The sequence below is a fragment of the Dermacentor variabilis genome, chromosome 3 (genome assembly GCF_050947875.1).
Source record: "Dermacentor variabilis isolate Ectoservices chromosome 3, ASM5094787v1, whole genome shotgun sequence".
Lineage (NCBI taxonomy): Eukaryota > Metazoa > Arthropoda > Arachnida > Ixodida > Ixodidae > Dermacentor > Dermacentor variabilis.
Window position 1 is genome coordinate 14,701,888 of NC_134570.1, and position 285,415 is coordinate 14,987,302.

The 285,415-nt window shown below is 47.0% G+C and overlaps 5 protein-coding genes across 10 annotated transcripts; 3 read left to right on the forward strand and 2 right to left on the reverse strand.

Moving 5' to 3' along the window:
* The first annotated feature begins 10,478 nt into the window (after positions 1 to 10,478).
* Rpt1 (26S proteasome regulatory subunit Rpt1) lies at positions 10,479 to 35,748 on the forward strand. Its single transcript, XM_075684248.1, has 11 exons — positions 10,479 to 10,684; positions 10,904 to 10,941; positions 11,031 to 11,112; positions 11,193 to 11,284; positions 12,493 to 12,632; positions 13,607 to 13,775; positions 14,251 to 14,415; positions 14,897 to 14,984; positions 16,635 to 16,837; positions 34,578 to 34,674; positions 35,530 to 35,748. The coding sequence occupies exons 1-11, from the start codon at positions 10,609 to 10,611 to the stop codon at positions 35,685 to 35,687; spliced, it is 1,308 nt and encodes a 435-aa protein (XP_075540363.1). The 5' UTR covers positions 10,479 to 10,608; the 3' UTR covers positions 35,688 to 35,748.
* Positions 35,749 to 50,030: 14,282 nt separating this feature from the next.
* LOC142575170 (uncharacterized) lies at positions 50,031 to 211,226 on the forward strand. Of its 5 annotated transcripts, none has more exons than XM_075684249.1 (13): positions 50,031 to 50,322; positions 122,910 to 122,993; positions 130,307 to 130,369; positions 152,442 to 152,580; positions 153,525 to 153,615; positions 155,836 to 155,905; positions 168,867 to 168,899; positions 169,217 to 169,386; positions 170,222 to 170,257; positions 173,047 to 173,199; positions 199,706 to 199,794; positions 200,470 to 200,717; positions 206,638 to 211,226. In XM_075684249.1, the coding sequence occupies exons 1-13, from the start codon at positions 50,235 to 50,237 to the stop codon at positions 206,802 to 206,804; spliced, it is 1,431 nt and encodes a 476-aa protein (XP_075540364.1). In that variant the 5' UTR covers positions 50,031 to 50,234; the 3' UTR covers positions 206,805 to 211,226. The 5 variants fall into 5 exon arrangements, with proteins under 5 accessions (XP_075540364.1, XP_075540365.1, XP_075540366.1 ...); XM_075684250.1 differs by having other exon boundaries at positions 50,033 to 50,322; positions 199,721 to 199,794; XM_075684251.1 differs by lacking the exon at positions 168,867 to 168,899 and having other exon boundaries at positions 50,033 to 50,322.
* LOC142575173 (uncharacterized protein C1orf50 homolog) lies at positions 210,622 to 236,949 on the reverse strand. 2 transcript variants are annotated; one of them, XM_075684257.1, is made up of 4 exons: positions 236,803 to 236,949; positions 216,814 to 216,932; positions 213,475 to 213,693; positions 210,622 to 212,250 (listed from the first exon to the last, which is right to left on the reverse strand). In XM_075684257.1, the coding sequence occupies exons 2-4, from the start codon at positions 216,922 to 216,924 to the stop codon at positions 212,065 to 212,067; spliced, it is 516 nt and encodes a 171-aa protein (XP_075540372.1). In that variant the 5' UTR covers positions 216,925 to 216,932; positions 236,803 to 236,949; the 3' UTR covers positions 210,622 to 212,064. The 2 variants fall into 2 exon arrangements, with proteins under 2 accessions (XP_075540372.1, XP_075540371.1); XM_075684256.1 differs by lacking the exon at positions 236,803 to 236,949 and adding an exon at positions 219,202 to 219,290.
* LOC142575172 (uncharacterized) lies at positions 218,104 to 219,203 on the reverse strand. Its single transcript, XM_075684254.1, has one exon. It carries the CDS (start codon positions 219,123 to 219,125, stop codon positions 218,253 to 218,255), a length of 873 nt encoding a protein of 290 aa, XP_075540369.1. The 5' UTR covers positions 219,126 to 219,203; the 3' UTR covers positions 218,104 to 218,252.
* A 27,636-nt stretch (positions 236,950 to 264,585) lies between the features above and the next one.
* Positions 264,586 to 284,907, forward strand: LOC142573893 (uncharacterized). Its single transcript, XM_075683105.1, has 3 exons — positions 264,586 to 265,614; positions 266,739 to 270,944; positions 278,143 to 284,907. The coding sequence occupies exons 2-3, from the start codon at positions 266,767 to 266,769 to the stop codon at positions 279,302 to 279,304; spliced, it is 5,340 nt and encodes a 1,779-aa protein (XP_075539220.1). The 5' UTR covers positions 264,586 to 265,614; positions 266,739 to 266,766; the 3' UTR covers positions 279,305 to 284,907.
* Positions 284,908 to 285,415: the final 508 nt, after the last annotated feature.

Sequence of the window (285,415 nt, forward strand, 5' to 3'; positions counted from 1 at the left end):
TCGAGGCCGACATATCACATTGATAACAAAAGTCCCTTGATAATGCAGCCAAAGCGCTGCTCTGACCATGCACGAAACGCGAAAAGCAATGGAATAGGCATGGAATGTTTCAAAATCCTGGCTCTGCTCACACCGCATTGAAAGAGTGCGTGTGCAGCCATATTTCGCAGCAGAAACTTGCTTCAGACCAAAGCCAAATTAAAGTGACTGTCTTATTTTTCATGAAAGTGTATGCATGCTGCAAAAACAGGTTCGTGGCAAAAAATAAAGGCGAAAAAAACAGACCGAGAAGCGACCCACGTGTAGAGAAAAGACAGAACTGATACGTTCAAGAAAGTAAATAACCACTTCTAAATGAGCAGAAATGGCAATCCTGTCTGGCAAACCTGCGCGAAATAAAATACAAAAAAAGAAACATCAGATTTCAGTGTGTCCTTATCTATCAATTCATAAGCCCTGTTGAACACCAGCTGTTGCCTAAGGACATGTTCGAATAGGTTTCTTTCTGCAGCTAGTCAGTATTGAGTTTGCTTTATCACATCTTCAGTGGCTTTCTTGATGACCGACGCTGGAATTCTATGGCAGTTATCCTTGCCTTGAGCTAATCTGACATCTGTCTTGATCATGCAAGCACAATCTTTCACATAACTCCAAAGAAAAAAATTGATTGGAGAGAGGTCAGATGACCTAGCTGGCCAATTTACAGGTGCCTTCCAATCTATTGCGCATGAAAAGTTGCATCCAGCCAGTTTTGTGCTCGGCTGCTGCTGTGTGCGGGTGCCCCATCTTGCTGATGCCACAGAAGTGAAAGACATGACAGCAGGATTTCGCTAAGAAACTCATCAGCCATTCCTTTAAGGATTTCGTCCATGTAACGCTGTCCAGTCGGTGCGTTATCGAAGAAGATGGGACCGATCATAGCACCGACATAAATACCTCACCACACATTTAACGACCACTGGTACTTGTGCCGTTTATGCTTTGCCCAGTGTGGACTGGAGTCACTTCAACAGTGTGCATTACACAAATTTACCTGGGTGTTTCCACGAAAATTGGCTTCATCTGTGCACATGATGTTGCTCAAAAAGTCCCGTGATGCATCCCTGTCTTCCAAGTATTGGTGCTGGTTAAGGTGGCACGGGTGTATGGTCGTCATTAGAATCCTCCAAACTGGTGACTTGGAAATTGGTACCTGGGCAGCCACTTCCCGCACATCAGCAGGAGGGTTTGAGGCCATAAATGGTAGACATCCGTGCTAGGCTAGGGCTCAAGAATGGAATCCTCCGCCTCTGTTCCTTGAAGTTGCCGGTCTGTCTCAGGTTTTCATAATTTCTGATGATAGTTGATGCGTTTGGTCTACCACCACACTTCCAAGACTGATATACATTTGCGGCCTTACTCTTGCTGCCATTTGCAGCTCCCAAGGCAGGGATCATGTTTTCCTTCTGTTCATTAGCGAAAGGCATGGCGACTGGGATGAAACAAAATGCACCCTCAAACATTTGCAGTGATGTTGTCAATTCACTTTTGTCATGATAGGCTTTGTGGCAAAAATAAGAAAAAAAAAACCATCCGTGCACTTTATCTATGCTAAGACAACAGCTGTCACAGCTTGTTTCCAACTAACACCAAATGCGACGTGTTTCGGCTGGAATGCGGCAGATAAGGCACTAGCTCGATCACAATGTTTTCCTTTATTTCCTTTATTTCGTCCTGGCTAACTCAGAGGGAGCATGTTCGAGGGCGCTGGTTTATGATGTGGGTGGGGGCGCAGTCACGTGGTACATATTCTCCATATTTCATAGGGTTTAGTTATCAATAAAAATAAAATTAGCACTCAATTAGTACGTTGCTGAAAATACCGTAGTTAGATGTCCCTTGGCTTTGCCTTCAAATGCCTTAGTGACACTTTGTCAATTAGGATAGTATGTCTCAAGTTAGATGATTAATTACAATGACCTAATTAAATCTCAGTAACCAAAAAATTACTGGCTGCTACTCCACTGTACTGGAAACAATATGCACTAGATTTTCGTCAAGCAACGCATCGCTCTTTTTTAAATCTTAGTGAATGATAGTTCATTGGGACACCCTTTATATATTTAAGACTTCTGCATGCAAGTGACGATGTTTCCATCCCTAATTAGTATTATAAATTATTAGAAATGTTTTTTTTTTTATTTCCTTAGCGTCCTTAGTCTAAGCGTAGTCCTTAGCGTTGTTTACTGGAAATAGAAGCAATACTGAGACACATATCATTCACGTGCATTTCACACGCTGTTGTTAAAAGACTGGCGAAGGAGTCACTGAAGTCTACAGGTTTTTTTCAGGGTCAAAAACGCATGCAAAGCAATTTGAAGCGAGGTAAACATACATCAACATATTCATTCTATAGGCATAGACTATCCATATCTTTAGAAATAATTGTTAATTGGGGGGCTCCCTCCTCCATTTCCAAAAATATAATAAAATTTGTCCTGTGTATATATTTAAATATATTGCATATGTGCATAGTGTTCAATAAAACTTGGTGCTGTGCTAGTTGGTGATGCATTCTTTAAAACTGATGGTAGCACTAAAAAGGACGAACACACGGTGTGTTCGCCCTTTTTAGTGCTACCATCAGTTTTAAAGAGTGCATAGTGTTAAGAGTGTAAATTTCGAACAATGTTGAAGTAAGACAATACGGGTGAGGCAGCCACGACCGGTGCTTTTAGTGCACTTGTCCTCCTATTGTAAGGATTTGCAGAAATAAAGCGTAAGCATGAATCAAAAGACATGCACGATCGCACCAACAATGATGTAGTAAGCTATTAGCCACAATAACATTTTATGTGATGAGGTCGAGGCAAGTCAAAACAAACCTCAAATGATGTGGGTGAAAAAGCTGTAGTAATGACCCTTTAGGTATGTGGGATGGGGAGGGGGGCTCAGACCCTGGAGCCCCCCCCCCCCCATCGTCGGTGCCTATGCGCTGAACAATAGTATGACTGACCACGGGCAAACAGTAGGTGAACGCTCGCTCACCTACTCTTGACCAATCCAAGGCGGCGTCTTCCTTTGGCTGATAGTCTTGTTTAAACATTCGTATGGGGACATACTGCTCGAACATGGTTCTGTTTAAAATTGAGCTTGCTACATTGCAGATTGTTCGATGCAGATATAGTCCACATAATTCTGTGAACATTCTCATTATTTTAACCCGATTACTGTATTCATGCTTAGTCACAGCTTCCATACACATGCAACAATAATCAACATATGCCTTAAATTTTACTGCAGCAGCAGTTATAAGCTGTTATATAAGCAATATAAGTTATAAGAAACTGGGTTTCCTTTGTTCTTTCCGTTACACTGATGAAGACGGTAGTGACCATAGTCGTCATTAACAAATTGTCGTCATTATCGAGTTGTTGTCAGGCCACTTCCTGGCTCTCAGCTTCGCCTTTATCATAGGATGGACAAAAAGAAAAATTTACCCACAACTGCCACTGCATTGCTTGTGCTACAGGCAAACCAAGCCGCATAAAGCTTAATATAGTATGGCATTTTGATCCACAAGGTAGTGCCAATGAGCGAATATCAGTACTTCATTATCATCAAATAATAAATTGTAACATAATGTCTTCATATATAGTATCAGAAAAATTTTATATGCCAACTCTGTTATGATGGTAGAGGACCAGAATTCCTCAAGCCCACAATAGGTCATTAATATAATAGTATTTTCCTTTAATGCGACCAGTTCAAAATGAGCACTAAAACCAGTCCAGACTTGTTACTTGGTTTGCACTGGCAAGAGTGTCCCATTCAATCATGGAAATTGTAGGTTAGGTTGCGTTCATGTGGTGTCACAAGCCACTGACAGACATGCCAGCCTGGTGCAGTGGCAACACCTCCTGCAGTATTCACAAGCCACACAATAGTCACGTTGCCGAAAGCTGGGCGGGTGCCACATTCTTTCCTCTTTCACTCTGCATTCGGGGTAAGCTTGGTCCTCTGTTGGTGCTTGTATCGGGGCAAGCTGTGCCCATTGACCTCTTCTGACCCTGCTATGCCCTCTTTTGGCAAAATGATCACAGGTGCTGTCTCAACTACTGCACCACCCAGTGTCGGTGATATTATGTGACCACAACCCCTCTTTTGTGGCATGTTGAAAACCTCTGGTCACTAGCCTGCAGCTGCACTAAACTTGGTGTATGTTTAGAATTCATGGCATTAAAAGATTATATAATTCATGGTTTGTTTCGCACTTGAGAAATTGAGGCATAATACCACCAGTACAGTCACCAGCTATCTAATAAAAAAAAGGAAAAACATTGTCAGTACTCCTTTGGATATCGCAAACCTGCTAGTAAAACAGCTTGCAATATTTAATAGTTTCATTATATTGTTACATTGTATAATATAGGTATAACACTTCATTTTCTTAAAACACATTAGTACGAATGCCAAAGTCTACAGAAGGTAGCCAAATGCAAGTGCTTGCCCACTCAAAACTTCGGCCACCGATGCCACCAAGACACGAACTGATGTTCTTGCAGCAACATGCACTTCAGAGTTTGATGCACAAAGCACTGTGCTGTCGCATTGGCAATTTGTACCAGGCTTCATGCTCTGTACACTATGAGAGTAGTGGCATCTGTGCATGCATTTTGTAGGCCCTAACAGCAAATATTATGCAGCCGAAAGTCTCTATAGTGAAATTATCTGTATAACGAAGAACTCCACGTGCCCCGGTCTCATTCATATCTCTATTATGTACTGCGAATTCCTTTACAGCGAAGACCACCACAATGAATCTATCTGTAAAATGAAGAAACTTGGCCATCCTTGGAGGCTGACTTGTTGATTTACAATTAACTCTTGTATAGTGCTGCCGCCACTATCCTCCATGTCTGCCACTGAGTTGTGGTACATATAAGGAGTGTTAATTGTCGATACAGTAATGAGAAGCCTGCAGATGAACAAAGAATTTTGACAGTTGAGGTAATAGTGGCATTCAACGTCTCGAAGCTGTACCTTGCATCACTCCCAGGTCATGTGGCGCATGCCGTGATCCTTGATGCAGTAAGGTCGGCTGTGGTTACAAATATATTTCCGCAAGGCAAATTCTCCGAAAGAATATTTGCAACTTCCAATAAGTACTTAAATCATGCCAAGTAAAAGCTGCTTTTGCTGAAAGTACTTAGCTTGCTCTATTGCAAGCGGTACGGCATGCAATCTTTATGATGAAGTGACCTGCATAACAAAAGATTTTAGAGGTCCCAAGTACATTGTTATAAAGGCGTTTGACTGTAGCGGACAAGGATGGTGTCTGCATCGTGTCGTTTTTGAAAAGGTGGCAGTGTCTGTGGTGAGAGACTGCTGATGTCGCAGTTGATTACTTCAGTACCGGAGTAATTGCTGAAGCTTTTTGATTTTGTTTCAAATATGTTTTGATAAAGAACAAGAACTCATATCTTATGCTCAATTGCATTGTACTTCAGTGCAAGCTGCTTCTAATGAATAAATACAGCATTTATTAGCGTAAAGCTGGCTCTATCGCCTAAGCGGAAAGAGGTGTGCTAGGGAGCAAAGGAGAGAGGAGGGATGCTGTGGAAGTCAGCGGCAGATCCTAAGGATGTCGCCCAGAGCTCCTATAAAAGAAGTAGATAACGCCTGTATCGCGGGCGAACATGCAGAGCACTTATAGTGTGGCCAGCGCGTTTGCTTGCTGTTGGATCCAGTCCTCGAAGTTGGTCACCAAGCCTAGGTGCTTGGAACATGAATGCACTGCACTCCCATAGCAGGTGATAAACGATTAGGTGGGCGTCTGTTTCGCATGCTGAGCAAGCAAACTAAGGTGGAGATAGAGGCATGCTTAATTTGTGAAAGCTTTCTTGAGAATTGCTTGTGGCATTATGCACAATTTTGTCATTGCAGCTCTGATGCGTGGAGGAACGGGCTGTCTTGTACAGCTAGAAGTAGTGACCTCTTGGCTAAACAATTTAGCCCTTTAAGAATGAGACATATATAGTACCTGAAAAAAAAAAAAAAGATTTTTTCTGTAAGAGTGCAAAGCACAGAAAATAGGCAAAATCAACAAACAAACAAATGTTTTGTGGAAGCTTTTTTTGCAATAGGGGGGAAACGCCAGCAGAAAACTGGAAGTTGGCTTTGCCCCAAGTTATCTATGGCTTCGTTTTGAATTTGTGCAGATAGCTCTCATCCTATGCAAACCACCTGTGTGTGAAACCACTGCATCCAAAGGTCCTGCATCTGTCTTGTCTGGCTTGAGCGTGCTTCAAAAGAAAGGATGTGTGCCAAACCTCTTCCTAGTCTTGTGTTCCTGTTCTAAACTTAACAAACGATGCTTGCTGCATGTCATTCAGCGTTGGTCGAAAACATTTACCCAGAAACTTCATTTTCAATACCAAAACTTGGCAAGTAAAAGCATTCATTTTATGGTATGTTGCCTATAGGCAACACTCATTCATAAAGGGTTAATATTACTATATATATATATGTGTGTTAATATATTGTTATATATTTTATTGTTATATTGTTTTACGTATATATTGTTATTGGTATATTTTTATATTATATGTTGTTAATACATATGTTAACATATAAAGGGCCCCATTGTATCATTGGTATAGTGTAATGCCTCAGTATACCAGTGTGCACTATTTGCTCTGATTTTTTACTGAACAGTTAAAGGCAAGCTGGAACGAAATTTCACTTTGCTAAATTCGCAATGAATAACTAGTACTCGTATATATACTACTGAAGCAAACTAGGCAAAGCTGCATGGCAAGTAACTCTTTAGTTATAATGTTAGTGGCCTTTAAGTAGCACATTAGCAGGCAATGCATGCACCTGGTGGTTAGTGGATATGATGCAAGTCGCAGCAAGTGGCCTTTGAGATTTTTCAGTGCACCTCGGGCAGCCACGGGCATAGTGTTCATGGGAGGTGCCTAATCTCTGAGGTTTATGCAAGGAGTCGCACGCTTCTAATCGTGCGTCACTTCCAATGAGCGGTAATGGCGTCATTTTTTCCAGTTTTAGTACAAGAAATGTCTACATTTGCGAGCTTTTCGCGACGCATCCATTTGTACTTCAAAGGTAAAATTTTAGACAGAGGGTGCTCTATATCTACACTATGTGAAACTAGGCTTTTTACGGGGTAACAAAGTTCATTAAAGTTGACGCTGTCAATTCAAGAAATGCCTGCTGTATCGCTTAGTACACTTTTTCCAGCTATGTTTTCACTAAAAGTAATACCTGCAAATGCCATAAAGAGCACCATGGGTTCTCCACAGTATGTTGCACTCTGTAAACATACAATTTTGTGCCAGTAATGTCTCTGCACAAGCACAAATCTGAGAACCACATACAAAATAAGTCGCATCACACATGGTGTGAATGCAATCGGCTAGTACAGAATTCCTTCTTCATGATTTCTATGGACAAGTGCAGTGATCAATGGGTAGAATATGACATGTGCACTGCCTTACGGCCACCAGAAATAGGTGACAAGGTTCCTCGTTATTCTTGCCGCAGAGTTGTGAGTATGAACAAAGAAAAGTACTGTGGGAAGTCCTCTATATATAAACACATGGTTATTGGTTAATACTTTTTGTTCAGCATCTACTGAGTCATTGATAACGAGGTTTGTTGCATTAAAAGAAAAAGGTGAATGGCTGCCAATTATTGGGAGCAGCTTTTCGATGTAGGCCTGCCTAATTGGCAATACAACTGTCAAATTTGCCAATAAAAGAAATATCAGTTCTGTCAACTGCTCCTACATGGTCATCTAAAATTCAAAACGTATATTTTACACTGCTCTGAATTTCCCACTTATTTGTGAACAGGACATTTACAACACCTCCATCACACTTGTCTGTTTTAGACATGCAAAATTTTGGAGTTTTAAACTTCTTGTTTTGATTTTATTTTTATTTTATAGGTTTTCTGTCAGTTTTCGTTTTTCTGGTTAAACGTAGCCTTCTTTCAGAATTCTATGGCTGTCAAATGAGAGCTGCACTGCATCGGGGTTGGTGCCACTCTATATAGCTTTCTCTTCGACGTCTTTATTTTGACATAAAATACAATTATAGGAATATATAGAATTCGAGAAGGCTAGGCATCTGTAGTCAAAAGGACAAGCCAACGTTATAGTATGGGCATTACAAACATTTTTTTTTCTTTCAAACAAATTGTTTGCGCTCTGCTCCATGTTGGTGCTTTATGGAGGAGTGCATTGAGGCACTCTAGTAGTACACTAAAAAAAAAAGTTTTCACCCTTTGGAGTGTATCTCTGCCACACAACAATAATCGTCATCTGTCTTGATGCGTCTCCTTTCTTGAAAACGCCGCGCCCGCTACTTTCCTGACGGGAATGCTATGTCATGCTGATAACACGCATGCCATTCGTTACTGAGAAGTACCGGGCTCGCAGCGTTAAAGAAAGGAAACGCATCAAGGCAGATGACGATTATCGTTGTGTGGCAGAGATACACTCCAAAGGGTACAAACTTCTTTAGAGTGCACTCAAAGAAAAGTTTACACCCTTTGGAGTGTATCTGTGCCACACAACGATAATCGTCGTCTGCCTTGATGCGTTTCCTTTCTTGAAAACCCACGGCGGCCGCATTTCGATGGGGGTAAAATGCAGAAACACCCGTGTACTTAGATTTAGGTGCACGTTAAAGAACTCCAGGTGGTCGAAATTTCCGGAGTCCTCCACTATGGCGTGCCTCATAATCGTAAGGTTTTGGCACGTAAAACCCCATAATCTATAATCCATCATTCTTGAAAACGCCGCGCCCGCTACATTCCTGTCAGAAATGCTATGTCATGCTGATAACGCGCATGCCGTTCGTTACTGGAAAGTACCGGGCTCGCAGCGTTAAAGAAACGCATCAAGGCAGATGACGATTATCGTTGTGTTGCAGATATACACCCCAAAGGGTGCAAACACATTTAGAGTGCACTCTAAGAACAGTTTACACGCTTTGGCTTGCCCCTTCTGCCACACAAAAATAATCATCTGCCTTGATGCGTCTCCTTTCTTTATCGCTGCGAGCCCAGAACTTTACACTAACGAATGGCACGCGCGTTATCAGCATAGAACAGTTTACACCCTTTGGAGTGCCCCTTCTGATAACTCGCGTGCCGTTCGTCACTGGAAAGTTCCGGGCTTGCAGTGATAAAGAAAGGAAACGCATCAAGGCAGATGACGATTATTTTTGTGTGGCAGAAGGGGCAAGCCAAAGGGTGTAAGCTGTTCTTAGAGTGTGTTCACTCTAAAAACAGTTTGCACCCTTTGCGGTGTATATTTGTCCCACAACAATAATCGTCATCTGCCTTGCTTGCATTTCCTTTCTTGAAAACTCGGCGCTCGCTACTTTCCTGTCGAGAATGCTGCGTCACACTGATAACGCGCATGCCGTTCGTGACTGGGAAGTACCGGGCTCACAGCGTTAAAGAAAGGAAACGCGGGCAAGACAGATGACGATTATCGTTGAGACAAGATACGCCCCAAAGGGTGTAAATGTTTCTAAGAGTGCACTCTAAGGAAAGTTTGCACCCTTTGGGGTGTATATCTGCCACACAACGATAATCGTCGTCTGCCTTGACGCGTTTCCTTTCTTTAACGCTGCGAGCCCGGTACTTTGCAGTACCGAACGGCATGCGCGTTATCAGCATGACATAGCATTTCCGACAGGAAAGTAGCGGGCGCAGTATTTTCAAGAAACGCATAAAGGCAGACGACGATTATCGTTGTGTGGCAGAGATACACTCCAAAGGGTGCATACTTTTCTTACACTCTTAAAACGGTTGCACCCTTTGGGGTGTATATTTGTCCCACAGCAATAATCGTCATCTGCCTTGCTTGCGTTTCCTTTCTTGAAACTCGGCGCTCGCTACTTTCCTGTCGAGAATGCTGCGTCACACTGATAACGCGCATGCCGTTCGTGACTGGGAAGTACCGGGCTCGCAGCGTTAAAGAAAGGAAACGCGGGCAAGACAGATGACGATTATCGTTGTGGGACAAGATAAGCCCCAAAGAGTGTAAATTTTTCTAAGAGTGTAGAGTGTGTGTGGCAGATATACACCCCAAAGGGTGTAAATTTTTTAGAGAGAGGTATTTTTAGGCCGCAATTCTGTGTGAGTGCAAGAGCGGTGTTTTGCGAGTGGCACGCAATCTATCTTTTTTTCTTTCTTCTTTTATATTGAAAAATGCTGCGCAGAGATTCGCAGAAATAATTCGGTACATGAGAACGTCAGATCATAAAATGATGGACCACCTGCTGGTCAGATGCAATCAGATCAGTCAATCTATCTCCTTATTTTTTTCGCCTATATTTAGCACACCGAAATTGCATTATTTAGTTCTTAAGCCACGACATTTATTTGTCGGTAAGGACAAATAAATGTAGGAGCGCAGCGTCCTCTACTGCGCTTATTTGGTATTGTGTCAAGTCTGAACCTTGACAACGCGGTTTGCGGAAGGTGGCCTATGAGGTGGCTACGGTCCTTTATTCTTTGGTGGCTACCGTCTACGGCGTTTTCACATGCAAACCTTGGTGTAACCGCGTAACCGCAAAGTAATCTATAATAATGCCTGATTATTTAGGTGACGACATGCGTAAGGCCAAAAAAGATGACAAGGAGGAGAAAGAACAAGAAATAAAAGGTTAGTTTACCGTGCTATTTGCTCGTGTCGCTGATTTTTGTTGTGTCATCTCGGAGCTTTCGATTGTTAGCGCTTAAGAATTCTTGCATTTTATATTGATGTGCTATTCTGAGATTTTAGTTGGGCGAAAGCAAGCATCTGTGCTACAAACTTGTCATTTTCCATATATTGCTAGTTTCTAGACACTTCATTGCTGCATACGCTCTCATTACCTTGCAGTTCTTGACGAAGGAGACATCGCTCTGCTGAAGACTTACGTAAGCAAATGGCAGCTTCTGTTGTTTCATAGCCTGCTAATTTTTTTTAAAGAGGCTAGTCGCGCATAATAATCACAAAATGTTTCTAGGGAGCCGGGCAGTACAGCAAGGCGATCAAGCAAGTGGAAGAAGATATTCAGTCGATCTTGAAGCGCGTGAATGAACTCACAGGTGAAATCGTTGACGAAGTGTGGCTAAATTCAGCGTCGTTCAGCATGAAGCACGTCCACGTTGAACTTGTTTTACTGCAGGTATCAAGGAGTCCGACACAGGATTGGCCCCTCCGGCGCTGTGGGATTTGGCAGCAGACAAGCAGACCCTTCAGAACGAGCAACCGCTTCAGGTGAACATTGTGTGTGATTACCAGAAATTTCACGTACATCCCAAAGCAATAATTTAGAAGGGAAGGGTTTAGCGCAGACAAGTTTACAGCTGCATGAAAGATTAATGCAAGTCATCGTTCAGTATTAAAATTAAGTGCGCGAGTATCCTGAAACTGACATCATCCGCAGCTCACCTTATAGCTATGCTTGACTACTGATCCCATGGATACCGTGCGCCTTCTTTTCGACCAAGTCTCAAGCGTTTATGAATGGGAAAGACTGAGCATTTGCTGGCTGAACTTTTGATCTATTGTTTAATTACCACAATAAATTCTTTATCTCCACAGCAGACTTAATCTCAATGATAGGGAACTTAGAATGTAGCAACTGAATGGGAATCAACCACACCACTTACAGTGCTTACACTTTAGGACCTTACACTTTAGGAGTATGCCTTCTTTTTATTCTCAAGCAGCCCATGTGCAATTATAACATATAAAGGAGCACTCATATCGTGAGATTGTCCTCTTGTAAAGTGATGAGCAGCGTTGGGGTGAACATGTGAGCCTGTGGCCACTCTCGCCAGAGCGCTGTTGCAGGCAGTGCGGTCGAGCATCAAAGCAAACCTGTGCAGGCACAGTAATGCCTTAGTGGCTCCATAGCTGTGTGCGCTTAATCGAGCTTCGCTTGCAGCAGTGTTACACGAGCAGAGTCATGTTTGTGAAGCCAGCCTTGAGCTTGCGCTTGGCATGTAACAAGCTCTCGGATTCCCCATCCTGAGCCCAATTAATTGCATTGACTACAAAAGGCTGTTTTCCCTTGAGGGGAAAGAGTTTGGTTCCTTTTGTTAACAGCTAGAGGTAATGAGAGAGGCCAGACAAAAAACGATGACACAGCACGTACCTTCTTTTTGTCCGTGTCTTGTGTTGTGCTGTTATGAACCTTACAATGAATCCTAACCAACTGGCCCAACTTGCCGTCTTGATGCAGTTGATGAAGCTACTGGCTTTCTACATACTTCACACAAACACAAGGCTCCCACGGCTCTATATGAATCTAGCATGCCAACAGTAGTGCTTTTGATGTCTTGTAAAATTGAAAATGCTGAGCAGCGTTTTTTGTTTATTTAACTTGGGACAATTTTTTTTTCATGATTGCATATTTAGTTACTTTCAGGACTGCAGTAAGAAACTGTCTAACTACATGTATTTAAAACTATGCCCTGCAGGTTGCCCGTTGTACAAAAATCATAAATGCTGACAGTGAGGACCCAAAGTACATAATCAATGTCAAGCAGTTTGCAAAGTTTGTTGTTGATTTGGCCGATTCTGTGGCACCAACCGACATTGAAGAAGGAATGAGAGTTGGGTGAGTTGTGCCTTGCCATCCTCTGTGATCGTTTGCTAGATGTAATGTAAGAGATTTACACTGGTTCGAAAATTTGTCTTGCCTGCTGAGCAGCTGTGGCATTTTGTAGCTAAGTGCAAGTCCATGGACACTTGGGTTCAACGGTTTCACTGTTGCAAAAAGAAAATGCTCGTGGATTGAAGATTTAGTGCAACTTAGGGTCCCCTGAACCACACCTAGGAATGAAAAAATGGTGGTCAGTGTAATCGATCTGTTCTGTCACAGTGCTTTGCTGCCATAAGTCTGCTTTGTGTGAGTCCATTTTTCAAATCGTTGCCATAAGCACTCTACAAAAAAAAAGGAAATTGGCAGGGGGTGGTTGAAGTGACAGGTGCCTTTCACGTCGGTCATTGATACCAGCGTCGTGGAGTCTTCCAAATACTGGCATTGCCAGCTGAGGGGAACTGACAAGTTGAGGGGAAATAAGGAAAGTAAACCTAGAATATCCTGAAGAGCACACATTGCATCCACCGCTGCTCACTACTGCTTCCACCACGTTACTTTACATTTTCTCAACGAGCAAACAAATATTCTATTTAGGCACATTGTGATGTTTTTTTTTTTTCTGTTTCAGAAATGAGGGTATTTGCACGATGAAAAGGAAAAAAAATGCATGTCATATGTACTATTTTCATTTTTTGCAGACCGATCAGGACAATGTTCATTGCAAGCATTTTAAATGTCACAATCTCCTGAGTGCTACTTCTATAAATTGTGTCATCATAAGCGGGCCAGTGCTCTGTCGCACAGATATTTCATGTCAAACTGCTTTTATGTGACGAGATTAGCGTGAATGAACATGCAAACAAGCGAATTATTCGTACTCCATGATTATTAGTGTTCCTTCAGAGTTCGTTGCCATTTGTGAAGTTCCTCTGTTCCCACTTTAATTTTGATTTCCTTCCCATTTTGCTCTTCATGGTTTGCGCTCGTAGTGTGGACCGAAATAAGTACCAGATTCACATCCCACTGCCACCCAAAATCGACCCTACAGTCACCATGATGCAAGTGGAGGAAAAGCCTGATGTGACATATGCAGACGTTGGTGGATGTAAAGAGCAGATTGAGAAGCTGAGAGAGGTTGTTGAGATGCCACTGTTGCATGTAAGCACTGTCCTATATATTAGCTTTGTGGAAAATTTTTATCTGCGCAGGTAAACATCTGTGCAGGCATGTGGGCATAAGCTTGGTACTTGCGGACGGACAAGTGCAGGCATGTGATATATTGTTAGAATTGTTAGAATAGTCTGATCCAAGTGTGACTAAACAAAGGACAACAGTGATGTGTACTCTAAAAAATTATCTAGTATTATATTCAAAACGTATACTTCAAGCATAGCTATAAAAAACATCACCAGGGAATTACATGAATATGGAACATGCTAAGTAATGAGGGGGTTTTCAGTTTACTTGTTGGAGGTACAGGCGCCTGTAGTGACTGCCATGGCAAGGTGGATGTTTACTCGCATGTGAGAAGGTAGAAAGCAGTTGTGGCAATGACGAATACATGTCCATAGAGAGCTGGGCAATCCTCTTGTCATTTGTGCTAGGTTGCTAATGTGGTTTTAATCTTTTTCAGCCTGAGCGTTTTGTCAACCTAGGCATTGAGCCACCCAAGGGTGTGCTGCTGTTCGGACCCCCTGGAACAGGGAAGACCTTGTGTGCCCGAGCTGTTGCCAACAGAACAGATGCCTGCTTTATCAGGGTTATTGGTTCAGAACTTGTGCAGAAGTATGTCGGAGAGGTAAGCATAGCAGTGTACTTCGTAGTGGATACTATTTTCTATAGCGTAGAGCCATGCTTGTGAAATAGGAATGCATTAGGAAAGCTCTGTGCATGGTTAAGTGGAATCAAGGCCCCTGGTGCATATGTTTAGCATTAATTTGGTTTGTTAATGCCACAAGAGAGTAATGTAAGAAAGGTCACATTGCTTTATTCCTTTAATTCACCAATGGAAAGTGTAAGAAAACATGGAGCTTTCAGTTATTCTTTGAATATTTGCTGGGTGGATGTGGTTTCAATCCTGTGGTCCAGCCAGGAATGGCTAAAGGTTTATCAAAAGTAGTTGCTTGACTGTTATATAAAACACTGACGTGTAGCCTGGAGCAATTTCGGTCTGTGGAAGACTCCAAGTAACAAGAAGATTTGTGCAGAGAGAGTTTGTGGTCTTAGTGATACACAGCTGCTGCAAAAGCCAGTGACATCTTTCGCTGTCTATTTTTCAGGGTGCGCGTATGGTGCGAGAGCTGTTTGAGTTGGCTCGCAGCAAAAAGGCTTGCCTGATATTTTTTGACGAGATTGATGCAATCGGAGGTAAGGGAGCTTTTCTTGATAGCTTGTATAGCCTCGTATTATTTTTCTTTGATGTGTTGTAGAAAAATTCAGGGTATGAGTGATGCACTGCCAAGACAAACAGCCTGCAGTGTGCTGTCTTTCTTTGCTTAGGTTAAATATCTTTGAGAGCAGTATGTTTGCCAGAGATTTTAGACGTGTCGTAGTGTACATGCCTGTCATCCAGTCATATAGCAGTAGTACTGAGATCTGTATCAAAGCTTGAGAGAGGCAAAACTCCTTGCTATTCAGAGCTCGGGAGTGTTAAGGATGCTACAGTAGCCCTGCCACATGAGCTGGTAATTATGAGCTCTTTCATTTTATTTGGGGAAATTAATTCGTTGATTGATCAAAGCAAGTGAATTCATTTGCTGCCAGCACATTCATAATGCAGCTCCACAAATGCAGTATGCATAGCTGCTGTAGCTCTATTTACAGAGTCTTTTAAATCTTAACTTTGCACACCTCGGTGAATGGGAGGGGCGCTTTCACATGAACTGTATCATAGCTAGCATTTATCACGGTATTGTTGCAAATCTAACAATGTAAATACCACAAATCTTTGGCCGGAGAAGTCTCTTTTGTTCTCGTGCAACATGGAATTGCAATATCTCTTACACAACTACGCAGGCTCACATACATTCACTGGGCCTACAGGATAGTAAATGGATATAAGAAAGCTTTTTGAATTTCTAGTATACACATTGGGTGTCCTGACGTGTCAGCAGTGCCTGCCAAAAGGCACGTAGGAGATGCACATTTTGCACAAATTATGCGGCACTTTTAGCAATGTATGCATGCTGCTTGTGATACACACTGAAGTATATTTAAACACGCTGTGCTTGTTTAACTGGTTTTCATTGTGAACACCAAACTTTATTAATTTCGCTACTCTCATGGCCAGTGCTTTACATCTTTCCCGGCCAGACAAGTTTCCATTAAACTTTGTGGTTTATAAACCACAGGAGAATGAGGGAAGAGAACTAGCATAATGTGGTGTTGGCTGGAGGGCAAGGTCAGATTCTTTCATTGAAATGTTAGCTCTGGACTGAACATGCTCTTTGTTCTCTACTATAGTAACTAGCTTTGGTCTCTAGTTCTGTATTTCTAGTCTATGGCCTCTTGACCAATTACTAGCCTATATTCATGGGCTCAGATAGGGATGTATGCACCTGCAAATATTCTTAAATCTGAATAAATTTGGATCCATAGGCAAACTGCAGTGTGTTCAGAAAGATTCAAAAGAGGAAAAAAGAAATGGCTATACCACTTTCACACGGCCAACTCAGCTCCCTTGAGATGAAAGAGTGCAAGACTCGAGGAGGGAGTTACAGCCATATGATGTGGTTCAAATATATTCTTAATCAGTTGTGAAGGGCCACTTATGGGGCTGCCTGGCTCAACATGTAATGCATGTTTGCAAAATAATTTGCCTTCAGGTAAGGATATAATTATTTTTTCTGTGTGTTCAGAAAGCCATTAAGATTTTGAGGTCAAGATAACAAAATGTTTTAGATGCTAGTCATCTAAACAAAAAATGCATTTTGTAAACTTTGATGAGCAATTTTTTGTTGGTTTCAGTGCTTGCATTTCGTTTTGAAAAACCTATCTAATGGTAAATTGTCATAACAGGTGCCCGTTTTGATGATGGCGCTGGTGGTGACAATGAGGTGCAACGAACCATGCTTGAGCTCATCAACCAGCTAGATGGCTTTGACCCCCGTGGAAACATCAAGGTTCTCATGGCAACCAACAGGCCAGACATCCTAGACCCTGCCTTGATGAGACCTGGACGACTTGACCGCAAGGTTGAATTCGGACTTCCCGACTTGGAGGTACAGCTTTCCAAACTCCTGATTTTGTTATGTCTTGACATAACTGGGCCACTTAACATAGAGCAATGAAATTTGACGTGCTTATTTGGGAAGAGCTCTGAATGACTAATTAGAAAGTTTCATTAATATACCTCCAGTAGTTTTGGCATAAATATTTATTTACATCATTGTTGTACCAAACTTGCAGAAAGCCTGGCATGACAAAAGAACATGGTAGAAGCCCACAGTTTTTCTTATAGTTTAGCCATAGTAATGGTTTGTGCAGTGACCTCTTCCAAATATTTTTATGACCCTGATTTTTTTTACGCAGAACATTATATCCATGTTTTGTATAATGCAGTCATTATCGTCATGTCAAATTAGCTAAACAGTAAAAAAATGAGATAGTAATTCAAAAACATAGCAATGTCACTTTGTAGGGAATTTACTAAGGAATGTGCAACAGACCTCATGAAAATCCATCAAGCCTGTGAGGGTACCGGGCCGACGCCAGGTCGCATAGAGTCGCAGGCACAGGACGGTAGGCAACTGTGTGTGGCGGGGAGGGAGAGCATGGAAGGCGTGTGCGTGGTCGGCATGTCCGGCAGATGATTCAGTTGCGCCAGGGCTTTGTTTCTGCGAGGAACCTTCCGCTGCACTATGTGGAGCACCTGGATGCCTTGGAGAATTATGTCAGCAAGCTTTGCGTAAAGCATGCAAGGCTGGGGGACGTAGGGTTTTCTTGTGTAAACCAGTGAGAAGTACGTGTCGAGATGCTTGTGGCAACCCCACCTCAGCGTTTCTTCTTTATTTCTCAAGCTGACAGGCTGCCTCGGTGATACCCGCATATCGCGTGGCACCCGTGACACCACTTTGCAGTTGTTATAGCACTGCCATTCTTTAACGCCGAGAGCTGCGGCTTGTTACACACGATCGGAGCACCCAGGGAGCAGTTAAATGAGGGAACACGATTAGCGGCCGGATGGAGGAAGGTGGTGTGGAGAGGCACTGGCCTCCCCGCCATTATAGTTTTCTCACAACAGCTCTGCCATACCCTTATTTTGATAATAATTATCAGTTATAACAATGGAATTTTCGTGGCACCTCAATATTTTTATATGGGTTCGACTGTAGCTGTCATCATACTGGTGAGCCTCGAGTTTTGCATGAATTCAGATCAGTGGGTTGACCAAAAATTTAAGCCAAGTACTACATGCATGTGTCCTTAGTACCAAAGTACCTCTGTTATTTTAGTATCAAGGGAAAAGAAATACTACATTGCAGTAATTCACAAAAACCACACTTTCATCTTCACTAGCACAGCACGCGTGCCGCCTGTAGTTATTCTCTTGTACTGAACACATGCCGTATATACTCACGTAATAGATGCACTCGCATAATAAACGCACTCCCAACTTTGCTCTTGAAAATTTCAATTTTTGTTCTCCCTTGCATAATAATCGCATCCCCAGCTTTTCTACTGTGTTGTCCCTTGGTAGTATGGCCGTGCTGTAGTGTTCTGGAGAGACTAGAATCCTTTACTCTGTTTAAACCAAGCCTGTTGTAGCTCCGATGGGGCGGCCGGACAGAGGATTTACGGCATGAGGCCTAAACGGCCTGGGCGCGCAGCGCCACAAGAAAGCGCCGGACTGCTTCAGTCGGGGACCAGACGAAGAATAAATTTTTATTTCTGCGAGGGGAAACAGGAGGCAACTTACGTTTGGCGCTGAGTGGCGCCCTGACGTAAACGACCCAAAACCGAAACCAGAAGCCAACGCAGGATACCACAAAGCCCACTTAATCTCAATGCCTGTAGCTAAGTTGGAAATACATAATAATGATGCCACGTAAGAAACGTTGAAATCATGTGAATGAAGTTCTGCAGCTAACTTCTGTAGGCTTCACATTCATGCTAGCGGCAAACATGCCATGGTGGTACACTGGCAGGGCCGGTGGGTTTGATGACTGAGAAGCTGTTGGCAAAGCCATGACGAGAGAACACTGGCAGCAAGCATGCGGTAAGGACAGGCTGTGTCTTATCACGGTAGCTTAGGACCTGATGGAAAGAGCGACCAAAATAACGCTCGGGCAGTTCTCACCACAACCTTGCCACCAGTACCAGCGCAAAGGCTCATCGCAGACTCTAGAGAGAGAAAAAAACGCAACTGGCTCTCTGCAACAGTTACTTTGCGCAATTAATGGACTTACTCTGACGTAATAGCAGAGAGCATGCACGCAATGCGTGGCCAGGTGTGGCACACGGGAAAGTCCAAGTGATGAAGGGGGGGGGGGTGGCAGCTGGCACTTGGTCGGCATAGTGAGCCTAGTAAGGCGTAGTGTTTAATTTGCGTGTCTGTTGCTTGCTTTTATGCCTATCTTTGGTTTTGCTGTGTGATGGGCCCCAAGTCGAGTTATACGCCTGCTGTGGGACAGAGTTTATCTGCTCACAAAACAGAAACTCTGGTCAGACACCGATAAACTTTGACATGCTGATGAACAGGACGGTCAAGAAAAGAGACATACACAGCGTGGTTGTCGAAACAACAGGTGCCGAAAAGCAGCGGTTCAACATGATGCTTGTGATAATGGCAGCCGGCCGGAAGCAGCTGTGAGGACGAGCTGTTGTAAATCCACGATGTGGATGAAGTGGCCAGTGAGCTGGACGACATGTCTGGCGGTTCTATTGTGCAGTGAAGTGCAATAAAAACACTGTAACGGTTTGCAAATAGTATACATGCATTTTTACTGCAAAGATAAGTTATCTAATGCATTTTCAAAGCATTACCGTCTTGCTTTTAAATTTTTGCTGTTTCGAAAAAGTTCCCGTAAAATTTATCCTACATAATAAATGCACCCCGAACTTTGCTTCGGTTTCCTCGAGAAAAAAAAAAGTGCGTTCACTACATGAATATATACGGCAGTTAAAATATATTAACGACCTTTTCACGGTTGTTACAAAATAAAAGTTCACTGTTCCAATCTTATAAGGTTGCTGTCATATATATTGCCATAACTTTTATTAGGGATGGGCGAATAATAAATTTGAGGTTCGAAGCAAATATTGATTTGGTCAAACAATTTCAAATTGAATAGTATATCACATATTATAACGAAAAAATGAGCATTTTAATCATGACCTGACTAACTTACACAATTTTTTAAAGAATTAGAACTGATGTAAGCATAGCATTTTGTGAAACTGAAAACTATTAAGGGGGGATGTGGCAACGAAAACTTTTTAGTTTTTTATTTGTGGGAATAAATTGGTGTAATTCGGCATGCAGGCGTGATTTGTTAGGCTGATATCATAACTGAAATTAGTTTTGTGCTATCTAATATAGTTTTCAAGTTACAATAGACAGCCTCTAATGGTCATCCCCAATTTAATTAATTAATTACACATAAGTTCGCCAAGATTTTCACATCCGCATGTTCACAGTGGCCCATTCTGTGCAATAAAACTATTGATTTATTTTTTTAAATGCCCAAATGAGCATAAAAAATAAAAAAAACGTGGCAGTTTGGGCGAGTTGGTATGTCATGACTGTTTTAGGCTTATAGCGCAGCTCAGAAAGAGCAAAAAAGGAAGGAGGTAGGGGTAATCAAAGGGAACGGAAAACAGAGTGAGCGCTACCTAGAATGACGCATTCCTCTAAGACAGGTTCGCAACCACACGTTTTGCAGTGCTGCGCAAGAAGCCCCCCAGCTGTAATGCAATTCTTGGCATTGTAACCATGTTCGCGCAGCCTGTCATTCAGACATCGGCCAATTTGACCAACGTAACGTTTTCCACACTTGAGTGGAAAACAATAAACAACACAATGTGCGCAATAAACGAACTTATTTTTGTGGTTCTTATCACAGGAAAGAGGAGCTACCTTATTTGGACTAGTGAGCGCGCAAATCCTCATGAGCTTGTTAGGGGCAGAAAACACTACACGAACATTTGCTCGCTGGGCGATTTTCTTAAGATCATGTGAGACGGTGTGAATATAAGGGATGATGCTTGTCCTACCCCGAGTAGTTACAGGATTATCTGCGGGCTGGTTGTCTTTTCTACACTCTCTTAGAATTCGTTCTGCTATTGACACTTGTAGGGACACGGGATAACCAGCCTGCGAAAGCCGTTTGCACTGAGAGGCAAAGCTAGACGAAACACTATGGTGACACGACTTTTTCAAAGCATTATTAAGGCAAAGGTTAGCAATGCCTCTCTTGACCAGCTTAGAATGGGCAGAATGAAACGGAAGAAGTGGTTTGTTAGCACGAGGTTCATAATACCAACACGTATGAATATCCGAACAAGCTAAGCGCAAATCCAAAAACCGAATCTTATGATCCTGTGGGAGCTCGTAGGTAACGTCACTCTGTTTTCCGTTCCCTTTGATTACCCCTACCTCCTTCCTTTTTTTCTCTTTCTGAGCTGCGCTATAAGCCTAAAACAGTCACAAGCATAAAAATAATTTTTCAGCTTTCCTATGCATATTTTCTTACTAACGACTCTTGCAAAAAAACCCATGATAAACTTTTTATGAAGCGCAGTTAAAAATGGGACAGCTTTATTGCACTCATCAATGTTTCAGGGTCTAAGTGCAAAAGACAATGATTTTGTCTTCAGTCGTTGTAAAATGGCACTGTGACGACTGAAAGCAACTGCAAAAAAAATGAAAGCAGAGAAAACTGAGCTCCAAGCTTCATTTGCTGTAAACATTTAAATCTTTATTTTGAGCACCTAAAGCCTGCTTGGGATGTAGTGCTTTCCTTTGCCTGGGGACACACATTTGCTTTACATTTTGGTGTAGTCTTTTGCATTCTTGCAGCAGTTTCGTGCACCTTAGTTGCCTTTTTGTTCATCATGCATCCATCTGTCGTGCAGAGGCAGGTGACAGCACACTCAAAATGTCCGCTCTTCTCTCTTTGCGCAACCTCTTTATTAGTGGAGTTGGAGCTGAAATCCGCAGTTTAATATTTCACGCGAAAACTTCTGCTCCGCCGATGTGGCGTTGCCGTCACGACCACACGCAGGCATAATGTCACCATTGCTCGTCGATGCGCCTTCACCATTGCTCCCGGTCGCGTAGGTGTTCTTTGGTCATGTCATCACCAGCGCACGCGGGCGCGCTTTCCCAATCACCGACATGCACAGGTCGTGCCTCGTCGACAAGTTTGGTAGCATCCACTTCTACGAGTATTCTCCCACTTTTCTACACCTTTCTCTTCCGTACACATAGGCTGTTCGGAACTTCATTCCTTTGGGGCTCATCGCAGCAAAGTTGCATAAGCTGCTACGATCGTCAATCAAGTTGATAAAAACGCGCAGCTCGCTTCTGCGCAAATACGCGCGAGAGAGGTTTGTCAGCAATTCAAATCTACAACAGCCAGTAGGAGCGCGCCCTGTGCCCCACATGACTGCTACGCCCAATCGCAATGCCCCATTTGCATTTTTTTTTTTCGCTTGCGTTTGCTGGTTTATTTTTCGATGGAGAAATGCGTCGCTCCAGCTATCTTGAGCTCCGATCTCTCCCCTTTATGATGACACCAAGATAGCGGCGCTGCATCAATGGATAGCTGGGTGATCCACGGTGCGACGGAGCCTTCTGAAGCACGATTTTTTCGCAATTTTTGATGACAGCACTCTACAAAAGTTTTTTTTTTTTTCGATTTCTACCGCGTATTTTGTTATATTTCACTGCGAGGTAAATAAAGGTCCATGGATCGCGAAAAAGAACAAATCAGAAAATATAAAATTTTGACAATTTGACCACTTCAGTTGCTGCGTATCTTTATTTAGAAATCATTTGTTGCTTTTCTTTACTGCATTCACAAGTTTTCATGCAAAAATACCAGCTGCTCAAGTGGTCTGGAAACAGGAGTTCGTGCCAGCTGCTAACAACATTTCCTGCTGTTGAAACACCTCTCCCTCCTTTCCTTGCCTGTGTGCCAGGAATTGAGAGGCACCTTTGTGCCACCTTGGCCAGGGCTGGGTACAGCCTGCTGCCATGGCCCTTCCGTCACTCTAAAGGGTTTTTGACCTTATAAGCACAGGGGCAGCCAAATAGTCAGCGAATACTTGTCATGAGCATTGGTTTGCACTACGCGAGAGCTTAATGAAGAAAAAACACTCTACAGAGTGTTAGCTGGAGGCTTCTCCATATCTGGGCGAACAGATGTCCGGGCACGATAGTTTTGGGCTGGCATGAGCTCATTTGCAGCTGTTGCAAGTATGGCTTTTGCCCACTTCTTTATTTTGCTCCCTTTAATACCAAATGCCTTTGTAGCAAGGGTCAACTAGCATTGCATTTGCTGGAACATATGCCATTCTTAAGCCAGGGAATCTTGTTGCAAGGCTGTGCAGAAGGATCTTTGCAAATGATGCTGCTTCATCACCTTCAAACAGTTACACATTCAGACAGTTACACATTATACACACGTGGTGCTGCCCATGCAGCACCATCTGTGTGTAATGCATGAGAGGTATCGCTTGGGAAAGTGTAGGATAGCGGTCTGCGCTCAGCTTAGCCGTTGCTTGGTCTAGGGGCTGCATCACCTTTACAGCCGCAGGCATTAATTTCTGTTCTCCACATCAGATTCACAAAGTTCGACTGATATTGAGGCACAGAGTTCGAGAAGTCTCTCCATCGTGGTGTACTCTCTGTTCCAGCATGGGGAGACGTCTTGAATCACTTCGTTCTGTGCCATGTGCGTGTCCTTCTGTATAAACATATGCTGTGCACGTGCGTTTCTTCTGTAGCGACCCACAATCAATCGAGACTTTGCAGAAAGCTGGGGAAAACTTGCCACTTCCCTTTTGGCATCATTTATGCACAGCTGCAAAGTATGTGCAAAACAGAGAAGTCTTGAGCAGTGGGATTTGGCAACAGCTGAAACAAGGTTTCTGTCATTGTCAGCAGTGACAAAAGTCGGGATGTTGTCGGGCAGACCCCATTCTTTGATCATGTCTCGGAGAAACTGAAATATGTTTTCTACAGTATGCTCCTGTGGCATGGGTTTGCAGCCGAGGGCGTGTGTGTGCAATGTGAAGTCGTGATCCTTCATGTGGCCGTAACACACATAGCTATCGCCGGCCCTCGAGGCTCGACCCGCAGTGCGCCTCACCGTACCAGGAATCAGGAAAAAATCTGAGCTGTCATCACCTGCTCTTAAACAACTAACTCTGCTCCTTTTGCACGAGAAGTACGCCGAACACGTGCATATTTATACTGATGGATCGACAACTCTCCAGTGTTCCTCTGGAGCCGTGGTCTTCCCAGCGAAAGCCACCACCATCAGTTTCAAGACATGTCACCCAACGACACCGATGGCCGCGGAACTTGCAGCCCTTCGCGCTGCACTTCGTCTCGTCAGCCAAGAGCAACCTCGAAGGTGGTCAATATTCAGTGACTCGAAGGCTGCACTGCAATCTTTGCTATCGGCCCTGCGGCGCGGACCACACGAACAACTGGTATTTGAGATTAGAGAACTCATTCATACCTTAACTGAGCAAGGACACCACGTGACATTTCAGTGGCTTCCAAGTCACTGCGGAGTCATAGGGAATGAACACGCTGACAACGCTGCTCGGTTGGCTCTTCAAGGGGACAAAGAGGAGCCGATACCGTTATCAAGGACAGATGCCGCTCGAAAACTTCGAATGATCAGCCGTGACATCACGTTCTCCTTGTGGAACGCTGGAAGTTTTCACGACTACCGACTCCACAATCTTGACTACTCTCTACGCCTCTGTATTCCAGCTGGACTCTGCCGTCGCGAAGCTACCCTGCTTTGTCGACTATGGCTAGGGGTGGCTTTCACCAAGTCTTTCGCTTACCGAATTGGATGGGCCGACGACGCCACGTGTGAGGACTGTGGTAACGAGGAGACTTTTCAACACCTTCTTTGTGACTGTCCTCGATATAATTTACACAGACAATCACTCGCAACCGCGATAGCGCGCTTTGACCAAAGACCTCTCACAGAGGAACTTATTTTACAATACCGCCATCACAAGCCATCGCAGCAGAGGGCGACAAGGGCACTGTTGCGGTTTTTGAGGGCGACAGGATTGGACAGGCGGCTGTAGCCTGAACAAATGTTGATAGTGTGGCAAGTGTCACTGTGCTGTGCGATGACAGTATTCGGTGCCAGTGACCGATGGTGACTGTGTGTCTAGGCTCCTTCCTTTCCTTATCTCTACTTTCTTACCACTTTACCTCCCCCTCCCCTCTCTCCCCAGTGTAGGGTAGCCAACCGGATCTTTTTCTCTGGTTAACCTCCCTGCCTTTCCCCTTTCCTCTCTCTCTCTCTCTCTCTCTCTCTCTCTCTCTCAGCACCACCGTTGCCAAATACGTCCCTAATGCACATCTTCAGTTCATTTTCTTTTTTTTGTCATGTACAAATTCGAAATGTCCGTTTGTGAAAATGGAACAACATACTTCAGGATTGCGCTGTATGGCTGCAGGCAATGAATGCTGCAATCTTTTTGGTCATCTCTTGTGCTTTTATCGATGACAACTGGAGTTTCGGCTTAAACAAACTGGTCACGATCAGCTGCAATGACAGCCCCTTTGATTCACTTTTCTTTTTCGGCAGACTGTAACGTTGATGCAATTCCGAGTATTCTTTGTACTTGCCTGGTTGTCTCTTCAAGTGGGTGACGAGCGTCGTCGTAGTACCAGTAGGCATCTTCAAAACAAGTCTGTAGACCTCACACTGTACTTCGCCTCCGGCAGGCACCTTCAGGAAAAAGTTCCTTGTCGGATTCGCGTACGCATGCTACTCAGACACAGGCATCGTCCACACCATCTTCACCTGTGGCTGCAGCGGTTGCTGATAACGAGATAAGCAGGCATGTGGATAAGCACGACTGAAGGTCAGGATACGGTGACTAGATGGGCAGGTGTGCCGACTGGCGTAGTTCAGTGCTTCTCCGCGACATGACAGCAGGAGTGGCGCTGCAGTCAAAGTCCTGTTGTGAAAGACGCGTCATCTGCTACCGAGTGTTGTTATTGCGCGCCTGTTATATTTAAAATAATTGGGGTTTCACAATAAAATCTGAAAGAAAATGATTAAGTTATGTTGAGAGAGTGCATGAAAGTGTGATGTTTCTTACTGCAATGAGTGATTTTCAAAAGTGGGCATTTATTTATATTGTCTGTTAACACGCTGATGGCAACGTGCCCTGCGCTCTCAGTCACGATAGTTCTTCGAGCTCCTGTAATTTACTTAGAAGTTTAAGGAGCGAAGTGAATACTTTAGGTGATGTTTGCGAATACAAAGCTTTTTAGGCTTCGAGACAGAGTGAAAGTGTTCCTGTACAGAAGAAAACTTGCCGGAGATGCACCACTTACTTTGCGTTGAATATAAATTGCCACGTGGCTGGCCGCTTGAGGCGTTTTTCCTGTATTTGTGGGGTTCTTTCACACTTGGAAAAACGCTTACGTAGCACGTATTGAGCCGTAATAAGCTGTATCAGAAGCTTCTCAAGTTGGTCTACTATTTTCTCAGTGACACTTTTCATCTAATTATAATATTTGAGAAGTTTATTAATTAAGACTACTTATGTAATTAGACAGAACGAAAAAAATTAGGAAATTCGCGGGCATTAGTTGGAATCGGTTTGTACAGGACAGGGGTAATTGCAAATCGCAGGGATAGGCCTTTCTCCTGCAGTGGACATAAAATAACATGATGATGATGATGATGATGATGATGATGATGATGCAAACAATTTTGATTATCTCCAAGCAATGGCAAACAACATTACCTTGGTTCTGTCTAGCTGCATGGCGTTTGCATATTTTTAAATCTTAGTGCACGGTAGTTGGGACACCCTGTATATAACTCTTTAGTAGAATGTGAAATATAATGCATCCATCAGCCTATGGCACGCATGTTGGTGTAAAGCCGTATCCGTTTATAAATGTGATTGCTGACATTTTTCTTTTCTTGTCGCTGTGTCTTCAGATCAATCTCACGTGTGATTTGTTTTTTGTCTGGCGTACAATGAGTAGTGGCATGCGGTGACACTTTTCAGCAGCATTCAAGATAAAAGTTCTAGATTTTGACAAAGCGAACAACATGGTCGCTCAGCGCCAATGGTGTTTCTGAAGAAAGCATGCAATATTGGCAGGCACAAAGAGGAAAACTGTCGGTGTGCAACTCACGTAAAGCCCCATTTCAATTGTGTCATGCAGTGTACTCGCAGCTTGAGGACATAGCTACAGACTTCATGCAGGAGCTTCTCGTGCGCTCACTACCACTGACAGTGCAGTCAATTCACTGCAAAGCTACAGTGCTGTTGTGAAAATAAATGCATTTTGACAACTTTTTTTGCATTTTCATTTTTTTTTTTTTCCCACTTCGAGGTAAGTGCGCAACCTGTGTTCCCAGTCGACCTATATTCCAGTTTATATGGTACATCCTTGACTAGCAGCAACATAGTCGCATTATGGTTTTTCGGCGCACCGTATACTTCCATGCGTGGCAGAATCAATTGGCAAAATTGTCGGTCTAAGTGTGGGTCATCGTCCCGTTTGCGATTGTATAGGGTTGTTAAAAAAATGCAGAATATCAAACACAGTGGACCAGATGAGGGCGGCATGTAGGGACCAGTAGACAACGGTAAAATGCTGCTTGAGATTGAGGGTAATGGACATTAAGAGTAAATAAGTTTTCATTTTGTGAAGGTTAGCTCTACAGGTTTCATCTTACTTGTGATTGTGAAAATTGAGGACATGCTACATTAACGCTTTGCAGTCATGTGTATTTACCCAAATTTGTAGTTATTCTGATCTGGAGCCATTTGGTGCACGTAGACGCCATGCAGTGAAAGCGCTCAGGTAAACACGTTAAGTGATTTATTTAACAAAATTTCTTTTTACCTGAGACTCTCAATGGTACTTGAGTGCTTGAAACACCCTCCTGGGGGGAGGCCAGTATTTGCACTGCAGGTCTGTAGAGTCCTCATTGTCGCTTTCTTCTAAAGTGCATCCAAGGATGCTTGCTAATGATCTGAAGGTAAAATATATTCATCCACTGCACTAAAATCTTCTTTTCATTCACTATACTCACTTGAATTTTGTCCATAAAACGCACGTGCATGGAATGTCATCATCCCGGCATACATTAGTTACTCCACGAGTGGTGTGAAAATCTGTTGAACCATAGAGGAAGGGAAAGAAAAAGTGCTTCCCTTGTCTGGAAACATTGCCAACTGCACTTATTTGTTAAAAAAGTTTTCAAAAGCTGGCAAAATCAACCCTAATAACCGGCGAACACGAGTATACGCATGTGTTGTGTGCCTCGCAACATCTGACTGGTACGAATAATTTTGCATGTCAGGTGGGGGCCAACACATGTCTGCAAATAAAATATTCGTTTATTTATTCAATTTACCGTACAGGCTCAGAGGCGCATTGGGTAGGGGATGTTACAGAAAAATGACAGTAATTAAGGGAAAAGAAGGAACAACATAGTACGAGAAACAAGTAAGTTTGTACATTGGAAGGAAAAAAGGAACACTGGTGAACATTGTAAAAAAAAAAAATACAAAGTCAAGGGAATACAATACAAAGTTGTTAAACGATACAAAGGCGAATACAATACAAAGTCGTAAAACATAGTCAAGAGAACATGTGAAGTTGCAACTGTTCACGAAATTTGGCAGGATCTTTTAATGAAACAATATCATTTGGAAGGCTATTCCGTAGTATGATGATGCACGGCAATGCAGAGTTATTGAATGACAGTGTGCAGCCAAAATTGTGCCTGAAACTGAGATGATTATGAAGTCGAGTAGATATGCAAGAAGGAATTTCAGGTGACAAACAGCTGGACTACGAGTTATTCACAAGTTCCATAGACTGTCAGCCCACCCCGTGGCCATCGGCGAATTTTTTGCAAAGAGTATCGGAGTAACCACAGACGGCGCGACGGTAGCGCATTTGCTTGCTTTCTTCGTGGCGGCTAGTAGGCTTGATTATCTGTTTTTATGTATCGTTTGTGCAAGACCAACAGAGCTGTGGCAAGTGAAGTGAGCCTCCACTCGTTAACCCAAAAATGCGGCAAATAAGAAAGAATGGGTTGTCAAGTTTGAATTGGCAAGGCGGGTACACCACCGATACGAAAGTGTGCAGTGCGCATTTCATCAGCAGTGACTTTTTCTGGAGCTACATAGTTAAGAAAATGAAAGTTCTTTGCTTATGTTCATTCTTGTATTTGTTTTTCTACGGAGAATCGATGCGTTAGTTAGAAAAATAGAGCTTGTGACAGTGTATTGCAGCAGCGCAAACAAGGGCGTGGCTTTGATTCCGAGTACATGTAGTACGTGGGTGAACGTCGGAAGTATTTGCTCAGGTTTCATCTGCATTAACTCATAGTGTATGGTTGCTGTGGTGTCTCCTTTTGCCAGAAACACATTTTTGTTCTCGCTACACTCAGTGGCCCTCTGCACGGCCAAGCTCGAGCTGTGCACTTGTGGCCCGTGCAGCGAGATCACACGAGCATTTAACATTAAAACTGACATGTCTGTAGCACTTTGTCGCAGCTCTAGAGAAATGCTACAGTAGATATACATGGGCGGGTGTAGTAAGTATTTGACCAAGTTTCACGGGCAACAGCCCGCAGTGTAGTCATCGTTGTGTTGTCCCACCAGAAACTCATATGTTTGCATTCTGGGCTGTACCCTGTGCACCAACATGTGGCCAAGCTTTGTGACTATAGTGATCCTGATAACAGGGTTGGTAGAGCATGAAACACAGACACCGAATTCGCGTCGTGAGCGCAGCAAGCTTCTGTCATGGCTCCTTGTCACTCAAACAGTAATACACAGGGTGTCTACCAACCGTGAAAACCGGGAATTCTCAGGGAATTTGAATAGTCTGGAAATACTCAAGGAAGACTCAAGGAATTTGTGCTGTTAACAGGTAAATTTAGCGGTAACTTTATTGAAAGGGATCGAAAGTCGTGTTAATGCTAGCTCCATCCAGTAACAGAGAAATTGCAACAAATCGTCATTGACCCCGTGTCGTCGGCATGATGTATTGCCAGAGTAGTTAACGACCGATTTGACAGACGCCCGATTTTTCGAACATGCCCGATAATTCGCACGGCTTTGCGGCACCACTACATACTCCATATAGTCAATCTATATTGACCTGACTGCAGGTCTGAAATGGCATTAATCAGAGCCACCACCGCCACCATTTTGATTATCTCGCCGCCTCGAACCGACACTCTCGCACGCAGATCCACTGGTAGGCGCAGCCGCCAGCGTTAGGCCTAGTTGCTTCTACGTTCGCTATTAAGCTTCTTGCTGTGCGGTGCTGTGATTTTCATTGAAAGAATTCACCGCTGTTAGCAATGGCACCGACTCCGCCTTTGTAATCCTTGCGATTGGCTTCGAAGCTCGCAGAGTACAGCTCGTTGCGTAGTACCGGTCTCCAAAAGTTAGCTTTGCCTTACAACAGCAGTGTTACGCGGTGAAGGATAACAAGCGTGGAAAGGGCAATATTCATGGGACACGTTATGTATTCCTTAATTATACATGCGTGCACCCCCGTCTCCTGCCACAGTACGAGCACCGATATGCCTAATAAGTGCACTGACAGGCTTTAAGAGCTTTTTTTGGTGTGCCTGTGGCAATTTTAGCCCTTAAAGGGACACTAAAGGTTACTATTAAGTCAACGTGGACTGTTGAAATACCATCACAGAAACCTCGAAACGCTTGTTTCGTGCCAAGGAGAGACTTATTTTAAGAGAAAATGCATTCTGAAGCGTCCGCGTACCTCTAACGCAGTTCAAATCGCCCGCCCTCCGATCGAGGAGTACTGACATCATGGTCTCATAGTGACGTTGCGCCATCGGTGAGTAGAACGGCGTCCGCAGACGGCGCTACGGCTTTTCTGCGCAAAACGCGAACGCGCGGCCAGAAACAGAGCCAAGACAGAGCCGACAGCAGAGCGAAAGCGGGAGTATGGTGGCTAGCGGAAGGAGAAACGAATTACGTCCCACATTACGTCCCACGGCACACGGAGAGTCCGTTTTCGTTAAACTATAGGCTGCGGCGAGCTCGCAGCGTGGTCTATGAGAAGCGACGAGCCTTTTTACACTTGCAACAGGGCATAAAAATGTGCGAATCGACGCAAAACTCGGCCTAGAAACGTGCTTCGCCACAGCCAGGGCTCAATACGAGCCAAGCTGGCATGACCCAGATGTCGTTTCCCGCACCGCCACCAGGCGCCGCTACTATACCTCAAACTCCAGCGCAAGACGCCCATAAGCTGGTACTTCATTCTATGATGCTAACTTTGACGCTCGTCGTAATGGACCCTGACACCGACAGATTGGCTCGCGATGGTGGGCTCAACTTCAGCTATTTGAGCACCGACGAGCGCGACCTGCTGCTGAGGGCTCGCACTGCCGGCGTCGTTGCGTACTACGGCGGCGGCCTCGACACCGGCTCTCCGGAGCGGGAAAGCAACGAGGGCTTCCCACGACATCACATGGACGTGGTATTCTCGCTGCTTGTTCCAAATGAAAGTTTCGAGAGCCAGCAGAACCCTCACAGCACGACGCGATAACGAAACTACTGAAACTCCAAAGCGTGCGCGGCGCAGAGTCGAGCGCGCAGAGTCGAGCGAAAACGAAACCTTTCGAACACCCATATTACTGAAGGGTAACGTCAAAATGTTATTTTTTCTTAGAATCGAATAGGCGTAGACAAGTAGCATTTTTTTCCGTCTTATAATCGAATGAAATGATATTTTTAATACGAGTAGTTGAGTATTACTAACACAAATTATGAGGAGTCCTTTCGTCATCGGGCTAGTACCGGAATGTCGCTGGGGGGTCTCAAATCGTGTCATGCATTTACCCCAATTTCTCGGTTACTAAAGCTCTGTTCGCGATTATATTGACGCCTTAGACGTTCTAGAACATTGCTCTACCACTTTAACTTGAGTTTCTGGTAACCTTTAGTGTCCCTTTAAGGGCAGTTAAAGACATGCATTCATTTTTTTCGGACTGCCAGATTTTTCGGATGTTTTTGCGGCTCCTAGTGAGTCCGAAAAATCGGACGTTGACTGTACAACTGACCGAGGGGATGCTTCAAATGATCCATGAGGTGAACGCGTGGCAGAAGGAGGATGAGAACAGAAAGGACCGATGCACTGAGGAATTAACAGGAAAGGAAGCGTGCCGCCGCCTCTTTGAAGGAGCTTGAGCTCAAAAAAAAAGTGTTAGCTGACGCCGAGATGCAGGTGTCCCTCATCCAACCAAAATAAACTTTTTAAAGCAGTGAGACTCAACACTGAGATATTGTGTACGGGCTGAGTGTATGTCAGGACAGTTGAGGTTGACTTTCCAGGTTGACTTTCCAGCTGCTGAGAGAGGATCTTAGTTGTGACAAAGTTCAGGCCTCATACCAATGAGCTTGCTATCAGTTGATAGAAATAGCTCACATTCAAAAATATTTACTTATGTATGGATCTCCTTTTCATTCGTATTTGAAGATGTTCGGCTCAATTTGAATTGGGTTTTACAATTTTTTTCGCTGTGCCCTCTGTTTTCTTTTTAAATAAAATAGATATTACTCTTTAGTATTCAAACTGGATTAAGACATCTTTTTCTTTTTTTTTTCAACATGCTTACTAGAGAATGACAGCATCGAGCAACATGATCTCAGCCTGTCTTGACATAAAACAAAGTTCTGGATCGTTGAGGGAATATTGCAAAGGTGCTCAGGTAAAACCTGGAAAAATCGGGGAATTTGGAAATGTAAACTTGGTAGACACCCTGAATACAACTGTATCAGCAAAAGACAAAACAACCGCATGGCTTTCTTTACATCTGCATGCACTAGCATAGCGACGCACAAAGTAGTCTAAAAAGTTGCAGTTCTGATAATGTTAGTGATATTCTTCCTTTAATTATTGAATATAAATATCTCCTCATAACAACTCAATCCGTGGAAGTAGCTCGAGAACATCACAGAGCAGTAAAGTTACTCATTGTTGCGAAGCGGCAATGTGTGAAGGGCAGGCTTTGCGGGCCGTCGTGATTAGCTTGAAAAAAAAAAAAAAAAAGATAAAAGACTCTAACATTCCTTGGTAGAACTTTCCCGGTCATAAATTTCAGCTCGTGCGGCTTCTGCCTGGCACATGACGTCTGCAGGCAAGGCCTTTCCACAGCGACAGACGATGCACTGCAGGCCTTCATGACCTCTTCCCCTTCAACGAGGCACCGTATCCGCATTTCTTAGAGGTGTCTATGTGGCGCATGATGTCACTCAGCGACAGTGATCGTGAAAAAGGTAGAGCCATCTTCGAGCGCTAAGCCAAATATGAGCTGACATGGACGCATATGCACTCAGAGGTTCCTATACTCTCTGTGGGTGCCACATTGAATCGCCTTGCACGCCACCTATAGGCGACGGAACTTGCGAAGAGTATTTAAGAAAAGGGAACAGAAGGGCAACAGAGCAGCAGGAATCCAAGTCGGGAAGGGGAACATCGTGTTTAATTTGGGTAATGCTAGATTGACAACTGTAAACAGAAGTTATAAAGCAGGCAGCACGATTTTAGATGGATTCCAATTTGTCTATTAGGTATTGTTGATGAGGACACCAGATAGATGAAGCGTATTCCAGCGTACAAAAGTTTGGTAGGCCTGTTGACGGATGGTAGATGAGGAAAGGTGCAGATGACAACGTAAAAATCCTAAAGTTCCGTTAGCTTTAGCGCATATCTTCTAGATGTAAGAGCTCCAGGTAAGATTAGTACAAAAATAAGCACCAGGATATAAGTAGAGCCACAAGGAACTTCAGGCAAAGAGATTTTGTAAGGAAACTTAGGAGCAGGTTTCATACAAGTGAAGGAAAGTACAGAGCACTTAGGTGTGTTAAGTCACATTTGCCAACAGTCGCACAACTGATAAACTAGGTGAACGTAATTTTGTAAAGTTAGGTGGTCATCATGGCAGTTAATCGTTCTGTACATTACATAATCATCCGTGGTAAGACGTATGCAGGAGGAAATGTTGCTGGGCAAATCACTGATAAAAATTGGGAAAAGAAGAGGGCCTAATACGCTACCCTGGGGTGCACCTGACATTACAACTGATGTGGAGGAGCTAAAGTTATTGACAGATACAAACTACTGCTATATAGATAAGAAATTGAGAAGCCAGAATAATGTTAATGAGTCAGTCCTAAGAGCAGTTAATTTAGCAATTAGGCGACAGTGAGGCGACATCGTTCTGTATTATGGACCCATAACTGAATGCACGTACAGGTCTGGGAGGACGTTAGAATCGGGTAAGTACTGCCGATAGAGCATCCGTTTGTTTGGGTGTTTTTTCTGCCCCCTTTTTTAATTCAACATCGAGGATAAGTCAATCCATTTCATCTGTTCCTTCGGGATCAAGGTTTGACTATAAAATGTTGCTGCTATTGCTGTTATTGTGTAAGCATGTTGTTGGTTCTTGATATGATGTGGTTCATGTCAAACTCTGTTTCTAAACAGGGTAGTGCCTTGTGCAGTGAGGCTTGCCTCACTATGGCTACATTTTATCCTTTACTCTGGGCTGTTTGTCTACAGTGTAAACTGCTATCTATTGTTTAGCAAGTTCTTGAGTCTCACACAATCATCTTATTTGCATCTGCCAAGTGCTATTCTTTAAGAATGCTTGAATAGCCAACAAAATTTTGAAAGATGCCTTATTGTGAGCCACATGGTGCCTTGTGCTTTTACCCTGTACTTTCCAGGGAAGAACGCATATCTTCAAGATCCATGCCCGCTCCATGAGTGTCGAGAGAGACATTCGTTTCGAGTTGCTGGCTCGTCTTTGTCCCAACAGCACGGGTGAGTGGCAGAGAATGCTGTCTGCTAGTTTGATGCCAGTTTGGAATTAGAGGTGCCCTGAAGCACCTGTCAAAACCAAAGTTGCTATTTCGTTGCTTCATTTTCGTTTCTTGGTATAGAAGTAAAGCTGCCACTTCAGTAAAACCTGAGCATCCAGATTTCACATTTACTTTTACTTTGTTGTACTCTCTCGCAGTGCCATAACTTTAGTGCTAACAATGAACACGAAATGAAGCTAAGGACCATGCAATTAGTGCAGGAATGGAAAATTATTGATGTAATATTAAGAGATAAAGATTGCAGTATAGAATTGAGATCAATTGCAAGTACTAGCTTATTTACTGGTTCAACTTAATAGGAGGAATTGGAGTGAAGTTCACTTGCAAATGACTGTTAAACTAGTTGGTTCATGAACACAAAAAATCACCATTATAAGGCAGGATGGGATAGGAACACACAGACACGCGGTGCAGTGTCCATGTGCACCTTTTTATCCTGTCATGTCTTATAGCTCTGGTTTTCTGTGAACTTCACTTAATGCATTGGGAAGATAGTATGTTTATTAAACTAACACAATGGGGTGTCAAGGGAAGGGAAGAGCAGTTTGGGGCTTGTCGAAGATTAATCTTATGAAATTTTTAAACGTAAGATGGATTTGGTTAGCACAGGACAGAAGTGCTCAAGATCCAAGGGAAAGAACTTTTCTGTACAGTGGGTGCTTCTGATGATGGTGATATGATGAATCACTGTAGAAGTGTTTTTTTATCGGCATTTTACTTCTATATTTCATAAATTAGAAAGGCAGCAGCGTTCAGAGGTTTCTGTGTTCATTGCCTGCCTCTTTAAAATATGCAGGTGCTGAGATCCGCAGTGTCTGCACCGAGGCAGGTATGTTTGCCATCCGAGCAAGAAGGAAAATTGCCACTGAGAAGGACTTTCTGGAAGCCATCAACAAAGTTATCAAGTCGTACGCCAAGTTTAGTGCAACGCCTCGCTACATGACCTACAACTGAGGAAGTGCTTCCATTGTGAAGTTTGTTTAGTGGTGTACTAATAAATACTTGCTCATGGAAAGCTATTGCTTTGAGTAACTTTTTATACCTTGCTTCGAGGTATTTGAGACTCATTTTACTTCCACAACAATCGTATCAGATGTGCTCCAGAGAAGTTGTCATGTTTTCTGATCTGATGGAGCTAATTCAAGCATACTGATATTTACATTTTTAGAGCATGTTTAGAGCATTGCTCGTAACAAAGCATCCCCTAATGCTGAATTTTTTTAATCCTTCCAGCCTGCTCATTAGCGTCGTAGTTCTGACGAACTCTTAGCATGCAGAAATTTTGCCAGGGCCAAGGTTTCTAGGGCTGCACATCGCATTCTGATGGGGGCACATGAATTCCCGCCATACATACAAGTCTTGTGGACTCCGGGGCATGAGTCCTTGTGTGGAAATCGGCAAGCACATGCCTACGTCCGAGCGCATGCACACTGGGAGCTGCGAGAGGGTCATGCCAAGCAGTTCCACTTCAAGCCTGTAGCGTTAACCTACACGCACATCCATCAACACTGTCGCCTTTCACGAAGAACACTAACGCCGCCTCATAATGCTCTGACGCGAGAAAGCGCCATGATATGGCGAAAACTCTAAACAAACACATATCCACATTTGAATCTCTACCACACCATACACCCTGTGCTGTATTACTATAAATGCCCACACTGCGATCAATGGGCAATGCTTTACCACATGGTATGGGCTTGCGCAAGCACCCGACAAGTCGCACCTATAATACGCCGCCACACAGCAACAGGAAGCCGCGCTGTCCAGCTCGGACTCGACAGACCAGCTCAACCTGGCCAACCGAGTGAGAAGGGCAGCTAAAAGGCCACTGGTCTCCTGGACTGAGAGGACCACCCACTGCACAGCAGAAGAGCTACCTGCGCTCGTGTGCTCTTTTCAATAAAGCTTCTCTCTCTGTCTCTCTCTCCCTCAGTGTTCTTGCTGCGACAATTTGTTGCATAAAAATGGGGTGGTCCCCAGTATGCTGAATATTTTGCTGGGACCCCATCACGTCACAGGTCATCAACTGTTGTTCAGTCAGAAATGCAGCACTATAGGTTCTGCTTTTCGCTGTGAACCTGTGCAAAGATACAGTCTCCTGATCACACTTTTCGTCATTGTTAGGATCTGTTGCCTGTTTTACTGAAAATCGAAATAGCGGCTTGTAAAGGTGCTTTCTGTCCAGCTTACTTCGACGTGTGCATCAGTCACTTGGGTACAAGAAAGCAGACCCTAGAAAATAAATGGCAACGATATTCGTGGTATTGCGGGTGATGAGCGCCAGCTAGTCCACATTGCGCTTTTCACTCCTTGAATCTGCTTTGAATTGGGCTGCTACGCATGCATGAATGGGTGGCGATTATTGTATGGTTTTCTCAAGGATACAGGCAATGTGCAGGGCGTATTCGCATGATTGCGCAACATGAGCATGATGTCACAAGATGGCGAACACTTGTAACATCAAAGTAACGTGTAAGCACTAAAAGTTTTTAAATTATGCAATTTTACGTGCCCAAACCAGGATTTGCTAATGGAGCACGTCGTGGTGGGGGATTCCGGAATAATTTGCACCACCACGGGCTCCTTAACGTGCTCGTAAATCTATATAGACTGGTGTTCTCGCATTTTGTGCACATGGAAAACGCGGCCTAGATTCGATCCCGCGACCTCGTGCTTAGCAGCCCAACACCATAGCCACATAAGGAACCACGGCGGGTCGCACTGAAATTGCACAACCATCCAATTCAATTTATAGACCGCAGCGCAAAAGCTACTTTCACTTTTAGAAAACAAACATGGATGATACACTCGCGGCTGATTCATTATAAGAAGGCACGCTGACTATAATACCAGCGGTGCACGTGTACGTGCGTATGCAAAAAAGAGCCAGACACAGATGTGCCACAAGCAATACTTGATCCGATGCACAAAGTAAAGCAGCTTATAATGTGGCAGAAAAAATGTCTGGAGTATAGAACTCGCCTCGAAGCTCCTTTTACATCAGTGTGTCCCATTCAAGAAGAAACCAACCTCCTCAGAAACCTTAGCTTCAGCAATCTCGATGCTGTTGTCACCATTTTTGAAAATTTTCTACACCACTGGGGCGCGCATCTAGCCCAAATTCATGTGCCTCCGTCGAATGCTGGGGCCTGGCCGCGGAAGCCAAGGAGAAAAAGCGTGCCTTGCGAAGCGCACTCAACAGGCGCGCGAGGAGAATCGAGGAGGAAAGCGCCGTGGGGAGGAGAGTGTCGCTACTTTCGAATTATTAAGGGGTTTCAGCGCTACTAAAGTCCTACATCAGAATGGCAAGTTGGGTCAGTTGGTTGGGATTCGTACTAAGATTCATACCAACCTAAGACAAGGACCATCGGATATAGTCACTGGAGTGCTACATTGCCTACAGTGCTGCCGCCGCTAGGAAATGTGCGTTGCGCGAGCCATGCGTTCCCGTGTTTGTGCTTTCTTTCTGAGCTATGAGCGACGCAGCCTGCGGGTATGCTTAGTCTGCTTCTGCTGCTAAACGAGCTGCCCGAGCAGAAGCTCAGCGCCGCCGCCAGAATCAAGTTCTTTGCCACAATAGATCGCGGATTCGAAACACCTAAACAGCTGCGCTCAAAATTCGCATTAGAGAGCGTCGGAATCATCGTTGAAATTTTTAAGGCGAAAGCCTTAGCTTTCTCCATTTCAAGGTCGCATTGTGAGATACAGAAAAACAGCGCACAGTAAAGGGAAATAGCATGCGCCCTGTGTATACGTTGCCATGTGGGCTCAGAGCTGTATATGACGCACCAGGCCCTAGTCGTAGACGTGTAAGACCGGGGAAGTGCACCACGGCGGAAGAAGCTAAAGCAGCTTGAAATGCCGCTCGTCGTAACTGCCGTCAGGAGGAAGCGGCTATGGATGAAGCTGCTGCAGCGGCCCTAATTGCCGCTGGCTTTCTGGGAATGCAGAACTGGTGGCTTTCACCTTCACATTCAGAAACTTATAAGCATTCCCCTTATTTTTTAAGCGTGACATGCTTTTAGCTCCCGTTATCGGCGACTTTCAAGTGACCTTGAGCTAAAAGCCAGAACATGCGGGCAAATTCCGAGAACAAAACGAGATCATCCGGGCAACCAGTCAAAACTTAGAAAGTACGGTCTCTGGCCCCAACTCTTAGTACATGACCGGATTACATACGCTAGTTACTGCCCAAAAGAAGTTTTAAAAAATATTGCTTCCGAGTTCTAATGTTTGTTCACAACAACTCTCAAGCTGTAACTGCTGGTGCACTGAAGTTTTATTTGTTATTTCCATCAGCGACGTTCAAATGGCAGATGCCATTTTAGTCGAGAGTTCCACGAAAGTTCGTCTGGTCAGGTAACATGATGAAGAAATTGCGGTCACTGACCAAGTCGACTTGGTCCATTGACTTGGTCAGTGATAGCAATTTTTTCATCAGCATTATTTATTTCCTTGTTATCTTTTAGCGCTGAATGCCAGCGGTCCACGAGTTCCGCGGCGCATGTTTTGTGTTGCCTCGAGATGGTGCCATGCTGTGTGGCGCTTCCTTCAGGCGCTTCTACCCGCCGCGGTGCCTTAGCGGTTATGGTGTTGCGCTGCATAAGCATGAGGTCGCCGGACCAAATGCCGGTCGCGGTGGTCGCATTTCGATGGAGGCGAAATGTGTGTCCCGTGCATTGGGGGCACGTTAAAAGATCCCCTGGTGGTCTAAATTAATCCGGAGTCATCCACAACGGCGTGCTTCATAATCAAATCGTAGCTTTGGCACGTAAAACCCCGGAATTCAATTCATTCGTTTTCTAGCTGGGCAGTGTGCTTTGTCTCCCTGGCGTCTTTCGCTGCCTGTCGTGCGGCCTTCAGCCAGTGTTTTTCTTCCAGCTGGGCAGCGTCCATATGGACCAGTGCACAGTATTGTCACGTAGTGATGGTGAAGAAAGCAAAACGGTGAATGGCAAAACTAGCATTTTATTGGGCGAGCTTCTGCCCAAAAAGCAAGTTATTTATGCCATCTTCGGCTGGTCGTTTCTGAGCGCCCTGGAGCGCTCTCATGAGCGGCGTTGTCTTCGGCTGGTTGAAAGAGGGTACACGCTCTGCGTTCAGCTGGTTCTTCTCGATTGTCCTCCTCCCTCTTCGAGCGCTCTGAGGCGCTCCGATCCCTGTCGTCAGAAGTGGACCTGGAAAATCCTTAATGGTGAAACAAGAAATGAAATTGATTTCATACTTTCTGCTGATCCCAGCATAGTGCGGGATGTAGAAGGGACATGTAAGGTAAAGTGCAGTGATCATAGGTTAGTAAGGGCTAGGATTTACCTCGAAATGAGAGAATGAGTAAAATTGGTCAAGAAGAAACAGGTCAATCTAGAGGCAGTAAGGAAAAGCAAATTTAGGCTGGTACTTGCAAACAAATATGCAGCCTTAGAACAGAGAGATGAAGATAACATAGAGATAATGAACGAAACCGTAACTAGGCTGGCTTCAGAGGCAGCAATTGAAGTGGGAGGCAAGGCACCAAGGCAAATAGTAGGCAAGCTCTCCCAAATAACAAAGGACCTAATAATTGACAAAGAACGAAAGTGTCCAGCTCAAGAGATAAGATGGGATTCGCGGAAGTGTCAAGACTGATCAACAAGGCGAAAATAAGTGATATTCGAAACTATAATATGAGAAAGACTGAAGAAGCCGTAAAAAATGAACGTAGCCTGAAATCAGTGAGAAGGAAACTTGGCATAGGACAAACCAATATGTATACACTGAAAGATAAGCAGGGTAATATCATCAGCTATCTCGAAGGTATAGTAAAAGCAGCGGAAGAATTCTATACTGACCTGTACACTACCCAGACCAGCCAGGGTATCTCCATTAGAAAGAGTAATGAACAGGATACTCCTCTTATAACTAGCGATGAGGTCAGAAGGGCCTTGCAAAACATGAAATGAGGAAGAGCGGCAGGAGAAGATGGAATAACAGTAGATTTAATGAAAGAGGGAGGAGACATAATGCTTAGAAAACTGTCGGCTCCTTATACGAAATGTATATTGATTGCAAGGGTCCCAGGAAACTGGAAGAATGTAAACATTATACTAATACACAAGAAGGGGGACGTTAAAGAATTCATAAATTATAGACCCATTAGCTTACTCCTGGTGTTATATAAAATATTCACCAAAATAATCTCCTACAGAATAAGGGCAACACTGAACTTTAGTCAACCAAAGGAACAGGCTGGCTTCAGGAAGGGATACTCTACAATGGATCAAATGCATGTCATTAATCAGGTAATCGAGAAATACACAGAGTACAATAAGCCTCCCTATATGGCTTTCATAGATCACAAAAAGGCATTTGATTCAGTAGAGATACCAGCAGTCATAGAGGCATTACGTTACTTTACAGTAACGCAGTCATAGAGGCATTAATGGGGTTACTTTGTGACAGATTTCGTACGTTTTCATTCTCACTGAACAATTATCAACATAAAGGCGAATGAATAGTGGCGTAATGTTGCTAAAACCTTCCCTCATACGACGGTATGTTCTACAAATCCGCATCTTTAATACAAACGGCTATATTCAGCTTAAAAGCTGTCACAAAGTTGCCCCATACAATGGGGCAACTTTGTGACAACATTGTTTTTGGCTGAATATGATTAGGAAGAAAAGGGCTGGCATAAAGTTACCCCATCAAAAGTTTATTTGCGTTATCTACAACAGGTTTCTGCTCTGGCAACGTTTCAATTATATTACAAATTATTCATACATGTACCTCCTCAATCAAGATCTTTTACCTCAAAGATGCCTCACTTGCCTACCGGCCTAGGGGATTCAATTGTGTACAAAATTTCTTCTTTTGAGCAGAAAATAGCGCCTTCGCGGTCCAGCCATCTCCAATTCTTTTCGGTCCTCTCCATAGTGCTGACGATGTACCCTTCAGATTTGACTTCCATTATTCTTCCCGTGAAAAGTTGTCCCTCGAAGTTTACTATGACAAAGTCAGCATCTTTGAAGATGCTTTCTCTGGAACCCGTACCGCGTACCCTCGGGATGTTGCTAGTATTTGGAATCACGGAAGTGAAAGGAGTGTCCGTTTCTGATAGGTTGTCAATACTTCCGGAGAGTACTTCGGAATCACTGGCATCTCCTTCTGACCACCTTTTGTTGTCGCCGTGCTGACCATCTGAAGACGATTCACTGTCACTGCTTTCTTCTGTGCTGTCTTCCTCAAGAGAAGACCTCTTCCTAGGTCGTCCAGCTGTGATACCGGGGGAAGAGCTGCCCTTCTTTCCGGTTGTCGGTTTTCCCGTCCTGCTGGCTTCTTCTACTTCGGCAACCGATATGCTTTTCCCCGCTGGGACGTTGAGCATCTTCCTCCTCTTGGTGGCCCGCTTTCCAGTCACTTCTATTCTTCCTTTATTTAATTCTTCCAAGAGGACATCCCCTGTGACGTCTATCATGGATTTCAAGATTTCCTTGAGCACTGATTTAGGAAGCCGTTGGAGAACCTCGGTCTTGTCCAGGGGGAAAATCCTGGTCTTTCGGAATGCTGACTTCAGGTTTGTTTTAATACTTTCCTCCAATTTGACCGTCATTTTTTTTTTAGTAGACCGAGCAATTCGTCCTTTCGCATGGATGTGCAGTGGCTTCCAGAGGTTGACTCTTTCCATTCCGCCAAAAGTGAACGCCAAATTATTTTCAGGCTACGAAAAACGGCAACATATCGAGAGGCTGCAGTAGATAAGTCACATTCGGTGGGAGCGCGATGAACTTTACATTATTTTCTTCGCACAGATGAAGCACTTCGAGTCTAATGTGGGAACTCAAATTGTCCCCGATGAGAGCTTTTGGACCATCTTGCTTTTTCAATATGGGGAGCATAAGTGACACGAACCAGTCTTCAAAAATTTGGTGATCAAACCAACCAGATTTCGTTTGATTATACCGGGCTCCCTCTGGTCCATTTTCTGTCCATGTCGACCAAAGCTTTCTTGCTTTGTAATTGATCTAAAGCGGAGCCAACTCTCCCACAGCACTTCCACAAACCATAACCGAAGTACAGACTTTTGATGCGTTTTGAATTTTTTCTGGATACTTAGCTCCTTTTCTAGTTATCACTTTTTGGCTCCCTGGATCATCCTGTACATTTATTTGTTTCGTCATAGTTCCAAAAGTTTTCGTCCCGAATACCATCTAGCTCTTTCTCCAGATGGCCAAAAATTGTGTCAATAACATCTGCATTCATTCAGGCCCTTGCATATGTGATGTTTTTTGACACGCGTTCAGAGAGGATATCTTTGTGACGTTTCATGAAAGAGTTTGCCAACTCCTTACCAGGAAAGTTGCCATCTTTGAAAGCAGACATTCCCATTCGGTCGAGGTATACATTCACCACACAGCGCAAGTCAAACTTTGTCATTGGGAAGCCAAATGAAGACATTGCGATTGCATGAGCAATCAACATGCGCTCCTCCTCTTCCGTAAAAACAGGTTGACGACCAACTTTTTGAGCCGGTCGATCGACTAAACCCTGAGCCTGTTCGGTCTTCAATCAGAAGGTGTTCCGATGAATATTGAACCTAAGAGGAAAAACAGACAACACATATGACATAGATAACGGTAATGCGTAGTTAAAGACCTAAAAACAAGAAAAAGAAAGTTGTTCGCACCGCCTACTCATTCACCAATCACGCGGTGAGCGCCGAGCAACGCAGCGTTCGTCGCGGCAACGAAACGTGCGCCTGAGCAAGCGGAACAAAGAACTCGGTGTCTCGGAGGGAGAAACGATCTACGCGAGCCAAACGTCGTGATCGGCACGGAGAGCCGGGCCGCGACGCGCCATGAAGGCCGGACGCGATCATGCATGGGGCCATAGAGTTTCCTACAACATTTTGTAGGAAACTCTATGCATAGGGCTGACGCCTCGATGGGATCGTCCTCTATCTCGCTTGGGAGCACCACGCAGACTCATGACTCCTCGCCAGCAGCACGGCACACATCGCAGGGGACGCTTTCCCACCAGACGCGCTCGCAGCGATCACGCAAGAGGCGTCCCGCATGGGACGCTGCACCTAGGAATCACGCTGTGAGCGGCAAGAGGAGCCGCGTCGCCTAAACACGAGGTTTCGAGTGACGCACGCTGGAAGTTGGAAGGGGAGAGAGCGAGAAAACTTATTAAACGAAAGGGTATTGGGGCATCCTCGCACCGTTCCCCGCACGGCCCCAATGCGCTTATACGATTTTCTAGTGAATATCTGGCCGTTGTTACTAGTAAGAAGTTGTATATAGATCTTGTTGATGTATTCTTGCCTGTGCCGTTGTATCGTACAGTATTTGTTTTAGGTTCAGAACGAGATCTTAAGAGAGTTAAACGAATGCCGGTAAGAGCTTCTGTTAAATCTTTCTTTTTTCAACTACATACAGGCACTCTCCCAGTGAAACCGTGGCTGCAAAGCAAAGGCATTTTTGTACCTTGGTCTGTGAATTGCTTTATATGCAAAAAACCGGAGACGATTGAGCATATCTTTTTGGACTGTCATGACGCAGTATTTTTGTGGGATATTCTAAAACGTAGCCTTAAAAAGGAATTGCCGTTAAGTGCTTTCGGAATACGCTTCCTGCCATGCGCGGAACCAGAGGGAGTGCCTGTCGATCTGTTAATGCTTCTGTGCATGCACAGTGTGTGGCGAACGCGTATGGATATTAGACATGAGCGCATTGTTCAGGCCCCAGCACATGAATATTTCATTGAAAGTGTGTTATATATACGCGATTTTTTCTGTGCACAGAGTGATCCTCCTGATTGGCTAAGTGCTTTGGACAAAGTGACTAGCCTACATCGTTCTTATCACACCACACTGATCCGGCATTGACTAGTTGTTTTTTATGGCCACGTAATACTCACATTGTATTTTCTTTTGCCAAGCCGGTAATAAATAAAAAAAAAACCATGGCTGAGTGGTAGCGTCTCCGTCCCGCACTCAGAGACCCTGTTTCGATGCCCATCTTGCAAGTAGTTTTTATTTATGAATTGCCTTCCCGGATTTTTCGCTCACGGCCGATGCCGACGCCGACGACACCGGCTTTTCTGTGACACGAGCTCCTTTACGCTGTCGCCTTAAAACAGAGTGGGGTAACTTTGTGACAGTTGGCGTGTCACAAAGTTACCCCGCGAAGCATCAACATTTCAAACATGACTAAATTTATGTTACAGTTTATTTTAGCCTACATATTCACAATCAGAAGTACATATCTGTTTTCGCGCTTTTTCTCGTGCGGACGGGTCGAGCACGCAAAGTTTACGGTGCTTCAACAATGCGCGCTAAAACACCATCCGGCCTGTCGGCGTCTAGAACACCGGTCTAGAGTGGCTCCGCCGCTCCGGAGCGCGGGAACTTCGGCCGGCTGCCGCTAGGTGACACGGCATGCCATGCGAGTTTGTTGAGTGGCTCATAGCTTTCCGGCGGCGCCTTCGTGGCGCGAGATTTAAAATACAGAAAACCGAGTGCTAGTCACAAAGTAACCTCATTTTACGGTAATCAAGGAGTACAGACCGCTTACGTAAATACCTTAGAAAATATCTGCAGAGGTTCCACGCTACCTTAACTCTACACAAGAAAAGCAGGAATTAAGATACCTATAAAGACAGGGAGACACTATCCTTCCAATGCTATTCACTACGTGCTTGGAAGAAGTATTCAAGCTATTAAACCAGGAAGGCTTAGGAGTAAGGATCGACGGCGAGTACCTCAGCAACCTTCGGTTTGCCGATGACATTGTTCTATTCAGCAATAATGCAAACGAGTTACAACAAATGATTGAGGACTTTAACAGAGGGAGTGTAAGAGTGGGTTTGAAGATTAACATGCAGAAGACTAAGATAATGATGAATAGCCGGGCAAAGAAACAGTTCAGGATCGCCTGTCAGCCTCTACAGTCTGTGAAGGAGTACGTTTACCTAGGTCAACTAATCACAGGGAACCCTGACCATGAGAAGGAAATTCATATAAGAATAAAAATGGGGTGGATCGCACACGGCAGACATTGTCAGCTCCTGACTGGAAGCTTACAATTATGATTGAAAAGGAAGGCGAACAATCAGTGCATTCTACCAGACTTGGAGACTGACAAATAAGCTTGAGAACAAGTTAAGGACCGCGCAAAGAGCGATGGAACGAAGAATCTTAGGCATAACGTTGAGACAGAAAGTGAGCGGTTTGGATTAGAGAACAAACGGGTGTAGACGATAGTCTAATTGACATCAAGATAAAAAAGATGGAGCTGGGCAGGTCATGTAACGCGCCGGTTAGATAACCGTTAGACCATTAGGGTTACAGAATCGATACCGAGTGAAGGGAAACGCAGTCGAGGATGGCAGAAGACTAGGTGCACGGAGCGATGAAATTAAGAAATTCGCGGGCGCTAGTCAGAATCGGTTGGCGCAGGACAGGGGTAATTGGAGATCGCAGGAAGAGGCCTTCATCCTGCAGTGGACATAAAACAGGCTGATGATATATATATATATATATATATATATATATATATATATATATATATATATATATATATATATATATATATATATATATATATATATATATATATATATATATATATATATATGGCACCATGGTGAAGTTGCATTACTTTCCTTCATTACTCTCCGTCATTTTTCTTTTCCCATTCCTATCCATCACTCAGCATAAGCTTCCTTTACGTCTCGGCATATCTGTGCAATGGTAACTTAACGACAAATCTTTACAGAAAGCCCACTGACCGACAGCGATATCTGTATTTCAAAAGCAGCCATGTCAAACATTGCAAAACGAGCATTCCATACAGCCAAGCTATCCCATTTAAAGGAATTTGTTTAGACGACAGTGAATTCACTCGCAACTGTAACCAGCTTCGTAACGCACTAACCGTGCAGAAATACCCTTCACAAATAATTGACGATGCCCTTAAACCTGGCTCGACCGGAAAGAACTGGTCTGTACGGACAAGCGATCGGCGCCAATTTCACGAACTAACCTTATCCTAAAGCACTCTGCATCTATTCCTAACGTGTCGCACATTCTCAAGAAGCATTATAACTTACTGACACATATCGACCGTCTTAAAAATATTTTCACGGAATCGCCAAGAGTGGTCTATCATCGGTCTAGGAATCTGCGTGACCTACTAACATCTTCCAAGACTAAAGCGATTGCTCCTGCTGGTTGTCATCCCTGCAATAAGCCCCGTTGTAAAGTTTGTACACATATGACCACATCAAGACTGCTAGAAGCACAGCATCCAATTTTTCTCTTAAAATCAACGGCGAATTTACTTGTGACAGTGCTAACATCATCTATCTGCTTGAATGTTCAGTGTGTCATATGCAGTATATCGGTCAGATCGAAACATCTTTTCGTATCAGATTCAACAACCACAAAGTACACGTTAACAGCTTGCCGCACCTTCCATTATCTAAACATGTTCGACTGCCAGGCCATACGTTTGACAACATCAAAGTAACATTAATACAATCGGGTTTCAAATCGCACCATGATCGAGAAGTATGAGAAGCCTTTCTCATTCATAAATTTAACACTGTGTCATCCGGCATCAACGAGAGCGTAGGAAAAGTGTCGTGCCTTTCTGACATATCTTGAAGTATATGTTCTTGTACAGAATTGACAAACCACGTCAAATCAATTTGTTCCTAGTTTTTCCATGTCGCAATTGATATCATTCTGAAACTTTACGTAAAGCATCCTGATACCATAATGATATTTCACAGACATCATTTATCGTGCTTAAGTTATACTTACTGCTGCACTTTCTATATTATTATTTGCAAGTGTACACGCGCATGTACTGCTGATTATGGCCATGTGCGCATGCCCATAAAAGCGGGTGCGCACTAGTATCTGTGTTTATTCAGACGAAGGCCGTGCCACGGCCGAAACGTTAAAACATTAAAAATGCAATTTTCGTAAGTGTGCTCATTCGTTTCTTCAGCTGCCTATGCACCGCGGGCCTACAGAACTTTCCTTCAATTACACACACACACACACACACACACACACACACACACACACACACACACACACACACACACACACACACACACACACACACACATATATATATATATATATGTATATATATCAGTAGATTACCTTTCTACAACACCAAAAACACCACTCTTATAACGGTAAGACGTTTGGTAAGCCAGAAAAAGCGCAAGAACGAAATAAGGGTGGCGACGCCTACATAAGCTCCCGCACCTGGGGGCTGTGACGTCGTGGATTTTGATGGCATCTTCTAGGGCCTACTAATTATATATAGCGGTACAGATTGACTACATTGTGTTCTGAAGGAACCAAATATTAAGCATGGAAAGTTTCGGGAACTTTTACTCAGCCAACACGGCCCAAATGCGAAAACATACTTTGGAATCCCTGACGTCACGCTGACGCACCGGCGCTGGGGTTTCGGCGCAAAATTCAAATAGTGATACTTGGACCATCATTTTCTCATCTAATAATCAAACTATATTTTTTTAAATGACTGCCTGCAAGGTTCTCAAACAATGCTTCATTAGTCTAAACTGATTTATTGTTTCGCTTTAGTGTCCCTTTAGTGTCCCTTTAATACAGTGTTTGCTTTCATAAGTCGATACTTCCGAGTTTCATGCTGTGTGAGAATAACTGCCTGCGAACGGATTTTGTTTTCCCGCAGATCCTATTGTGGTCCGTAAACTCGCAGCCGATGGGGCGTAGTTGGCTCATCAGATACGGTTCTATAACTCGATATTACAGCACTGTAACTGTATGTCGCAGCTTACGCAAATGCGTAAAATGTCATGCCACATAACTGGTATCACTCCACATCCGCGGTCGCAACGTAAGAGCTACCATAAAAGGAATAAACAGCGCAAAATGACGCATAAGTGTTATTCCCTGGCTCTTGCGCTTTTCCTCCTTCATCTTGAAGCATCAGGAAGTTGTTTGTAGGCATTCGGTGATAACCAACGTAACGCTTGCCAGTCCTCCCCCCCCCCCCCCCCCCTCCATGCGTAGATCGGCATACTCGCTTCACATTGACTTCACGGGTTTGAGATAGAGCACGAGAGGCGAAGGCTGCAAGAGAACGTGAATATGAACAGGAATGACCGTTGGCGAGTGTGATGTAGTTGTCGGCGAGTACTGCAGGTGTCCGTGAATATGTGTGGGCATGAAAGAAGCGTGAGTGCATATGAGCATGTAAGAGTGCGAGTTCGTAATGCGCGTCGTTGTAGTAGTGCTATGGTGTACTGAAATGGGGCAGTGTGTCGTAGGTACAGCAAAACCGGGAGAATCGGGGACGCTTCTGCGATGACGCCACCAGCTGCGCGCTGTGATCGACCGACGTGCCTAGCGCGCGAAATATAAACATGTGCAAGACCTTCTGCATTTGTGAACTAAACGCTCTATTGAAATTTATATAATTCACAAAAATAAGCACTACAAACTGTTAGGATACATAAATAACGGTGTGTAAGCTTCCACGTTTCCAACCACAGATCATGCAGTGTTCCTGATCGTCTGCTCAACGTTTCGGCTGCAGAAGACAGACAAACACTCGTAAACTCATTCAATTCGGTAAGCACGCATATGTTTTTAATATTTCGAAACATATGACGATAAGAATTCCGGAAGGAGCACCTGCACTGTGCCTGGTAGGTTGCGTGGGATTCCTTTCATGTTGCATCAGCCAGAAATGCGGTCCCCAGGGTTCACTGAAGAAAACAAACAAACAAACAAACAAACAAACAAACAAACAAACAAACAAACAAACACGTTTACAAATCCAGCGCTTCCCGTGCACATAAAGAATGTGCGAATGTGTCAGGAAAAACCACAGCAAGCAATCAGCGAGCTCCGTACGTACATGCACGACCTTCGCGACAACCATAACTGCAAATCCCGGAGGCCCTGTGTTGCACGATTATTTTTCCTTTTGCCAGCAATGACTCCAAGCTGTAGCGGCAGGTGGCGTTGCAGTAGACCAGCGTGCTCCAGCAACCTCGGCCTTCATCGCAAAAAGAGGCACGCTTTCGTGGCTGAATGATACACTGCCCTATTCTGTACACCATAGTAGCGCCGCCGGTGGCGCTGCAGTATACAAATGAAACAAAATTGCCCTCAAAACAACCTGTACTCTGCGCTTAAAAAAAGCAAACAAACATAAAGACTCGACTAATGGTTTCAAAAATATTTGATTCACGTTGCTATAGCCGTGGAAATCAAACATGAAATATGGGTGCGAGAGTATGCGAGGCAGACGGCTCCTCCCACTCCAAACAGTAGAGGAGATGCAGAAGCAGTAAGAGAAAGCGCGCGTTGTGATGTTGCTGTAGTAGTGGTAGTAGTAGCAGGACGGTGTTTGTAGTGACCGCCGGCGTGAGGAGTCGATACCGTGTGTTTTCGCGGTGCCATGTCCACCTTGCCCGTGTGTGTCTGACTGTGTGGTTACCCGCATGACAATGGAATGCACCGTGCGAAGCATGGCCGATGCCCAACCTAGCGAAGAGCAATCTGTTGTTCCGGAGGGACGCGTCGAAAAAGGTTTGTTTGCAAACATCCTGTCAAAAACTTCCTTTCAGCTCGAGTATTTGATATCGTAGGCGCACTGGCACTGCATGCCCTTCGTTGTGTTTTGGGTTTGCTTGCGATATAATACTCTGCGAAGAGGCGAATCGAACAGTTGTAGCTCCTTGTCGTCTGCGCGACAGCAGCATAACCACTTGAAAAAGCAACTTCTATGCATGCTCGGTCGTGTTTGATTACGTTTATTCCTGTCGGGTTTTCAGACCTCGCGCAGTGACAGGCACGCGCTTCGCGTATGCGTCGACACTGATGGCAAGCCTTGCAGTGCGCCCCGACGGCCAATGTCAGTAAACTCTCGGAGACGCTCTATTCACTGGTCTCAGGAGTCGCACACGCGCGTCGTTCATGTGGCAACAGCGAGAATGAACCCAAGAAGAGAGTTGTACTGGTTGTATCGAGAAAGCAGAGAAGCGTACAGTTTCGTTGAATATTGATCATCGCCGCGCGAACAGACGCTCTATTCGTGAACGAAGGTGCTGGCTGTCCCGCGGCACGCGGGTTGAGAAGCCAACTTATCGCGCTTGTCTCGTTAGATGCTGACAGTCTCGGTCTCTGGGATGCGGCAACAAGGGAGAGGCTGGTGAAGCATCCTTCTTTTTCCTCTCTTTGCTGTTCCGTTCACGCGTACTAGTTGAGGCCACTGGCACAGGATCTTGCTGGTGACAGCCGATCCATCAATCCTTCGAGGAAACAATTCTCCCAAGCCTATCTTGCTGCAGTACCACGCGGCGATCGTGGTGGTCGTGCATTGCCTGCACGCGCCGTATTTCCCACTCCAGGTGGAAATCCACGCTTTTCTAGCAGCGCTATTCTTGGCACGCGGCCGCTCGTCGGCTGTGCTTATTTTCGAGAGCAATTCCCGAGTGGGACGTTCCGTGCTGACCGGCTAGGGACATAAACTGATGCAAGCAATAAGGAAGTAAGCGAGCCGGCCGGCTGGAATCTTGGTTGCGCAAGGATACCCGCGATTAAAAGCGTGTTCACGCAGCTTGGCACGTATGCTAATGAGTCCTTTCTTACAGCACCCGTCTTGTGCGGCGCGGAAAATAGAAGCACAAGACTGAGCGCGCACAGGCATCGCCGTTTGCGTCATAATTTTCCGACGCGGCTGCCGTTGGCATATGCTTAGAGAGAGGTTGTGTGGAGCGCAGTCCAATCGTTTGCATTTCATTGTGGGAGCGTTGTTTGAACGCGTAAGGAGACGCAGGAAGTGCATGTAGCAAAAGGTTATTAGCTCGCGACATATCTATGACACCACGAAAGCATTCGTGGTTGTGGGAGTATGTTCACTGGAACACACCTGTGCCGAATGTGTGCTGCATAGAAAAATTGAAAGTTTGACACGCTTCTATAATGGTGACATTTGTGTTTTTGTTTAATGCAGTATAAAATTTTGTTGCGTTGGTGCTTGAGTTGAAGCGGCGACTAAGCGTCTTTGCTGCTCTTTCGTTACAGCCGTGTAGAAATTATGGAACTACCTTCCCGCCAATCCTGTTTCTATCACGAATAATGCGTTGTTCAGACAATCTTTATTTGCAGTGTTTCACTGTAATTAGCTGTGTCATATAGCGAGTCATTTTGTTTGTATCACGCGGTTTTTGTATTGTCGTTGTTATTTCTTGTGTATTCTGCTCTAATGATTTCTGCATTACCGTTTCCTGTTGTATAACTTACCGTTCCTTTGTAACCCACTTCCCTCTACAACTCTTTCGCGTTTGGGGGTATACTGAATGAATAAATAAAATAAATAAATTCATCCAGCACGTGCTTCTCTTTTAGCGGCGAATCAAAATGGTGCGCATGATTGTTTTGGGAGCAGTTTAAATAGTTAAAATTTCTTTCCTCCTGAGAGAAGAAACAAAAAACACTAAGCTGTTGTCGATATTTGTATATAAATTGCATACACGGCATCAACCACAGTTAAGACGCTCAGCTTTCTTATGATGAAATCGAATCTCTAAATAGCATCACGTTTGAACCCAATATCGGTGTGATACAGATTTTGAGAGAGTCCAGGTCAGAATGCATCGGGTACAATGCGGTATGTTTCGAGATTACGTGAACGCTCACCCGAGCTGCGTCGGATGATGCGAATTTTTGCGCCGCTCGCTCTCGAAAGAGCGCACACGACGCATGCTCTGGAACGCGTTTGGACCTCTGCACCGCGCTGAATGTGCACAATGCCCTCTGGAGCTCCCTGGAAGTCGCCACAATACCCTATTGATGGCTGTAGTTATCCGTGACCTCCCGCAAAAGCATTGCAAAAATTGCAGGGAAGGTATATAGAATGGTAGAGAGGGAGAGCAGGCAGAAAATGGGTGGAACCGACGCAGCTATACGAAACCCTTGGCACTGTTCGCTCGCAACTCGCATACATGGGGGCAGGGCGGGAAAGAGAGAAGGCGAGGAAACGATACTTGGGCGGATAAACTGGATAAATATAAGTTCAAGGTACGGTACGTGACGTTTCTGCTGTTTCTGAAAAATAAACACCATGCAGATTTGTCAAGCGGGCAACTGACGCACGGCGTGCGGACTCAAAGCGTCTTGGCGTCGCACTTCAGTCGAACACTTCTGTGCCCGCCGTGGTATTTTTGCGGCTGTGGCATTGCTCGAGGTCGCGGGTTCGATCCCGACCGCGGCAGCCACGTTTCGACAGGGGCGACATACGAAAACGTTTAAGTGCTCGTTAAAGAGCCCCAGGGGGTCAGAGTTAATCCGTAGTCTGCCACTACGGCGTGCCTGATTATCCGATTGTGGTTTTGGCACGTACAGTCCCATAATTCAAGTAAACTTGAACACTTTTGCCACGATGCATGGACCGTGTGAGGCAATGACAATACTAACCTAATCGGACGTTATGAACTTTGGCGCACAACGCCTCAAGCAAACACGTCTTGCTGTGTGTTCTGTGTACTACCAAAGTCCTACTCTGGTACTACGAAGACAAACAGCAGTAATGCATGCAAGGTAACATTTATTACCAACTCGCCTCTTCCTTGTTGCAATAAATGCCGAAGACACGAAACATTCGCCGTCAGCATCACTGCTAATTATCGTCAATCAAAGCAAACAGCACAGTATGCTTCGCTTACGCTGTTTCCCACAGTGCGTGGATCCTCATCATTTTCTTTTTCGAATTTTCGCGCTGCTTCCATCGTGTCAGAAATGTCTCCTCGACAACATTGAGAGAAGAACAGCCCCGAAAGCCATAAGCCAGCCTCTAGTAATCACCACAAACGAGAACGAACGCCTTACTTTCACTTTGGTACTGTGGCTTTCGCTTGTTACAAGAAAGCCTTGTACGAAAGCCCGGTTATACGAACAATTTAAGCGGTCCTGAGTCATTTGTATGAATGAGATTAGGCAAGTTTTTTTTATTCACGGATGCACCTTTTTGGGGCCCTTGCCTTCTGTGAGTCTAGGAAATCATTTGGAGTATTCACACGTTCATTTTGAAGCTCTTGCGCTCAATCACGAAGTCGATCTGGGCGGTGTCGCGAACGGGTTGCATAATGCCCTCAGTTTACCTATTTACTTGCAAGTCGCGTGTTCCTCTCGAAAAGTGTGCTTCTCTGGGTGGGCCTCACGGTGTCGTCTCGGGGCCTGTGCTCATGTGTGCATCGCCTGTTCACGTACTACAAAGAGTTTATCTGCGCTACAGATTTCTGTCGTATGTCTTGTCGAAGAACGAACGTGGCGAAAACAGGTGACACAAAGGCAAGCAGAATATGCACTACAAACGCTGTGTTTATGGCGTCCAAATATTTGCCTGTCATCGGGCCGAAACCCGCCGTGGTTGCTCAGTGGCTATGGTGTTGGGCTGCTGAGCACGAGGTCGCGGGATCGAATCCCGGCCACGGCGGCCGCATTTCGATGGGGGCGGAATGCGAAAACACCCGTGTGCTTAGATTTAGGCGCACGCTAAAGAACCCCAGGTGGTCAAAATTTCCGGAGTCCTCCACTACGGCGTGCCTCATAATCAGAAAGTGGTTTTGGCACGTAAAACCCCAAATATTATTATTATCATCGGGCCGACGGGCGCTCCGTCCGCGTTTTTTCTCAGATGGTTGCCCTTGTGCTACGCTTCAAACATCCACTGACCGCTTGCCCCCTCGAGTTCCTTGTCTCTGTGCCAAAATTCGAGCCTTCTAAGTTTCATTGGACTTCTTACCCCTTCCCGCGGGTGTAAGTGAGGGCAACCCAGGTCCCAGTACCAAGACTTCTTATTATTATTAGACTTCTGCCGCGACGGCAAGGAATGCGACGTGGGTGACGTCAGCAGCCAGTCAGCGTCGTTTCTCCGGACGACGATCGGTCGGCAAGGGCATTTAAGGCAGAACCGGCCCGTTGCTAGATGAGAGAGTCGCCACTAGTCGCGCAGTCGATCTGGTGCGCTCTTACCGCTACATGTACACTAGTCACCGCTCTCTTTGTACATATTGTATAAAGCTTTTCGTTTCGTCTTCGTCTGCTCCAAGAGTCCATCTCCCGTTCTCCACCCCGAAGTCACAACAACGCGCAGGAAGTACGTAACAAAGTGAAAAAAAAACTCGTACGACAGTTGAACAATGTCTTAGTTAGCGAATGCTGGCGCTTGCCTGTTTCGCGCCCTGTCCTCGCTTTTTTTTTCTTTTTTTTCATTCAAGGATATCTTTAATTTCGACGTAAATGAATTGGTTAACATGATCCTCACACAAAGTATGTTATCTATGCTGGTAACACTAGTTTGCTATTGTGTTAGGCTGCTGAGCACGAGGTCGCGGGATCGAATCCCGGCCACGGCGGCCGCATTTCGATGGGGGCGAAATGCGAAAACACCCGTGTACTTAGATTTAGGTGCACGTTAAAGAACCCCAGGTGGTCTAAATTTCCGGAGTCCTCCACTACGGCGTGCCTCATAATCAGAAAGTGGTTTTGGCACGTAAAACCCCATATATTATTATTAGTTTGCTATTTAAATCAAATGACGCACATAACCTTGTAAGGACAGCCAGCGTTGTCTTAAGTAAAGTCCAGGACAGGTCTATTTAAAATGACCTTAAAATTAACGCGTACAAAACCAAAGCAGTGTTGTTTCGAGCTAGAAACCTTGTTAAGTTCTTGGGTTCAATCTAATCTTTCTGCACTATACTATGTTTTACTTTCTTGAGGTGTTAATTTATTTTGATCTTAATGTATGTGTTTTCTGTACTGCCCCCCTACACAAATGCCCCACGAGGGCTCTGCAAGGTACCTATAAATAAATAAGAAAAACAAGTTACATTAGAAGCAGATTTACTATTGGGGTTTCAAAAATAGAAATTGTGAAAACAATAAACACGTTAGGCGACTTTTTTGATGAACCCATTTACGACTTCCTCGCTGGAAAACTGCCCCAAGTCGTGGGCGTAGTGTACTGCCTTTGATATCTCCCGCATATGGAATTTCTAACTCACAGTGCCCTATTTTTAAATCGCTTAAATTACTGCTCTCTTGTCTGGGACACGGCGTATGAAACTAATACACACTGTGCCTTTATCCTGCAGAAAAGTGATAGCGCGCTTGATACAGCAAGCTGTACGACGCTCCAACTCGGCCCCTGCTTTTGGATTTCAAGATTTGTTTGCCAGTGCCACGCCGTGTGATGTCGCACGCATTTCAAACACGCGGTAAGCAATAGCCGGAAGTGTGGCTTGCCTACACAAACTCGTTGCAGCTTATGACACGAGAAGACTTGAACAACGGAAAGCTTGGCACTCGAGAACTAATCACGGTCAGCAAATCTTTCGACATTCGCCTCCGAATACATTTAAAAACCTTGCCTTACAAATTATAGATTTACTTCTGTCCTAATTGGGCTTACAAAACTACTTCCAGTCATATGAAGCGGCTTTCTTCTTTGTTGCGGCATGCGCTGTTCCCACAGTGAGTGGGAAGGCTTGCCTGTTTTTGCTGTACTCTGATTACTGCATCCATCGGCCCTATAACGTAAAACTATTCCAATCTCCTGACGTCAAATTTGCGTAACCACCAACGCAAGCACCGGGCGGTCACCCGCAGGGTTGTCTGAACAGACCAATCAAACACTCTCCTCGTTCATAGGAGGTCACTTTCGTTTGTTTGAAAAACGAATAACATTGCCTACACTGAGCGGCTTGTCGTACCTAATTGGCTCACAAGAGGCGAGGAGAACGCTCAAGTGGAGAGGTATTCGATGGGGCCGAGCCACTGCACTGAAAGTCGATAACCGGATGAAGAGGGTGGTGCCGGCGTCTACGATTGGTCGACTTTCCCTTACTTAGCTTGCGGTGGGTGGTCGAAAATCGCGGCGGCATGCAACGGAAGCTCAAGAATGACGCTAAAACGGACCCTCAGCAAAGAAGAGTTGGCAGAATGAGGTGGTAAACGTGCCGAAAGTGCTCGAAAACGTTACACGGCCACGCAAGAAGTTTTGTTGTACGCAAATACACCCATGCTCTCCGGGAGGTGCGAGTAGCCAGCGTCTGAGCGATCGGCGGCAGCCATCTTTGATTCCTTTCGGAACGGAGCAGCCTGCGGCTATTCCGAAGAAAATTCAGTTTTGTTCGGCATATTAATGCATCTTTATCGCGTACACGTAACTTTGACGCGGTTAGTTCTTGTGGTTTTGTGACGTCGCGTGACAGGCAGGTGAAGTGGGTGCAGCCCGAAAACTTTTTACCAATAGCCGAGGGCTAATGGCGAAAAGGGGTCGAATCAGAAGTAACTGTTTTTCTTTTTTCTGCCAAAACATGCATAATCAGTGTGTACACATCATATCAGATGGGGAGGTATCGCGGTTTTCGTGACGTCGATATACAGGTGAAGTGGGGGTGGTCGAAAAAAGTTTTTGACCAATCGTGGAGGGCTGATAGCAGAATTGGAATAGAAAAGTTTGGAATAGTTTTACGTTATAGCGCCCCATGTTACGTTTTTTTTCGCAGCCTGTTGTACCACAAAACATGTGTGACAAATCAGTACTGCTACCGTACCAATCTCGGATATTTCTCAGTGTATACTGATTTTCCTTTTCTCCGCTTCAAGTGTGCACCCGCTGTCATGCCTTAGTAGGGCTTCGGGGTCAGTCAGCGAGTAACTTTTACCTAGAACCCCATCATAGAATTTCTTTTACCTTTATGGGAAATTAATTAATTCATTCATTCATTCACCCAGACATCGTTCTGAAGCCTATTTTACACCTCTCTAAAACCAGCTGACGAGAGCTGTGTTCGTTGTCTGGTTATTGTCATTGTCCCGTTCAATAATCCGAAAGGGATGCAGTATTTACAGTGCATGCCGTTGTCCGATTAACTGGCGGACACTTTCTTTACAGGAAAAAAAAGAAACTGTTAGTTCGCGGTACCTGTGTTGGATTACGCAAATACTTGTAGCATCTGTACTTCTGCAGTGTGCGCTTTGAAGCCCACGTCATCTAATGACCAGTGCATGGATGACAGTACTTGTGAAATAAATAAAACATCCGATTACGCTGGATAGAGAACGGGTGGTGAGGCGGCCGCACCGCAACTGCCTCCTCCGTCTTCTACAAGTGCCGAGGCCTCGTGTGTGCGGCACTTGTTTATTCGCTCGGCTGCGCCGGCGCGAGCGGCCGTGCGTGACGCCCGCTCTAGCTGCGGTGGTCCTTATCCCGTCCTCGGATCGCCTTCTTCCCCTCTTCGCGCCGCACCGAGAGTCACCTGGCGCCTCTCGCTGACCCCCCCCCCCCTTTCTTGCCCACGCTCTGTGGCGGGGAGCTACGCCATCGGTCGGCGAGTTGTTCCTCCTCCTTCGGGACACATGTGGTGGTCTTTCTTTCCGGAGGGTCGGGGGCACCCATATCCTTACGCCACGCGGCTCTGGCGTTCCTTCGCTGCGGAGCACGAAATCAGGCGAGTTCGATTCCTACCGGCGGCGACGGAATTCCAGTGCTGGGGGCGGAACTCAAAAGCGCCCGTCTGCTGTGACGGAGCCGTTGCGTCCCCCGTCCCATACTGGGAGCTCTCGCGCCCTGTTACGTTCGACCTGCGGAGGCTGGCAATCTTCGGGGAAGTGACAGTCCCCAACCGAACGGCGTCACCATGTCTACTGCGGCGACTCGCTTTGAAAGCAACAATACGTCAGTCCCCAACCGAACGGCGCCACCATGTCCAGGCGCGGTCGGGGGACTAAGTATTGTTAGGGGATTCGCCGTCACCGTTTGTTTGAAGCGATGGAACTCCTGCAACAAGGTGTTTTGCGGCGCCGTCGCACGGGTCTTAGAAGTCGTCAGTCAATGCACAGACGCGGCGGCCACTGTCTGCGGAATCAACTCTGGGATAAAGAGGCGCCTGCTTGGGGCAGGACCCGTTTCTGCGAGAACTCTCTCACCTCAGTGTGGTCAGTGAAACCGGTGCAGAAGTGAGTGTGTAAACCCTTCCCCTCAAAGGCGGGTCTGCGACGATGCCTTTGGACGCTCCGAATTGGTCGACGCTTGAACGGCCGTTTTCCCTCACCTAGGGATCTAGGGAGGACAGAGTGTTTATAGACCGTTTTTTCGTAGGCGCCGCCATATTGTGAAGGCAGTGGCGCCGCCTATGAGCAGCGCCATACTGGCTTGGGTGAAAGCGGTGTTTTGCATGGCAAATATACGCTTGGCGGTAGGTTCTGGCGTTTGTTTTCGCGGTCGTGCGGTCTGTTTAGTATGACGTGCGTCTTCTTCGTGGTAAACGGTTCTGTGAGACGTGCTGAAGTGGTTTAAGGCGTCATGGCCGGAATTTCTGCTGGCGTTGAGGTGGACGGAACACGCATCGCGATGTGCGCGCGCATATTTGAGCCTACAATCAGCCTTGGAGATGAATTGTGTATTTCTGAATGTTCCAATCACTGAGCCTCTTCGATTTTCGGAGTTCTGGCAGCCCGCTGGCAGCTAGATGGCAGCCAGTTAGTTCCGGTTCTGACAGGAAGTCACATGGGCTGGGACCCCAAGACAACCCGAACCTGCCCGAAGTTTGCAAAATCGAACGCCGGTACAGCTGGCCAAATGTAAACATGCTACCAGCATGGCAGCGCCCGTCGAGGCCGGCGCGCGCTCGGCGTAGTCGGCCCATTTATGCTTTGCCAGCTTGAAAATATATTGTTGCATTCAGGGATACGATCACTTTCGCGCGATTTCACGCGACTCGGCGCAGGACGCGTACTCGGCCAATCTCGCTTGCGCAGCGTAACAGATGGCCTCCGACGCGGCGGATGAGAAGACGCGAAATCGTGATTGTATACTCGAAAGCGATAGCTGGAGGATCCCTGCTCGCAGCGATCACGTCGACCACCGGCGACATTTGATGAGTTGGCGTTGTGTCATAACAAGACATGAAAAAGCAGGTTATCGGGTACGTCTAGCTCATACGCATAAAATTTCGCGTCGACCTGCTTGGGCTTCGATTTCGTAAAGTTTGTTGTGGCTGATGGTACTTCTCATTTAAGGAGCTGGGGACGCGGCTGGCGCATGAAAATGCACGTCGCCTGTGACGAGCGAAACGTTTCACACGAAAAACAACATTAGTCGCAGTCATAAGAGCAATAAGCCAATGTACGTGTGTCTAAATGTACCGAGCTAGTGCAATCAGTGTATTCTTAGATCAACGGCCTGCAGTTCGAACACATATCGGTTTCGAGCTGCCACAGCATACGACGGAGAGACGGAGCAAACACGGGATAGCTGCAAGGCCTTCGCTAACTGCAGAGAAAGGAGATATACATACGCGAGATATGTGAAAAGGAACGCCACCAGAGAAACACGAACCCAAAATGTACCGCAATGTGTGAGTGAGCGTATACAACTTGCCTGGAACACGATGCAGATAACATGCACGCATGAGAGCGCGGCGCGCTGTTCACCGCCGCGAAGAAGCAATCAGCTGGGGACACGCACACAAAAGCTTCAAACGGTTCACCACGGCTCGTATCACACCGCTTCGCGATGCGGAACGGTGCGTTAGTACCTAAAAAACGCTAGAAGTAAGGAAATCCGAAGATGACCGTAGACGGTTGGCTGAGCGAGATAAATTTAAGTCCTCAAGCACCCGCGTTGCAATCCGTGAAGTCCCCGTAAAGATGGAGGCGAGCGCCCATCGCCTCTTTTAGTCGTCTGCTAGCCAGAGAACTTCCAGAGAGCAGCCAGACCAAAATCGTCCTGGCAGGTTCTGGCAGCCCGCGGGTAGCCAGAACCGTCCAGCGCGAGCAAAACGAACGCCCGGCGGAAGTGCGTAGCGCGGTGGGCGGAGCAACCCGAGAAAAACGAAGACGCTCTGGCTGGCTCTGGCAGCCCGCGGGTAGCCAGAAGTGGAAAATCGAAGAAGCCCACTAATGTGACCTTATTGCAGTATTATCCTCTATTTCTAAACTGCGGTTTAGGAGCCATGAAAAATACGCGACGATCGTAACAGCGTGGGCACCGTTCTGCTACAATAGGAGCTGTGCTGTTATACTTTGACAAGCGTTCAAACTGTTCGATGCAGGTTACATTGCGTGACGACTTGGTTGGATGGATGAGGTTTCCACCCATGAATAAGATAGTTTTGGCTAGTAATAGCAGCATACCTTAGAGTCTGAATTGAGCTTGTCCAGCAAAGCGACCGTTGACGAACTGCGCGAGCGTCCCAAGCAGTGGTAGGTGCTGGGTTACAGATATATTTGTTCTATATAGCGAATGGTCCAAGCATGCGGCATCAGCGGTTATATATTTATAAACGTTGTGCGGCGTTAGCCCGTTTAACTTGCTTTTTAGAGAAAGAAGATGATAACCGAATTTTTTTTTCGGTTGTGTTCGTTCAGTCCTCTACGACGTACTGACACGCATTACGGAAATTTTGCGCTCAAAAATAGCCATTGCATTGTTTTTATGCGAACCCTCTCATTTACTATGCCTGTATACAGGCCAAAAAGGCAATGCCGAAGCACACAGCTTATGTATGTATCGTGCTGGCTCACCAACCGCAGTGATCGCTGTGTTGAGCAGCGCCATGGGCCTCATGCAGCAAGGCTAGCGTAGACATATGGTAATTTCAAGCACACTAGACTTGAAATGCGTGAAACGATGCCAGTGTATCACAAATATTTGCTAGCGCCTGCCGCTCAGATGTTTCGTGGTTGCTTTAGGTTAGCCGTGCACGAGCATGCGCTCGCATGTTTTATGTTTTACTCCCTACGCTAATCGATCAGACAGTGAGCTCATTTACCATTTAATGCTGGTAATACAGAAACGCCGTTTTTCTTTGTTGAATTGAAATCAATATAAGCAAAATAGTAAACAACTCATACACGCACCGCGACTGATAATGCGCGTACACCGTGGCTGATTATGCGATTCACATTTTTGCGCCCCCAAGACATATTTCCGCCTACAGTAGTTGCCGATGCACCGAAAGGCTTCTCTGACGACCTTATATGAACGAACATGGCGTAAATTTCCCAAAGTAAGATCTAAACCATCTCGAAATCGTTCCGCAGCACGCGACAGCAATACTATCGAGCAGCGCCGCGCCGGATCGCCCAAGCCAGAGAGGAGAAAGGCTCTCCGCGCGCCCTATCCTCCTCGCCCGATGAAACGGTCTATAAGCAGCCGTGGCGCAGGCTGCTGAGTGTGCATTCCTCTTTCAGTCATGCCAGACTGATGAACTGTAACGTTCTCATGTAGATACTGTAAATAAATCCCATATTCCTCGTTCTCGATGAGAACAAGTCTCTCCCTTCAACAACGTCCTCAGCGTGGATTAGTTGGACGACGGCATGGGCCAGCTACCATCTATTTCATGCCCGACCCCAAACTTTGCAGCGCGTACACTCTGATCAGTTATGCGAAAGGTTCAGAAATAACCAAGCATAAGTCACTACAGGCGCTATCTGCCATGCGTTCATAGCCTCGAGTTTCGATTGTGCGCATCCGCACTGCAACCGGAGCCATTTCTTGGGTGTACGCTGGGCCCCTGAACGACTGGCGTCATGGCATTAGCAGCGAATCGGGATCAGCGGGCGTATTGCTGCCTGCTGTTCTGTGTATGCAACCGCGCGATCTGCATGTCACTCTGCATTTGAGGGTTAAGTGCAGGGTCAGTGAATACAGGGGGAACAGCTGCACACGTGGAACTGAAATCGTTGTTGTGGTTCATACGTAAAAGATGGAAATACAGTGAACAACAGGGTTCAACTCAGCCTTCTTCGTCGTTTTTTTGTGGTTAGGACTTGTTCTTCGTTGTGCGGCAAATATACACCCCAAAGGGTGCAACTGTTTTTAAAGTGTGCACTCCAAGAAAAGTTCACACCCTTTGAGTCGTATCTTGCCACACATTAATAAACGTCATCTGTCTTGTCCGCATTTCCTTTCTTTAACGCTGCGAGCCTGGTGCTTCCCAGTGACGAACGACTCGCGCGTTATCAGCATGACTTAGCATTCCCGACAGGAAAGTAGCAGGCACCGCGTTTTCAAGAAAGGAAACGCAAGCAAGGCAGATGACGATTATTGTTGTGTGGCAGATATACACCTCCAAAGGGCGTAAACTTTTTTAGAGTGTAGGGTACCGACCATGGGACATTTAATTTTATTGTTATTATTTCTCTTGAGCTTCTCAGTTTAATTTAAGTTTTATTTATTTAGTTGATGTACAAGTACTCTCAAAGTTAATTGCCAAATGATTCGTTCTAAATGTTCGCCTTTAACCCTTTTGGTATTTTGTTGGGTGTTGGTTTCAATTTATCCAGTGTGGCCAGTCCCCCTCATGGGTACGAGCCATGTTTTGAGGCAACAACAACAGCAAGACGATCCATTAGCAACCATCCTGTTGTTGCTATGCGGACACGTCTCGTCAAGCCTACGGGCGCCAGAATCGCCGAACGATCTCGGAAGATGGACGCGCCATGCGCTCATAACTATAACCTTTCAAGTGAGTTTAGAGAAAGCGAAAGCTCATTACAATAGTTACTGGTGACCAACGCGAGTGAGAACGTAACCATGACGAGAATTCACGCTGAAGCGGCAGCCATGGATGCCGCCATGTTTGACAACGCTATTTCTTAGCGTCCGTAAACATCGTTAAAGGGACTACTAAAGGTTACTGTTAAGTCAAGTTAAAGTGCTAGAGCAATGCTCTAGAACGGCTAAGGCGTCAATATAATCGCGAACAGAGCTTTAGTAACCGAAAAATTGAGGTAAATGCATTACAAGATTTTAGACCCCCCAGCGACATTCCGGTACTATAGCCCGATGACGAAGGCACTCATCATAATTTATGTCACTAATAACCAACTACTCGCATTAAAAAGATAATTTCATTAGACTATAAGACGGAAGAAAATGCTACTTGTCTACTTCTATTCGATTCTAAGAAAAAATAACATTTTGACGTTACCCTTCAATAAAATGGGTGGTCGAAAGGTTTCGTTTTCGCTCGACTCTGCGCCGCACGCGCTTTGGAGTTTCAGTTTCGTTATTGTGTCGTGCTGCGCTGTTTCTGCTGGCTTGCGAAACTTGCATTTAGAACAAGCAGCGAGAATGCCACGTCCATGTGATGTCATGGGATGCCCGAACGGTCCGCGGAACTTGGCCAAGGGCAGTTGCAGCGGCGAATCCAACGTTACTTATCACTCCGGAGAGCCGGTGTCTAGGCCGCCGTCGTAGTAGTACGCAACGGCGCCGGCAGCGCGAGCCCTCAGCAGCAGGTCGCGCTCATCAGTGCTTAAATCTCTGAAATGGAGCCCAGCATCGCGAGCCAATGTGTCGTTGTCAGGGTCCATTGCGACGAGCATCGAAGTTGGCGTCATAGAACGAAGGACCAGCTTATCGTCGCGCGCTTCTCCTTCCGCTAGCCACCATACTCCCGCTTTCGCACTGCTGTCGGCTCTGTCTTGGCTCTGTTTCTGGCCGCGCGCTTGAGTTTTGCACAGTAAAGCCGTATGCGCCGTCTGCGGGCGCCGTTATACTCACCGACGGCGCAACGTCACTATGAGACCATGATGTCAGTACTCCTCGATCGGAGGGCGGGCGATTTGAACTGCGCTAGAGGTACGCGGACGCTTCAGAACGCATTTTCTCTTAAAATAAGTCTCTCCTTGGCACGAAACAAGCGTTTCGAGGTTTCTGGGATGGTATTTGAACAGTCCACGTTGACTTAATATTAACCTTTAGTGTTCCTTTAAACTCGCAAAATAATGTACGTTATCATAGCGCACGTAAACCACTGAAACCCACTAACGCTCGGAGCATGCAACGTGAGGACGACGCTATTTCTTTACGTACGTAATGCGCTTACGTTCGGTTGCGAACGCTATTCTAACACTGTCTAATGACAAGGTCACGTAATTGTGACGGCAGGTACGGGGCCAGAATGATGAAACAGCGATGCAGCAGGACAACAGGCGATGGACATGTAAGGGCTTGGTGCAGAAGTATCGACGGGCGCAGCTTCGTATCCCTTGGCATTACATCTTGTCGGCGCCGTCTCGGTTCCGGTGCTCCCGTAGTTTGCATATATATGTTCGAACACGCGCCTGTGAACGCACCGTTCTGCGCTCGCGGTGCCCTCGATGGCGGTCAGGGCGAATGCTCGGCCAACGCGCAGTCGTTCTGCGACCAGAGGCGCTGTGGTCGGCCGGCCTTGGCTTCCCTGGCGGCAGAACGACCTTGCCTCAGAAGGCGAGGAGGAAAAGGCCTTGCGTTTCGCAGAAACCAACGTCTTGTCGGGCCGGCCGAAGGCGGGGCGCTGCTTTCAGTCGTGCCCTAGCGTCCCTCGAGAGCAGCACAATGAGAGCGCGCAGGCGCCCCGTCACGTGGTATTTTCTCATATTTCGCGGGCTTTCTTTGGAACGCGGAATAAAGGACCGCGTGAGATGCATCGTATTGGAAACAATTTATCGAGAGGTTTCTCAAGGTGCTCTGCAGCTTTGCGTATCACACTTGGGGTCTGCAGCCAATACCTAAAGTTGATTAATTAAACATAACTAATCCGTTAGTTAAGGGGAAAAAATAGCCTGAGTAACTCTAGGCAAGTGCCAACATTATGCATTCGGCTCAACTCGCCCCCGGAGTGCCTTTCATTTTTAAAGCTTTGGCTCAAGCTGTGTGGGATCGACAACCTGCATATATTTGCGTTTTGCTAAGGCGCTCCAAATGGGAGAAAACTTGGGCAGTTTCGGACGCCCCTTGGTACCGCGTGTAGCTCTGCCAGAGTGCACGGCGAAAACCCGCCTTCTGTTGTCTCGTTTAAAGATAATAAATATATAACAAGATAAGTGGCTTAAGGCAATAGTAGTAATGATCATGGTGAAGGTCGATTTGTAGTCTTTGATGCAGTCGTTACAAGTAAAGTGAATCAAGCGCGTTGGCTAAAATCCCTTGCTTGAGTGAATGGGCTTTAATTGCGAAACACCCTAGCAGCGTACGTGAACGAGGCAGAATGCCTGCACGTGCGCAGAATCCTCTTTCTTCAGAATTAAAGCCGCAACGGCTTTCTAACATCACATGCAGTGGCGATTTAGTGGTAAATGCGACAGAAATGCGTCGCACGTATCTGAAGTCGCGGGTACATGATTTGGACTGCGCTTACCACATGGAAAAGTTTTGCTTAGGAGCTCACTCGACACATGTCCTGCCTCTTAGAGGAGCGAAGTGCAATTGACGGGGGTCCGGAGCATACCACCGTCAGTTGCACTATATATATATATATACATGCGTGCCCTCTCGCGTCTACGCAGCAGACGCTACAGCTTTGGTGTTATTGTCCGTTCGTCGCACTTGACCCTGAGGAATGATTTCGGGCGGAGCTACCAACGACATTTGTTTTGCGCTCTCTTTCTCGGCACCTCCGTATCGTCACTCCGTCTCGGCTTTCCCCGGAACTACTCGTCTCCCAGAACTGTATAACTCGACGAGCACTGCGCGGGCGGATCGCCCGTAGCCATTGGGATGTTCCCAGCGCCCCGCCGGTGTCGATTACATCACACGGCACCCATCGGGCCCTGTTCGCACGTGGCGTTGTGGCGCCCGATGTTGTCCGGACGCCTCCGCCTTGGCGCCCGCCGATATCGGGAGGAGGCTTAGGTGCGTGCCGGGGGGCCAGCCTGCTACCGGGCGCGTGACCAGACTTCTCCGGGTCGTGACCGACCCACGGCCGGCCTGACGAGCCTCCCTCCGGCGAGACGTCGTCGCCGCGCGCATGGCACCGTTCCCGAGTGAGCTTCCTGTCGGCCGAGGCTTGTTCGACTATGGGCGTCACTCTATGATGGGCATCCTTGCTGCTGCTGCGGCGGCGGAGAGAAGGTCGACCAGCCCACCGTCGTGGCTGCCTCTTGGCAAGCGGTCCGACAGCGCCTGCGGCCTCAGATGGACGATGCGCGCACTCGCTTGCTCATTCTCGGAGCACCCGATGAGTTTCGACAGAGGAAGTTTGTTCGGGTTTGCTTATGTATTGCACCCTCGAGGACACAGGGCATTGCGCTGAGCGGAGTGACGCCTGCACGAAAGGTAATAATTGAATGCAAGAAGGCACAGTATAAAATGCAAAAGTTGAATAAGATAAGGCAAAAACAAGTTACATGTCTAAGAATGGCGAATATGAATATGCTCGCATACAACGCGTATTCCGTCACCTACCTCCTTCATCGAGTCGCTGTTTTCCAGAGGGAAGCGTCAAGTATGGTGGTTTTACCAGGATGGTAGTGATGCATACAAGAAGGAATGGTGAGGTTAGTATACGTGGATTTGCAAACTTGGTCCCTCTGGCTTCAAACGGCTTTGTATCCAACAACAGATTGCAATATAAATGCCACTTGCAATGCTTATGCATGTGCGAAGAAACTGATTTCCTCGATGCGCTTCGGAAAACGTGATATCCTTAAATTGAGACAGGTAAAGCGTAAGTAACGCCCGAGGACGTCTGAATTCATAAGCAGGTAAGCAAATCCGTGCACTGCGCTTCCATCGTTATCGTGGCACATGAGTACACTGTATCGCTTGTGTATACAGCTGAATCTTTCGCAGCACTTGAAGACGCTGGCCAAGACGTCGTCGCAAAAATGATCGGCGGATTCCACGCACTGTGGAGATCGATGTAAACGAAGCTTTTTTTGCTGTTTGCTTTGATTGACGATAATTAGCGGCGATGTTGGCGGGGAATGTGTAATTTCTTCAGCCTTTAGTCCAACACGAGAGTGGTGAGTTGATGTTAAACTTTACCTTGCGCGCACCACATGCCGTTTGTCTGCGTCTATAGTCCACATAACACAAAGGGAGACGCGTGTTTGCTTGAGGCGTTGTTGTGCGTCATTGTTTTTAATGTACGAGAGGGTTGAGCATTATCATTGCCTCACATGGCACATCGCATCGCGGCAGCGGTGGCCCGCACCACGTTTCGCTGCTTAGCGAAGACGCTCCTGTTCCGCTTCTTTCGGGCACGGAGTGGAGCCATATTGCTGGCGGGTGTTTACGTGCTCCTCCTTCATACGGGGTCAGCACGCTGCCAAGACGCCAGCTACAAGCGCTCCCTTTATATCACAGCCCAGCACGTGTCCTCCACTGCCCAGCACCTGCATTTTTGTCGCATAAGAGAGCAAGCTCAGCACGTGCCATACGCACAAACTGAAACGCTGCCGCGGTGGCGCTAGCCGGGATGCGTAGAGTTACCGTATATGCTACCAAAGGTAGCATATACCTTTGGTAGCATGTATATGCTGCCTTTGGTATATGCTACCTTTGGTAGCATATTCAGTAACTCTAGGGATGCGCGGAGACGAACGCCATCTGGTGGTGTCGCAAGAAACCCAGCGGCGCGCGCGCGAGCCAGACCGAAGCAGCAGCAGCGCCCACAAAAATCGGGAGAACGAAGCAAAAGAAGCTTCGCTTTAAAAGACTGCACCGCAGGCATTCACGGAATACACAACTTGTACCCGATCGCTCTCCGCTGCCACGGCTGGCGGCGTGCCCTGGATTCGCCGTAAACTTTCTCACGAATCGCTGCCGCCGCCCGCGCGCTCTGCGTCCGCGCCGGTGTCGCCTCTACCCTGACGCTGTGTTGCACGAGCACTTATGCGGGCCGGGCTTAGCGCTTGTTGCGTGTCGGCATTCGCGTAATCTCCACTGGCGTTCCAGGTGCATTAATTAGTGGCGGCAAGTGTTGGTGCCGGTGATATTTAATGCCGCGCCTTCTCGTGCTTTTGACAGTCCCCTGCGCTATTATTTCCCACTGTGTTGACGAATGACCATCGGTCGGTGACGCTTGCTAAGAACGGTGCCTGAGCCGCAAGCTCGCTCCGCGGCTGTGGAGGGCAGGCTGATGCGAGGAGCTGGTCCATACTTTGCGGGAAGTTTCTCCTACCTTTCGATGTCTTTCCAAAGGTCATTTATTTATTTATTTATTTATTTATTTCATTTCATTTTGCTGCGATAGCAGTTACAAACTCGAGCTGGGTCTTCTGTGTCCGTGCAGTCTATTATAATTCGTCCTCATCGTCGTGTCGTCGTCATTGTCGTGCCGTTTCCTCAACTTGGTGCCATGCAGCAATGTGCGGTTGGGAGCTGGACGCGTAGCCTCGGCGCTCGGTCGTCTGTGCGGCCTCTGTGCGCGGAGTCCACTGCAGGGAATAGTGTATGTCCGCTGAGGAGCCTGCTGCTGTAGCAGTAAATTGAGCTCGTCAGAGCCGTCGCTCAAGTCTGCGTGCCTATTATTTGTCGTGACGCTGGTTAACTCAGTACGTGGTTTCTGCCGTATGTGATGCCGTGTTTACGAGACGCGAGACGTGATAAGCGCAATGCGCGTACTCACACTCGTTCTTACTTACGTTCACTGCCCCCTTGAAAGGCTGGCCACACTCACGCTTAATTGGCGAACGTGGTGCGCGCTCAAACTGTCGTGACGGCTTGTTTCACAGTCCACGGAGCTCGATCCCTCCCATTGAATGCGGCCGATTTGTGCGTGAGCGGTTCCAGCCGCTTGGATCTTCCGCCCGACCCTGTCGGCAGGGGGCCCCTCGAGAGAACGAGCCATGTTGTGCGAGCAGTGAGCCTACTCCACCATCTCTTTAAGCAAGTGAGAAAGTTCAAAGAAATTGAAACAAGTCGCCGGTGCTTTCATACGACGGGTTGGAATTGCTATTGCGCATAAAATTTTGCCCGTCACTTCTCACAGTTGCCAACATTTGCGTGCGCTCCTTTCGCGAGCCTGTCCGGCTGACTTCTTGTAGAGTGGCGCTTTACAGTTCTTCGCCGTAGTATGGAGAATGGAGTGTCCCGGTGGCGACGCTCACATGTTAATTAATTAATCAAAAACTGACTGTGCGGATGAAATACTGTGTAAAACTGTCGGCACGGTAAGCGCTATCGGCGTGACTGCGCAGCGCGAAAGGACGAGGCAAGGATCGGACGTGTCCTTTCTTCTGTCCTGGTCCATTTGCGCTGTTACAGTCGGGTCGATATTGAGTCGCCCACACGTCCAAGCTTCTACTTTGGCACGGTGATACAGCCGTAAGTACAAGCAACGAATGCACTGTTTTTAGTTAGAGGCGATAATATGAGACGGCTGAAAAGGGGAGTGTTGCGCACTGACGCGAAGAGAGAGAGGATAAACGAAAGGCGGGGAAGTTAACCTGGACTGTGCCCGGTCGGCTACACTGAACTGGGGGAGGAAAATATTAAGGGAATTAAAGGAGAGCTGATGGGCAGAGCTATTCACCTCCTGGGAAATAACTGCACGAGAAAGAGCAGCTGGCCGGGAACGGGCATTATACGGTTTGCTGTGCCCAACGTCGGCAAGCATGGTACACGCGTATAGAAACTCGGGAAGGCCTCGCTGTGGTGTAGACGCTGAGCCACGTCGTCTAATCGCCGCGCCGCCTCAACGCGTATATGCTGCGCACGCTCAAGAAGGCGTGTGTTAACTCTCTCCACAGCTCGATGCGTTCTTGGAGCGGGGTTTGCCTGCCTTCGTCCCGCCCTCGCATCAAATAAGAACGATTAAACGATGCTCGCTACATGGAAACCCCTGGAAAACGAGCGTTGCCGGTGTTTGAAGTCGGAGGCGATCTCACCGCTGGCAACCAGATGTTTGGATCCGACTGCTGGTACGATCTGTTGGGAACTCGGCGCTGACGCCCGTGGTTGTACCTGGGTCGCAAGCCCCAAGGGTAGCGTTGGCCTGGCGGCCTGGGGTACAACTGGAAGCATCCGAAGGTCCCGGCAAAGCATGAGTCGACTGGTAACAACAAAACAACTTGTTTATTTTAACATCGCAAAGAGTTGGCGGTCAGGTTGACCGAAGTAGAGAGACGGGAGAGCACTTCACTCAACAGAAGAAATCGGAGCCCTCCTTTTGGCGTCCGGGGGCAGCTGTTTTTATACTCTCGCAGTTGAGGGCAAGAAGGAACCCCTCAAAAGACGAGCACGTGAATGTACAATGGGCTAATGGTGACGCACACTGTCGTAGCGATGCCGTAGCACCATGTCGAGCACGATCTCGTAGCACCCTGTCGTGGCGCTGCCGGTCGGACACAATGACTGTAATGAGAGGATGGTCCCTGCTTTGGCATCGCCTGTTTCGGGCACAATGACTGGAACGAGATCCCTGCTTTGGCATCGCCTGTTTCGGGCACAATGACTGGAATGAGATCCCTGCTTTGGCATCGCCTGTTTCGGGCACAATGACTGGAATGCGAGGATGATCCCTAGGCGGTCGCATCGCCGCAGTCGCGCCTGGAAACACCTGGCGATGAGTGTTGCGGCGACGACGATCGGGCCAAAATGTCTGCCGCCCCGCCGCAGTCGCGCCGGCAAAACCACGTGTCGCAGGCGAAACGCAACAGACCGCCCCGCCGGGGGAAGGAGATCCCGATGGACAGGGGACTGCATCCGCTGTCCGGAGGGATGTCGCTCGATGATGCTCATAACCGAAGTCGGGCGTCCCTCGACGTTTCTTGAGCGCAGCGCACAGAGAAGGCCTCGTTCTCTCGTTCAGGTTCGCACGGGACACTGCAAAGTGACTTCGGGAGAGTTCACATTTTTGTTCTCGTTCCCGGCAAGCGTTAGAACTACGCTGAAACTCAACCGCTCAGTCAGCAAGCACGGCACAACCCTCACTAAGCCCTGCCAGGCTCTTTCCCCTTTTTATACCACTGCCTAGTTCCTTACAGTAGTCTAGCATCACTCAGAACGCGTCCACAAATTGAAAAATTGCACTAGAAAGCATATCATCACTTTGAAACACTAAACAAAAGCAATATGTTAAAAAAAAAATCCTGCCTCAGGAAGAAAAACATCAGTAACAAACAATTTTGAGGCTGATTCCTACGTTAGGGGCTTCGACTTAAGCCATCGGCGTTACCGTTGAGACTCCCCTTTTTGTAACGCACCTCAAAGGAATATTGTTGTAAAGCGAGGCTCCAGCGCAGGAGGCGGCCATTTTTGGGAGAGATGGTCTGCAGCCATTGGAGAGGGCAGTGATCCGTCTCAATGATAAACCTCGAGCCGGCTAGATAGCATGACAATTTCTGAACGGCCCACACGAGACATGCACACTCTTTCTCGGTGGCGCTATACGCCTGCTCACGACTGGTCAGCTTACGACTAGCATACAGGACGGGGTGTTCTACTTCTCCATTTTCCCGTTGGCACAGTACAACGCCCATGCCTCGCTCACTAGCATCGCACTGAACAATGAACCCTTTTGTATAGTCTGGCGATCGTAGCACAGGCTGGCTTGTTAGGGCACTCTTTAGGGCGCTAAAAGCTCTTTCCTTGGTCTCGTCCCAGACGACTGTTTGAGGCTCTGTCTTTCTTAGAGCATCCGTCAGGGGAGCCGCGATATCAGAGTACCTAGGGATGTACCTCTGATAGTAGCCGGCGACACCCAAGAACGACCGAATATCGGTCTTGGTGCGCGGTTGCGGAAAGTCTCGCACAGCGGCCACTTTTATTTCAGAGGGGCGGCGACGACCCTGACCAATCACGTGACCGAGGTAGACAACCTCGGCCTGTGCTATCTGGCACTTAGGAGCCTTGACTGTCAAGCCCGCTTCGCGCAGGCGGGTTAGCACTGCCCGCAAGTGTGCCATATGCTCAGACCAGGATGCGGAGAATATCGCTACGTCGTCTAGATACGGTAAAGCGAATTCTTGCTGTCCCCGCAACACTTTATCCATGAGACTCGAAAAACAGTATGGCGCGTTCTTCAAACCAAAACTCAACACTTTAGGACGGAATGTTCCCATTGGTGAAATGAACGCCGCATACCTACTAGCCTCTTCTGTAAGTGGAACCTGCCAATAACCCCTGACAAGATCTAGGGTGGAAATAAACTGAGCGCTACTAACTTTCTCAAGGCGCTCCTCGATGTTAGGGATCGGATAAATTTGATCCTTAGTGATGGAATTAAGCCTGCGGTAGTCGACGCAAGGACGAGGTTCCTTGCCCGGTACCTCAACTAAAATCAAAGGGGAGGTATAATCACTCTCACCTGCCTCAATAACACCGAGCTGTAGCATTTTCTTTACCTCAGCCTCCATAATATCGCTCTGGCGGGGTGACACCCGATACGCCTTGGATCGTACTGGCTCTGGGGAGGTAAGTTCTATATCATGAGTAAGTACAGAAGTCCTACCAGGCCTCTCAGAGAACAGACCTTGAAACTCTTGTAATAGCTGGTGTAGTTCGGTTTTCTGCTCGGGCGACAGCGGTGCTTTACTGATAAGGTCACTAATGACTTGACCGGTGTCTTCCCTGTTCGTCACTGAGCCTAGTCCCGGAAGCTCGACCGGAAGCTCTTCAGGAACGTTTACCATCATGCACACCACTGCTTCCCTTGGTCTATAAGGTTTGAGCAGATTACAGTGGTAAACTTGCTGTGCTTTCCGCTTTCCTGGCAGACTTACCACGTAGTTAACGTCCGACAGTTTCTGAACAATTCGTGCTGGGCCCTCCCACTGCACGTCTAGTTTGTTGTTTAGCGATGTGCGCAATATCATGACCTCATCGCCAACCTCAAAACGACGGGCCCTGGCTGTCCGATCATAATAAACCTTGGCCCTCTGCTGGGCCTTTGTCATTGCTTCACCTGACAACTCCTGTGCCCTTCTTAAGCGTTCGAGGAGCTTAAGTACGTACTCCACCACGACTGGGTCGTCGCCCCTACCTTCCCATGATTCTCGAAGCATGCGAAGCGGAGATCGAAGCGAGCGACCGTACACCAGTTCAGCTGGCGAAAACCCCGTAGCCGCATGCGGCGCGGTCCTTAAAGCAAACATCACCCCAGGCAGACACAGCTCCCAGTCAGTTTGATGTTCAAAACACAAGGCTCTCAACACGCGCTTCATGACGGAGTGGAGCTTCTCAACGGAATTCGACTGAGGGTGGTACACTGAGCTGTGTAACAGCTTTACCCCACACCTTTCGAGAAAAGTTGTCGTCAAAGCGCTAGTAAACACTGTGCCCTGATCTGATTGAATTTCCGCAGGGAAACCAACTCGCGCAAATATGGACAGTAGTGCATTAACTATCTCAACTGAGCTGAGTTCTTTAAGCGGCACTGCTTCAGGGAACTTTGTCGCTGGGCAGATCACAGTCAAAATGTGTCTGTACCCCGTGGCTGTTACCGGCAGAGGTCCCACAGTATCAATAACGAGCCGTCTAAAAGGCTCCGTAATGATAGGTACCAATTTCAACGGCGCCCTTGATTTGTCCCCTGGTTTGCCCACCCGCTGACAAGTGTCACATGTCCTCACGAAATGGTCTGCGTCCCGAAAACACCCTGGCCAATAGTACTCTTGCAAGAGACGGTCCTTAGTTTTCTTAACTCCTAGGTGTCCGGACCACGAACCCCCGTGTGACAAGCGCAACAGATCCTGACGATAGCATTGAGGCACGACCAGCTGATCGAACTCCACTCCTCTTCGGTCTAGATACTTCCGGTACAGGACTCCACCTCTTTCCACAAAACGCGCAGTTTTCCTGGCGATACCTTCTTTGACATTGCAGCGCACGTTTTCCAGGCTGCCATCCTTTTTTTTGCTCGGCTATCAAAGCCGTCCGGCTGACTTTTAGCAACCTATCAAGTCCGTCTGACGTAGGCGCGATGAGCAAATCAGTAGATAGCTCTTCTAACTTTCCCGCATCGGGATTTTCCTCTCCGGTATCTGGCGCCTTTAACGTTACAGACTCAAGTTTATTCAGTTCGGGCGTGCTCTGAATATCAGCTTGCTGCGCCTCTGACCCTTTTTCGTTGTTTGATAACGTCGGCCCCGCAACTACCGCCTTTGCAGCGAGCTCCCGAACCTTCGATCTGGTTAAGGCCTGAACACTAGCTTCACCAAACAAAAGCCCCTTCTCGCGCAGGAGGTGATCGGACCTGTTTGAAAATAGGTACGGGTACTGGGGTGGCAGCATAGATGACACTGCCGCCTCCGTCTCAAGCGCTCCGAAAGGTCCTTCAATAAGCACCTTTGCTACTGGCAGACACACGCTATGAGCTTCCACGGCTTGCTTGATCCACGCGCACTCGCCCGTGAACATATGGGGTTCTACATAAGACGGGTGAACTACATCCATCGTAGCTGCGGAATCGCGAAGCACTCGGCACTCTTTCCCGTTCACGAGGAGGTCTCGCATGTAAGGCTCGAGAAGCTTCATGTTCTCGTCAGTGCTGCCTATTGAAAAAAACACAACTTTTGGTGTCGTTTCCGGACACTGCGCCGAAAAGTGACCCGGCTTCTGGCACGTATAACAAACGCGCGCTCGCCTCATCTCGAACCGCTTTCTGCGTTTGGCTGCCGCCGTCTCTTTACGTCTGGTCGGACTGCTTTCACTCGCATCCGCACTACGCGTGTCCCCCTTTAATCTCATGGGCGTGAACTTCGGCCTCTCAAACTTCGAGCCAAATTCACCCTTTTGACCGTCCTTAGCTCCGCGAGCTCGACGCGTCACAAACTCCTCGGCTAGCTCAGCGGCTCTAGCCACCGTACAAACGTCTGGCCTATCCAAGACCCAGTATCGCACGTTCTCCGGTAACCGACTATAAAACTGTTCTAGCCCGAAACACTGCAGAACTTTATCGTGGTCACCAAACGCTTTCTCTTCTTTGAGCCACTCCTGCATGTTTGACATAAGTTTGTAGGCAAATTCTGTATATGACTCACTCTTGCCTTTCTCACTCTCCCGAAACTTCCGACGGAACGCCTCCGCAGACAGCCGGTACTTTTTTAGCAGACTCGATTTTACTTTGTCGAAATCCTCTGCCTCCTCTCTATCCAAGCGAGCGACTACGTCGGCCGCCTCGCCGGGTAACAAAGTGAGCAAGCGCTGTGGCCACGTTTCCCGAGAGAACCCCTGCTTCTCGCACGTTCGCTCAAAGTTAACCAGGAACAAACCAATGTCCTCTCCAAGCTTAAACGGCCGCATCAGGTCAGTCATTTTGAACAATACGCGTTCTCCTGCACCGTGTGCCTGACTTCCATTACGAGCGCGTTCCATCTCTACCTCAAGACGCTTCATTTCCAAAGCGTGTTGACGGTCACGCTCTTGTTGCTCTCGCTCTTTCTGTTCTTTACGTTCACGCTCTTCTTTTTCTTTCTGTTCTTTACGTTCACGCTCTTCTTTTTCTTTCTGTTCTTTAAGTTCGCGCTCTTCTTTTTCTTTTTGCTCTTTAAGTTCGCGCTCCTGTCTTTTTGCAGTCTCTCTCTCTTCAATGGTCTCAAGGCATTCCGACAGCTCGTCATCCTCAGCCTCTAACTCAAGAATAGCCTTTATCAGTTCCGGTTTTCTTAGTTTGTCTGAGACATCCAGACCCAACTCTCTTGCAAGCTCCAACAATTTCGGTTTGCGCAACGACTTCAAATCCATGGCTGCTCTGAATGCTGCTTTCTCTACTGCTTACTATTGTCTTGCCGCAACTAACCCGGCAGCAACGACAACCACAATTACCAGCTCTGTTTCTAACACTAACAAAAGCCTGGCAAAGCTCAGAAGAAGAAAGTCCCGCACTCACCAAACCTCGCAGGCAGGAATTCCGCGCAGTCGTTCCGCTGCAGGCAACCAGTCGTCACACAGGGCTCGTTGCACTGCTCCCGGATCGTCGTTGAGCTGCTCAGCATACAGTCAACTGCATCTCTTCGCTGCTGGCCTCCGTTGTCGCGATCTCACCGCTGGCAGACAGTTGTTTGAAGTCGGAGGCGATCTCACCGCTGGCAACCAGATGTTTGGATCCGACTGCTGGTACGATCTGTTGGGAACTCGGCGCTGACGCCCGTGGTTGTACCTGGGTCGCAAGCCCCAAGGGTAGCGTTGGCCTGGCGGCCTGGGGTACAACTGGAAGCATCCGAAGGTCCCGGCAAAGCATGAGTCGACTGGTAACAACAAAACAACTTGTTTATTTTAACATCGCAAAGAGTTGGCGGTCAGGTTGACCGAAGTAGAGAGACGGGAGAGCACTTCACTCAACAGAAGAAATCGGAGCCCTCCTTTTGGCGTCCGGGGGCAGCTGTTTTTATACTCTCGCAGTTGAGGGCAAGAAGGAACCCCTCAAAAGACGAGCACGTGAATGTACAATGGGCTAATGGTGACGCACACTGTCGTAGCGATGCCGTAGCACCATGTCGAGCACGATCTCGTAGCACCCTGTCGTGGCGCTGCCGGTCGGACACAATGACTGTAATGAGAGGATGGTCCCTGCTTTGGCATCGCCTGTTTCGGGCACAATGACTGGAACGAGATCCCTGCTTTGGCATCGCCTGTTTCGGGCACAATGACTGGAATGAGATCCCTGCTTTGGCATCGCCTGTTTCGGGCACAATGACTGGAATGCGAGGATGATCCCTAGGCGGTCGCATCGCCGCAGTCGCGCCTGGAAACACCTGGCGATGAGTGTTGCGGCGACGACGATCGGGCCAAAATGTCTGCCGCCCCGCCGCAGTCGCGCCGGCAAAACCACGTGTCGCAGGCGAAACGCAACACCGGGTAGCTGACTCGTGCCGCGCCAACGAAACTCCCGGGAAAGCACTGGAAAGTGTACACCAGCGTTGGCTTCCCTTTGCAGAGCTTTCGAGCAGTGGGAGTATTACACAGGAGGCCGACTATAGGAGCGAGCTACGATCTCATTTCTTTCGTAGCGCTGGACCAAGCCTTGGTCAAGCCTCGAAATGGCTTTTTGCTTCCGCCTCCCAGCATCGCTCTCATCGTTGTTTTTCTCTCTTGGTGCCGAAATAAAAGTGTCTTGACTTGTCTTACATATTAATGACGTCGCAAACCATCCACCGTCAGTATTCTACATGTAGTCCTCTTCTTTATCAAATTATTCCCCACATGCGCTCATCTCTCAAGTTCGTTGATCGTTTGAAATGTATCGTGCTACATTATACTCTGGAGATCGAATACAATCTGTAATTACTTTTTTTCGCAAATCCATTCACTGCCGCTTATGGTCAATACAAAGGGTGTGCTAACTTTAGGGCTCCCGAATTAGATTCCCATCGGACGCGACAATATCTGTTTTTTTTCGCGTTTCCTTCCTCCCTGCCTCGTTTCCCCTTTCCCCCCGTTCGGCCGTAATTTCAGCTCGTACGCTTCCTTCGTGAAACAATCTTCGAACAGTGCTTTTCGAATCTGTCGAAAATTACGTGGTTGTTTACGCAAGTCAGTAAGTGTACAGTCGTCGAGTTGAGCCCGAGTTCGCGGTTTCAATTCTCTGCTACGGCGGCCGCGCTCGGATGGAAGCGGCATGTAACAAAATTCGAGTGCACGTTAAGGAATTTTGAGTTGCATGGCTGAATTATTCACTGCAGGCTTTGACAACGGCGTTTCTAATAGCCCGTGTACAACTCTCGAATGTGTGGAAGACTGTCACTTAATTTGACATTTCCATAACCTAACAGTTAATTTGATGTAAGTGAAACAGTAGCACAATATCTGGCAGATATACTTGAATATTTTTCAGAGGCAATCATGATAACACCGACGGCCGTTCCAGTCTTATACGGAACTATAGACTTCGCACGCGCATATACCGAAGGCGTTCGTGCGGCCGAAGCAGTGGCGCGGCCGCCACCTTTTCTGAGTCACACGCCGATATCCTTGAGAAAAGTGGCGTGCGCCTTCGATTACCCTGGTTTTGCATGCGCTTCTTGGTCGAGCCAAGGACGCCGTCCGTGCAGGCGCTATAGAAAGCTATGTCTTCTGGCTCTCGGCAACGCCGCCGCTGACGAGCCGGCACTGCTGCTCCAGTGCGTTGGCGGCGGCCTGCTTGTCCCGTTATTAAGCGCAGACGAGAACAGTGGGTCCTTGCCTCAATAGTGCGCCACCCCTGCCTCCTCGCCGTTTCACGAGCTCGGGCCTCGTTTCATTACTTCGGCGGACTTCTGGGTGACTTCGGTTGCGCGAATCGCGTGCGATTAGGTCTAAGATCCAAAACTTTTGGGAAATGTTGATTCGCTCGCGCTCGAATGTGTCTTCGAGTGGCACCGCTGAGGCGTAGGTTGGACTAAGAACAAAGCGAGTGTTTCTCAAGAGCTTACAAAGAAACCTTTCCTAGAGCCCTTAGGTGACGCCGTTTCGAGTTATTCATACGGGCGCTCTCTCACTTTGCTTCTTACCTGCCACCATTATTGTTTTGTCGTGGTACCTAGGCATAAAGCTGGCACAAAGGTGGCTGCCGTGCACTGTGCGATTGTGCCCTGCTGGCACAACTGGCAGCGATGTGATCTTCCGCAAGATATTTGCCACCTTTCAATTGCCACCTGTAATTTAACGGCAGTCGCCATGGTGTTTCTGCAAACTGTAGAGTGCGCGGCAAGCATACTTCAGACAAGCATGCGAGGTCGGCTGCTCGGTAGAGAATGCACCACTGCGCGCTCTACATGAGAGCGCGTTCCATTCGGGGCACGCATCGTTTCGCCAAGCGGCCGAGCCAGCGGCGCGCTCTCTCCATCGGCGCTCGTAGTACGCTGTTGCCTCGGTCTCGTTTCGACGATCGCCGGCACCGATAGTGCGGGGCGAGCCGATAAATTGAGAGGACGAGGTGCGCACACTGGAAGCGAGGCGCGGAGAAAATGCGCGAGGAGCGAACGTGCCTTGCCGGCTCGTCTCGAACGGCCATCCTTGCTCCACTTTGCCGCGTGTCAGTGCACCCTGTGCGAAGACTTCCGAGCGCCTTCCACGTCTTCCACGTTTTCTTTCATTTGTCCCTCTGGCGTTTCGGTGCGTTGAAGCTCGGGAGCTGCATGCCACCCTTGCTCTGTTTCGTTTCGTTGCGTCTTTCCTCACGTGGACCGGCCAAAAGCCGTTGCGCGTAAATCCGTGCTACCAAGATCCGTGCTACCGCCACTTGCGGCCGCAGCGGTGGTAGTCTAAAGAACGCGTTAGGAAGCTTGCACGCGCATACCTGTAGTTACAGCATCGCTTTTATGTTCACGCGTGTTTACATGTAGGTTCGTCTTCTCTGCGTAAGCCACAGGTTACAGCCGTCGGTTGTGTAGAATTTAGATACGACGCCTTTCTGCATCATGTCTAATTAATAATGCAGTGTTTTTACTGGCAGGCAGGGCTATTCGCGTATGCACATTTTGTCGGTACTGTCACATCGCATCGCCATTCGCGTAGCATCTTGTTTTCTCTCAAAGGGTCAGTGCTAGAGACACGACTCCCGTTTGAGGCTCGTGTACGCCGGTTTTCAGACATCGTCTTCACGCATGGATTCCACCAGTCCACAAAGCGTCGCCGTTGTCAAGTGGGTGGTGGCAACACCCTCTAGAGAACTTAAGGCCTTCTGGCTGACCCTCTCCCCTTGAGCTACGTCACGCAGAAGAGGCCAACATAGAAGTTCCGTGCAGCGCGCTGCGAAGCTACTAGCGGCGTACCTGTGTTGAAAATGAAGCGCGGAAGATATACAATAGTTAACCCAGGCTATTCGGAGAAGACCGAGGCGACGACGGCTGCGACAACAATTCGATTAGTTACAGGAGCCGTGCCGCTCCTCGAATAGCTTCGCGGTTAAACAAGTCCCGGCATGCTCGGCCATGCTGCCGCATGCTTCCGAACGCAAATTTTTTTCTAGACGTGACCAGTGCATGCAGTCTCAACACTTGTGCTGTGCTTGCGATTGTGTGTACCGCGAGTCTTCATTGCCCCGGAATGTGGAGTGCCATGCAAAGATATGACTAATAAGTGCTGCGTGCCCAATTGCCGGAGCAATTACAAATCGGGGGACAAAAATCACGTCTTCAAGTCCCGCAAGCTGAAGAAGCCCAGAGTGCCTGGATTAGGGCGATACCACGTGCAGATTTCATTGTATCACCGCACTCTAGGGTAAGATGTGCAGCACTTCTTTAAATAGTTACTTTTGAAAAATACGGGAAGGTTAATTGCTCAATTACAGAAAGTTCCTTTAAATTAAGAATGTTAGAATAAAATTTAGAACAACTTTTAACTTCCTTCTAGGTTTCTGAACTTGACTTCATTGAGGCCGACATCGTGCGGGAGTTCACTCACCTCGACGACCTTACAAGGCACACCGTCACTGCACCACTCTCACGCCTGCGTCTTCGCCCAGGCGCAGTCCCATCAAAGTTTCCTCAATGTCCACCTTATCCTCGAGCGCCTCGAGGGAGGATTCTGATTCCAAGCGCATGCGTCTTGAAGCTGCTTCTTTGAAGAAAGCGTGTGAAGCGTCTGCTGAAGCATTCCGCAAGGAGTAGGAAGCGGATAAGATTCTAAACCTAGAAGACCTGATGCAATTTATAACAAGCAAAATGTCTACGTTCAGGAAGATGAATTTACTAATCTGCCAAACCAACGGCGTTTAGTCACTGACCTCACGCTTGAACTGCTCGTCAGTGATGATTCCTCAGAGTTCGACGCTTGCGAGGATGGACACAAATGTCAATTTGTGTTAAGGCACCTTTTGCGGTGTAGCACGAGTATTTTATTGAAGAACTACTGCTGCAAGATGAATGACAAAATATTGGATGCCAATGCAAAGGCAAGGAAGAGAAAAGCTGAAACTCTGCGCAATAAGGCAGCCGTTTCCTTGTAGATAGCTGCACGAATGTTTTATATTCCGTTTCTATACTTATTTGAGTTGTTGTAAATTACCGCACTGTGGTAATTAGTGCGTCGACAGCGAAATTATTCAGTTAAGCGTAGTCAAGATTGCAAAAAGTACATGCGTCCCCAATAAAATCGTTCATACGCAATTCTGAAGCTAATAGAGTGCGTTACATTCACCATTGCCGCGCCATAAGAACCATAGGTACAAAAATACGGAAGGAAAAGCTTTTATGGATTCAATTTATTTGAAATAATAGGTATGAAGTGTGGGGTATAATAAATAATAGTAATTATAATGCACAAACAACGTGCATTACAATGACGACACAGCGCGACGCTATAAAAAGCTGCTGGAATCAATACCTGCACATGTTTTACAAAGCTGTTTTGTATCTGTGCCTCTAAATAAAGGCTTTGTAAGGTGCCTGCTGCTCATTCCGCAGTTTAGACCGAAGAAAAAGTGTGGAGTGGTCAATAAAAGCATACGGCTGCTAGGTGAACCAAGCCGCGATCCCTTCATTCAACCCGTATCCCCGAGCGTGCCGATGGCCTCTTCTCCGTGACGTCACTCGCCGAGCACTCAGGCCTTCTTGTCTAGGAGGTGTTGGTGGTGGCCACCTGCTCCCTCGCATGCGTGCGGTTGCTTGCACGCGGCCTTTCCTTCGCGCATCCATCCTTGCGCTCCAGCTCCGAGAGGAACGCACAGGCTGCGGTGCAGGCAACGACAATCCATTCGTTGGGCGGCTTGCACGAAGAGAACGGCGGCCGTGTTGTTTCTCCGACCGAGATTCAATGCGGAATCGCGCGCTACATTCCGCTCTTATCTTCAGCCAGCCGATCTCAGCGCACCCGATCTTCTTCTCCTCTCCAGTATGCGTGAAAAAAACAAACAAACAAAAAACACCGTCGGGAGAAACAGAAGGCACGCCTCGGACGAGTTTCGCCGCGTGCGTCATCGAGCGAAGGAACGTCCGATCTCGCCGCACAGCGTTCAGTCTCTCGCTTCTTCTTTCCCGCTTTCTGCTCGGAAGAAGATGAGCAGCAGCAACAGGAGAGGGGAACGGCGTTTCCTGTGCCGTCCTCTCGTTGTTGCGTATTTGATCAGCCGTGCATGACTGCGTCCCCGCACGAAAATATGCGCACCGCCAGAGCACGCCTCTCCCCAGCTCCCTTCCGTTCGCGCATCGTTTTCGCTCCTCGATATCTCTCAGCGAGGGTGAAAAAGTCACGCCTATCCCGCACCCCGAAGGGCAGCAAAGCGGGGGCTGTTGTTGTTGCAGAAGGAGCCCCCGGCTACCAGACACGCTGCCACTTATACGTGCGCGCCGCGTAATGGCCACCGCTGTCCGCTCTTTGACGCGATGCATCGCGCGTAGTTGATGTCACACGCCTCCCCGTCTGGGCAGCGGTAAAGCCACTTGGCGCAGTTCTCTCTCCCCCTGACATCGGAAGTAAGCAGCCTGGCCATTGTGCTGGTGTCAACTTTCGAATCGCGGTGTGCACCCCGCAATTGTGCAGTCACGGTTGCATTGTGCAACTGGTGCACAAGTACTGCTACGCGCAGCTTCCAGTCGTACGTTCCACGCGGAAAACCGTCTCTGCATTTTTTGAGATTGTTCCGTCTGTGGAATCTTTGTTAAAATGTCTGCCCAGTGTGGGCTCGCCTGAATTCGTTGGGCGTCGTGCAGTGGAGGCACTCACTGAGGGCCTCGGGAAGACGCTCTTACTTTCTCGCCAGGCCTCGTGACGCTCCGTCCCATGTGAATAAGTTTATTATTGCGATGACAATTATATGGACACTGCAGCGCATTTTTGTCGTAGGCATCGGCGTGATGTCTGGCATAAAGTTCAAGGACGATAACATCATCGCCGCTCGCCATATGCTGTATGTGCGAGTGAAAGCCTGCGAGGGTGAGCCGGCAATGGCGGCTCAGTCTCACGCGCGCAAGGGAGGAAAACGGGGAGGAAGCCCGCCGTCTTCTGTCGCATGCAAGACTCCTGGGGGAGGGGAGAGAGGAAGGGGCGTTCTACTCTGGCGGCTGTTGCGCATGGCACGGCTATGGCTTTCTAGACACCATAGCTTGGCCGCGTTGACCCTATCTTGAAAGCGATGTGCGATGGAGACAGTGTGCTGTTGTGCCCGCCGGTCCTTCAGAGCGGGGGATGCCACCCCAGCGACATGCAGTTGTCGTGCTTCATCATTTATTTCAAGGCAGCTCGCTTGAAGATAGCAACGTCGTCTCGCCTGACCGTCACGAAGAGCCCATCAAGGCCGTTATGGTCGGCCGTTCACTCCGCGACAAAACTCCGGTCACGGATAAAGGGGAAACGAGCCCACGGCCTCGTCAAATGGCATGTTGAACGTCCACGCCGTAGATGAGGTCCGTGCAAGGCTACGATTTTTCACACCTGTCAGCCGCACAAATTGGCGCGACCACGCCGGAGACGGAGTCAGTGTGCGATCCCAGTTCCCCTGTTTGCGCCCAGCGATGTGCGTGTGTTTCGACAAAGCTCCCGATGGAGGGAAAGGGCAACAAACCTCTGGATTGGTGGGACCAGAGGTCATTGGTCTTCTGACATCGGATTGATGGAAGCGACTGAACAATGACGACACAGGGCTTAAAAAGCGGAACCAGACGGCTGTGTGGAGAGGAGGGGGACGCTCGGAAACAGAGAGACACTCGGACATGCAAAGACATAGTGTGCTCCGATAGTTGGAGCCGTATTGTAAAACTCAACCATGTAATTTTTTTAATATAATCCTTTTTTTAAATTCTCTTAAACGTCGCTCGGAACCCTTTCTCCCGGCACCTGGCACGGCACGATCCATGGAAACTTCATTGGCCGCACAGACCCCCGACTTCACAACAGTGCCGAGTGTTGATAGCTTCGTGTTCGCTGTTTTAGCCGCTTAGTTCGTGTCGAAGCGAGAGGCAGCACGAAGGTCAATTCGTTTGTTGCTGCTGCTGCGCTTCCTCACTCCTGCGTTTTCACAGCGAGTGTTCACGCTCGTCGAGTGAGATGAGTTCATGTTTGCTTGGGTGAATGTGACAACATGCTTGTGAATTTAGTTAGTAACCGAACGTTTACAAGTTTATACGGTCGATAGCACTACTACCCGTACGTCGTATAGCTGTCTACTAATTTGCTATCACAATCGATGCTTCGCCTTTCGGGTGAAACTGCGACATTTTTTCTTATTTATTTGTTTATTTACTTTACATTACTTTTTGCTGTAAATTGGCGAGAAGTTAGCCTCTGGAAATCTTGCTGTTGGAGCACATTTCTATTGATTTGTCCGCATTCAGTATTATTTTGCTACATTGGCAGTGAAGTTTTGAGACGCAGATGTCATGCCGTCTTATATCCCTGCGAAGTCTGAGGACACTCATAGGAAGGACGGCATTGTTCACTGCAAATACAGTCGTGAATTATGTTGATGTATTCATGAAAGTTGGGAAGGAGTTGCTGAACGGGACTTCGAGGGAATCGCCCGTACAGCAGGTTTCATGGAAATCAAGAATCGCAGTTGTCGTCTGCCGTGGTGCTTAGTGGTAGTTACGAAAGTTTCGGATGGGGGGGGGGGGGGTGCGAGGTGAAAGGAAGCTTTAGCTCGGATGCTCCTGTTTAAATGCATGTAAAAGTAGAATTCGTTTTTCTCGGCAACCACTGCACCAAATCTCACGAGGTTTGTTGCATTTAAAAGAAAAATTTGAAATCTAGTGACTGTTGGTTTCGCATTTCTAATTTATATCATCAGTTTTTTAAATAAGAATTGGCAGTAATCGCAAATTTTCAGAAAACGAAACTATCAAGCTTCCAACTCTGTAACTTGGCAATGAAAAATGATATCACAATTGTGTAAATTTCATCTAATAGTAAATCTAAAGCGGACAAAATTGATATGTTACACATGAATCTAAACAAATTGGTAATATTGAAATACAGCTTTTGCAGAACCCTTGTAAACAAGGGAACGAATTCACGTAACATATTGAATTTGTACGCTTTGAATGATCTAGTGGATGCCGTTTACAGAACCTCGGTATCTGTTCTTGATGCGGCGCTATTAATTTGTAAACTTCGGGCTTCTATATTTTACGAATTTTTGAAAATTTTTTAAACAAAATTCAGGCACTAAATAGAAATTGCACTTCGGAAAGTCACTAGAATTTACCTTTGTCTCTCGAATGCAACAAATTTCAGTAAAATCGGTCCAGGGGTTATCTCAGAAAAGCGTTTCTGTGTTTTACATGTATTTGAATAGGGCGCGTCGGAGTCGGGCCCGAGCCAAAGCTTGCTCTTAGTACTGTAAGGATTGGGAGGTCAATCCCACCGCTCGTAACCAGTTGTCAAGATTGGAGTCGGGCATGAATTAGATGGTAGCTGGCCCATGCCGTCGTCCAACTTATCCAGGCTGAGGACGTTGTTGAAGGGAAGGACTGCTTCTCATCGAGAACGAGAATATGGGTTTATTTACAGTATCTACATAAGGACGTTGCAGTTCATCAGTCTAGCATTACTGCGACAGAAAGTACACTGAGCAGCCGCACAACAGCGGTTTATAAACACTCGGTCCTTCCTCGATCCCAAGGTGAGGGAAACGTTCGACCAGGCACCGTAGACGAGCCGCCTCGTTGCGTGAGGGCTTACACATTCACACTTCCGCAGAGAGTCGCTCGAGTTGAGCTGGGCAACGGAGGATGCACATCGCGTCGCAGCGGGCTCTGCTAATCCACCCTTAACCACCCGGAATCTTTCACCATCGGCACGAAATCGTACAACCATCGTCACTGGCAAGTCACCAGCTTTTACTTGACACCAGTATTTCCGGGCTCGACTCTTTTCTTAGCCCGAGACGGCCGTTTCAAATCCCTAAGCGGCGGTCCTCGCGTTAAGGCCAGAATACATGGAGCGAATATGCGACGAATAGTCGGCGTTTGACGCCCGGCGGCGTACGCGCGATGCGCGGCGGCGGAGAAAACGTCGTTCGCCGCCGATCTAGCTGGCGCAGAAAAGTTCGTCGGGCGTCGGCGATACCGGAAGCGGCAAACGAGCGGCGCCCCAAAGCGAGCCAATCAGGTCTCACTATCCGCTCCGACTTCCGACGAGGCTTCCCCGCTTGTCCGTGTATCCTGATCCCGCTCTATCGTTCACGCCGGTCTCCCGCTTTTCGTAATCATGGCTTCCAAAGCGGCGCGGCTGGAATTTAACAAGTTAATTTCAGCTGTTAAGAAGCGTGCCGCGCGCGCGTTGAGCCACAGAACAGAGCCGCGGAGTTGAAGAAGCCGAAAGTTGTTTACCCGCCCAGTGTTGCCACAATGCATAGCATCGCCGCTTTCTTTAAACTACGTCGGCACATGAATGTCTCAAACACATAAAAAACGCTAGAAATCATTTTTAAACAAAATTTTACGCGTTTTTAGAGTGTTCCACAATTCAAAAGCGGTAATAGTTGTCGTCAACGTTTTTTTTTGTGTCATGTGCTTCACTACAGCGTATTTGCCCCGTCTAGCCACTCTGATAACAGCGCAGCGACTCGCCGGCGGCGGCCGCCGTGTCTTCGCTCCATGTAGCGCAGCCCGACGAACATACAGCGTCGCGCCGCGGCAGATTTTCTGCCGCCCGAACTTCGTCGTGAAAGTTCGCTCCATGTATTCTGGCCTTTAAGCCTAAACGCCCCGCCGCGACAGGGCCACGGCGGACGCGGACGCCGCGTCGGCATCCGACGCACTCTGCAACGCGGCTCCCAGGGTAGGGGCCCGAGCCGCGGAGATGTCCACCAGCAATTTCGACCCGGCAGGTCAACTGGACTGCATGGATGCAGACGACTTGGAGCCCGAGCGCGACATCGAGTTCTGCGACTACCGCCCCGGCCGGAGCGGAGCAGCCGACATGCCCAATGATACACATCCTCAGCCACCCGTGCCTCACACTCCATGGTACCGGGTGGTCGACGCTCGCCGACGGAGGGTTGTCGCCGAGGAGTCCTTCAAGACTCCACCCGCCCAATTCGACTCACGCGAACGTCGACACGGACTCGGCTGGCCTCGACTGCCGCGCCTTCCCGCAGGGGGCCACAATGTGGTTCTCCCAATAAGAGGAGGTATATCACTACAACAAGAAGCGGTCTTACCGCTGCGAGACGCGATACAAACCGCACTCCGAGCCCCGCTGCCTCCGACGGCGCGCATACGAGTACGCAAGGAACAGAACATCGCACTGGTCAGCACCCCGGATCCTGACCTGGCCAAACAGCTTTGCCACATTCAGACGCTCCTGCTCGCAAACAAATCGTATCAAGTCTCTGCGTACGTGGCTTCCCCGGACAACTCCTGCAAGGGGATAATCACAGGCGCCCTACCTATACCTACCGAGGAAGCCCTCATGAACGATACGGTCACCTACCCCCATGATATCAACATAATCCAAGCCAGACCCTTCGGAACGAACGGAGCATGCCTCTACACCTTCGAGGGTAGGCGAGTTCCCAGCTACGTGTACTTTCAAGGCGTAGAATTTCGATGCAGACCTTTCCGCCCAGTCACCCAAGTGTGCCACAGCTGCCTCCGAACCGGACATCGGCATGACATCTGCCCATACCCACAAGAACGGCGGTGCGGGAACTGTGGCTTGCTTAACCCAGATGAACACCGCAAAGGCTGCCTTCCACGCTGTCTTACTTGCGGATCCGATGACCATCCCACCATCGACCTGAGTTGCCCGGCTCGTCAGAGGAGACTCGGGCCCCGAGCGGTGAAAGAGCGGCGCCAGCGCCCAAAGGGACCCGATACGACTCCACCGAGGCGGAGTACCGAGATATCAACGACAAACCAACAACCTGACGACATTACTAAGAATGCCTGCAGCCAAGCACCTCACAGCACAGCCCGACCGAAGGAACCGAAAATATCATACCACGAAAAGAAAACCAAACAAGCACATGTTCAACCCCGAGTACTTCCTGCCATACGGACACCTGCGACACCACTCACTAACCACCCGCCACGCCCTCCTGTGCAATGCGGCACGAGAAGCGACGCCACGTGGCCGGCACTCCCGCAACGAGGGCCCGCCCATGCGCCTGGCTCGGCGGCAAGAGGGGGTCTAAATATTTCATCTCGTCTGGCAACCGGGGGGCGCCTGGATGCAGACCCACAGCTGCAGCAACGGCAGGACCCCCTGGCCGACACTGGTAAGTCACCCGTTGAGCAGGCCTCCCCAATACCTCCCCATCCAGCGCCGCCCCATGCCTCAGTCCTCTCACAACAGACCTGTGCACAATATTTCCAAACTCCAGAATTCACACAAGGCCTCACGCAACTAGTTCTAAAATTTGTAAGCGACAGCCTGGAGGCTGTCAAAACACAAATGGTTAAGGAACAAGAGCAAGCCCTACAAAGAGTGCAGACCGCGTTTAATGAACGCATCGACAAAATAGAATCTGCAATTAATCACCTCTTCGATTTGCATGCCCAATCATCACCCACCCGTAAGCATAAACAGCCCAAACCTGCCGCCGCCACTCACTCCCCTCAGCCCACGGAGGAGGTGATCAGCCCACAGTTCGGGGTTTCGACCCCCGTAACGACTCAACATGGCCAACTCCAATAAGCGACAGAATTCGGGTAGAGTGGGCTTAACTCCTCCACCCGGAAACCAAACTTTATCTGACCTAATCATATGGCAATGGAATTGTAGAAGCATCAAAAAGAAACTCGCCCAATTGGCCGCATACATTCAACTTTTTCCGAAGCCGACAGATATACTGGCCCTGCAGGAAACAGGGTCCGCGTCTCTATCCTTGCAGGGATATCACGTGGCATCCGTAACATCGCGTACCGCTATTCCTATTAATAAAACCCTCCCCTTCATAGACCGAACCCCTACCGGGGGTCCTTCAGAAGGAGGAACCGAGTACACCGCTCTCGAGATTATCCCGTCCAACCCCACATCGGGAAAAGGACTGTTGGTTGTCAACATATACAGTCCCCCTAAAGATAAGGGCACAAGGATACCGGAAATGTTTGCTCAAACACGCTATACACATCGAATCATAGTGGGCGACTTTAACGCCCGCCATACGGCATGGGGTTATATAAATAACACGCCGAAGGGCAACCTTATATATAACACTATGATGCACCACACACTTACTTCAATCACAGATCCCACTATACCAACGAGAGTGGGCACCAGTACGGCACGAGACACCACGCCAGACCTCACGATGACAAGCACACATGTGATAGTGAAAGCACGCGAGGTCCTGCCGGACACATTAGGCAGCGATCACCACGTGATACAAACAATCCTAACGCAAAATTCCAAAATTTTTCGGCGCAAAATTCAGACCCTCGTTGACTGGGGTAAACTCCGCTCGTACGTCGCCGTGGTGGATACCACACCGCAGACCTCGGAGTCTTGGACTCAAAAGATACAACATGCCCTCGACAGAGCTGGAAGAAAGATTAAGAACACCGAGAATGCCCCCCAAGTAGACCCCCACCTCCTCCATCTGTGGGAGGCTCGTCGAAGCCTCTCCAAACGATGGAAGCGCCAGAGATTAAACCGCAAACTTCGCCTTCGTATCGCTGCAGTCACGGAGGAGGCTGCACAATCTTAGAAGCTAAGCATTTCTTCCCCAACACTCAGTTTGGCTTCCGCCCCAACCTATCGGCGCAGGATGTCCTCTTGCATATTAAAGAGGCCTTATTAAATCCCAAACGACGGACAGCCCGCACCAGAGCCATCCTAGCATTAGACATACAAAAGGCCTTTGACAATGTAGGACACGACCATATCCTCAGGACCCTTGCCACCACAGGTTGCGGCCGTAGGATCTGGCATTATGTCAAAGCTTTTTTGGAAAATCGTACCGATGAGATTAGATTAGGTCCACTCACATCGGCCGCCTTTGCCCTCCCAAACAGGGGCACACCCCAGGGAGCAGTCCTATCACCACTATTATTTAACGTAGCCATGGCCCCACTCGCCAGAGAGCTCGCAGGTATCACTAAATTGCACCACGCTTTCTATGCTGATGATATGACTCTATGGGTGTCACAAGGCTCTATTGGGGAGGCCCAAGATGTCCTACAAACAGCTATCAACGTTATCGAACGGCATGTTCGCATAATGGGGCTCTTCTGCTCGCCAGAAAAGTCCGAATTGCTCACTATTAAACCCCACAAAGGCGACCCAGGCGTACACCTGTTCATACACGGTCAACAAGTGCCTAAGGTACATAGAATCAGGATCCTTGGTCTGCACATCCAATCTAACCTAGATGCGGGTTTTACACTGAACCTCCTCGATAAACAAATAAAACAAATCTCAGGACTGGTTCGCCGGATTGCGTCACGCAATCACGGCCTGTCTGAAAAGGACACCATGCAAATGATTGAAGCTTTAGTGGTCAGTCGCCTTGCCTACCACCTCCCGTATCACCACCTCACTCAAAAACAAATGGATCAGGCTAATCGTCTAATGAGACGGGCGGTTAAGACCGCACTGAGGCTGCCGATACGCGCTAGCACTACCCGCCTCTTACAAACTGGTCTCTATAATACCGTCCAGGAAATCATAGAGGCACAGAGGAGTAATCAGCTTCTACGCCTCACCCGAACACCCACTGGGCGAAACCTACTCCGAACTCTGGGGTGTGAGCCAAGCGGCACGATCCCGATGGAAGAGCCGTGGTTCCCCATTCCTGTAAGACTCGCAGCTAACACGCAACTCAAACCATTGCCACGAAACATGAATTCGCACCGCTATCCGGGCCGACGTAAGGCGCGGGCTGATTACTACACCCGATGTTACCAAGATCGCGAAGACGTCCTTTATGCCGACGCCGCGGTCGGTCCGCTCAAAGGAACGGTCACGGCCGCTGCCATGACGGAGGATGGACGCATTAACATCTCTGCCTCGATTAAAACAGCGCGCACCGATGTGGCTGAGGGGGTCGCATTAGCCTTATCAGTGGCGCATGCGGCTGGGGATTCTACCATTACAGAAATCAGCACCGATTCCCAAAGTGCATACCGTTACTTCCTTCAAGGCGTAGCACCTAAGACGGTCACACACATTTTGCAAAACATTCCTTCGCTTCCCCACCAGGTGACTATCACGTGGGTACCTGGGCATGAATGTGTCCCCGGGAACGAGCGCGTTAATGCGCATGTCCGAGGTCTTTCCCTCCGGACCCTGGACGACCACTCACCCAACCCCATGGAAAAGCCAGGAGAGGGGATCTGCACCTACCACCAGATTACCACGTATTACAGGGATGGCAGACGAGATTTACCTCCCCCTCACCATTCCCTTACCGCCCATCAGAGTTCAATCTGGCGCCAGATCCAGACCAAAGCATTTATTTCTCCCTATCTGGCACATTTATTTCACCCTGGTCTCCATAATCCACAATGTACCACCTGCCGAGCGCCCCGGGCAGATCTTTTCCACTGTCTGTGGAGCTGCCCCACGCCCATGGCGGTAGAGCCTATTCCCAACCCTTCCTTTTCCTCGTGGGAGGCCGCTCTTCGGGCCACTTGCTCGGATGACCAGCTCTGGCTGGTGGACCGTGCTTGCCTAGAGATGTCGGCCAGGGGGCTTCCGGACGTCTAGGAGCCCAACCACATTCAAATAGATTCAATAAAGTTTTATCCATCCATCCATCCACTTCCGCACAGGTTCACGGTCCCCAACCGAGGTCAGACGGTCTTCGCAGAACTCGGGGCTGACGTCAGGATTGGTGCGTGGGAAGGGGCCTCGAACTACGTTCCTTCGGGGACTCCTTTGCTCACAGCTGACCGGGTCGGCGGTGGCGTGTTCCGATACAAAGCCTGGTTCGTCGAACTCATCTCGGCAATCCCGCGACGCAGAGTGGCGGACGCGACGTATTGTCCTTGGTACACAGTAGACTTACTGACGCCGTTCGGGTTTCCAGGAAAAGTCGACGCCGCTGTCGCACCTGGCTGGCAAAACTTGCACCTCAGCGGGCCGTTCTTAACAGTACCGTGTCTGTGACGTTGTTCTCATCTCGCGACGACGTCGGTTATAGCTTTTACGTCCTTATTTGGAAGGGCGTTCAGGGTGGAAATCCGTGCCTCGGCTGTAACAAGCGACCGTGCCAGCTTCAATATCGCAAATCAGTGCTGCCGAATCCCGCAAGACGGAGGAAGTGCCACGAAAGGGAAAACTGTCGTCCACCCGAACGTAGCATGAAGCTACAAGGAAACTGGCGGGTTTCTCAGAGAGAAGGCTTCGCAGTTCGTCTGTTCACTCGGGCAGGAGAGAAATGAGAGCGAACCCAGCCACACGGCAGGGTGATTCGGGTCGCGTTTGAATGTGACACGAAGTGCGTCGACTTGACAGCGACTCCGGGTTGTTGTTATAGTGCAGGCGTCTCCCGAAAGCGCTCACGGCGGCAGATGGGGCGCGGGCAGCTGCGTCGTCGCGAACCCTTCTGTCGCGTGCGCGGCGGGCCGCGCGGCCAGGCGCACCTGCGCCGGTTCGCGAGGCGATTCGCGCTTTCCGGTGTTGTGAACGCTCGGCCTGCCTGTTCCTCCTTCATTTCGCTCGGATCGCGGCGGCGTCTCGTTTTTCTATCTCGTCGTTTGACGGGAATCGGGCACTGCAGCTGCCCCTGCGGGCTTTGGTTGGAATACAGCTGCTCGTTGGCGGGGCCGTTGTCGGTCTGCGACGCTGTGACGCACCACGTGCGAGGTGGTGCGCCGTTGCGCCGATGTACCTCACTTGGCACTTGCGCTTGCTGGCAAATTCATTAAACTCGATCGCGGTATTCTTTGCGCACTCTGTACGTGCAGAACATTATCATTATTATTATTTATATTATTATCATTATTATTATTATTATTATTATTATTATTATTCCCTACTCTATATTATTCAGAATTAATGTTGCCGCTGCTCGAGTACTGGTAAGAAAAGATATGATGTCGCCCGCCCTGTGGTTCCCCGGCTTTGCTCGAAAGTTTGTCTTCGCGTAATTGCAGCGTTGTTAGATACGGGACCGTTTCCTGAGCCTAATTCGAGTTCACCAGACCACATCGAATCGCACCATAGCTAATTAAGGAGCACAGAAGCACGGATACCACATTCCCGAGGCGCGGCACGTGCAAACAAGTTGGCGGCCCCCACCTCGTGTGCCGCAGGTGGAGCTATCCACTGCTTGAATCTTCCCGAAAGTGAAGCGAGAGCCTGGCACTGTTCCAGGTAACTTGGGTCCAAGAGGCAAGACGAGTATAATGCACCGTGAAACCCTGGCAGCGTCGCCCCCCATCCGCGTATTGTGACGGCGCATTGCAAGTCAGCAAGGTATGACCGCAGGGAGAAGTAAGCCCTCGGACAATTGGGGACCAAGCAGTGACCCTCTCCGCCGGGTGTGACATCATCGCATGGGCGCCTACCATTGGCCGAAAATGACGACACCTGAGAGGGCTCGCCGATTGGCCGAAAATGGCGTCACCTGAGCGGGCTCACCCATTGGCCGAACGTGACGTGTCTTCGAGACACCAAAGGGCTTAAAAAGACACAGACCGGGAGCAGCAGGAGAGCATTCCTAGGGATTCCTTGATTCATCTCTTTCGAACTTCTTGCCACGGGCCGCAGCGTCCGAGTTGCTGCCGGCCCGTAATGACTCTATGACTGTTAATTTCTTGGTCGTCTCACTGTAAATAATGTGAATAAACCTTCCAAGTGTTTCATCCCAAAGTCCTCCTCAACTCTTACAGCGTGCGCTAGATCAAAATTTACCACCTAGGAAATACGCCAAGCTGTACGGCTCGAGCGCGCGAACCTCTGAAACGCGAACCCCTGAAATAGCCACCAGCGGGCTTCTCTGCATGCTGTTTAGTTTTTGTGTTTGTTTCTTTTTCTGCGGTCCCCCCCCCCCCCTCTTACATGGAAGCTCACCTGAACAGATTCTCCCGGGTCATAGAACAGCAGTTTCGTTTCGTTAGCGTTCGTACGGTCAAACAGCAAAACCACGAGCGCTCTGTGCAAGTGCCCGAGCGCAGCAGAGAGAGCCAGGAAGCCGCCCATTATAGAAATCCGGTTTCAGTTACGTCGTCGTCGGGGGAGGGAAAGTTGACCGGCGTCACGGCACCTAGCCTCCGAGATGGTCGCCGCTCGGACGTGTTTTGCGTCGGGCTCCCCTGGCGGAAGCTCAATGGGGCCATTATATTTCCCATGTATGCGCGCGCTCCAGATTCGCGCCGGGAATATACGTGGGCGTCGGGAGCGCGGTTTGTTTCTCTGCGCTTTCCAGCAATGCGCGATCAGTGCTAGAGAAGTGCTATACGGGCACCCTTGGAGCAGTTCTGGTGGCATCCTGAGGCTACGTATTGACAAATTGCGGCGTGGAAAAACGTGGAAGAAGCGACGAGGCATACGAGCGCTAACTGCCGAGAAATGTTCATTTTCAGCGACCTCTGTTTATACTCATCGCCGTTACACATGCACAATTCACTTTCATAGAAAGGCTAGCTCCTTATCTGGCAGGATGGGGTACCCGCACACCCGGTACCCAGTCGCGAAGTCCTTTCTGCCTTTTTTCACGTGCAAACTTGTCGCCCCATCTGCTGACAAATCCACGCCGGGCAAAAAGCGGTTCGCACGAACTGCAGTTAAATGCACGCCAGCTATCGGGCACGTCTTTCGTGACATTGTTCTTCTTTACATTCGTGGCAAGCCCAGGCAGCCACAACCGTAAGGTTGGGCGCGTTTCATACAACACCGCTTGTTCCGTCACTTTATTCTTTTGCAACGATTCATTTAGTGCTCAAATTACTGTTGCCTCGGAAGACCGGATGTCATTCTGAATTCTAGCTCGCTCGTGCATACGGGAAGTCAGCGCGTGCGCGTGTATAAAGAGATGATCGGCGAGCGGTTTACCAAAGCGTTAAATTCTCAACGGCAGGCGAGAGCTGAGCACAGCTCGCCCACTATTTTCGCTCACACTTTACTGAAGAAGTTTCCAGGTAGTCTGAACATACGCTTACCCAAAGGACATTTCATGTTCGTCTTTATACCTCGACCTAAGCGTCTGAACCGACGAAGCACGATGACCAAGCGGAACTTTAGAGAGAGAGAGAGAGAGACGCCACTTTCCCCGTTTGATGCCGCTGCTGTTTTCCCGACCTCATCTTCCGTGATATATATTTTAGTCCAGTGATAGTCACGAAGGATAGGAACGCATTTCTGAGGAGTCGTAGATGTTTTTGTTGCTAAAGATCATGCTCGCGGCCGTGCAGGTTAATTTTAGCTCGCTTCCAGTTTCGTTCTTAAGGTGGGGATATTTTAGTGTTAAAGTGTTCTGCCTGTAATTACATCTCTGGCTTCGGGTGGTATATATATATATATATATATATATATATATATATATATATATATATATATATATATATATCATTAGCCTGATTGCGCCCACTGCAGGGCAAAGGCCTCTCCCATACTTCTCCAATTACCCCTGTCATGTACTAATTGTGGCCATGTTGTCCCTGCAAACTTCTTAATCTCATCCGCCCACCTAACTTTCTGCCGCCCTCTGCTACGCTTCCCTTCCCTTGGAATCCAGACTGTAACCCTTACTGACCATCGGTTATCTTCCCTCCTCAGTACATGTCCAGCCCATGCCCCCCCCCCCCCATTTCTTTTTCTTGATTTCAACTAAGATATCAGTAACTCGCGTTTGTTCCATCACTCAATCTGCTCTTTTCTTATCGCTTAACGTTACACCTATCATTATTCTTTCCATAGCTCGTTGCGTCGTCCTCAATTTAACTAGAACCCTATTCGTAAGCCTCCAGGTTTCTGCCCCGTACGCGAGTACTGGTAAGACACAGCTGCTATATACTTTTCTCTTGAGGGATAATGGCAACCTGCTGTTCATGATCTCAGAATGCCTGCCAAACGCACCCCAGCCCATTCTTGTTCTTCTGATTATTTCAGTCTCATGATCCGGATCCGCAGTCACTACCTGCCCTAAGTAGATGTATTCCCTTACCACTTCCAGTGCCTCACTACCCATCATAAACTGCTGTTCTCTTTCGAGACTGTTAAACATTACTTTAGTTTTCTGAAGATTAATTTTTAGACCCACCCTTCGGCTTTGCCTCTCCAGGTCAGTGAGTATGCATTGCAGTTGGTCCCCTGAGTTACTAAGCAAGGCAATATCATCAGCGAATCTCAAGTTACTAAGGTATTCTCCATTAACTCTTATCTCCAATTCTTCCCAATCCAGGTCTCTGAATACCTCCTGTAAACACGCTGTGAATAGCATTGAAGAGATCGTATCTCCCTGCCTGACGCCTTTCTTTATTGGGAGTTTGTTGCTTTCTTTATGGAGGACTACGGTGGCTGTGGAGCCGTTATAGATATCGTTCAGTATTTTTACATACGGCTCGTCTATACCCTGATTCCGCAATGCCTCCATGACTCCTGAGGTTTCGACTGAATCAAACGCTTTCTCGTAATCAATGAAAGCTATATAAAAGGGTTGGTTAAATTCCGCACATTTCTCTATCACCTGATTGATAGTGTGAATATGGTCTATTGTTGAGTAGCCTTTACGGAATCCTGCCTGGTCCTTTGGTTGACGGAAGTCTAAGGTGTTCCTGATTCTATTTGCAATTACCTTAGTAAATACTTTGTAGGCAACGGACAGTAAGCTGATCGGTCTATAATTTTTCAAGTTATTGGCGTCCCATTTCTTATGGATTAAGATTGTGTTAGCGTTTTTTCAAGATTCCGGTACGCTCGAAGTCATGAGGCATTGCGTATACAGGGTGGCCAGTTTCTCTAGAACAATCTGCCCACCATCCTTCAACAAATCTGCTGTTACCTGATCCTCCCCAGCTGCCTTCCCCCTTCGCATAGCTCCCAAGGCTTTCTTTACTTCTTCCGGCGTTACCTGTGTGATTTCGAATTCCTCTAGACTATTCTCTCTTCCATTATCGTCGTGGGTGCCACTGGTACTGTATACATCTCTATAGAACTCCTCAGCCACTTGAATTATCTCATCCATATTAGTAATGATATTGCCAGCTTTGTCTCTTAACGCATACATCTGATTCTTGCCTATTCCTAGTTTCTTCTTCACTGCTTTTAGGCTTCCTCCGTTCCTGAGAGCATGTTCAATTCTATCCATATTATACTTCCTTATGTCAGCTGTCTTACGCTTGTTGATTAACATCGAAAGTTCTGCCAGTTCTATTCTAGCTGTAGGGTTAGAGGCTTTCATACATTGGCGTTTCTTCATCAGATCTTTTGTCTCCTGCGATAGCTTACTAGTATCCTGTCTAACGGAGTTACCACCGACTTCCATTGCACACTCCTTAATGATGCCCACAAGATTGTCGTTCATTGCTTCAACACTAAGGTCCTCTTCCTGAGTTAAAGCCGAATACCTGTTCAGTAGCTTGATCTGGAATTCCTCTATTCTCCCTCTTACCGGTAACTCATTGATCGGCTTCTTATGTACCAGTTTCTTCCGTTCCCTCCTCAGGTCTAGGCTAATTCGAGTTCTTAACATACTATGGTCACTGCAGCGCACCTTGCTGAGCACGTCCACATCTTGTATGATGCCAGGGTTAGCGCAGAGTATGAAGTCTATTTCATTTCTAGTCTCGCCGTTCGGGCTCCTCCACGTCCACTTTCGGCTATCCCGCTTGCGGAAGAAGGTATTCATTATCCGCATATTATTCTGTTCCGCAAACTCTACTAATAACTCTCTCCTGCTATTCCTAGTGCCTATGCCATATTCCCCCACTGCCTTGTCTCCAGCCTGCTTCTTGCCTACCTTGGCATTGAAGTCGCCCATCAGTATAGTGTATTTTGTTTTCACCCTACCCATCGCCGATTCCACGTCTTCATAGAAGCTTTCGACTTCCTGGTCATCATGACTGGACGTAGGGGCGTAGACCTGTACAACCTTCATTTTGTACCTCTTATTAAGTTTCACAACAAGACCTGCCACCCTCTCGTTAATGCTATAGAATTCCTGTATGTTACCAGCTATTTTCTTATTAATCAGGAATCCGACTGCTAGTTCTCGTCTCTCCGCTAAGCCCCGGTAGCACAGTACGTGCCCGCTTTTTAGCACTGTATATGCTTCTTTTGGCCTCCTAACTTCACTGAGCCCTATTATATCCCATTTACTGCCCTCTTAATTCCTCCAATAGCACTGCTGGACTCGCCTCACTAGATAACGTTCAAGCGTTAAACGTTGCCAGGTTACATATATATATATATATATATATATATATATATATATAAAGCCGTTTTGTGTGGATATTAGTTCTTATATTGAGAAAAACAAGGAAAAAAATAACGTACGTTAACTTAACAAACAAAATTGAGCGACCTTTATGAAGAATGAAGCACAGACTTTTCTCGCTCTGTTTAAAACCTGGCCGAATTCGTTTTAAGAAATGACATCCTGGCATCCAGTGTTCCCATAGCACACAGTGTTCCCAGTGTACACATGAAATTAACAGAACTTCACAATTCTACTAGCGCGAATCAGAGTCTTTGCCCCTATTTTTTATTTGCCAAAATAAGGTACATACAGGTAATTACAAAGATGGCGTACTATTCTACATACTATTTTTCCACATAGTCCCCAAACCGGCTCAGACATTTGTTCCATTTCAGCGCTATATTTGAGATGCCCCTGTCGTCAGTCAGCGACGCACGCGGTCTCCCCGAATGCTTTTTGTCATGCAAGTCTTCACGGCCTTTTGCGAACTCACAACACCACCACCTCTCACTTCTCAAAGCGAGACACCGTTTCCCATACGTGGGCTGCATTTCCCTGTGGGTTTCGATAGGCGTTTGTCCCTTGATCCATAGAAAAGGAATCACACTTCGTTGCTCGTACGCTGTGGACGTGTGAAGGACAACCGCCAGCTTCGACAATAAACCTTTATTCGACAACTGGCAGCAGCGCCTCGCCGCGCAGCTACCGGCAGATGAGGCCGGACCGGTCCGAGAAAAGTCCACCGCTGGGAATGAATATGTTGACTTCGCATCTACAGCCGTAATTTGGGTTAAAAAAAGCGAGGGGGGGGCGAAGACTTCCTTAATCGCCCTCGTAGTTGTTGCATGCGTACGGAAAACATGAAGGTGTAAACTAAGCTGATCACGTGGAAAGTCCTTGTGTTCTTTGATGTGATCATCTTAAATTGCACCGTTAGGAGTGTACACATGAAATTTCCTGGCTGCGCGCAGGGGACGCTGATTCATTATTGTTATACTGATATTGCATGCCTCAGAGTACACACACGATTTATGCCGATATATCTATACAACGCATCTAAAAGAGTGTGCCGCTGCTTGAATTGATAATCGTAATCCCTGTGGTACTTGGCGTTCGCGCACTCCTTTTCTGCTCGACAGCATGCAGCTTCTGCATAGCGGGAGTTCTTGATGGCAACACTGCGCGCTAAGACGACGTCTCCGCTGACGTTGGGCCATCCGTCCATTCATGCGTGCGAAGACGTAGATGCCAAAACAATGCACATTGTGTCTATATAGCCAGGCGTATACCATACGTGCACATGTTTATGCCGTGGCAGGTATTCAGGAATGCATTGTACTTAATATTTCTTAAGCCTCTTCGTCTCTATATGAATGGTGGCTCGAGCGCATCTGCGACTTTGCTTTGACGCATGGTGTACGTGCACTCGGTATTCAGCGCCGTTCCTTTGTGTACTTTTAATTTCTTGTCGCGGGCGTCTTTTGTCTGCGCAACGCAGACAAAAGCTGATTTGTCTCAACGACTCTCCAGTTGATTTCAGTATGTATGTATGATTCATGTTGCTGCGTACGGCCTGCGTGCCGAATTGTTGTGGGAGAAGAAGCCTCCGTCAGGCCACATGGCCTTTAGCTTCTGCTTCCTTTCTGTTGTAAACAGGAGAAATAAACTCATTAATTCATTTAAAAAAAAAGCACGAACGGACCATTCGCAGCCATTACCTGACAGCCTCGTCAGCGGGTCGGGCACAGCGCACTGCAGCGACCTCTGTGCGTTGTTGTTTGTTACCAGAGGCTGCGAAGTGGCGAGGGTCGCGCTGGGTGAACGATGCCATAAGGAACTACGTAGCGCTTAACAGAGGATAATCGAAGCGTTATGGTTGCTGAGGACGCCGCTTTGTTGCCTGCGTAGTTTTGGCATTTAGTTAAATAGAGGCAGCGTGCCATCGGTTGTCGCCGCGGACCCACGCCTGCCTCGTGCCATGGGTCCTCCCTTACAAAAATTTTTATAGAAAGTCCATAGACAGTCTATAGACATTTGTCTATGAAGTCTATAGACTGTCTATAGACATTTCTTTAGACTAGTCTATAGACAGTCTATAGATTTATGGCCATACACTTTTTATAGACTAGTCTATAAAAAGTCTGAGTCTATAGACTGTCTATAGACATTTCTTTAGACTAGTCTATAGACAGTCTATAGACTTATGGCCATACACTTTTTATAGACTAGTCTATAAAAAGTCTGAGTCTATAGACTGTCTATACACAGTCTATAGACAGTCTATAGACTTATGGCCATACTTTTTATAGACTAGTCTATAAAAAGTCTGAGTCTATAGATTGTCTATAGACTGTCTATAGACTTATGGCCATACACTTTTTATAGACTAGTCTATAAGAAGTCTGAGTCTATAGACTGTCTATAGACGGTCTATAGACTTATGGCCATACACTTTTTATAGACTAGTCTATAAAAAGTCTGAGTCTATAGACTGTCTATACACAGTCTATAGACTTATGGCCATACTTTTTATAGACTAGTCTATAAAAAGTCTGAGTCTATAGATTGTCTATAGACTGTCTATAGACTTATGGCCATACACTTTTTATAGACTAGTCTATAAGAAGTCTGAGTCTATAGACTGTCTATAGACGGTCTATAGACTTATGGCCATACACTTTGTATAGACTAGTCTATAAGAAGTCTGAGTCTATAGACTGTCTATAGACTGTCTATGGACAAGTGTATAGGCTTACAGTTCTACTTTTGTAGACTGAAGTCTATAGAATGTCTACAGATGAGATTTGTCCATAGACATTTTATACACTTCAGTCTACAAAAGTAGAACTATATATACAGTTCTACTTTTGTAGACTGAAGTCTATGGAATGTCTATATACAAATGTATATAGATAGTCTATAGACATTCTATAGACTTCAGTCTACAAAAACAGAACTTTATAGTCCGATACACTTTTTTTCTATGACATTCTGCAGACATTTGTTAACAAATATGAATTTTTTTTAAATCTATAGGCACTCTATATACACAGACATCTTATAGACAAGTCTACAAAGAGTGTATAAGGCCATAACTCCATAGCGGCTATCTACAAGTTAGTTTACATTTTTGTTTACATGCGGTAGCAAAAAGTTTTGAATGTATTTATGCATGTGCACCTGTTCCTTTTCATCTGCACTTATGCATTACCGTTAGTAGATTAATAATGTTTCTGAACCAGCTGTACTTTCATATATGTTGCACAAACAGAAAGAATTTATATAGTGCTGAATCATGCAGTGCGAAAAATAAAACAAATGCGCCAGCAATGCATTCACCGTTTTTATTGCTCGATATAATAGATGAATTCCTTAAATTCATGTCGTATGCTATTATGGAAACAGATTAAATATTTACACTACTCCTTGGCAAGCATGGTCGCCAGGCTGGCCTTGACCTTTGTGTCATTAGTCCCAAAGGTGCTGCAGGTGTATGCTGCAAATAAGTAGATGCAGCAATATGAGGCAAAAATAACAAGTGTATATTCTTTGTGTGTTCATTAAGCAGCATAATATATTTGCACAAACCATCTAAGTCAATACTTAATGCTGTTTAACTATGACTAATGGCTGCTTGTCAATACAAATCAGCACCTTTATACAATGTTTTATTGCATGGTATGGTGAACAATTAAACAGTCACAACTGCTGCTCGTGCCAGCAACAGTATGTTCCCTTTTATGACAAGTTCATATATGATGCATTATTGTACTTATCCCAAATGGTCTCTATATTTATTGCTGAAACGTTACCCAGTTGGGCTGTCTGTACATTTTTTTTGGCTGGTAGTTAAGTATGTCCGTGCAGAGGGATATTTTCAGAAGACGTGACTGGAATATTCACAGTATCATGCCTAAGATTGTAATTTATTTTGCTTAATACACATTTAAATGTCTTTCTCATACTTTTAAATGAATGGGTGATTGGCCATAACTTCAACGGAAGGCAGATGGGCTGATTGTATCGATATGGTCACTTAATTTGTTACAGGTAATGAGGCCTCTTGGGCGTGCTAACAGGTTTCCAAGTTAGGTATACCACATGAGCACCCGAAATACCACACGAGCACTTTGTGTCATGGCACGACAGATATGCACCTCCTAGGAAACAGAACTGATAGTATAGTTCGAATGAATTCTATTACAGTAAATTATTTAAGGTGCTTTGAAAGATGAAAATTTTTTCTAGGCTATCGAGGTTCAGGACGTTTAGTTAACGCAAAAAAAAACACATATTGAGTAAGAAATGCCTTGTCAGTAAGCTTGACTTTCTTTTATTTTTCAATAAATGGAACCAATTTCCTTCAATTTTTATCAGGTGAAACGTTTTAAAAATATATTTAACTCAGAGATTCTCTGGAAACTTTGTATGACATATAACAAGACAGCATACCTATGTGGCCATTTTAAAATTTCCCGATCTTTTTCCAAGCCTTCCCTGGCTGTTCTCATGAAAATTTTCTGGCAATCTATGACGCCTGCAGCTTAAGTGTAATAAAAAAAAATATTGTGGTTTAATGCTTGCCAAGTACTGCCAGTCCATAATATTTAGATAAAACGAATAACACGTCAGTCACTTGACATGCAGTGTTAGATTCAACTGACTTGAATCCCTTGATTAATAAAGCTGACAAGGGCTTCGGCAAGTTCGTAATTGATGGCCACACGAGTACAGCACGGAAGACACAGAGACACACGTAAAGCAAATGCAACAATGTGAGGAAAAACTATACAATGAGTTATACAATTAGTTATTTTTACGCTTCAGTAGTAGTTTTCAATATAATTTGCTCTCATCACTTATGCCTCTAGTTAACTTTGTTTACCTCTGACTAAAGACTACATGGGAATATTAATCAGTACCATTATGATGTTTCGTTATACTACAGTATGATAAGCAGTTAGACAACCGTAATGGTCGCCGGTGCCAGCAACGGTACGTTTCGTTTTAGGACAGGTTCATGTGACACACAGTGTACTTATAAAAATAAAAGAAATGCGAGAATCCCAAACGATTCCTATAATAATACTTGTTGAAACAGAGATACCCGGCTGGACTGTGCACATTCTTCAGGTGTTAATACAATATGCCCGTGCCGAACGAACATGCTCAGCATACTGACTGCAGTTTTGAACAATCACGTTAAGATTTGCAATTTACTTCCGCTTAGAACAGTCTGCAATGTCTCTTTTCTCATACTTCGACATGAATACATTTGCCACACTTTCAGTAGAATGCACATGAATGGGGGCGTACTGATCAGGTTACTTATCAACTAAAACATGTTACGATCTCTTAGGTGTGTTGATAAGGGTAGAACAAATGCAATGCCCACTGAATTATTTGAATAATCTGTGCGTTATCTACTTAGAAAAGACCACCAAATTGATAATCTGGCTCTTTTTTTCTTTTGTACAGCGCATATTGTATGCAGTCTGTCCAAGACGACGGCGCTACATGCAACAGTAATGAAAACCGGAACACTTATTACGCACGACAATGGCTTCATACCATGCACGATTAGCACAATGCGAATAATCTGCGCCACCAGCTGCCTTGTGATTAAGAGCACGTAAACTACAGAACGCCGAAGCATCGGAAGCCGCTTAACGCTTTTCATATAGCTCGAAAGATAACTTCTGCTGCTAAATTGTTTAAAAAAGAGACAAAAAACAAATCTTCCAAACTATACCGTCAAACGCAATGCGTTCAGTTTGAAACGTGTAAAGGTGTTCCCGGAGCGACTAATTTATTGTTCTCTAATTTTTTCGGCTAAGTTGCGGAGCAGCAAGTGACTAAGCTTATCGCAGGTTTCATGCTCCAAAAGCGTTTGTGGTTGCATATAAATAGATTGGGTGAATCTAGAGATTTCTACTAGATATTTCTTCAAGTCTCGTGTTTTGCTTGCTGTAACTTCCCAAAATTATTTAGATTGGTTGCCAGGAACCTTAAAAATACTGCTACTTTTAAACTATGCGAAAACGGCAGCGCACACACTGCTGATGCATGCCCCGCAAACACGGCCTTTCATCCGAGTACGCTAGCAGTTATTCAACTATGCCTGTCTGTTTGAAAATTCTTGATGCTAACACAATTTCGAGATATATGCGTAAAGCTTGTCACGAGAATTTCGCTACACATACGGTGCAGCATTCATCGCGGCCGGATCAAGCGCCACTAAATGAGATCTACCACACTGGCTGCCCAACACACACAATCCGCTTAGTGGTAGCTCAGTATCAAGTTAAAACATGGTGTACTTCCTTTTTTACGCACCTAAGCTATAATGATAAAATCAACAAGCACGAGCGATCGCTCGCCGTAAAACATTCCGTATAGTAGAAGCGAGAACAAGAGCGCGTTATCAAACCATGTCAACGACAAACCGACACTATACCCGAGTCGCCTGCGCTACGTGCAGCCGGTTCGCGCTACGAAATGCGCTCACATAATCATGAGGTATTGACGCAAAACGTCTTTGATAAAGCTTACCATTCAATGTAGTTGACTTGTGATGCCACAAAGAAGACACGCATACACAGACACCAACGTTCAGGGAGCCACCGCACACCGGCACAACCGTTGACGTGCCTGGCGCACTCGTTGAGACGGCGCACCGCCGCGCATGCGCAAGAACTCCGAGCATGCGCAGGAGCTCCGCGCGGAGGGCGTGCGCGCTCGGAGGAGTGTGAGCGCCTTTTCCTCCTTCATTTTTTTCTTTGTCTCTTTCTCTCTCTCTGATGCGCCATGCGCGCCGGAACGGGTGGCTTTTCTTTTCCGTTATGCATTTTTTTCGTGGACGAAGGATATGCGCTGGCAGGTTGTAAGACAAACGCTGTGTGCTATCGTATCAGACTGGAACGCTAACATGAATGCGCTGTTTGTAAAAGCCGTTACGGTGCCCTTCAGACGTTTTAGACGCATTATTGTCAGCGTCGATGAGTAATAATACAGCGTATTTGTAGCATATCTTCCAGCGTACCGCTAAATGTGATGCCCGCACGTATGTTAGTGCTAATTTTCTGTTCCGATGATAGGTCAAAGCAATCAGTACAGCATTGAGGTACTCATATACGTGGCTGCGCAGGCATACCGCCGGCGAAATACTGGGTGGGCTCAGAGAATTTGGCACCTATTTTAAGTGAATGAGAAACGTTGATGAGTTTATAGTGCAGGATATTAGGCAACAAAAGTCGCCCGATGTTAGTGACGCAGCCGAGATATGAAGACAATGTGAAAAGTATCCGAGAATCGGACGACACAACGCGAACACCACATGCGCGACATCGGTTCATGGCACATTCACTAAGTCCGCGTTGTCAGCTACAAACATTACGAGTGACTTTGCTGTTAGCTTGATGCCTGTTTCGAATCCACTTGTATCTGAAGCTGGCGTTCATAACATATATTTTAACAATTGGATCGGCGTTTTGCTTCCGTTATTCTACTGCCGCAAAAGTGATGCGACAACTGTGAAGACTGTCTTGGGATTGCCGAGAGTGACTACGTAGATCATATGTGGTCAACAAATGCGGAGGTATACACTATGTGTATACTAAAGTCTACAAATAGGCTCTACAGCAATCTCAGCAGTATACAACTTTAGTGGCTTATATCAAATGCAGCTATGTATTATCCACCGGTACCTGCGCTTGGTTACAGGGTACGCGGGTTGGGCCCAGATTAACGATGTTTGTCTATTGTTAATCTATAGACATGCAAGACCACGACAACTCAGAGGTGGTGAATTCACCACCTGGTCTGCGGGCTTTCGCCACTTATTCACCCCCTTTGCCACATCTTCACCATCTGACCTTCACCACCTGGTCTTCGCGAAGTGTACGTCCGGGAAGCAGCCAGGTTTAGGGCCTTCGGGTGCCTGGAAGACCTTGGTGACTCGGACGGTGCCTGCTCCGTCGCGATCCTCGTTCGGTGCAGCTGCACCGAACGCAGACTAGCAGTCTGCACGGTTTGCCCGCCGCGCCAGGGTTGCGGTGCCGTCGTGCATGAACCAGTGCCATATCATTGCGTTCGCAGAGGGCGGGGGGTATGGGAACTCGGAATTACATATTATCGACTTTCTTTTATAGACATTCAATACACCAGGAGTAGAGAAAAAAATAGAAACCTTGTCGACTATTGTCCATAATATAGAGAGTCAACAGACAAAGTATGGACAAAAATAAATAGAAACTGTATCGGCTTTCGTCTACAGGTAGCCCATATAGAGGGGAAGTAGACAAAGAAGAAACAAACTCCCTATCGAATTTTTTCTATAGACCGTCTATAGACTGCGAGTAGACAAAAAGAAATAGAAATCTTATCTACTTTCGTCTACAGAAAGTCTATATACAAAGTATATGGACAAAAATAAATAGACACTGTATCGACGTTCGTCTAAAAGTAGTCCATAGAGGGGAAATAGACAAAAAGAAACAAACACCTTATCGACTTTTTCTATAGACCGTCTATAGACAGCGAGTAGACAAAAAGAAATAGAAACCTTATCGACTTTCGTCTATAGAAAGTCTATAGACAAAGTATGGACAAAAATAGATAGAGACTGTACCCCCTTTCGTCTATAGGTAGTCCATAAAGGGGAAGTAGGCAAAAAAGACACAAACACCTTATCGACTTTTTTCTATAGACCGTCTATAGACTGAGAGTAGACAAAAAGAAATAGAAACCCTATCGACTTTCGTCTATAGAAAGTCTATAGACAAGGTATGGACAAAAATAGATAGAGACTGTATCCACTTTCGTCTGTAGGTATTCTATAGAGGGGAAGCAGATAAAAAGGAAACAAACACCTTATCGACTTTTTTCTATAGACCGTCTATAGACTGCGAATAGACAAAAATAAATAGAAACCCTATCGACTTTCGTCTATAGAAAGTCTATAGACAAAGTATGGACAAAGATAGATAGAGACTGTGTCTACTTTCGTCTGTAGGTATTCTATAGAGGGGAAGCAGACAAAAAAGAAACACCTTATCGACTTTTTTCTATAGACCGTCTATAGACTGCGAGTAGACAAAAAAGAAATAGAAACCCTATCGACTTTCGTCTATAGAAAGTCTATAGACAAAGTATGGACAAACATAGATAGAGACTGTATCCACTTTCGTCTGTAGGTATTCTATAGAGGGGAAGCAGATAAAAAGGAAACAAACACCTTATCGACTTTTTTCTATAGACCGTCTATAGACTGCGAATAGACAAAAAGAAATAGAAACCCTATCGACTTTCGTCTATAGAAAGTCTAAAGACAAAGTATGGACAAAAATAGATAGAGACTGTGTCGACTTTCGTCTGTAGGCATTCTATAGAGGGGAAGCAGACAAAAAGGAAACAAACACCTTATCGACTTTTTTCTATAGACCGTCTATAGACTGCGAATAGACAAAAAGAAATAGAAACTTTATCGACTTTCGTCTATAGACAGTCTATAGACTTTACATCAACAAAAGTCCAAATCTATAGAAAGGAAAGGTCGTCTATGAAAAGTCTATAGACTTTCTATAGACAGTCTAAAGTCATTTTTGTAAGGGCTGCTTCAAGCGTGGCCACCTTCTGACGTCACGACACATGCAACTCCGAGGAAGCGAAACTGAAACTGGTTCGACGTAAGCACTCGCGAAAAAGCACCAAAGATGCGTGCCGACGGCACTCTTTCCTGGCCGCCTGCGCCTTTCAAGTTAGCCAATGTCGAAATAACTGAACACGCAGTTAGTTACGCTTCCTTGGGATTAAAACGCGTAACTTTATTTTAATCTTTAAAAAGCCTGCCTTGCGTGGTTTCAATGGCCGCTTCCAAACAGAGCTATTCCGTTCATTGTCGAATTCGCCACCGTATCAGCTCTGATCGACTCAAGAGAATTGGTCTGAATATGCCTGAATTTAGCGGTGTCCAAACTACCACTCCGGCAATAAACTCGTACGCTGTGCTTTCGGTCGGCCATGCACTTCGCCATGACGTCACATCAAGCGCGATGCTTCGTCCTGTATGACGTCTGGAATTCCGTTGACGTTTCGACGCTTCTGTTGGCCATTCATTCATTGCGGTGAACAACATGACGCCGAGGGAAAACGACGCCGACAGGAAGTTGTCCCGCGCACGCGAGTTTCCCCCACCGCGCCTCGCATCATTTGCTGCAGTTTAGCCAGTCGGCTGAGCGCTGACATCGACCTGGACCGCAACTTGCGCTTCTGACGCACGTTCCTGGAGCAGGTGAAGTCGGCAACACAAAGCCACCAGTGAGGTCACAGGGATCTCGAAACAGTGTTCTCACTCTCCGTTTCAAGTTTGCTGCTGCTCGTGTGCTGCGCCTAAGCGTATAACATCGGGATTAAGGTGCGTCTGTACTCCACAACGTGGTTGCACTCGGGGCAGACTATGAAATAAATAAATGCAAAAGAAAAATGCGTGCTATATTTCGTCTTTGTCCCGTCTATGGTATTCTTACGAACTTTAGAGTTCTCATGTCGGCAGTCGTGCAGATGAGGTTCACCGGAACCAGGGAGAGCACTCATGACAGTCTTTCTTTCTGAGAATTTTCTATGCATATGTCTTGTATGCGTGATAGACAAAATTGTTCTTACTTCTTTTTTTTTTTTTTTTGTCGTTAAGGTCGACTTATGTGGGAGAAAGTCTTAAATACGTCACGGACACAAATTGCGGTTAGGCAAGGAACTCGCCGACGAAGCGCGTCTCCTTGCGTTCCGTCGTGTACTCGTTTTCGGTATTTCCGTGTTCCGTCCCAATGACCTGCATCACTATCAATTTTAGCAACGCAGTTAGCTCTCTTATACCCGTGCCACACGGGCACGGAAAAGGGCATTAACTTTCTAGTGCCTTAAACTATAATGCCATTTGCGGGGTTGCCACACGGACATGTTTGGTGGCATTAAAGCTCAATGCCGTTCGCGACGTATAGTGCGTTCTCGTAAATCACTTGGTCATCAAATGCGTACTCTCGTTCCCACTGTCTCCACATTCTGACGAGATTAAGTGATTTCTTAATGAAGAACAATTAATATATTCTTCACTTTCCTTAAAAAGAAAAGTTCTTTTTCTCGTGGCGTATAGTGCGTTCTTACATTACTACAACTCACTTGGCCATCCAATGCGTACTGTCGTTTCCAATGTCCCAGTCGTTACCGTGGTGACCACATTCTGGCGATATTAAACAACCTTGTAGATAAAAACGACTAGTTTATTCTGCGATTTTTTAAAAGGAGCTCTTTATTTTCGTAGAGATCATGCAGGCGATCTTGCCGCTATACGCACGGCTGCAGCACTAATCGTGAGAACGTTAGCCAGGAGATGCTGTTCGATTGCACGGCGGAGACTCCTTCACTTGGTGGCCTCATACGGAAGCCTTCGAATTTCTCGACGATGTTTGGCACGAGGAAGCACATACGCCGCAACAAACTGGAGCGCATGGTCATGGTCTGCAGAACCGCTGCTTGAACGCTTTGAAGCTTGTGAGCGCCATTTTTCTTATTTTAATGCCTTGGCTACGCTATGGATTGGCCGTTCAGCTAGCCTTGGCTTCAACTATTTACGGCTGGGTGCAGCAGTGACATTCCTGGAGTAAACTACATAAAATACGCCTATTAATGTTTTTCACGCCATTTCTTAAACGTTTGCTCCGTAATTATGACTGTTTTTATCCTAGTACGATTGGCAAGCAAACTTAACCGTTTCACTGCAGTTATCGCCATCGCGACGTTTAGTGTCATTAAGTATGCGCGCGTAGGAGCGACCGAAATATAATTGTGGTGTCTATATAATTGCAGAATTGAGAACAGCTGATATATGGGCTGTTGGCATACTACATACCGCGGCGGAAAAAAAAAAAAATCGGCAGTGGTCTCGTTGTTCTAGAACCACGAAAGGACCAGACTGGAGCAGTTAAACAAACGCGCCTGGTGTCCTCTGTTTATTTGTGCTTGCTCCAAGCGTTGCACGTCGGATCGCACATGTCGGGAGGCGCCCCAGTGGGTGGCCCCACCTCGCACGTCTCGGCCCGAGGAAGGTCGGCTGTTTCGAAATCGAACACAGAGCTAGCAAGCGACGGGCCGCCATCTTCCCGCGACCGATGGCGGAGAGAGAGGTCTCATTTCTGTCGGCGTCGCTAATGGGCTTCCAAAGTCCACCACCGGAGCACGAAAGCTGCTAGCTGCTTCACTGAAACCGGGCAGCGTCCGCCAACCAGGGACCGTATGCATTATCGCACGTGTGCCTCGACCTGTTGGTGTCGGGAGTCCAAACAAACATGCTCGAACAGTTTAACCGCGGCACAGGACGTTTGCACGGGGAGGGCACAGTGGACAAGACCACGGCCGGGAGCTCGCAAACGAGTCCCGTCTCGAGCGGTGCCTTTCCTCGCGTGGAAACGGCGTGACCTTTTCCGAGCCGCCCCGGGCGACGCAGTCTGGTCGAAGCCAGATATAACTTCCGTTATGTGGTGACCCTTTCCGCATCGTACTTTCCGTCGAGTGTCCCTCTCCGTAGCTGCTTCCATTCTCGACGAACGCGTTCTGCCTCTTCCTCCCGGCGGTACCGTACTTTCGCGATTATAAGCCTCGCGCTATATACGTTGCTGCGGCGGCATTCTTCCTTTCAATGGTTGCTTGCTGGGCGAGTTGGCACATAGCATATTACTTACACAGAGCCTGTAAACTGGGACACAGCCTGGGACACAGCGTGTGCTCTGCACAGTTATAATTTTGTTTACGTAATCTTTCCTTTCGTCTTTGACAGATCGTGGAACCCTGCAATGTTACTGTTCGACAGTGCCGTGCGGATACGAATAATCGCCTAAAATCTTCATAGTGGTTCACCGTGCCTCCTGTGGGGCTGTCACTGCTCACAGCGGACACGAATGGGCCATACAGTGAATATGTCTTGTGACAGCGAAGGTCCTGCATTTGTACTGTGAACGACAGAACTGGCAGCCGTGTTCATTCGAGCCTCGTATCCGCGAGATCGCTACGAGAAGACCTTTGAGAGAGAACTCGGGATCAGCGTTCAATCCGCGCGGGTCGCACGAAAGTGCACCTTCCCGTTTTTATTATTATTATTTTTTTAATCCCACACTCACGCATAGACTCGACTGTCGTGTACCATTGCGTGTGATACGGCTTTTTTCCCGCAGTAATGGCCGGTAGCCGCGAAGGTGGCTGCAGATTGTCGATCTGCGCGTTCTCTGCGAGTGCTGTCGCATCGGAGCTCGACGCACTCGGCCACCGTCCCCTCACGGAACACGAAATTAATCAGGGGGTGTGCGAATATTCGAAAGTTTCGAATTACCAATGCCGTATTCGATTCGGCCCTCGAATCGAATAGTCCCTTTTCTGAAATGCGGAAAGTTTTCGAACAGTTTATTGGATTGCCAGCAGTGCATGATCAGTCATGAAACTGAAGCAAGAACGAATAAAATTTTACCACTACCGCAGTGAACATAAAGAACGGGAAGTTGCGTGAGCATGCTGCGTCTCTCCGGACTCTTCCGGCTGTAAACCGCAGCCACTCGCGCTTAAATTTTGCTCAGACATCACAGTCAGCGATGATTATTGTTTGATATTATCAGTCCTTCCGTGTTTTAAATGGAAGGACTCTGGTATTACCAATGCTGTAACAGTGTGTTCTCGTGGGATTAACTCTAAATACGCTTCCATTGCAACAATATTTGATATATTAATAGCGGCACTATACTGCAGCGATGATTCTAGCTATAGAGATTGTTTTTTTTTTTTCGCTCTACCATCGCTGCAGTAAACGCGCATTTCCGTTCACTCTCGCGGGTTTAGAGAGATGCTAACGGGCTGATAGGAAGGCCTTTCCAAAACTTCGCTCTGGAAATTTGCCACCGCGCACACTCTGAAGAAACCTGAGGAGGAAGGAAGCTGCGCTGGCTGCGGGCGGAGCCCTGCAGAGGCGTGCTCGCAATTGCTCCGCCTGGCCGTTTCCTTTCTTTAACCTGCTGGGTAAACGTGCGTACGGTTATACAGTTCATCGCAGCATGCAGAGATACAACGCTACCCCTCGAGTAAGTTCACTCCGTATCCAGTGATGCTATCTACTGCATCAAACGATCGGTGACGTGATTATTTCTCTGTAGTGAGCCCTATTCGAGTTTTCCCTACTTCATAATGTGCAGTGTAAATACAGAAGCTTGTTAATATAGCGAATACTAGGATGTCAGTATTATTATATATTAATGGAGAAAGAATTGCGTTCATTATTCGAAAAGTACTCGAAAGGTATATTCGATTCGCTGTTGGCACCATTCGATTCGTATTCGATTCGGTTTCGAACATTACTACTCGCACGCCCCGACGGACTTTCCATCCTGGTCCCAAACGACGCCGGCCCGAATGGTTTTGGTTTTGATGAAGCATCGGAATTGCACGTCAGGATGTTATTGTTTGTCAGGCGCCTCACCGTGTGTGGGCTGACAGTTCCGGTTCGTTTATTCCGGATGGGTCTGTGGACAAGGGCGTACGGGAAGTGGGTGGCCTCGTTCTTGACTTTATATATATATATATTTTATTTTGTCGATTTCTACAGCGTGGCTTCGCCGAGCGATTGCGAATGAAACGGCATACTCTATGGCGGACGGTGCAAGAGTGCCGAAGGGCAGAAAGGTCGCCTTCCCCGTGCCGCATAGCGTTAACGGGGTAGTGTGGTTAAAGAGTGCTGCTGACGTCACTGTTTTCGGAGAGGCTAGCGAGGAAAATAGAGCTCGTCAAGGTTTAAAGCGATTACCGGTGGTATTCACTCCTGCAGCTCCCTCGAAGCATGCGTGACGCCATAGCGGCGATTGTGTGAAGTAACACACGCACGCACGCACTCCGCTCCGCAAGGGTTGTCCGAGAGAATTGTCGGGCGTGAGCGCTCACGTCGTGCCGGCCGGCAAGGGAATTCCGGTCGCCGACCGCCCCGGGTCGGACCCGCGGGCGGGCACGGTGCTCCTCCGCGGCGGGTGAGCGATCGACCCGCTCGGCGTTCGATCGCAGCAGCGGACAACGTCTGCCGTTCAGGGCGGCGCTTCGTTGTGCCGTGCCTTTAAAACGCGAGCGTGCCCGACGGGGGCCCGGCCTCCCTTCGGCCCGGCGACGCTGATCGGCATGCCGCCCGCGTCCATTGCGGGCCACAGGAGCGCCGCCTGCTTTGGATGGATGGAAGGTAGGAGCGTCCCCTTTGAAACGGGGTGATGTCAGTTGCCACCATGCTCCGCTTTTTATTTTGCCTTTTATTTTTATTTGCCTGTGCTATGTGTTATTAAAATTCTCGATATTCTTTAAATACGTCTTCCTACCCTTTTAACCTTATGTCACCTCTCTGCTTTTGCGCCGCCACGCCTCCAATCGCCTTTTGCTAATTTCCACCGCATATTTATTTACATGACTATTATTATCTCTGAACCCTAGGGCCTCAGGAAGCGTGACTGTGGCCGCATCGACATCGGGATTGATACCATCACATTTTAGTATGAGGTGTTCTATTGTTCCTACAGATTTACCACACACAGTACATGTGTCTTCTTCGTTAAATTTCTTTTTGTAGCTCCGCGTTCTAAGACATCCTGACCTAGCTTCAAAGAGAAGGGCACTGCCTCTTGAGTTATCATAAAACGCTTCCTTCCTGATCTGCTGTTTCCAGTGTCAATATAGTTCAACACTATGCTTCTTTTCCGTTGAATTTATCCAATTTTTACCTTCCGCGTTTTTAACCTGTCGTTTAATGCTCTGTCTTTCTTCGTCCTCGTGTCTGGCATACTTACTGGTTAGCTTCCTAGTTCTTTTCCGCCATTGTGAGTCAACTTTCTTTCTGTATAGGTATTTGAATACCTTAGCTGCCCACCTGTTATCGTCCAATTTCCTCAGGCGTTTTTCGTATACGATTTTACTCTGAGCTTCCCGTGCTTCGAACGATGCCCAGATCCCCTGTACTGCTTCGTTTGTAGTTTTCCCGTGGGCACCTAGTGCTAACCTTCCCACAGCTCTCTGATTTACTTCTAGTCTCGACTGAACCTCTGCCCTTAAACACAGGACCGCATTCCCGAAAATAAGCCCCGGCACCATTACTCCCTTCCAAATACCTCTCAGTACCTCATACCTGTTGTACCCCCACAATGCCCTATGCTTCATTATCCCAGCACCTCTTCGCCCCTTTTGCTATGAGAGACTGTTCGTGCTTTTCCGTGTACATCTGCCCTTTGTTTATCCATAACCCGAGATATTTGTATTCGGCCACTCGGGTGGATGGATGGATGGATGGATGGATGGATGGATGGATGGATGGATGGATGGATGGACGGACGGACGGACGGACGGACGGACGGACGGACGGACGGACGGATTTTATGAGCATCCCCTTTGGAACGGGGATGTGGGTTGAGCCACCAAGCTCTTGCTACTATACTGCCTAATGTACTACCTAGGTTAAACAATAAAAAAAAAACGCTATTAACTCCCACAACCAGATTTTCTGATCCCCTATTGCGAACTGTGCTTTCGTGCGTCTCCGTTTTTTGTCGTTTCCCTACTTTTCTTCCACCAATCCTCCAATCGCCTCTTACTAATCCCTATTGCGGACATGTTTACTTTTCCGCTGCTCTCGCTGAACCCAAGGGCTTCAAAGAGGCCAGTGGTGCCTAAACCGACCGCTGGGTAGACGTCTTCACATTCTAATAAAACATGCTCCATAGTTTCCCTTGTTTTACCGCAGCAAGCACATGCTTCTTCTTCATTCTTATATCTCGCTTTATAGGTGCGTCTTCTAAGGCATCCCGATCTCGGATCTTTCCTGATTTCGCTTTTTCCTCTTAAGTAGTTACTCATGGCAGGTTTCTTTTCCATTGCCGCCACCCATGAGATTATTTCAGCCTCTCTGACTTTCCGCTTGACCTTCTTTGTTGCTGTGTTGCCCACCTACAGGCCGCATACTTGCTGGTAAGCTCCCTAGTTCTTTTCCTCCACTGTGAATCAATGTTTTTCCTGTACAGATACCTGAACACTCTCCCATCCCATTTACTTTCTTCCATATTCCTCAGCCGTTCGTCATACTCAATTTTACTGCGAGCTTCCCTCACTTCAAAACTAGTCCAGCCCATATCACCCTGCACAGCTTCATTTGTAGCCTTCCCGTGAGAAGCGGGCGAGTGGTGCACCACCTGTCGGGGCAGCGCCGTGCATTGCGAGAAGGGAGTCTTCTGTTTTTGCCGCAAGATGGCTGTGCGTGTGCGCCAAGTGCAGAAGAAATGTAGCGGAAACGTACTTCGCTACTCATTTAACTGCAACTTGTGTAATTTACATGCTCATAATTACCGAATATACACCGCAGTATAACTTTCTACGGCACGTTTCTAAGGCAACACCGCATTTACTAGAGGCGCTTTTGTCCCGTTTTTGAACCATTGAACTCATGGCTGAGTGGTAGCGTCTCCGTCTCACACTCGGGAGACCCTGGTTCGGTTCCCACCCAGCCTGCCCATCCTGCAAGTTTTTATTTATGAATTGCCTTCCGGGTTTTCTCGCTCACGGCCAACGCTGCCGAGACCGGCTTTTCTGCGACACCAGCTCCTTAACACTGTCGCGTTAATAAATGGTTTCTCCTGGTTGACGAGATCTGTGGATGTCACCCTGAAATGGAGATGCGCCAGTCGCATTCTGCAGTGTCGGCCACTGCCTCGCGGTATCCGCGTGTGCGCAGTGTGCACATTGTGTCGGGTGGTGGCGTTCTTTGTGCCACGCCACTTGGCTCGTCACCCCCGAAGGATTGCGCAACGGCGGCCACCGCCTGCGGCATCCGCCACTGATGGCCGCGTGCACTCCGCTGCATTGGAGGACGCTGCTTCTTCCCTCGCTGCGCGACGAAGGAAGCTTCGGCCGCGCCTTTGTTTGCCGCCATCCCTTCCTCCTCCTCGGCCATTTTGGCTTCTCGTGTTCGTCGGCTTGTCCTAACGGGCTCGTTATCCACTTCTGTTCTGTCGTCGAGAAAGCGGCTTCTTGGTGCGCTATTTTAAGCTCCTTTCTGGTGCATTGAGTGAGGCAGCTAGGCTCGATCTGCATGCACTTTGGAGCAATTTCTTTAGGTGCCATTTTATGTATTTATCTCGTTTCTTGTTTTATTTGAGATGTCGCATTTTTTCCTTAAGATGGCAGCTAAAGTAGTTTCATCTCTAATAACTGGGCCAACTCACCGGACTCCATTGACTGATTCCACAGACAGCCTCGTTTTAATCCACAGAGATCGAACGATCTACGCTTGCAGCCTACGCATTTGTAACCCAAAGCTCAACGTGCTGCTTGATGTGTGCGTGCCTTTGGTCGCTTTCAACTCGGCCTTCGGTTTGAATGCGCGAATAGTCCTCTGCAGGGCCATCGACAGGGTCTCACCGGAATCGCCTCGTATACCGATCTTGCTGCTGCTGATGATGGTGAGCATTTCCATTGAAACAGGCTGGTGGCACAGCCCAGCTTTACCCACCGCCGTATCGAATAAGAGTAGCCTCGCCCGACTGATCGCTTCCGAGTACACTTGTCCGTTTATGCGTGTCGCTGGTGTGGCCGGTCGAAATGTGCGCGTGAGCGAACCCGAAAGGAATGCCGTCCTCCGGAGCTGTCGTGTCCGAGCGGCAGCCGGGTACGCACGGCACGCCGCCTCTGTGGTTGCTCTCGGCGCGTCCCCGTTTTGCCGGCGTCCAGCCGGCCGACGGGCGGAGCATACTGCTGGGCAGCTCGCCTGCTTGCGGGAACGACCATATCTCGCACTCGTATATGCCGTTTCTACGGTGGCTTGCGTTAAACAAAAAAAGATATTCTGCGCTTATACTGACGTTCTGTTGTCACTCAAGTTCGCCAACAAGATATGTTTAAATGCGAAGCATCTCTTTTGCGTGCCCCACTCACATTCCTGAATCTCTCTGACCTCGAAACTTCACCAACGTGAAGAACCCCATGGCTCTGACGCGGGCGCTGTGCCACTACTGCCGCAACTGCATTGAGTTGTCCGAAATAATATGTATAATTCTACTAATTCTCTTAATATTAAATCCTTTCTTCAGTTATGTAAATTAAGTTTTGGAATTAAAGGCAACCGCTAGGGCCAGGGATCAATTAAGCACTATTCACGAACCGCATGCAAATTTTGATATTGGGAAGATGAGTACATCGGTGCTCTACTATACGGTATACAAATGGATGAATTGTATCGTTATGTACCGTGATGCTGAAATGCTATCGCTTTCTCAGCGATAGTCAGACACTTTGGAAATAGGTAATAAAGCACCCTGACTACAGACGAATATTAATAGAAAAGTATTTGCGCTCCCCTGGCGGGAGCCTTGTTTACGTGCTTTCTTGAGTGGTCGGCGCCCTTTGTTACTTTCATGATTCTTCCCGACCGTGCTGCATACGGGCTTCTGTAGAAAAGTTTATCCCCAGACACTGCTCCGACAATACATAATTTAGTCTGCATCCTTTAATAAGACACTTGGCACTCTTGTCTGCCTGGCTCGTCCGGGCTTGTTGGCAACGCTGCAGTCCGCTTGGCTGCGGCAGATTGCTTTTCCGCGGAGTGGCGGCAGAAAGGACGCGCCCGGCGTCTGTGTAGCACTACGCACGTTCGTGACGAAGTTCACGTGCAGCCACGCGTCTGTGCAGCCGTGCGGGAACCGTGTATATATGGTAAACAAATATTACAAGTTTTGTTTGCACTTCCGACAATTAGCTTCGGTGGTTTCCGCACTTCTTTTTCACGCCCAGCGGGGTGAAACGCGGTCTTAAAAGGCACGTATAGAGTACACGCACAGCGCTAACTTGCAACAGGGGTAAGTTAGTGCTCTGTGTGCGTGCCACCTTTTTAGTGTTATTTAGTGCGAGTGCCTCGATGTATGCACAGCCTCCCGCGCTGTATCGGGGTGTCCTAGTGTTGTGTGGATTATTGCGCCATCTATCAGCAAGTATGATATTGTCACGAGGTGGGGACGTTGAAGAACACAGTAGCAATACGGCAATACTGTGAAAGACAAAACTAACTTTTATTGGGCGAACCTGTACCCACAAAAACAGGCTACGCTTATAGCACAACGATAGCGGCGAACACGGTCGGCGATCGTCGAAAATCTGATCAGTGGGTCAAGCGCGTCGGCTTTTATAGAGCAGTCGTCGAATGTTCCAGACTAATCGTTGGGACCCGCGTGCCTTCCACAAAGTTCTACACCATTCGCGTCACGCCATGAAATCAGATAACACAAAGTTCGGCGACAACAGACAGCGCATAGAAGCATTGATAACTTTCCAGAAACTTGGGATACATGTAGGCGCGTCCCGCGCTGTGCGATAACATTTGTTATGCGGTGAAATGTGGTCGCCCGATAAAGATAAGTACACGTGTCAATATACCAACTGGCCTGATCCAGCAACCAGTCTCTTACCTTAGCATACCATGTGGTACCGTACCGGCATTAATATTATATGTATGCACAGCACGATCAAACCCGGTTTCTTGTGGTCTCCGGCCCTCTGGCAGAGGCAGCAGAAGTGCCACTTCGCCGGCGCCGATGCACACTGCGCGTACGATTCGGCCGAGTGCCTGCAAGTTGGTCCGGACGGCCCGTGCAGCCGTTCGCTCTCCGGCCGCGGTCGCCCGAGGCGGCCTCGTTGCCAAGCGGACCGCCACGCGCGGCTGCTGCTGCTGACGGCGCCGTGTGCTACTGGAGTGCCCGCGGCGTGTGTACCGTATATGCGTGCGCCAGTCATTGCAGATACGTGGCGCGCCCGGGGCTGCACACGAACCACCTGCGCGTATCAGCTTTTGTGTGTCCTACCGGGAGCACTGTTCGCGATTCAAGTGACTTGGACCATTACTTTGCGGCGTAAACCTAAACCTTTTATTATTATCACGCTATAATTTCGCGTGCTTGGCCTTCGGGGGGCTATTTGGCTCCGCTCTTGGCCAGTCGCATACGTTTTTCCCTGTATTCAGATCGATAGAATCCGGGAGCTGGGTCCCATCCAAAGCTTGCCGTGTGCATTTTTTTTTATGCGTCTTCTTCACTTCTTCTCTTGTAAATGAACCGGCAACTTTTCTTTCCTCGCTAGCCCGCGAATGCTGCAGTGTTTTCGCTTTATCTCCGTGTTTTGCGCTCTGCAGTGGCCAGATTGTTTTCATGTGGAACAAGCGGAAGCCGATACTTCTTATTCTGTCAGCCCTGCATGTTTAAAGCGGCAGCGTAACGAGCTATTGCTCGCGCCTCCCGGAGAAAATAATGCTATTGCCCCCCTTTTAATAACTATTATTGTTATAATAGGTACGGTCCAGCAGGTTGTTAGCCACAGGCGGACGTAGCCATGCGAACGCACGCCGGCAAGTCGCTTAGCTTTCCTTTAGCAAGAAGAACATTTTGCTGCAGCCCTGAAGGTTTTTTTTTTTTTTTTTTACCAATTGCTTCTCCCGATCGCCACAGTGCGAGAAATGGGTCGAGATAGTTGCGCGGCAATCAACAGCTCCCAGAGGCAGGTCTAGCAAATGCAACAGCAGTGCTAAAGACAAATAATGTTGGATGAGTTGTACATGTGCTTGCACTCAGCCGCGTGCACTACGAACGCAATAAACCGCACATCCGTCCCAGCAATATAGCACTCCGTGTTGTCTTTCATCCAGCAAGTTTTACAGTGGAGCTGTTAGAACCTCGCTGTGTTTCTCTTGACGTCCGCAGTTTCGACGAGCTGGGGGAGAGAGAACTGAGAGATAGTGAAAGCAGAGTATAAAGGCGGAACCGCATGGCGCGATTGACGCGCAGATGGTGGGACGCGCGCGTCACTATATTGACGCGTGCCCAGCATGATCCGTCACGAAATCGCGCCGTCGCGTGCTGCTGCTCAGAGTAGAAAAAAAAAACGCGTCGCGCGGCGCGTCCGCCAATCAGAGTTCAGGTAAGTCACGTGGCATTTGGTCACGTGGAATTTCGGTTTTTGGTTTTGCCACCAGATGGCCCTGCTCTCTGCGCATCTCGACGGAACCTCTCTGGCGCAATTTTTTTTTCTCGGCAGAACTGGCGCGTGCGTCATAGAAAGCACGTGCCACAGTGATTTCGTTCGCGCATCGTGTTCACCTAAAATGGACAAAGCAACCTTCAACGAGGTCGTAATAACTGAAGTGGAGAAGCGTCGCGTCCTGTGGGACGTACGCGACCGCAATTACAAGAACAACATCAAACGTGACCAGGCATGGCGAGCTATAGCAGATACCATCAGCGTAGACGGTATAGCAGATGCCCTCAGCATATCCCTTAATAGTAGCAATCGCCTCTTCTGCTCGGTAGTAAGCGGCCGACACTCCATTTTCCATGTGAAGTTGCAAACAAGCAGCGGCCTCTCAGCATGCGGAAGGTACATAGTCGCAGTTTCGCACACAATCTTGCTGCTTGAAATTAAGCTTGATAAATACACTTCGGACAAAAATGTCGCTGTCTAATTACACTAAGATTATATTTATTGGAGTGTTCTGTAAGCTTAAGGGCATATTATATATGCGGTAACAGAGGCAATTCATGTCGTTGGGAGTTATGTTGTCTGGCAACCCGGAAAACGCGACGCGAAAGCGCCGCACCCTTTTTTCGTGCGGGTGCTCGCGCGTCGGCGGCAACGCGGGCGTTTGCCGCGAGTCGCGTTTTTCGCTCGCGAAAAACGCGCCATGCGGTTCCAGCTTAAGAATAGCATCGTGCAGCATAGCGACGCAGCGAGGATGGTAGAAACTTAGCGAAGAAGAAGGAGCGGCACTGCGGACACACAGGTGGTATGACGCCATTGCTTTCCGATAAAAACGCGCTCGCTCGCTTCGGCGGTCCTCTTTCTCGCAGTGGAAAAAAAAATATGCGTGGCTCCAAACACTCGGAAATAGCGGAGGAAGTAGCGATTGCGCTGGCCCTCACAGAACAGGAATGCGAAGTCGTACTAAGTGACTCGCAAACGGCAGTAAAGAATTACGCCAAAGGTAGAATTTCCAAGGAAGCCCTGTCCATTCTGGCCAAAGCGGGCAGATCCAAAACCGCGAGCTCGAGGATCACATGGTTCCCCGCGCACGTCACCACGGAAGGCGACGCGCTCCCGAACCTAAGACGGCGCACCGGACGGCGCGAGACATGACCCGCCGCGCCGAACAGGGCAACGCCTCTCGCACGATAGCGAACGCTTCTCGAGCAGAACGGGACAGGCTCACCAGATACAATGACATAAACAGTGCATATTTGAACGCCAGAACGATATACCCACCGCCGAGTTCCAAATTGAGCAGGTGGCAAGTTGTCGCCTGGAGACAACTCCAGACGTACACCTTCCCTAATCTATTCCGTCTGAAACGTATCTTCCCAGATAAACATCAGGACGACACGTGCAAATTGTACCAGGAAGGACCAGCAACACTTAAACGCATGCTGTGGGAGTGCGATGTAGTTATACGAGGGATGGCAGTTACTCCGGAGATCCTGTCATCGAGGTGGGCCGCCGCTCTGTGCAGCTCAGACCTGGGAATCCAGACGTGGGCAGTCCAGCAAGCCCATGAGGCGGCGTTGAGGCAGGGCCTTGACGTTCCCTCGTGGGAGACCTGAGCCCGGGTCGCGTTAAACTTTGCCGGACGTACAAGAAAGTTGTATCCATCCATCCATCCATCCATCCATCCATCAATCCAATCCAATCCAATCCAATTCCAATCCATCCAATTCCAATCCATCCAATTCCAATTCCAATCCATCCATCCATCCATCCATCCATCCATCCATCCATCCATCCATCCACCCACCCACCCACCCACCCACCCACCCACCCACCCACCCATCCACCCATCCACCCATCCATCCATCCATCCATCCATCCATCCATGGCTCTGCTATCACAAACACCAGAGACCAGCGGAGCCGGGGGCCTAAAAGCCTAAGTGTGCCTAAGCCTAAGTTAGACTAAGTGTGCGGTTTGGCACTGCCTTGTCCAATCTCCACTGGTCTCTGGTGTTTGCGATAGCAGAGCCACGCATAATTTTTTCTTGTTGCTTGTGTAGTTCTTAACTCGTATGCGTTTTCCGTCCCATTAGGCTTTTTATGCATTGTGACTTATTATGCCTTGTGTATATGCTGCCTTGTTTGCCTGCTGTAGGAACAGAATGGGGGAAGGCGGACAAGTTGGAAAGAGGGAGAGAAAACTTTATTCCAGTCAAGACTCCGTGTCCGGAGCAGTCATGTAAGGACATTCATTTTCGTTCAGGATTCAAGGAAGCTTTGACTTGGGTGAAGTGAAGACAGGAACAACACTTGTTCCGCACGTGCTTTATTCGTACAGCTTATTTGGAATCATTACATGCTTCAAATGTGGCTGCGGATTTTCCGTACACTATGGTGGCTAGAGGGGTGGTAGGTGTGCCGAACGAGCGCTGTTCACCGCTTCTCCGCATCATGACGCAATAATGGCGCTGCAGTCAGTGGAGCCGGTTCTCCTGCGCGCGTCGTCCATACGTACGCAGCGAAGACAAAATGCGTGTTTGAGGATATCGCTGCCGCTGAATTCAGCCATGATGTACGCTTCAAATACCATTCTGTGAAGTGCAAGCAAAGTTGTATGGGTAATTGTGCTATTGTCAGAAAACACGAAGTGCTGGAGCTATTTCTTTGAGCTTCTATGCAAGAACCTCACACTTTTAGCGGTTTTGAACGAGTGCGGAGTTATTTTGATGTTTTAGGCTGTGAACTAGTGAGTAGTTTTTCCGTAAATTTCGTGCAGCCGAGTATCGTTTGAATCAATGTTTCAACGTCCAGAAGCACAAGGGCCAGCTATGAGAGACGCCGGAGTGGGGCATTCGGGAATACTTTTTGCACGTTATAGTGCTTATAGTCGTTAAAGTGGGCCTAAACCTAAGTACACGAGCGTTTTGTGTTACGATTACAATGAGAACGCGGCCACTGTGGCATATAAACGAACCCACGACCTCATCACCAGCAACGTGCACAACGATAACCTCTGAGCTGTCACGGCGGCTACGAACTCCCTTTGGAGCAAGGATGTTGCACTTGGTGCTGAATTTTTAGCTCCCGTGTAATTAAGTCTTATTGTCGCTCGCGCTTCCGAAAGCTTAGTAATATAGCCTTAGAACTACTTACGCCGTAGCTGGTAATATTTAGGAGCAAGCGAACTTACTCTTACTGCAGAGTTATGGGGTGCAGCCGTTGGTTCCTTGCACATAAATTTACACGCTTTCAATAGAACTTTATTGAGTGCGATATTAAAAACTAATTTCGCTCAGATAAAATGCGGCAACCGTGGAACCTTCGACTTCCAGATCCAGTGACCGAGCCTGATTCAACACGTACGCAATGGCAAGATCTACAAGCGCCTGCACAGAAATGTTGACGTCGTAATTTGCGCAGGGTTCATTCGCAGCTTGTTGCTCTGATCTCTCCGAGGGTTCGCGGTCATAATCACGTTGTGTGATCACAGTCCCAAATAATGCTCGCTCTTATTTTCTCGGGCATCATATTGTAGGGATGAGCGGGAGCACCATATTATTGCATATTTGGTAAACTTTTCTTTGTCGACAACGCGGGTGAAATCGTGCTTGGGGAACTGTTCCTCAAAGCGTTCTTCGCCCAGAAGCGGTGTCCGCTGCTGCTCTTGTTGGCGCTGAGAACGATGCCGCTTAGGCCCCCCGTGATTTATAGTTCAGGGCGAAGAAATAAGTGTGCTTGTTCATCTTCTCTGACGCTGAAATACCGCCACTATTGGGCACGGACTCCGCATATTCGCCATCGGAGATGAGCTTCCGTTAAAACATGCCGTTAACATTTTCGTGGTAGAAGCTCCAACATACTTTAGCAACTTGCAAACTCGCAATGGGCCTGATGGGCTGCCTAGGCGACGCTGCGGAAACGCTAATTAGGAAACGCCGGTCAGCAGAGCCCTCTATGCCGCGCCTGTAGGTTTCTGGTAGCACAAAACGCTATGCCCTGCTTTTGAATGCACGACGTCACAGTAGATCTGCTCATCTCAGCCGCGCTGCGATGGGAATTTTGGAGAATTCCGTGCACGGGAGCCATTGTAGCGCGCCTTCCGTCGCCAAGGAAGCAAAGCGCTGTGCCGAATGCGTGCACTGCGCACGAAAAGTCCCGAACGCCGTTCCGGTGCGCGGCCGCTTTCAGTGCGTGTGCTGTGCAAGTAGTGCGATGCCAAGCTGCAGCGGCAGACTGCTGCAGTGTGTTTCGTTTAAGCACGTGCACCAACTCAGAACCGGGGCCCAATAACAATGAACTAGTGAAACTAATGCAATAATCTGCTGGCGTTGGCACCGTGACTCAACTTGAGCGGCTCTGATATGTGTTGACACTGAGTCTGCCGGCCACATGCATGCTTATGACGCAAAGGCGCATTTCAAGACATGGCAATCAGTAAATACTGTGGAGTGTCTGTGTCCTTAGCGCTGGCTGACGCGCAATGGCTATTTTCTTTTTCGGAGGAAGAACGATGCAGCCGCAGCAACAGTTTCGTTTGTTATCGTTCATTTGTTTACAGTAACGTATATAATGTGTGTGTCAAAGGCTGTTTAAACACCCCTTTTTATGTACACTTCCCTATCCGTATATATTATTGCCGCAACTGACTTTGCCACGTCAGTCAATCCATTATCTTTCGCTTGTTCTCTCAGCAACCCGTTCTGAAACAGTTTCAACGGCTCTATATGAACTTTCGCTTAATTAGGTGGGCCGCTTCACCATAAGAAATTGCTTTAGGTCCTGTAAATTCCTGTGCGTGACAGTTTTATAATAAAAAGAAGTCATCCGCGCGCACCCATAGAGACGACTGTGTTTTTCATGGTTAAGCTAAAATTAAATTAAAAATTTTCATGGCTAAGCACTTTCGATGAGATGATCCACAGGCTACTCACAGCGAACGCAGGTGCTTTTTCCGATAGCTGAACACCAAAATAAAGCAGGAAAAATGAACCCTGAGCACACACACAAATCAAGCGAGACCGGCCGTATACAGCCCGCTGACAGCGTGGCTTAATGCGGAGAGCTGCGGCTTGTATACTACCCAGCCAATTTTGTCTCTGCGACCAAATCGTCGCACAGTGTGTTAAAAATTCCACCGTGTCAGGCCCACGACCCTCATGACAATTCACCACGCATCAATAACGGCGGCGACGACGCTTGGGCACAGCACGCCTCAGCGCACTCTGGCGTATACTCGCCGGCTCCGCCCGCCTTCAGCACGGTTTGTCGGACAAAGAGCGCCCGCATTCAATGACCCGTGCTGCATTCGGTAGCGCACAACGCCCTACGTACGTGTCGAACACTCTTCGAGTGCGAGATATGCGCACAAAACGAGCGAGACTCGTGTTACTCTACGGGACGGCGTATTTTCCCTACTACACTCTTAGGCAACGTTACATCCTTTGGCTTGCCCCTTCTGCCACACAACAATAATCGTTATCTGCCTTGATGCGTTTCCTTTCTTTAACGCTGCGAGCCCGGAACTTTCCAGTAACGAACGGCACACGCGTTATCAGAAGGGTTACTCCAAAGGGTGTAAACTGTTCTCTGCTGATAACGCGCGTGCCGTTCGTTACTGGAAAGTACCGGGCTCGCAGCGTTAAAGAAAGGAAACGCAGCAGGGCAGATAACGATCATCGTTGTGTGGCAGAAGGGGCAAGCCAAAGCGTGTAACTTTGCCTAAGAGTGTACCCAGCCAACTTCCTTAACCGCCGCCATGTCGCGCCACGATGCATTCAAAACCCCAGCGCGTCAGCTCCATGGCAGAGATGCGTTTCTATACCCATTGCACAAACCGACGGCTACAGATGACAGTTTTTACTCTGCATAGTTTATTTGTTTCACGCCGTCTGGCACAAGTATCAGATGACATGCGCCGCTAAGAACCGTTGGAGGCGGCGCCGACACGAGACACTAAAGCTTTGCGAGACACCCTACCATTGTATAAAGCACGTGGTATAAAGTCAGGTTCCAGTGTCTTTACTGTTGTACTGAGCGCAGCGTCACTTTTCCGTCATGATGCGGAGAAGTGGCGAACTACGCTCCAGACGGATCAGTCGGCACACCCTGTAAGAGTTGAGGAGGACTTTGGGATGAAAACTTGAAGGTATATTTACATTATTCACAGTGAGACGACCAAGAAATTAACAGTCATAGAGTCATTACGGGCCGGCAGCAACTCGGACGCTTCGGCCTGTGGCAAGAAGCTCGAAAGAGATGAATCAAGGTATGCTCTAGGAATGCTCACCGTCTCTTGGCTTTTAAGCCCTTCGGGGTCTCGAAGTCACGTCACGTTCGGCCAATCGGGGAACCCGCTCAGGTGTAGTCATTTTCGGCGAATGGTAGGCGCCCGTGCGATTGTGTCACACCCGGCGGAGAGGGTCGCTCCTTGGGCCCCAATTTTCCGAGGAGTTACTTCTCTCTGCGGTATTGCCTTCCCGGCTTGCAATGCGCCATCACAATAGGCGGATGGGGGCGATGCTGCCAGGGTTTCACGGTGCATTACAGCCGTCTTGCTTCGGGACCCACTTTACCTGGAACAGTGCCAGGCTCTCGCTATACTTTCGGGAAGAGTCAAGCAGTGAATAGCTCCAGATGCAGCGTACGAGGTGGGGGCCGCCAATTTGTTTGCACGTGCCGCGCCTCGGGAATGTGGTATACGTGCTTCTGCGCTCCTTAATTAGCTGTGGCGTGATTCGATGCGGTCTGGTGAACTCGAAGGGGGCTCAGGAAAAGGTCCCGTATCTAAGAACCCAGCACCTGCTCCTCCATCGACCATGCACGCTTGTGCTGACTCAGCAGCCGTCACCTTTTTCTTTAGCCTGCGGTTGTCCTTATCACCATCTAGTTCCGCCTGTTCAGCTGTCCAGCCTACATTCCTGACTGCACTTAGGAAATCAGGTACTTGCGCGGTGATCCCTCCGCTGTTTGTGCGATCATGATCATATATGAGCGTAGCTTAATTTTATAGATGAGAGCCACTATGGGGCTCTTGCATTGTCCAGGGGGCGCTGCAAAAATGGTGCTAAAAAGCGCCCTCTGTCCTGAACTGGGTAGTACCAAGCTCGGTCGTCTGCTTCGGAAAGCATGTTTACAATATGGACCCGCCACTTTCGGTTTTGTTGTACCACGGCTTGCAGCGAATATTGGGCGCCGAAGATTTTTTCAGGGGTGGCACGCTGCGTAAAGGAAATAAATTATGCAATGCCGAATACGTGTACGCCGTTCAAGAAATAAGCGGCGAAGTTTTAGCGCGGTGTCAATCGCAAGTGAAGCGAGTCGCGTACGAAGTTGAACTTCAGGTAACATTTGCACGCTGCTAGATTCAGGCGCACAAACGCGAGGAAATGTTTGCTATAAATGAATTCACAGCAGCGATAAGCAGACATCATGTGTACTGAACTGCTCGAGCGCACGATCGTACGCGCCGCGACAGCAGCGGTCTTTCGACATGCCGCGAAACGGCAGGCCTCCTGCAATCTTTGTTGACTGCATGCCGCTAGACAAGTAGTTATGCTGCACTGTAGTAGCGGCCTTCTGTCCCTTTAGCAACTGATAAATAACTGATGCAATGCATATGAGCTCGCAGTAACGTACGTGCGAATCGCGCTGCAGCGCGAGCTCGTGCGCTGCTCGCTTGATGTAGCTTTTAATGATAGCGCTCGAACATCGATGGGCTGCAATCCTTGCTACCTTGCTGCGCTGCCTCAACGTGCTGGCTTGAGGTCAAGGATGAGCACATTTAACTCTCTAACCTTTGTTGCTCGTAATGGGGTCGTGAATTGTCACCGAATCAGCCCGACCATCTGTGCTCATTTGCACACACCTGGTGAATTCACCACTTCGCACCGGTCGAATTGTTAATTGTCGCTGTGGCCAGGTTTCGAATCGTGAATCACCAGCTATGCCTGCTGCTATGTCGGTTTGCCGTCGGGACTGTAGGTGCAAAAGACCGAATTTTAGAACGCAGATAATCAAGCAAGCTTCAAGACAGGCGAAGCAGTCAGCATGGCGCGAAGTTTCGCTTACCCAGCGCAACGAACTGCAGCTATCCAGCGCGCCCGACGCTCCGCTTCGTGAGGCCTTGAAAGAAAATGGTAGAATCTGATGTTGGGATTCAGGCCTTTTTGTTCATGGCAGCCCAAGACGCAGAAGTAACGACGGTGCCGCTTTTTCGAGGCTGAGCTAGGTCTCTCCGGATCGGTGTCGCCGATTCCTTCAGCTTCCAGCATTACGTCTCACGGAGAGTCCGTTTTCGTTAAACTATAGACTACGGTGAGCTCGCATCCTGGTCAGCGTGGTCTGTGAGAAGCGGCGAGCTTTTTCACACTCGCAACAGGGCAGAAAAAAGCGCGAATCGACGCAAAACTCGGGCTAGAATTGTGCTTCGCCACAGCCAGCGCTCAATACTACCCAAGCCGGTACTACCCAGATGATGTTTCGCGCGCCGCCGCCAGGCGCCACTACTATACCTCAAACTCTAGCGCAAGACGCCCATAGGCCGGAGCGCGCGATGGTATTGGCTGTTGGGTACTGTACAGTCAGTGTCGTTAGACAAAAAAGGAAAAGGCGCGGTAATTGTTTTCGCCGCGCGTTGCCTGAAAGAGCGTGCTCGCGCATTCTGCGAGCTGAGCTTCTGTGCGAGCCCGTTTCGGCCATTGCTCTCGCAGGCGGCCCTCGCACTGGTGGGGAGCGTTGCTTTTTTTCCAGCCCAAGAGAGTCATTGCACTAACCGCGATTACGACGAACAGTCGTCACATCCAGTAGTCGTGAGGCTTGCTATATCGGGGCCAAATCTGGGCACGAGATCCGTATCGAAATTTGTCGCGAACGAGAGCGGTAACAAAAGAGGAGGCAGTCGCCAGCAGCATTGCACTGCGTGAACCCGCAAGCGACTCGAAGGTCGGCTCCTTAATGAGCCGCCGTTTCTCGCTCTTTGTCTGCTCCCGACAGCCTCCTCCTCGCGTGCTCTTTCTTATTCGGAGGAGGGTCATCCGTCATCAACTGCGTGCGCCACCCAGGAGCGCACATTATGTGGCCGCGTGTCGACACCGTTTGTGTGTCCGGCGCGCCCTGCTCTCTGGACACAGCGACCAAGCGCGGTTCTCAGCGCCATCTACTTTGTGCCTCTCTCTCGAGCAGACAGCTGTGATGAATGCTAGATTGTTTCATACAACAATGGTCTGGGCTGGGCGTTGCGCTTTAGCTGCGCCTTTTTTAGACGGCGCACTCACGAGAAAAAGCTAGTGGTCGTGGGCATCCCTGCTTCGTTTTGGTATCGGGCGCGTATTGATGAAATGGAATGCCTGTGCACTCGAGACACGCAAAGTTATAGCAAGTAAAACGTTGCTGTATTATCTTGATATCTGATTATTGTGCAATTATGTTGTGCACATTTTTGCCGCTTTGTATGGCTGGCTGTCAGCATTTCTCACAACTCCAGGACATCCCTAGCTGTTTGCTCGCATTCCCCTCTCCTCTCTCTCTTATGCCAATTCTGATTTCTGTTTGCAGTGTGCAAGGAATGGTTGGTGCGAGAGGATGGCGTCCTGGCCTACCGGCTGCAGTCGCAAGAGAGTATGTCGCGACCTTGACCTCTGCCTGTCTTGATGAACAAGCGTGTTACTGTTTTCTGCTTCCCTTACATGTGATTGAAAAAAGGAGTAAACAGTGCTAATTTGTGTAAGTTTTGAATACAAGATCACGATCATCGCGGCTGAGTCGCCCACATCAAGATATTAGAGATTTTAGGTTAGGCGACGCAAGCCGTGCCCGAGCGTTGGAGGATGCAAGCCACCGGGCGTACAGATTAAGGCGAGCACAAAAGAGCGCGAGAGGCCTGCAATGGACTTGCGTCCTCCAACTCTCTAATGGCCAGGAGCACAACGTATTCGTCGGCTGCGCTCCTCTCTTCTTGGTAGTCATGCGTTTGCGCCTTGTCAGCGGAAAGCAGTAATAAGGAAAACGAGTCTGAGTGCCCGTAACATCTCGCAGAGTGCACACGTTAGACCGCTCTCGTGGCCGATCTAAGAAGGATACGGCATAGAAGAAGGCTAAGAACTGGAGATTTGCAAAAAATTCAAGGTTGTGCGGTGATGTCGGCCTTATTGCCATTATTGCTTTTTCTTTCCCTCGGATGCTATTTTGCGTTCGGATTTTTCAGAGACCTCTTTAATTCTCAACAGGAATCAAGAGGTTTCAAATCAAACCAAGAAAAATAAGTTGATTGTCTTCAACGAAATAACATAATTTGTTGCATTATAAATGTTTGTTAAATTGTGGTTTCTTACATCTTTCTTCAAGACTCCAAGATGATATTGCCTTGCACAACTGTAAATGTTACAAGGAATACAGCACGGCCGTGCTGCGACTGTGGCTGTTGTTTGTATGCAAAGATGGCAGCGATGTTCTCTGTAGTGAATTCTGCAATTGATTTTAAGAGGCACAAAAGAAAAATTCTAAGCCGAGTTGAATCGGTAAGCCATTCTTCCCGAATAGCAAGTCCTATTGTGATCGAAGGCTTAGCAGGTCTAGCAATTATGAATACGCGATAGAAGGTGATGATACCACCTGGAATTCCCCACTAGCTCTCTGTGACATGTCATGGATTTTGGCAGCTTCTTCGCGGGGGCTAGATAACTGTTTACGAATAACCCGAAGACTCAGAATAACAACTTTCTCTGGACAAACAGTGTCGTACATAACAAATGAAAATATCATGAAATACTAGAAGCGATCACAGCCGTACTGTGGCGCCTGTGGTTCATGTGCAAAATCAAACACACACAAAAAAGAGAGAAACTTGAGGCTTCATTGTGTCCGCTATTAACCAGCCTTATTGTTCGAAAGAAGTGCAAAATTAATTCTTTAAATACTGTTTCACCAAGTGTAAAGTGATGCAACTAGTGCTCCTTTTAAACGCACTTAAGCTTTGAGAACAACGCGATAACAACATATGCAACAATGCATATCGCTGGGCTCTATTGATGGGGGGGAGGGGGGGTGCGCTTTAAAGATTCCCAGGTGGCCAAAATTAATTCGGAGCCCCCACTTCGGCTTGTCTCATAATCACATCGTGGTTTCGACCCGTAAAATCCCAGAACATATATTTTTTCTTACCCCCGAATGCAGAGATCTAACTTGGCTCGAACTTGACTTCTGGCAGTCTCAACACAGCTTCGCCGCGCGTCGTAAATCGTGCTTGATCTTGCGAACGACTTGCGAACGACTTGGCTGCGTCGAAGTCCGCTCAAGTTTCAAGTCTGCTCCCGGGCTAGCTTGAAACTGACTTCGTGTGTTATTCCAACATGGCAGCCTCCCGAACGGACGTCATGTGGAGGTTAGCTGCTTTCGAGTTTGCTTGCCACGCCATGGAAACAGCATTTTCAGAGGCGCAGCCCTTGCCGAAAATTCCGCGACCCACCCTACGTGACTGAGGGAATCCGATGGAGCTGTACGACGACGAACAATTCCTCGGTCGCTACAGATTCACGAAGAACGCCGTGCGACTTCTCGCTATGTTTCCTATCCGGGTAAGCGGGGACAACAGAGGACCGCCTGTGTGCCTCCCATGCTGCAGTTGCTGATGGCTGTGATGTTTTACGGCGCTGGCATGTTTCAAACAGTCACCGGAGGTCCGGTCTGCATTCCTCAGTCAACAGTGTGCTGCGCAGTTGGAAAGGTGACTCAGCTCATCGCGAAGCACCTGCGCCCGATGCTGGTGCGCTTCCCGCAGTCACGGAAAGATTGATTGCGAGTGTATGTTCTCATCTCCTGTGACTACACGTGCCAACACCAGTTATTAGCGCTCACGACCATTTTTACGCTCAGCATTCCGAACTGTCACGCACTCATCCACCGAATATGAAACATGGTCATTACCATAATAAAAAGTAGCCCAAAATAAGCCAGACATGCAGAACATGTGCGCTTACCAGTTTTGTGGCGCTTTCCCTTTTCTTTCGCAGCTTCCTCTTTCCGCTTTTGCTTCAGGTTGGTCCAGCATTTTTTCAGTTGCAGGTGATCGCGCCGCGTAATACCGTGGTTGGCATTATAATGTTTTGCTATTTCTTTCCATGTCTGATTCTTCTTGGTCAACGACGCGACATCAGTTTTCTTGCATTCCACAATATGCTTGTAGTCGTTCACGAGTGTCGTCAGCAGGCTCTTTTCGTCTTCTGTAAAACGGGGTGCCGTCTTGCGTTGCGGTGCATTCTCTTGGGAGGAGAGCGTACGTAAGTGCGACATTGCAGTGTCAAAGCCTGTTGACAGAACAGCAATTTCGTACCAAATGCGGCGCGCGGCCGTCGCGCGAGCCCCACAACTTGTTTTCCTAACAGATGACACTTTCCGAGCAGACGACATGCGCTGCCAATTTGCGATGTCTACGGCTGTGCCACACTCTCCCTCTCGTTGTTCTCGACAAGCCCTCCATGCGAAGTAGACAAATCGTTTGCACGTGTCATTTTATTTATTTTGTTTTTTATCGGCTGTTGTCACCCATATGGGTCCAGACAGGGGACTCTGAGGCGCTCGGTACTCTTCGCTCGCAGCACATGTTGCTGTTTTTTTCTTGTTTGTGACTCCGGCCTAGTGCGTTCGAATAGGTTGGCTTTTTCTTCAAAGGGTCACGTAGCCCGAGCAGAACAAGGGCCGTCGCCTTCCTCCTGGAATGCCTATAGGCGAAAAGGGACGCGCGAGCTCCCTCAGAAACCGACCGTATGCCTCGTCTCGGCCTCTTGTATCCGGTTGCCGGCCCAGGCGGCGCATGAACGCCTTGCGGCAATCGAGAACAAAAGTCGTTCAAGGACCACCATACGAACCAACCATTTCGTTCGCTTCTCTACGGCCAGTTATACAAGCACGCAACAAGACCTCTGAGTTAAAGATAAGCTAAAACCAAAATAAATGTGACCATAAAATTGATTTGCGCGCAAATACACTGTCGCCTAAAAGTGTAGCAGTGACTTGAAAAAATGGCGAAACCTGCAACTCAAAAAGCGCGCCAAAACACCGAAACTTGAAGACCACTTAAACCCGCCGGGAACGCGCGCTTTCCGCAAGCAACACTGCCCATCGCAGCGGTGGACGTAGCCAGATGGAATAAATTTGCGCAAACTATACTTCAGCACTTATGCCCTGGTAGAAATTTGGAAAGATACATACTTTTTTGCTGTACAACCTGCCTTACGCTAATAAATTTATTGTTAACCTCGAACACAGACGAGCAACCTGCTTTTGCATTGAAGCACAGACTTGACTTGACGAAGCAAGTCAGCTTGAGCGTCTATGAAACGCGAAAGCCGACTTGGGCGTTTTGAAGTCCGCCTCTTGCTTCGGGCCGACTTCGTCAAGTCCAAGCCCGATCCAAGTTACATCTCTGCATTCGGGGGTTAGTCTCTATTGATGGTGGTGGTGGTGGTCAGCGGCCCCAATTTTTATCGCTGGCTAGCAAATCTCAATGACTGTTCCGCCCATCTCCCAAAATGGAGTGTTCGGGTCACAGGAGTATGATGTCGCGATTGTGCGCACGTACGGCGAGAAACACACCGATGCCAATTGTCCCTCCCGCTATACCATCGAAACCGCTTCAAAAGGTCTTGAGGAGGACTAGTATGGTTTCCTTTCTGCACTTGCGTCCCGCAACGTCGCTCAACAGCTGCGCAGCGATTTTGAGCTGCGAACACTGATTGAATACCTCGAGCTGAGCACGAGATCGCGGGATCGAATCCCGGCCACGGCGGCCGCATTTCGATGGGAGCGAAATGCGAAAACACCCGTGTGCTTAGATTTAGGTGCACGTTAAAGAACCCCAGGTGGTCAAAATTTCAGGAGTCCTCCACTACGGCGTGCCTCATAATCAGAAAGTGGTTTTGGCACGTAAAACCCCAAATATTATTATTATTATTGAATACCTCGAAGAATGCCACTCGCTGCACTTGTCCTCTTCGCATTGACGTTCCCTTCAATTAAGTGGAACTTTCATCCAGCGCAGAAATGGTTTACTTGCTCTTTGTTCCGGCTACACTCCGTCAGGACATTTTACGTGCGTGCCACGACGAACGATCTTCCGGACACCTCGGTTTCACGCGTACTTTGGCGAGGATCAAGCAGAAGTATACTACTGATGAAAACTTGCCAAAATCGTGAAACGCAACCTCAGAAGTTTCTGCGATTGCCGAAGACGCACCGTTCCACCCACAAGACCAGCCGGTCTCCGCCAGCTCGTACGCACTCTTTAAACAGGCCGGCACGGATTTACTGGGGCCGTTTCCCCAAGTCTTCAGCTGACCACCGCTGGATTGTTGTCGCCACCGAATACTTGACACGGTACTGTGAAACCCAAGTCGTTCGGCGAGGAATTGCTTCCGGTGTGGCCAACTTCATCATTAAAGACATCGTGCTCCGCCACGTGCCCAAGCTGTCGTCATCACAGATCGTGGCACAGCGGTCACAGCACAGCTGCTCCGAGAGACCCTGCAGCCCAGCGGTACCTCACAACACTGTACTCACCGTACAGCTACTGCGCGCCACCCACGGTCAATGGCCTAACAGAGCGATTCAACAAAACGATTGCAAATAGTCTTTCGAAACCGCCGGTTTTACCCCTTTTCCACGCCACCACATGTTGCGTGGTGTTACTACCCACTGCGTCTATGAGAGCGTCATACGAGGGCGAATCAGAAAGTCTTTTGCCCATATTTTTTCTTAGCCAAAACAAGGCACATGCAGTCAATCACAAATATACACGGTCGTCCACTCTTATCAGAATGCCGCTCCGTGCTGCCGGCGCTCCGCGGGGCGCCTCTGTCGGGCGCCGGAGAAACTATTGCGCAGGTGCAGTGAGAGCCGCAGGCGGGGCTTCGCGCGTCGTCTACTACAGTGCGCCCTGTACTGCGTTGAAGTGGGCTTCAAATTTGCACTGCCTCCGCAGAACGCCGATCGGAGAAACGTTTCTGAATAAACAAAAGACTGCTGAGAAGCCTATCAGCTGCTTTTATCCCGTTGCAGCAACCGTAGCAAAGTTTCCTGCGTGCCTGGTGAAGTTGAAACACACAAATAAGCATACCGGGGAGAAAATGCGCGCCGCGTAATATTCGAACCTTTGTACTACTGCTGCAGCACTACGATCCGCCAATATTTAAAATTTTTGGCGTCTTGCTGAGTAGCTGGTAATAAGTGTTAGCAGACGACTGCTGTTGTCTGCTGAAATCTCGGCGCAACGAAAATTAATCGGAGCGGAATAGTAATAGTGGAGGTGGAGCTACATTTTCAGTCTCCTATTTTACCTTCCCACAGATAGAGGTAGACGGCCAGGTAGACTCATCAGCGTTTGAAAACAATCCCTGAGGTTTACTAGGCCCTCAGTATTGTCCACATTCTCCACATACCCAATTCAACATGTCCTGCTTCAATACGCCATGCAGCCACATACTTTGAACTTAGTGGGAACACAGTACGGCATATTTTCCTGCGGCCACCTGTGAACTGTAAAATTCGTTGGAGGCACATAGATGTTTATTAACTGCGGGAAGGCGAAAGCCGTTTGCGACTGATTCCACTGAGTTGAATTTGCCGCGCTTGAATTCATTTCGTGACAGATGAGAAGAGATGCTGGCGCAAGCGTGGCAGAGGGATCATGTGACACCACGACCCGCTGCACCGTGATGTCACGTGATATTAAGGTCACGTGACCTAAAATGTAACGGACGGACGCTAGTAGGAACAATTAAACGCTATTGCCTTAATAAATATCCTCTCAGCAACTACTTAAAGCCATGCAAAGCTGATGACTGAGGTTCTGGTAAACCTTAGGGATTGTTTTCATTCGCTGATGAGTCTACCTGGCCGTCTACCTCTATCTGTGGGAAGGTAAAATAGGAGACTGAAAATGTAGCTCCACCTCCACTATTACTATTCCGCTCCAATTAATTTTCGTTGGGCTGATATTTCAGCAGACAACAGCAGTCGTCTGCTAACACTTATTACCAGCTACTCAGCAAGACGCCAAAAATTAAAAATATTGGCGGATCGTAGTGCTGCAGCAGAAGTATAAAGCTTCGAATATTACGCGGCGCGCATTTTCTCCCCGGTATGCTTATTTGTGTGTTTCAACTTCACCAGGCACGCAGGAAACTTTGCTACGGTTGCTGCAACGGGATAAAAGCAGCTGATAGGCTTCTCAGCAGTCTTTTGTTTATTCAGAAAGGTTTCTCCGATCGGCGTTCTGCGGAGGCAGTGCAAATTTGAAGTCCACTTCAACGCAGTACAGGGCGCACTGTAGCAGACGACGCGCGAAGCCCCGCCTGCGGCTCTCACTGCACCTGCGCAATAGTTTCTCCGGCGCCCGACAGAGGCGCCCCGCGGAGCGCCGGCAGCACGGAGCGGCATTGGACGACTTTGTATGTACTATTCTGCATACTTTACACTATGTTTCCACATAGTCCCCACGCCGGTTCAGACATTTGTCCCATCGCAGCACTAAATTGGAGATACTCCTGTGGTAGAGTTCGTCCGGCTGACTGTCATGCAAGTCTTCACGGCCTTTTGCGAACTCACACCACCTCACACTTCTCAAAGCAAGACACCTTTCTCCATACGTGGACTGCATTTCCCTGTGCATTTCGACGGCCGTTCCCCCCGTTCTCCATAGAAAACGAATCACACTTCGTTGCTCGTACGCCGTGGACGTGTGAAGCACAACCGCCATCTTCAACAACTGACAGACGACTTGAAGGCAAAAGCCCAAGTGCCGGTGCATTAAAGGCGGACACGTGACGTACGCATCCCCCTTAATTCGCTTAGTCTAATTCGCTTAGTCATCCCCCCTTAATTCGCTTGGTGTACTTCATTTAGTCATCCCTCTTAATCCCAAAGGTCGAGGGTATGACTCCCACTACCTGAGGTCGTGAGTTCGAGTGTCTTAATTATCTCTTATCTTAACTTAATTAACGTAGTGGCATACACACAAGGCGGCTTGGCCATAGAGTTCTTAGATAAATACCAATATGAAATTCTGTGGGCTCGGCTGGTTTGACAACGTTACCAACGCATTGCATTTGTTGCACTGACTCCTCCTCGGTGCCGCGCACTGCGCCTGCCGCGCGTCGCGAGGAATGGCGGTTTGCACCCGCAAAGACGTGCGAATCTAAAAACGTTGCGTGCAACAGCACGCGCTCACTGGGCTCACTCTTAGACTAGCAGATGCCATTTCATACTTGGTTATTGACAGTTAGAATGTAGACTGATAGTTCACTATAGTTAGACCGTATTCTAGTGCACTCTATATTGGTGGCGTTTCAAAATGCTTCGATTGACGGATGTAGAGATCGCAGCAGAAATCGAGGCCAAACGAAGACGCTGCCGAGGTTTATCCCGCCAGCGCTGATGCCCCGCTCCCGACTTCAGCTGAGGCTGTAGCTGCTTTGGCCCTTCTACGCCGCTACCGGCCTATCGCTTGTGGATCTAGTCTATGTTGAAGACTCCTTGTTTAAGCATGCGGCTGCCAAGAAGAAGCAGACTACACTGTTTTAGTACTTTCGGCCAAATAAATAAATGTTTTGTGTGAAGCTTTAAGTGATCATTTACTGCACCACGATGGGGCGCGATCGGGGATCGTTGTTCGGAGTGCACGTTCGGTTGTGCCGCACGTGATTGGCATAGACCGCGCCGACTTCGCGCGGTGATAAAGTCGGCGCGGCCTGGGCCACGTGGCCTGGGCCAATCCGCTTCTCTCATGGCGCGATGGCGCATGCGCCCTGCCCTAGCGGATTAGTCGCGAAACGTTTTGGAAGGGACGCGCGTGCGCGGCCAGATATTGGGGGAAAGTACCCCGGAAAAAAAAAAGAAAAGCTCTTGGACGCGGGCTGTTGCAAACGCTCGTGCCATGTACCGCGTTGAAACCCTACTGGTAGCTCGACGTCGGTGCGGTGCCGAAAACGTGCGTAAGACTGCAACTCCACTTTGAAACAAAAAAGTGCCAGGGCTTCATCCGGACTGCACTGTAAACCTTCAAAAAACACGTTGCTGACGCAGTCTTCTTGCAGCATCGGCCCACTGTTGCTGGTGCTGGCAGCACATGCCTGACTTCATGTACTGTTTTCAGGTGTGGTAACAATTGGTCTATACGAGACCGCCAAGACGCTGACACCGACGATTGGCCGACTATTCGGCACTGTGTCATTGAGACCATTTGTTCGTAATAGGCCGACAACGACGCAAACGACGGGTGCGAGTTGTCATATAGCGCCACAGGCTTTCGTGTCGACAGCACCGACAAAATCAGCGTGACGACCGTGATAGCTTGACCGAACTCTACGTGATCAGCCGTCGAACCCCCAACGCGATAGTTGCAGCCCATTCACTTATAAATATAATCATTCGCGCTCAAAATGCGTCGACACGCCTTCGAACTTGAAATGCACAATCTTCAGTCCTCTCAAGCCGTGCACACGAAGTTTGAGTTAATGTTGATCCTGTTTAGTGAAGTTTGGGTTAGGCCTGACCCTGTCAAGTTCATGCACCCACTACCGATGGAGCTGGACTAAAAAATTAAGCAGTCAGGACGAAGGAAACCGCTCTTATAGTTAGGTTGCGGCCCTATAGCGATTTGATAACTACTCTTCACTTCGCACGGCACGTACACAATAAGCGGCAAGCGGCAACACAGCGCTGTGCCAACATCTTGTACATTGGTCGTCTTACCTGAACGCTGCCAGTCGCATTCCTGTAGATGGTGGGTCTGTGTGTGTGTGTTATGCTGACATTTCTTAATTCCAAAGAAACATTGTTTACCTCTGCATCAAACAGGAAAGGAGAGACAGTGCATTCGATACAGCAGCATAAACTCGCTCGGTTGCCAACGGTGTCAGCGATGGCATCCGCCTTTTTGAGAGATAACTAGACGGCATATAAGTAGGGACTTATGCCGAGCACAGTTGTCTCTAATGATACTTTATAGCACGCGCAAACTGTAAGTATGATGAAGTTAAACAAAAGCGAGAATCAGTAGTAACAACCCGTAATATATATGTGTCTGGATCACAGTTGCAGTTGTTTAAGGGACTCGGCCGCTCATACAGACTTGATTGTATGTTTTGCTACGTTTTGAGATTATTTCACATCAGCGATGCGCCGTTTCTACAATAACCAAAGCTTACAGCGATCTGAAGCTGTAGAGGTAAACAAATGCATCGCTTTGGCAAATTCGACATGGAAGGCTGCGATTGAAGGCTTCTTGAATATGCGAAATGTGTAGTGAATGTGTAAAAGGAATAGAAAAAGCGATGTGCAATCAGAGACATCAGTGACAACAAACTCGAGGCAGCCGCATCGGCAGACGGAACTCAGCATGCCTTTATCGGCAGCGCTGTTACCATAACAGCGCACTCGGGCCTGTTCACCCACTAACTCGATGGGTGAATGACATGCTGCCCCGGAGAAACCATTAATAATTAATCGCGATTCACGAACCGCACAACCAACGCACACTCAACAAGGGTGCAGGTACACAAATCAACCAGCAAAATCCCCGACACCCTTCCAAAACGTTTCCAGCGGCGTGCGTCAGAGGGCAGCACAGGAACATGAAAGAGGCGGATTGCACGTTGCGCAACCAAACACGCGCTCCGAACAGCGATTGTACCCCACGAGAGGTTTATTTGAGGGATTGCCAGCTGTTTGTGTACAGGCGCGAGTAAGAGCAGGTGCGAGAGCGAAAATCTTGGGGCTTTTGCTCCTTGAATATATGACTCTGCCTAGGCACTACGTGGGCCGTTTCTTAGTGCGTGTTGTATGTGCTTGTCCCTAGGCAAGCTGGCATTGTGGAGTGGCGTCGAGTTTGTTTATGCTCTGGCGCTGGCTGCTGGCGCAGTAAAATAGCCGAAGCAGCGGGCACTGACACCCGATTTATTGACTGCTGGGCCTCTACTATGACTACTGTGCCCCCGGAAAAATCAGTGATGTTTTCTGAAGCTAGAGCATCATGAGTAGCAAGAAAGGTTTAATCTGGCATAACTGACTCAGCACCAGTGCCACAGGCGCGAGAAAGTCTGTCCGATGTTGTACCTTCAAAGGCAAAGTTCTGTCTGATGTTGCAGAAGTCGCGGGGCACTGTAGTGCTGAACTTAGCGTCACAAGTTGGTGGCTGGACGTAAATATATTTATTCAGTCGTGTTATTTACTAATTGTAACGACGTGTCATTATTTCTCATTATTGACGGTGCCTCCAGGACACCGAAGTGGCAACGAGGACACCAAAGCTAGAGCCCAGACTGGTCTGTGGGTTGGGGCTCGCCGAGGCCTGTGCGTGCCAGGATGTATAGGATCGGCTGTCTGCTATCGCAGACAGCCCATTTTTTATGCAAACACACCCTGGCATGCTTCGGCCTCCGCGGCCCCAACCCATGGGCTGCCCTGCTTCTAGCTTTGACCTCCTGCTACTCCTTGGGTACCCTGGAGGTCCTGCGCCGCCTGCTTTATTATAACCTCATGTGTTCTCGTGAGGCCTCCATTTGCCAGTTACATGTGCCCTCCTGGAGCAGGGCTTGTAAAAAATGCAATCTATTGTTGCGACGAAAAAAGCGACCCGCGTCTTATACAACACCAGTCAGAACCTTGCCCTTTCAGACACAGCGGTCAGTAAATGGGGCGTCCGTTCTCACTGCCTCACCACGCAGGCAACCAGCATCGAAGCGGAAGCAAACTCGACCCCACTCCGCAATGCTGGCATCTCTAGGGGACAAACGCATACAACACGGGCTAAGAAACCTCATCCGTATTGCCTAGGCAGAATCATATATTCAAAGAGCAAAAGCCCCTAGCTTTTCTCTCTCCCACCCGCTCTTACTTGCGCCTGCACTCGCATGGCTGGCGATCCCTCAAATTAATGTCTCATAGAGATCCCCTATCGTACCCTTGGTTCATTAATTGATTTGCAGAAGTTTTTTACACATTTTTACGTGATTTTATATATTGAATTCTGGCTATATTGAACTATTTCACGATCACTGCGCTGTTCGATATATCGAGGTGCGATTGTAGTTTGCAAGGGTTGTCACATCCGTCGTCTGTCTTGACTGTCCACCATGTTGGCTTGTATGCCGCTCCGCTGTGTGTTCACTATTGGCATAGTTGCCACTCGTTTATGGTCCTAGGAACTGTACAGTGACAAAAGTTAGAATCCCAGAATTTTACCCTTCGTGCGTGCACAACGTGCTTGGGGGGCCAAAGCGGGCTTGCTATTGACACTTTTCACGGAGCAGTTTGTTCTATAGAGAAACGAGATGGTGCTTTTCGGCGGCATCCCGCACATTGCCTCAGCGAGAGTGCACGAAAACAAAACCATTACCGCTTCCATTTTGCTTCTGTGCGATCAGCTGTCGGAAATGCAACGGAGTTTTCGCTAATACCTTGTGCTCCAATCATGCCGGATTGAATCATGTGGATTGAAGACGTGTGCAGTAGTTGGCTGCAAAAATATTGACTGGCATATTATTACGATATTATCGGTAGATACCCGAGAGATGAGCCGCCGTGAGAACGACGAAGTGGGTCTGTGCCCTTGGCGCGAGTGAATGTTGGCCTGGCGCTCTGGCTCCAGTCTAGTGTAAATAGTCTGTAAATAGTCTCTTTTGTCTGTGTCTTTCTACACGTAACATTCTGGTGGAGGTCAGCGATCCCCGTCCTCGCCACGGAACTCCGGAGTGGTCGGTACGTCGAGCTTGTCACCATGCCTCCCGGTGACGAGCCCACCTCTGCAACGGCTTCGGCTGGTCCGACTGCTCCCGTCGTCACGGTTGCCCAACATCGTGACCCTGGTGTGTTCTCTGGCCTGGAGGGACAGGACGTTGACGAATGGCTCAAGCTATATCAACATGCCAGCGCTAATAACAGGTGGGACCCAACCATTATGCTCGCCAATGTCATCTTTTATCTTGGCGGCACCCCACGCTTGTGGTACCAGACGTATGACGACGAGATCAGCAGTTGGGACTCTTTCAAAGAAAAGCTACGGGAACTGTTCGGCGACCCCATTGGCCGCAAGGTTGCCGCGAGAAAGGCTCTTGCGTCTCGCGTTCAGACATCTACAGAGCCGTACGTTTCCTACATCTTCGACGTCTTGGCTTTATGCCGCAAAGCTGACGATGCTATGTCTGAATCAGATAAAGTGTCACACGTCCTAAAAGGCATCGCCGACGACGCTTTCAATTTGCTTGTTTTCGGCAATGTCTCGACAATCGACGCCATCATTCAAGAATGCCGTCGCCTTGAACGAGCCAAGAGCCGTCGTATCACACACCACATCACGCGGCTACCCAACACCGCTGCTACGTCGACATGTGAGGGTCGATCGCGTCAGGCCACCACCTGTGACGGCGTTACCCGTATTGTTCGCCGCGAGCTCGAGGCCGCTTGTTCGCCAGCTTTCTCCACGACGCCTCCCGATCCGCCAGCAACCACGATTGCCATGATTCAGGCCGTAGTCCCAACAAGAATTTGAGAACATGGGTCTGAACTCCGTGTGTTCAACATCTCAATCCAGCATTCCCCAGTTCTCTACCGGCCCCCCTCGTCCCCAACAGTCCTTTTCCGCCACATCTCGCCGCAACCCGTCCGATTGGCGTACCCCTGATGACAGACCAATCTGCTTTCACTGCTGTCGCATCGGCCACGTCGCTCGTCACTGCCGCAACCGATGGCCTCCGCCTCCTCGGACATACGCCGCCACTTACTCCCGCACCTTTGAACCTTCTGTTCCCTATGCCACCTGCCGTGAACCCACTGCCGCTGATGCTCCTGCTCTGAACCTTCGCTACAGCCGCTTGCCCTCACCTCGACGCCGTCAGTCCCGTTCGTCCCAATCCCGCCACTTCTCTTCGCCGCCTATCACCTCCCGGGCCCAGCCGGAAAACTAGGCACTGCAGCTTCTGGAGGTGAAGCTGTGTTGTCGACACTGCCCTGAAATCCTCTGCTCACGTTAAACACGAACCAAAACCTTCTTGACGTTGACGTTGATGGATATCCTGTCACGGCACTCATCGATACAGGGGCACATATTTCTATTATGAGTGCTGCCTTCCGACGACGACTGAACAAGCTCCTCACCCCAGCGTCGGCACGCGTCGTCCGCGTTGCGGATGGCGGTACTGTGCCTATCATCGGCATGTGTACGGCACGTGTTAGCATCGCCGGCCGCCACACTCCTGTCCTCTTCACCGTGATTGCTCATTGCCCCTACGACCTCATTCTCGGCCTCGATTTTCTCTCCGCGCATTCTGCTCTTATTGACTGCTCTGCCAGTACCCTTCACCTTGAGTTACCGATTCTCGCAGAACCTTCTGACGCACCCCAGTGCCGCCTACGCCCCACTGGCTTTATTTGCCTGCCGCCAAAATCAATAGCCTATATTGAACTCTTGTCTTCCCCACCAGTCCCTGATGGCGAGTACCTTGTCACTCCTCTGCGCGGCATTCCACTACAGTATGACGTTACCGTGCCTCACAGTATACTTGCTATTACTGCGACCCGCACTTTCATGCCTATCTTTAACTTTGGATTGGCGAAGCAAATTCTGCCACAAGGTATTTGCCTTGCCAACGTTGATTGTCTCGGCGACCATCACGTGTCAACTTTATCAATCGATCCTTCTTGCGAGCTTCGCAGGCCTCTCGTGCCAGCCTCGGCCGCCGATCCCAAGATACAGAAAATGGTTGCGACGGACCTGTCTTCTGTGCAGGCTGAAGACCTTTATCAAGTATTATCGGCCTACAGAGATATTTTCGACTTCGATGATCGCCCTTTAGGCCAGACGCTCGCGGTCAAGCATCTGATTCTTACTGGCGATGCTACTCCTATTCACCGACGACCGTACCGAGTTTCTGCGTCGGAACACCAAGTAATTCAAAGCAAAGTGAACAAAATGCTAGACAAAAACATCATTGAACCTTCTTCGAGTCCCTGGGCGTCACCTGTAGTGTTGGTTAAGAAGAAGGATGGCACATGGCGCTTCTGTGTAGACTACCGTCATCTGAACAACATTACTAAGAAGGACGTCTACCTGCTCCCACGTATAGACGACGCCCTTGACTGCCTCCACGGTTCCAGCTATTTCTCTTCTATTGATCTTCGTTCTGGATACTGGCAGATTGCTGTTGACGATATGGACAGAAAAAAAACTGCGTTCATCACACCTGATGGCCTGTACCAATTTAAAGTAATGCCGTTTGGATTATGCAACGCCCCTGCCACCTTTGAGCGTATGATGGACTCCTTGCTCCGAGGTTTCAAATGGTCCACATGTCTCTGCTACCTCGACGACGTCATCGTCTTCTCACCCACGTTCGACACCCACCTTGAGCGTCTCACAGCTATACTTGATGTATTTCGAAAGGCAAAGCTGCAACGTAACTCGTCCAAATGTCGTTTCGGCCGCCGCCAAATTACTGTTCTGGGCCACCTCGTTGACGCTTCCGGAGTACAGCCTGATCCCGACAAAACTCGCGCTGTCCGAGACTTTCCGGTTCCGAAGACAGCCGCCGACGTTCGAAGTTTTGTAGGGCTATGCTCGTACTTTCAATTTTGTTCAAGATTTTGCTGCAATTGCTAGACCTCTCACTAATATTTTGAAGAAAGGCGTACAATTCTCGTGGGGTACTGCAGAAGCTGCCGCCTTCTCTCGTCTCGTTACTCTTCTCTCCTCACCACCCATTCTCGCCCACTTCGACCCTGATGCCCCTACAGAATTGCGTACAGATGCCAGCGGTCATGGCGTAGGTGCCGTCTTAGCCCAGCGTCAGCGTGGTGAGGATCGCGTTATTGCTTATGCGAGCCGCCTCCTCACACCACCGGAGCGCAACTATTCCATTACGGAACGAGAATGTCTTGCTGTAGTCTGGGCGGTAGCGAAGTTCCGTCCTTACCTTTACGGTCGCCCTTTTTCCGTAGTCACTGACCATCATGCTCTCTGCTGGCTCTCATCGCTAAGAGATCCTACAGGCCGGCTTGGTCGATGGGCTTTGAGGCTACAAGAATTTTCATATTCCGTGGTGTACAAGTCTGGCCGCCTACACCAAGACGCTGACAGCTTGTCGCGTTACCCTGTTCACGACCCTGACTCCTCCACTATTACCAGTGCTGCTTACGTATTCTCTGTGTCGCAGCTGCTTCATTTCGCCGACGAGCAACGTCGTGACGTCTACATCAGAGCACTCATCGACCGTTTTGAACACTCTCCGGCCGACGCCACACTACGCCTCTTCGTCCTCCGCGACGGTGCTCTGTACCATCGTAACCTTCATCCGGATGGCTCTGAGTTCCTACTTGTCATACCTAAACACCTCCGCTCAACCGTTTTAGAAGAGCTCCACGACGCACCAACAGCAGGACACCTCGGCGTATCTCGAACCTATGACCGTGTACGTCGCGGTTTTTTCTGGCCGGGCCTTGCCTGTTCCATACGACGTTACGTCGCCGCCTGTGAACTTTGCCAACGACGCAAGAAGCCTTCCCAGCTCCCCGCTGGTTACCTGCAGCCGCTCAACATCCCTGCCGAGCCCTTCCATCGTGTCGGCTTAGACCTTCTCAGCCCATTTCCGGAATCTACATAAGGAAACAAGTGGGTTGCAGTCGCGGCGGACTACGCGACCCGCTATGCCATAACCCGCACTCTTCCGACCAGTTGCGCAACTGATGTTGCGGACTTCCTCCTGCATGATATCATTTTGATTCATGGTGCTCCGCGTCAATTGCTGACAGACCGTGGCCGTACGTTCTTAGCCAAAGTCATTGACGACATCATGCGTGCCTGCTCAATACAGCATAAGTTTACCACCTCATACCACCCTCAAACGAACGGCCTCACTGAGCATTTGAACCGCACCCTTACAGACATGCTATCCAAATACGTTTCAGACGACCACCGTGACTGGGACCAGGCTCTACCTTACATCACCTTTGCGTATAACTCTTCCCGTCTCGACACTGCTGGCTTTTCTCCTTTTTACCTCTTGTATGGCCGTGAACCGACGCTACCACTGGACACTGTGCTTCCGTCCACCACAGCATCAACTAGCGCTTATGCCCGTGATGCTATCGCCCATGCTGACCATGCTCGCCAACTTGCGCGCGCTCGGCTACAGGTCTCTCAAGACAAACAAAAGCAGCGCTACGACCTCCATCACCGTGATGTCAATTTTGTCCCCGGCACCCTCGTGTTGCTTTGGTCACCATCGCGTCGTAAAGTTGGCCTTTGTGAAAAACTGCTTTCCTGCTACACGGGCCCATATCCTGTGCTTCGCCAAGTGACAGATGTCACCTACGAAATCGTTCTCGCCACGCCCACTACGTCGTCTGCTGTGACCACCAGTGACATTGTCCACATCGCACGACTCAAGCCCTACAACTCTCCACGTGCCTTGGATATTTAACAGCACCGTGACGGCGCTTTTGCCGCCGGGGGGGTAGTATTACGATATTATCGGTAGATACCCGAGAGACGAGCCGCCGTGAGAATGACGACGAAGTGGGTCTGTGCCCTTGGCGCGAGTGAATGTCGGCCTGGCGCTCTGGCTCAAGTCTAGTGTAAATAGTCTGTAAATAGCCTCTTTTGTCTGTGTCTTTCTACACGTAACAATATTAAGGAATGGAATGAATCTGTGTGGCCATGTTTGCCGAGCATTGCTACAACTGTCTGTAGGTGTCTTTATGGCACTTTGAGGGGTACGGCTTTCTTTGAGGATACAGAAATTTGCTCATCCGCCAATGTTGTATCGCAAACCTTCAAAGAAAGTGTTTCAGCCCCGGAACATTGGCAAGAGTGAGTACCGCTCGTTAAACAATAACAAAGGTAGTAGTGCCCCTTCCTATCGTAGTACATTTCATGCACAGTATCTACACAGATCTACCCCAACTGGCACAAAATCTTACACCCACTTTGTCACCAATGTGTCAGTAAGTGGATGGGCACACACTTGACTATATGTGCACCATATACGCACGATAAATGACGGACTATACCAATAGCGCACGAATGGTCGAAGCTGAATGTTTCGTGACGGTCCACAAGAGTAAGCAAGTTACTAATAATAATACATCTTTGCTACAAGGTATTACAATGTACAAAATGGCTACGTTTCAAGCCTTGTGCATAACAAGAACAAATCTATTGAAACTGAGCACACCCACAAATGACTAGGCAGAAATAATCAGATAGTGACCACACCAAGGAAATTTAGCGAGTCACAAGTGCGACAAGCCGCTGCTTCAAAATATTTGCCAAAAACAGAACTAAGAGCAAAACACACTAATCCTGAGTCAATTCATGAGCGGAAAGTATGGATAGCTTGGAATACATATTTAGCCCTGCTTTTAGAACAAGCACCATATATGCTACTCGCGCCATTTGGACATAGCTTAGTCAGCTTCCAAAGCGCTTTTGCACGTTCTCTGAAGCTGTGGCCAAAGCTTCATGTCGCCCACCCAGTCACCGTCTACAACATCTTCCGAAACAGAGGTTTGCTAAGCCGCATTGGCGTCATACACACACATTGTAAACGTGGAGGCAATGGAGACAGTTGAGGCATGCAATGGACACGTCACCACATACAGTGGAATCTCGATGATACGAATCTCACGGGGTCACGAGAAATATTCGTATGAGCCGAAATTCGTATCATCCAAACAATTCAATCTAGCTGAATTAAAGAGTGAGAGGTGAACTCACTCAGGCACGCGTACGTAAAAAGCATTTATTTCTTGAACAAAAAGTCTCTAATGTCCTTCTGCTTCTTTTTCTTTGTCAGGTCAATTAGCAGACTTTGTTCAAATCCATAAAAACGCGTGCACGTGTCGTCGCTGATTTCATCCGCGGCCATAGTACGCCTCAGAACTTCGAGCACATGCAGCATTTCAGTCGCCGGTGGTGGTCCTTCGCCGTCGCCCACGTCTAACACAAAGAACGCGGCCCGAAACACAGCAGCCACTCCGTCCGATGGCACGCGGAAAAGAAGAAAAGCACAAAAGCAACAAAAGTGCCACCGCTTCAAACTCTTCGCGCCCAGTTGCGGCCTCCGCGCTGTCCGGCGCCGCGTCCGCGCCACCGCACCAAAAGAGAGAGGGAGAAATCGCGTAACTGCGCGCTGTTCTCTTTCACTGCCGTCGGTTGGGGCTCATGCACACGGTCGCGTCCGTCCGTGCGTTGGAATCGTGCCAACTGTGGCCTCTCCGCGCAGCGGCGGGTCCGTGTCCCTTCACTCGTCCCGTCGTTTAGCGCTGTTTTTATTGCTCATAATCATGAACCAACCAGCCCAAATGCGTACTCTTTTGCAGTTTACTCCTCCCCTCCTTAACCACCGGCGCGCCGGTCGGGGGCGCAGCTGCGCATAGCAACAGTGACGTCACAAAGTAGCGGTATAACGAGCGCGCGGGCGTCGGCGGTGGCAGCCGCTCCACCGCTCCTTCGTCAGACGTCTCGTTGAAGTCGAGTGAGTGAGACCCATAGTTCCGAAGCGGCCCAGTGATTGCGCGCCAAGCGGTTCGGGGAAGCGGCAGTGGACGCCGGATTCCCCCAACATCAAACGCCAGAAGAACAAGGAGCCAATGCGCATGCGACGAATAAACATGTCACCAGATGCGAAAGCAAGGGAGGCAGAACGGAAACGCCAACATCTACTGATCAGATCGCCGGGTACCAAAGGCAGGAAAGCAGAACGAAAGCGGCAGCAGCGACAGGCGATATCGCCGAACACCAAAGAGAATGAATTGGAGCGCAGACGGCAGCAGCGACCGGCCATTTCACCGAACAGCAAAGCCAGGGAAGCGGAGCGCAGAAGGCAGCAGCGTCAGGCTTTCGCCAAGCACACTTTCAAATTTACAAAGTATCTTCGGTAATTTTCGTATCAACCGACGCGGGTCGAAAATTAATTCGTAACAACCGTTCTCTAGCACGTTGCAAAGTAATGGGGCTCGGCCGGGACCACAGAAAAATTCGTATCATCCAGAAATTCGTATTAGCCGCGATCGTACCATCGAGATTCCACTGTAATCAAACATGGCAGCACCCATGGATTCGCCGCAAAAAGGGTCGATAAAGACAAGGTGGGAATGTGTGATTGCCATCGATCTGTGTCGGTGCGGATGTGATTTCAGACCCCCAGATGCTGCCATCCACGACGTACGTGGATATCATTATAATCTATCTGTATAATTATAATCTGAATATATGATTATAATCTGTCTGTGAGCAACGTCGCTATGCAACAAATTAAGGTCTACAAATCGCTGTAGGCTCGCAATTATTTTCAATGAGGAACAGATCAGTGAAGAGCCTGCCTATCTTATTACCGTCTTCAGCAAAATCAGTAAAAGCTATAATTATAGTTCCTTCGCATGCGGCAGTGAAAACTTTCTTGCCTCATTACTTTTCGAGTTGCTCCATTCACAGATGGATCCATATGTTTGTCACACAGGTTCAACCGTGCGTGCACATTTTCATTGTTTTACTGAGGTTTTTTAGCACGCGAAAAGGGACGCGAGACAGTGGCAAGATGCGGACACAGCACTAACTTCCAACAATTGTTTTATTCCACGAAGCGGTACACATAGATAGCTAGTTTGGGGAGCACTTGTGTCAGCGCGCCTTCAGTCGATCTTTCAAAAAAAGAATTCGATTTTTTAAACGTGACACAGAGGGTGGCCTGATGGAGATGACATTTTAGTCTTGCAATTACAAAAAAAAAATTTTTTTTGGCTATGCATGGTAGTTTTTTCATCTTTGATATCATCTTAACTTTCCATTACACGTCTCGTTGCTGTCTCATTTGATTAAAAATCAGTACATACGCGCATGCGTACGGTGGTATCTGTTACCTATATATATGTGTACCGCTTCGTGGAATAAAACAATTCTTGGAAGTTAGTGCTGTGTCCGCGTCTTGCCACTGTCTCGCGCCCCTTTTCGTGCGCTAAAGAACCTCAGTTATGGAATACCAACACGCCCTAACCTATGCTCTTTCATTCTTTTGTGTGTGTGAAACACAAGTCAGGTGTTCACCGCTTTCTGTGAGTTTGGGTTTTCTAGTTGGCAGGTGCTCTCAGTCCGTACAGTGAATATTTTGTTTCATTGCCCACAAGCAGTCCCAAAAATTTAGGCATATGGTAATCTCTGCGTAAACCGGCCTCTGTTTGGGCATATCTGCAGCGGCTACACGTAAGCCAATTGATCCAAATGAGCTTCGGTTTAACATCTAATGTCTTTACACGAGCAGAAAATTGCCACATTGGTTCTGATTCATCGTCAAGGGCAGCGCAAAAGACAAAGAAAGCGAGATGTTTAGAAACACTGCTCTCGCACAGTGCCGCTCGCGCCATGTTCATCGTCTCACTTTTTTCTTTTCTTTCTTTCATCACTTGCGCTGCATGCGTCCAACCGTGAAACCATTGCTTAAATCAGAAAATGAGTCATTTGCACCTTGGAAATGATTATGATTTATCCTAATTTTCAGGTCTAGCCAGAAGCACTTACTTTATTCTGACAGCACTGTTCGTTTGCGCTGCCCTGTTAACACTTTTGGCAAACGGTGCAGACATAGTTCTGCGTAGTTTGCTTTCTTGGCAGTGTTACTTTTTGGGTGACAACCCGAAATTACGCAGATCGGCGTGATGACGACTCGGGGACGAAGCTCAGCTCAACAACAACACAGCAGTGCAAGCAGCTGGGTATGCCGCAGGTACCCGACAATGGCAGACACGCTCGCGGAGTGGGTCGCAAGTGAAGCACATGCTAACTATGGTTCACATTGTCAGGATGGAGCCCTATAACTCGCGTTAGGGCCACAAGCTATCAAGTTCATTTGTTTCTATCATGTTTCTTTTCCCTGATTTATGCGTCGGTGCAACTTTTGTGGTTCAGCTAGTCACTATTCTTTTGTGCGTGGTCATCGATACGAGGCCTCTTTTTGCAGAGGTGGGCAAATATGCAAAGATAGTGGTCCTGTTCTCTCGATATCTCCTGTGTCAGCATTCATAACTGCTGCTAAGTTCAGGAGGCGTGCAGTTATGCAAGATTCTTGGAACTCATCATTGACAAATTGAACTGATTACTCACACCTCATATTCTCTTGGAGCAGACATTTCTGCCGTACTTGAAGAATTGCTACATTACATTGCACTGTTGAGTACCTCTGCATATATTTTGTCTGGTGCCCTCCCCCTTATGTGCCCATTTTGTGGTGATAATAAGGCGATAGATCACTTCTTTATCATGCCGTCATTTCTCATCAACCGGGGAAAATATTTTCAAAGGACCATTTCACTGTATTAGATTAAACCTTGCCATTATTCCTGATATTCTTTCTTTAGGAGCTTCCTTTCTAGAAGATTGTCATGGGGATCTCTGCACAGCAGTTGAGATTAAGTTTCTATCGAGTCGGGATGATTTCCTTGCTAAATTCCTAAAACTTTGTTATTTAAATGTTCTTTTGATCTTGTAAAAATTTCTCATTAGTCATTGTTTTTAATTAGTGCTTCTTTTTAGATTTGACTCTAACTCATCCGATTCTTAATAACCAATCCTCCATAGTGGGTATGAGCCATGCATAGAGGCTTTCGTTCCAGGCTGACTGCTTTGCTGTAGTGCGTACTCTCTGCTTTGCAGTCAATCAGCGGTACAACCTGAACCGGACAAACAACCAGCTCCTGCGTGCTGATCTCCCTGTGGCAAAGACAGTGCAACGCACTGAGGAGGAAGAGGCTGACTTCATCCGCCGCACCTATGAAGAGATGCTGAAGCAGCAGTGAGTCTTTGTCTGTTTTTGTGGCGTGGCTAACAAAGCTGGCGCCCGTCGTCTTGGTCAACAACAATTTTATCCCCAATTTCACTCAAAATTTGCTCTAGTGGAATCTTGTTAATTTGAACCTACTTAATTCAGACTTCCAGTACCTTCATAATGATGCCGTGGTCCTGTCTTAATCAGCTGTTTGTAAAAATACCAGGTAATTCCAACTCGTGAGTGTTAGTGTTGGTCAGTCTGAACAGATGGCCCCCACAACACTTCCGATAGCATTGTACCAGTTACGCATGTAGTGGTAGGACCCAGTGCCACAGTGGCCGCTGTTGCATGCAAAGGCTGCTAGCACGGAAATACAGTCACTGAACCATTTTTCGCACGCCTGATTTTTCGATAACTGCGGCTCTTTGCTCTTCTTTTGGAATATGTCCACTCACTCGTGGCATGTGCAATATATCAGCACAATTTATGTATTACTGTATGTGTTTTAGCCTGAAAGACTCCATAGTTTCATGTGTTACTCTGGCATCTTGAAACATTTATGTATTTATATTCCTCCTTCCTTCCATTCCAAGTATACTATAGCAATGGTATGCTACTAGGCAGATAACTTAGTTGGCTTAATACCTGTATCATGAAAAGTAATTGTTAAATTAATCATTTCTTTTGATGAATGTGACATTCTTTTTAAACACATGTTTTCTGGCATGTTACTGTGTCGCATGTTCTGAAACTGTCTGTGAGCCAGTTTTGCCAATAAAAATGCAGAATTTATCTGCACAATTGCTTTCAATCTGTAAAGCTTGAAAACCTGTGTCTCCAACTCTATTTCGAAATGTTTCTGCACATTTCTAGTTTGAATGGTTTCAGTCTGCTGTGCTATGTCCTTACTCACACAGCAAGCAGTACTCATTGGTTATGTGCTCTGTCGTCACATTTTTCTGCTCTAGGGAAGAGCATGATGCCAAGGTTGCCCTGGAGTTACAACAGCAACTGCAGAGGGAGGCAGCCTTGCATGCAGCTGCACAGGAGGAAGACCAGGTGAGACTGCTTTTGCATGTCTCTCCTAACATTTAGCTTAATACCCCTGCCACATAGGAACCTTAAAGCTTTCCAGATCAGTGCTGCTACATGTGACTTTCAAGCACGCTTAATCTAAACCAGGTACACTATCATGTCTTGTGCATGGACTGCACTTAAAGGGACACTAAAGGTAAATACTAAGTCAAGCTAAAGTGATAGATTAGTGCTCAAGATTCTCTAAGGCATCAATAGTGTCGCGAACAGAGCCTTAATAATGGAGAAATTGAGGGAAATGCAGGACATGATTAGAGAATCCCCCGTGACATTCAAACACTTGCCCGATGATGAAAGCACTCAGCTACTAGTTTTAAAAAACATACTTCTATTGTGTTATAAGATGAAATGAAATGCTACTTGTCCAGTTCTATTTCATTTTTAGAAAAAGGAACTCATGGAAATTACTCTTGCCAATGATGTGGACAGTTGAAAGGTTTCGTTTTTGCTTGACTTTGCATCACCCATGCTTTAGCGTTTCAGTAGTTTCGTTATGGTGTACTGCTGCGCTGGTTTTACTGGCTCGCGGAAACTGCAAGCAGCAGAGAATTCAACTTCTATGTGATGTTGCGGGATGCCGGTATGATCTATGCCATTTGGCCAAGAAGCAGCTGCAACGGTGAATCCACCGCTCTGTCCTGGCTCAGTACCCCCATCTGTCGGGTGCCGTTTTACTCTCCGACGGCAGCAAAGGTTGGGGATGACATATGCAACATCACCGCTCTCCCGGTTGGGTGGCGGAGGATTTGAATTTTGAAAAACGTATTCGCACCCGTTAGATGCAATGTTCTCGTAAACTAAGTTTTTTCTTCGCACAAAACAAGCATTGTGAGGTTCCTGGATTGGTATTTAAACAGTCTATGTCAACTTAGTGTCTGCCTTTAGTGTCCCTTTAATAAACTTGATGCGCACCCATTTTAGTTAATATGAAAGGTTCCTTAGGAGTATAATAAAACTGATAATTTTATATTTAAAAGGAAAGAAAGGAAAGGAAAAGGACTCTGCTTACTACTGGCAATAAATTGCTTGATAATTTATCCGAATGAAGCTTGGCAGTGGTTCCCGCCTTATGCTCAAGTAGTTACTGTGACATTTATGCAACCTTTGTGATGTTATATACCTGAACAGCCTATATATTGGCGCTTAACTTCTGTTTCCTTATAGCACAGTAAGAAGGATGCTATTCTTACGTGGAGAAATGTTTATGACGGAGTCCTCTACACACTTAAGGCACCAGGGTTGCAGCTAAGTCCCCTATTATGCTTATTTAGGGGGCTTATCTCTGGAGTATCAGCTGCTGACTGCTAGGTTTGGTGGTTCAGTGGCTTTTTTGGTTTCTGTAAGTGTAACTTCCGTGGCGTTTCCTGCTGGCAGGGATTTTAATTCCGGAAATGGTGGGGTAGAAATTGCCAAAACATTTGGAGAACGTTTAAGCTTCACTTTTCAGAGTGGAACACAATAGCATTCGAAGATCCCTGACTGCTTCTCACGCTTCCCAGCAGCTGCAGTGTATGTAAACGTAATGTTTACAGGGAAACACTGGTAGTGAATGCTGTGCACTAAGGCAGGCTTTTGGGTGCAAATACGGCCTCTTGCGTGTGCAGATCCCAGAGTTGTACACAGCCTTGCCAAAAAAATTGCACAATATTCAGGTTTTTCTCATTGTATCGCACTTTCAATATTTAAGTCTGAGAAGATTTAACATAAAAAGCATGTTCTGTCATTGTTTTGTTTCATGATATTTGTTTGTGCACTGTCATTCTCAAAATTTCGAAAAATAAATTTGTCATGTATGAGGTATGAGCAACTGCGGTGATAGAATGGTGTGGCAATATAATGAACATGCATGCAGCACTCATGTCTATCTTTTATGAGCAGTATCATCATATCTAGCCTTATTGCTACACGACATAAGCAAATTTTTCTCCGTGTCATGACGACATGATAACGTTAAGGATGCAAGATCCAGTCTTTGGAGACCAACTTTATTATCAAATAAAAATATCTTATAAGTGTTTTCCAAGCTTCATACTCACGGAGTGTCAGCCTTGCATGTGCTAGGTACGTGTGGTAGAGTTTCTACAAATTAAAAAAATTTTCCTTTTGTGGTCCTTAAAAAAAGTCAGTCCTCCAATTTGTCACCTGCATTCCTTTACAAGTACTCTCTTGTTTGCTGTGCTGCAGAGACTTGCTGTGGAGTTGCAGAGGAGAGAGCTGCCGAAGAAGCTGGACAGGATAGAACGGAGACGCAGAGGTTTGTCGTTGATTATTCACGTGGGTGGTGTGACATCCCACAGCAATAGTGTGGCTGTGAGAGATGCCATAGTGGAGGTCTCCAGATTAATTTTGGCCATCTCCAGTTCGCTAACACACACCAAAATCTAAATACTTTATTGTTTTTGCACTTTGTTTCCATGGGAATGTGGCCGCCCTTGGCAGCCAGGAGTCATACCCATGATCTTGCGCTCAGCAGCGGAACACCATAGCAACTAAGCCAGTGCTGCATACAGATATTTCTTGCTTCTCGTTTTCTGTAGCCATGCTGTTTTATTGTGATAACAATTATGTGGACACTCCCGGCGCATATTTACCGTCGCCGTCAGCGTCAGGTTCCATATGAGAGAAAGGATGTGAGGGTGAGCCGGCGAACGTGGTTCAATCTAGCGTGCACAAGCGAGGAACGTGGCCCGGATGCCTGCCCTCTCCTGTCGCACGCAAGGAAGGGGGGGTCAGGTGAGGGAGAAGGGACATTCTTCTCCAGCAGGTGCTAGGGTACCTCGATGTCCTCCTCACCCGCCACTCCGAGACAACTGCAACGTCTACTACGGCGTTGGCCATGCGAATCAGACGCCGTAGGCACGCGTTGCCGGTGCTCGTGTGTCTTGAAAGCGATATGCAACTTCGCCAAAGTATGCGCCTATGCGGGCCTCATCTCCAAAGTGATCTGCTATGTTTGCAGAGCGTGCATAGTGCCGGTAGCTTCGTGTGTGCTGTGCTTTCAACGTTTCATTTGCGTTGAAGTGAGAGATGCATGAAGGTCAATTCGCTTGCTGCTGCCACTATTCTTCACTCCAGAATTTCGACAGCGAGTTTCCGCGCTCATCGAGCGAGATGTGTTCATGTTTACCTGTGCGCACGTGACACCGTGCTGGTTAATTTAGTTAAAACATGTTGACGGGCTAGAGGGTTTCAATCCATGATAGAATGAACTGAACAAAGACGTAGAAAAAAGCAGACACACGGAGACACAGCTGTCCCTGTGTCTGTTTCTACATCCTCACTGAGTTACACTTACCTATTCTATCATTGTTAATTTAGTTAGTAAGCGAATGTGTACAAGTTTATACGGCCGTTAAAACTACTATCCTCACATCGTACAGCTATCTACTAATTTGCCATCGCAATCGGTGCTTCACCTTTAGGGCGGAATTGCAAATTTTTTTTTTCTTATCTACACTGTGTACTGTGTCTTTCAAGCGAGGCAGCTTTCTTCTGGTGAAATGAAAGGGCTGTAATTGAATATGGTGCTAGTGTAGGGGCAGAGTAAAAGTTGAACTAAATACAGTTAAACTTTCATATAACGAACTTCACCATGATGAAATTCTTAACCAGCGCATGACACCGTGCTGATTAATTTAGTTAAAACATGTTGGCAGGCTAGAGGGTTTAAATCCATGATATATGTAATATGTAAGCGTGACTGAACAAAGACGTAGAAAAAAGCAGATACACAGAGACAGTGCTGTCCCTGTGTGTCTGTTTCTTTGTCCTCGTTGAGTCATGCTTACATATTCTATCATTGTTCATTTTGTTTGTAAGCGAATGTTTACAAGTTTATACAGCCGTTAAAACTACTATCCTTACTTCGTATAGCTGTCTACTAATTTGCCATCACAATCTGTGCTTCGCCTGTAGGGCGGAACTGCGAATTTTTTTTTTCTTATATGCACTGTGTGCTGTATCTTTCAAGTGAGGCAGCTTTTTTCTGGTGAAACGAAAGGGCTGTAATTGAATATAGTGCTAGTGTAGGGGCAGAGTAAAATTTGAACTAAATACAGTTAAACTTTCATATAGCGAACTTCACTATAAAGAAATTCTTGATGTAATGAAGTATTAACTTTTTATAACTTCTTGTCCATAGAACACCATGTATTTTAAACCACAATATAACGAAATGTGTTTATATACAATTTCAATATAACAATATTTCACTGCCGCCGTGATGAAATACCTAGACAATAAATGGTAACTTCCGTGGACACAGATTGTCAAGTGGTTGCATTACGTGTGGCTGCTTGCGCATGCCCCTTAAATCGCGAGCTGTGCGACCGAGAGCAATCATCAAAGTGGAGCAGCGTCATGTTCCGTATAAAGGCCGGGTGCAATAGGGTGATATCGTGCCCTGGCGCTGTATGCTTTAGGTGCAAGTGAAAGCATGTGAGGGTGAGCCAAGAAGGATGGTTGCTTATCGAGCACGTGCGAGGGCGGGGAGAGAGAAAGTGGGGGCAGGTCGGCACCAGTGGTTGGTGCGTGTCTCCTTTTCTAGTGCGGCCAAGATGGTGCATGGCTGTCAGTGCGCCGTGTTTTCGAGCTAATCTGCCGTGTGTGCAAAGGCAGGGGGAGCTGAGATGGCGTGGCATCGTGCACTGTCTTCCCGTGAATTTAGTGCTGGAGGTTGCGTAATCTCTCAAGTTCCAGAAATGCATCGAGGCGGGAGGCAGACAAAGCATTTGCCTTTTGCTGCCGGCACTTTTCATGGTAGCATCGTCCCACTGCGGGCAATGCTATCAGCTCAGCTGCAGGGGCGGAGCGGACGCGAAAATGTGGCTTTTGTTTTGTACCGGCGATGCAAAGATATCATCAACACAGCATGAAACCGTATCTTTTGTCGCTGACTCTCAAATTCAACAAATTTTTTTTTCTCATTCAACTTAGCTTTTTCCGATTGCCTGATAATTTGGAAAATTTTTCGGTCCCTTCTGCATCCAAAATATCCATCGGCGACTGTACTTATTTGCATAAAATATTGAATATCAATATAACGAAATTTAGATATAATGAATCAAATTGCAATTTACCGACTTCGTTATATCAAAGTTTACCTGTATTTCAACCATATTGTTACGTAGGAAGACACCGACGAAAAGCTATTTACAAGTATATTTACAAGGCGATACGCCGCAGTTGACCAAGAGGCAACAGCCCGCGCTAGCTTCCAATCGTCGTCTTCGTCTTCTTCCTGCTCGGCTCTTCGTCATTGGAAATACTACCCCGTAGCACTACCCCCGGCGGCAAAAGCGCCGTCCCGGAGCGACTAAAGGCCGGACGCTGAAGCAGTGTAGTAGCTCTTGAGCCTACTGACGTGCACGACATCACTAGACGCCAGAGTAGATGACGAGGTTGAGCTCACAGGAGCAATTTCGTACGTCACAGGCGTCACCCGGCGCAGCACGCGGTAGGGCCCTGTGTATCGCGAAAGGAGCTTTTCGGAAAGTCCGACGTGACGAGAGGGCGACCACAGAAGCACGAGTGCACCAGGTGAAAACTGTACGTCACGGTGGCGGGCGTTGTACTGACGCTGCTGCGTGGTTTGCGAGTCCGTCAGTCGAGCACGGGCAAGCTGGCGTGCATGGTCGGCGAGGGCAATGGCGTCGCGCGCATACTCGGTTGTTGAGGTCGCAGCAGGAGGAAGTACCGTGTCAAGGGGCAAGGTCGGTTCGCGACCGTAGAGTAGATAAAATGGAGAAAATCCGGCGGTGTCGTGCCGGGAAGAATTGTAAGCAAAGGTGACGTAAGGAAGGGCAACGTCCCAGTCGTGGTGGTCCTTCGAAACGTACTTGGACAGCATGTCGGTAAGAGTACGGTTTAACCGCTCTGTCAGGCCATTGGTTTGAGGATGGTATGAGGTAGTCCGCTTGTGTTGAATAGAGCAGGAACGCACAATGTCGGCGATAACTTTCGAGAGGAAGTTACGACCACGTTCAGTAAGCAGCTGTCGCGGGGCGCCATGCACTAAGATAATTTCACGCAAGAGAAAGTCCGCGACGTCAGTGGCGCAACTGGTAGGGAGAGCCCGCGTGATAGCGTATCGGGTGGCGTAATCAGTTGCGACGGCTACCCATTTGTTCCCAGAGGATGACGTGGGAAAGGGACCAAGGAGGTCTAATCCAACACGAAAAAACGGTTCCACAGGGACGGTGATTGGCTGCATATGACCGGAAGGTAGCACCTGAGGCGTTTTCCGACGCTGGCAGGGATCACAGGCAGCAACATAGCGCCGGACGGAGCGAGCGAGACCAGGCCAATAGAAGCGGCGGCGGACGCGGTCGTACGTGCGGGTTACCCCAAGATGTCCTGCAGTGGGTGCGTCATGCACCTCAAAGAGCACAGTCTGTCGTAGATGTTTTGGCACGACAAGAAGAAGATCAGGGCCATCAGGGAGGAAGTTCCTTCGGTACAGAATGCCGCCCTGGAGGACATATCGGCGAACGGATGCGTCGGTAGGTGTAGAGCGCAGACACTCGATGAGTGCTCGCAGCGATAGGTCTCGGTACTGCTCATCGGCGATGTTAGCGAAGGCAGACACAGAGAAAATGCCGTCGGCGGTACTACTGTCGGTGTCGTCAGGCTCGTCTACCGGGTAGCGAGACAGGCAGTCAGCGTCCTTGTGTAGTCGGCCAGATGTGTAGGTGACAGAGAACGAATATTCTTGGAGGCGTAAGGCCCAGCGACCAAGTCTTCCTGAAGGGTCTTTCTATGAGCATAACCAACAAAGCGCGTGATGGTCTGTGATAACGGAAAAGGGTCGGCCATATAAGTATGGGCGGAACTTCGCAACCGCCCAAACTAGGGCCAGACACTCACGCTCAGTGATGGAATAGTTGCGCTCCGCGGGCGAGAGGAGCCTGCTGGCGTAAGCGATAACACGGTCGTGGCCACGCTGGCGTTGTGCCAGTACTACGCCAATTCCGTGACCGCTGGCATCAGTATGGACTTCGGTAGGCGCAGAAGGATCGAAATGGGCCAGAACGGGAGGCGTTGTGAGAAGAGCGATGAGAAGCGAGAATGCAGAGGCCTCGTTGTCGCCCCACTGGAAAGGGGCGGCTTTTTTCAAAAGCTCGGTTAGAGGTCGTGCTATGGCCGCGAAATTTTTGACGAAACGGCGGAAGTACGAGCAAAGGCCGGGTCCGGTTGCACTCCGTTCGCGTCAACGAGATGTCCAAGGACGGTAATCTGGCGACGGCCGAATTGGCACTTCGATGCGTTGAGTTGCAGACCGGCTCGCCGAAAAACGTCCAGGACTGCTGAGAGGCGCTCGAGGTGCGTAGTGAATGTTGGGGAGAATGCTATAACGTCGTCCAAGTAGCACAGACACGTGGACCATTTGAAACCGTGAAGAAGGGAGTCCATCATGCGTTCAAAAGTGGCAGGAGCGTTACATAGGCCGAACGGCATCGCCTTGAATTGATAAAGACCGTCGGGTGTTACAAAGGCAGTCTTCTCGCGGTCGAGATCGTCCACGGCAATCTGCCAATAGCCGGAGCGAAGGTCAATAGAGGAGAAATAGCGAGCACCGTGGAGGCAGTCAAGGGCGTCATCAATCCGAGGTAGGGGATACACGTCCTTTTTGGTAACCCTGTTAAGGTGCCGATAATCCACGCAAAAGCGCCATGAGCCATCCTTCTTTTTTACCAGCACAACCGGTGACGCCCATGGACTACATGACGGTTCAATAATGTTCTTGGCAAGCATTTTGCGAACTTCGGTGTGAATAACTTGACGCTCAGCCGGTGATACGCGATACGGGCGGCGATGAATAGGAGGGGCATCTCCGGTATTAATGCGATGTTTAACAGCTGTTGTTTGGGCCAAAGGACGATCGTTAAAGTCAAAAATATCTTGGTAGGAAAGCAGAACGCGGTAGAGCGCACGAGCGTGCTCGGACGGCAGGTCGGGTGCAATCATTTTCTGTAAGTCGGCGGTGGTACAAGTTGCCGACTGCGATGGTAGAGGAGGATCGGGTGAATTGTCGTCTACTGAAATCGATGCTACAGAGTGATCCTCGAATGAGCAAAGTTGGGCCAGAGACATCCCGCGTGGCAGCACTTGTGTCGTCAAGCCAAAATTGACCACTGGCAGGCAGACGCAATTCGCCGTAATAGATAAAACTGTATGTGGTAGTGTGATCCCGTGTGTAAGGAGGACGTCTTGCAGAGGAGCCGCGATGGCAGCAGGTGTCGGAGCCGGCGGAGTCGGGTTGTCGTCGCCGGGAGCCATGAAGGAAGGCTCGACGTACCGTCCACTGCGAAGCTCCGTGACAAGGTACAGGGAACGTCCAGCTCCACCAAATATGTTACGTAGGAAGACACCGACGAAAAGCTATTTACAAGTATATTTACAAGGCGATACGCCGCAGTTGACGAAGAGGCAACAGCCCGCGCTAGCTTCCAATCGTCGTCTTCGTCTTCTTCCTGCTCGGCTCTTCGTCATTGGAAATACTACTCCGTAGCAATATTATAAATGTGACAGTGCTGACCTGATGTCAAAATGTTAGCGTAATGATTTCCTGTTGAAGAACTTTCTTTCTGTTCAGCAACATCTGCATGGCTACACTATGTGTACCATTTATTTAGGATTATTAAATAAGGCTTGTGAAATTTTCTACCTTTTCTGCCAGTCCATTCACCTTTAACACAACAGATTTCACGATTGGTCTTGTTTTCTGAAATGCTTTGTAACACTACAAAAGCACAAATTTAAAGCTACTGGTGATAGATTTGGGATTTGGTACAGAAGCAACCTTTATGTTTATACTTTTTTACCTGTGAAAGTACTCCGAAATTTGTGGAGAACTTTGAACCCACGTGACAAGGCACAGAACAAGAAGTAGAGGCTAGCTTGTTCTTGCCTTCTTGACCTTTAGTTTGCTTTTCAGTTTTGCTTTAACCTGTAAAATGCGTTCCCTAATGGCAGTACGATACTGTAGGAAAAGAGACAAGCAGACATTTAGGGTCACGAATCATGCAGGTTTGAAAACTTAATTACAGTTAATCAATACAAATATCGATAGAATGATGTGGGCCTTCTGCGCCGCAGGTAGGCACGCTCGAAGGTCAACGACATGAAAGACGAAGTGCGTTGGCTGCACGTTCTTCTTTTGGCCCGCCATTAAAGAGACAGTGTCTATTTTGCCAGCCTCCGTCTTCAAGCTACGTTACATTCTTCTGGTGGAGGTGTGGGTACATGCTACCGCTTCCAGATCGAACCCCGTCTACAAGCCCAATACGAAGTCTGCTTGAGCTGACTCCTGTTCACGTACAGATGAGCCATCAGCTTCAAGGATTATCACCTGAGTACAAGCCTCTACCCAACTGTGTCAGAAGGATGAGTACATCAATTCTTTCTTCTTCAACAGCACCAACTAAAGTCATCCTTAACCAGCTGCGAATCCCCAAATCCTTCCATGGGGACGCCTTCGAGGATGCTGAAGACTGGCTTTATCACTTTGAGCATGTCGCTGAATTCAACAGCTGGGCTCTGGAGTGCAAGCTATGCAACACCTACTTTGCCGTCGAAGACTATGTGCTGACATAATCTGAGAACTGTGACACGGCCCTATAAACATGGGACGAATTTCGACGGCAGCTAATCAGTTCATATGGAAGGATTGGTTGCAAGGAGCAAGTTGAGTCTGCAATTCAGGCGAGGGTACAGCGGCCTAATGAAAGCATCGCAGTGTTTGTGCAAGATATATGCTGACTTTTCCGACGCGCAGATTTGTCCATGCCGGAAGAAAAGAAGTTAAGGAACTTAATGCACGGTATCAAATAAAAGTATTTGGAAGCTTGATATGCAACTCAACAAAGACCATTGCAGAGTTTTTCATGAAAGCCACATCAATGGAAAAGGCACTGCAACAGTGAACAAGGCAGTTTAACTGCGACGTGTCTACCCTATCGCGTGACCCTCTTGCTGTTCCCTTTGACAATACCAATGTGTTGCGAGAGCTCATCAGGCTTGTTGTACGAGAAGAGCTCCAAAAGCTTCAGGTGGCGCCGGCTTCGGTACCACGACTTTCTCTGGCTGAAGTCGTCCGTGAGGAAAAATTAGGCAGGCTGTCCAAGTCCAAGAGTGAAGTGAGACACCACAGCACGAGGTACGGCAGTCACAGCCTCGCATGTCGTATGTGGAGGCTGTGCGAATTTCTTCGTCCCCGACTTTTCACAGTGTGAACATTGTCCTGGACTTTCATAGTGTGTGTGCCGTTGAACAAGCAACTGGTGACTTAGGCCTCGCAGCATGCCATTCATGGCTGAAGCACGACCACCCCGCAAGAGCGACGTCTCGCATATTGCAGACCAGAGGCCCTTGTGTTTTCATTGTGGTGAAGCCAATCACCTCTACAGCGCATGTTCTTACTGCCGAGCGATGCTCCGTGAATTTTTGCTTAATGCCTGTGGCCTGCCCATGGCGAACATCCCCTGGAGCTCGAAGCCGCCCTAACAGACACCAGGACCTTGTTTGCTCCACAATTCTGTGAACCCCAGTCACCGTCACACCGAAGTAGGTCACCAGCTCCCTCTTCACGCCGAGCGCAACCAGGTGTCACTCACCCAGCCCTGGCACTCGGGAAAACTGAATCCAGCAATCTGCGGCAGTCAGGTCGCTGACGTTGCAAACGCAGAAGATCCTCCACTACGATGACAGCAGCATGACGAAATTTAGATGCAGAGAAAGCAGTGTAGTTCGGTGTCAGTATTTTGTGACGTACCAGTTACCACAGAAGACCACGAAGTCATGGTGTTAATCGGCACAGGTATGGACATACCTGTTATGAGCCAGAATCTTGCACGTATACGGAACAAAGCTTTGACACAATGGGCTGGAACTCAGATTCATACTTCAGGAGGGCACCTTATAACTCCAGTGGGCCAGTCCATGGCACGAGTCAATATTTGGACTGCAGAAGGGCAGCGGATTGGGCGAGTTAGTGTTGCATGGTAACAATAAAATTCAAACAGCGCTAAACGAACGGGACCAGAATGAGGAGGAGACAAACACGGCGCCGTGTTTGTCTCCTCCTCATTCTGGTCCCGTTCGTTTAGCGCTGTTTGAATTTTATTGTTACCAATATTTGGGGCTTTACGTACATTGGCGACTTCGTCATTCTTCCTAAATGTTCAAAGGACCTTATATGCGGCATGAATTTCCTTCAGGCGAACGCTGCTATCATTTACCTGCAAGAGTCAAGAGTCAGCTTCGCTACTACGCAAGCCATAGCGAAGAGTCATGACAACGACTGTGACATTGCACTTCGCGTAGCCGACGATCACGACATTGCCACCCAAGAGCAGCGTGCTTACTGTTGTCCAATGCAACATGGAGGACGATGCTGAAGGCATTGCTTAGGCAAACATTCCCCTGCTTCTTGAATGCAACATTTGCATAGCCAGAGGGCTTCTTCAGATGTCAAACAAATCTTCAGTCGTTTTGCTAACAAACTTTAGCAATGAGTATCGGCACTTACCGGGAGGAACTACATCACATTTCTTCGTGAGATCATTGATGTTACTCATACTGGCACATTGGAAATTGCGTCGTCTCAGCAATCTGAGTTACCCTGCCGAAAATAATGCATTGATGTTAACGCTGCTCTGCCAGACCATCGGAATGACCGGTTACTGAGCTTCGTGCATGAATTTTCCTACTGTTTTTCAATGCTGTCCAGAGTACGGCGCAAGTCCATCACAAAGCACTGCATTATTACAGATGAGTCGGCATATCCTGTTCACCAGCATCCTTACAGAATGTCTCCAGTGGAAAGGGAAGTGGTCAAGCAGCAATTGAACGAGATGCTCCAAGATGGCATCATCCAGCCATCTACAAGCCCATGGGCCTTCCCATAGTGTTAATAAGAAAGAAGGACAACATACTACGCTTTTGTGTGTATTACAGAAGGTTGAACTAGTTCACCAAACACGATGTTTATCCATTGCCATGCCTCAACGACACATTGAATTGTCTACAACATGCCAAATCTTTTTCTTGAATCCTAAATCTGGGTGTTGGCGAATTGAAGTTGATGGACAAGATCGTGAAAAGACAGTGTTTGTGAAATGTGATGGGCTTTACGAGTTAAAAGTTCTACCCTTCGGTCTCTGTTCCGCTCTTGGCACCTTTCAGCTGATAATGGATACTGTCCTTGCTGAACTCAAATGGCAAACCTGCCTCGTATATTTGGGCAACGTCGTTGTTTACTCGAGCACATTTCACGAACATCTTGCACGACTCAAGTACATCCTCACTGCGATCCGTACTACCGACCTCACCTTCAAGCCTGAAAAATTATATTTCGGGATTCGAGGACTCAAATTTCTTGGCCATGTAGTTGGTCCTAAAGGCATCCGACCAGATGCCGACAAGTTAGCTGCCGTTGCCGCGTTTTCACTACCCACAGACAAGAAGGCTGTGCAACACTTCCTTGGTTTGTGTGCCTATTATAAGCACTTCGTCGAGGGATTCTCGAGAATTGTTAAGCCTCTGACATGGCTTACTTGCGACGTTGAACCTTTTATTTAGGTGGACGAGCAACAGCAGTCGTTAAACAAATTGCGCCAACGTTTGCAAGCTGCCTTAATACTTGCTCATTTCGGCGAAGACGCTGACACAGAAATTTATACTGCCGCCAGCAGTGTGGACCTCGGCGCCGTCCTTGTGCAGTGGCAAGATGGTGCGGAATGTGTCATTGCTTATGCAAGCTGAAGTCTCACCAAGGCAGAGAAAAACTACTCAACCACTAAAAAAGAATGTTTAGCGGTTGTTTGGGCAGTTAGTAAAATCCGACCGAACTTGTTCGGTAGAACATTACAGACTGTCAGCGGTCACCACGCCTTGCCAACCTCAAGGATCCTTCAGACAGACTCGCCCGTTGGAGCCTGCGCATATAAGAATACTACATTACCGTTGTCTGCCAACCTGGAATGAAGCACATTGACACTGACTGTTTGTCATGCGCACCACTCTCTACGACATCATTGGACCCTGACCATCACTTGCCATTTGTCAGCATTATTGACGCCACCATAAAAATGGCTCAGCACCAGTGTGCTGACACTGAGTTGCTGCCGCTGATCGAGCACCTTCAAGGAGTTCAAACCGTTTTACCTCGCTCACTCATGCTTGGCTTATCATCATACTGTCTGCACAATGACGTCCTTTACAGAAAAACTACGGAAGTGGTCCAAATACGTACCTCCTTGTTGTGCTGTTGACACTGCACCAAGACATTTTGCAAGCCTGCCACAATGAGCCATGCGCTGGACAACTGGGATTCGCTAAGACATTAGCAAAGATACGACAGAAGTATTACTGGCCTTAGCTTTTTTCTTCTGTGCAATGGCAAATGCTGCGATTGCCAGCACTGCAAGAAATCGCCCATTAAACTGGCTGGCTTTCTCCACCCTATAGACCCTCCTCAAGCACTGTTCCAAGAAATAGGAATGGATCTACTTGGTTCATTCCCAGACACCTCTTCACACAACAGATGGATAGTCGTCGCTACTGACTACGTAACCCGGTACACCGAAACCAAAGCTATTCCACAAGGAAACTCTTATGAAGTGGCCAGGTTCTTCGTCGGCCACATCGTGCTACGACATGGTGCACCCTCTGTTCTCATCATCGATCATGGTGCAGCATTCACGGTTGAACTTATGCAAGGCGTTCTCCAGCTGACGCATAACTCTCATCACAAGAGCACTCCGTATCATCTTCAAACAAATGGGTTAACAGAATATTTCAACAGGACACTGGCTGGTATGCTTTCCATGTATATTGACGTAGGGCATAAGACATGGGACGAGATTTCGCCATATGTGACATTCACCTATAACACTGCTGTACAGAAGACTACACAGTTTAAGCCGTTCAAAGTTGTCTACGAGTGCCACGTCACGTCAGCACTTGATGCCATGCTACCTGTTGCTGATAATAGCCCAACCAACAAACACGTGGAAGCACGTCAGCTTGGTTGACATCGTATCTGGAGCCAACAGCGTACCGACACCTTTCGATAAAACCAGGGTCGACGCGATGTCCCTTACAATCCCGGAGACTGCGTGTGGGTCTGGACGCCCATCCATCACCAAGGGCTTTTGGAAAAGTTGCTGCACTGGTATTCTAGTCCCTACAAGGTTAGATGCTGCCTCAGTTGCGTAACCTATGAACGTCGCCAGTCGTCCCCTATAGTTCTGTCCCCAGTTCGCTCCTTCATCGTCCTCGCGCTGAAGTTGTTCATGTAGTACGCATGAAGCCATATTATATGCGTACGTGAATGTCCAGATTGCACCTCAGGAGCTCCATTTCTTGCCGTCAACTCCACTCAAAGAACTTTTTGACATGACTGAGACGGTCGTTTTTCGCATGGGGGGCAATTGACAGAATAATGTGGGGCTTCCGCACCGCAGGAAGGCACGCACAAGGGTTGACACCATGAGAGATGATGATGCATGGCTGCATATTCTTCTTCTGACCTGCCATTAAAGAGACAGCGTCTATTTGGCGAGCCTCCATCTTCAACTTGTGTTACAATATCACATAAACATGTAATTGGCAACAGCTTTTCCACCTTTTTATTTGATATTGTCTATCTTTTCACCATGTGGCATTGTTTGTTGCTGTATCTTTACTTTTTGATTAAGCTACACATTCGGCACCAATGAGAGTTGCATGTCGACCCATGGTTGCACTGATACTAGGTATACTATGCCAATAACACATGGCCCTGATTGTCATATCAGATGTTGCCCAAATATTAACAGTAATGTTGCATCTAAGTAGCCACTAAAAAAATGTAGGAAGCCTTGTTTTGAACAAAATACTCTCAGAAAGCCAGAATTTTGCCTTTATGCAGTATTGAACAATCAGTTATCCTGTATTTCTGGAAAATAAAACCTAGACCTATTGAATACAGCAGATAACTAACAGGTGCCATTGCTTGCCATTTCAATAAACACTATTCTTTAGGTTGCACTTCACTCGTTCAGTCTTGTTTCTTCATAGTATTCATGTCACTGTCTCTATTCTCTTGCACAATAATGAGGAACCTTACCAACTATGCTCAGTTTCAAGCATTGTCGAAACTATGGAGCAAGCAAATACGATACAATACTCATTGTTTTGCTAAGTCGCAATCACATTTGGCTCATTGTCTGCAGACATTTTCTCACTGAAGACACTTTTATGGGCATGCAAGTATTTTCCTGTTTTTTCTTTTTGTCTCTCTATGACTGGTTATTTTCTTGCATTTCCTAATATCTGGGTGCAAGACTGTGTATTGTAGAGCCACTTCACCTAATTAATAACCACAGATACTCTTGCTGGTCGCTTTTATTTTAACATGTCTATATTTTTACGGTAGTGTACGCTGACCTACCAAGTCTTGCATGTACTAGTACAACCATCTTGCACAAGTCAGCCTCTGTGAAATGTTGGCATCAATGAAATTTTGCTATTTGCTTTTCAGTGCAGTATTGTTCCACCCATGTTTTCTTCAATCTCTCTGCAGATGATGCACTACCTTCAGTCCTGAAGAGGCTTTCAATTGGCGAGGACAGTTCTGGTGCCTTCTTTGATGACAGTGAAAGCAGGGATGAGGACTTCTCGGACTTCTGCCTACAGCCACCCCCAGGACTCAGTGGGGAGGACCTCAGGAAGTTCCAAGAAGAACAGGATGCAGTACGCGTCATAGATGATGCTTCTGTGGCATTTCCTTTGCTATATTTATAAATTTATTTACCCTTATTGCTGTTCATGCATTACAAAAAGCAGGGGTTAAGTAAAGAGCTCCTAGATATAAGATTGTAGGCTAAGTGGCCTACTGAAGTAATGAATGCTGACATACAGCAAACATGGATTCTTTAGGGATTTAAAGCAAAGCCTAAGTCGCCCTGCAACCCACATTGTGGTAGTGTGTGGCATTTGCACTTGTGTCATGGGGCCAAAATGCATTCTCAAAAGTAAGAACAAGTAAATTGCCAGGTAGGCACATATTTGCTGTGCTGCAAAACATGGTGGAAGAACTCTAACAGGAGCTATGTCATGCCAACACTGTCTGAGGAGTTCGAAGCACATTGCTATTGCTATTGCTGTGAATGCCTTGCCCTTTAGACAAAACCGTCGTTTTTTTTTCTTCTTTTTTTTCCCCCAACTTGTGAAGGCAGTCTGTATTCTCAGGGATACTAGTAGAGAGGGTTACACCATCAGTAAAAGCGATACTATGCACAAGAGGTTCTGTCAGTGACAGGTGTCACCTTTGTTGGTCCTCACTTGTGGCATTCCTGACCATTTCACACCACCCCATGCCTTTATTGCAAAAATCACTTGCTCAACATGACTTTTCAATAACATTTATTCTTATAACCATATTCTTGGGTTGTTCTTGTAGATAACTCAGGCAACAACAACAACAAAAAGAAAACACAGGACTTGTTTTCCTTGCAATTTCATGGATTACACTGCACATCCTTCCAGGGCAGTTCAATGCCAGTATTTTCTTCCTGATGACTTGCAGGAGCTAGCAAGGCTTCTTCAGGAACAGGAAACAAAGGTAAGCAATAATTTTCACTTTTGCCAACATTAACACTACACTGTAGAACAGTTCACAGAAAGAGCAGGTTGGCATTTCTGCATCGCTCAAATATTTGTAGTGAAGGCAAGTGTCAAACATAGCATTGGAATTTTTGCTGCTGGTATTTTGATCTAGTGCAGTAGCTATCAGTAAATTTTACTCCGTTTAATTTGATACTTTGCTTAATTCGATCCTCACCGAAGGTCCCAGCTGGCGCCCATGTATTTCTGTGGGCCCAAACTTTTGTTAATTCGATCCTGAAATTGTCCTTCAGTCAGCATTCATGCACCTGACCCATATGTCGACCCTAATAGTGAGTCCTTTAGTTGCGGCATGTTCGCCAGAGATTAGGGGACAGTGAACGCATTGAAAACACACAATTTCCTATTGAAAATGCCTATCTTTCGCCTGCCCTAGGAAGATTTCCTAGCAGTAACTGTTGATGACAATGCTTGATTTACGGTATTTGCTCGATTCTAACGCACAGCTTTTGTTTTCGATTAAAGTTGCGTCGCAGATTGCCTGCGCTATGCAAATCGGGCACGAAACTAAAAGTGCATTTGCGGCATTTGTATGCTTTACCGCTTAACACAACTGTATTGTGGCGAAGCTAACTTTAGGGCACTGGCTGCCATTATGCAACACAGATTAGACAATAGGTAATTTTTCTTCCTTGATTCAGGAATTTTTCTTGCTTCATTGAGGGGCGTGCTAGGGAAATATTGCCGAATGAATCAGTGGTGTGTTTTGACATTTCTTCTGGATCTTGTTTTATTTGACCCGCCAGATAATTTGATCAGTTTCGTCAATCCCATCAGAGTTGAATTAATGAAAGTCAAGTGCATAAATGTCCTAATGGCCTAAAAATTATCAATTGTATTTTGTAAAAAAAATTATAATTGCACGTGTACAGAATATTCATATTCCTACAGATACCTAGTTCATCAGTGGTAAGTTATCTTCATGGCAAATTTGTTTACTGCTTTACATGCTGTGGTACATATATATTCTGAACCCAAGTGTAATATATGTTTTTTCACAGGTTTTCATGTGCTTTTCTCCTAACTTGTAATGCTTTGCTTATGTGCAGATATGTATTTACCTTGTTCTACTAAATGTTTCTTAAAAATGGAGGTTGGGCATACGGTATAGACTCATATAAGAGCTACACTCATGTAAGAGCCACAGCTCCAACTTAACAGCTCAAAATTTGGAGAAATAATATTTCCATTGGAGAAGCAATCGCATTCGGTGCTCCGACGCTGCGCTTGTGCATCGGCGAATTTTCATGCGCTGCATGCTTCCGTGTGCTGCTACTATATGGCGCAAGCTATGTGTTGCTCTCTGATGCAATGGTACACCTGGGGATACAGAGTGTGCACAAGTTGGTGGCTGCGCTGGCACCATTTTTAGAGCGCTGCTCTTAGGCACCCATTCCTGCCGTCGGCATTGCCCTTCGTAACTGGGCGAACGAGCTCAGCAAAAGATGTAAGCGAACAAGGTGCGCAGTGGCAGATGAAAGACGCTGATAGTGAAGAGAGCGCAAGGAGGAGGGTGGCAGTGGAACCATGAGGCGGTAGGTGGAGAGTATGATGAAAGTGTGAGCAGAAAAGCGTAGTGCCGCACAAGATGGGTTTTTCAGCGACGATGGCTACAAGATGGCGCCAGAGTAGCACGCGTTGTATGTATGGAAACGAAGTGCTGTGTGGGTGGAGCTCTGTCTGCGATGGCTGTCGTCCGTGCGTTGGCTGTCCCACACATCACCCATGTGCTGCCTCTCGTGATCTCCCGATTAGCGAGGCAGTCGAGTCACAATTCACTTCGTTTGCAACTTGCCAGACGAGACAGATTGCCCGCAGCCAATATATAAAAAAATGAAAACACGTATAGAGCTGCGCTCAAAATTTGCATTAGGGAGTATCATAATTGGCGGTGAACTTTTCTATGTTAGCTAGGATAATATTAAATATATAAAGGACAATAAAGGATAATAATATAAAGGATATATAAAGGATAAAGGATAATATTCGCTTTTGTATTGGTAGGCGGGCATGGACGATTACGGCAGATTCGTACTCGTAGTCGGGAAAAAATTAGACGAAGAGGTTCGGTCCCATGTAAGGGCGGCACCTCGTAAAAAATCTGACAAAAAAGCGCAGCCCTTACACGAGTCTGTACGGAAAATGGCTCCGTGAGCTGTAACGCTAGCTTTTTGCATTCAGATTTCACACACAGGTGGAATTTCATAATGCAATTTGTGTAATATCATGCACAGGCTCAGTGCTTGCCTGTTTCACCTAGCATAAATTTTGACTCTGCACTTTCTGTGGCAATGCAGAACCAGAACTGTATTTGAATGAAAAGGAACAGCGTTTGAAGTGAAACATGGCATGCACTGTGTTTCACCACAGTAGTGACAGCTGGCACCACTGCTCCATTGATGTGAAAATGTGAATTCTTTTCTTCAGCATCACCACCAAAGTTGCATACTGCTAATGTGCTCCTGGCTATAACATGAATAATATGCTACTGAGTTGGGACATTGATGCTGTTCCCATGTTGTACTGTGTTGCATACTAAGCTAAACATTTTTTATCATCTTTAACTCTAGATTTGTTCAGTAATTGTCATCTTGTATTTTACTGATGCGGGCTATTTGACTAGGCACAAGTGTGTTGATTTCCTTTTTTACACCCTAGAGTAAGGCAGCCTCTTGGCCTGTGCCAAATCTTTGTCCCTGAGTATTTCCATGGTCACTCTTTGTCCAGAGACGGGGTGCAAGTGCCAATGATCGCCAGATCGCTATGGAGGCCCAAGACAGGGAGCTGGCCAAGATGCTGCAGGACCAGGAGAAGGCACGACTGCGCAGGGCACGGGAAAGGGCTCGGCAGAAGGCTCTGCTTCAGCAGCAGCAGCAGACGGTGCGTGCACAGTGCAGGGGTGCGACACATACATCACCTGTCTTGCCTAGCACGTGGCAAATGTCATAAATAAACACAGGACCACAATGGGATTGAAAAGCGCACTCACAATCGAAATCTTATTGAAAGTAACACGTCCTCTGGTTTACCTCTTCAGGCTCTTCTCCACATGGAATGAGGTACCGTATTTGCACAATTCTACCCCACCCCCAATTGTAACGTGCAGTTATTTTACAGCCAAAATATCCCGAAAATCATGAGCCATTCCACTCTGTGAAGGTGGATGACCAGCGAAGCTTTTTAGCATGCAACACACAGGTGACACAGAATATTGAACAAAGGTACAAGCTCATTTATTCATTCATTTCATTTCATTCATTTATTGATACTGTGAATCCCATCAGGGATTGTAACAGGAAGGGCTGTATGTCATACATAGGAACATGGTATAAGGTGTTACTTACTAAATCTTATACAATAAAAAACTTGGGCATATAACAATTTGATTACGTGATTATACAAGAGAATAAATAGAACAGAGAGGTTATGACAACGATAATTGCAGTTACAGAAACCAGTTACAGGGTCAGTATTGAGGTAATAACAGTCACGCAACAATCAAGGTTACAATAATGTCAACAAGAAAAGAAATATATTGCATCACTGCCGTAATTATAGTCAAGCACAAACACCGTTAAAATAACAAGGCAGCAAGAAACTACGTAAATAATGTGAAGAATTATTGCTGCAATGCGTATAGTTGACCTGCAATCAGGGTACCAAACGTATCTAAGGATGAGCTGTCAGTGATACTTGTGTTAAGATTATTCCATTCGCGTGTCGCCCTTGGAAAAAATGAGTATTTGAAAATATCAGTGCGGAATGAAAATTCGCTTAATGTGTGTGTGTGTTTATGACGAGTTAATCTATTCGAGGACGTTGATATGTATTTCATAATAGGCAGTTTAAGTTGATTGTGTATTAACTGATACATGATTTTTAGTCTAGCAAGCTTGGCTCTGTTATGCATGGTTAGAAGTTCTGCCCGTTTCAGTAATGCTGTTGGTGAGTCTGTGATGGAGTGTTTGTTATATATGTATCTCAGCGCTTTTCGCTGTACCCCTTCAAGTTTTTTAATCAGCTTGTTAGTAAACGGGAATCAAACGGTGTTGGCGTACTCTAGAACCGGTCTTATAAGTGTTTTATATGCGAGTAACTTTGTTTCAGATGGTGCTAGTTTAAGGCGTCTGTTAATGAAGAATAGCTGTCTTATTGCGGTTGATGTGATATTGTTAACGTGAGAATCCCACCTGAAGTCAGATGTTAGTGTCATACCAAGGTACTTATGCTCATGAACAGATGCAAGAGGAATGTTGTTAAGGGTGTACTGGAAGGCTGATGTATGTTTTTTTCTGGTTATAGATAATAGAACGGACTTTTTTAGATTGATATCCATCTGCCAGTCCTTGCACCACTGGGAAACTGCTGTTATGGCGTTATTTAAAGTTCTATGGTCATCAAGGCAGTTAATTTCCTGGAAAAGAACGCAGTCATCTGCAAAAAGTTTGATATTCTGTGAAGCATATGCTGGTAAGTCATTAATAAAGATTAAGAATAATACTGGGGCTAAGACACTTCCTTGGGGTACTCCTGATGTAACGTTAGTTGTTGCGGACCTCTCGTTGTTAATTTCAACAAATTGTGTGCGATTACTAAGATAGTTGTTAATCCAATCAAGGATGGGGCCGATTCCCAAAGTTAGTCCTAGTTTTGCAAGAAGTTTAGTGTGTGACACGCGGTCAAATGCCTTGTCTTGATTGGTAGTCATTATTTGACTCGCAACTGCAAACACATTTTTTGATAATGTCAAATCGATGCATGTATGCTGCTGGGTGGTTGGTTGGGCTGGGTCGGTGCGGCATCACAAGCGATATGTCTGCAACACGTAAAACAACACGTGATATGTCTGCAACACGTGAAACACGTAAACCACTCCCTTTTCGGTCCTGACTCATCCACTGACAACGATCACAGGGGTAGTGTCATCGCAACTAACCCATGCAAAGTGAGTAGCCACGAACCCTACGGGGCTAAGAGCCATTGCATTTTTTGTTTGCTCAGGAGGGTATGAGCCATTGATCGTGACAGTTTTCGGCATGCTGTTCTGTATGTTGTATGCATGATTAGAGCGAATGTAAGCGCTGTTCGCTTCACTTGGCTGAGTGCTTGTAGCCTCTGCCTTACGGAACTCTGAGCCATTTTTGCTGCTTACAGCGGTATTAGTGTCTATGGGGGTACGAGCCATTGGTGATGATAGTTTTTGTTCGCGGGGAACTAAAATGCATGGAACCCTAGCCATATACAGCATTGCTGTAAAAAATAATTTGGTGCTGATTCTAGCGTGCACATCAAGTAACGAAACCCGAGTTGATGCTTGCCATGTTGAGACGATCTTATTGGACGTGCAAAGGCACACAGACCCTCACACATCTGTATCTTAGGGGCTAGTTGCTGTTGAAGTCTGATGACACTTCCTTTTCGCTGTCTGCTGACCACAGAGAGTCATCTTCAGTTACATCTAATGCATTAGAAATTCTTTTGTCACCGCCAGTGGCGCACGCATGTCAGGAACGCCCAACACACGTGACCCTGCCGGGTAACCATGTTCTTCTGCCAGAAAAATCACCTTACGCTTGAGGATGCCTCGTAATGAAAACATCCTTTTTTTTTTTTTCGTCCTGCCACTGGACTACCTCCTCAAAAGGCGGTTGAGCAGAAGCACTACGCCAGCCAGGTGTACAGCAAACTGGAAAATGGTAACTGCAAACCAAGGTGTAAAACAATCATGTCTGTTAGATGCCAATGTGGCTAGCTACCTTGCAATGAGCTTTTTTATTTTAATAAGTACCAGTTTTGTCTTGATTTTGCGTACAAATAGTTACGATTGTAAAGCGCATGCAAATATGAACACACTTTTCATTAAAAAAAAGGTGCGCATTAGAATCATGCAAATACAATAATATGATTCTTTCCACAGCATAGTACCAGCAGGACTATATGAAGTCCTCTGTTTCACCCAACTCTCTACATTCTGCACAGAGCAACGAAGCACCCAGTCTTAAACGACAAAGCTGCCGTGCATGCTGAACTCGTTCCGCGTTGAAAGGTAGTGGGGCCTCCAGGCAGTTAGCCTCTTGATCGTGCAAGGCTCATGCAGCGGCATCGAAAGCTTCTGAAAATGGCAGTGAATAGCCTCCTTTGTGAGGTGGCACTTTCACTTTTGGGGAGCTTGACATTGCTGAATGTGCAACAGAATGAACTTCTCAATTTCTAGAGAGGCAAACATGTGAAGGTATCCACTGTAACTTGATAGTAAGTCCCATGTTTTTGACTTATCACCTATCTTGGTCCTACACCATGCACGACTACAGCATACATGACTGAACATTGAACTCATTTAAGATACAAGGAACACTTTGGCTACAGGTAACAACATATATGTTTATGGGCTTGTAATTTGCAAGATATAAAATTCTGAAAGATGTTCATGCTCACTGCATCCTACACTTGTTGGGAGTTCCACTGGCATAATGTGCTTTGTTGTAGCGCCCTAGAGTCACCATCCTCTGCACCATTCACACAGCTGAAAACACAACTTGGGGAATAGCTCTTCTCATAATGCCAGCCCACTTGCACGGCATAGTTGGCAACAGTTGTTCTGGCTAGTTTAATGTGAAGCTTTATAAAAATGCAAAAACGTTTGGCACCATATTGATAAGTTCATCCAAAGAGAGTTAAAAACATTGAAACTCTATAAGGATGCTAAGGGAAAGTTTTGATTTCCGATATATAAAATAAATAAAATAAATGTTGTCTTACCGTATGTGGATTTTATTAATTTTGGTACGAGAAACATGAGCATATAACCATAGCATAATTAATGTGTTCCTGATGTGGGTCATTTGCCTTGTAGGGCCCTATACATTTGTTCTCAAAGGTTTACAAGACATGGGATTTGCTAAAAATGCTATTCTCGTGAAGCCTGGGCATGCAACTTCGAATTCAAATATTCGGCCCGTAGTAGTTTTTGTGACCTACATAGTGATTAATTGAATTAGAAGTGCCATACCTTAACAGAGCACAAATTCACATGTATAGTGGCACTCATGTCCCATAAACATTTGTGGCCAAGTGTACACTTCGTTTATGATCTGTTCTTGGTGCTAGTGGTTGGATAGTTGCACACCTGTAATACTGAAGACCATAGTATGTGTTTTGTAATAGGGTGTACTGAACAGTTCAGACAGTAGCGTCTGTTCGTAACCGAGAAGGCAGGTGACGCTGAGCAGGAACAGCTGGTTGCCCGAACGGCTCACACTCATACTAAGCACTGGCGATCCAGCTGGCCCACTGGTTGCACTGCAGGCATGGAACAGACGATATGGCTGGCCTTGTTCTTGTGCTCTTCTTCTTCATTACAATTACCCCCTGTGCAAAAGCGGAGCCATCCTGGAGATTTACGACGTGGAGACGAGCGGGTCATAGAATTGTTTTAGGCGGCGAACGTGAACAACATCCCGTCTAGGCGGCGCTTGTTGGATGTCGGTGTAAGCGGCCCTATGACATAGTTGACCAGACAGGTGCGTTCGACGATGCGGTATGGTCCATCATACTGCGAAAGAAGTTCTGTCGAAAGTCCAGGCGTAGTAGAAGGCACGGACAACAAGACAAGTATGCCGGGAGCGAAGTTCGGATTCGTAGCGTCGCCATCACAATTGGCTTTTTGTCGTTGTTGGTCGGCGGAGGTGAACTTTCGGGCTAATTGACGGCATTCCTCGGCGTATCGGGCGACGGCTGAAACGGGAGCACACTCTGACGTGTCTGGTGTATTAGGCAAAACCGTATCGATGGTATCAGAAGGATCGCAACTGTAGAGAAGAAAGTATGGAGAAAATCCTGTAGTACTTTGGGTAGCCGTATTATATGCGTAAGGGTTCTGCTGAAATTGAGGACGATGCAACGAGCTATGGAAAGAAGAATGATGGGTGTAACGTTAAGGGATAAGAAAAGAGCAGATTGGGTGAGGGAACAAACGCGGGTAAATGACATCTTAGTGGAAATCAAGAAAAAGAAATGGGCATGGGCCGGACATGTAATGAGGAGGGAAGATAACCGATGGTCATTAAGGGTTACGGACTGGATTCCAAGGGAAGGGAAGCGTAGCAGGGGGCGGCAGACAGTTAGGTGGGCGGATGACATTAAGACGTTTGCAGGGACAACATGGCCACAATTAGTACATGACCGGGGTAGTTGGAGAAGTATGGGAGAGGCCTTTGCCCTGCAGTGGGCGCAACTAGGCTGATGATGATGATGATTATTATTATATGCGTACGTGACAAATGGGAGGCTGATGTCCCAGTTTGTATGCTCCGATGGAACGTACATGGCGAGCATATTACCAAGGGTGCGATTGAAACGCTCCATAAGCCCGTTAGTTTGAGGATGGTACGCCGTGGTCGGTGAACTATGCGGCATTGAGCAAGCAGAGCTTCAACCACCTGCGACAGAAACACACGGCCTCTATCACTTGGCAGCTCCCGAGGTGGGCCATGAATAAGAATGAAACAATGGAGCATAAAGGATGCGACGTCATTGGTGGTCGCTGCATGTAAAGCAGCGGTTTCAGCATAGCGTGTAAGGTGATCAACTGCGACAATAATCCATCGTTTTCCAGCTAGTGTTAGCGGTAGCGGCCCGTACAGGTCAATTCCCACACGGTCGAAGGCACGAGCAGGGCACGGAAGCGGCTGTAATAAACCGTGGGCCGGATGAGGCAAAGATTTGTGGCGTTGGCATTGTGGGCACGAGCGGACAAACTTTTGGACAAAAGTAAACATTCCTCACCAGTAGTAACGTTGCAGCAGGCACTCATACATCTTCAAAACGCCTGCGTGTGCACATTGTGGTTCAGTATGGAAAGACACGCACAGGTCGGAACGCAAGTTCCTAGGGATAACCAGGAGCTACTTGCGACCATTGGGCTGGTAGTTGCGTCAATACAAGAGGTTATCCCGGACAGCAAAATGGACAGCCTGGCAACGCAGGGAGCGGGAGATGGGAGATGCAGGCGAGCCAGGAAGGAGATCCAAAAAAGAGGCCACGCAAGGGTCCTTGCCCTGTTCTGATGCAGAGGTGTCGATGTCAACCGAGGATACTGCCTTAATGGTGGAGAGGGAGGCCATGTCGGCTGGCAGCGGAGAGCGGGACAGAGCATCAGCGTCAGTGTGCTTGCGACCTGAGCGGTATGTGACGTGTATGTCGTATTCTTGAATGCGCAGAGCCCAGCGGGCTATGCATCCAGACGGGTCTTTTAAAGAGGATAACCGACAAAGGGTGGGATGGTCAGTAACCACATTAAAAGGCCTGCCGCATAAATAAGGACGAAACTTCCAGAGTGCCCAAACAATGGCCAGGCATTCTTTTTCTGTGACGCTGTTATTGCATTCTGCTTTGGTCAGCGTACGACTGGCGTAAGCAACAACATACTCGGAGAAGCCAGGCTTGCGCTGCGCAAGGACAGTGCCAAGGCCAATACCACTGGCATCGGTATGCACTTCAGTTGGAGCGGTGGGGTCGTAGTGTCGCAGTATAGGTGCAGACGTCAGGAGACGGCGTAAGGTCACGAACGCGGTGTCGCATGCAGGAGACCAGGAGGATAGGTCATTGGCGCCACTTAAGAGTTGTGTCAGAGGTGATATAATCGAGGCAAAATTGCGAACAAAGCGTCTGAAGTAAGAACAGAGGCCTATGAAGGCGCGGAGTTCTTTGAGTGTCTTAGGTTTCGGAAATTCTGCCACAGCGCGAAGTTTTGATGGGTCGGGGCAAATGCCGTCTTGTGATAAGATGTGACCTAGAATCATGAGCTTGCGGGCGGCGAACTGGCACTTTTTCAGGTTCAGTTGCAGGCCTGCATTGGTCAAGGACGTCAACACTTGCCTAAGGCGAAGAAGATGCATGCTGAAATCAGGGGCGAACACAACAGTGTCGTCGAGGTGGTACAAACACGTGCTCCATTTTAGGCCGCGCAAGATATTATCCATCATTCGTTCAAACGTAGCAGGCGCATTGCATAGGCCAAATGGCATCACATTAAATTCGTATAAACCATCTGGAGTAATGAATGCAGTTTTAGGGTGATCAACTGCTGACATTGGGACCTGCCAGTAGCCCGAGCATAAATCCAACGAAGAGAAGAATTCAGCACCTTGCAAGCTGTCCAGAGCGTCGTCAATGCGTGGTAGAGGGTAGACGTCTTTTCGTGTTGTCTTATTAAGGCGGCAATAATCGACGCAGAACCAAATGGAACCATCTTTTTTGTGACAAGAACCACCGGTGATGCCCACGGGCTATTGGAAAGTCGAGTGACGCCGCGCTGAAGCATGTCGTCCATGTGCTCACTGATCACCTGACGCTCCTTGGCGGATACGCGGTACGGGCGCTGCCGCAATAGCGCGTTGGAGCTAGTGTAGATGTGGTGGCTGACGTTTGACGTGCGACCCAGAGTAGGCTGAGCGACATCAAAAGAAGAGCGGAACTTGGCAAGCAGGTGAAAAAGCTGGGAGCGCTGCTCGGAAGTAAGGTCATCTGCAATGAAAGGTGTGAATAAGTCAGGTGATGGCGGAGCAGAAGTGGAAAGTGCACAGAAGTCAGTGAGCTCTGCATACGAAGCATCAGGCATGTCGGTTATAAACATGTCATCAAGAGGCTGAACGTGGCCAAGTGCTTCGCCGCAAAGAGCCATCAGGGCTGTAGGAAGCGGATTGCAGACAACGATGGCACTGAAACCGGCTGAAATGTCAAGCGTGGCGAAAGGGAGGGAAACATCTTTGCGGGTTATGAAGAGTTCCGAAGGAGTGAAGAGGACAGAGCTTTCAGAGACAGCGCCACAGAAGACGGGAACAACGGCAGACGAGTACGGCGGTATGGCGATGCCTTCTCGAAGAACTAGCTTAGCGGGAAGAGAAGTGGTGCTGACGAGGGGCACGTTACACAGAGGCAATACCGTAATTCGACTTCATCATGTGCACAATTGATGACGGCGTTATTTCACGAAAGAAAGTCCCACCCAAGTATCGCGTCGTGAGAACAGGACTGCAGAACCACAAACTCTACAATATAAAGAACGCCCTGAATAACAACTCTAGCTGTGCATGCTGCTGAAGGCTGAATTGGCTGGGCACTTGCTGTGCGAAGAGAAAACCCAGAAAGTGGCGTCGTAACTTTTCGTAAAGCGTAAGAGAGGAGTTCGTATAGGACAGACACAGCTGCTCCAGTATCAATTAGCGCAATGGTAGGGACGCCGTCAACAGTAAGGTTGACAATGTTCGAAGGCGGGAATAGAGGACTTGTACAGATCGATGGCGACGCAGTTCCTGCCTCCTGAACTGCAGCGTTTAGTTTTCCTCTTGCGTGGGTGAAGGGCGCCGACGCATGGGGGACAACGAGCGGCGACGCGAGGAAGGTGAACGACGTGTAAGGACCGGGCGCTCGGCTGGTGGCCTGTTCGACTGCGACTAAAATAAGTGTCATGGAAAGGCTGCACGTTGGCGTAGGGAGGCGACTGCACAAACCCATCAGAGTGCAGCATGCGGCGGCGGCAGAGTCGTGCAACATGGCCGGGAATACCGCAGGCATAACATATGGGCCTGTTGTCTTGCGTGTGCCAAGGATAAGCAAAGGCAGGAGCAGGTCGATGAACGGGAGGATGAACGGGTGGTAGCGGTCGAGGATGTAGCGCAACGAGTGGTTGACGAGGAGGCTGCGCAGTGACGGATGCATAAGTAAGTGGCGTGGCGACAGGGTACTGCTGATGCTGCATTGGTAGAGCCTCAGCAACTTGTTCAATAACCCGCCAGAGTGTAGGGGCGAGCTGTGTAGGAGGCTGTTGCGGCAGCAGCTGCTGTTGGGGTAGCTCAGCGAAGGGTAGTAGAGAAAGCTGACGTGCAACTTCCTCCCACACGAAAGCTTGGATTAGTGTGAGCAAGGGGGAGCGATCAGAGAAGGCTGTCATGGAAGAGAGGGCCTCATCAGACACTGAGGGGCGCCTGGTGAACTCGCGCTGCCTCCTCAACTCATTTATCCCCACTGCGGATAAAACAAACTGAGTCACTCAGCACTGCTTTCTATACCATACACGCTTGCCCGCATCGCCACCGCGGAGTCGTAAGTGATTATGCTCTGCTTTCTGAGAGAATGCAGTTTGGCATCACCTCGCCATAGTGTCGCGCCTCATCATCCCTGTGAGCAGCTCCGACTGCTCTGATCATCCGCTGAACACCGAAGCGCTGCCGAACATATTCCGGGTTTTTTCACGCTTTTCGATGCGCGCACTGTGCCCGCCAGAAGAAACGTGCCTATACTGTGAGAAGGAAGCCATGCAGCTCGGTGCGCTCCGCAGGGACTCGAAGTGAAACCGTCTTGGGGCGCACCAGAGAAGCTTCCCAGTTCATCCCGGAAAAATTCACCATGTGTGGCACTCCAAGAAGGCATCCTGAATAGCCCACACAAGAGGCAATTTGCGCCCCGCAGGAAAAATAAGGCTCCACTCAGGCTCCTGTCATACCGTTACAGCTGTAGCACTCAAGTGTAGATGCGGAAAAAGCAGTCCGCTCCGCATGTGTTGGTACAGGTAGATTCTTCATGTTGCGCTCTGAGATGTCGCATATCTCTGAACTGGCCGTGGGCTGCTGACAGTGGCTGCTACAGAACACGAAACTACCGTCCCAAATCAGTTTCCTTCAGTTGATTCTGAGCCGGTTATTTCCGTCACTCCATCTGCTTTTGCACCCGTACGACTTGCATGTTCTCTTGAAGAAGGTTCTCGTGTGGCCACCTGCGTATGCCGGATGTTTCAGCAAAGGCGCTAAGAAATTATTAAAAGCGCTCCAAAAAAACAATGAGGTCATTTTCCCAGTGGCTTGTTATACACACGTTTTTATACCCTCTTTTTACCCATAATTCGTTTGTTGCACTTGTAATGGGGTGTACTGAGCAGTTCAGATGGTAGCGTCTATTCATAACCGAGAAGGCAGGTGACGCTGAGCAGGAACAGCTGGTTGCCCAAACGGCTCACGCTCGTGCTAAGCACTAACAATCTGGCTGGCCTTGTTCTTGTGCTTTTCTTCTTCATTACAGTTTGTGTGCATGCGTGTACCCCCACACACGCACACATGCATGCGCGCGCGCACACACAAACACACACACACACGTACACACACACTGTTGCCACACAATGCAGCACACTTGCTTGGTTTAAAAGATTTTTTTACTTTCAAGGGAAGGTTTTCACCTCGTGCTGTATGTAATACTGTACGAAAGAGCACAGCCATCATTTCCATGAAATGAAATCATCTTCTGCATATTAAAGGGGCCCTGAACCACTTTTTATTGAAGTCGAAAAATGCTTTTAAAGTTCAATTAGACTATTTTAGAAATACTTTGCCGCAAAAAGTAGTCCAATGCATTTAGCATAAGTGGAGTTATTGGCAATCAAACATCCCGGTCGTGGTGCTTCCGTTCCTTCTTCAATGACTTGCACTGTGAGGGCTATGGCGGAGCGGGGTGTGCCCGCAATAATCCGCCTACTGAACGTCACCGTGGTGCGTAGTTCAAGTTTGATTTGGGTGTTTATGTAGATGCTAATATTTCCGATTTTGGCGCCTATGACGTGCCAAATGCGGTTGTCCTCAGCGAGCCGCAGCACGCTCAACAAGCGAACTTGTGGCAGCACCCTGCAGCGGCCATGGTATTTACACTACATGTAACTGCAGCGTTTGCTGTATGTGTGACAGGGCTTGAGTGTGCACTCGTACTCATGTGCTGCTCTCTGGCTACGTGGTATGGACAGGGTTTCTCCTGCACCAGCTTGACTGATGGATGGCAGCCACATCCAACTTGCACATTTTTGAAGTGCTGTCAATAGCTCAATACGCAGCGAAGTCTGCCAAGGTGTTTAACCAAGAGTGGCCAGGAGCGAGCGCACGCTAACAGTTTTGCGAAGTTTCGCGAGTTCGAGGCTAGTTGAGTGTTCAAAACTAGTCAAAATTAGTGAAACCGTGATTATGTGCAGCTGTACTTTGCGTCTCTGTGTGGAGAACATAATTAGCCGCACGGTGAACTAGCCCTGGACGTGATTGATTGATAGTCAAAATTAGCGAGACCCGACAGCTACGACACTGATAAGCAGTATGGCCAAAGTTTAATTTCTATGTGAGCAGCCGCAGCCCAGTGTGTGCAGACGATCACTGGCTTCTTCCAGAAGTAATTATTAACCTAATTATTATCGAAATTTGAAAGGAAATTGTAGCTTCAGCCTTTTTATTAAACTGCATTGATAAATATACACATTAATAGCAGGAAGAAGCGCACTGATCCAAACACAGTTCTTGACTGGTATCAGCTATTAGCCAATAACAGCCGTTTATGAGAATGTGCTGTATCACGAAATAAAGCGTCCAGAAAAGAGTGACGAACAGGCTTCTGTTGAAAAGATAGAGAGGGAAAGGTGTCTTCGCACTCTTCTTGCAAACTCCATGCGCCGCACAGAACTGCAAAATTTGGCTGAGATGTTCACAGCAGCGTATGCTATCCGTGAACTATGTTTCTTCACCAAGCCCGAGGGTTGGTTCAGGGCCCCTTTAATGCAAGTTGATGTTTCCTGGAAGGGCCTTCAATGCAGTTGCTAGTTTCGTGTGTGAGACGTGGCTGAGCAGGACTAGGTTACCACCGCTTTAGTTCATGACAAGTGCTCTGACAGATTTCACTTGTTTGGTTCTTTTCTATTGCATGGAGGCAAAAGAAGAGCTAAGCTTTGAGTGACAGCATTTGAAGCTAAACAATTCAGTCATGTCTACGAAATGTGCACAAATGGGACAAAATATTTTGCATGTGTGTATAATTAACATGTTAACTCTTTACCTCCCAAATTATTTTCGAGAAAATATTTCCACAATATTAATTTTAAAAAGTGCTTTATAGAATCGGCACATTAAGTAATTGCCAGAGATGCATTTAGAATTATAGGTTTATTTTGAGAACATACCATGTTTACTTGCATAATGCTCACACATTTTTTGCTGGAAATTGGTGTGGAGTTGTTTGGGGGGTGCAAAAATTATTCGCTAAAAATTTCTGAGACAACATTCTGGGTGATAACAGAAAAACATAATGCTGCAGATAACCTATTCGGAGCCACATGCGCCTCTCCGCGCATGCGTCGATGGTCCCTCTTTCCTTCTTTCTCTCTTTTCTCTTCTATATATATTTCCGAGCTGGAAATAAAGCGTCGTCTTTTTGCACTGCGAATCGGCCTTGATTTCATCGCGTAGCTGCCGGCCTTTGGCCGGTAGAACGTAACAGCGGCGACGAGGATTCTGCTGCAGCAAGGAAGCCAAGCAGAAGGAGGAGCCCACCACCGACCATGGCACACGGGCTACCAGAATTTGAAGACGAAAAAGATAAGTGGCAGGCGTACCTAGTCAAGATTGAAGCCTATTTCGAAGCGAATGATGTGAAGGACGATGCTAAGCAAAGAGCCCTGCTGGTAGCTGCGCTTGGAACAAGGACAATATAAATTTTGAACGGAAAGGTAGCCCCGCGAAAGCCTAACGCCCTGACCTACAAAGAAGTTGTGCAGACGTTAAACAGCTACTACGACCCGGTACCGAATGAAATTTCTGAAAGTTTCAAGTTCTTCCATCGCTGCCAGCAAGAAGGGGAATCTACATGCATTCATAGTGGCAATACGGCAGATGGCACACAACTGCAATTTTGGAACTATGCTGGACAGAATGATAAGGGACCGTATTGCGTGCGGCGTCAGATCTAAGAATGTGCAGAAGCAGCTGCTAGCGAAGAAAGATCTGAATCTTGAAGAAGCCGAGGCTCTTGCCCTTGCCGCAGAGAGCGCTGAACGTGATTCGCAAGGTATTGTTACTGATCAAGAACAAGCAAGATTGCTAAAGCTCTCTGGTCAATACGAATCGCGCGCGAAGTCGCAAGGCGTGCAACAATGCAAATGTTGCGGTAAGCGTGGCCACAAGACCAATGCTTGTCGACTAATCAAGCGCAAATGTTACAAGTGTGCACGGCGAGGGCATTTAGCGAGAATGTGTGCGGCAAATGAAACAAGCAAAATGCTAGTAGTAACTGCTCAGGCGACGGAAAGCGAAGAGAGTGATAGCAGCATGTCACAAATCTGGTCCTTGACCACCATGCGCTCTCTCATACCGCCCATCAGGAAATTGTTTGCGTGGAATGGCATCGAAATAATGATGGAAATCGATACTGGTTCCCCTGTTTGTGTCATTCCCAAGAGCATTTACAAATTGCTCTCTCACCGATGGCCGCAGCTACAAAAGGCGGAAGTGCAGCTTTCATGCTATCTCGGAAAGTTGCCGCTTCTGGGTGCACAGACAATGCCAGTTTCTTATGAAGGTACAACAGTGCAGTGCAGTCTGACAGTTTTAGACTGCAATGGCCCCAGTCTATGTGGTCGGGACCTGCTGAAAAAATTAACAGACGAACGCATTCAGGTGCTGAGCGTGTATTCGACGGCTCCTGTGCCAAAACAAGCCTTGGAGGACGTGCCGACGCTGCTCCAGCAACACTCCGACCTTTTCACTGAAGGCGCTGGTCTCATGAAAGGCCCGACAGCCGGACTGCACATCAAGGCCGGAGCAAACCCCATGTTCTTCAAGGCAAGGAAAATTTCTTTTGCACTTCGTGATAAAGTGTCTAAGGAGTTTGACAGATTAGTCTCAGGTGGTATAATAAATATGTCCAGTCCCTCATTCCGAATGGGCAACACCCATCGTGCCAGTTTTGAAAAAGGACGGAACAGTGTGCATTTGCAGGGACTTCAAGGTTACACTAAACCCTGTGTGCGATGTTGAGCAGTACCCCTTGCCTGTCATAGACTATATTTTTGCAAACCTGTGTGGAGGAAAAAAATTCAGTATTTTAGACCTTCGCGATGCTTACAATCAGGTCGAGCTAGATCAAGACTTGCGGAAATTAGCAGTGATAAACACACAAAAGGGGCTCTTTTGCTACAACAGGTTACCGTTTGGCATCGCATCAGCTCCAGCGATATTCCAACAGAAAATTGAATCTGTGCTGCAAGGACTAAAAGGGACCCAGGCTTATCTAGACGACGTCCTGATAGCCGAGAGCAGCGATGCTGAAAATATAAACCTGCAAGCTGTGCTACAGCGTTTCCGCGAGAACAGTATCAAGCTTCATTCCGACAAGTGCAAGTTTGGTGAACAATCAGTGACATATCTTGGCCATCGTATCGATGCTGAAGGGCTACACCCACTCGAGAAGCACGTGGATGCAATCAGGCTAGCCCCGTCACTGCGAAATGTTGCTGAGTTGCGATCCTTTGTGGGAATGGCTACATCTTACAATAAGTTTTTGCCAAATCTTTCCACTATACTTTCACCCTTGTACAGCCTTCTTGAAAAAGGTGCAAAATGGGTTTGGCACAAAAAAGAAGATGCGACATTTCAGAAGGCCAAGGATGCTTTGTGTTCAGCCCCAGTGCTAACATACTTTAATCCGCAGCTGGGGTTGATGTTGGAATGCGACGTGTCACCTTACGGTGTCGGTGCTGCCCTTTTCCATCGAATAAATGGTGAAGACAGGCCAATTGGTTTCCGATCACAAACGCTCACCTCAGCAGAGAGAAAATACTCCCAAATAGAGCGCGAGGCTTTAGCCCTAGTATTTGGCGTGACACGATTCCGCGATTACCTGTTGGGACGGGAGTTCATGCTTGTAACGGACCACCGCCCCTTGTTGGGCCTTCTCAGACAGGATCGTCAAACTTCTGTCATGGCTGCTGCCCGAATTCAGCGCTGGGCGCTTTTGCTCGGGGCATACCAGTACAAGCTGATATGTAAACCTGGCAAATAGATGCTAATTTCTGACGCTCTAAGCCGCTTGCCTCAATCGCTGCAGGAGCCACTAGAGGAAACCGAAGATCTGTCGGAAATGGTGCTTAGCATAGACGAATGGGACCAGTCAGCGGTTTCCCACCAGGAGATTCAAGCACTCACAGCAGCTGACGGTTTTTTGCAAACGATATGCAGGTACGTGACTGAAGGGTGGCCCTCTGTCTTATAACATGACAGCAAAGAAATGGCGGAATTCTGGAAAAGATAACATGAGTTGTCTGTAGAGAACAGGCTGTTATACTGGGGCCATTGTGTGGTGATACCAAGTGAGGCGCGTGAGAAACTGTTGAAGATGCTACACGAGTCTCATCAGGGGACGTCTACCATGAAGACAAGGGCGAGGGCTAGATTTTGGTGGCAAGGTCTAGATCGAGACATTTGTAGAATGGTCTCAGACTGTCGAAGCTGCGTGCAGGCTCTGCCCATGCCACCTGCACGGAACCCCGTTAGCTGGCCTATTTCACGAGAGAGGTGGTCACGACTGCATGCCCACTACACAGGGCCCATTGCAAGCAAGATGTTGGTAATCGTCGACGCACACAGCCATTGGATAGAAGCCATTCCAGTATCTCGAGCAACCGCTAATGCAACTGCCGATTGCATGCGAACCTTGTTTAGCAGGTTTGGGTTGCCCCGCACCATAGTTACGGATAACGGTACGCCCTTTACCGGTTCAGAGTTTGCTGTATTTGTGCAGAAAAATGAAATCGAGCATATTCGCACCCCGCCTTATCACCCTCAAAGCAATGGTCTCGCCGAACGGGCCGTGAGAACTATCAAGGAGGGCTTGAAGAGAATGCCTGGTGTGGAGTTGGAAACTGCTTTGGCTAGAACTCTTTGTAACTACCGAAATTCGCAACAGGCTTCAGGGTTTTCACCGTCTGAACTTCTTCTTGGGTACCGTTTGCGTACAAGACTAGATATGTGTCTTCCTCCCAGGAGCCACGAAAAGCCCAAGAATCCAGCGGCTGATTCCGCCAGTTGGTACTTCGCCCCTGGAGATGCCGTCTATGTGCACAACTACGGCATAGGAGAAAAGTGGACACCAGGCAAAGTAAAATCAACAAGTGGTGCCCGTTTAGTCACTGTGGCTACCGAGGACAGTGTTGTTCGACGCCATGTCGACCAGATCCGGAAACGTTCATCAGAGGCAGACGGAAGCATAGAAATGCCAAGTCCCGAGGAATCACCTCCGACGACCTTAGGGGCACCGAAAAATGAGGCTCAAGACCCCCCCAAAGGGCCTGTTCCTGACCTTTGTCGTTCCGCAGGAACCAGAAAGCCAGTGGAGTGCTACGGCTACTAGGGGAAAGGAATGCTGCAGATAACCTATTCGGCGCCACGTGCGCCTCTCCGCGCATGCGTCAATGGTCCCTCTCTCCTTCTTTCTCTCTTTTCTCTTCTATATATATTTCCGAGCTGGAAATAAAGCGTCATCTTTTTGCTCTGCGAATCGGCCTGGATTTCATCGCGTAGCTGCTGGCCTTTGGCCGGTAGAACGTAACACATAAAAAATAAAGTATCTGCCAACCGGAGCTCTCATGCCAGCCACCATAAGCTCAAGCAAAATATTACTTCTTTACTTACTAGAGCTAGTAAACTAATAAAGTGACTCTGGCCTGACCTATTCAGAATCGGTGTCAACACTGACGTCACCGATTCCTGCCTCATCACCAGTCACATAACCATTGTTTGCGCTTGTGCTATCGTTGACCGTTAATTTGAATGCTGAATTCCTGATCCCGAATGGCAAAATAATACAAAAAAAGACAATACCAACTTCAGCTACCCACATGCAACTCGCAAACTTCACAAAACAGCGAAAACCTTAATCTTGTGGATTGTGTTGGATTGTGGACGCGCATGCCGGTAGAGTGCACGGCACTTAAAGGAACCCTGAACCACTGTTCATCAAAGTGGAGAAATGCATTTGAAGTGAAAACAGGCTATTTCAGAAATACTTTGCTGCAAAAAAGTACTTCAGTGCATTCAGCAGAAGTGGAGTTATTGGCAGTCAAACACGGCCTCCTCTTTGCTCCCATTCCTTCTTCAATGCCTTGCACTGCGAAGGCTACGGCTACGGCTCAGTTAGGCGTGCCCACGACACTCCGCCTTCTAAATGTCACGATGGTGCACAGTTCAAATTTCGTTTTGGATGTTAATGTAGACGCCGCGACTTCCACCTTTGGTGCCTATGACGCGCTAAACATAAGCCAAACATGGTTGTCCTCAGCGAGCCGCAGTGCGCTTAGCCAGTGTACTTGTGGCGGCACGCCATGGCGGCCGTGATATCTACGCCATGTAGCCGACCACAGCTCGATGTCAGCTATCGGCCAATAGCAGCCATCTACGGGAATGACGAACTAGTGCGTCCGATAACAACATAGTGTGTCTAGAAGAGAGTGAGAACAGGGCCTTCTGTTGAAAAGAGAGCATTTGAGAAAAAGGTGGCTTCGCGATCTGCTTGCGAGCTCCACGCACCGCGTACGACAGCAAAAGTTGGCTGAGATTTTTTTTTAACCTAAACTGGGCTAGGGACGAGACACTGAGGTAGAAGAAGACAAGGTGAATGCATTCGTCTTGTCTTCTTCTACCTCTGTGTCTCGTCCCTAATGCAGTTTAAGTTCACAAAAGAATGTCTTACCAACTAGCCTCCCAACACACTCTCCTCGAGTTGGCTGAGATGTCCACAGCAGTGTATGCTACCTGCAGACTATGTTATTTCACCAAGCCCGAGGGGTGGTTCAGGGCCCCTCTAACTGACTACACACAGCTGCCATGCGCTATCATCATCACCGGTTGAAAAGAAAGCAGACGACATTTGCTGCAACCATTTTCAAAGATGCAATGATTATACAGAGAAATAAAAGATTCTAATTTTTGATAGCCAATGTAACGGTTATGAGCATTATTTATTTATTTATTCACATTAACTTACAGGCCCACTGAAGGGCATTCAGTAAAGGGGGCAACAGTAATTACATGACAAAAACAGCAAAGTGCAACATCGTTATACAATATTAATACGCAACAAATTCAGGTTATCATGGATTGTTTCACGATTGGAGATAGATGCAATGTGATCCGGGAGACTGTTCCAACGTGCAATAGCTCTTGGTAGTAGTGATGAGTTAAATGGCTGCGTTTGACCATGAATGCGCATGAAACAAAGTGCGTTGTGAATGGGACGAGATGTGCGCACAGGAGCATGAAGCGGCAAACAGTGAAAGTTATTACTATAAATGTACCTGTGAAACACACATAAAAGAGCAATGCAACGCAATCTTCTAGTGACTGAAATCCAAGGTCTTGTTTTATTCGGGTAATGCTAGAATGATAGTTGTAGTTGCCAGAGATGAAACTGGCTGCCCTATTCTGGATGGCTGCCAACATACGGATTAGATAGTCGTGATATGGTGACCATGTGGATGAAGCATATTCTAGTTGTGGGCGAAGATAAGTAAGGTATGCTAGTTTTCGTGTATTAGAAGGTATGTTACGCAAGTTCCTACGCAGGTAGCCGAGAGATTGAGAAGCTTTGGATCAGACAGTTGTTACATGCATTGTCCAGTATAAGTCTAATGAAAGATAAACGCCGAGATATTTGTACGATGGAGCAGTCAAAACTACGGTATTATTAATTGAATAGTGGAACACTGAGTTAGTGCACTTTCGACTAAACGAGATTAACTTGCATTTGGAGGCGTTAACAGACATCTGCCAAGTTATGCGCCATCTATAGGTTAGTTCAAGGTCATTTTGGAGAGTAAGATCACCATCAAAACATTTAATATTGTGGTAGATGACGCAGTCATCAGCAAACAACCTAACTGAGGATGAAAGGTTAGCGGGCAAGTCGTTGATGTATATTAGAGAGATTAATGGACCTAGCACACTGCCTTGGGGGACACCGGAGGTGACATCGCAAAGGTTAGACGAAATGTTGTTGACCACTGCAAATTGCTGACGCGAAAACAAGAAGTTACATAGGCAAGAGAGTTAATGAATCAATACAAAGGGCAGACAATTTGGAAATTAAATGGCAATGCGGTACAGTATCGAATGCCTTTGCAAAATCGAGAAAGAGGACATCGGTTTGATCGTTAGAGTTCATGTTAAAGTGAGGGTCAGTCGTGAATTCAAGTAACCGAGTGTCACATGAGTAGCCTTTTCTGAAGCCATGCTGATTAGAGAAAAAAAGTTATTTGATTCAAGGTGACCATAGATATGAGAACCTATAATATGTTCAAGTTATTTGCAGCATATGCATGTTAGTGAAATGGGTCGATAATTACAGGGTGAGTGCTTGTCATGCGATTTAAATTATGCGAGCAAATATGGTGTACATACAATTTCTTTAATGCTAAAGAAAGTTGCCTTCACTGCACTGTTTGAAGTAGGCTTAAACAACTTTCATGCCCTGTGAAAGTTGTGACATGGATAACACCCTCGTGGGATCATATTTACTCATTAAAACAACCTCATTTTGGATGCTCTCAATTAGGGTGACCTCACTCAGCTAGTGTGCCACCTGATAATGACACCATATTTTTCTTCTTGCAATGTTTGAAAAATTTTCTTGCAGTGCCATTTGTGATTGAAACAGAACTAAATGCGTATGCGTGCTCAGGTTGTCCTTCGTGAGACAAATTGGCATAAATTGATACTTTTAACATTAACTTAGCTCAGCTTGTCCATAGCAGCCAGTGTGCAAAACGTGTGGATGTGTTTGGCTTGTCTACAGGAGGTAAGGAGTTAAGAAAGCACTACCAAGCGACCGAGCATTGCAGATAAGATTCAATGTGTTACACTGATGCACACCTGCACAACCCCTGTGTGAATGTTCTGCACACATGGACCTGGTCACTTGAGACTCTCGGTTTCAGCAAAGCACAGTGGGTGTGATGTGTTATATGCGAAGAGCTTTTAGTTATCTTTTAATGCTCTGTGCTTTGAGTGATCTCCTTCACATAATATTCATTATGTTATGTGGATTTGGTTTTCGCAAATGTCCCTAAACAAAGCATGCTCTCTTAACACAAGAAGAAATTATTCTAAAAGCATTTGAAGAAATACAGTTGATTATTGGAATATGTGTGGATCTTTCAAAAGCATTTGACAGTTTGAACTGTGATACATTATTACTGAAACTAGAGCTTTGCAGGATAAGAGAATGTCACTACTATTACCAAAAATTCAACCAAAATAACCTGTGTGATTAACATGACTCTTCTAGTTTGCAGCTCAAACATTAAAACACTTCAGCTGAACTTAAAATGAATGCATCCAAGTCCTGCACACATGGAGTGATCCAAATTAATTAGAAATATATACAAGCAAAGCTAAAGCAATCCTTTTTACTTTTAAACAGTCACTTGTAGTTCTCACAGAAAATTTTATGCTTGGTCAAATGCCTTTATAGGTTGTTAAATGCATCAAAGCACTCGGTGTATAGTTCTATTAGCACATGCCCTTGGATACACATATTGATGTGAAAGTATCAAATGGCCCATTGAGCAAAAAAGCTGGCAGCATCTGTAGCAGTGAAACGGCACCTAACTTCACATTAGCTGCAACACCACATCATGAGCGCACCTCGCGCTCGTGATTCTGGCTTATGCTTGCTGGCTCAGGCCTTGATGGAGCAGAACAGGCAAAAGGGAACACCTGCTGCCATAGTATTGTGTGAGGGAAGAGAACATCGCTGCTACGCCATGTCACTCTCACTCTCGGAAACCCTTGTTATCCATGCGTTTCTTGTCCGTGCAAGCTCTTGCCTGCGTTCTAACTGCGCCTCAGTAAGGCAAAGATCGAAACATGCCACAAAAATCAAAATGTGCCAAGCTTCTCAATGCGCTCACTTGCCCTTGAGGAGTTAATAACTCGAAGGTGCACTCAGTGGTGTTAATTTTTCTTTTTTTCCCTTTTTTTTTACTATTTCAACTTTAATAATTTTTCTAGTATACACTAGAAGTGTCCTCCTGGGCGAAAACCTGCCATAAGCAGCTTGACTGGACACCAGGAGGCATTGTACATGACATCGCAGTAACAGCCAGTACTTTGTAACATAAACACTAAACAAACTAAAGCAGTTCAACACGTACCAAGTTAAACAAAGTCAATTTCAAAATGTTTCATATATAAACCTCTTGAGAGGATAATTGGACATTAATGCTTTCGCATTCACAATTCATAAAAAATGCTTAGGTGTCCTTGGATTTTTATTACAATAGCAATAGTATGGACATTCCAGGTGGATTTTTTCTGTCGCCGTGATGTTCCATGTAAAGTCCAAGGGCGATAACGCTGCGTGTCGTATTCTGTATGTGTGATTGAAAGCATGGGAGGGGACACGACTATCGCAGCAGGTGGGCCCTCTGGCATGAGTGAGGGAGTAAGGCGGACAGCAAATGCGCCATCTTCTGTTGCGCGAAAGGCTGTAGAGGGATGGAAGAGAGGGCGGCAGTAGCGGCAGTGGGTTGTGCTCCAGCAGCAACTTTAGCAACAACTGCACATTTCGCGACCGGGCACAAGGGAGAATGACGATTGCAGCTCAATCTGGTGTGCGAAAGGGAGGAAAGTGGGGAGGCAGCACGGGAGGGCTTTTACTTCGCCAGCAACTGCGTACTCTACACAGTAGCGTGCGCCATATTGACACGTGCACTTATCTCGCCCAATAAAAGCTAGTTTTGCCTTTCACAGTACCGCTACTGTGTTCTTTGACGTCACGACCACGTGACATCTGGTGGAGGTGCTTTGCGTTCATGCACCGGACGCCCCCACAAAGCCGTGACCCAAGCCCTCACGCGAAAGACACCAACGTCGCCAAGAACCAGCGAGGTAGCTGCAGGCTGCAAGGACTGCCCCCGGAGCATAGACTTTTGCCTGAGACGACTAGGAAGATGGCCACCAAGTCCACCCCAATGGCAGCCCCAGCGTCCCCCGTCGTGCTGCAGCAGCCCAGGGAGCCTCCGACGTTCCGCGGTTCAACTTTCGAGGACCCGGAAAGCTGGCTTGAGACGTACGAGAGAGTCGCTACGTTTAACAACTGGAACAGCGACGACAAACTGCGATATGTCTTCTTCGCATTGGAAGACGCGGCCAGGACGTGGTTTGAGAACAGAGAAGCCACCTTAACGACCTGGGAACTTTTCCGTAGCGGCTTCCTGCAAACATTTACAAGCGTCATGCGAAAAGAACGAGCCCAAGCTCTACTGGAGACCAGAGCGCAGCTGCCAAATGAGACGATTGCGATCTTCACTGAGGAAATAAGCCCTCTGTTCCGCCACGCCTACCCAGAAATGTCCGAGGAGAAGAAAGTCCGCCTGCTGATGCATGGTGTGAAGGAGGAACTTTTTGCCGGAATGGTACGAAGCCCACCAAAGACCGTCGACGAGTTTCTTCGCGAGGCCACGAGCATAGAGAAGACACTCGAGATGCGAAACCAGCAATTCGACCGCCGCACGAACTCAACAAACTACGCCGGAGTTCAGTCACTGGCCACCGACGACCTACGCGAGACTATCCGAGCTGTCGTGTGGGAGGAGCTACAAAAGCTGTTCCCATCATCACAGCCTCAAGTGGCTTCTATTGCCGACGCCGAGCGTGAGGAGCTCCAACAACAACTTGGAGTAGCCCCTGAATCGCCGCAGCCTGAGCCGCAAGCGATGACCTACGCCGCCGTCGGACGCCGTCAAGGCCCCCCTCCGCGACCGCGCCAGGGCCCGGTCACGCCGCAGTTCCATCGTCCGCCGCCGCCAGCACGACCTTGACCCGTCGCCCAGCGCGCCTACGCGAGGAAGACGGACGTTTGGCGCACTCCTGACCACCGCCCGCTCTGCTACCACTGCGGAGAAGCGGGTCATGTCTACCGACGATGTCCATACCGGGAGATGGGACTGCGAGGTTTCGCCGTGAACGCTCCGCGCCCGCAGCAAGGTGAACGCCCCCACGATATCGCAGACTACCTCGCCGCTACTCAGTGGAGCTCTTGACGACCATCGCGTTCGCCATCACCAGGCCGCTACCTGTCGCCGCAGCGCCGACCATACACTGGCCCAGGCTGGGACCGGTCAGCGAGCCCATATCCGGAAGACTAAAAGCAGCAGCCGATGAAGGTGCGGTTGCTGTTCGTCGAACTGACGAAGATCCTCCGCCGCCGACGAAGAAACCGAAGAAACTACCTCGACGACATAACGACACGCCGCCGTCCCGATGAAATCAGGAAGCCAAGACTACACCGACGAAAGACGACTTGACGACGCGACGTTCCAACTTCAGTTCAACACGACGCAGCCGTGATCTGACGCCAAGACCTAACTGTAACGCAAGACAAAGAACCACCGACAAGGCCAGCAGGATTACTACAGCCGATCAAACCTCCTCGCCGACCATTCCAGCAGATTGGGATGGATTTGTTGGGGCCGTTTCCGACGTCAACATCCGGGAATAAGTGGATCGTCGTCGCGACGGTCTATCTCTCCCGCTTTGCTGAAACTAAAGCTCTACCAAAAGGCAGTGCAGCCGAAATGGCGAAATTTTTCGTCGAGAACATCCTGCTGCGACATGGTGCCCCAGAAGTCCTCATCACCGACAGAGGAACGGCTTTTACAGCAAAGCTCACCCAAGCCATTCTGCAGTACAGCCAGACAAGTCACAGGAGGACAACTGCCTACCATCCCCAGACGAATGGTCTCACGGAGCGCCTGAACAAGACCCTCGCCGACATGCTAGCAATGTACGTCGACGTCGAGCACAATATGTGGGATGCGGTCCTGCCGTATGTAACCTTTGCTTACAACACGGCGGTGCAAGAAAGAACACAGATCACGCCGTTTAAGCTGGTTTACGGCAGGAACCCGACGACGACGCTTGACGCCATGCTGCCCCACGTCACTGACGAAGAGAATGTTGACGTCGCTAGCTATCTCCAGCGCGCCGAAGAAGCCCGACAGCTCGCCCGCCTACGGATCAAGAATCAACAGAGGACCGACAACCGACACTACAACCTCCGACGACGCTTCGTCGAGTACAAGCCCGGCGACCGTGTTTGGGTTTGGACACCGATACGCGGACGAGGACTGAGTGAGAAACTATTGCGCCGCTATTTCGGACCCTACAAGGTCATTCGACGTATTGACGCACTGGAGTATGAGGTTGTGCCAGACGGAATTTCGCATTCACAGCGGCGCCACACACGATCTGAAGTGGTCCACGTGGTGCGTCTGAAACCCTTTTACGGACGCTGACGAACTTCCTTATTTTTGTTTTCTTTGCTACGGGTGTTCTTCTTTATTACTTTCATTTGTATGCAGCATCGGGTCGATGCTTTTCTAAGAGGGGGGTATTGACACGTGTACAGCTGCCCTGATTTTTAATAATATAGCGCGAGCGTCGACTGAACTGCTGGTGAGCGCCTTATAACGGCGATAAGCGTGCAACAAGGCGAGAGTTTGCGCACGAGCCTTGTTGCCTTGTTGCACTCGCCTTGTTGCACGCTCTTGTTGCACGCTTATCGCCGTTATAAGGCGCTCACCAGCAGTTCAGTCGACGCTCGCGCTATATTATTAAAGATCAGGGCGGCTGTACTTATCTTATAGGGCGACCACGTTTCGCCGCCTGACAAATGTAATCGCACAGCGCGGGACGCGCCTGCATGTATCCGAAGTTTCTGGAAAGTTATGCTTCTACCCGGCTGTCTGTTGTTGCCGAACCTTGTGTTATCTGATTTCATCGCGTGACGCGAATGGTGTAGAACTTTGTGGAAGGCACGTGGGTCCGAACGATTAGTCTGGAACATTCGACGACTGCTGTATAAAAGCCGACGCACTTGACCCGCTGATCAGATTTTCGCCGATCGCCAACTGTGTTCGCCGCTCTCATTGTGCTTTAAGTGTAGCCTGTTTTGTGGGCACAGGTTCGCCCAATAAAAGCTAGTTTTGCCTTTCACAGTATCGCTACTGTGTTCTTTGACGTCACGACCACGTGACAATATCTTGAAAGTGATCTGCAGAAGGCTAATACCTTTGTGCATGCTGTTTTCTTGCCGCTGTGTGCATTGAAGCAGTAGACTGCATGAAGGTCACCTTGCTCGCGGCTGCTGCCACACTTGCTCACGCCAGCATTTTGACAGCGAGTGTCCACGGTCATTGAGTGGGATGTGTTAATGTGTGCTGTGTGTGCCGACCCATTGCTTGTTAATTCACTTAGTAAGCAAATGGTTCCAAGTTTATACTGCTGATAAAACTACTATCATTACTTTATATAACTTTCTATAATTTGTTCTCGCAATCGATGTGTTGCCTTTCGGGCGAAACTGCTACATTTTAAGCACATTATCGCCAAACTTTCAAGGGCTGTCAGCATTTTGTCTAGATTTCATTTTTCCAATACCATATTACAAATTTACAATACTTTATTCTTGTCCAACCTAAACTATTACTTCCTTATACGGGGCAAAACTGTGTTACTTAATTCACATCAATTGTTTGTACTTCAGAAAAAAAGCTACTTAAAACATAGCAGGTGTGTGCTACAATACACACACGGAGGTGCTTTTCAGGCAGTTTAATGTAATACCTGACCCATGAGCTTTATTTATATCATACTGCGATACAATATAAACACAGCATGACTAATAGGGAAGACATAATAATGTCGTCGTCGCACATGAAGATTAGGACGTCGATATGCAATGCATGCATCTAAGAATATTGGAAATTTCCATTTTGTTGAATGAAATAAGGCAAGAAAATGCTTCAATACACCATGCCTGTACTTCTAAACTATTTTACAAAAGATCGATCTATATAACCGCTGTCAGTAAAAACAGACTATGCTTTTTTTTACATGTTCATGATGCCATTTTTGTTTAGTGCTTATGTCCTTGTCTGAATACTTATGTGCATTTTACTTATGTACGCCTGTAATTCTCTGTAGTTTTGTTTCCTTCTTTTTCTCCTACAGAGAAGTATGAAAGAATAGTTTGTGTCTTAAATTTTAATAGTGAAATGTATCGTGGCATGTTTTTATGTTTTTAGTGCTCGCATAATGTTTGCAATGTTCGTAGAGATGTATTTCTGATTCCTCCTGCTGTATGCCTTGTAAAGGGGGCCTGAACCTCTGTCAAGTGAATTAATTTTGACTTTTAGTTTGGGCTTCCCTCCATTCACCATGAAAATAAACTCAATTCAATTCAATATATTGACAAAAATATGGTGTGGTCAGTCTAAACTTGAGCACCAAACACGCTGTGGCGGAAAATCCGAAGTGTGATGCTGCAGTTTTTTCGCAGTATGAAACAAAACGTGAAGTAACCTTACTACAGGTGCACCTAAAAAATGCATTTACTAAAGTATTTCGCTAGATTCTCTCAGTGTTCTCATTCATTTATTATGCATTCTGGAAATTTCAGGTTATATTCAAATTTCTGACTCATAAATACCCTAAAGCTGTATGTGAGGACAGTTTATGTGAACAATTAATTGCAGTGTGTTCCCTTACAGAATTCTATTGAAGAGCCAAACTCCAGTGGCCAACATGCACCTTCAGGCGATTTGAGTGGAGAGCCCCTTGAAAAGTAAGACCGACTCCAGTGACTATTTGTGAATCTGCCTATTATGACCTGTAATATTTAGTTATAAACTTACATGAGTCAGACCATAGTACTTCTTTCTTCAATACTTCAAGCAGCATGTGATACTTGACTGGCATGCCTTTACATGGTGGTTGCTGTGCCTCTGTGTACAGTGACCCGCATTTTTGCTTAACAACTTGAAAAGAAAACTGTGCTTCCTGCTGCTTTGTTCCCACCAAAATTTTGCTCTTAGTTTGAATTTGTTGGTCTGCAACATTCAGTAAAACGTCTGAAATTGTTACTTGCCTGTCTTACATGGACATTTAGTTGCCTACAGGCAGCAAGACCAGTCCATATCTCTGATGCAGGTCACTCCTGTGATGGCAAGGTGCTCTTTTCTTTCTTTCAAGCAATGTAATGCCAAGCACTTCATGAAATAATGCAGGCCAGAAAAAAACAAAAGAAAACGGGACATTACAAAATTTGATAACAAAGTTGCAGTAGCTGCCATACCTTTTAATAATGTAATCAGAATAAAAATACAGGTCACTGTATGCTTGTGCTGCAGCTTATCCTGCTCATCAGTTGAATTCGACTTATAGGTACTGAATAGGATTATCAACAATGCCATAGTATGGATCTGTTTTCTGCCGTCGTCATCCAGTTTTCTGCATGCAGTTCATCGGCAGCCAAGGCTGACGGAGAGCCAGTGGGTGCTGCAGCCTTCCTGGTTGGTCCGAGTGGGGTGAAGAACATTGCCACCGAAATTGACCCCACTTTCAGCCGTCGAAAGCCATCGTTGGAACGTCGTGGCAGCGGACGGCGGAGCAGCTCACGTTCTCCTCACAACACTTTGGACCCTCTTGAGTGTGGCGCCGACAACACCACACCTCCTGGCGCAATCTCGGGAAGCTCAAGCACCATAGGTGGGTCCTTGTTCTGAACTCAGAGCAGCCGACTGACAGCCTTGTCAAACGCGGGGGTGTTTTATCCAATTTGTACACATTGTACCAGGTGACTAAGTGACTATTTGTCACCGCCCCGTTTCAAAGGGGATGCCAATAAATCATCATCATCATCATCATAACATTGTTTGTTACATCAGATTATATTAGGTTCAGATTTCATAGGACTGGTGCTTAGACGAAACACGAAAAACACAAATTGCGCTGTATTTTTTCTTGTGCTTCATTTAAGTGCTGGTCCTGCAAAATCTGAAGTATGCTACGCCAACTGGCCAAAATTTTTACCTTATTGAAGTACATTCGGTTGATACAGCGTAACATATTGAACCAGTGTAACACAAGTGTAACACGCATTTTACATCCTTCCGTCTCCAGTCAAATGTGTGCTCCTCGCGAAAAAAATTCCTGGCCATGCCAGCGGATGTGCCTGGAATTATATTAGCTTATTGTAACAATAAGGTTGCCATTGGAAGGCCGACAGGCCGACAGGCCGACAATAAGGCCGACAGGCCGACAATAAGGCCGACAGGCCGCCATTGGAATCTGAACCTGGCAACGTTTAACGTTAGAACGCTATCTAGTGAGGCGAGTCTAGCAGTGTTATTGGAGGAATTAGAGGGTAGTAAATGGGATATAATAGGGCTCAGTGAGGTTAGGAGGACAAAAGAAGCATATACAGTGCTAGAAAGCGGGCATGTACTGTGTTACCGGGGCTTAGCGGAGAGACGAGAACTAGAAGTCGGATTCCTGATTAATAAGGAAATAGCTGGTAACATACAGGAATTCTATAGCATTAACGAGAGGGGGGCAGGTCTTGTGAAACTTAATAAGAGGTACAAATTGAAGGTGGTACAAGTCTATGCCCCTACATGCAGTCATGATGACCAGGAAGTCGAAAGCTTTTATGAAGACGTGGAATCGGCGATGGGTAAAGTCAAAACAAAATACACTATACTGATGGGCGACTTCAATGCCAGGGTAGGCAAGAAGCAGGCTGGAGACAAGTCAGTGGAATAGCAGAGGAGGAATAGCAGAGGAACAGCAGAGGAGAATTATTAGTAGAGTTTGCAGAACAGAATAATATGCGGATAATGAACACCTTTTTCCGCAAGCGGTTTAGTCAAAAGTGGACGTGGAGGACCCCGAATGGTGAGACTAGAAATGAAATCGACTTCATACTCTGCGCGAACCCTGGCATCATACAAGATGTAGACGTGCTCGGCAAGGTACGCTGCAGTGACCATAGGATGGTAAGAACTCGAATTAGCCTAGACTTGAGGAGGGAACGGAAGAAACTGGTACACAAGAAGCCAATCAATGAGTTAGCGGTAAGAGGGAAACTAGAGGAATTCCGGATCAAGCTACAGAACAGGCTTTAACTCAGGAAGAGGACCTTAGTGTTGAAGCAATGAACGACTATCTCATGGGCACCATTAAGGAGTGCGCAATAGAAGTCGGTGGTAACGCCGTTAGGCAGGAAACCAGTAAGCTATCGCAGGAGATGAAAGATCTGATCAAGAAACGCCAATGTATGAAAGCCTCTAACCCTACAGCTAGAATAGAACTGGCAGAACTTTCTAAGTTAATCAACAAGCGTAAGACAGCGGACATCAGGAACTATAATATGGATAGAATTGAACAGGCTCTCAGGAACGGAGGAAGCCTAAAAACAGTGAAGAAGAAACTAGGAATAGGCAAGAATCAGATGTGTGCGTTAAGAGACAAAGCCGGCAATATCGTTACTAATATGGATGAGATAGTTCAAGTGGCTGAGGAGTTCTGTAGAGATTTATACAGTACCAGTGGCACCCACGACGATAGTGGAAGAGAGAATAGCCTAGAGGAATTCGAAATCCCACAGGTAACGCCAGAAGAAGTAAAGAAAGCCTTACGAGCTATGCAAAGGGGGAAGGCAGCTGGGGAGGATCAGGTAACAGCAGATTTGTTGAAGGATGGTGGTCAGATTGTTCTAGAGAAACTGGCCACCCTGTATACGCAATGCCTCATAACCTCGAGCGTACCGGAATCTTGGAAGAACGCTAACATAATCCTAATCCATAAGAAAGGGGACGCCAAAGACTTTAAAAATTATAGACCGATCAGCTTACTGTCCATTGCCTACAAAGTATTTACTAAGGTAATCGCAAATAGAATCAGGAACACCTTAGACTTCTGTCAACCAAAGGACCAGGCAGGATTCCGTAAAGGCTACTCAACAATAGACCATATTCACACTATCAATCAAGTGATAGAGAAATGTGCAGAATATAACCAACCCTTATATATAGCTTTCATTGATTACGAGAAAGCGTTTGATTCAGTCGAAACCTCAGCAGTCATGGAGGCATTACGGAATCAGGGTGTAGATGAGCCATATGTAAAGATACTGGAAGATATCTATAGCGGCTCCACAGCCACCGTAGTCCTCCACAAAGAAAGCAACAAAATCCCTATAAAGAAAGGCGTCAGACAGGGAGATACGATATCTCCAACGCTATTCACAGCATGTTTACAGGAGGTATTCAGAGGCCTGGAGTGGGAAGAATTGGGGATAAAAGTTGATGGAGAATACCTTAGCAACTTGCGATTCGCTGATGATATTGCCTTGCTTAGTAACTCAGGAGACCAATTGCAATGCATGCTCACTGACCTGGAGAGGCAAAGCAGAAGGGTGGGTCTGAAAATTAATCTGCAGAAAACTAAAGTATTGTTTAACAGGCTCGGAAGAGAACAGCAGTTTACGATAGGTAGCGAAGCACTGGAAGGGGTAAGGGAATACATCTACTTAGGGCAGGTAGTGACCACGGATCCGGATCATGAGACTGAAATAACCAGAAGAATAAGAATGGGCTGGGGTGCGTTTGGCAGGCACTCTCAAATCATGAACAGCAGGTTGCCACTATCCCTCAAAAGGAAAGTGTATAACAGCTGTGTGTTACCAGTACTCACATATGGGGCAGAAACCTGGAGGCTTACGAAAAGGGTTCTGCTGAAATTGAGGACGACGCAACGAGCTATGGAAAGAAGAATGATGGGTGTGACGTTAAGGGATAAGAAAAGAGCAGATTGGGTGAGGCAACAAACGCGGGTAAACGATATCTTAGTTGAAATCAAGAAAAAGAAATGGGCATGGGCCGGACATGTAATGAGGAGGGAAGATAACCGATGGTCACTAAGGGTTACGGACTGGATTCCAAGGGAAGGGATGCGTAGCAGGGGGCAGCAGAAAGTTAGGTGGGCGGATGACATTAAGACGTTTGCAGGGACAACATGGCCACAATTAGTACATGACCGGGGTAGTTGGAGAAGTATGGGAGAGGCCTTTGCCCTGCAGTGGGCGTAACTAGGCTGATGATGATGATGATTGTAACAATAACATGAAGTCAGTTCAAGCCTCATTTTCACTTCATGTCATTAAATATACCTGCTTATAGCATTAAGTGCAAACATAATTATGTGCAAGCGATGTTTTATTTCCTCATGTGGCAGTGATCGGTACAGGTGCTCGTTCTTGCATTATCATAGCAGACTGAAGTCATGCTTCCAAATATGTTTCGTTTTAAGGATTTTGCTTGTGTCCTCTCTGTGAAGTCCTAATATTGAACAACATATGCCCCAGGGCAGAGCTAACACTTAACACATGCGGTCACATATCAGAGGCATGCTTTTATGCTTCCTTCTTTTTGTAGAAACTTAAGACCAGGCATGCACAGCTGAAGCTCACGAAAGCATTGCAAAACAGTACTGTCATTAAGCAAACACACACATGTGCACGCATGCACACACTCTAAAATGGCCTTTTGTGGTAGACTGCTTTGGGAATGAGATTTCAGAAAGTTTCAGTTTCACCCGAAAGGCGAAGCATCGATTGCGATAGCAAATCAGTAGACAGCTATACGAAGTAAGGATAGTAGTTTTATCGGCCGTATAAACTTGGAAACATTCGCTTACTAACTGAATTAACAAGCATTGTTTCAGCGTGCACAAGCAAACATGAACACATCTCACTCGATCAGCGTGGACACTCGCTGTCAAAACGCTGGTGTGAGCAATTACGGCAACAGCAGCAAGTGAAGTGACCTTCACGCTCTCTATTGCTTTAACACTAGAGCAGAGAGAACACAGCGCTCACAAAGGTATGAGCTGTCTGCAGATCCTTTTCGAGATATGGCGCGTGCTACCATGCACGGCTGTGCAAAGTATGCACTTGTTGGCGGATTCGAAGCCACCCTCCTCCTCCCTCCTGCACTGCATGCCCGCTTTCCTCCCTATCGCATGCGAGATTGAGCTGAGATTGTCAGTTCCTCTCGTGGCCGGTCACGAAATATGCAGTTGCTGCTAAAGTTGCTGCCAGAGCTTCTCACATATAAACACTGGGTGAGTGTGAAGATTGGGAAACAGTTATAAGATCTTACTTGTTGCATCGTGTAGCAATAAGGCTTGATGTTATTGTTCACAAAAAGAAAAGAAAATAGGCAAGAGTGCTGCACGCGTTTATTCCAGCAACGCTTACATGTGGCAGCAATCACAGGAACGGAGCAGGCAGCGTGTGACATCATGGCTCATTCATCTCCTGTGTTCTGAAACTAGTTCATAGGCAAGCATTATAGTTAATTATTTAGGGCACTTACTTGGAGTATTTGGACTTTCGTATAATGCAAAAAAAAATGACTAATAGGAAATTTCATATCAGTACTACTCGTTTAAGAGGAAGCTTTAGCTTGGGCCCAACTCCGACGCGGCCTATTCAAATATATGTAAAATGCAAAAACGCTTTTCTGAGATAACCCCTCGACTGATTTTAATTAACTTTGTTGCATTTGAGAGAGGAAGTTAAGTTCTAGTGACTGTTGGAAGCGGAATTTTTATTTAGGGCCTGAATTTTATTGCAAGGATTTTCAAAAATATAAACTTTGAGAAAAATAGACGCACGAAGTTTATAAATTAAAAGCTCTGCATAAAAAACAGATATCACGGTTCTGTAAACACTGTCGATTAGATAATTCAAAGCGGACAAATTCGATATGTCAATTTATATCTTACGTGAATTTGTTATGTTGTGTTCAAGGGTTCTGCAAAAGCTGTATTTCTATATTACTCAATTTTTTTGAATTCATGTGTAACATATCAATTTTGTCCGCTTTAGATGTACTATTAGATTCAATTCACAGAATTGTATTATCTTTTTTCGTTGCTGAGTTACAGAGTTCTAAAACTTGATAGTTTCGTTCTTTTGAAAGCTTTCGATTTTTGCCAACCTTCTATAAAAAATTGAGGACCTAAATAAAAAATTCAAAGCCAGCAGCCACTAGATTTCAAGGTTTTCTTTTAAATGCAACAAACCTTGTCAAATTTGGTGCAGTGGTTGCCCAGCAAAATGAATTCTCCTTTTACATGTATTTAGATAGGAGCACCCGAGCTAAAGCTGCCTCTTAATGTCAAGAGATAACAATGCAGTGGTTCCAAGAATTAACGCAAATAGATTACATTCTAATTAACGAGGAAGTGAATTTGGACGGCCATGTAGTTGATATAACAGATAACCAGTGACTTGTTACTGAAGTAACAGAATGAGTGCCAAGAAAATCTCTGAGGATTAGATAGAGTGCTAGGGATTAAAAAAATTGCAGGCATAAGATGAGTTCAGCCTGCAAGGGTAATTTGAGATCTCAGGTGGGGACCATTATTCTGCAGCGAACTCCAATAGACTAAAATTACGATGAGTACAGTGGTGAGTTGGAAAAAAATAGGGTAAACTGCGCTGCTCAAACAGTTTGCACATGGTGTGCCTTTGGCAGCTTTCACTTGTGACAGAGAGCTATGCATGTTTCCTACTGATATGGCATGAGTGACAAAATAAGGTGTACATTTCAATTTGAAGGTGGATCAACGTCCAGTCCAGCATTGGCTAATGCCTGCTACGTTGACCTGGACGATGGCGAAGGTGCTGTGCCTCCGTACATGCCGATCCAGGGCCAGCGGAGGTCAAGCTCCTTCGAGAAGGGCAAGAAGGGGAAGAAAGCAAAGGATGCATGCAAGACGCAGTAGTTGCTCTCCCTGCAGCAGAATAGTTGACTTGAAAATGAGCGGCCCGTCCTGCAATTCCTGCCAGGTCTGCTGTTCAAAAGGAGGCAGTGATGATTGTGTCATCTTGTTTGGGAGTGCTGACTTCTGTATTGTGCGAGCGCGCTTTTGTAAAATTGGTACTGTCAGACTTGTCAATTGACATGCTCTAGTTATCTTTGCACTTGAGCAAAAGAAAAACTCTAGGTAGTCTTCACAGAGGCAGGGAAACTACCTGCCACTGTGCAGCTTTTGACACAGCCACTGGCAAGTTAGGACTTCAGGCAGCCGTACAAGAAATTGAACCACACAGAAAACTCTCATTGTCTCATTTCTTTCCCTGTGGCCTCTGATACTATATTTAATATTCTACATCCAGATTGTAGACATGTCATAGTGCAAAGACGTTGAAAAATCTCTTCGGAGCTTCTTGTTGCTTTATTTTTGTTATTAATTTTTTTAAGACAGGTGTGCCTTTTGATAACGAACAAAAGCTGTGCTGTGATAGAAGTTTATCTATCTTCAAATTCTTTTTTGTCTTTCATATTGGGCTCTCTTTCTCTCTCTCTCTCATTTTGTTAATCTTAAGTTTTAGCAAGCAAAAAGCAAGTGGCACTGGAGGCACTGACATAATGCAAAACAATAACAAACGCAAGCATTTTTTCAATCTCAGTACAAGCACTGTAATTAGTCTTCATGGCAGCTGCACAACTCATTCTTCAGTAGTCTTATGTGCATATCTTCTCAATCCACCATATCCAAATAGAGGCAATATCATGGCATGTTTGACAAGGTTCAGAGGCAGTTTGTTACTGTTGTGCCTGGAGAGGGAGTAAGCAGTTCAGAAGGTTTGAACAGAGCTGGTTGCACGGTGCTCCCTCAGTGTCCTTTGAGGGCTTTTTTGACGAGCACTTCTTGGGACATGGCAAGATAAATGTGCCACTCATCAATCCAGGGCCAACTCAAGCAGGTGCGTACTCGTTTAGCATCAATGTTTTTAAAGTGAGCTTGTTAACTACAGTTTGCTGCTAGTCCCACAGTTACAAAAGAAGAAAGAGAACTACAGATATACACACACACACACACATATATATATATATAGATATATACATGCCTTTGGCAACTGTTAAATAGTCCCAGCATGTAGAGAATTGGAAGATGCACGTCGGTGCTCTTGCACCTGAGTGGCAGGAGTACTGTTCTCCTAAGAAGCAAAGCAAAATGCACTGATCATCAAGTGGCAAGTTGTATTACACTTTATAAATGCTGTAGTACTTTGCAACAGCATCTTCAACAAGACGTGCAGGTGGGAAAGAAAGGCGTCTTGGTCAGTGGTAGCATGTTTTTACAATGGGCATGTACACTTTATAAAGAGTGTTGTCTTTTGAATGTGTCATGCAACAGTGATTGTTGTAAAATTTGAGTGCACTTCCTTCCTTTGTGACCCATAACTGGTGCTCCCCTGCTGGTAACAATTACATGTATGCAGTGTAGATGACACAACTGCAGCATGCATTGCATGACAAAAGATGGGAGTGCACTTGAAGATGTAAATTATTGTTGCAGTATAAACACATACCTTAAATAAAACAAGAACTTATTTGATAGTGCTAATGGATTACTCCCAACAAGCTTGTGGTACATTTGACTGGTTGGTTTCAAGTGCTTCTGCTATGCAGTTTACATGTGGCTGGTTGAAATCAAGTGCTCAGAACACATTTGCATGGTTCATTTAGCACGCCACACTCCAGCTCGGAGCACTCGAGAGGTGCTCACACGTTTGAACCGAGATCTGACAAAATTCTGATGTGGCGCCTCAAATTGCTCTGTGGGTAGCGGAATGTTCGGCATGGGCAGTCTTTCTCTGGATCCAATGTCAACAGGCCTCTGCACTGCTGCCAATCATGTCAGAGTGAAGTAAACCAGTCAAATATACCTTTGGCAATCTGCAAGCTGGCCAGGGCAGGTTGTGTAGTGCCACATAGCCTTGGAGGGACACTAAAGGCAAATATTAAGTCAAGCTATAGTGATAGATTAGTGTTCAAGGGTCTCTAAGACATCAATATTATCGCAAACAGAGCCTTAATAATCGATGAATTGAAGTAAATGCAGGACATGATTAGAGACTCCCCCGGGACGTTCAAGTACTTGCCCGATGACAAAAGCACTCCTCAGTTAAATTCTGTCACTAGTACTGAACCACTCTTTACAAAAAACATATTTTATTGCGTTATAAGACAAAGTAAAGTGCTACTTGTCAGTTCTATCTCATTTTTAGAAAAAAAAACTCGTTAAAATTGCCCTTGACAACAACACGGGTGGTCAAAAGGTTTTGTTTTCGCTCGACTCGGCGCCGCCCTAGCTTTCGCGTTTCAGTAGTTTTCTTATCGCATAGTGCTGTGTTGGTTTTGCTGGCTCGTGAAACTCGCACAAACTGCAAGTAGTAGAGAATTCAACTTCCATGTGATGTCGCTGGTGCCCGAAGGGTCTATGGCCACTTGACCAAAAAGCAGATGCTGTGGCGAATCCATCGCTCTGTCTTAGCTCAGTACCACCATCTGTCGAGCGTCGTTTTACTCACTGACGGCAGCAAATAGTGGTGATGGCATATGCAAAATTGCCACTCCCTGGTTAGGTGGCGGGAGATTTGAATTTCGAAAAAGGTATTCAGGTCCTTCAGATGCAATTTTCTCGTAACGTAAGTCTTTTCTTGGCACAAAAAAGTGTTGTGAGTTTTCTGGAATGGTATTTAAACAGTCCATGCTGACTTGGTGTTTGCTTTTATTGTCCCTTTCAGTCCAAAGGACAGCAGCAGCCTTGCCACTCCAGTAGCACTGATCTCAATTGCTAGATAGAGCACTTCATGTATTTCTGTACAGGATAACACTCAATCCTATTACTATCATACTAAGGAAGCCCCTAGTGTTTTCAGCCATTTTTGCTGCATCTTGCACCCACGTTGTGTGCAACCTTTCTTGGTACCAGTATTTTGGACACTTTAATACCTCTTTCCTGAAAACCTTTCATCTGTCCTCTGAATGCTTTATTGTAATACCAATAATATAGCTAGTGCACCACCATGTTGAGTCATGTGCACAAGATAAAAAGTACAATCAGACTGCAGTAAGTCCACTGTGTTGGTGCAGCACATCCTTTTAAGTGAAACATAACCAATGCTTGCAGTGAATGCACATACCGTGATCACTAGAGGGATGTTGATTACCAGCCGCATATGGAAATTTAATCCAAGGGAAATGCAGCCTTTCAGAAGTTTTAGTGGCGTTCACGATATTGACAGAAATTTCCTCATTAAATATTAAGAACAGGAATTTTTGGCTTTGTCACAATGTAATCGCTCCAGTTTACATTGTGGACATACATTGAAGAACGTAGCACACAGACACAGATTTTTGTTATAACTAGGCCCTCAGAGAGTTCTTAAAAACAAAGTTCTGTAATCTCCTCATTAAAATCATATTAACATAATCTACAGCAAGACTCGGTGATCGCAGCTGTGCAGTTGTCTAGTATTGAGATGCCATATATTATCTCGTATTGTTGTGGAGCATAATTTTCTCTTTCAGGCTACCCCTTGCCTATGTTTCCTTCACTTTTTTCTGTATTAACAGTCATCGAAAGTATGTGATTTCGTATGTACACATATACATATTCTGCCATGAACGTGGCAAAAAAGTATGCTCTTAAAACATTTTAGGGTGTCAAGTTAAACACTTGCAGCCTGTTTTACTGCCGTACAACTCATTTTTTATTTGTGTTCTTTATATAAAGAGAAGTGTCACAATGTCTTTTGAAAGATCTTTATTTTGTTCTTGAATTTCAGTGACAGCTTGTTGGAATGGCTGAGTTTGTGTAGCATTTGATCCTTTTTCTTCCTTCTTTCTTTTTTTTTCTGAAGACGTGCTGGGCTGTGAAGAAAGGGCCCAATGTGAAAACTGCTGAAAATAAATTGTATTTCTGAACTGAAACAAGAAAAAATGTGCACTGTTCGTTTCGTACTAAGCTCATGACAGTGACAAGGTATCTCGGGAATGTGCTAAAACTAAGAGTGCAAAAACCACAGACGTAGATGAACACCACAGCTGCAACGTCTCTTTATTGTCAGCTCCAGTTTGTATTTTTTCCTTTTGTTTTTCTAATGCTATCGACAAGCTCAAGCACTCGCTTTCCTTTATCTATGCAGCCTTGTTCAGGCAATGAGTTTCATCGAATTCATTATTTAATGCACAAAATACAGCCTCGACACACTCCAGGGAAAGTGGTTGGAAACTATGATGGTGTAGTGAACTTGAGCTCATGAGCTACTTGAAATTTTGTATTGTAGACTAGTGCAATCAGGAGCACAATTATATGACAAAGGCTGCTACAGTAGTATATTACAATATCACAGCAGGCAAAAATGAGGGCATGTTCCAGTTCATTTTCAAGGTAATGTTTGTAAAACTTTGTTGGCAACAAGAATCAAAAGGTCACTAAGCGGCCAGAAGCCCGCAGGCCCTGGCTACCTCCTCAGCTCGCTAGACAACCCGATGCTGTTGGTCTGGGTGCAAGTTGAGCAGGGCAGCCTCCCAATCCTTCGTATTTAAAATTTCGAACTCTCGCAGCGGGGGGTCGGCCGGGCAGGCCCATATCATATGATTAATGTCCACTCGTCTATAATGGCACCAGGGGCAGACAGGGTTTTAAGTTGGTGAAGGATGGTGCACGGTTATTTACCATTGCTGTATTAGGAGTGAAAGCTTTCCCAGTGGACGGCAGGAAGAAAATTTCCTTACGGCCTGGCACAAAGGCTGAAATTGAGAGATGCATTGCAATGGTCACACACAAATGGAAACTGCATTTGTTAGTGCTAACAATGCATTCTCTACCTATGATGATGTTTTCTGAGCAGCTCATGTGGTCTGTAAACTGCTTGCTTAAAGCCATCTGCAACATTTTCTTCTTGGTTGAACTACAATTGTCAAATGATTGCAGGTCAAAGTATAATGTGGTATTGCTGATTTGTCATTCAGGGGCCTATGTTGCACCTCATTTGTAAAGAATGACCACAGCCAGCAGTTCCAAAGCCATTCTGTTTTACAAAGTTTCGAGCGTACTTTCCCATGCACCTGGTCCAATGAAACAATTTTTTCTTGTGAAATGAAAGTTTCGCGTCAAGTCTTGACTGCAGATGATGCTCAGAATCATTGCCTGGATAACAACTGCTTCCAGGGTGCTGTGACTTGTGCTACTTTTGCACAAATGCATCTGCTATGGCCATGGGCTCCTGCTTCCAGCACGAGAACTGGGTGATGCGGCCGATGGCCTCCAGTTGCCGGTTTTTCTTCTCTATGGCTTCTGTAGGTGTCCAAGTGAGGTCGGACTCCAATCTGTATCCCCCCAGGAACTCATGTGGACATCGGGGACCCCATTCCTGGCATAAACAGACAAAATAAACAAAGCCGATTTGTTTCAATTCGAGTAGTGAAAATCTGCAATTACAGATGATTAAAACAAATCTTAATTGGTCAACTGGCATGTTGTTTTAAATGCAGACTGCTTGATACAAACAGAGTCTTTGGATCATTCAAATTTTATGCTTTGCCAGAATAACAAAGAAAGTGTAGCCAAAGTGTTTCACATTTGGAACAATGAAAGAAACTTTTGCCTTCATTTGTTATGAAAAAGCACCGAAACAAGCCAACTGCTTTTGAATATACATTGCAGCTGATAAACGACAAAGCTGGTTCACAATATTCCCCAATGATTGTGTGCATTTTATTTTATATAAAAAGCATAAACATGGCTTTGTGTGCATCCATTGACATGACAACAAGCTGTAGTGGAGCAGTGCCTTCATAATAAGTTCCCTTTATGTAATATCAAGTGACCTTTCTTTTTTTTTTTCATATTGCAATTTTCTACAACTGACAGGTCTGATTAATCCTAAGAGAAGTATGTCACCTAAAATATTTTAATGTGTGCTTACTTTAAACAAGTTCATTATGCAATATTGCATGTGCCTAACTTCCTGAGGAATTGATTACAAAACAATTACCATTACTGCTGGAACCATTATCACGGGAGGTATATTTCTGTTCAGAGAAGTGAAAGTTGTGATTCATTATATCTGCAAGTATGTGCCCTGCACGTACGTGCCGTTTCACGTGTGCAGCAGGCATTTGCCTCCATGTGTTGCAGGAGTGTCAACACGCTGCCGAGCTTTTTATTACCACCGATGACATTGCACACTTGCACGAATAAATAATGGTGGCAAACATTAGTGTGCTGTGCTATTGCTCTACTTATATTACTTTGACCAGATTTGACCGAATAACTGATGCAGTATAACATCTGAGCAAAACAGAGGCTATGAGAGACACTAGTTCAGTTCTGACATTTCTGCATCTTGTCACCGCCAGGATGCAGCCAACACAGCTAAGAATCATATGCGAAGCCTCTCATTGAATCATTAGTTGCCTTAAAAGCATCAGACAAATAGGTTTATGAAATTGCAGTAGCTGCTTCCTTGCAGGTTTAAATAGGTAAGATGCAAGATGAAGATTAAAGAATTTAGATGTCTCCCAGTGGCACTTCTGTAATTTTCCTTGAGATATTTGTGGGTCAAGACACTTCACACTCTTCTCAAAGGTCTCACCTCTGGCTTAATCATGCTGAAGTACTCTTGACCATTTGGTCTCTTGTAGAGGTAGTAGATTGACCCGGGCACTTTCTTGAAGTTGCACGCGGCATGGTGAAGCCTTGTATTGATCTGAGCCTCCTCAAGAATGTGCTGTGCCTGCTTTTGGAGAAACTGTACTTGCTCAGCTATCACAGTGAGCTTGTTGGAGACATTGGCCTTGATGAAGTCATCTGCCTGCCAGACAAACAGCAATGGGGATTATAATAATTCAACTATTCACAAGCTTTAAGAGATTGTAAAATGTCATATGATCTATTTAAGTCAGAGTTCTTCAAAGCACATTAAATCCATACTTTTACATAGCATAGTACAATGCTACACCTTCATGCCTTTGTAAGTGCTATAGGCTGGGTACTTAACATTGTAACCTGCTTATATGTGCCACTGATAGCGTCGCCTTGCAAGAGCAAATTTCTATATCAGATGCAACTTGCAAAGCATTACTTCGAATTGCATTATTGCATTTATTTTGAAAAGACAGTATATATGTGGATAACATTAAAAAAGAAGCCACTGGTACATCGCTATGGCACAGAAAACGCTTTTTTGTCAGAGGTAGCGCAATATAAGTACCTTGGCTTGTACATAACAAAGGATCTTTCCTGGTCAAAGCACCTTGACACAGTAATAGCAAATTGTCGCCACAAGTTGTTTTTTCTAAGACGCGTATTAAAATCCTCCACACCAACAGTACATTTATTGGCATACAAAACACTAGTCTGCCCTGTTTTAGAATATGCTATAGTTATATGGGACCCATTCACTAAAAGCGATATTGGAAAGCTAAAAACCTTACAGAAAAAAGCAGTTCGATGCATCTACAATACATATGGGCATATTTTTATTACTAACCTTTTATCTCAGAGCGGCTTGCCTTCTATAAGTGACAGAAATCGTGCATGTCGTCTGAAATTTTTTTTCCAGCTAGTAAATGGTCACTACAACATCGACACGTCTCACATTATCACCTATGCAACAGGTTACGCTACCAGACAGCGACACTCACTAGCTGTAACTCCATTTACAACACGTGTGAACTGCTTCAAGTATTCCTTTTTTCCGAGAACTATAGTAGATTGGAATAAGCTGGCCGATAAAACTAACACAGGACTCATTATCACTTTTCGAAACATATCTTTAACCTTCTTTTTGCACTTGCTGAGATTGTTAGTGATAGTACTATTTGACTGTATGATTGGGAAAGATAGCTGAAGTAACGCTGAAGCGCTTGTTTTTGTGCCTGTGTTTTTTGCGCTTGTGTGAAGCGCTTGTGTGAAGAATTTTTTTAGTGCAATTCCCCATTTTTGTATTTATTTTGTTTTGTGAACTTGTTCGTGTACCACGCTGCTAAGATCTTGTTTAAGATCGCAGTATTTATAAATAAAATAAAAGAATAAAAAATTACGGAAGTATCACCGGCGAGTAAACTGACATTATGCGTAGTGCATTATTGGGACTGCATCAAGACACATTGGAAGTGTCTGGGATGTTCTGAAAGTCTTCATTAAAACATGCACCAACTAATTGCTGGTGCACGCTAGTTTTGTCTTTAGTCTGCGACTGCTGCTGCTATACCCTGCGTGCTGTTTGCACTTGGCAACCATACATGCAAATTACTTACACTTGGCTACTACAGCACACCTGATCCATCATTGAATAATGTTTATCTGTGTGCACCACTTTCAATAGGCAACTTGCTTGTCAAGACACAGGTGCCCTGTTGGTCGACAATTCACAACCTCTGCAAAGTTGCTAGGGCTAAGCAAGAGATGAGCAGACCACGTTAATGTGCAGCTTCTCATCCCCCTGTGTTACCATCATCTGTGCAAACAATCTTTGGCTACATTTGCATTTCTCTATGATGAGCCAAGAAGAGACACCTTTGAAAAACGTCAAGCTGGCTTTCCCACAATGCATTACTTCAAGATCTAGCAGCCAGTATGTTGTTACACATCATATATTGCATGTGACAGAAAGCATCATACAAAAGCAAGATTAATGCACCGGCTATACACTAATTTCAATTTTAGTGATGTGCTGGCTGCTGCATTTTGGGAAATGGTGCACACTGCGTGAGAGACAGCTTGAAACTTTTCAAAGGGTAATTGCAAGGCACGTTTATGCACTCTTGGCTTTCTTGATTTCAAAACAATACCATATGCATAAGCAAACTTTATATGTGCAGCTATTGATGCTATAAATGGGCCGTACATATAACACAGTCACTGCACTAAACAAGGTACAAAATAGTGCACAACCCCATACTTTACCAGTACGGCCTCTGCAAATTTGTGACTTGCGATCGAGTTTACGCAACGTAAGTGCTGCATTATGTGTACTCAAAGGAAAATTAATGATAGTGCATGATAAAAGAAATTACTAAATCAGTGCACATCTGAAGTAGCATTAAGTTCACTAAAGGTTACTTCGTTATGCAGACTACCAAGTTGAATATTTATAACAGATTAGAAGATTCAATTATGTTCAAGAAAGCTGAAAGGAATGTTAGCTATGTCCCCTGCCATTAAGTGAAACGCAAAGGATAAAAATATAAATACTAAGCTTGAAAGAACGTAATGCACAGGTCAGTCTACTTGCTGCAAAGCTATACAATAGCCACAACCATGCAATGCCTACACAACTTCCTTCAAGGTGAAAAACTAAAAGATAGCAGTGTATTTAAATGGCTTAGTTATGTGCAAAATGCACAATTTGACATGGGTAAATGTGCATTTACATAGACTTCAGTCCATAATAGAATCCTCTGGCCAGTTACTGGAGTGCACAGCTTTATATAGCCCAATTTCTGTAGTCGACCTGCATTATTTGTTATATGCCTTCATTGTTTGGTCTGTTTTGCCACTTTAGGGTTGATCAAAGATTATTTGTTGCCGGGCAACTTTACTCATATTGTACTTATTAGATTAATGAGAACTATGGTAGAAATAAGTAAATAGTACAAACACTTGTCATGTTTACTTGCTTCTACAGCTGTCCCACTCTTTATTTCACACTCATTATTCTTTACCATGACAAAACACTGCATGCATAACTGCATGTTACAATTAGTTCCCATTTGCTTACTGTTTGAAATCAAGAGTTTGACGTAAACTTGTCTGGTCGGGATTGCTCATAGTCAAGGGTTTAACAGATGCCGCGCAAGAACATTAAAAGAAAACTAAGACATTTTGGCTTCCATACGGGGCCCTTGTTCACAAGTTCCCTTTTCTTTTAAGATTTTTGGTCAGCATCTGTTTTACCTCCGACTATTGCTTACTGTTTGTTACAACTTACTGTTTCAATTTGCCGAGCCAATTCAATGAGATCGGTACGAGGCATCTTCTTGGGAGGCATGCCAGGAAGTTGACAAACCTGCTGTTCCAATGTATCTACACTGCATTCCATTGGTGTTCCTAGAAAAACCATTGGCAATTAGTCAAGATTCATGACGATCACAATCTGCACTGATTTAACTTCACATATTTATGCATAACACTACTGTGATTTATTAACTTTTGTTTTTCTTTCTACTTATCATATATGTATGCTATTACCTTTGGTATGGTTATGCTGGTGCACCTACACAAAGTTTTGCAATAACAGCGTGTATGCTATTACACCGATTGCACCACCAAGACTGCACATGCCTAAACATAATTTCTTGCCCAACTAGGTGAGAAAAATATAAGCAACAGCTTCTAAGTGCAAGACTGTATCCAACATCACATTTTTTTTTTTTGGCCTCAGATGTACTGCATGTGGAGTGCTGCACGATGGAAGAGCTATAGCAGGCAATACAGTTGCTGCGATAGACACTGCAAGTATGCCTTCGTATTAGTCTCTATGGTTGGATACAACTTTAGTCTGCAGTGAAGCCCCGCCCACACCCCATAACCGCCAGCCACTGTTCCTCCGCGAGGCTGCAAGTAGTTTGTACTTTCCTGTTACCTAAATAAGGCGGTAACCACAAAAATAAAGTTATAAGCGCATAATTTTATATGTTTTGACTCGTCTATTATAGTGCAATGGCGAAAGCCTAATTATTCATTGAAATGAAATAAAACGCTTGCTTCGATGCAACTATTTGCTGTGAAGTTTCACTTCAGTCGGCAGTGAAGTTTCACGAGTAAAACGGACTCGGCAATGAAATGAACTGTCCCGAGGACTTTTGAAGAGTGCAATGCTCATACTCCATACACTTTGTACACGTCTGTGGCACACCTCATCGCTTCCACCGATGAAAAGACTTCAAGAACAGCAGACGCTCCGGAGGTATCAAGTCCGATGCCATTTTGAAAATGTCGCATGAGGACAACTTTGGTTCTGCGATTGGCTAGCAGAATAACAATGCCGCATGGCTTGAGTGCCTTGGTTGCCAACTGCTGTTTTTTAAGTTGTATCCTACTGTAGTATTATATAGACCAAACTATGACTAGGAATTGTAGGCAATAAACATTGTGCATAAACATCCATCAATCTATTATCATTAGCTGTAATTAAAAACTGCGATGTTGATAAGTTGAAAATGTGCAGTTCAACTAGACTACGCCACTCGACTGAATAGTTATGAGAAAATAAACAAGCGGATTTTGAAAACAAGATTTATATCAGAAGGCAACTTCACAAGGTTGGATTTCAGCTTGGCACCCTGACATGAAGTGCACTATCAGTTCTTTTTTCTACTGCAGACACCAAGCAAATTCTGACACCAAGCATACGTCTGTGGGGTACAGTCAAGGCTTTCGCTTCCTCAAGAGTACATCCGTGTTTGGAACCGCCACTCCTTTAACCTTGTCTCGAATCAATGAGATGGTCCTCTCGTAAGCGTCTGTAACGAGCTGAGCAGAACTTGATTTGCTCGACTTATCCTCGCGTACGAAAGACACCCGGTCTTCGCTACTGGCAGCACTCTGGCGCGGGACGTCACTGAAGTTCAGTGGCTGGTCGTTGTACAGCGGATTCACGCATGAAGGCGATAACGAAACGGGCAGGCCACTGCTGTTCAGCTGCGCGGCCCGAGGTGTCCACGAGTACTCCCCACCGGCCCAAATGTGAGAAATCGGTGGAGGCACAGGAACGTTCGGGGTGCGCTTCTCGGGCAGAAAAATGCTACCTTTGGCTTCACTAGGTCTTTTACGACCGCGTGATGTAGCCGGCCTGAAATGCTGCCCAGTCTTGAATGCGACGTACTTGCAACGGTCGATTATCTTATGGCGCGTCTCGTCAAGCGTCTCGAACTCGGGTGCATAACAAACGTGCAACACAGCGCCGAAGAAAGATCTCTCGTCGAGTCTCTTCTTGGCTATCCTTGCCGACTGTACACGGGCGAACTTCACCAGGTATGTCTCGGTAAATTCTTCAGTGTCGTAGCCATCAACAGCATGAAAATCATCAATGTCGCCATACTCCAGGCAAGCATCTTTCAGATCCTCGCAGGCACCAACGGCGTTGACGTTGCTTATCAGCAGATAACACGACTCCTGGTTGATCGTGAACACTTTCACGGCAGTGGCTTTTCTGCCTTGGCGGTAGGCAGGCCTCGAGCCACAAACATCTCTTCTTGCGTGATGAGGAAGCGGCTTTACGTCGCTTATGTGACTTGTCATGCTTACTTATAACGACGCACAAAACTCAGCGATTACTTAACGTCGACAACACGAAACAAATAGAATTGTACCGAACCTGTAACATCCATATTTGCGTGTGAGCTTTGGCTGTGGAATAGGGGAGGCTATGGTTGTGGCATGGATGGATGGGTGGATGGCGGCTACACCCTTTGTAACGGGCAGCGGCTGGCGCCACCTAGCCTTTTGCTCCCCCTCCATTTTCTTTTCTTTATATCCCCTTCTTCTTAAACTAGTTTTCACTCCCCTCCTCCCCCCAAAATAAATATCTTAAATAGTATAGAAAACATTAGCTCCCCGATTTATGGTATTATCTCTCCCTTGACTTCCTCCACCAATCCTCTAGCCTCCCCTTCGTTACTGCTACTCTTTTCTCGTCTATTTGCCCTCGTTCCCCGGGAAAACCTAATGCTCCTTCCATATCTGTCGCTGTTCCCTCAGCCAGAGTCGGGCGAAGGTCTGTGCATCTCAGCATTATATGCTCTGTGGTCTCAATTTCGGCTCCGCAAGCTGTGCACAAAAGGTCTACGTTTTCAAATTTAGTCCTGTATGTTTTTATTCTCAAAACCCCCGTCCTTGCTTCGAATAACAGTGAGCTGCCCCGCGAGTTATCAAATAAGAGCTCTCTCTTTATCTCCTGTTTATGTGTCCTATACATAGATAGCGCTGGCTTTCCGAGCATTATTTCTTCCCACATTGTTTTTTTCCGTCTCCTTCACCTCCTTTCCCACACTAGAACCACGTTGGACCCCGTCCCTCGGCTGTAGGTATCTACTCCTCAGCTTCCTAGTTCTTAGTGTCCACTTTGTGTTCAAACTTTTCATGTATATATATTTGTACACTTTTCCCGCCCACCTTTTCTTCCCCCAGTGCTGGGAGTCTCTGTTCATATTTTAGCTTGCTTATTGCCTCTCTACCTTCGAATGACGTCCATCCCATGTCCCCCTGCACTCCCTCATTAGGGGTGTTCCCGTGCGCTCCTAAGGCCAACCTGCCTACACTTCTCTGTCTTGTTTCCATGCATGCCTGAACTTCCGATTTCATGCACAGTACTGAATTGCCGAATGTGAGGCCATGGAGGTACCATAACCCCTTTCCATATCCCTCTAAACATCTCGTACCTATTATAGTTCCACAGTGCCTTGTGTTTCATTACAGCTGAGTTCCTTTTCACTTTTTAAATCATAATTTTTTCATGTACTTCCAAGTACTTTTTGTCCTCGTTTAGCCATATATGCCCAAATACTTGTATTTTTCAACATGATCAATCTTAGTGCCTTGTATTTCCTATGGTTCCCCCCTTTATCCCAGACTGAATTCTCTCTACTGAATTGTAGTCCCAATTTTTCTCCCTCCTCTCCACATATCCTCATTAGTTCCAGCCCTACTCGGGTGTCAGCAAGCAGTACAATATCATCTGCATACATCAGTCCGGCTAGTACTTGAGCTACCTTCTGCCCTTCCAGCATATAGCTTATGTCGGTTCCTATTGTGCTCTGTTCTAGCCTCTTTTCCATTTGGCTCATGTTAGTCATAAAAAGCAGGGGCGACAATGGACAGCCCTGCCTGAGACCACTTCTTATTTTAGCTGGCTTTGTAGTTTCCCCCTCCCATGTTATGTCTACCTCATGCATTATCTGTATAAACTTGTAGGAATCCAACCACCTTTCTATCTAGACCATATTCCTTCAACTGTCTCCATAACTTTCTCGATTTACATTATCATAGGCTCCTCTAATGTCTAAAAAAGCTATCCATAGCGGTTTCTGACTGGCTGCCGCTATCTCTATGCACTGTGTTATAATAAATAAATTATCATCTAGCCTTCTGGTCCTTCGAAATCCTTTCTGCAGATCTCCCAAGATCTCTTCACGTTCTGCCCATTCCTCCATTCTCATTTTTACCATCTGCATTGCTACTCTTATGACTGATGTGACAGTTATTGGCCTGTAGGATTTAATGTTGTCCTTGCTTCCCTTACCTTTGTAAACTAATATAATTCTGCTTGATTTCCAGTCCTGTGGAACATCTCCGCCTACAACTATTTGTTGTATAAGTTGTCATAATTTTAATTTACTTTTCTGGCCTAATAGGCTTATCAATTTCATGGGTATACCATCAGGTCTTGTCGCTGTTCGCACGGGGACCTTGTGTTCAATTCTGTCCCATTCCTTACTTGTCATCCCTCTGTTATCAAGGCTTCAGCTTTATGTCGATGTCGATTCGGCTTTTCTCTTTAGATGTATACAAAACATGAAGGAAGGAAGATAGAGGAGGGAGCATATTGAAGCCGAAATCTGCTGGGCCAGTGGTGGCCCAACATGTGATCGCGTGTCAAAGTGTATGGTTGGTTTTAGTGTTCCCGCTCTGCAGGCAGAGACACGGCAGGGCAGCCGTACAAGCGCACACCGAATAAAAACTACTGGCATAAAACTACTGGAACTACAGAGTTCAGAGCTCGCCAACCCACCATAGTGGGGCAGGCAGTAACAGAACATCTATGACGCAGTTTCGAACTGGGAACCAAACGTCTCAGCAAACCTCGATTGTTGCATCGTGATCTCGACGCAAAAGGTCACGTGTTGGGCCACTATTCTGGCTTCACGGAGCGTTCGCTTGCCAACATAGAGTTTCTTACAATAAAGTAATTATTGTATGAAACTCTATGCTTGCCAAGGCTGGCTGACTGAAGTAATGCTCTCTCCTATATTTTTCTTCCGCCATGATACGAGCTTCCGCCGCATTTAACTAGCGAAAGCATGGCCTTTAAGATTCGCTTTTAAGTCCAGAAAATGTCATCATATGAAATGTGAATTTGAATACAGTGCCATTATGTGTGTGAGTGTCCTTGTTTGTGAACAGAGCCTACATAGGTCGCTTTCCTTGCACCCTGTGATTCTGTTAATGTACTTTGGGTGTGGGTATGTGTGATTAAGAAGTTTGCAGGGACAACATGGCCACGATTAGCACATGACAGGGGTAGTTGGAGAGGTATGGGAGAGGCCTTTGCCCTGCAGTGGACGTAACCATAGAGTTTCCTACAATAATAATTATTGTATGAAACTCTATGGGCGTAACCAGGATTATGATGATGATGATGATGATGATGATGATGTGTTTGTCTGGAGTCGCCTAAACGCGACCGCTTGCGTTGATTTATCGAGTTGCTTGGCATTGTGGGAATGCACCTCGCTCCCGTTTTCTCATCCCCCCGTCTGCAGCGAGACTGACTGGACAGCCGGGCTCAGTTCTGGGGACGTCGACCGACAGCTTGAACTGCTGGACTGGGCGGAGAAGGCCAAGCAGGCCCAGGCATAGAGTTTCATACAAAGAGAGAGAGAGAGAGAGAGAGAGAGAGAGAGATAATTTAATTGAAAGAAGGCAGAGAGGTCGGCCTGAGCTAATGTGCTCTAGCCTGCTACACTGCACACGGGGAGGAGGAACGGGGACATAAAGATGTGATGAGGGATCATGACGACATAGCAAGAGGGATGCGCAAAGGTGAAAGCAAGTTCAACACTCTGATGATAAACATTCACAAATGTCATCCATGAAGCCACAATCAGGTTTCGCATCAAGTCTGTAGTCACCAATTTGAGTTTGGGTCCGGTGGCGGCATGGCGAACGCCCGTTTCAAGCACGTCTGTTTCATCTTGCAGATTGCCGCTATCACCAGTAGTCCCGATGTTCTGCTACGAGATCCTGCAAACGACACGCCGCACAGGCTCCTACCGCGATCGAGCAGCGCCCAAACCGACAGTGGTGTTCCATCTGCGCCTGCGCAGGGATGCGCTGCTGTTCCGGAGATGGATTTTCCGTCCATCAGCGTGCCTATGAACAACTATCTCAACCGCACACGTCATGGTACAAAGGTGGCGCTGGCAGCATGGATGCCCAAGGCTATAAGAGCAGCTCCGTGGGATCACTACTTCAGTGGGTCCGGTGGCGGCATGGCGAACGCCCGTTTCAAGCACGTCTGTTTCATCTTGCAGATTGCCGCTATCACCAGTAGTCCCGATGTTCTGCTACGAGATCCTGCAAACGACACGCCGCACAGGCTCCTACCGCGATCGAGCAGCGCCCAAACCGACAGTGGTGTTCCATCTGCGCCTGCGCAGGGATGCGCTGCTGTTCCGGAGATGGATTTTCCGTCCATCAGCGTGCCTATGAACAACTATCTCAACCGCACACGTCATGGTACAAAGGTGGCGCTGGCAGCATGGATGCCCAAGGCTATAAGAGCAGCTCCGTGGGATCACTACTTCAGTGGGTCCGGTGGCGGCATGGCGAACGCCCGTTTCAAGCACGTCTGTTTCATCTTGCAGGTAACATACAATTGTAAATGTTACAGAAGTGATAATCGTTGTTTGCTGCTGCTGCCGGACCCTCTGAATTGTACTGCCGTTTTGAAAGAATTGGTGCATTGCCTAAAAATGTCATTGCTGTTACTTTGCGGTGACGTTGAGACCAATCCTGGACCAAATGTGGACGAAATGCTGTCGCAACTGCTGGATGGGCAGGCCCGCATTAGCCAAGATATAGCTAGCCTATCTGAAACGGTTGCATCCTTTGATAGTCGTCTAAAAAATGTTGAGCAAATGGCGGCGACTATGTCAAACATTGCACCACGTGTAAGCGAACTGGAGCACACCGTCGGTGCGCTTCAAAAACTAGTAGACAAGCTAGATCGTCAGAACGATGACTTAGAAAATCGACTCCGAAAAAACAATTTGGTTATTCATGGCTTGCGTGAGAAGCCTTCCGAGTCGGCTGATGATCTGCTTAAATCTGTATTGGAACTTGTATCAGTTAAACTCGGTGTAAAATGTGACGACATAGAGCGTTGCCACAGGCTTGGAGTTGAAAGAAAGGATAAACCTCGGCCAGTAATCATTAAATTACTGGATTTCAGAACAAAGGTTGCTATATTGAACAACGCCCGGAAACTTAAGGGGACTAATATATACATAAACGAGGACTACTCTGCACGTGTACGGATGGCACGTAGAGCGCTGTGGCAGAATTCGCAAGATATGCGCAAGAATGCTGGTAAATATAGACTTAAACATGACACACTCACGATTGATGGTGTTCGTTACATGTGGGACACTGATAAGAATGTCATTGTTCAGGCTTCAGCGCGCTCGCCTTCAACGGTGTCAGCCTCTGTGCCTTCGGCTCCCGTGAAATCGGCTTCTGCAAAAGCGACTGGCAGGAATAGAGCTTCGGCTAATACTGCTTCGGCTCGTGTTGACTGACGCTGCGAGCAGAATATAACTGTCCTCAATGTAAATGCGAGGAGTGTACTCAACAAAGTTGAAGCTCTCAATTGTTTGGTGGAAAGCCACAGCCCATCAATTGTCTGTCTTACAGAGACTTGGTTACATGAATCTGTTATTGATATCGAAATTTCGCCTCCCGGTTATTCACTACTTCGGAAGGACAGAAGTTGGCCGTGGTGGTGGTGTGGCAGTTCTCATTAAAACAAGCCTTAAATTTTCTTTATTACCTCAACTTCCTGGCATTGAGGCTATTTGGTGCAAAGTATACAGCAGAGGTATTGTAATAGTTGTTGGTGTTATTTATCGCCCTCCGAACTCCGACGATATTTTTCCTGCTATCAATGAGTACCTTATTAGTAACAAGCTGTGTGGTTGCAAACTATTGTTAGCAGGGGATTTCAATCTCCCATGCATTAACTGGAGCACACTTACCCCAACTGGCCGTGATAGGGCGCTTTGTGCTTCCCTGATCGACCTGGTTATTTCATTTGGGTTAACTCAACTTGTGGATTTCGTAACGCGCGAAAACTCAATATTAGACCTTGTATTTGTAAACCAACAACTCTTATCGCATGGAGTTAAATGTGAAGTCACCGAAGGCTTATCTGACCACAAAGCAGTTGAAATTGCCTTGAACTTAGTGTGCCCTCGACTAAGACCTGCATTCACAACCGTTTTGAACTTTTCTGCAGCTGACGATACTTCCGTACTTGACACTTTAGCCTCAACTTTTGATGACTTCCAACACTGTAGTGAACTGCACAATGTAGACACGTTGCTCCTTAAATTTTGTGACATTGTACATGAATGCCTGTCAAAGTACGTGCCCCAAAGATGTATCAAACGGAACCAAAGACACCCTTGGTATAATAGGGAGATAATTCAGCTCACTCGTCGCATTAAGCGGCTGCGTAAGCGAAGCCGTTCCGAGTGTAAGAACAATGCTTCTTTCTTCAACACGTTGAAGTCTAAATTAAGAGCGAAAATGCAAGAGGCTAAGAGCTTTTACTTTAATAATACATTGGCTACATTTATGAAAAAAAACCCATCTAGGTTCTGGAGATCGATTAGTCCTGCATCGTCTCTACCTTCTTCCTTTATTGTTAATGACCAATCCTGCTCCCAATCTGAAACTATAGCCAACGCCTTCAACAACTTCTTCGAATCTGTTTTTTCTACCGATAATGGCACCAATCCTCCATTTTCCGCGTGCCGCAATCTGCCCTCTCTTCCAAATCCTGATGTAACCTCCTCTGGAGTACATAACCTCATATTAAAACTTGATGTAACGAAAAGCCCAGGCCCAGACGGCATTCCAAATATGTTCCTAAAGAGGTACTCGGAATGGTGTGCAAGCTATCTGACTATAATATTTAAAAAATCAATAGACTCTACAACAGTGCCCCGGCTGTGGAAATTGGCTAATGTCGTGCCCGTATTAAAATCGGGAAACAAACAAATAATACCGAATTATAGGCCAATATCTTTACTTTCCACCAGCTCGAAACTCTTGGAGCACATTATTCACAAGCACATTGTGGAATACCTAAATGCCAACAATATTCTTTCCCAATCGCAGCACGGTTTTCGTGCTGGCTATTCCACTGTTACGCAGTTGCTTGAATTTACGCATGACATTGCATCTTCCCTTAACAGCCGAGGACAGCTTGATGCCATATTTATTGACTATTCTAAGGCCTTCGATTTAGTTTGCCATGCTAAGCTTTTAGTTAAACTTCGTACATATTTTGGTGACAGCAAGCTGGTTGATTGGATAGCTGATTACTTACGGTCGCGCTCTCAGTTTGTTACGTATAACCACGCGAAGTCGTCTGAGGTACAGATTACATCTGGGGTGCCGCAAGGCTCGGTGCTGGGGCCGCTTTTGTTCATTATTTTCATAAATGACGTGGCAGAAATCATTGGCGATACTCAAGTTAAACTTAGAATGTATGCAGACGACTGCGTAATCTACAACACAATCTCTGATGCTCATGATCAGGTTGCGCTAAATAACGTTTTTTCATTGTTTTGTAACTGGAGTGAAACCTGGCAAATGTCTATTAACTTAAAGAAGACTGTGGCCATGACCTTTTCAAACAAGAAACAACCCCTTTCTTTTACTTATACTAACGACGGAGTCGGTCTAGTACATGTTACGGAGTTTAAGTACCTCGGTGTAACTCTAGCGTCAAATTTAAAATGGCGCAAGCATGTTGAAATGATCTGCAATAAGGCTCGTCGAAAACTTTGGTATCTCCAGCGCACGTTAAGCAACTCAACAAGAGAATGCAAATTGACTGCGTACAAAACTTTGGTCAGGCCCATACTAGAATATGCATCGGTTGTTTGGTCACCTCACCTCAAGCACGACATAGCTATGTTAGAATCTGTCCAAAAAAGAGCAATTAGGTTCATTTTTTGTCGCTATGACCGGCAATTCTCGCCTACTTCGCATGCACACGTTTTAACGCTGCAATCTCTCGAACATCGGCGTAATTCTGATCGCGTTATCCTTCTTCATAAGATAGTTCACACCGGCTTGAGTGTTCTGGCGCCGATTTCTTTTGTTGCAGCTTCAGCACGCTGTACTCGACGATCTGATCCCCTGAACATTGTGCCCTTCAGGTCGAATATTGATTCTTTTAAGTTTTCCTTCTTTCCACGGACGGTGGATTTATGGAATAAACTTGATGGGTCTCTGCGCAGACTCGGTACTGAGGATTTTGAAAAAGAATTGTGTAATTATGCATTCTGGTAATGTTTTCTAGTATTCTGGTGAATTTTGTTAAAAGTACTTGAAATTGTATTTCTTTTTTTTTTGTTACTCTGTACTCACTCCTGCTATGTCTCAGAAACTGAGACAGCAGTATTTGTAAATAAAAAAAAAATAAAAAAAAGAAAACTTAAAAATAGAGGCGTTAGGACGAAGCTGGTGTGGGCCTCCCCTGCGTGAACAGCACAAGCGCCAAACAAAATATTTATAGCCTATAAAGAGCTGCGATAAGCGGCTCTAGCACAGTGAGCACTTGTAGGGCACTTTTAGCGGCCGGAGTCTCGAGACAACCGAGAATCACACGCATTGATTCTACTAGGTGCTTCAGCATTTTTTGTACACTCTCCTTCTCATTGTGTTCGTCTCCTTGCTTGCCCGTAGTGTCACCAGTTTCATTGGCCCTATAATTCTTGGCTTCATGGTGCAGAGGGCTGCTAGTGCCCGCTGGCATGGCCATGGGCCTAGAGGGCAGCAAAGGCCATTCCGTGTCTGTATCAGCCGGTGAAGGTGAATGTTGTCCGCATGCTCTCGTCGACCTTGGATTATCAGTAGATGCCGTTACCGTCCTAGATGCACGCACAGGCAGAGGTGGTCGTGGTACCTGTGCCACGCTAGGTACTTTTCCTGGAATGGTTTTGTGATGCTTCTGTCGCGAGCGTTGGTCACTTTGGCGAACAGATTGAGCAGCCTCTTTACGTGAAGATTGGTCTCTTGCCATTTTTTGAAGAATACGAACCTCCTGTTTCATCTTCGGGCATTCCTTCGAAGTCGCTTCGTGAGAGCCAGTGCAGTTGGGACATTTAAATGAGGACACCTCACAGTCGGTGTTATCATGCTCTCCGCCGCAACGCGAGCAGGTGGCTTTGCTTCTACAAACAGCGCTCACGTGTCCTATCTTGTGACATTTCCGGCACTGAATAGGCCTCGGAACAAATGGTCGTACTCGGTGTATAACGTAGCCCACTTTGACAGACGCTGGTAATGTCGAAGAAGCAAACGTTAACTTGATACATCGGGAGTGCCCCAAGCGGTGAATCTCAAGAATGTGCACCGATGACCTCAAAAGACTCTGGAAGTCCGCATGCTTGATTTCAAGCTCCACGTCGGAAATCACTCCAGTTGTTGTCTCCTTCCCGTAAGTAATAAAGGAGCGGGCGGGGATTGCGCTTAATTGTGGAATGGTCTTTAACTTCTCAAGTATTGCAGAATTTTTCATATCTATTGTCAGGATGTTCTTGCGAGCGTTGATCCTGATCTCGTTAATTTGTCCAGGGGCCACACTTTCAAAATATTCAGTTAGAAACTGCCTGCTGAGGGAGCTCATGCTGTGTGACGTCGAGAGCGGCACGTAAGAAACCATGAAGGATTCTTGCTCACTCTGATGCGATGAAGTCGCCTCAGTCGACATACGGCGCATCTTCTTCATACGGCGGCCCATGACTACAGTGTACTCGCTGTCAGAGTACATGGCTTCTGGCGTTGAGCTCTCCCAGGAATCGAGCTGGTCCAAGCTTCCAAAGGCACGTCGTCCAAAAATGAGCGATGAAGTAGACGACTGACCTTGTTCAGGTGGTCGTGGGAACGTCTGGTTCATCCTATGACTCTCACGAAAATGGCAAGAATGTAAAAAAATGCATAACAGCGAGAAGTTTGGTTTGGTTTGGTAAACCTGTAGTTATAGCACAACCCACTATGGGGGATTGGCCATGAATCGGGCGGCAGTGGGTTGAAAAAGAATAAATACCTAAATAGGATTTTTTTAAAACTGACAATGAGATATTAAATGAATTCTAATCGTTAATAATAATTTTCATGCTATAGTTTATTAAATATAGAAGTTAATATTTTTGGTCTCTTATTGTGGAAAATAAAACATTAAAATTAGCATGGAAGTCTCCTTGTTTCCATTATAAAATTATATATGGCATCACATACGTTCCTGTTACAGTGTCCTAGTGTCGACGCCCCAGAGACAGAATGATAGGTAGCATAATGGCTAATCCAAGTTGGCGGAAGGGACCTTCTAGAAGTCGTTTTCTATGCACATTGAACCTACGACACTTTATAATGAAATGATCCATAGTTTCGGGTTCATTACAGTAAAAACATTTAGAAGGTGCCAAACCAGACCTGTGGGAATAGAAATTAAGCCGTGGTATTCGGCAACGCATACGCGTAAATGAAACTTCAAATTTTCTTGTTGCACACCATCCGCTGTGCCAAGGAAATCTAAGGTGCTGAAAATCGGCGTTACCTAATACATATGATTTCGCATGTTCTTCTTGAATACAAAATTTTTTAAATCTTGCAGAAGTGACGCATGCTGAAGGTTTTAGGATCCTCAGTACCGGGCCTTTAAGAGATGCCGCTGCTATAGTGCGTCTGCTGACTCGTTTAAAGTGAGCTCCACGTGCCCTGGCACCCATACCAGGTCGATGAGGCGTAAATGTTGGGTTGGGGAACCAATGAATGAAATTCTCGAAGAATGATATTTGAATTAGGCACAGATAAAGCGGAGCAAACAGACAAAGAGTCGGTTAAGATTATGGCTGAAGAAATGGATGTGAGAAGTTTCCGTAGAGCTAGGATGATTGCCAATAACTCTGCTTGAAATATTGGCGTAAAGTCGGGTAGTCGAAGAGAGAAAGACCAAATTAATAATGTCGAAAAAATGCCCACTCCGGCCTTCTCCTCACTGACAGAAGCATCTGTGGCTATTACTGCATTTATTTGGAGGTTTTCAAGGTGGTCATCTAATAAACCTTTTAGGTATCGAATAGGTAGGAGCTTAGCGTTATTGGGAAATACATCGCCAAATTCAACACTTACTGTCAAAGTAGGTAAATTTTGAAAAGCCACATCACGGATTTATACTTGTAATGACTCTAATAGCTTCTGCACAAAAACTACCTGGGGACAATGCAGTCTGGACCATTGATTCTCAAAGAATGCAGTTGTTTCTCGAGTAAAAATATAGTAGGAGCGTCTCTGGGGAGAAGCATAGATGTTTAGAAATGTTTGGACTGTCAGTATACGAAATCGAGTTTGAAGAGAAGGCAGGTGAGTTTCATGATATAAAATATTATTGGCTACAAATTTTGGAAGGCCGAGACACAGACGTAGTGATTCGCGTTCTAAAAGAACCAGAGGACGTAACTTATACGTAGGACCTCCTGAAAATAACACACATCCAAACTCTAGAATGGGGCGGACATACATACAATAAATCATCAGCAAGGTCTCCCTGCGCATTCCAAAACGACTGCTGCAGACTCTTCGTAAATAACCAACAGCGCGTGCTCCCTTAGACGCGATGTATTCTATGTGTGTCTGCCAATTAAGCTTTTCGGTGTAAATCATTCCCAGATATATTAAAGAATGTACCTGCGGAATAATCTCCTGGCCATATGACAGTGCTATTCGGATAGGAAAAGTTAAGGGAAAGACAATAAGCGCACTTTTGTTGACATTTAGCGACATTTGTATTCCTTTTAGCCAAATTTCTATCTGATTCAAATACGACTGCAAAGTTTTATATAGGCTATGTATATTACTCGATACCGTGAAAAATGCGATATCAGCGTATACGTATACCTGTACGTCATGATGTGTCGGGTTGTGATTTAGTAAAATATTGAATAATACTGGGGAAAGTACTGCACCTTGAGGAACGCCCCTTGTCTGTTTGTAACTTTTAGAAGAAACACCATTTTGATAGCAATAAAATGTTCGTCCGCTTAGAAAATTTTGAATCCATGCAATTAGGTACTGTGGAAGATTCACACTATTGAGTCTGTTGATTAAAGTACTGTGGTCGACACTGTCATACGCCTTCGCAATGTCTAATGTCACTAGGGCCGCGTACTGGTTGTTGCGGTGAGCGAGTTGAATTCTACTCTCCAAGTCAACATGAGCACACCAAATTGAGCAGCCGGCCCTGAATCCTATTTGAGAATCACTTAATATTTGGTTCTCGCCTATCCACCTATCGATGTGACCATAAAGAACCCTCTCGATTAACTTTACAAGATTTGAGGTCAGAGAAATAGGTCTAATGTTGTCTATTGAATATCCATCGCCTGGCTTTTTGAGTAGTGGAATTATTTTGGCAACCTTCCAATCTGGATGAACCCGTGCATTCTTAATCGAGTAATTTATAAAATTAAGCAAATCCTGGAGAGACAATTCGAATAATAATTTTATCATTGCTGTAGTTATGCCATCAGGATCTGGGGCTGAAGCGGGCAGCATCTTTACCTCTCTCATTAATTCTTCTAATGTGACCGTTATGTACTCATTAGCTGGTTCAGGTGCCGGTATATGATAGGGGCGAAGTGATGTGAATCGACGCTCTAAGGCTTTTGCAATATCCTCCAGTGACTGCACTAATTCACTGGAAGTTAAGCTAACTGACTCTACATTTATTGGGCCTGAAACAATCTTTTTAGACCGTGGAAACCGAAATAGGGCTTTATTATTACTAGACTGCGATAGGTAACTGTAACGTTTGGTGTTATAATTTTCTTTCGCTTTGTCAACTGTCTGCCTGAATGTAGCTGCAGTCATTCCAATTACGTGGACATTGATTATACAATAACTTTCTCCAGGCTGCCTTTCTTCTTCTATATTTGCGTGCACAGTCCGGATTCCACCATGGCGAATAAGTACCACCTTTAGTTGACTGCATACTGAACTTGCATATTTTATAACTGTCACTTAGCACTTGACACAAATTAACTGCCTTAACTTCATCATTTAGGCCAACCTGTTTTTCTAAAGCTGATCACAGTGAAACTTGAAATTTACTATAGTTAACCTAGGTGCGGACATGCTTTTCAACCAAATTAATTGGGCGCGTTATTTCAAAAGTTATTGGCAGATGGTCGCTATTTGTGGCCGAGGTAATAGCAGACCAGGAGGAAATTACACAGCCCGAACTGGAAAAAGTTAGGTCTAACACCGAACGCGATTTGCCGGATACATAAGTTGGGGTTCTCGAATTCACACAATTAAGGTTATTTGACGAAACCCAGTCTAACAATCGTTTACCACAAGAGTCGGACCGATAACCCCATGATACGTCGTGAGAATTAAAATCACCAGCTATGATTATATCCTTTCTGCATGCTGCAACCGCGGCATCGAGACAGCCTGTATTGTGGACTCCTGTAGGGAAATAAACATTGATTATAGGAAATGGTGCGCATCCAGAAAGCGTTACATCCAATGCTAGAATCTTACTTTCAGTGGAGAATGACTGGTGACTAATTTTAGCGCTATGACAAATTTTTGTTGAGATGAAAAATGATAATCCCCCTCTACAAGAAGGACGATCTAGACGAAAACTGCGATAATTCTTTAAATTATAACTCTTTTCTGTGGATAACCAAGTTTCTTGCAGAATAATCAAATCAGGAGAAAGATCTTCACAGAGATATAAGAGATCAGCGGCTGCAGCAAAAATGGAACGACAGTTCCACTGCAGCACTTTCAAGCTTCCTATGTTGACAATATTCTGGCAGTATTAACTACCGTCTGTAGAATGTTGTCCTTTAGGAAATCATCCTTTGATAAGCTCTTATTTTCACTCTTTTTAGCTTTTAGTTTGTGGAGGGTAGTAGCTCTTGGGGAGTATGGAGAAGCACGACGTTTACAAGTTCTAGCATCCAAATCCATGTTCTCCATGGTATCTGAACCGGATTCGTGACTGTGAAAGCCCTCATGTTCTACATGAGTTGCGGGAGCTTCGGAGGCATCAGTACTGCGAAGCGAGGCCTCTACCGATACGTGTTTCTCTATGTTCTCATCGGAGACTGTGATTTCAGAGGCAACACTTGGACGCGCAGTAACATGCAAAAGTTGTGACAACTGAGAGGTGAGAACTTGTCCAACGGTCCCTGAAAGGTTCGTAAATAAATTGTCAAGGGATTTTGCCATAGCTTTCTCAACGGCAGCAGCTACATCACCAAGAGATGCATCCATTGCTTTGGAGTGACGAGCAGCAGCTTCAGCATAGCCATATGATTTCTCTAATGTGAGTGCACGAGCTTCATGACGCGAACACCGTTTCCGTTCTGTAATTTGTAGAATTTCGAGCTCTTGGTCTCTCGCAGGGCATTGCGCACAGTCCGCAGGGTGGGAACCTTCACACAAACAGCATCGTTCGCTCTGAGAGGAACACGTTTTTCCATCGTAGCCTTCTCCGCAAATGCGGCACCGAAGCTTTGATCGACATCCCTTAATATTGTGGCCATATCGCCAACACTGAACGCATTGCAGTGGGCGGGGAGAAATTGCTTCCACCCTGTATATTAATGGCCACGCCTTGATCTCTGACAGCCTATTTGTGCCTGCAAAGGTGACAATAACCGACTCTGTGGGGGTTCTTTGATTCTCACAAACGCGTGAACATCGGTAGACAGAGACGGCGCCTGCTGGGGAGAACATCTGCAGGACTTCGGAAGCACACAGACTCGCGTCGACTCCACGAACTAGCCCCTTAACGCAAGCTAAATGAGCAGGAATAAAAGGCCTCACCGGGTGATTCGCGAACATTTCGCACTTCAGAAGGTCGGAGACGCAGGTCTGGTCAGGTGAACAGCATAGAATGCCCCCTCTGCCAAATTGTCGGACATCGGTTGCGCTTTGGAAATGCGGGGTTGCTTTCTCTTCTTGAATCACCTTGGGATTCTTCACGCAGATGAATCCCCCATTGGTCGGCACTAGGGCCACTGGAACGCTGTTAATGCCACTGCGCAAGAAAGCCTCTATAGGCATGTCATTAGTGGGAATTAAGCGAAGCCGTCCAGAGGAAAGATATCTGGCCGGGAGAAGAAAGAGACATTAGGAACTCACAATAAGAGGAAAGTACAAAACAAACTAAAGAAAATTAAACCGCCCGATACTTGACCAATTCCCCGCAGAGAATAGGACAGGGCCACCGCTCCAGGAACGATCGAGGCAGGAAGCAGTTTTCTGGCACAATAGGCCCCGATTTGAGGGGTTGGACCAGAGCCCAGTGAACCCAGAACACCAGTGAGCTCTGGGCACTTCTTTCTCTTTCCATCAATACAATACAATAATTTCATAATAATTCATACAGTATAATAATAATTTCAATACATAATAATGTCATACAAGAATTGTAGGAAAATATGGGCCTGCAGGGCCTTACTTGAGCCCCATTCCTCAGCCACCTCCCCCTTCCCCCTTTCAATAAAGTTTACCACCACCTGGTGGTGGTGGTGGTAACAACTTTATTAACAATCCGGCAAATTCATGGCCTGGGCCTAGGCCGCCCCCGAAGAGGTCCGGAGATCCTGTCTCCTCGCCGCCTCACGGGCTTGCTGGATGGCCCATAGTTGATTTTCGAGGTTTGAGCTGCGCAACGCGGCCGTCCATCGCGCCGCAGCTTCATCTGGGGAAACTGCATTTTCTTTGCATATATAACCTCACATTCCCAGAGAATGTGTCTAAGAGATGCGTGAGCCCTGCTGCATAGTTTGCAGTTATCGATCATCTGAGTAGATGTCCGGATATATCCTCCTGAGATGGACGGGGTTGGGGAAGGTCTTTGTTTGTAGCTGCCTCCAGTCTACCGCTTGGGCCCTGTCGAGTTTGGGGTTAGGGGGCGGATAAACCCGCCTTGAGTTTTGATAAAATTTTGTAATATCACAGTATCTGGTCATTCTGTCCGTCTCTGTCCATGCCTCCGTTGGATTTCCAACCCCAAGAGAGGATTCTTCTTCGCGGGCGCGGAACGTAAGACCTCGCGCTACGCGGTGGACCTCCTCGTTGAGGTTGGGTACGGGGGTGTCGGGGGACGTGTGAGCCGGGAACCATATAATGTGTCGTTCCTCCGTCTCCTCGGAGGTGACATAGTTCGCGTTGGCTTTGAGTATAGCCTCAGCCTTCCGCGACATTCTGCCTTGTGCATAGTTTCTGACCGCCGTCTGCGAGTCACTGAGTACGTATCTACAACTGGGGTTAACGATGGCTAGGGCTATCGCCACTTCTTCCGCTACCTTGGGGTTTTTTACACGTATGCTAGAAGAACTGACCAATTGTTTCTTGGTATTGAGGACGGCCACTGCAAAAGCACGCCGATCCTCGTATTCTGCCGCGTCTACGTACAGCGCTTCCTTGTCCCTACCAAAGGCTTGGAGTAAAGCCTTGGCTCTACTCTCTCTTCGACCCTGATTGAATTCGGGGCTCATGTTCTTAGTGTCATTTTTTTTTACCTGCGCTGACTATACGAGTGTATAGTCATCATCATCATCAACCCATTTTATGTCCACTGCAGGACGAAACGAGACGTTCATTTGAGGGATCGCCATGGCCGTTTGTGCGCAGTTGTACTTCGGTTCCCTCGCTGATGCAGCTCGCCGAACGGACACGCATAGCGCAACACCGCGATTCGACGCCACTATCCAAGTGCCGCGGTGGTGGCCATGATTTTGTTTATTTGAACAGTTTCAAGTGGTTTCGAATGGGTATAAAAAGAAATCATCCGGAAGTACTAAAGCCTACCGCGCGCCCTGACGTTTTCACCACATATGTTGCGCGTGAGTGAGTGAGTGAGTGAGTGAGTGAGTGAGTGAGTGAGTGAGTGAGTGAGTGAGTGAGTGAGTGAGTGAGTGAGTGAGTGAGTGAGTGAGTGAGTGAGTGAGTGAGTGAGTGAGTGAGTGAATAAACTTTTATTGGGTCAAGCAAAACGCGATAAAACGCGCACCCGGCTAATCCCACGACGGGACTGACAGATCTAGCCTGCCGGCCCGATCGCGGGCACTCTGGACGGCCAGGATTCGGTCCTATAAGACGGGACTTCGCAGGAGCGCGTCCCACTCTTCCTTGGTGAACATTCGGGCCCAGCGACCCGCACTCCCAGAGCACATGAGGCAAAGTAGCAACCTCACCACAGGCCACGCAAGAACAATTCGGATAAATCTCGGGATATATATATGTTGTTAAGGGACGCCGGATTTGGGTAGGAGTTCGTTTGCAAGAGTCTGAGCTTGACCGCCTGCGGCCTGCTTAGCTTGGAGTGAGGCGGTAGGAAAACCCTTCTCTAGATCTAAGTAAAATAATTTAGTAAATTCATTGTGCGTGATAGGAGTGTCTCTTTGTCCTGGGAGAGAGTTGCCCGATCCGAGGGCAGAGCGGTCGGTAAAGCCACGCGCAGCCTCGTGGGCAGACTCGTTGAGGTTCAGAGGAATCCCCTCAATCTCCCCGACGTGGGCAGGGATCGAACCAAAGGATGGAGTGTATCACCACACACGCCTCAATCGCGTTGCGGTATGCTCTCTCCTACATTTTTCGTTCTTCCATGCCACCTACCTACACGAATCCATTTTTTATAGCTGCAGTGTAGCATGAAAACTACACTTTCCACACTGGTTTGGATGAGTGTATAGGCTGCAAACGACAAACAAGCAGGCTGGCGTCGCAAATGCGTGGCGCCATTCTGTCTGAGACTGTCGGCGCTGATATAGCGACGATAGTGAATGTTCGCTGCAAGCACTAGTAGCGAAGTGCTGGTGTGACCATGTTGCACAGAGGAGAGTGAGCTAATTTTCCAATAAGATAAAATTAGCTTACTTACGGATGGTGCTGGCCGTTTCATACTCCGCGCTGTATTATATACATTGAGAAGTTGTCTTCGTGCACTGTGCATTTTCAATGTTATCGCTGCAGTTGGCCTAGATTGTTTCAGGCGAGGGCATATACGCAGGCAGTATAAGTGCGTACAGGCGAAGTGCGGAGTTAGGCGCTTTTCGTCTGCTGATGCGGAAGACGACGCGCTGTCTGCTGTGATTGGCTACAGCCCAGCGAGCCAAGTGCAAGTGCAGCACGCAACGTCATAGCCTCTGCTCGACACTACACTCGTCTACACGAGTTTGCACGAAGTGTAGGTAAAAAAAAAAAGCCCCTTATGAACGAGAAGAAAGGAAACCGAGTGGCCGGATTTTTATTGGCCATATTATAAGTAAACAAACAATGGTGTTGTTGTTGCATGTCATTGTTGGCTTACAATATATATATATATATATATATATATATATATATATATATCGAAACTTGTGGCGTGTAAGTCTTGTAAGTCACATCGGCATGACGTGTGTGCATGCAATTTCGTTTTCGAAATGTCAGCATGTGCGAGATTGGGCTTCTCCTTGAAACTTCAATGCGGTGTGTGGAGCAATCTTGCGGAAGCAGTTGTTCGTTTCATTACAAAAGCAGGGTAAAGCTACAAAAGGGGTTGGCATGTATTAGAGGATACATGATAATAAATGTCTGAAGACCTACCCGTTGGAGATCTCGAAGATCCCTATACATTACTCCCAGTCAGTGGCGTAGCCAGAAATTTAGTTCGGGGGGGGGGGGGGGGGTCTCACATTACAGCTCGGCCTGCTCCTTATAGAACTTGTCGAGGGGTCAAATACATCATTAATAACTGCATTGCCATTGCCATAGATGCTGCAAACGAATTCTCGAGAGCTACGCACTATCAAAACATGTAAAATATGTACTTTTTTCATAAAAGAATATATTCGTATGTCCAAAAAAATTGTGCCAGAAATGACTGATACCAATATTCCACCTTTTTTGTCTATGTAAAATAAAATATCACAAGAAATTTGGAATCTATTAGTTCGAAACCAGCAAAGGAGTGCATGCCGCTCATATGCAAAATGTGAAGCCATGAAATGAACAAGTTGAGGACAAATACTTTAAAGAACTTTTGTAATTCAAAAACCTCCTTTACATTTTTCTGCATATGCAACGGCCAGGAAAAAATCTCAATGGCGCTGTCCTTCGTTCCAATGTTTTGCGCAGGAGCAGCTGTCACCGGCCGCGTATTATGATTAATTGCACCAAAATTATAGTCGCTACGGAGAGCATATATAAAAAGCAGGAGTTCTGCAAAATATACATTAGAAATGTGAAGCTACATTGCATGGAATATACAAATGCGAAGATACAGCTTGATAAAGGGCAAAAAAGTGTCACTGAAAACAAAGTTCATTGCATGTATACACAAAAGCTCGCAAAGAGACATTTATGTATACGCATCAGTCTCCAATAAATCAACGTATCTAAACAAGTCACTGTATATAATACATCAAACAAGGTAAATAAGCATGTTGCGCAATCACAGATCACAGAATCCTGAGCCCCCCTCCCCCCTCCATCCTCCCCGATGCATCGCGCGCGACGAAAGGCGGCGCACTTCCTCCCCACTTTTCTCCCTCACGCACACCATCGTCGGCTCACCTATCTGCCCACCCCCCTACCCTTTCACTCGCACGTACAGCTTGCGTCGCGCGGTGACGACATTATTATCGCCCTTGAAGTTTTATCAATAAGCGCGAAAAGATGCACCGACCAAGATAACTGAAAATTTAATGACGTTCCGGCTCACCATAAGGGATACTTGTCCACAATGAAACCGATAACAGATATGCAATGTATTTAAGTACGTTTCAGTACGTGACCCAAGCAGCGAGTGTACACCGTCGGAAGTGTCCCGCCATGCCTATTCAGCGTGTGCGCGGTGGTCTGTATGTGCAAGGATTCTCGATGCAGGCGTGACGCAAGCTTCTTTTCCTTGGTCAGGACACGTGCACTTGCCCAGTAAATATTGTGGCCTGTAGATTCCGTATGTTCAGCAAAGGCACTCGAGGCCATGTGCCGTTTCTTGATGTCATACTCATGCTGTTTAACACGTTTCTTGAAGTCACCTGTCTGGCCGATATACTTGTAACCACAGTTCTCGCACGTTATGGCGTAGACTACACCGAGGAAATTTCCCTGTGTCAATTTATCTTTTACGTTTACTAAAACGTTTCTTAGTTTGCAGGTAGCACATGCGCAGTTTTGACGTCGTACCTGCGCATGATACGAGCGATGGTCTCACTTGTGCTAGGGACATATGGAACGGCAGTTCACTTCTTCGGAGACTACGTAGAATGCTGTCTTTCTGGGAGTGACACTCCTTTCCTTACCGAGGACAAAAAGGACGGAGGGTAGCCACAGGTAAATCTTCACAGATGCTCCCAATATCACGCGTGCAGTCCTTCTGTCTTGTGCAAACGGTTTTGTTCCATGGAACAGCGTAGCAGGAACAGACCTGTGTGAAAGCGGATGTACTGACTTGAAATGCAGGTACGTCTGGGCTTCCTGTAGACGTTGAGAGAAAGGCCAGAGTCACCGCGCTTGATAATACCATCAAGAAATGATAGAGAATCGTATACTTCTTGCTCGATAGTAAACTGAATCGCCTGTTCCACGCTGTTAAGACGAGCAGTGAAGCCAACGAGAGTATCCTTGTGAATTATGCTGAAGCAATCATCTACATATCCCAAGAAAACCTTTGGAGAAGGGGTAAAAGCTGAGAACGCCCGACGTCCTCCATGACCAGATTTACAGCAGAAACTGATATATATGCACCCACAGCCGTAGCATGCGTTTGCAGGTAAAAATTCTGTTGTGAGACGAAGTATATATTCGAGAAACAGAACTTAAGGAGACGGGACAGGTCTGAAACGTCAATCGGAGAGCTATCAGGCAGCGACCCGCCATATTCAAGGGCAGCGGTGCAAACCTTTACAGCCAGTTCTACTGGAACGCTTGTGAATAGTGATTTAACTTGAAATGAGACCATGACATCGCCATGAGCAGGAACAACATGCCGTAGCTGTTCAATAAAGTCGCCAGAATTGCGTACTTGAGTGCCGCTTTTTCCAACGAGTGGCGACATGATCCGGTGTAAGAAACCGGTAAGCTTGTACAGAGGTGAGCGAGTGTCTTCGACAATGGGCCGCATAAGAACACCTTGCTTGTGTGTCTTTGGTAGGCCACATATGAAGTGCAGGAGCTTATCCGTTGTGACAAAGTATGGCCGGTAATAGAGTGACTTATGCTGGGGCGGGGTCAAATGGAATTCATCAGCCAGAAGTTTCTGGAAGTCCCTTTGCAGTTTTCCTGTTGAATCACGCGTCAGGCATCACTAACCAGTGCCAGTATTTTTTTTTTTTGCTATAGTCACCACTATCAAGCAAAACAGCTGCGTTTCCTTTGTCAGCCGGAAGAATGACGATGTCAGGATTGCTATCGAAGCCGGTCGATAGCCTCATGTTCCTCTAGCGACAGCGCGGAGTTCGAAGAAGGGTTTTGAAGCCTAGAAGGGTTTTGAAGCCTTCGTTAATAAAACGCGTGCGAGCTTCGTCATGTCTAGTGCCGTCGACTTCGCCTAGAGCCATTTCAACAGCACAAATCAGCTACTTCGTATCTCGTGTGGGCCCTGTTCTAAAGTTTTGACCAAGGCTCAGAACAGAGTTCCACTTTGACAGGTTTATAGGAAACAAGATTATGTACATCCTCTCTTGGTAAACTTCGGGACGGACGGACCGTGCAAGGATGGTCGCAGCCTTTCCAGCTTGCCTGGCGCATGACGTCATTATTTCGTGTTCTCCGCTTGCTTGAAACTTAGCGTGTAGCTGAATTCAAGCAAATTCGGCAGGACACAGGAACTCTAGTCGGCGACGGGCATAGAAAGTATCATTTTCCAGCATACGGACCTTAGCATTGCACTCCGATATTCTTGCTTGTATTAGTAGTCGCTCAGCCCTTGAAATCACGCAGTCTTTTCGCGTTTATTCAACATGTATTTTCCCGGACAGACGGGCTGCCATCAAACCTTCGATTTCAGCTCTTGGAGTTTACACGGAACATGACGGCGACGGCCACGGCAGGAATGCAACTGAAGTGTCCATATAATTGCTATCGCAGTAGTATAATAAGAGTATCAGAGTCCCGTGGCCTATCACTTTCCGGAAAAGAAGAAGTAACAAAATCGAACTTTCGCCATGCAACGATTCACTGCGCCGCAACAATCTCTTTCTTTTGTGGGGCGGGGGCGCCGAAGTGAAAAAAAAAAACGCAAATGAAAGCATGTTGGCCACAATCGAATGCATACTTTGGGCACCTAATGTGGTTACCCAAGGAATATCGAAGAAAACGTGAGACACTTGGTCCACAGAGAGCCATACGCATACTACTTAGTATCCTACACCGGCGAGACAAAAGACGTTCGGGAGAGGTTGCAATAACACCAAAGTAAAGGTGATGTTCTCAAGCGGACGCGTTGCATTCCATTGAGTCCCCACATTGATGGCGGCGAGCGACCATTGTTAATTTTTCTCGTCTGCTAGCCAGAAAGCGCCCAAAACTCTGGCAGGCTAAAATCCAATCTGTCCGAGAAAAACGAACGCGCACCAAAGTGCGCCGCGCGGTGGTCGGGGCAAGCGGAGAAAAACGTATGCGTTCTGGCTGGCTCTGGTAGCCCGCCAGTAGCGAGAACAAGAAAATTGAACAGGCTGAATGTGGTCCTCGCGAATAAAAGTCAAAGTAGAAAAAATAAATGAGAAAGTAGTTACCTTTGCTGGTTCTACTGCTCTGGCATCGATGCTTTGGCACAGGTGAAAAACATCTTGATATTCTTTTCTTCTACATGACGGCGCAAATGAACCGCCACAACACTTCGTCTCATAGGACCTCGCTGCGTGCTTTGCCCACTTGTATGATAGTGTGTTGATTTGGCTTGTCTCGTTGTATGTTCTGATGTACGACTTTAAAAGAGTCAATGCACTTTCGGTATCAAATGTTTATAAGGATTTTATGCCCATAAAGTTTCTCAATTGAAATCCATGCGCACCGTAGGTTCCGCGGCCTCCGCGCGATCCTGCGACGAGCCCGCTCGCCATCGAAACGCCCTTGAAACTTTGTGCTCGGACGTGGCTCCTTGCTTTATGTGACTCCAGATGCATGGGAGTTGCCGCGAAATCCAGCCCGAGTTCGCAATGTTCGTGCCGAAATGTCTTTTTTGAGCATAAAAAAAGACCCCCCATTCTAGACAAAATCCAGAATTATTTCCGTAGACAGGGTTGTTTCGGTCGGCGGTGCATGACTGCACAAAAAAATTTCGGAGGGGGGGGGTGGCTAAAGCCCCATAAGCCCCCCCCCCCCGGCTACGCCCCTGTTACACAGGTTCTTCAATTGCGAAGCTTTCTTTACGATAAATGCCGTATCAATTTCCTTTGTAGCTTCGTGATACACGCGGGTGGATGGCAATTTTTTTCTTTTAATTATTTTTTATTGCCGTTTGTCGGGGGACCGGCCTTTGTCAAGAATGATATCACCGTATGGTATGGATCGGTTTCACCTTCATATAGTTTCCGAGAATGCTATACTCAGATACTGAAAGATGCACGTATAGAAAGTACGAGGCCAACATATATGGTGTTTGGATCGCACCGCTGGTGCGATCGGTTGTTGGGAACTCGGCGCTGACGCCCGTGGTTGTACCTGGGTCGCAAGCCCCAAGGGTAGCGTTGGCCTGGCGGCCTGGGGTACAACTGGAAGCATCCGAAGGTCCCGGCAAAGCATGAGTCGACTGGTAACAACAAAACAACTTGTTTATTTTAACATCGCAAAGAGTTGGCGGTCAGGTTGACCGAAGTAGAGAGACGGGAGAGCACTTTACTCAACAGAAGAAATCGGAGCCCTCCTTTTGGCGTCCGGGGGCAGCTGTTTTTATACTCTCGCAGTTGAGGGCAAGAAGGAACCCCTCAATAGACGAGCACGTGAATGTACAATGGGCTAATGGTGACGCACACTGTCGTAGCGCTGCCGGTCGGGCACAATGACTGGAATGAGAGGGTGATCCCTTGCTTTCGCATCGCCTGGTTCAGGCACAATGACTGGAAGGGGAGGATGACCCCTGCTGTCGCATCGCCTGGTTCAGGCACAATGACTGGAAGGGGAGGATGACCCCTGCTGTCGCATCGCCTGGTTCGGGCACAATGGCACATACACTCACACACGCACATGAAGACACGTGGCATCGGAACATGCCTGGAAACGCCTGGCGGGGAGCGTTGCGGCGACGCCGCACGGGCCAAAATGTCTGCCGCCCCGCCGCAGTCGCGCCGGCAAAACCGCGTGTCGCAGGCGAAACGCAACAGACCGCCCCGCCGGGGGAAGGAGATCCCGATGGACAGGGGACGGCATCCGCTGTCCGGAGGGATGTCGCTCGATGATGCTCATAACCGAAGTCGGGCGTCCCTCGACGTTTCTTGAGCGCAGCGCACAGAGAAGGCCTCGTTCTCTCGTTCAGGTTCGCACGGGACACTGCAAAGTGACTTCGGGAGAGTTCACATTTTTGCTCTCGTTCCCGGCAAGCGTTAGAACTACGCTGAAACTCAACCGCTCAGTCAGCAAGCACGGCACAACCCTCACTAAGCCCTGCCAGGCTCTTTCCCCTTTTTATACCACTGCCTAGTTCCTTACAGTAGTCTAGCATCACTCAGAACGCGTCCACAAATTGGAAAATTGCACTAGAAAGCATATCATCACTTTGAAACACTAAACAAAAGCAATACGTTAAAAAAAATCCTGCCTCAGGAAGAAAAACATCAGTAACCAACAATTTTGAGGCTGATTCTTACGTTAGGGGCTTCGACTTAAGCCATCGGCGTTACCGTTGAGACTCCCCTTTTTGTAACGCACCTCAAAGGAATATTGTTGTAAAGCGAGGCTCCAGCGCAGGAGGCGGCCATTTTTGGGAGAGATGGTCTGCAGCCATTGGAGAGGGCAGTGATCCGTCTCAATGATAAACCTCGAGCCGGCTAGATAGCATGACAATTTCTGAACGGCCCACACGAGACATGCACACTCTTTCTCGGTGGCGCTATACGCCTGCTCACGACTGGTCAGCTTACGACTAGCATACAGGACGGGGTGTTCTACTTCTCCATTTTCCCGTTGGCACAGTACAACGCCCATGCCTCGCTCACTAGCATCGCATTGAACAACGAACCCTTTTGTATAGTCTGGCGATCGTAGCACAGGCTGGCTTGTTAGGGCACTCTTTAGGGCGCTAAAAGCTCTTTCCTTTGTCTCGTCCCAGACGACTGTTTGAGGCTCTGACTTTCTTAGAGCATCCGTCAGGGGAGCCGCGATATCAGAGTACCTGGGGATGTACCTCTGATAGTAGCCGGCGACACCCAAGAACGACCGAATATCGGTCTTGGTGCGCGGTTGCGGAAAGTCTCGCACAGCGGCCACTTTTATTTCAGAGGGGCGGCGACGACCCTGACCAATCACGTGACCGAGGTAGACAACCTCGCCTGTGCTAACTGGCACTTAGGAGCCTTTACTGTCAAGCCCGCTTCGCGCAGGCGGGTTAGCACTGCCCGCAAGTGTGCCATATGCTCAGACCAGGATGCGGAGAATATCGCTACGTCGTCTAGATACGGTAAAGCGAATTCTTGCTGTCCCCGCAACACTTTATCCATGAGGCTTGAAAAACAGTATGGCGCGTTCCTCAAACCAAAACTCAACACTTTAGGACGGAATGTTCCCATTGGTGAAATGAACGCCGCATACCTACTAGCCTCTTCTGTAAGTGGAACCTGCCAATAACCCCTGACAAGATCTAGGGTGGAAATAAACTGAGCGCTACTAACTTTCTCAAGGCGCTCCTCGATGTTAGGGATCGGATAAATTTGATCCTTAGTGATGGAATTAAGCCTGCGGTAGTCGACGCAAGGACGAGGTTCCTTGCCCGGTACCTCAACTAAAATCAAAGGGGAGGTATAATCACTCTTACCTGCCTCAATAACACCGAGCTGTAGCATTTTCTTTACCTCAGCCTCCATAATATCGCTCTGGCGGGGTGACACCCGATACGCCTTGGATCGTACTGGCTCTGGGGAGGTAAGTTCTATGTTATGAGTAAGTACAGAAGTCCTACCAGGCCTCTCAGAGAACAGACCTTGAAACTCTTGTAATAGCTGGTGTAGTTCGGTTTTCTGCTCGGGCGACAGCGGTGCTTTACTGATAAGGTCACTAATGACTTGACCGGTGTCTTCCCTGTTCGTCACTGAGCCTAGTCCCGGAAGCTCGACCGGAAGCTCTTCAGGAACGTTTACCATCATGCACACCACTGCTTCCCTTTGTCTATAAGGTTTGAGCAGATTACAGTGGTAAACTTGCTGTGCTTTCCGCTTTCCTGGCAGACTTACCACGTAGTTAACGTCCGACAGTTTCTGAACAATTCGTGCTGGGCCCTCCCACTGCACGTCTAGTTTGTTGTTTAGCGATGTGCGCAATATCATGACCTCATCGCCCACCTCAAAACGACGGGCCCTGGCTGTCCGATCATAATAAACCTTGGCCCTCTGCTGGGCCTTTGTCATTGCTTCACCTGACAACTCCTGTGCCCTTCTTAAGCGTTCGAGGAGCTTAAGTACGTACTCCACCACGACTGGGTCGTCGCCCCTACCTTCCCACGATTCTCGAAGCATGCGAAGCGGAGATCGAAGCGAGCGACCGTACACCAGTTCAGCTGGCGAAAATCCCGTAGCTGCATGCGGCGCGGTTCTTAACGCAAACATCACCCCAGGCAGACACAGCTCCCAGTCAGTTTGATGTTCAAAACACAAGGCTCTCAACACGCGCTTCATGACGGAGTGGAGCTTCTCAACGGAATTCGACTGTGGGTGGTACACTGAGCTGTGTAGCAGCTTTACCCCACACCTTTCGAGAAAAGTTGTCGTCAAAGCGCTAGTAAACACTGTGCCCTGATCTGATTGGATTTCCGCAGGGAAACCAACTCGCGCAAATATGGACAGTAGTGCATTAACTATCTCAACTGAGCTGAGTTCTTTAAGCGGCACTGCTTCAGGGAACTTTGTCGCTGGGCAGATCACAGTCAAAATGTGTCTGTACCCCGTGGCTGTTACCGGCAGAGGTCCCACTGTATCAATAACGAGCCGTCTAAAAGGCTCCGTTATGATAGGTACCAATTTCAACGGCGCCCTTGATTTGTCCCCTGGTTTGCCCACCCGCTGACAAGTGTCACATGTCCTCACGAAATGGTCTGCGTCCCGAAAACACCCTGGCCAATAGTACTCTTGCAAGAGACGGTCCTTAGTTTTCTTAACTCCTAGGTGTCCGGACCACGAACCCCCGTGTGACAAGCGCAACAGATCCTGACGATAGCATTGAGGCACGATCAGCTGATCGAACTCCACTCCTCGGCGGTCTAGATACTTCCGGTACAGGACTCCACCTCTTTCCACAAAACGCGCATTTTTCCTGGCGATACCTTCCTTGACATTGCAGCGTATGTTTTCTAGGCTACCATCCTTCTTTTGCTCGGCTATCAAAGCCGACCGGCTGACTTTTAGCAACCTATCAAGTCCGTCTGACGTAGGCGCGATGAGCAAATCAGTAGATAGCTCTTCTAACTTTCCCGTGTCGGGCGTTTCCTCTCCAGTATCTGGCGCCTTTAACGTTACAGACTCAAGTTTATTCAGTTCGGGCGTGCTCTGAATATCAGCTTGCTGCGCCTCTGACCCTTTTTCGTTGTTTGATAACGTCGGCCCCGCAACTACCGCCTTTGCAGCGAGCTCCCGAACCTTCGACCTGGTTAAGGCCTGAACACTAGCTTCACCAAACAAAAGCCCCTTCTCGCGCAGGAGGTGATCGGACCTGTTTGAAAATAGGTACGGGTACTGGGGTGGCAGCATAGATGACACTGCCGCCTCTGTCTCAAGCGCTCCGAAAGGTCCTTCAATAAGCACTTTTGCTACCGGCAGACACACGCTATGAGCTTCCACGGCTTGCTTGATCCACGCGCACTCGCCCGTGAACATATGGGGTTCTACGTAAGACGGGTGAACTACATCCATCGTAGCTGCGGAATCGCGAAGCACCCGGCACTCTTTCCCGTTCACGAGGAGGTCTCGCATGTAAGGCTCGAGAAGCTTCATGTTCTCGTCAGTGCTGCCTATTGAAAAAAACACAACTTTTGGTGTTGTTTCCGGACACTGCGCCGAAAAGTGACCCGGCTTCTGGCACGTATAACACAAGCGCGCTCGCCTCATCTCGAACCGCTTTCTGCGTTTGGCTGCCGCCGTCTCTTTACGTTTGGTCGGACTGCTTTCACTCGCATCCTCACTACGCGTGTCCCCCTTTAATCTCATGGGCGTGAACTTCGGCCTTTCAAACTTCGAGCCAAATTCACCCTTTTGACCGTCCTTAGCTCCGCGAGCCCGACGCGTCACAAACTCCTCGGCTAGCTCAGCGGCTTTAGCCACCGTACAAACGTCTGGCCTATCCAAGACCCAGTATCGCACGTTCTCCGGTAACCGACTATAAAACTGTTCTAGCCCGAAGCACTGCAGAACTTTATCGTGGTCACCAAACGCTTTCTCTTCTTTGAGCCACTCCTGCATGTTTGACATAAGCCTATACGCAAACTCTGTATATGACTCACTTCTGCCTTTCTCATTTTCCCGAAACTTCCGACGGAACGCCTCCGCAGACAGCCGGTACTTTTTTAGCAGACTCGATTTTACTTTGTCGAAATCCTCTGCCTCCTCTCTATCCAAGCGAGCGACTACGTCGGCCGCCTCGCCGGGTAACAAAGTGAACAAGCGCTGTGGCCACGTTTCCCGAGAGAACCCCTGCTTCTCGCACGTTCGCTCAAAGTTAACCAGGAACAAACCAATGTCCTCTCCAAGCTTAAACGGCCGCATCAGGTCAGTCATTTTGAACAATACGCGTTCTCCTGCACCGTGTGCCTGACTTCCATTACGAGCGCGTTCCATCTCTACCTCAAGACGCTTCATTTCCAAAGCGTGTTGACGGTCACGCTCTTGTTGCTCTCGCTCTTTCTGTTCTTTACGTTCACGCTCTTCTTTTTCTTTCTGTTCTTTACGTTCACGCTCTTCTTTTTCTTTTTGCTCTTTAAGTTCGCGCTCCTGTCTTTTTGCAGTCTCCCTCTCCTCAATGGTCTCAAGGCATTCCGACAGCTCGTCATCCTCAGCCTCTAACTCAAGAATAGCCTTTAGCAGTTCAGGTTTTCTTAGTTTGTCTGAGACATCCAGACCCAACTCTCTTGCAAGCTCCAACAATTTCGGTTTGCGCAACGACTTCAAATCCATGGCTGCTCTGAATGCTGCTTTCTCTACTGCTTACTATTGTCTTGCCGCAAACTAACCCGGCAGCAACGACAACCACAATTACCAGCTCTGTTTCTGACACTAACAAAAAGCCTGGCAAAGCTCAGAAGAAGAAAGTCCCGCACTCACCAAACCTCGCAGCCAAGAGTCCAGCGCAGTCGTTCCGCTGCAGGCAACCAGTCATCACACAGGGCTCGTTGCACTGCTCCCGGATCGTCGTTGAGCTGCTCAGCATACAGTCAACTGCATATCTTCGCTGCTGGCCTCCGTTGTCGCGATCTCACCGCTGGCAGACAGTTGTTTGAAGTCGGAGGCGATCTCACCGCTGCCAACCAGATGTTTGGATCGCACCGCTGGTGCGATCGGTTGTTGGGAACTCGGCGCTGACGCCCGTGGTTGTACCTGGGTCGCAAGCCCCAAGGGTAGCGTTGGCCTGGCGGCCTGGGGTACAACTGGAAGCATCCGAAGGTCCCGGCAAAGCATGAGTCGACTGGTAACAACAAAACAACTTGTTTATTTTAACATCGCAAAGAGTTGGCGGTCAGGTTGACCGAAGTAGAGAGACGGGAGAGCACTTTACTCAACAGAAGAAATCGGAGCCCTCCTTTTGGCGTCCGGGGGCAGCTGTTTTTATACTCTCGCAGTTGAGGGCAAGAAGGAACCCCTCAATAGACGAGCACGTGAATGTACAATGGGCTAATGGTGACGCACACTGTCGTAGCGCTGCCGGTCGGGCACAATGACTGGAATGAGAGGGTGATCCCTTGCTTTCGCATCGCCTGGTTCAGGCACAATGACTGGAAGGGGAGGATGACCCCTGCTGTCGCATCGCCTGGTTCAGGCACAATGACTGGAAGGGGAGGATGACCCCTGCTGTCGCATCGCCTGGTTCGGGCACAATGGCACATACACTCACACACGCACATGAAGACACGTGGCATCGGAACATGCCTGGAAACGCCTGGCGGGGAGCGTTGCGGCGACGCCGCACGGGCCAAAATGTCTGCCGCCCCGCCGCAGTCGCGCCGGCAAAACCGCGTGTCGCAGGCGAAACGCAACAATGGTGAGAAAAATGCAGGTATGCTTGTCCCTTTGAACTGGTACAGGATAGGTAGAGGCTAGGCACAAAAAAGCGAGCCAAGGGAGGAATCAAAAAGACTCTGAAAGGGTGTGAAGTGCGGAAGTAGAACTAAGAACTGCCACGTAGTATACGTAGCAGCTCGGTATTTGTTTTGCAGTGCCCGCTCCTGGGTTGAGCGTCGGCGTCGGTGAGCGAACGCGCGCGTGCTCGCGAGTTCGTCGTGGTCTTCCGCCGCAGCCATGGCTCGTTGTTGCCGCCCTTCGGCGAAACCGCGCGAACTCGCTCGTGCCACTGCTCGTGTGGTGGTGAACATTTATTTCGCTTATTTACAGAGACAGTTGAGGACGACCTTAAGGGCCGGCCCCTTACGAAATCTAGGAGGGGTCCCTGGTCCGGAACCCCTGTGGCCTCTGCGGCGGCTCGGGCCCTAGCCACGAGGGCGTCTTTTGCTCTCTATTTTTTTCCAATTCAATTCACTTTATTTTCAACACCACAATGTTGAGGACCGCGAACAAAAAGCCTTTTATGGCTTGACAAGGTCCGCAGCCCCTTTTAACAAGCAGTGACAGAGCATAGGGTTAGGTGTTACATATTAAGCTAGAATTACCGAAGTCCCAATAACACGAGTGACAGACATAATGCATATATACATATATGTGCAAAATGAATTCAAGTGAAATAGAATGTATATGCAGTACATATAACACTCACGTACAATTGAAACCGAAAGAATTAACGCTAATTACTAATGCACATTATACATATATGAAATCAACAAATGTGTCACACAAAACATACTGCAATGCACAATCGGCAAATACACTGTTACAAAAGCAATTTCTTCAATTTTTGCAGAAACAAAGAAAAGAAAAAAATGCACAATAATGAAACTTATACAGTGTTAATTTTATTTAGACAAGCTGGTAATGTAAAGCGCAACATTTGGTATGTGTCATTAATCCTTGCCCGTGGCATCTCCCAGAGTTCGCAACTGCGCGTATTTAGCTGCCCATCTCTACGTTTTAAGTTCGATATAGTATTTAACGTGTTATTTCTTTTAATACCTGTCTTATATCGGTGAATTAGTGCTTGCTCATAAATATCAGGCATAGGAAGTAAATTCAGTTTTTTGAAAAGTGGGCGCGTATGTGTGTCGTGGGGAACGTCCAGAATACTACGGACGGCCTCTTTTTGTATTCTGTGTAATGTGGTGATATTGGAAAGTGTCTTAGTACCCCAAACAAGATGGCAATACTGAATTTGGCTGAAAAGCAAGGATTTGCATAGGAGAAGTTTGATGCTTTTAGGGAGAAAATATCTTAACCTGCATAAAATTCCACTCACACGGGATATTTTCGCAGCGACTAAATACACATGCAAATTCCACGACATATGTTGCTCGAATACAACCCCGAGACATTTAACAGTAGGCACAATCGGAATAATAGAATTATTAAGTTGTAATGTTAGGTCTCAAGGTCTCAAAGCTCAAGGTAGAGTAGCCGAGCAGGGCAGCATCCAGCTCTCTCGGGTGGGTGGAGGGAAGGGGAAGGGTAAGCCGGGTTAGAAAGGCAAGCCCACACCATGTGGAAAAGTCCTAGAACGCGTAACCACACAGTGGGCACTCCCCAGCTAAAGCAGGGTTAAAGTACTGTAGTACTGCCGGGCACAGTACCGTGTTAGTATAGAGACGGAGGAACCAGCACTCCGCTGCCTTGGTCAAACATTTAGCGGGGGGTTACAGCGACCGTTTCGACTGAATCAAACGCTTTCTCGTAATCAATGAAAGCTATATATAAAGGTTGGTTATATTCCGCACATTTTTCTATCACCTGATTGATAGTGTGAATATGGTCTATTGTTGAGTAGCCTTTACGGAATCCTGCCTGGTCCTTTGGTTGACGGAAGTCCAAGGTGTTCCTGATTCTATTTGCAATTACCTTAATAAATACTTTGTAGGCAACGGACAGTAAGCTGATCGGTCTATAATTTTTCAAGTCTTTGGCGTCCCCTTTCTTATGGATTAGGATTATGTTAGCGTTTTTCCAAGATTCCGGTACACTCGAAGTCATGAGGCATTGCGTATACAGGGTGGCCAGTTTCTCTAGAACAATCTGCCCACCATCCTTCAACAAATCTGCTGTTACCTGATCCTCCCCAGCTGCCTTCCCCCTTCGCATAGCTCCCAAGGCTTTCTTTACTTCTTCCGGCGTTACCTGTGGGATTTCGAATTCCTCTAGACTATTCTCTCTTCCATTATCGTCGTGGGTGCCACTGGTACTGTATACATCTTTATAGAACTCCTCAGCCACTTGAACTATCTCATCCATATTACTAATGATATTGCCGGCTTTGTCTCTTAACGCATACATCTGATTCTTGCCAATTCCTAGTTTCTTCTTCGCTGCTTTTAGGCTTCCTCCGTTCCTGAGAGCCTGTTCAATTCTATCCATATTATACTTTCTTATGTCAGCTGTCTTACGCTTTTTGATTAACTTCGAAAGTTCTGCCAGTTCTATTCTAGCTGTAGGGTTAGAGGCTTTCATACATTGGCGTTTCCTGATCAGATCTTTCGTCTCCTGCGATAGCTTGCTGGTATCCTGTTTAACGGCGTTACCACCGACTTCTATTGCACACTCCTTAATGATGCCCACAAGTCTGTCGTTCATTGCTTCAACACTAAGGTCATCTTCCTGAGTTAGAGCCAATACCTGTTCTGTAGCTTGATCTGGAATTCGTCTATTTTCCCTCTTACCGCTAACTGATTTATCGGCTTCTTGTATACCAGTTTCTTCCGTTCCCTCCTCAGGTCTAGGCTAATTCGAGTTTTTACCATCCTATGGTCACTGCAGCGCACCTTGCTGAGCACGTCAACATATTGTATGATACCAATGTTTAACAGTCTCGGAAGAGAACAGCAATTTACAATAGGCAGCGAGGCACTGGAAGTCGTAAGGGAATACATCTACTTAGGGCAGGTAGTGACGGCGGATCCGGATCATGAGACGGAAATAATCAGAAGAATAAGAATGGGCTGGGGTGCGTTTGCAAGGCATTCTCAGATCATGAACAGCAGGTTGCCATTATCCCTCAAGAGAAAAGTGTATAATAGCTGTGTCTTACCAGTACTCACCTACGGGGCAGAAACCTGGAGGCTTACGAAAAGGGTTCTACTCAAGTTGAGGACGACACAACGAGCTATGGAAAGAAGAATGATGGGTGTAACGTTACGGGATAAGAAAAGGGCAGATTGGGTGAGGGAACAAACGCGAGTTAATGACATCTTAGTTGAAATCAAGAAAAAGAAATGGGCATGGGCAGGACATGTAATAAGGAGGGAAGATAACCGATGGTCATTAAGGGTTACGGACTGGATCCCAAGGGAAGGGAAGCGTAGCAGGGGGCGGCTGAAAGTTAGGTGGGCGGATGAGATTAAGAAGTTTGCAGGGACGGCATGGCCACAATTAGTACATGACCGGGTTTGTTGGAGAAGTATGGGAGAGGCCTTTGCCCTGCAGTGGGCGTAACCAGGCTGATGATGATGATGATGTCACTGATATCATCCTAGTTTCCCGAGTCTGTCTATAGTGTCCCACATCGCACTTCACGGCATCGCGCACTTCGAAGCTGCGCCTCCGTGGGCTGCGCGCCGATTTCTTTTTCGTTTTCTTCTTCTGCTGCTTGACAAGACCTGGCCTCGCGCTCTCCCCTTCACGGGAGGGCGACGAGGAGAAGCGGCGGGGGCTAGGGCTCCTCAATACCACGTCAATATACTCACCCGTTGCGCGCGACAGTTCTCCAAACAGATAAAAAAAGATTAAAGATTGTGTTGTGACAAAGCGACAGCATGTATTTGCTCTTTTACAATTTACAATTTGTGGATCATTTTTAAGCGTGCGAGGTGCTCTCTCGAATCAGTTAATCGTGCGACAGGCATTTGTCAAATCCTGAGCGTCACTCCTCGATCGCATGCACCATTTTTAAAGCGAAGCTTTCTTTGCCTCTTTCTTCGACTTTCGGCGTCGAGGTGTGCAGCAGCACCCGCTTCGAGCTGTAACCAACGAATTGGTTACAGTTCCAGTAACCGACCGAAATTGTGTATCATCAGAACCGTGAACGTCTACGGTACCCAGGGACACCATCCTCTTGGACCTAGGCCCGTTTCCGGCGGCTCCACAATTTCAAGAAGCTACCAGGTACGCGGCGTCGGAGCTAACATGCATCAGAGCTAAGGCGCGGCGGCGGCCGCCGCGTCGCGTTGGTGCAGCGTCTGGCACAAGACACCGACGCATATGGCGTCTCAAGAAATCGCTTCTGTTGCGGCGGGCGCCTCAAATGGCGCGCCGTCCCAACCGGAGGAAGACGGCATGGATTTTTCCGAAGCCTTAACTCCTCGTAAAGATGAAACTAATACAACGCTTCTCACGGACGCTGAAGACCTGCGGCGGTTTACGAGAGAACCCGACGAAAAGGGATGTCAGACGGTGCTAACGCTCCGCCAAAAACGGCAGCAAGCGAAAGAACGCCTGCAGGCGAAACGGAACGAGCCTTCGCAGAAGGAACAGAACTCACCCCCCATCCGCCTACGCAGGGTGCGACGGAACAAGTTACCACCGCTGCCGCGGGATGACTTCAAGATCATTCTCCGCCCGCACCAAGGACTGCCGTTGAAAACTCTAACCAGTCCGATGCTCGCAGAAGAAGCAGTGATCACGGCTTGCCACAACAAAGTAAAGGGTGAGCATTTTATACTGCGCATAAAACAGGGCTCAAACATAGCAATAGTCTCAACGTCTGAGGAAGAGACAGCTAATCTCCTACGCAAGATCACAGCTCTCACAGTCAATGGCAAGACGCACGCGTCCAATGCGCACGCTGCCACAGGAGAAGGCGCCGTCAGAGGTGTCATTCATGGACTCCCGCCGCACACGCCCGGAGAGACGATCAAGGCAAACCTCCGAGTCCGTCCCCAGGGCATCGAGATAATCCAGGCAAGAATGCTAGGGGACTCGAAGAGCGCAGTCATCACATTCCTCGGCACGGTCCTACCGCGGTTCGCCTACTATTGCGGTGGGGAAATGGCGTGTCATCCATACCGCAACTCAGTGCAGGTTTGCAAGATTTGTCACAGCGTCGGCCACCGCACGGACGTTTGCCCGCAACCGGACACAAAAGTGTGTGGAATCTGTGGGGCGCTCGAGCCCGAAGACGGACACGAGTGCTCACCGCAATGTGCCGCGGGGGGCAGCACCTCACGGGCGACCGAAGCTGCAAAAAACGCCTGAAGCAAATACGACCACAAGGCCGACCGAGAAGCGGAGCGCACAAAGCTTCCCAACAACACCGACCCCAGTGGTTTGCAACAGAAGACGAAGAATTGGAGCTCAGTGACTTTTCGGAGCTCCCTCAACGGCAAGAGGGGACCCCCTCCAAACTCAGGCAAGCAGGAACATCGAGATCCAGATCGAGATCGCGTACCAGGCGGCGGAGTCGTCAGAGATCTAGGTCAACATCCCGGGCACGCAATGTCAAGCCTCTAGCCCCGAAACAGGAGAGGGCTTCGCAGGCTAAACATCAGACGGCGGCCATCGCCACACAACAGGTAAGCTGGGCGCGAATAGTGTCTCCCACTGCCGATCCAGTAACTCAGAGTCCAGCCTATCAAAAAATCCTAGAGGAGAACAGAATTTTAAAGGACAGTCTTTCAGAAATTCGAAGGGAGCTAGCTGATTTGAAACAAAGAAATGAGCCCCACACGAACAAAGCCAGGAGAAACCAAGAACGCGAACACACAGGTGACAGGAAAAGAAGATAAACTGGATACCATAGCCCGACAAGTCCAACTTCTTTTCGCAGAGCTCTACAGGCTCAAACGACAGATAGAGGACTCTTCTTCTCATGCCACGAAAGAAGGACCGAACAAACGAAAATGTGCCAGCCCAGGAACTCCTGCACGCATGCCTAAAGAAAGAGAGCTGACCGACAGCGAAAGTACTATCGATGGCTAATCGCCACACGAGAGTAGCCGAAAACCTCGAGGTCTGGCAGTGGAACTGCAGGACTCTTAGAAGTAAACACGCAGCACTTTTGAGTTTTATAGATGCGACGCCTGTTCCCCCGGATATAGTATGCATACAAGAACCAGGCAAGAAGATACCGAACCTCAAAGGATACAAGATGCACACGCACCCTGACCATCCTCAGATAGCAGCACTGACACGGGCGGACATAGCGGTGAGCGTGGACTATGTCCCTAACTGCGGTGTCCAACATCAGGTTCTCACGGTCTGGCCAGGTAGACGCTGCAAACCAAAAACAGTTATTACCAACGTCTACAGCCCACCTAGGGATAGGAAGGCAAAGTTCGACGTGCTAGTGACGGCCGCATTGTGCAAAGCGAAAAGCAACGACCGGGCAATTATCCTAGGGGACTTTAACGCTCCGCACTCTGATTGGGGCTATGATCGAGGCACTCCTAAGGGCCAAAGGCTAGCCGACCTTGCGGAGGAGCATGAGCTGGTCCTGCTGACGCGACCGGGTGTACCAACCAGAACGGGAAACAGTGTAGTCAAAGATACCACGCCGGACCTAACTTTCAGCAACAATGACAGAGGTGTTACCTGGACCAACCTTGGCGAAGACCTTGGCAGTGATCACTGCATTATTAGTGTCTCAGTTAACACGACGCGGGTTCGCCATAGATTAGGAAAGGCCACCATAACCGATTGAATAGCTTATAGACAGAATCAAAGGCAGGCCACGCCGTGCGATGGTGCTACAGAATGGACCGAATTCATCAGGAGAATACACAGAAGCACTACACGGGAAATATCGACAACAGTCGAAACACCGGCAGTAGACAGGCATCTACTACACCAGTGGGAAGCGCGGAGAAGTCTGACCAAACGTTGGAAGAGACAGAGACACAACAGAAAACTCAGGATCAGGATAGCCAGGCTTGCGCAGGAAGCCAGTGAGTACGCGCAGCAGCTGCAAGACACCAATTTCCTTCAGTTTTGTGATGCACTCAAAGGAACGCTTAGCACAAAGCGAACATGGGCTATTCTGCGCAATATGATAGATCCGACAGGTACACGGACCACCTCAAACCGAACACTGAAATTAATTGAAAATGAACACGATGGCACGGCCGATGCCCTCATTGAGGACTTTAAGAGCGTCTACATAGGAGTACCGGACACAACATCAGTGCAATACAACTACGAGTTACCAGACAACGCGGAGCTGGACGCACCCATAACAACGGCAGAGCTCTATGCAGCCGCACAATCTTTCCGGAAGAGCACCGCACCTGGTCCGGACCACATTACAAATGCGATGCTGCGCAACCTGAGTCAGGAATCACTGCGGCAGCTTGCGACGTATTTCAACGATAATGTATGGTCCGACGACGGGGCACTACCAGAAGAATGGAAAGAGGCTACTATCATACTCATACCGAAACCGGCTAAACCCAGAGATCTGCAAAATTTGAGACCAATATCGCTCACGTCGTGTGCAGGGAAGCTTTTTGAGAAGGTGATCCAAACACGACTGAGCAACTACATCGAGCGGAATGAACTTTTTCCCCACTCTATGCTCGGCTTCAGGCCACACGTCTCGGCACAGGACGCCTTTCTTATGCTTCGCGACGAAGTTTTGGACCCGCCACGAAACAAAGAAGCCAGGATAGTTGTGGCGCTCGATGTCAAAAAAGCATTTGACACGATCTCTCACGAAGCAATCCTCCAAGGTCTGGAAGACATAGGTTGCGGAAGAAGGGTGTTTCGGTACGTCCTTACCTTCCTTCGCGACAGGAAGGCAACGATTGGGTTGGGCAGTACGCGCTCTGACGTCTTTGCGATGTCCAACCGAGGAACTCCACAGGGCTCAATGTTGCCACCGCTTCTTTTCAATGTCGGGATGAGGCGACTGGCCCTAGAAATCGAGCAAGCACGGGACCTCGGATGTACGATCTACGCCGATGACATAACGTTGTGGGCACACCGGGGCTCCTACGGAGAAAAACAAGACCTATTACAGGAGGCCATAGACAAGGTAGTAAACTTCACCAAGCACGCGGGTATGACGTGCGCACCCGAAAAATCAGAGTTCATGTGCGTACGCAGCAAGCGTCATAGGAAAACTGCCACACCAAGGATATACTTACATCTCGACGGCAAGGCCATTCGTGAAGTCGCCCAAATGAGAGTGCTTGGCTTACTTATCCAAGAGAATGGCAACGTCGATGCCACAATTCGGAGCTTAAAACCAACCGTTAAGAGCAGTGGCGTAGCAACAGGGGGGGGGGGGGGGGTGCCGTGGGCCCCGGGTGCACGGGGCCAGTAGGGGGGGGGGGGGTGTCATATACGTCGGAAGACACCCGAAAATTGTCGATATCCTCGCCTTCCTCGATCACACTCGGGGGGGGGGGGGGGGGGGGTTGACAGAAGCGCTAAGGGCCCCGGGTGCCGGACGACCTAGCTACGCCACTGGTTAAGAGTGTGGCACGTATGATATGGCGAGTTGGACGCAGCCGCAACGGACTCGCGGAAGAAGAAACTATTAGGCTGGTGCAAGCATTTGCGATTAGCCGCGTTACTTACGGCCTGCCGTTCCAAAAACTTAACCAAACTGAAATGAAGAAGGTGGACACCCTTATCAGAACGGCATACAAATCTGCTCTGGGACTCCCGAACACAGTCAGCACGGAGCGCCTGCAGCGGTTGGGTATTTACAACAAATATGAAGAACATGCCGCTGCAGTTCTGATATCGCAAAGAGAAAGGCTGAGCTCTACGCCCCAGGGCCGCTCTATTCTTTGAAGACTGGGATACAACGCTCGACCCCTGTTCTGCGGAGACGAAACAGACTTGTTGTCACGAGATTTGAGAGAGCACGTCCATGTGTCACCTATACCAAGAAACATGAGTGCCAGGTACCACGCAGGCCGCAGACAGGCCAGGACGAGGACTCTGCAGAAGCGATTCGGCAAGGATCCGGCCGTCTACTACACGGACGCGAGTGCAACCAGTCGCAGGGACTTCTACGCGATCGCCGCAACTAACAGAGTCACCTCGATAACCGCTACGGTTAAGACTACCTCGGTATGCACAGCAGAGGCAGCGGCAATAGCGCTGGCGATACGAGACGCCGACTTCAAGGGTCAGTCGGCTCTTGTGCTTACAGACTCGCAGGCAGCGTGTCGACTCTTCATGCGGGGAATGCTACCGCGCAGCGCCCGAAGAATACTCGGCTCACAACTGGACCTGGACCACGGCATTACATGGTGCCCCGCGCACAACGGACTCGACGGGAACGAAAGGGCAGACCGCATAGCTCGAGGAAGCAACGACCGAGCAGCGGCCAGAACCCTAGAGGAACCACTGTCCGCAGTGCGCGACATATTAGAGAATCAGAGGACGGAGCGACGGACCTACGGCCCTCCGCACTGCAAACTAAATAGAAGACAAGCCCAAGACTGGCGTCGCATATAAACAAATTCATACCCACACCTAAACCTCTTACACAAGAAGCACCCGACACATTACGCCGACACCTGCCCGTGGTGCGGCTCAAAACCCACGCTGGCCCACATAACGTGGGAATGTACGGCGCGGCCAACCAACGTCAATTCACCTTTTTTAAGCGTCACAGACTTCGTACGGCAGTGGGAGGCACTACTCGCAAGCGAGGATCAGGGGGGCCAATTGGCCCTCCTGGACCAAGCTCAGCGAGCCGCAAGAGCCAGTGGAGCCCTGGACTGAGGGCCCCACCCAGACCTGCCATAACTCCGATCAACTGAGCAATAAAGTTTTTTTTTCCTCTCTCTCTCTCTCTCCGCTGCTGTGGTCCTGCATGCCGCTAAAGCCGGCCGCGTCGGGACGAGCTTGAGACAGGGCCACGTCGCAAAAACGTAAAAGGCATGCGCTGTCGGTGTTTTGTTTCGTGACACTTGTTAACGAGCTGTCATTCTCAAGATTCCAAGGAATAGCTTTGTCAAGAATGCAAGGCAAGGTATGCGCCACGTGGAGGGCCTGCGCGGTTGTGGTTCAGGATGATTATTCTCCACGCGCGGCGTCGAAGGGCCCTGAACGCTATCGCGTTAGTACGTGACAGGAGTGTGGCACAAAGGAAAGACGACCCGAGAAGCTCGTGTCAACATTTACTACGTGTCGCATGTGCACCCCCCTCCCCCTGCACACACACACATGTGCAGTGCAGGAGCTGCCGCGCTTGTCTCCGTGCTCACCCGCAACAGCAACGACAGCAGAGGGAGAAGGTGGGGAGAATGTTAGCCAGGGAATAGAGAGAGAGGAGGCAGCTTTGTGAGCTACAATGCTACAACCCAGAATGGCGCCTAAGCGTGCACTTGGTGCCGAGGAGACGAAGGCTCGCATAAAGCGCCGAGCGGAACAGGCAAGCTAACCTTTCACATCACGTCACGACTGTCGTATGCCGTCAATATATCACCGTCAAATAACGTCAATGAAAGCAAACAGGAGGCAAAGCTTCGCTTACGTCGATTACCACAGTGAGATCTGCATATTTTTTTTTCTTCTTGTATGGTCAATCAGAATATCAGTTTCCGATTTTTGAATCTGAACACGTCATTTTTGGATAGTACTGCCGTTCCAGGGACACGTATTGCAACGAACGCGCGATGCGACTAATTTTAATGAGAGAAAGAGAGAGAACTGCTATATATCGGAAGATATTAACTTGGCTCAAAGATCCGTGAAGGCGCATCTTTGTAAGTATTTAAAATAGTATATCCGTATATATCGTTAATACGTATTAAGCATCTCATGCGATATGGAAACTTTATATGTATATGCCAGAAAAAATATTTATGCTTAATCTGACTGTCAAAATCAAACAACTGCTGCACCCGCCGACAGAAAAACAAAGGATGCGGTGTTGTTCACCGCTGGCCCGCAAATACGTACGCGCCCCTGCTCCCCTTGTACTTGTTAATTGCGTAAAGAACACGAATTTATAGAGCGTTTATTTTTACTATGTCGAAGGTCCTCAATGCAAATGAGAAAGTTGCTGGAAGCACAACTTCGTTAAGCTTTAAGTGTTGATCCCTGTCCTTTAGGATCTCGACAGCGGCAATGCGTTTTAGTTATACAAGTGCGTTATTTGTGCCATACACGGGATGTTTTCTTTTAGGATATGTACAATGTTTCAGAAACCAATTGTGACAGACAGCATGATTTAGTACTCTCGGACTACTGGATTACTCGAAGCGGCCGGCATTACTTGCACGAGAAATGCATAATCAGATATGATTAACGAAAGTTCAGTAATTATTAAAGCGAAGCTTCCTTTGCCTTTTCCTTCGACTTTCCCACTGCTGCTGCTGTCCGGCACACCACGTCGCGGGGTGGTTCAGAGCGTGTATATACATGGAAGGAGCTTGGCAGAGAAGAAAAGAGACGCGAAGACATCGTTTGGACCGCACCACGTCGAATATACACAATACCCTCTGGAGCTCCCGGGTCGTCGCCACATTAGCCTCTTGACAGCTGCAATTATCAGTGACCCCCCCGCAGGCGCTTACCTTTATACCAAAGTACAAGCCCAGGCCAGACGGAAGCTAGATAGAATGGAAGAGAGGAGACAGATAATGGGTAGAACCGCCGCAGTCGCGAAACAGCCTTGCTGCTCTTCGCTCGCAGTTCCCATACATATGCAAGGGGGGGAGGGGGAGGTGACGTGAGAAGGCAAGGAAACGCTGGATAAACTTAAGTTCAAGGTATGGGACGGTGCGTTTCTGCTATTTCTGAAAAATAAAACCATGCAAATATGTCAAGCGGGCAACTTACGCAGGGCGTGCAGAAGCAGAGCCACATTAATTGAAGCGCACCGCAGGGTCCAGGCGACACCACGGAAGCGGTCGCGCGTCAAATCAACACTTCTGTGCCCGCCGCGATAGCTTTGCGGCTATGGCATTGCTCGAGGTCGCGGAGTTGACCGAGGCAGCCGCATTTCGACGGGGATGAAACAAAAAACGCTCGCGCACTTTGATTTATCATAATCAAATCATATCATATCATAATCATATTGTGGTTTTGGCACGTACAGCTCGGTAATCCAATTCCAGTTTAATGCTTCTGCGACGATGCGATGCGCCATGTGAGGCAGTGGCAACGCTCAACCCTCTCAGAGGTTATGAAGTATGGCACACAACAGCAAACACCTCTGCCTCTGTGTTTTGTGTACTACGCAGCAGTGGCGCACGCAAGGTAACGTTTAACATCGACTCACCACTCTTGCGTTGGACAAAACGTTGCAGAAATTAAAAACATCCCCACTAATTATCGTCAATCAAAACAAAGAGCACAGAAAGCCTCGCTTGCATCTATTCCCACAGTGCGTAAGATCTGCATATTTTTTTTTTCATTAATTACTTTACGGCACATATTGCTATTTGCTCATTGTCGCCGGTGATCTCATGCATGCGCCATCAAACTTGCGGCAAAAGTGTGCTGCTCTTCTTGCTACTCGATCATTGAAGCACGAAAAAAAAAAAAAGATAACCGGACAGATATACGGCGCGCGTATTCCGTACCCCGCCGTGGCCCGTGGTGCCATTTGCGTTGCGAGCACGCGGGTCCCGGCCGCGGCCAAAAGTGCCCGCGCAATCATGGGTCAGAGAAAGAAAAAAACCTAGGGGGTGAAAATTAATCCACAGTCCCCCATTACGGCGAGCCTTACGATCACATCGCAGTTAGGGCACGTAAAAAGCCCCCAATGTTTCTTTTTCGTCGCGCGCTTTGGGAATGCACATCTCGAAACTGCTATTATCCTGAAAATTCGTTACAAGTGGATACTTCTTGCGAAATCACCGGCTACAATGCATTGCAGTATGTGCCCTAAAATATTAGTGAAGAATGTACTTAGTGCATCTTTGTTAACTATAGTCAACAATGCATCTCAATTTTTCTTGCAAGTGATGTCCGCTACTTATAGTAACCCAGTTCAAGGTCTAGGATTAGGCTAGTTACCTAAGGCGATGTTTAAAGATTATGTACAGTCTAAAAAATAAAGCACACCCACCTGGTACAAATTACTGCTATTATAAGCAGGGTTACCATGCTCCTTATTTATTTATTTATTTATTTATTTATTTATTTATTTATTTATTTATTTATTTATATTTTCAAATCAGTCGTCATTATCTGAACTAATCCATCATAGGGGCGATAATTTTTTTAATACCAGCGGGTTAATTTTTCTTTATCATAAGTTACACAATGCATTGCTGACATTAAAAAATATATTGTCTACCGCACTTTGACACTTAGGTCACTAATCACATCGAATCCCGCTGCAGAGCATCGATCGCACGACTGCTACTAGCAGCGCTCAACTGGAGCGACGGGCCCGCTGTTCCCAGAGAGCATCGCAGAGAAGCGACAGCCGAGCCGAATGCGGAGAAGTGCAACGATACTACGTGCACAACACCAATTTCGTCACTTCCGATTACCGTGACGTCGCACGGGACATCTGCTACAATCACGAAACTAAGATGCGATTGGCACGCGTCTTGAACTGTCTTCGGTGTCTAAACGGTGAGGAGAGAGATATCATTTATTACGGGATAAGCAGAGAGGTCGGCCTGAGCTACAACGTACGCTGCGGGCTGCTGCTCTGCACAGGAGACAAGTAATCATTAATTCGTTTCGCGCTCAAGCAAATGAAGCTATATATAAGAGAAAATACGCGGTAATCTGCGCCATGCTTGAGGGAATCGCACGTGGCAGTGATGTCGCCTCCTTCGTGACGCGTCGCCAGAGGCAAGCCAGAATTAATATAAGAGGGTCTCTTAATTCGAATTTTCCCAGAAAAGTGCGCTGCAGATATCAGCAAGAAACATCATCGCGACTATTTATGTATATATTCAAATACACCAGAAAGTGCACGTCGCTTTCGCGAAATACTCGTTTGGAAATAGAGAGTCACAATCTGAAAAGATCGTGACTTCTGTCCGCACTACGATAGTCCCCGTGACGGTGGCAAAGGGCGATCAACAGCGCAAGCAACTCGTCCTACGATTTCTTTATTCTTTAATTCTGCGCGGTTATACGCGCCGAAACCACGATATGATGATGTGGCAAGCCGCAGTGGGGGGCTCCGGATTAATTTGAACTGCCTGGAGTTATTTAATGCGCATCCAATGCACGGTACATGGGCGTCCTTGCATTTCGAACCCCGTCGAAATGCGGCCGGGGTTTGATCCCGCGCCCTCGGGCTGAGCAGCGCAGCGCCAAAGCCGTGAGGCGTCCGGACCACAGTCAATCGAGCGTCGAGCAGTATTCGATATCGAAGTCGTTTCTGCAGCAGGGTCGAAAACGTATGTTCATGATTATTTTTTAAAAGCGAAGCATGAGTGTGTCCACAATTAGGTCAAATTATTCCTCCCATGCAGCTCGCTTGATTACTGCATATATGTGCAGCAATTTTCCTTCGGGGCATGCGCCTGCAGTTATACTCTCTGCATGTTCACCTGCCTTTATTGAACCATTAAGCCGTGTGCGGTTGCCCCGTGCACTTATTGCTGCCGTAAACCTGTACAGAATATACAACCCACTTCAGAACATAGCGTGAAAAATACGGGCGAAAGGAGCCATGTCTATTATGTGCTGCTTCATTTCGAAGCGTACGTGTACGGTAGGAAACGCGATCGGGAGGGGGGGGGGGGGGAGGGAGGGTGAGTAGGTGAAGGTACGGCAGATAACGCACGCTCTTTGTTTGAGGCTTATCGCATATTGCAAAACCGTTGGAAACCACGAAATACAATGACGTACTGTGCGGGACACGCGTATATACATATAATTATATGCATTAGCGATCCTTTTGTTTCTTCTACAGAACGGGTGGTATACGTGCACTACACAAAATATTTATTTTGGAGTTTGTATTTTTCCTACTAGCAGTACTTAATTATTCTAAAAGATATAACTTCATTTCTGCTATCACATACGCCCCTGTGTGGCGAAAGTTATAGTGTCACTTTCCTCGATTAACTTATATGTTGAGTCATGACACGACGCTACATGTATGCAGTTATAGTAAACAATTAACAGTGGCGCAGCCAGGGGGTGGCACACCGGGCACTTCGCTCGCCTCGCCTCCCCTTCCTCCCAGTGAAGTCGGTGCCTCCCCCCCCCCCCCCCCCCGCAGTGAGAAAAATTTCTGACTACGCCATAGCACTATACAGTAAGCAATATACGAGACCGTATAGGACCAAATGGTAGAGCGTATCAACACCGGCGGAAGAAAAAGGAGCGCGGCGTTAATTGGTGCACACGTACGCGCACGACGTCCCAACATATGCTTATTGAAAGCATATGTAATATATGGTAGTAGAATGGCCCTGCTCATTCTATTAAGCGCAATGTATATACTGTCGCAAAAGCACATGGAACGCCTTATAAATTCGATTGATCGCCGCGACATTTGCCGAGTACGTCACGCAAGTGCTTCTTCCTCTGGCAAGGCCAAGATCGAATGACTCCGTCTACTTCGGTCGGGCCAAATAGCCGAGGAAAAAAATGGCAGAGGTTCTCCATCAGTGCACTCGCAAAGACACAATTCTGAATTCATGGCGCCTGCCTCAGAACACGCACCACCAGACCGATCGAGTGCACCTGTTTCGACCCCGCGGGAGTCGGAGCAGCTTGGAGCGCGCAGTAACGGGCGGCGATGAGCGGTCGCTGGTTCGCAGGGGCAGACACCTTAGCTGTCACAGCTGTTCGTGAAGTGCGCACACGGCAGCACCGTATACGTATGCGCACTGATACACACAGCGACGACACGATGGCCGCTCCAGGCGCGAGAGGCAACGCCGCCGCTACGGAATCTAGGCTGCGCATCGACTTTTATTCGCGGACGAAATGATTTCCTTTTAGCCCGGTTTCAGGCGGTGGCGACTCGCCCGCTGGCGCGGAGCTAGCGCGCGCACACCGCGAAGTTGCACCTAGCACGGAGGAGATGGCCGCGCAGTGGAGCAAGCTCCCAAGCTCCCCTACCCCGAGCGCCACCAATGGACCTGGTCCGGCATGTGGACGGCGCCATCTCATTGGATGACGAGAGTTCGCTTCTCCCGTCGTATGTGTCGGAACGCCGCGAGTCCAGGCTTGTCCCGCTTCGGAAACGGGTTGTTTGGTGCAAAATAACCTCTTCCGTCGTCGAAAAGTGTCGCCCGAACACTGTGAGACCAACGAGGATGTGGTACGACGGTTGTGCAGCATACTCGGAGGGATTTTCAGCGAATCCCGCGACTGCTTTGGTGAGTGATCATTCGAAATGTGGTGCCGTGAAGCCCAACTTACCGTTGCTGCTTTTCCTCTGCAACAAGTGGCACGTCTGTTTGTGGCTGGTGCACCGCTGACGTTATCGACAGCAAGTCCGAGTTCGGGGAGAGCGAATTTTACTGATTGCCAAGTGAAGGAACTTGTAGGTGTAGGTTGCGCGGAATCGCCAGTTGAGAGCGGGTCTCGGGTGGTGGTTCTAAAGGAAACTGCCCGTCTCACTATAATGGCCGATTTTGGAACGAGAACGTGTCGGTGGATAAGCGCGTTCGCGCTGCTTAACACGGCCCGCATATGTTGTTCCCTCAAAATGCGCAGATGACTTCTGCAATTGAATCGGCTCCATTAAAAATTGAAGTAACGGCAGCTAGTCCAAACACACACGAGCTGTGCACTCGCGTCTATACTACGACAGCCTTTGACGATGCCTACGTGACTTATCGTAAGTAGGGTAATTTACGGGTCGTGTACGTTGGAGTCGTGCAGAAAGTCAATGATTTCACGTTTAGTACGTCGGAATTGGTAGGTCTACATATGAACAACGCGTAGGTGATGTTATTGTAGCGTCTCGTGCTGGTCTAGCAACCATTTTGCGAACTGCTGCGGTCTTGTCGGCGATTCAATTGCTGATAAAAGAGAAGGCGTCTGCAAAGCTCAGTGCTGTCCTCGTGTGCTGCTCCGCTCTGCGTCGGTGTAAGAAGCTGGGCTAGCGTCCGTGCAGGCACGTGTCGTGAATGTTGAATGCACCGTGCTTTTTCTCCGACGGTCACCGCAGCTTTCGGCGTTGGTTTCCTGCTCCGCGCGGCCATGTTATCATTATGTGCTGTTTTGATGCGAGTCATTATCTGCAGAATTCTGTAGTCGGTGCTTGCCCGCGCTCGGAATTGTAAATTCTTCGGCTCTTGTGCGCGATGTGTTCTGCAAGCTACCGTTTTATTTTTTTTTTCGAAACAGGGTCAGTACAATCAAATCGTCGCGGCCAAGGGACAGCGTTACGAAAGCCGCTTTAGAACCGCGTATTTCGCGTTTCACAGCGGGAATGAGTTTGTCGATGTAAATCCGCTGCTCCATAAAGTGATAACTTGTTTTGTTCTCTTTACAGGCTGTTGAGTGATGAAGCGCGAAGCTGAATGGAAGCCGTAAGACGACGACAGGGGCCCATCAAGATGGACCACGAGGAGGAAGAAGACGTGGACGATCCACAGCAAGACAGTAGATCTGGCCACAGCACTGAGAGTGAGGAAGCCACTGACCAGTCCTCGGGCTCTCCCAGCAGCGAAGGATCTCCTAGGCACGATGATGAAATGGGTGAAGTCTCCCAGGACAACACCGATGACAACACTGACGTTGATGATGGGCATGAGACACTGAATGAGATCCGCGATGGTGAGTTCCAGTTCCAGGTCCAGAGCTTCCATATTGTGACTGTAAATGCCCGACAAGGGAAGAAGCAGTTCAAGTGTGACGTCTGCACAGGAACCTACCAGCATGCTTTCAGCCTCAAGAGACACTTTCTCAGGACGCACGTTAACTACAAGTACCTGTCAGAAGCAGACATCACAAACTGCAATATCAATCTTAATCTTGTGCGTCAATTGCGGGAAGAAAGCGACTCCTTGCTGGGCACAGCTTTGGTTGAATCGAAGTTTTTAGGGCTGTATCGTTGCCACCTGTGTTCTGCTCTCTTTGATGTAAGAGATGAATTAAAAGCACATGTGAGCAGCCACGTGGATGATAATGGCCAGAAAAGCTTCAGTTGTGGCCACTGTGAAATGACATTCACTCACCGTCAAAACCTTGTTCGTCACCAGTCCGTCCATTCAGGAGAGAAGCAGTTTTTCTGCAAGCATTGCGACAAGAGCTTCCCGAATCCAGCGAACCGACGGCGCCATGAAAAGATTCATGAGAGCTCGGACTTGCCTTTTCCTTGTTCATTTTGTGCAGCTTCATTTGACCATGGTGTGCACCTTCAGAAGCATCTCAGGAAGCACCACCCTGAGCATTACTACCCATGTGAGTTCTGTTCCAAGTTTTTTCTAGAGGAAGGGCAGTTAAAGAAACACAGGGCCACACATCGAGCTCCCATCGAGGGATCAAAAGGATGCAAGCCACCGGAAGCACATGCTGTCTTCAGGCGAAAGCGTGTAAAAGGCAGTGAGCCTGAAAACAAGTATCCCTGCAGCATCTGTAAGCGTAGGTTCACCACATTTATAAGTTTACGCCAGCATAAGATATCTGCCCATGCAGCCGTGCAGCAAGAGAAACGGACGCGTTCTCTGCAGCCACGGAAAGAGCCAATATCTGTCCGATCTCGGTCAGCGAAGCCAGCTGTAAAGGAACTGTCTGAGGAAGAATTCTACATGACAATTGCTCATCGCATCTCTGAAAACCTGCTCTACCACCTGGATGGGAAGTCTACACAGCTCAACATAAAGCACGACCCATGTGCCTTTCCAGAAGAGAAGAGTGAGAAGGCGACTGTTCAGTACAGCATTCATAACTTTCCGGCTGCTTTTGATATCACCCAAATGATGCAGATTTACTCAAACCGTGTTCCATCTAGCAACCATGGAATGTCTAATGATGGCTCAGACAACAGCGAAGAAACAGAGAGTATCTTCTTGGGAGGTTCGCAGCAGGACCACAGCTGGCCTCAAAAAAGCAGTGGCGTTGCTAATTTTAGGTCGCAGAAGGCTGGAGAGAATGTGATAGGACGCAACATCCCTGTGACCTTTATATGCTCAGTGTGCGCATCAAAATTTAGTTCGAGGAAGGCCATTGATGAACATAAGATCAACAATCACCCAAATGTTGTTTGTACTCATGTGGAAGTAGAAGGAGAAAACGAAGTGCCCCCTGAATTGTGCTGGACATTCACAAGTCCTGTTGGGTTCCTCCAGAGCAACACAGCCACAATGAGAGCTGACCCAGTGCTAGCACAGGAGAACCTTGTCTGCACCAAGTGCAGCTCAAGCTTCACTTCTCGTGTTGACCTCCACCAGCACATCCTGGACTGTGGTACCAACTCAGGCTTTCAGAAGCAGCTAACTAGGGGTTACAGTGTGCATAGCCGCCTTGGATGCTCTGTGAGGCAGCTTAGCATGACTAGCAGAGAAGTCCAAGCAAAAGGAAAGAAGAGGCCACACATTTCTGAGAGTCCCTTTGCAGAGGCTAAACGTGCTAAGGCAGGGGTCTGCTCACCTCAGAATGATGAGCAGGCCCTGGATTTGAAGGTGCATTCTGGAAACACTCCTGCCCAATATGTCCCAGACATGGTTGCTGAAGATGACAAATCTTCTGTTGAAAAGCAAGAAGATGCGGTTAAGCAAGATGAAAGTACAGGGCACACAGAAAACACAGATGATGATGTTTCTGTTTCACAATATGCAGGAGGTGAACATGAAACAATTGTACTTGGCACTGCTGTTGAAAGTGCAGGAGCAGATACTGAAAAAGTGGAAGAATCGGACACAGGTGCTGTACAGTTGGACACAGCTGTTGTGCATGACTCTGATAATATGCAACAATCTAGTCCTGAAGAATTAGTTGTCAGTGCAACCAGCAACCACACACATGAGGCTGCACTAGTCGTGGAAAAGACGAATGACATGCCTTCCAGTGTACCTGAATCATCTATTAAAGATGATGTCTTGCCACAGCTTCGAGAAGACTCATGCGAAGAGGTCAAAGCTGAAAGTGATCAATTTGAGTTTGCAGACATTGAGCAGGCACCATCTCCCATATTTGGTGAGGGTAGAAGAGTGCTGAGAAGCAAGACTGCTGCAGCCAGTAATGCCACTGGTGGTGCTTCTTCTACTCTTGTAAATTCTCACACATGCAGCACCTGCAAGCGAAGCTTTACATATCTGGCCAGCTTGAAAAAACACCTAAGAGATATTTGTCCCAACAAAAAAGTGGCTGGACAAAAGGTTGTAAAGCGACGAAAGGCTGCGAAGATCTCTAGAAAGGAAAGCACTTCAAGTGAAATTCAAACATGCACAGAACCTGTGCAGGATGACACAGACATGAAAAAGGAAAGCACTGAAACTGCCAGTTCTGGCTTGTTAAGTTCAGTGACCTTTCCTGAAGAAGCAGATACAAGTGGTCTTGAACTTCTTGCTAATGCATCCATAGAGCGGGCAGCCCCCAGCTGCCCCAGTGGGACATCTTGGTCTCCTAGCAGCTGTCCTGTAAATGCACCACCCAGCACTCTGCAGACAAAAGAACCTGAAAATAAAGTGTTGGCTGCACCACCACGCAGGCTTAGAGGAAAAGAACGTTTGGATGATGCCACCTCTGAAGCATGCGACGTTGACCACAAGCCAGATATCAGACCCCACTCACAGGAGCACACCTGCCCCTACTGCCTTCACTCATTTGCCTACCTCTCTAACTACAGAAAGCACCTCCGTGAAGTGTGCCTTTTAAAGAAGAAGGCCAAGCAGAATGGAGACGGCAATGAGTCTGTGTTCAACGCGAAGACAGCTGGCTCAGATGAGTCTCGTTCTCTTGTGGACAGAGCCGATGGTCCTTCTACTATTACCATGTCCTTCAAGGGACGCATTGAAAATTCAGTCATCAATCTGCTTAGGAACCAGTCAAAGCAGGTAGAACTGATTGGGGCCCAGGCAGCTGCAGTTAAGGATCAACCCGGTGGGGCCAATCATTCCTCGCCTAACTTCATGACTTTCTCATGCCCGGTGTGCCACAAGATCTTCCTCTCATATGTCAAGATGCTGCAGCACCGCCTTTCTCACAAGCTTCAGACAGATGAGCCATCAGTAAAGGAGGAGAAGGCAGATGTTCCTGATGCACCGGATTCCCACGATGTAGAAATGCCTTCAGCTGATGATGCAGGACAGGGTTTAGATAATGTACGACGGAGTGATCGCATTCATTCTTCTACATCTACTTCAGTTGTGAAAACAGATGAAGATCAGCGCTTCGATGAAATTCTTGTAGGTGTGCGAGGCGGTGAAGGTGTTGAGAACGATGCCCTTGAGGAGGAGCTGAAGAGAGAAGAGCACAACTATGCTGTTTCTCTGGCTGAGCTGGACAGTCTTCCTGATGAAGATGATGGTGAGGATGCAGCTGAAGGGGAGGAAACCAAGGAATCTCCCTGCCCTGTTGAAGTGGCACCTTCAGAAGTGAACACTGAAACCAAGCCAACAGTTACAGCCAAGAAAACTGGTACTGGCAAGAAGAGCCCAGCAAGTGAGAATGGGAGCAGGCCATCTGCTAAGGAGAAGGTGCGGCGCGGAATGCGCAGACTCTCTGGCAGAGCATCTAAGACTACATCCCGGGACAAGCAATAATGGTGTTGAAAGGAACCAAATTGTGCTCAAGGTTCTTTTCCTTTCTTTTTTTTTTTTTTTACCAGTGATTCGTGGCTGCATATGATGCAGCCATTAGCCTTTCATCACATGTCGGAGCAATACCTCCCAAAGTTTGACACAAGATCTGTTTTTCAGAATGAGAAAACTTGTGCTCAAGAAGACTTTTCAGAAGCTGACACACTTGGTGATCGTGTGCCTTGCGTGCTAAATGATTTTAAGGCTGCTCAACAGTGGTGTGTCACATGTATCTCAGAGGATTTATGGAGCAGTTATGAATACATTAGTTTGTGCTGTTATGTTTACAAGCTAAAAATGATTTAATGTCAAGAAGTGCTTGTAAATAGGAGCATTTTTATTTATGTTAAATGTTTAAGTGTCCTTTTTTTGTGCAGCCTGATGTATGATTACATGTTTATTTAATGGTGAAACAGTGTGTTCATAAGCTTTCTGTGTGGACGATAATTGACACATTTATTGGATTCATAGTGTAATTGTGCGCTTTATTGTTGTGTACGAGAGATTGTTGTTTGATTACTTACAGAGCGTAAATGTGACAACTTAGCAAACACTGTTCACGAGTTGAGAGAACTTGTATCTGTGCCTTGCCATTAGCTGACCATATTGCGTATCTTTCAGTAGAATTCTCATATTTTTCAGACGAATATTACACGCTTTTGCACCAGTCGTACTCCCAAATGTGCCTTGAAAAAGTCAGCCAATATTTTATTGTAATTATGAAAAGTAAAAAAAAAACGCTATGAAAGAATCAATGTTTTATACTTCGCTACTATACCGATGTTGTTTGGCAAATCAAGGGAAAATATTTTGTGACGTATAATAAACGACATTTTCCAGTCTGCATATGTAGTCTCTATGCCCTTTTCATTGACCTATATTTTTAACTCCTGTTGAGATGGCTTTTCTGCATGCTTTAGGTGCAATGAGAAAAAGCCACCTGAAAACAAGCAGGCAAATACAAATGCACATGGAACTTTAAGTGGGCACATGTGACTCATTTTGCTTGGCTCTCCTGAATTCAACTGGTACCTTGAGTAATAACTCGGTCAAGAGTAGGGCGTTCCTTTATTGATTGGGTAGCTAATTGGTAAATCTCCTAGCCCTGCACACTTGTGGCAGGAGCCATGGGGGCTGGTGCAACTACTGACATGCAATGGGCTGATGCCGATGCAGCGTGGCGGTATGGCTGCAATCTCCTGGAGTGGTTTACTGGTGCTGACATCACTGTGTTTACAGTGATCTCAGTGACCTCCAGTATCCCTTCACAAGACTCGCCTGTAGTAGGGCCAGTAGTCCTGCGGCATCCTGTGCATCATCCAGGGCTTAAATGTTTTCGCCGAGTTGCATTGTGTCTGCTGAAAAAAAGGGGGTGACATTTCAATTATTCCTGAACACATGCAAAATATTCTTACTGGTGCTCTCGATGTTCCACTGCAAGTTCACTCATTCAATTCAGTTTAACATTTGTACCATGCTTCTGTTTTGTTGGCAAAAGCGGTAGTTAAGATACGATAGACTGTTAATCTGTAAAACAGGCTCTCTTCATGCAAATGTGTGTGTGTGTGTTTGTGCCTAGATTTTATTTCTGCATTCATTCATTCATTCATTCAGAGATTCGTGGGATTCCCATGTATACAGTGCAATTTTTACAATTGCTTTGCACCTCACAGAAAGTGGGTGTGAACAGCATGTGTGTTCATTTCATACTTTCACCCCTTTCCTGACATGTGCCCCTTCCGCAGAGGATGCAGGTCCATGTCATCCTCACTTCAGCCATTTGGATCTTATTTGTTATATCTTATTGGGGCAGTTTTCATAATGCAATGGTCCAATTATTAACCTTTACTTGTTGGTGTAACTGGCTTCTCCTTAACCCAAAGAGCTCTGAAACAACCATAAGGTCCTTATACACTTCCTAGGATTTGCCAGTCACTTCTCCTGCCGCAATACCTTATTCATACACTTTTGCACCATCTAAAGTACTTGATCCAAGCTGGCCTTCTGGTTGTGTTGTCCCAGCTAAGGTCCTCACATGAGCCTTATTTTGATGTATTACAGCTTATGAACATCACGGAGACCAGTGAATGAGGCAAGCAAGGACAATGAATGAGAGAGAACATTGTCTATTAGTCTGTGCTTCATTAACGCTAACATGACAAAGCAAAGTTTCATTAATCACTTGTAAGCCAAGTACCACAGACAATCAAGAGCTGAAGCATGCCTGTTCTGGACAAACAGTGGCCCCACTGAAAAACATAGTCACCCATTGTAGCATGTCAGTACACCAACCCTTTCAGTGCCGGTTTCTTTTATTGGATATTATCAAACGGACACTATGGTTCATTTTCGATTATTCAGAAAGGGAAAAAATGGCACAGATAATGGCAAATGCAATCTTAGTACAGTCCTCACATTCCTATCTCCGTTTTTAATCTCCTATATAGTTTCGTTCTGACACGCATGCTTCCATGATAGTGTTGCCGTGTCAGGGAAAAAAAACTGCTGTAAACATATGACAGATGGCAGTAAGAAGCAAGACTTGCGCTATAGTGCAAATATTTTAATGGAAAATCGCCATGGTTGTGGTGCTCAAAGTGTGGGAGCCACCTGTTCGATCGGCAAATGCACGCTCTGCGTGACACAACTATGCCCATGAAGGGGCGCATTCCGCAGCGCACTAATAAAAACCGAGACTGAGCAAATCTAGTGAGAAAAGAAAATATGCTTCTAGAAATATACAACAGATGGTGAAACTACCTCAGAGCTTGCCAACTTCGTGTAACTGTGCACATCCAGCTGGAGAGTGTACTGGTAGATCAGTGGCACTGAAAGGGTTAAAAAAAGCCCCGGACTCATAAGCAGCATCTCATGTTGTTAGCCTCACAGGACACATGCATGGTAGTGCTGACAACAGATTTTTATGCTGCCAAACTAGGGTTTGAGCTGGGATGACCCTGTGCAGATATGATGCAGCAGGGTGGAATTCATGCTGGGCTGTTGCGGTGGAGAAATAACAGACCAGTAATCCGAACAGGACGAAGGCACAGTAGAAGATGGACACTTGAAGAAATCTGCAGATGTTGAACAAGGGATGCCTTTGGAGCTAACATTACGAAAAAGGGACTCATTGTCAAGGCAACAACTACTTTCCTTGACACCATTTATATAGCTTGGTGTTCCTCGCTGGGGGAGCAAAGTTGGGGGGTGCAAATGTATTAGGATGAGGGAAGTCGAAATGGTAAAAAAAGAGGAGGTGGGGGCTAGTTGTGATGTGGAAGAGAGGCTTTGCTGCTGGCTCTTCCAAGTATAGGGTGAAAAGAGAGAAAAGAAAAAGGAAATGCCCAAATGTACTTGGGTGCCATCAACCCAGTGCACTTTGTTTTTGTACATAACTGGACATAAGGAATGACGGGCCTTGGAGGGTTGAAAACCTAGCAATAAAAGTGAGGAAGAAAATAGACAGCCACTTTAACATACGCTAAATAGGATGAAAGCGAAAGCCTGCACGCTCTTGAGACATTCATTACATTACTTGACATCTTTATTCGGATGCGTTGTTACATCCTATCACTTGTTTTCTCCCGCAAGAGATCGTGCATTTGACTGCCTTAATTAACTCTATCTTAATTAACTGTGCCTGATTTCACTTTGCCTTAACATCAGTGTAGTAGGTTTGACTCTCGACCTTCACGAAGTCAATTGGAATCCAACTTGGAGATGTGACCGGTTTGCCCATATCTCCAAGTGGGTTTGCCCATATATCCAAGTGCCTTAATTAATTCTCTTAATTAACTGTGTCATAATTAGCACCACAGGCCGTGATGACCCTTCTTCGCCTCAGCTTATGCTTCTTTATTAAGAAATTGATGGCCTAATTCACCTTAACCAACACCAAAGGTTGTAGGTCCTAATTAACTTTCCTTAATTAATAGAACAGGTCATGGCTTCGACTTCCATCAAAGGTCGAGGATTCGACTTCCTATACAGACTTTTGGTGCCATAATGCCAGACATTGGATTTTTCAACTCGTTGACTCTTCATTGACTTTTGTAAAGCTTTTGACTCTGGGATTCATTCTAAACTACTGGTAAAATTAAACGCCATATTCAATAATCCCTCTCTTGTTTCTTGGATAGCCAATGTTCTTCATTGTTGCTCACAATTTGTTTCTTTTAACTAAGTGGAATCAACTCCTGTTGATATAACGTCAGGTGTTCCTCAGGGATCTTTATTAGGTCCTTTATTATTTCTAATATATATTAATGACTTACCTCGTAGCACCTCAACTAAAATCTGACTTTATGCAGATGACTGTGTATTATATGAATCTATTAAATCCATTGATGACCATCACCATCTTGCCCAATCCCTTGTGTCTTTCTGCGCTTGGTGTAAAATGTGGCAAATGAGCATCAACTGTAGTAAAACAATCATGATGTCATTTGCGAATAGATAGAGCTCTCGTTCCATTATTCTCTGGATGGCATTCAACTTAAAAGAGTGTCTCAATATAGATACTTTGGTGTCATTCTAACAGAACATCTTTCTTGGTCTAAACACATCAAATATGTAAACTGGAAAGCTCAAAATAAAATTAGGTTATTTGAACCAACTTCAGCTGAGACCCCCTGCGATACTAAGCTGCTGCTATAGAAAATGTTAATTCGCCCTATCCTAGAATATGCATCTGTCGTTTGGTTCCCCTACAAACAATGTTAAATAAGTTCGCTCAATAACATTCAACAAAAATCTATCCGTTTCATTTGCCAAAATTACAGCCGCAGCTTCTCACCAACAAAGGCTCAACAATCTTTGAACATTGAGCCATTACTTTCGTGTTATTGCATTGAAGCCTTGAAACTTTTACATGCAATTAATAACTCCACCTTTGGTCTTTCTGATTGCAACTTTATCACATTTACTAACTAAAACTGGTACATCGCAACATAGAAAGGAAGAAACAAGCCGAGCTGGCCAGATGAAAGAACATGGAGGAAAGTAAGGAAGCATGTGGCCGGCTTGGTTTGTTTCTTCCTTTCCATGTTGCGCTGTACCAGTTTTAGAATACAATACGAACTCGACCAATCCTCAACACTAGTGAACTACATTGACTAATGCAAGTTGTACCCATAGCTCCCAGGCCTTGAACACCTATTTATGCTCGTACTAACACATTCAAGTACAGATTTTTTTAAATGTACAATAGAGTTTTGGAATTCTCTACCCGGTAACATTCGTTCAGTATCACTAAATGATATTACAGCCACCACTGGTAAGCACATTGCTAACATGCAAAGTGCTTCTTTTTGGTCATTCATCTTTTTGTGTATGTGTGTGTTTCAATGTTTAATGTACACTCCTGCTATAGCCCTATATTGGGCTGCAGTATACGTAAATAAATAAATAAATAAATAAATAAATAAATAAATTAAATAAATAAATGAGCCATCTCAGGCTTTCGCGTTAATGTAAAATAGAAAGCGGGGCGGGGGGGGGGGGGGGGAATGCGAGTGCAAGTGGGACACAGTAACATTCAAATGGAGATACAGATAAACCAGTTTAAAACAATCTTTAGGAAATGGTGTGTCAGAAAAAAATATTTGAAAAAAAGAAGTGAAGCGGGGGATGTACCTTTTAGTTCTCTTCTGACGAGATGTAAAATTACAAAAGTTAATCGCTCCCACTTACATTCTTGCCATAAGTGTAATGTGTATAAATCCTTAAGAGCTTTCTTAGGAAATATATGCTTTTGGTTGCAGTGTGTTGACTTTATAACTGTGTATTAGATACGACTCAATATCTTATGTCTCTCGGAGAGCGAAAAAAGTACTTTTAAGTTAATTATAGTGTGACCAGGCAGGTTGAAATGCTCACCAACTTCCTTGGAAAGTTTCTTGGCTGTGTTCGTATGATACCCATTCAATCTAACATTTATTGACTCTTCTCTCTTGCCACCACATTGCTTGTGGCTGAATTAGTATTCCAGCATATAAGCGATATTAAGTACATGTAAAACTACATTTAATTTTGTGAGCATATGATTACTTGCAGCTTTTAATGTATACGCAATGTCGACGGCGTTTTGCACGTTTTACACCTAAGGTAAGAACAGGCCGTTATGTTTATGGTACGCTGAGGTTTTACTTAATGGACTTTTTTTGTTGTTTTTTTCACTGTACTTTAGGAAGAACCAGCAGCATAGACCACCTATTTGTTTTAACATTTGGACTTGTTAGCTGAATCTACGTACATGAGGAAGTTTATGAAATACGCACAAACATGAAACTAATATTTCCTTCCTCAATGCACGAAAAAGAAACGCATGAAACATTTCTCATGCATGTAAACAAACAAACAAACAACGTTTAAAACAGCCGCTGTCTGCGCTGTAAATGGTCCGCAGTTTCGCTCGCTAAGCCACCGCTCCTGCCGCCGTGGGTAGCGAAAGATACTTAAAATTTGAATAATTATTTTAGTTAACTTATAATGAAAAAAAAAGATATTTTTTTTTACATTAAGCCGAACGATTTGCACATTTACAAGGAGTTAATCGCGTGTTGTTTGTTTATGCTTACTGAACTGTGCTACCGCTACCGTTGGCATTCCCGGTGCGTGCTCTGTGAACTGTCCGAAAGTGATCGTGAGTTTAGGAGGTAACGACCGTGGCTTCATATTTAGCAGTTACAAACACGACTGCCCCAGCCTCGCGCTCCGACCTGTGGCTAACTGCTACATCGTCAAGCTTTACCTCAAAGGCATTGAGTCTTCTACGCTGCTACTGTGGCCAACCTTCAGGCAGCAAGGACAGCAGCCAGGCGCGGACAAACGGACGTAAACGCTTTTCTGGCTGACTAAATTGGCCGCCAACTACTCTCAACCCGTTACCAACTGTCGGCTTCGTCGGCCATGTGCGCTTGGACTAGGTATCGCAGGAACCATTAATGCTAGTAATACCTGAACTGCACACGTGAGCGAAGTTTTATTGACCTGGTCCGCTCGAAAGAAAACCATAAGAAGTTAGATGGACAGAAGGCCATAAACGATCTAGGGCTGTCGTGTAGAAGGGAAAGCTTTTTTCAAGCGAAGTTTCTCACAAGATCTGTGAGGAATACAGGCATACACAGTGCGAATTCTTGCTTGAATCCTTTTCCTTAACGAAACACACACGACTGCCCTTGAGCGCCTTCCCAACGCTTCCAGCATGGAACAAACAGCTCCTAGTGGAGCGGCTAGTAGTGGTACCGCAGATCAGCCACTGTACAATGTGCAACCAAAAGAGTTTGAAAGTAAGAATCTGGCTGTAGCACGTGGCAAACCCAAACGAGAAGAACCATCATATATATCTGGGCGCAGTGGTCACCATAAGCATGAGATCAAACGCAATGCACAGGAGCACACCTGCCCATATTGCCTTCACCCGTTTGTCCACCTCTCTAACTACCGAAAGCACATTCGCGAAGCATGCCTTTTGAAGAAAAAGAAGAATAAGCGAAATGAAGACGGCAATGAAGCCGTGATTAGACAAAGGACAACTGGCGCAGATGATTCGCATTCTATTGAGAGAGCAGATTGCCCTGCCGCTACAAACATGTCCCTTAAAGAGCCAGTTGAGAATTCAGTCATCAACATGCTTAGGAACCAGTCAAAGCAGGTGGAACTGATTGGAGCTCAGGCAGCTGCAGTCAAGGATCAACCTTGTGGGGCCAACCAGTCTCCACCGAATTTCATGACTTTCTCATGCACGGTGTGCCACAAAATCTTTCTTTCGTATGTCAAGATGTTGCAACACCGCCTTTCCCACAAGCTCCAGACAGATGAGCCATCAGAGAAGGAAGAGAAGACGGATGGGACCGATGCAGTAGCTGATGTAGAGATGTCTTCAGTGGCTGTAGCAAGACATAGTCTTGGTAGTGGGGGACAAGTTGGTCACGGTGCTACAGCTGTTCTTGTGGTAAAGACAGGTGAAAAGTGCTTCAATGATATTGGCAGTGCACAAGGCACTGAAGGTGTGGAGAGCTCTGTTGTGCAGGGGAAATTCGAGAGAGAAGATCCCAACTGTGTGGTTTCCCTGGCTGAGCTAAACAGTCTTCCTGATGAAGATGATGGTGAGGATGAAGGGGAGAAGAAAGAGGATTCTTTGAGCCCTTCTGAAAAGGGGCTTTCAGAAACCACCACTGAAAAGGCAGCTCGTGCAACCAGAAAGAGTAGTGCAGGCAAAAAGAGGCCACGAAGTGAGCATGCGTCATCCAAAGACAAGGTGCAGCGTAAAATTTCTGGCAGAGTATTGAAGACCGCTTCCCGGCGCCAGCATTAATGATGTTAAAGGAAAGTGGCTCATGTTTTGTTATGTACATTTTTAAGATTGATAATTTACGGCTGTGTTTGGTGTGGCCATACACTGATTGTCACATGCTTGAGCAATACCTCCCAACTGCGACACAATACCTGATATCTAGAGTTGGAGCACTTGTGCCGGGAATACATTTTAGACGCTGATGAACTGATCAATGTGTGCCTTGTGTGTTAGATTAGTACTGTAAAACAGCTGAACCAGTGGTGGCTCTTTCAGCAGGCCTGTGCTGTAGACTTGATGGGGCATCTATGGAAATGAGAGTTTGTGCTATAGAGGCCTCCGTACAAAATGGAAAATCATTTTTTGTCAAGAAATGTCAGTAGATGAAGGCACTTTTATTTATGTTGAATGTTTAGTTTCTCAATGTTGTTTTCTGCTTAAGTATAGAAATTAGTGCAAATTGTTTGTGGTTTTAGTGTTAGTTGCTTGAAACTTCAGGCAATAATAACAGGTGTTGCACATCATAGTTGCTTATTAGGTGATCTGCCGAATGAAGCAAATGCACAGGCAACATTTCAGGTAAACCTTGGATATTCCTTTGTCGAACTTGCATAAGCACTTGGTCATTGCCTCGCCCACCTGCCTCACCCCTTCTCCCCTTTAGAAGAACCATACCTATATATGTACTGTGCTGTGGAAAGCATACGTCGCCTTGAAAAAGACGAGTCCACTTGTCGAAATGTTGGCTCTCGCTTTTACCTTGCACTCGTTTTGCTCGTTGTTTTAAATTTCCATCTACCGCCTTCCCTATGTTTTCCCCTGTATAAGCACTGGAAGTAGCACAAACAACAGGAAACATTACTGGCGTTGAAAGGGTACTGAGATATCTTGAAGTTGTAGAAAGCACCACACACTTCAGCAGTAAGGCTAGGCATGGTGTCATAACTGAAGGAGATGTAAGCAAGAGTGCTGCATTTCTTGTAACTGCGCTTGTGTGTGGGAATTGTAGCGATTGCAAACATGGAGTGAGGCAACATATCATATCGTGATGCATCCATCCCTAGAGTACCAAAACCTAAAGTGATTCATAGAAATAAGTATTATAGTATATGATTTAGAGTGCTCTGATGCTTACTAGCATTCTTTCTGGGTTTTAAGAAGTTTAGCTCCATATTTAATGCAAAAATATGACAAGCTGAGAATTTCATGTCAATACTCCTTTAAAATGTGATGTGTTAGTGGTTTAAAAAAAGTCTAAATTGTATGATAGGCCTTGCCTGGCCTACCTGTGTAAATAGAGCAAGGTTAGCAAGGTTATCACATGTCCTGTGGCTTGTGAACTGTACTGGCAGGGCAGTGAAGCAGCTTCCTCATACTTGTGAAGTTCATGTACACTGTGTGCATAATGCACAAATCATTCTTTTGTTGAACCTTGGGTCCTTGCAGGAGAGCTTGCAGTTCATTTTCCTTGTGCTTTATTTTTGGTCTATAAATGCAAAGCTTATGATCATGGAAAAAAAGAATATATGGCCCCCTTTCTGATTGCTTATGTTCCTGGGAGGAGTACACAGAAAATAAGCTAGTCTAACTTGGCACTATGAGGTAGCTGTAGAACGTTCGAGTGCTCTGTTTTATAAGTAAAAGTACGTGAAACTGTTTCACACTTACTATCTTGACGCAGTGTCAAAGCAGTGCCAGTTCCTCTTCAATTCACTCACGGTGAAAACTGAAGCCTCAGTGGTGTGTGTGTCCTCTTGCATCAGCTTTGTTGCATTTACTTGCCTCCAATATGAGGAGAGGTTGGTCATTTGGAAGTGCTAGAAACACATGGCTGGTTGAGGACAGGTGGAAGCTGCATTCTCTTGTTAGTTGTACGATAAACAAGGAAAGTGCACTGATAACTTCTTTTTATTGATTTATGTGTTCTGCATTTGGAACACTAGAGGGGCTTGCACAATGCCAGGAAAGCTTTCCTTTTCATGGTTTATGTGGTCTAATGACTCGGAGGTTCTCGCTGCAGTTTTAAATCTGGGTTTTGCACTTTGCATCTTCTGCTGCAATCTGTGCTTTGTGTGGAGGAGCCATTGTCAGTGTCTGCTGAAGGTATTTACCTTGCAAACACAAATAGTACAAACAGGCACATTGTAAGGCTTGGGTGTGTGGCACTGCATGGCAAAGCTGGCATGATACAGCTGTAGCCATCTACCAGTCTTGTCTAAAGACTGGAGCAACCTGTAGTGGGGATACCTCAGCATGAGATGTGCCATCCTATAAGTGCAGCCTTGGTGCCAGGAATACTGTTATACTATGTGCGAGGAAAATAAGGGGATCTCAAGGGCTCAATTTTTGTTAGTTACAACAAAAGCATGTTCCACATCTGCTGCCATAGCCGTCAGAAGTGCTGGCTAGCACGTCTAATCTTGTACACAAGCACAAATACCCTAGAAAGTGTCCGGGATGATGGCCACTGCAGTAACTCAATTGGTAAAGCCCTGCACACATCTTGCAGGAAATGTGGGTTTGGCTGCAACCAGCGGCAAGTTATCTTTTTGCCCACTTTCAGTTCCATTTGGCTCATTATTTCTATGTTTCAACTAAACATGACAATTAGTTTATCCTATGCTTTCTCTGGCTTTTTTGCCCGTGTTCTTCGTACGAGTTGCTCTGTAGTTTCGTGTGATACATTTGAAATGGCCGGCATAACTGTGGTAGCATGTTCAGCTGGCATCCAGTGGACCCGAAATCGAACACCGAGTTTGTGTGGGATTTTTTTTTTCAGCTTGTGGCTCATTTCAATCATAACCATCATTTTGCAGCATTATTCACAGGCAGGAAAATACCTGTAACAACTGTTGCTGTAAATAGTTTTAAGCTTGCCAAATTAGAGCATCTGGCAAAGGCAGACTTCTGACCGTTGTGTAGAGAAAAACGTCATTCGATGTGATACATTCAAAGGGCTTTGAACCACTTTTTATAGAAGTGGAGAAAGACATTTGAAGTGAAGATAGGCTATTTCAGAACCACTTTGCCACAAAAAGTACTTGAATGCGTTCAGCAGAAGCGGAGTTATAGGCAATCAAACACGGCCTCAGCTGTGCTCCCCTCCCTCCTGCAATGCCTTGCACTGCGAAGGCTACGGCAGAGACGTCACCGAGGTGCGCAATTCAAATTTCCAATTTGGTGCCTATACTGCGCTGAACGTAAGCCAAACGCGGCTGTCCTCAGAGAGCCGCAGTACGCTTAGCCGCTGGACTCGTGGCGGCCGCGGTGTAGCCGAGCGCAGCGACCAATAGCCGCCGCGTATTGGAGTGTGCTTTTTGATGAAATAGAGCACACAGAAAAGAGCGAAGAGCATCGGGTTTTTGAAACAAGAGTGTTTGAGAAAAAGGTGACTTCGCGCTCCGCTTGTGAGTTCCACAGACCGTTTATGACAGCAGAACTTGGCTGAGATGTTCACAACAGCATATGCTACTCGCAGACTATGTTATTTAACCAAGCCCAAGAGGTGGTTCAGGGTCCCTTTAATATTGTTACGAATGTATAACGGATTTATTTACAGTGAAAAAGGTAGAGAAGACATGGGATGGTCCAAAACAGCCGATCACTCCAAAAACCTTGCACCACATCTTTCTCTTCCACGCTCATCCGGTGCAGCATTACATTTTCCTCCGGGGCAGACGAAGCTCACCGAGTGAGTCGGAGAGCTCGATGGTGTGGTTTCAAATGTGCGACGTGTACAACTTGCGTCTTGCATGAACGGCGGTTATCAGCCGTCACTTTAGCGATGGCATAGGTCACTTTACTCAAGCATTTGAGAATGATGAACGGGCCCGAATACTTGGAGAGAAGCTTTTGGCAAAGTCCCCTTTTCAGCTCACCACTGAGCTTGTGTTCAAATGTGCAGACTTGATTGCAAAGTGTCGCTGGAGCTGATCATCTGGGAGTCCCATCCTCTTCCAGCCACGTGCAAAGTGGTCGCAAAGTGGATGCAAAGCAGACTATGCCAATCCATGCAGGATTGGCACAGCTTGCTATTGAGAGGCAGGATGCATGTTGGGATGACAATGATTGGCTGCTTGTAACTACTTTCTTTTTGCAAAACATTTCTTGGCTGTAAACCATTACAAATGCAACCAAATTTGGTGCTGCAATGACAGTGAACCATGAGAGACAGAACCTGGGTGGCTGATGTGTGAAGAAGTAAAAGAGCAGACTTGCCTACATGCTGCACAATGAGGTTTTTGCAAGAGTATCATGCTTATTATGAAAGTACATATTTGAGGTTGCTGGTATGGTATAATTCACTCTGCAGTTTAGAAAGCACAGGACAAACAGCCAGAGAGGGAAGGAAACATAGCGTTTACTACCAAGTCTTATTCGGTAAAGCGTGCGAAATATGCACAGAAGGCTATTATCGCCACAAGTGAACTGTCATGGCAGTAAACAGTTGCACCAAAGTGAAGCGCTATCAACTGCCATGCCTAAGAAATGGTAATTCATTCTCTGAAAAAGCATTCAAAAGAGTACCAACACAGATATCTCCAAAGTGTGCATTTCTTTTGGCCTTGATGGTTTCTTGGGTCAGGTGAACCTTGCGCCTGCTGAGAATATTGCATTGTTTTAACAAAAACAAACGTGCCACAGCACGTAATGGGCTGACCGTCAGCCTATGTGCGTATGCTTGACATTGTAGTCATGTTGTCTTATCACTTATCTGTCTTATCAGTCATAGCGTTTACCACTTTTAAGGGGTATGAAGTATACCATGTTTTCCACACACTCGAAATAATTATTTTTACCAGCCAGTGCTGCTTAGTGGCTAGGGCATTGCATTGTATAGCTTGAGATGATGGGATCAAATGCTGGCCACAGTGGTCAAATTTGATTGGGGCAAAATGCAGACACCTGTGTACTGTGCATTGGGTGCACGTTAAAGAACCCCAGGTGGCCAAATTAATACGGAGCCTCCCACTATGGCATGGCTCATAATCAAATCGGGGTCAGACCTCGGAATTCAATTTTTTAACATATTTATTTTTCTTAAAATTTTCTCTAAAATTTTCTCAAGTAACACGTCAGAACTATGTGTAATCCATTATGGCTGTTTGTCCTGTGTGCAGTGGATTACATCATATTAAGCCTTTCCTGGCATTTGAAAAATTGCCCATCACTTTACAATTGGTTGGGAAAGATTGTTACTCTTGTATACATTTATACTTATTTTGTGACATGTTAACCTAATTGCGTATTGACTACTCGTAACACTTTAATGGAAAGATTCTTGACATGTACGTTTACTGGATGCATGGTGTAATGATACTGCCCTTGCTTACTCAGGTTTGGTTGGTTACAAGAAATTGTTGATGGCATAAAATACCTTGTATTAATGTCTTGTCATTCACTGATGGTATTGCGTGCCTTTAGTAGAAGTCTCACATTTCTCAGTTTTATCATACATATACTTTTGCAACTTTTGCACCTATCATATTTCTAAACATGCATTGGAAAAACTCCATCATTTCACTGTACACCAAGAAAAAGAAATATGCATCTTCGCCATTTAGGATGTTTGGATAATAAGGAGAGTGCTTTCTGATGTTTAATAAACGCATTTTTCTCTCCGAGTTTGGCCATGGTGTCATTTCTCCTGTTAAGGTGGCTTTTCTGCGCACTTCAGATGCGCTGAGGAAAAGCCTCCTGCAAATCGAACGAGCGCGGAAATGCGAAAGGCTCGTGAACGTGCGTGCCGTAGATAGTGTTGTGCTAAAATATACTAAGGACAAATGGGACGCGCTGATCTTATTTGAGCGCATCCTTAGCTGTGCATATCACAACCGAAAACCTAGTTATATTGAGAAGACGATGAAATTATAGCACCACATCCGTTCTATCTGAATATCAACGTATGTCCAAAATCAATTTTATGTAGTAGTAGCATTGTATGAATGCATGCAACACGATTACGTTCGCCTGCAGTCTGTCCGTTATCAAGACCAAGCCACACATTTCGCACTTTCCATATCTGGCGCAGGGGAAGTTGGTTACATGACTGACAGGTGTTTTAGCACTTTTACACAAGTATACCAGTGTTCGCGTCAGCACCAAGCGAAGTAATGTGACCGATTGTTGCAA

What these genes read in the sequence shown, in the direction of transcription:
- Rpt1 (XM_075684248.1), top strand. Translation starts at nt 10,609, where the DNA reads ATGCCTGATTATTTAGGTGACGACATGCGTAAGGCCAAAAAAGATGAC. An exon ending in TGCAGAAGTATGTCGGAGAG is followed by an intron (nt 14,416 to 14,896) that starts GTAAGCATAGCA and finishes TCTATTTTTCAG; the next exon opens with GGTGCGCGTATGGTGCGAGA. An exon ending in TCGGACTTCCCGACTTGGAG is followed by an intron (nt 16,838 to 34,577) that starts GTACAGCTTTCC and finishes TGTACTTTCCAG; the next exon opens with GGAAGAACGCATATCTTCAA.
- LOC142575170 (XM_075684249.1), top strand. Translation starts at nt 50,235, where the DNA reads ATGACAATGGAATGCACCGTGCGAAGCATGGCCGATGCCCAACCTAGC. An exon ending in TCCAAGAAGAACAGGATGCA is followed by an intron (nt 169,387 to 170,221) that starts GTACGCGTCATA and finishes GATGACTTGCAG; the next exon opens with GAGCTAGCAAGGCTTCTTCA. An exon ending in GGGAAGCTCAAGCACCATAG is followed by an intron (nt 200,718 to 206,637) that starts GTGGGTCCTTGT and finishes TTCAATTTGAAG; the next exon opens with GTGGATCAACGTCCAGTCCA.
- LOC142575172 (XM_075684254.1), bottom strand. Translation starts at nt 219,125, where the DNA reads ATGACAAGTCACATAAGCGACGTAAAGCCGCTTCCTCATCACGCAAGA.
- LOC142575173 (XM_075684256.1), bottom strand. An exon ending in TGGCTCGGCAAATTGAAACA is followed by an intron (nt 213,694 to 216,813) that starts GTAAGTTGTAAC and finishes TTTGTCTGGCAG; the next exon opens with GCAGATGACTTCATCAAGGC. An exon ending in TCAGCATGATTAAGCCAGAG is followed by an intron (nt 212,251 to 213,474) that starts GTGAGACCTTTG and finishes TGTTTATGCCAG; the next exon opens with GAATGGGGTCCCCGATGTCC.
- LOC142573893 (XM_075683105.1), top strand. Translation starts at nt 266,767, where the DNA reads ATGGAAGCCGTAAGACGACGACAGGGGCCCATCAAGATGGACCACGAG. An exon ending in AAGACTACATCCCGGGACAA is followed by an intron (nt 270,945 to 278,142) that starts GCAATAATGGTG and finishes AATCCTTTTCCT; the next exon opens with TAACGAAACACACACGACTG.